At 37.4% G+C, this 288,358-nt stretch overlaps 1 long non-coding RNA gene across 3 annotated transcripts; it reads right to left on the bottom strand.

The window, feature by feature from the left end:
- Positions 1-49,513: 49,513 nt before the first annotated feature.
- On the bottom strand, positions 49,514-180,687 carry LOC141414762 (uncharacterized). 3 transcript variants are annotated; one of them, XR_012439603.1, is made up of 7 exons: positions 180,433-180,687; positions 148,447-148,539; positions 114,786-115,253; positions 100,139-100,287; positions 96,688-96,879; positions 80,659-80,796; positions 49,514-54,747 (listed from the first exon to the last, which is right to left on the bottom strand). It is a non-coding gene; the product is annotated as an uncharacterized lncRNA (long non-coding RNA). The 3 variants fall into 3 exon arrangements; XR_012439602.1 differs by lacking the exons at positions 49,514-54,747; positions 80,659-80,796 and adding an exon at positions 89,391-90,634; XR_012439604.1 differs by lacking the exons at positions 49,514-54,747; positions 80,659-80,796; positions 114,786-115,253 and adding an exon at positions 89,391-90,634.
- Positions 180,688-288,358: the final 107,671 nt, after the last annotated feature.

The following is a 288,358-nucleotide window of genomic DNA, read 5'->3' as shown; positions in this document are numbered from 1 at the left end:
CTGGCCATCCCACAGTAAGGAATCCATTTGTGCTTGCTTAAAAAGCCAAAACAACAAAAGTGCTATTAAAAGGAGTAGAGACAGTGTGCAATAATCAGTTGTCACAGAGGATAAAGCCTAACAACCATTGATTTTCATCACTTTATAAGCAAAAAGGTAAAAATATAAAACCTGCATTTAAAAATAAATATGTTAACTCTCCTATTTTGAAGATAGTGGGCCATAATTTACTAAAAAGCCAATTTCGTTACTTTAATTTCAGGAAATATTTTGCCTACTGAAAGGGAATGATTTTTTATTCTTTTCAGGGCAACTGAAAAGAAGTTCCTGACTTCTGGCCTACCATTTTCACTCTGAAGCTGCATATCTTGGCAGTCACCTACAACATTCACACATAGTGCTGAGGTTTCCACATCCATGTTTCCACTATTCACAAAAGGTATATAAGAGTCACTTGTGGCTATATCTCCTTTCTCTGTTTTCTTTCCCAAACATTACAAAAGAGTTCTCATTTTACCAAACCCATTTTCCTATGAGTACAATTTTCACTTCCCTACTCATTGGATGAAAAAAGTAAAATGCTTCTAGATGAAATGTGGATGAAAGAGTCATCAGTTCTCTTGAAAACTGCCAGACATAGTGTCATGCACACATCCTGCATTGGTTATTTCTAATTTTTCCCCTAGAGTTCTTAGAGTTCTCTTTATGCTGGGAAGAAAGCTGTGCATTTTTCAACCCAAGAAGAATTAAGACCTTGCCTATTTTCTCAAATAAATACATTTGCATTTCAATGTCTTTTAATGAAAGGAAAAAGTGTACTAGTAACCAAAAGAAGGCAAGGAGATGCCTGGTATGCTCTGCACACAGTTGCACTGTATATTTCTGCTTGAATACTAGGGCAAACACAGAACTTTCCACAGAATAGAAATTATATCACTCAGAGTTGGGACTCAAATTGCCATTTGGTGTGGAACTACTGGCTGTCTTTTGCATCTCAGAGACGCTACTCCACTGCTAAACACAGTAATAGACACAGGTACCCTGGTAAATAATCTCCCTGCCACTATCTGAGAGGGAAACTCTGTGCTCCACTCTAATGCATTTCACATGGCAAAACTCAGACATGTGCAGCAGGCATAGAGCATGCCAGAGATATGGTCATGCAATTATATATCTATATTTACATATATGTATGTATACATATTTACATAAATGTGTATACGTATATGCATTATATATGTACACATAATTTATATATATCTATATATTCAAATAAAGGGCAGTTATATTTTTAAATGTCGATGGTGCCAGACTTAGGATGATTTACTTGTGATTTTTCTACTTTACAATGGTACTATACAAATGGCCTTGAAGGTATCATCAGTATTGTTCATGCAAACAGAGTGTGAGAGACCCATTGATAATTTTCATCTAATATCTTAATATTATCTAATACACATACAAATGCTTCCTTAATTTATGATGCTACCTCTCCATAAACCCAACAAAAAGCAAAACTGTAGTTAAGTTGAAAATGTATTTAATATACCTAACTTATCAGACAGCATACATTTGCCTAAGCTACATTAAATATGCTCAGAATGCTTACATGATTCTAAAACTGCCCCAAATCATTAGTTCCTGTCTTATAAGAAATTGTTGAGTATTTCATGTAATTTACTAAATACCTGTATCCAAACAAATGCTAGTAGAACACTGTTGAGTGCAGTTGCTCACTCTCTTGGTCATGTGGCTGACTGGCATGGACATAATAAAAAATGGAACTCTCTGACCCTCTGTTTTGTGCGTAAGCTTGAATCTGTTAAAGTTAGTAACATCTTTGGAACTCTGATTTCCAAATGTGTAAGATATAGAAAATAGACTCTACCTGACAGTATAAATGAAAAAGTCAATATAAGTTGGTGGTTGCATTTTTACATTTATGATAGTGACATAAAACATATGACATTAATAAATTCTTATATCCGCAATATAAGTTAAACTACTTAATACTGACTTTTAGAGTGCTCTGCTTAGTATTAGGGAGCCAGAATTCCCAATCCTTCCTCATTCCTATTCCTTGGGTTTTCTCTATTCCTTTGTTTTGCTCAAATACTGCCACTATAGAAGAGTGAAATTGATGTACTCAACAAGGTAGTAGCAAAGACATCAAAATAAATGCCAATGCTACAAAGAGCTATAGCCTGTGACAAGACAGTAAAAACAATCACATATTGGCGGTCACTCCATGAGCAGAGTACCATAATTTTGTAGATACAAAGTGTTCATGATATGAGTAGACGCTGGATAGGAATGTGTCCAGTCTGTACATGAAATAGAGTGAAAGAAGCCATGCAGATATGGAAAACTTCAGAACCTATCACTTTGAGAAAATAGGACATTTGTTGAAGGCGAAAAGTACATGCCAGATATGAACTCAAGTTGGATGGCTGAGGATGTCTTATAACAGGAAATGGGATGAGTTGGAATCTAAGAAAGAGTGGAGTTCTGTAATCAGAGATTGGGACTGGCCACTCCATAAGGAAGAAAGGACAAGCAATGGAAGAGAATTGGGGAGGACAGTTGGACAAAAGTGAACTGTTTGTAACTGAAGACATAAAAGAGATGTGAAAGAAGCACATTGGCTTCTCTCAGTGTGATTGGCACTTAATAGGGACAAATATTTTATTTCAATTGCAGCATAGTTTTAAGTTGGATTTTAAATTACTTACAATTTCAAGACAAATTAATGAACAAAAAGGAAACTATCTTACAGGCCATGGGAAGTAATTAAATGGTTTAAGCAAAATAGGAGTAAGTCTTTCATTTGAGGAAGCAGCATATCCACGTGCATTTAAAAATTAATAATAGGTTTATTGAGATATGTAATTTATATAACAAAATTTGCCCTTTAAAAATACAATGGTTTACATTTATTAACGTAATTAATTCTCACCACCATAACAGGTAAGCATAAATAACACTTCCACTTCACAGATTATGAAACTGAGACCAAGAGATAAAAAACTTCCCCAATGATCTGAATGAGATCACAAAATATGAAAATAAAGTATTCAACAAAGTAAATTCTCAATAAATATGAACTGTTTTTTCTCTGTACTAAGTAACTAAATTTGGAGATTGTCCTATTAATCATTGCTTTATCCAATATTGATCTAGTCATTGTTCAATTCAAGGCATGTGTGAGATTCTAGGGTTACTGGTATACCTAACTATTGCCTCTGTGTTCAGAGATGCTTACAAATTCCAGAGAAACAGACTCATAATGGTCAATAGGTAAGAATAGATGTCAGGTATCACTTGATTCTTCTTCATCCATCATGGAGTTTGAGTTAAAAAAGGAAGTTGAAAACAACATTTTAGCTAAACTTATGCTTAACACATGCATTTTCTTAAGGTTTATATAAACACATGAAAAAAGCAAGATATTGAATGCTCCTGAAGCTTTTTGTCTCTTCAGAGAGACAGGGCATATGACTACAGTCTGTTAATGCAATAACATATGCTTGCTGTGGGAAATCGCCTCCAGCTGGGCTAGTTCAAGAGAACCAGAGTTAGTTCTTTAAAGATAAGAATTTAGGAGTTAAAGAAAGAACACACTCAAGATAAAACTGCATTTAATTTTATTCATGCCACACATATTTATTAAAGATAGAAATTATTACAATCTTCAGGAATTCTCAAACACAGAATTGAATGAGTTGTAATTTCTACACAAGAAGTGCTCACCATCAAAAGAAGAGAAGTAGTATCACAGACTGAGAACAGGCTGATGAGATCACTAAGAATGAATCCGTATCTACCAGGGGAAGAGGACCCTTGCTGATAATGTGGACCCCTGGGAAGGACTTGTTCAAAGTCATTCAGAATACTACAACAATATCCAAATTATGGTTCCCAGGGAGGCTCAGAAGCTGAAATCAGTGGGATCAATGCCAATACAAGTGAACTCAGAGAAGCAGAAGTAAAGGCAGGCATGGACTGAATCACTGGTCATAGGAAATGTGGTGAGGACAAAATAAGAAAGCCCTGGGGAACCTGGAAGGTTAAGGGCAGCTGTTGTGACCTGATGTGTTGTGAAGAATCGGAACCAAAATTTTGCTGGTGGCATCAACAGTGTTTTCTGAAGAGAGTGGTAAATTTTGTTGATTAAGGACAAAGAAAAGTCTCAGAAGAGTTGGTGATGAATATATCTGTCTTTGAAAATTGGGTTTCTTTCTGATGGACAATGGGAGTGGGAAAGTTCACTTTGTACAGAGCACACAGTGTGAACAAACACTCAGGAGTGTATGAGTACATGGCTGTGTGGGGAGCTCAGGGAATATGAGTGTTCTTGCATTTTTAGCACATCACATGTGTGGGAAGAAACAGTGGGATATGATTATTATGGAACATTTTAGAGAACTCTAATTAGATGTGAAGGAGGAAAAGAGTTTCATTGCAGAAATAAGGCAAGGCTTTTTTTCTTAATTTTTCAAGTTATACCTATTTTTTTCTTTAAATTCACATAAGATTATTCATTTTGGAAAAAATATGAAGTTCATGTTTCAAAAGAAATGATTCAATAGTGCTGGGATGATTAATTTTATGTGTTATGTCAGTATGATCAGGTTGCTATAAGAAAATATCTTAGGTGAGGTGGTTTATAAACAACAGAATTAATTTCTCATAAGCCTGGAGGCTTAAGAAGTCCAAATGAAAACCCTTAGGCCAATTTTATAAGGACTGTAATTTCATCCATGAGGATTCCACCATATAAACTAAAAAAGGTTTTCCCTCTAAATACCATAATATTGGATGTTAAGATTTTCCACAATGTATTTTCAGGGACAAAAGCATTTAGATTATAGCCTGTATCAATATGACTGGAGTCACAAAGTCCTCAGATATTTGGTCAAATATCATTCTCTGTGGCCCAGTGAATATGTTTTAGAATGAGAGTAACACTTAAATTGATACTCTAAGTAAAGAGTATTGCCTTACTTTCTGTCAGCAGGCCTCATCAAATAAGTTCAAGATCTAAACAGGATATAAGGATGGCTCCTCCTTGGAGTGAAAGGAGATTCATCAGAATTGATGGCCTTCACATTCAGGTATCAGATTATTCTTGCCCTCAGAGAAGGACTGAAACATTGGCTTTCCTTGAACTCATGCTTGCCATTTTGGAATGGAAATACGCCATCAATGTTTGCAGTTGTTAGGCCTTTGGGCTAGACAGAACCTACAGTTCCAGCCTTCATGGGTCTTCAGTTGTTTGCCAACTTACCCTGCAGGTTTCAGGACTTTTCAATCTCTATAAACACATGAAAAAATTCCTAATAATGTCTCTATTTATCCCAATCTCTTCCTCTCTCATTCCCTGCATTATTATATCCATATCTACATTCATAGCTATAGCTGTAGCTATTCTATGGATTTCCTTCCTCTGGCAAACTCTAATACAAATTCCAAGAGCCTCCATGCACTACCCAGTCATTCTACATCCAGCTTAACAGACTCAGACTTCTAGATGCCCCAAAATTTCACCAGGAAAAACACAAAACAAATCTCCAAACCAAGGAATAAGCAGGGAAATTTGAAGATTCCAACCAACATGCCTTCCAAACAGCAATCCTTTGGGGGATTATTTTTGTCTCTATGTTTCTACACACCACACACAGAGAATCTAGGGAAAATTGTTCATGGTTTTGAGGCTAGCAGATCTCAGTATATATTCTTGCTTCATTTCCTACCACTTGCATAATCAGGCAAATGAATCAAATTCAGAAGTGTGAGTTTCTTTTTCTGTGCAATAGGAACAACAAGGTTAAGATGAGATGAGCTCATAAAAGCTACTAAGACCATCAGTGCCTTTTCCTATTCCTAGTAAATACAAAGATATATTAACTCTCCTCTCCTGCAATTGCCTACATGTCCTCTGCTACAGAGAATTGTGTAACAATGGGAAAAAAATCACTGCTGTAAACCTTACTCTTCCTTTCATGTTCTGAACACACACAAGATCCAGTCATTCCTTGGATTATCGTAATTGGACAAGCTGATGATAAACTTTCATGTGTAATATACCGTGTACTTGTCACCCAACAAAACCAATAAGTGACAATCCCCCTAAAATATTTCATTTTAAATATGCATTAAGTCATTTAGATAATTAAATCTCAAGAAGATGAAATCTAAGGGATCAAGAAAATCTGTTTCTGCAGAGCTGAGACTGGGGACACACACACTTTCATAAACATTAACAACCTCCCACAAATGTGCTTTATAAGGTTTCACAAAAAAAACTTACTTCAGGCTTTTGCAAAGTCACCTGGCTAATCTCTAAATTAATCTTTGTGCACACAAAACTGGTATAAGCTGTTTGGCAGCTGACCTCAAAAATAAGATTGTGTATAAGCCTCTGGCAGTTTATTATGGGCCTGATGAATATTAAAGACTTTTCTTCTCTGTTTTTCTGGTCCTATCAGCACATTGAATGCTTTAAGCTGTGCTCACTGAATCCTGGTGTTTGTGTGTGTGTGTGTGTGTGTGTGCATGGTATTATTTTCTTTCTTTCCTTCAATTAAAACAAACTCTCCTGAATATGGTTGATGCACTTTCTGTACAAGAATGAATATAGGCTATTTACACTTGTTGAAAACACAATAAGACTAAGATAGAAAGGAGAAAATGGAGGGAATGAGCCAATTCGGGATATAACACATTTATACATGGAAATGTCACAATGGAGCTCCCTGTATACCTATCTTAAATGAACAAAAACATCTTTTTTTTCAAAAACGAATATCTACAAAGTAAATCAGGTCCTGTCTGGGGGTTGATACAAGTGGGAGAGGGAGAGGAAATAAGGGAAGGGTATAGAAGAGTGAAAATGATGGAAATATTATGTACTCATGTATGAAAATTGAAAAATGAGACCCACTGAAACAATTCTGTAAAGTGGGGAGAGGAGGGATAAAGGAGAATGTTGGAGGAGTGAATTCTACTATGATATATTGTAAGAACTTTTGTAATTGTCACAATATACCCCTAGTACAACAATAATGTGATAACAATAATAAAAAAAAACTCTCTCCAAACTACAATGATGCCTTTAGTGCTCTAAATTTCAAAGTCACGGTCTATTATAATTGGAAGGGAAGATACATATTACCTGGACAAGACATCTAAAATATTGATTTTATGGTATCCTTCTTACAGGTTGAATGTGTTTCCCCAAAAGTTATTTGGTAGTCCTAACACCCAATGCCTATGTATATGACTTTATTTAAAGACAGTCATTATAGATTTCACTAGTTAAGATGGGGTAGGGTTACCCCAGGAGCCAAGTGAGGACACACACACAGAGAGAGGGTCATTGAGAGGGGTAATGTAGTTCTCACTCAAAGTAAAGGATGTGGCTGTAAAAATGAGTTTCTATGAAGTAAGAAGGACCCTTTGGTTTGGGCCCTTTAATTTGTGCTTGCTTCTCTCCCTCTTCCCACCAAGAATTAAAGCAGCATGAGGTCCTCACCACTTCCTTATTCTTCGACTTTTCAATCTCTAGAATCATGAGCCAAAATAAACTCCTCTGGTAAATGACCAACTCTTTGGTACTTGTGTGTGTGTGTGTGTGTGTGTGTGTGTGTGTGTGGTGTTATTTTTGAGGTAGGCTCTCATTTTGCACACTGGCCAGCCTGGACTGTGATCTTCCTATTTGTGCTATACTTCCTTGTGTAGCTGGGATAACAGGTGCACATCACTAAGCACAACCATTGGTTGAGATGAGGTTTCGTGAACTTTTTGCCAGGCATTGGTTCAAACCACGGTCATTTTTATCTTTACTTCCTGAGTAACTAGGATTATAGACTTGAGGCATTGCACCATGCCTCTGGTACTTTTGTAGCATAAAAAATAGAGATAATTCCATTTCTATCCCATTCCCATCAAATAGGCAAATACATATATATATAGATATATATAACTTTTTTGAGGTGAATTTCTTTCTGCATTAGGATTTTTTTTCAAATATACAATCAAGTTCTTCACTCTTTTTTTTTAGTGGTACTGGAATTTGAACTCAGAGCCTACATCTTGAGCCATTCTCCCAGCCATTTTTTTTTTTTGTGGTGTGTTTTCCCAGATAGCATCTTGCAAACTATTTGCTTAGGCTGTCTTTGAACCATGATCCTCCTTATCTCTGTCTCCTGAGTACCTATATTACAGGTGTGAGTCACTGGCGACTGGCAAGTTCCTCACTCTCTGTAGAACCACATTCTCAGAACCCAGTACAAATCACCTTCACTACCATCAATAAATCTTTAAACTTTGCATGTGACTTCACAAATGGTAACCCATTTACTAATCTCCTAGGATCTTCTCGAGCCAATCAAGATTAACCATCGCAGCAGACACAAGTTAAAGGATATGTAAAAGTTTGAGTTGGTATCAGCCTTCCACTCTTTCTCATGATCTTGCTGAGACAATTCAAGTTTGAGTCATTTCACAGTCATCCTTTTGGGTAGTCATATCAGTCCTGTGTGGTTTAAGAATCTTAGAAATGCTACCTTGGCATAAAAGAGGGTCTCCATGTTAGTTTCTAGAGTTCATACTAATACAAATTAATACAAAACTTCCCCAAAACAGTGCACTGAATCTTCACACTTCAAATGCCTATTAGTTAATCCATCATTGCATCCACTCAAATTTCTATTCTGATAGACCATAGGCTGCCATAGTGTGTTTATTTTTATAATTCATTCACTAAAGAGGATAGACACACAGATTTTCAGATGCTTTTGAGTTTTAAGAATATGTTTCTATTTTGGAAATTAAGACACTCTAGATTCAATAAAATTCAAGAAAGGAATCTTACATTCAGCTCACAACTTCTTTTTCCCCAACTAAGGAATCCATGCTGCAAAAAGGGAATACATTTTCCCTTCACAATTTATTTTTCATTTATATCTCTTTCTAACATTTAAGTATTTTTCAAGTTTAGGCATGAAGAGGCATAGAGACAAACAGAGTGTTGGGCTGGTTTAATATGTCCCACCAAAACTCACATGTTAGAACCTTGATCCCCAATGTGGTAGTATTGGGAGGTGGGGGCAAAAGAAGGTGTTAGGGTTATGCAGGCATAGTTTGCATGCATAGATTAATGTCACCAATGCATCAGTGAGTTCCTCATACAAAGGTGAGTCTGGCCTCTCTTATTCTCTGCCCTTCCTGACGTTTCTGTCTTCTACCATGGCTGACTCAGTAAAAAGAACATTTCCATATGCTGGGCTATTGATCACAGACTTACTTGCCTCTAAAAACATGACAAATTTCTGTTCACTGTAAATTCCTCAGTCTGGAGTAATCTGTAATAGTGACACAAATGTACTAAGAAGAAGTAAATGGATTTTACTTAAGTAGCACTGGTTGTGTTGTTTTCTTGCTTAACACTGTCTAAATTTCATTCCCCCTTTGTGGCAGGATTTTAAATGCCAACTTTTTATTGGGTATAACTGCAACTTCCTTATAAACATTTCTGTTCATTGCCTTGTCACAGGCACATTTGTGCTGCTCCATTCTCTGGGGTGCGAGGAGCAGGTAATGCACTCTTCAGACAACATCCTCATCTCCTCATGCAGTGTCAAGAATAGAGTCCATTCATCAAGATTAAGACTGATATCAGAGACGGCATTATCAGTCCAGGTCTGTTCCCTATCTTTCCCATTCCTTATGCTACAATACCTAGCAACAGCTCATTTTGTGAAGAGTGTACTCCCAGACTTTTGACCTTGAGTTTGTCCAGTTAACCTGTTTTGGCCATTCTGGTAAATATGAAATGGCATTAAACTAATATTAAGCTTAAGAGGTTGCACTCTCATCATCATCAGAAAAAAATGTCCTCAAACTGATCTATGATCATCAGAAAGGATCTGACAAGATAGGCACCACCATCAGCTGTTCCAGACTAGATCATCCTCCCCAGCTTACTGCAGACATGCGAGAGGCCCACTGGGACCAGCATCACAGTCCAGCTGAGTCTGGCCTGTGCCACATGAATCTCACCCAATTTCTAATCTCATGAGCTAGATACAAATTGTCACTGTACACCACAGATATTCTGTGTTTAGTACTATTGTGGAAATTCTTAACTAATGCAATTAATAATGTTCTGTCAGCCAGGTTGCCTACCTGAAGCTCCTACACTTTCATCATGTTGAATGCAGAACATACAAGCTGTTCCCATTGGAGCTTTGCTTACCATCCTGGCTTTTATTCTGTCCTCTTTTATTGCAGAGGTTGGCAAACATTTTCTGTAAAGGACCTGTGAATAAATTTCTTGGGCTTACAGGTGGTATGCTTTCTGTCACAATTTCTCATCTCTGCCATTGTAATGTGAGAACAGCCATAGAAAATAAAATAATGACTTAAGTGTGGCTGTGTTCCAATAAAAATTTATTTATAAGGATAGGCATTAGGCCAGATCTGGCACATGGTCATATTTTGCCAATTCTGTTTTATGGCAATAAATCCTGTAATTTAACTGCACACATAGCTTCTCAGAAAAACACTATCATATTCCTGCCTGGTTTCCAGATATATAGCAGGTATCCAGTCAATGGAACATAATAAAAATAACAAATTAATATTCTGAAGACAAGCACCATTTTCCTTAATTCTTCTCCCATCGTTTTTTTTCCCGGTTGAACTTTTCTTCATCTCAAAAGAAAAGATGTCCACATGGAGTGATATGAGCTCAAAAGAAGTAGAATTTCTAACAAGTTCATGAATGTACCAACCTGTTCAGCTTGCATATTTCTGTCCATTTATATGTATGGAAAGTTTTTCCTTCTATAAATTCAGTAAATTCATATTTCTCTAAAGTCAAATTCTAAGTTTTGAACATAAATTAAAAACAAACAACACAACACTCCAAAATAGTTCATGAAAAAGGATTTATATTAGTATTCATGTTTGTATTAGTTCTATATTACTAAGCTAAAAAAAAAAAAGGTTTACCCCCAAGCATTGATTTTTCTTAGCAACTGAATTTGGTTTTGGAATAAGTGGATGTCTATGATTCAACCTCTGTCATGAAACAAAAAGCAAGACCTTATCTGGGATTCAGTGTCATAGGAAGGAAGAGGATCTACTTCCAGGGTCATTTACATGGTTGTCAGCAACACTGGTTCCTCCTCAGGTCTTTGAACTGTGGGCCTGTGTCCCCCATGGCTGTTAACAGGAATCTTCTCTTAATCTTTTCAGTTGACCTCTTCCTACAACATGGCAGCCTACAATAAGAATTAATGATGTAAAAAGTTGCAATAGAGTATGTGTGATAATATAAGTTGTCAAAAGAGAAGGCACCCATGGGTGCCTTTTGGTGTCCTCTGATCTTCCTTTTTTAGGGTAGTTGGTTGCCCGTAGGCTATAGGAATGTCAATAATCTGCCATCTTGCTCCCTTTCCTTCAACAAGATATTTTAATACAATAACCTGGTAAAGATATTTTTAAAATGCTGAATAGTAATTTAATGTATATAGAAAGAATAATTTTAAATCAAGAATAAAGTACAATTGAAAGGAAACAAGTACATTGTTAGTAGAACTGTAACCTGTAGCCAAGTTGACTTTATTCCAGTCATTGGTCAGTAAATTAATGAAAGGTTATATAATCATAACAGAACATGAGAAATTTAAGTGTAATATAAGCTAATGAAAACCATTATTACTTATTACACTAAACAATAAAGCACTAAAACCATTTAAATTAAAATCAGGAACAAGATAACTTCTATCGCCGTTACAATTTAAATTATGTCTGTTAGATTCTAAAATATAAAATATAATTAGAAAATAAAATTATTAGTATAAACTTTGAAAAATAAGTCTTTTCTCTGGTATGATGGTGTAAACAGATCAGATTTTCTGCCATAAAATTTCTAGTATTAAGAATCAATAGCTAATCTATTTTCTAGCAAAGCACTTAAGAAAGAGAATTAGAGAAAATATTCCATTCCATAGCAACCAAAATTACATGCTAGCTGGAAATATTTTTTGAAGCACAAAGGTTCCAAATGAAACACTTGTAAGAACATATTCATAGATACAAAACAAGTTCTGAACAAAAGAAAAGACATATCATGATCTTCTTGTTAAGACTTAACTAAATGAAATGTCAGTTTTAGGAAGAATAATGCATAAATTCAATTCAGTACTAATTAGTATTTCAACACTGTGTCAGATTCTCAATTTTTATTTGGAAGAATGACTACTTCAAAATAGAGAAGAGAATTTTAAAAAGCTATTAAAAAGGTAGATGTTGCTTTTTATCAAGAAGTAGAATGCTTTAAAAAATACTAAGATCAACTCGTTGTACTAGTTATATAAGAATATAGAACTCAAACCAAGAAAATAGAGAATTGAAAGTTAAACCAAAATACTTATGAGAATTTAATACAACAAAAGAAGCATTCTTGTGCAGAGTAGAAAGCATAAAAAATTGTTATAAATCTGTGGAGCCTAATATTTTCCCATCCAAAATTAAATTCCCTAAATAAAATTAGTAAGAATAACCTTATTGAGAAATAAGCTAAAGATTTGAATGGGCTAAATATCTTTAGACATTTTTCTAAAGAATATATTCAAGTGGCAAACATACATGAAAACTTGCCCAGGGTCATTAGTCATAAGGAAAGTGCCAATCAAAACTACAACGCGATACTGCCTAACCCCAGTGAGCATGCAAATGAGAACAGCCATTATGAAGAAGACTATAGAAGATCCTCAAATATCTAAGAATGGAGCTAACTGATCTAGCAACCTCAATACTGTTTATATACCCAAAGGAAATGACATCAACATGTCAGGAAGACACCTGAACTTCCAAGTTTATTGAAGCACTACTCACATAGAATTTGAGCAGAAAAGTAGTTACAGAGACTGGGAAGGATAAGGAACAGTGGGAAGGAGAGGGGTCAATTGATTGGAAAAAGGCCATTGCTTGATAGGAGGAATAAATTCGGATATTCTACAGGACAACCAAACGAATATAATTAACAATAATTCACTCTATGTCTCAAAACAATTACATGAAAGAAATTTGAAAGTATACAAATTGTGCCAAATGTGACTCAGAACACTACATTGTACCTCATAAATCTGCACAAATATGTATCAATAAAAAAAGTTAAAGGTTCTGTACAATTATATTTTTATAGGCACCATCTAGAAATGAAGCAGTGTCTTTTAACTTGTAAATATTTTAATGGCAACTAATAGTGATTAAAAGAGTTCATAGAAAGACAATGAATTTTTTAAAATGCAATTCAGAAGACTTATATATATATATATATAAATCTTAATTAATTCATATGAATCTTAATTTGTTCAAGATTTGAGACCCAAAGTTAAGAATAAACTTAGCAAGACCCCCAAATCTGTGAAGCAAGTTTAATCACGTGAAAGCTGAGACTTGCCCTGTCTCCTTTCCAGCCTGGAAAGGCAAAAGTTGATGCTATGAAAGCATGGTTAGCCTTCAAAGTGACAACATAATGTACTGGAAATCCTTAAGCCTACAGGCTGACTGTTGAATTATTAAGATGTTCTCTCTTGCATCTGGGAAGTAAGCATTTACCTTATTATTTTTAATCTGAATGGAAACTCCAAGAATTCATTTAGGCTGCAAATTATGATAGCCAATTAGCAAGTTTTTACCACAGAACTCTGTTCTATAAATGCTTTCATTTCTTAAATAGCAAAAAAATACACGTATTCTAAGTCATCCTTATCTAATGGTTACCTATCATTACTGGTACTGATAAAAGAATGCTTTCTTTTCTTTCCTTTTTTTTTAGTAGTATGGGGTCTGAACTCAAGGTCTCCTGTTTGCTAGACAAGTGCTCTAGCAAACTCCTTGTCCTTTTAGCTTTGTTTTTTATTCAGATGTTATCACACTTTTGCCCAGAAGAACCTCAGACTCTAATCCTTCTACCTCTACCTCCCAAGTATCTATAATTTCAGGCAAGTACCGTCATGGCCAGCTTGCTTTTGAAATAGGTTCTCACTAACATTCTTCCCAGACGGGCATGGAACCTCAATCCTGCTATGTCTGCCTCCCAAGTAGCTGGAAGCACAGTCTTGCACTGCCACAGTTGGCCTGAGAAGAATGCTTTCTTCATAGTGGTCACATGTCATTTTTAGTAGTGTAAGAAACCTTTCTCAGAGTGTAGCGTTACCACTAATGTGTGACATAGTGTTTTAGAGAAACACCTTTGTTTGTCTTCCATTTGTCTTTCAAAATTCTGAAAAATAAGACATAATGGTCCCAAACTCACAGAAATGATGCCATTTGGGTACGTCTAGCTATTATGCAACTTCAGTTCTCAGGACAGCTAAGAGCCCAGGGCTGCACCCTGATATACACATCCATGTCAGTCATGTGATACCATAGAACTGTGTAAGAGCTAGCATGGAAATCCATTCACAAGGACTTGCTGACAGATTTCCATTTCATGTTCACTGCTCATTCATGTTAGAATACGACAGAGAGCATTTTTGTGCTAAAAGAGGAAGGGCTTTTTAAATTAGCATCAAAAGAAACATGAAGAAAACATTTGAACATTTCTTCAAGCTCTTTCCACAAAAAAAAGGGAGGAGTATGCATTTACATTGAGATATTCACTCTTGTTCTATTTTCTGCAAAAGTAATACGATTTAGATATCCTGTTTTTGTGTGTGCAAGCAAAAACATTTCCAAAAGTCACAGTGTCAATTAGAGGTGAGTATAGCCCTACACTGTAAAAAGTAAATCACCCTTCTCCCATCCATCTTATTCGTGGCTCTATAAACTTTCCTACTCAAGTGACTTAAACTCATTGTCAGAATTTTTCTAGTTCTCTCACGTTACTGATCTTCCAGAGAGCAAATAACACTGCTGGGTGTACTCAAGGTGGGTAGCTGAGGGAGTTCAGAAATAAGAACTAGGTACATAAATGGCCCCTCACAACAGAAGGATGAAAGTGGGTAATGAGAAAAGGAGGAGTGGAAGCTGAAGGGATATCCATTCTATCTTAGACCCTCAGATAATAAGGGTACACTCAGCACTGTCATGGAAAAAGGCACTGTCCCAAATACAGAAAAGAACAAACAACTGTAGAAGTATTGTTCACAATCACCAAGAACGAGTTCTCATAGTGGTCTTGGACCAACCCAGATTTCCCAAAAGTCAGTTGTAGTTCTCAACAGTAAGTTTAGAGCATGTGGGAATGTAACATCCAGATATAAGTGCTGGAGGGAGACTGACGACAACAGCCCAGGCTCTGTTCAAGTCCCCTACAAAAACAGAATGTCCTTCAACAGTTTGGACTAGCAAGTCTTATTTCCCAGGGTTTAGACCCCAGTGTATGAAACCCAGGACAGGAAGCTTTCTAGAGTCCTTCAGCTGCAGTATAAGCACAGCATACGCAAATGAGACTCTGTCTTTCTTGGGCAGCTTTCCTGAACCCTGAGGAACCAGCTCACAATGACATCTCTTGTCCTTGCTTTGTATCTGTAATAAATCCACTTCTTGTAACTTGTATATGTACATGACTTGTCTCATGAAGTTCTGACAAGTTGATAGTCAGTGCCCACTGAAGTTGCTTTACAGAGTTCTCTGTAAATTTTCTAACTTCTCTGAAGTCCTGTTTTCACATAAAGCCCTGTTCTTAAGCAATTGCAACACATATCACATTGTAATTAAGGTTTTTGTTCATCATGATTATTTTCCCAACTAAACTATGAGCTCCTCAAAAAAAAACGGACTCATTAATTCTTTGTACTTCAGCACTTTTTTAAAGTAATGATTCATTTAGAGTAAGCACTCAGAAATGGCATGTTGGGTGAGGGAATGTACTAAAAATAAGTAATATGCAATTTGAATTTACTAAATTTTGATATGAAATGCATACTCTAACTGGAAACATTGTTTTTTGCCCCTCAGAGTCCTGGTTAATATTTCCATAAGCACCATTTCAACAGTGTATATCAGCATTGTGACCAAACGAATGCATAGAAATTATCCTACATCTAATTGTGTTTTTAACTTTTTCCTTAAAGGGGAATCACTCTAGGGTTTTGTTATGAACTAAATGTGTTACCCCAAAGTGCTTATGTTGAAGCTCCAAGCCTCAATGAAATGCCATGTAGACATGGGGCCTTTGGGAAGTATTTAGGTTTAGATGGGCCGTGAGATTAAAGTCCCTTGATAGTATTAGTGTCATTCTCTCTCTCCCCACACACACACACATTCACCAAACACAGGCCATGTGAGCAAACAGAAAGAAACCAATCATCATCTAAAAGCTTGGAAGAGACTTTTCACCATAAACTGACCTTGCTTCCAGCTTCTAGAACTATGAGAAATATATTCCCATTGTTTAAATCACCCAGTCTATGGTATTTTGTTATGGCAGCACAAGAACACCAAGAAAGACAGACCTTTTTTTTATTTTGACAAAGATAAGAATTCATGAATCTATTTCAATAAATAATTTTACTAGATTTTATAAATTAACAAAAATGTTTATTCACCCTAATTAAATGAAGCAATTATCGAAATCTAAAGGACTGAGGATTTACAAAGGAAATTTGGAATTTAGTGTGCTCCTGGTCATTTCTACCTAAAAATATGTTACTAGCAACTATTACACATATACACTTATTAAAGTTCTGCATAAATATCATATGCAATCAGGAATCCTATACACACTGATTATAAGCAAAGCATTTGCTCTGAACTCAGTGAATTTCAGTAACTCAGTGAATAGTCATCAAAACATGGAGATGGGAAAGACTATTCAATGTGAACATGGATATGACAAGTTATATTCAAAGAAAATGTAGCATGCAAATTTTTCTTTATGTGAAATAACCTGAATTAGTCTTTCTGACAATACTAAGATTGAAGGTACAATTTTCTGTACACTGCTCTTGGGGCAACATATCTCCTACCAATAGGGTGTATCTCAGCTGATGTAACCCGTGTTTATAGAATTAGGCCTGAGATCCCTTTGTATTTATTATATCATCTATCCCATAGCAGTTGAAAAGAGGAAAGTTTCATCCAAAAGAAATGCTACAAAATACATAAATCCACATTTTTCATTCCACAAATTTACCCTTGTCTTTATAAACAAGACCCCCAAACCCAACCCAGCCCCTTTGTGTAATAACTTGGTTTTTTGCCACTTTGCTCAGTTTTCCAAGTGAGGCTCTGAGTCAGGTGTGCAAACTAATGCAAAGTAAGGTATAAAAGAAATGAATGAAAGTAGGGCTTTGTATTTCTTATCTAGCTTTCCTAACTCAGACATCATATCCCTTCTGTGTAGTCAGACTCAGAGCACAGTAGCCTCAAGACATCTTCTTTCCCCAAGAGTTACTTTTCCTCTTTTCTCTCAAAGTGTTAAACATTATTAAATGTTTCTAAACATACACTACAATTGAGAATTTATCTGCTGTACCTACATATAATGGAAATGTTACTCCCAATAGTTTGCTGTTAATTTTTAAAGTTTTTCTTCTAAACTCTAAGGGGCATGGAAATCACCCAAGATTTTGTGAAATGCTGCTTCTGATTCAGAACAGCTCCAGTGGGGCCAGAGATTCCACATTTCCAAAAACTCTAAGATGAAGCTAGTTTGGGAATAAAATTGGGCTTTTAGTTGTTCTGAGTGAATATAGATATGAAGTAGTCACTTGAAAAATATTCTCTCTGCATTGTGGCTCATAGGATACTCTTCTCTGTATATCATATAGAGAAAGTTCTGCACAAACAATGTGACTTGCACAGGGAAGGAGACTGGGAATTCCTGACACAGTGTCACTGAATCCAGCAATACTGATGCCTTCTCCAGTTTCAAATCCATCCCCCAAGCTGCACTCCTACCTACTCTAGGCATGAAACCTCAGAGACCTAAGATGTTATCTAACACCTAATTTCAAACTAATTTACACAGAACCAGTGTACGTTGGCATTTCTGAAACAATTATCTGATAGGAATTTTATTCTGTATATAATGTTACTATTTTTTTTTTGCAGTACTGGGGCTTGAACTCAGGACTGTCACCTTGAGCCACTCTACCAACCCTATTTTTGTGAAGAGTATTTTTCGAGATAGGGTCTTGAGGAACTATTTACCCAGGCTGGCTTTGAACCACGATCCTCCTGATCTCTGCCTCCTGAGTGACTAGGATTACAGGCATGAGCCACCAGCACCTGGCATCATTTTACTATTTTAAAAATGTTTTAAATTGCATTCAAGTGTACTATATAATAATTTATTGCTTCAGAGACCACCAGAATATCAAATTGAAGCATCAATGACAAGATTTATTAGAAGGTTCATTACATTTTTGATATTAGTAAAATACTGATTTCTCCTGGTTTATGCATATAACCAAATATCAATTTTTTCAATATATTATGATATACTGGAAGAAAGTATATTTAGATATCACATTTAAACAAAAAATAATTTAATAAACAAGTGGCAGAGTATTTGGCATGCCCATAAGTGCATACATATTCAAGGAAAAGAAGGGTATACTTTTGTTTTAGGCATTTAGGTTCAAGATTATCAACAGTAGAACTGGAAGATAGATGCACGGGTCACATGACTTTGTAAAAAAATAAAATGATAAAAAATGTGGTGGGATACACAAATAATTAATGCTTGTTAAATAAAAGTATCTATTCTTTCTCTTTTCCAAACATCTCTACCACACTCTGAGCTAAATTTATTTATCAGAAATAGCTACATTTATATTAGTCTACTGAAAAACTCCTGACTCAGGAGTGAAGATGGGCAATCAGTATTTACTATGGCTACATCAGTAATGAATTACATATTTATTCTAATTTCCTTTCAAAAGCTCTTGTGCATACTCTGTTGGCAGAAAAGGCTATCCAAATATCCAATTGATGAACTCTGGTCAAATATCCAGCAAATCCCTGAGCAGTGTCATCTTTAGACCATGCAGTTCATTTTTTCCGGGATCGGGGAGAATCCCAAATGAAGCATAAAACTTGGTGCTAGAGCAAAAAAGAGCAGGAGAAATCTAATCATGCTGTAGAAAGTAAATCCCCAGTGCCACACGTTGTTCTGTATCAACACCTAACGACCTTTGCATTTGCAAGGCCAACAAGGAAAACAGAAAATGCTCCTTCCCAAGTTAGCTTCTTATGTGAGACACAAAGAATAGATTACGATTAATGAGACAGTCCCTTATGTAGTTCCAACTGTCATACTAGAGAAATTGTGTTGTTCATTCACATCCAACTTCATGTGCTAGAATCAAAATTGTATTCCACTTAGGTCAGTTAGAGACCTTGGCTTGTGCAAATTCTGTCTGCCTATATTTTTCTGCTAGAGAGTAAGCTTTGCATAAGGAGAAATTTCAGTATTTCAGACACGTAATAAAGTTCAAGAAATATATGTCAGATGAACAAATAAGAAAACACATAACTAAAGGTCAGATTTCTTATCCAGGTCACTTCTACCTCTCTCTTTTTCTGACTTGCTCCCACTCTCTTGTTCTTGGCATGGTACATGTATAATAAGGCAGGACAGCAGTTAAATCAAAAGCAATATAAAATTTCTTTAATCAGGAGCAATGTGTAAAAATACCACAATGACTATGTTGTTGTCCAGAGGTTCTGAGAGAGGGGAGAAAATAGATTTTTTTTCATTTCAGTACAATCTAGAAGTTACTTTTCCCTTCAAAAGGGCAAATTCAGCATGACATAATTCCCAGAGTGTGTCTCACAGGAGGCAGGCTTTCTGTAGAGCATATAGCAGAAAATAATAGTTTTAATCATGATTTCTTTACTAAAAGAAACTTTGAGCAGCAGTATAGAATGAGCGATTTTTTTCTACACATAACTAGAAAGCCCTTATTTAAGACAGAAATTCCAGTGTGGTCTGCTTACATGTGTCAGAAAAAGATCTCAGTACTTTATATACTATATTTTATTTAAGCTTCACAGAACCTTCTCAGGTACATGATTTGTGAAAGGTTTTATTCAGTATAATGTCTAGAGAATAAACTTTCTATGAACTTCATCTCTAAACCAAATGCTTATGGGAATTCTTTTTTTTTTTCTTTTTAATTTTTTTTATTTTTGTTGTATTGTAGATACATTGTGATAGTTACAAAAGTTCTTACAATATATCATAGCTTAATTTGCTCCTCCATAATTCTTTATCCCCTCTCACCCTATTCCTGGAATGGTTTCAACAGATCTCATTTATCCATTTATATACATGAGTACATAATATCTCTGCCATATTCACCTCCTACTATTACCAACCCCCCAGACAGAACCTGTTTTGCCTTCCTGTTCTCTGTGTTTGAAAATAAAAAGACATTTCACTTTGTTTAAAATAGCTGTACAGGGAATTTCAATGTGACATTCCCATGTATACAATATTATATTTTGTCATATTATATTAATTATATTATATTATATTATATATTATAACCCAAATTGGTTCATCCCCTCTATTTTTCTTTCTACCTTAGTCTCCTTCTTATGATGATTTCAATGGGTTTAAAAATTCTATGTCTGTTCTTGAATAGGAAGTACATCAACCATATTCACCTTCTTAACTTCCTTCTTTTACCTGCCCTCGCTAGTATGTGACCTCCCCTTAGTGTAGTCTGTTTTTCACAATATTCCTGGTATTTGTATTGGCTCCATATTCCACATATGAGAGAAAACATGTAGCCTTTGGCTTTCTGAACCTGGCTAATTTCACTTAAGATGATGTTCTCCAATTCCATCCATTTACTTGCAAAGGACAAAATTTCATTCTTTTTTATGGCTGAATAAAATTCCATTGTATATAAATACCACAATTTCTTGATCCATTCATCAGTAGTAGGGGCATCTTGGCTGTTTCCACAGCTTTGCTGTTATGAATAATGCTGCAATAAACATGAGTGTGCAGGTGCCTTTATTGTAACCTGACATGCATTCCTTCAGGTATATCCTTCAGAGTTCTATTTTTAATTTTATGGCAGTTCTGTTTTTAGTTTTTACAGAGGTTCCTTGCTGTTTTCCATAGTGGATGTACTAATTTACATTCCCACCAGCAGTGTATGAGGATTCCTTTTCCCCAGATCCTTGCCAATATTTGTTATTGTTTGTGTTTTTGATGATAGCCATTCTAGCAGGAGTGAGGTGGAATCTTAATGTGGTTTTGATACCACAAAAGTGTCAGAGTGTCTACGATGAAAGTGAGAGAGTGATACAACAGAAATTGGGCTACTGTTCTTTGGCAGTGAATATCAAGTAGAAAGGACAAAAGATAAGTGAGTTGTTATGAACTAAATATTTGTGCCTCCCCTGTAATTCAGATCAAAATGCCTCAAAAACCACAAATATGATGGAATTTGGAAGTAGAACCTTTGAGAGGTAATCAGTTCATGATTGTGAAACCCTTGTGAATGGGATTAGTGTCCTTATAAGAAGAGACTGGAAGGCTTTCTCTCAGACTCTTTCGGTCATGTGAGTATACAATGAGAGTGCCCCATATTTAACACAGAAGAAAGCTCTTACTAGAAACCCACCAGGCTAACCCCTGATTTGGGCACTCTTCGGAATAGTAGAAACAAATTTCTGTTGTTTATAAGCCAACCAATCTAGTTTGAAAAAACTAAGCCATATGCTCACTCTCACCAGCTCTCCAAAGCCATCCAAGCCCTTAATAAGCAAATCTCTGTGGGTCAGGAGCACTGAATTCCCTTTTAATAACCATGATCAGATTAATATAATTGTGTGGTTTTTTTTCCGGACTGCCACATTGACTTCTTCTACAAGTAGAAAATACTATTAGTAATTTGTTCTTAAAGATAAGAACTCAGAAATTAAAAAAACAGAAATTCAAGTAACTTTTCAATGTCACATAATTAGCAAGTGCTGGAGCTGAGATATGAAACAACTGGATTCCCTGAAGAGACCAAAGAGTAATGTAATTTTGTGCAACCTGAGCAGGACACAAGCTATTTATTTCTCTAGGATAATCTGATTTCTATTTCTCAACACTTCACATCCGAGGAAAAATTGTATATAATCCACAGAGTCCTAACAAACCTGTACTGTGTTGGTCAAAGAGCATGTTGAATTTATCTTTATTGTATTTAAAGAAAAAAACAAAACACAATACTCTACCACAAATGTAATGAGTTGAAAAGTGTCTACCAAAATTCTTGTGCTTCCCAGAACCTCAGAATTTGATATTATTTGGAAATAGGGTCATGACATATGTAATTAGTTAAGATGGGATCATGTTGCAGTAGGTCAGGCCTTTAATCCAATATGACTCATATACTTACACAGACAAGAGAAAGGAGCCAAAGGAGAGAACATCACATTGAGACAGAGGCAGATATTGGAGTGATGTGTCTGCAAGCCATGGGACACCAAAGATTAAGAGAAGGCATCCCAATGCCAGTGTAAAACAATCCCCCTCAGGGCTTCCAGTGGGAACCATATTTGATGACACCTTAATTCCAGACTCTTAGCCTCTGGAACTTGTAAGAGAATAAGTGTATTATTTTAAGCCACTATATTTGTGGTACTTTGTTATGGAAGCCCTCGTAACCAAAAACAACTGCCCAGGTGATTTGAAATTTTTTCTCCACACAAAAAACTACACACAATAAAAATAAATTAGCCATCAAGTCACAAAATACATGGATGAATGTTAAATTGTCAGGTGAAATGAGCCAATCTATGTGAAAGAATACCTCATATGTAACTCTAAGTGACATACTAGAAAGACAAAATGATGGATAAAAAGCATGCTTAGTATACTATAGGTGCAGATGGTTGCATTTAGACAGATTTAATATTTGTGGATATGCACATGATAGCAGGCATCTGTCTCTTTCTTAGGTTGTCAATAGAGGGATCTAAAAGCAATGATATCCCAGTAACAACAAACATACCTAGAGCTCATATTACAATTTCTAATATTGTTCTCAAATAAAAGAAACCGGATACTGTAGAGAAATGAGTGATACTACAACTAGACAAACTCATACAATGAGCCTAGAGTAATGTGTCCAAAAAAAAAATCAAAAATCATAATGAGATTAACATGTCAGAAGGACACAGGAGCCAACTGAAAAGCTCCCAAATGACGAAGTTGAAGAATTTGAACAAAAAACAAAGTAGCTTTGCATTACAACCCAGAGTATGAAATAAATGTTCATGGCTCTATACTGAAGGAGGGAAGGAAACAAAGGAGAGGAGAGGAGGGAAGAGGAAGGGAGTAAGGAGGGAAGACAAACCTCTTTCAGAAGATTTCCAAATTTAACAACTCCCAACATTTACAACATGTACACAATTATTTTTCATCGCCAGTTATGTAACCTGCCCTCATACGTGCTTGTTAACACTTAGTGAAAGAATAGATGACTTAGTAAATCAGTAAGTGAATGAAGCCCTAAATTACAAATAATACAAATAAATGTATTACATTTTTAAACCAGAAACAGTATTTTTGCTTTGAGGGGAAAAATTAAAAGTGAAGATGCCTTCAAAAGGGAGAAATAAAGGCAATAAGAAAAAAGAGATTTTGCAAATTATACATTTTCAAATACACAGACCTAAATGAAAGCAAGAACTAATGCTGAGATGGAACCCAACTCATTAGTAGCTGTTTAACCTTGGATGAATCCCTACATCACTGAACTTCCATTTCTGCTTCAATAAAGGAAAGAAATAATTTTTGCCTTGCCAACCTCAGAGGGCTGCTGTGAGGAATAAGTGTATGTGTTTTACAAAGTGAAGGCACTATGGCAAGTAATTATTATTTGAGTGTATTGAAGTAGGGAAAATGCTTGACTATGAACAGGAGGCAGTGCAGTGATTAAAGAAGCAAGAATGATAGTAAGTAAAGAATGGTGTTAAATAAATCTCACATAGAAGGACATACACACATGCTTATGAAGCCACCAGTGCCACAGTGGCTATAGCAAGATTTTCACTGGTGGCTCTGAGTTTGGCAGTGTTGTATACTTGAGATGCTGTGCATTTTACCTCCAACAAAGTACAATACTGTATGGGCACAAAGACAGAAGCAGAGCTCCAGAATGTCTCAGCAAAGCTAAGGGTAAGTGGCAACATTAAGTATAATCTCACTTGAATCTCATTGTCTATCTCAGTTAAAGTTTCCTTCAAGGAGAAGAAAGATATCATTTCCCACTTTAAATGCAGATCAAGAGAAAAACTAATCATCTTCAACATGGATGGATAATGAAAACTATTAGAGTTTGGGAGCCATAGGGTTTGGGAAGAGAATGGTGCTTGCTAATGGGTGGCTGAGCATGTCCTTGAGTGTTGCTATAAATCTTGGTCTTACAATGCAGGCATACCTTGCTTTATGGTGTCATTACTTTATGTTTACAAACATTCTGGGGCACAGAAACCTGTCATTCAGAATTTGTTCTGTCATCAGAAGTATCTTTGAGTTTAGTGGAAAAAATATTAAACACAAAATAAACATAATAATAAAAAGCTGATGCTGCTATTTACTATATGCTACCAAATTCCAGATACTCTTAAAGATGCCTCATTTAGATCAGGGTTAATCCTTGAGACGGGGCAGTGAATATCCTAATCACCATTTAAACATGAAGAAACAAAGAGTAAGAGAAGCCTTGTTATACACATCAGGGACACACGGAAAGTGATGGAGTCAAGCATTCTTTCCATTACATCACACTGCCATTTTGAGAGGGTTCATTAGTCACATTGTCACTGCAAATCAATCTAGTAGTTTAGAAGTATAACATAATGATGGCAGATAATAAATATTTGGAGAGCACTTACCATACCCTAAGTATATTGTGTACCTATTTGTCATTTCATCCACAGAACAGCATGTCGAGGTACATGTCACTTCATTGAATGACACATGAGTAAACTGTATATAGGGTGAAGTTCAGGAGCATGCTCTATTCTCAGTGCACACTGCTCAGTAGGAAACACTATTTTTAGGTTCTGCTTAAAGCTGATTTAAATCTTATGCTTACTACAACATAGAATCACTGAGTTGTATCATCACTGGCTAAACTACACTGACATATTTTCAACTCTGGGCAGTTCATTCGACAATCTACATCTATTATATTTCTTTTATGAACATGAATAATCCCATCCAAGAAAGTGAATGTTTCTCACAACCTTTCAATATCTTCATCTTATAAAAGTCTGTGTGTTTTGCTAGATTTTTGCATGATTAGATTGAAAAGCACCTCTTGTTTTTTTATACATCCTGCTCAATAGTGGGCAGCATACTCCTGTGTTTCTTGGCAAGAAACACTTCTTTGGCACTGTAAGATTTTAATTCTTAAGTCTCACTGAACATCTAAAAAGTATAAGATTTTAAAAATCACATGACTGAAAAAAAAATGTGAAGTAACTTCCATAACAGAGCACACACATGCACCCATGAACAGAGAAGAAGAAAGCATACATCGTTTTGTGAATTAACACACAACTCCTTAAAAGGCCATGATTGTTAGGTAACTTTCACAGTCCACCCAAGAGACCACCTTGCCCTGGTCTCTTCTAAGCACTTCAGACACATCTACTGGAGAGGTCCATGTATTCTACTGCTTACTTCTTCATACCAACTTGGAAAGAGTTTCAAGCACTGCAAATGTAGGTTCAGAAACCAAGTTCTTGCCCAAGTAACTACAAGGCAAGGAATCTCAATGTGTTGACACAAAACAATCCAGTCAACAAATAGGAGTTAAAACCATATTGGTGATGATTATAGAAATGATGGTTGAAGGATTGGAGTAACTGACATAATGATTTATTCCAGGTAAAAAAGAGAATGACTGTTCAGATGGATGAAGGACCTGTAAATCTCAGCAGCAACACCTCCCTTTCTGACAATGGGAAAGACAAAGGGGGCAATGACAGCAGCAATGGAAACCTTACATGAAGTAATCTCAGTCCTCACAGTGTCATATAATCTGACATGCATTTCAAGATAATTCTTCTCCTAGGCCACATGCCATCATAGAAAAAAAATTATTGGTTCCATTTTATGGTTCTGAAAAATGACCTGAAATGGCCAAGAAACTAAAGTACTGGCCAAGAGGATGAGTCAAGCAGAACCAGGTGGTAGTAGGACTTGAGAACTGTGAAAATTTGTGACCAGACACAGCAGAGCACACCCTGGTGGTTGTCTAAATCTATACCACCAGCATAGGAAAGGATGCAAAGAGGAAAGTTTATTGAAAAAGTTGTTGAAAAGTCTATGTGAAGTATTGAACATGAAGCTTTCACCATCTAGAGAATTCACCAGTTGCAGACACAGTTGATAACCTGTTACATATATTCCATGTTTCTCATGTAATTTAAACCTTACATGTTTAAAACTGGTCGCTTTACAAGAAAACACTAAGAGATAGGTTGATATTTCCCACCTTTGACAGGTAAGGGAACTGAATTCAAAGTGACCAGTCACTGAAGTCACTTGACAATGTCAAGTTCTTTGGCATGTTCTTTTCAATCATGATGCATCTAGCTCCCTCCTCCATTACCTGAGTGTGGACCCCAGGCAGGTGGTGGAAACACCTGTCAGTTTGTTACTGAAGTTCATGCTTCTAACCACAGTTCTGTCCCCACTCCAGTTCCTCAGAAAGTGTTTCAAACAAAGCCTAAGTGCCACAGGCGCACAGATGAAAGGGATTTGAACTTGGCTGTCATTTCTCCTTTGGTCCCTTGGAGCTGTAATTCAAGCACAATTGTTTCCTGCCCCTCAGCTCCCAATTCCATTATGCACAACATCTGTCAGTACTCTCAGTCACTCAGCAAAGCACCACAGACCAGGTGGCTGATGACCAACAGAAATGTATTCCTCACAGTTCTGGAGGTTAGGAAGTCTGACATCAGAGCACTAGCACAGTAGCTTGTTGCTGAGAACCACATTACCAAATGACATCTTCTTGTCCTATCCTTACGTGGTAGAAAAGAAAGGGAAGAGGGACTTCAAGATCCCCTCTATAAGGCACTAACCCCATCATGAGGGCCCCACCTTTAGGACCTAACTACCTCCCAAAGGTCAATCTCTTACTGCCATACCTTGGGGGTTAAATTACAGCATGTAAATTTGGAGGGAAGCAGACATTCAATCAGCAGTGCTCATGCCCAGGACTCTGGTTATTTTTGTCTTCACACATAATTATTGGGCTCACATTCATATTGCAAATGAGAACATTGGGATTTCATCTCAATTCGTTCTTTGGAAGGCTAATGCTGGCTTCACTACCCCACCTTGAACACTGTTGACCACAAATGTACTGAAAGCAAAATGATAATTACAATGGAAGTCTAATCGCTTCTGTTAACCCAATTCCCTGCAAGTCTACAAGTCAGAAAATTGAAATCTGTCTCTGTAGCAAGTGTTCTGAGATACTTGTGAGGTCAGGTTTTCTGAACTACCTGCAGTTCTGGCACTCACCAGTTTAGCTGTCTCTTCTAAAACGTGGTTCTACTTTGTTCTTCTTCCTTGGAAGCAATTGCCTTGTTTTTCCAATTGACATCAAAACTGCACATGAAATATTTTTTTTTCTTGAGAATTCTCCCATAATGCACATGAAATTTTTTTCTTGAAAATCTTCCCAGAATTAACTTTTTTTTCCTCTGAGCTTCTTTCACACCATGTTTATTCTATAATTGTTTATTTTCATGTCTGTTTCTGGTACTAACTGAACTTCTCAGAAAAGGAGAATGCACTATTGCCATATGTGTGTCTCTCTACAGCAAAGTATTCATCCCAAGATACAGAATAAATCAGGTCACTGTACTTGACGTCTGACATAGACACTATTTTGTATGTAACCATTTTCTCTATATTTACTACTTATGAGACTTTAGTTGCCTTAGGTATGCCATAAAATAACTTTGATGACCCCAAGGCATTTTCATGATTAAATAAAATAAGCCCTCTGGTGTTGTAGAGTTCCTGGCTCTAAAGAGGCTCCCTTTATCATGACATAGCAGGGGCTGGCACCTGTGCTGTATTTCTGCATCATCTTTTTGCACATGTGTATGGCAGGTGTCAGAGTAATAGAGCACTTCTATGTTTACTATCTTCTCTGACCCTCACTGCAATACTGAGGATCAGGAGAAGTGAGGATTCGGGAAAATGTTATGCAGAACCTTTTAATAACTCGGGCATCAGGATGAATTCCATGGAGGGTGGGGGAAGTGAGGAATGAACTTGTCATGATGTTCCAACGCTCATATGGGCAGAATTTGCAAGTTAAATTACTAGTAGCCATGCAGCATTGGCAATTAGAAACTCCTGTATAGAGCTTATCTGAATTCAATTATGCTATCCAGTCACTTGCAAAGGTTGTGATTAACATGTGTGAGATATAAATTACAGACACATATGTGTACACACATAAATGACTGACTGGGTACTGTCTTCAGAATTCAATCCAGCATTATTTACTTTGTGCTGTTTAGGAGATTAGGGATGTAAGTGGGAAAATACCAGGCAAAGTATTTCACTCTTACAATGTAACTGTCCCTTAAAGTAGACAATATTTTGAAAGCCCTTCCTGTCTATACCAAATTTCCTTGGACATTTTTAACTGACTCTCTTCATCATGGTAATGTTTATGGAATTTACTTTACTTATAAATAGATGGACATTTTATAAAGGACTTTAAAAACATAGTTTTACTGTTCTAACTCTCCTGTAGACTCCTTAATACAATAAAAATCATGTATTTTCTTTTTGATGCCTGCATAATTCTTGTATTTAAGCACAGGACATAGTAGAGGACCTTAGTAACAAACATGTGACTGATCAGTAGTTCTTTTGACATACCAGTTTGTCCATCATCTCAAATTTCCTCCTCAATCTACTGCTGATTTAAACCTACTCAATATAGATACAGAGTTTTTTCTCTCTAAATTTCTCTGTTACTAATTGTACATCTGGTTCTTTCACTCTGAATATTTCTTATAATTTATTTCCTTGTTTATTATTGATAAACTGTTCTTTTCTTCCTTCTACATTGACTGCAGCTAAAAAATTTTTAAGCTCAGATTGAAATAATAAAAAAATATTCCCAGGAAAGAGTTTTCTACAGTCCAGAGGAGCTATGATTGTTTTAATTCATAATTATAGTTGTAATACTGCTTATTGGGATAATTTTCCAATACCCTCAAAAAGCATTCTCTATAAGCACATTTGTTGTTGTTAATGTACCATAGATTCTTGGGAAGAAATAAGCTATTAATTTCATGCATTTTGGTTTGTTACCAGCTGAAAGAATTAATTTCTGATATATTTAGATTATATTTATTAGTTCATTGATGTTTAGCTGAATTATAAACTGGAATTATTTTAAAATTATGAGGCACTAGGCAGATGGGGGAAAATTGAAAGTCTGAATTCACAAATATTATTTCTGTCTTCCTTTAAATATTACTATCTCAAATCTGCATGTGTAAATTAAAAATGACAAAAATAAGTTTATAGAACAAGGAGATATTTGCTCCATCTTCAAAAATAAATAGAGAGGAGAACATAGAACATAGAAGACCTCACATACTTACAAACTAAAACTCTGGGCAAGTCAATCATTTGGTCCTCAATTTAAGTCCATGTGCAAAAACAAATGGAAAAAATCATCTGTATGCTTTCTTTCTTCCTTCTCATTCTCTTTTCCCTTCCTGTACTTCCTTCTGTAACAATGATGTTAACTATGATTCAATAAAACACAACTTCATTCATTTCCTACTGTTACTTTAAATTGAGTTACTTGGAAATAACAATCTCCCATTCCAGGATGGAAATGTAAATATATGTTTTTAACCTCATTCTTAAGTTAATTAAGTAATCATGTAGATTTCTCAGACCAAAAACCACTTAATTTTTCATATTTATAATAACATTTGAGCAAAAATGAATGCTTTATTCAAATACTCAATCCAGAAAAAGCCTTTATCTACAGCTAGTGGTTGTAGCCTACCTTTGCAGTATGTGATCTATTCTTCACTTCTCTCCTTGACATTTCTCTCTCTCAATGACTCTCTCACTTCTCTCTCTCTCTCTGTTCACCTCTTTCCTACACTCTATTAATTCTATAGGATTGCATGATTCTAACCTGGGAGAAACAAGGATGTGCTGAAATAAAATGTTTCTCATTCACCCAAGTCACTCTGGCTGAATGTGATTAAACTCCACACTCTTGGGTGGATTCTGTGAGTCTTTGAAGATCCCCTTTATTAGGTTTGCTCCAACATTTTTCCTCCAGCTAGAGTAGTGTAACTTTATTTCAGAGCATTTTTTCCTTAACTAGAAATTCACCCTCAACTTCTTGCTTTAGGCATTCTTTGCCTTTCTGGTGGTTCTTTGGATAGGACCTCAGAGGTCTCTGAGTTTTGCTGATTTGAGCACAATGTGGCTGATTCGTCCCCTGTTCTCACACTCTGCTTTAACTCTGGGTGTCAATCAGCCCAGTTCAGAATGCCATACAATCCCTGTCTGTTTTCATAGTGACTTTTCAGAGGCCCCTTACCAAGTTTGAGGTGATGGAGACAGCAGTCCTGAACATCACACAGTATGGTTGCAGCTCTCCATCCAAGAGCTCATACTCATATCATTCCTCGATGCAGGTTCTATTCATAGGATGTGAAGAACTCTACTTCTAGTTAAAATAGTCTTATGCTTTTTAAGTACAGGGATCTAGTTTTAAAATTTTTTTAATACAGAATAGCTTTGTGGCTTGTTTAAATCTTTCTAAAATCCAATTATATTTCAATAATATAGCTTGATATAATAAGGAAAAAAAGAGAAAGGAGAATATCTTGTGCTACATGAAAAAAATTATACAAAATTCAAATTTCATGTTCATAAATATAATTAATGGGAATATCCCATGCCAATTTATTTAGATAATGTCTATGACTGTGTTTAGGCAACAATGCTAGAGTTTAGTTAAGACAGAAACTTTATGGCTTGTAAGGCAAAAAATAAATATTCTGTGACCATTTATAGAACAAAAATGCCTACCCCTGTAAAGTATTGATCAATAAAAATAACTTCAACAAAGTTGAAGATAGGTTCCATTAATATTCATGTTGGAAAACATATAATGCTTACAAACTTGAGGCAGTTGCAAATAGGAAACATAATAAAGAAGTGAGCTAAAGAAAAATAAAGTACTATAACAGGGATTGATTCTGCAACCCAGGACGCTACAAATAGATCAATACTAAAATATGCAGATAAAAAGGAACATGTTCTTGTCTCCTCTGAGGTCTTCCATCTATAATGTTCTAAAATCTAAAAGAAATGTTAATAAGGCTACTTGTTATTTTTCTAAGTGTGAGGAATAGGATTTTTTTTTTGATTCCCCATAGTCTCTCAGTTGGTCCTTTTATTCCATATGATGACGTACATATTTTTTAAATGTGAGTTAACCTAAATATCAGTTCAGAATTTCATTTTGGAGTTCTTTTTTCAGTGCTTTCTTAATATATCAACAAGTCACAGTTTCTTTAATGTGGGCCATATAGACATATCTCAAAATGTTCTCCACATTAAGTACTTTCATGAACCTTTAAAAAAATGAATCTCTTGGTTTGAGGCAAAGCACAGAGATTAATTAAAGATAGAACTAAATTCATTTTCCTGAAAAATAAAAAACACACTGTTTCCTTTACTATTTTAGGCATATATGTTATGTACCAAAATATTAATTTAGTAAGTTTCTTATGTGTTCAGCATATTTTTTTGCTACAAAAATGAATAAGAAGTGGTAACTGTGTATTTTTTCTTTAAGGAAAAGCTTCATAGTCACCTACAGTAGTATTATTTATTTATTTATTTATTTTTATTCATTTATTCACATGTGCATACATTGTTTGGGGCATTTCTTCCCCTGCCTCCCACCTACTTCCTCCCCTGCCCCACTCGCTTCCAGGCAGAACCTGTTCTGCCCTTTTCTCCAATTTCATTGAAGAGAAGACATAAAAAATAATAAGAAAGACAAAGCATTTTGCTAGTTGAGTCAAGGGTAGCTATACAGAGAGATTCCTAGCATTGCTTTCATGTACAAATGTGTTACAACCCAAATTGATTCATCTCTAACTGATCTTTTTACTGGTTTCTGATCACCTTCCCATATTGACCTCTGTAGCTTTAAAGTTTCTCTTTTTTTTTTTTTTCATTTTTCTTTTATTATTCATATGTGCATACAAGGATTGGTTCATTCCTCCCCACTGCCCCCACCCCCTCCCTTACCACCCGCTCCGCCCCCTCCCTCTCCCCCCCCAATACCCAGCAGAAACTATTTTGCCCTTATTTCTAATCTTGTTGTAGAGAGAGTATAAGAAATGATAGGAAGGAACAAGAGTTTTTGCTGGTTGAGATAAGGATAGCTATACAGGGCTTTGACTCACATTGATTTCCTGTGCGTGGGTGTTACCTTCTAGGTTAATTCTTTTTGATCTAACCTTTTCTCTAGTTCCTGTTCCCCTTTTCCTATTGGCCTCAGTTGCTTTAAGGTATCTGCTTTAGTTTCTCTGCGTTAAGGGCAACAAATGCTAGCTAATTTTTTAGGTGTCTTACCTATCCTCACCCCTCCCTGTGTGCTCTCACTTTTATCATGTGCTCAAAGTCCAATCCCCTTGTTGTGTTTGCCCTTGATCTAATGTCCACATATGAGGGACAACATACAATTTTTGGTCTTTTGGGCCAGGCTAACCTCACTCAGAATGATGTTCTCCAATTCCATCCATTTACCAGCGAATGATAACATTTCGTTCTTCTTCATGGCTGCATAAAATTCCATTGTGTATAGATACCACATTTTCTTAATCCATTCGTCAGTGCTGGGGCATCTTGGCTGTTTCCATAACTTGGCTATTGTGAATAGTGCCACAATAAACATGGGTGTGCAGGTGCCTCTGGAGTAACCTGTGTCACATTCCTATGGGTATATCCCCAGGAGTGGGATTGCTGGATCTTCTGGCAGATGTACGTTTAGATTTTTAAGAAGACTCCAAATTTTTTTCCAGAGTGGTTGTTCTAGTTTTCATTCCCACCAGCAGTGTACAATGGTTCCTTTTGCCCCACATCTTCACCAACACCTGTTATTGGTGGTGTTGCTAATGATGGCTATTCTAACAGGGGTGAGGTGGAATCTTAGTTTGGTTTTGATTTGCATTTCCTTTATGGCCAGAGATGGTGAGCATTTTTCATGTGTTTTTGGCCATTTGAATTTCTTCTTTTGAGAAAGTTCTGTTTAGTTCAGTTGCCCAGGTCTTTAGTGGTTCATTGATTGTGGGACAGTTTAGTTTTTTAAGTTCCCTGTATATTCTGGTTATCAGTCCTTTGTCTGATGTACAGCTGGCAAATATTCCTCCCAATCTGTGGGTGTTCTCTTGAGTTTAGAGACCATTTCTTTTGTTGTGCAGAAGCTTTTTAATTTTATAAGGCCCATTTGTCCATCCTTTCTCTTAGTTCCTAAGCTGCTGGGGTTCTATTGAGGAAGCCCTTGCCTATACCTATTAGTTCCAAAGTAGTCCCTGCTCTTTCCTGTACTAACTTCAGAGTTTTTGGTCTGATATTAAGGTCCTTTATCCATTTTGAGTTGATACTAGTATAGGGTGATAAACATAGATTTAGTTTTAGTTCTTTTGCAGACAGATAACTGCTTTTTCCAGCAACATTTGTTGAAGAGGCTGTCTTTTCTCCATTATATATTTTTGGAGCTTTTGTCAAAAATTAGGTGGGCATAGCTGCGTGGATTCATATCTGGTTCCTCTATCCTTTACTACTGGTCTTCATGTCTGTTTTTGTGCCAGTACCATGCTGTTTTTATTGCTATTGCTTTGTAATATAGTTTGAAGTTGGGTATTGTGATACCTCCAGCATTGGTCTTTTTGCTGAGTATTGCCTTGGCTATTCGTGATCTCTTGTATTTCCAAATGAACTTTAAGGTAGTTTTTTCAATCTCTGTGATGAAAGTCATTGGGATTTTGATGGGAATTGCATTAAACATGTAGATTGCTTTTGGTAGTTTAGCCATTTTTACTATGTTGATTCTACTGATCCATGAGCACAGGAGCCCTTTCCACCTTCTGTAGTCTTTCTCAATCTCTTTCTTCAGGGGTTTGTAATTCTCCTTGTAGAGGTCATTCACTTCATTTATTAAACTTACTCTTAGGTTTTTGAATTTTTTTGAAGCTGTTGTAAATGGAATTGTTGCCATATATTTTTCTAGGTGGGTTTATTATTGGCATATAGAAAAGATAATGATTTTTGTAATTTGATTTTGTTTTCTGCCACCTTGCTGTAGCTGTTTATGGTGTCTAGGAGTTTTGGGGTAGAGGTTTTTTTTTCTTTTTTTTTTTTTGAGGTATAGGGTCATGTCATCTGCAAATAGGGATATTTTGACAGTTTCTTTACCTATTTGTATTCCTTTTAGTTCTTCTGCCTAATTGTTCTGAGTAGTAATTCCAGCACTATGTTGAATAGGAGTAGAGATAGTGGGCATCCTTGTCTCATTCATAATTTTAGGGGAAATGGTTTCAGTTTTTCTCCATTAAGTATGATGTTGGCTATAGGTTTGTCATATATAGCCTTCACAATGTTGAGGTATATTCTTTCTGTTTCTAGTTTTCTTAGAGCTTTTATCATGAAATGGTGTTGGATATTGTTGAAGGGTTTTTTTTGCATCTATTGAGATGATCAAGGGGTTTTTGTCTTTGCTTCTGTTAATTTACTATATTACATTTATAGATTTTCGTATGTTGAACCACCCCTGCATCCCTGGGATGTAGCTGACTTGGTTGTGGTGAATGATCTTTTTGATGTGTTGTTGGATTCAGTTTGCCATTATTTTATTGAGGATTTTTGCATCAATGTTCATTAAGGAAATTGGCCTGTAGTTCTCCTTTTTGGAGGCTCTTTTGTCTGGTTTTGGGATGAGTATAATACTAGTTTCATAAAATGAGTTAGACAGTGTTCCTTCCTTTTCTATTTCATAGAATAGTTTAGGAAGGGTTGGTATTCGTTCTTCTTTAAAGGTCTGATAGAATTCAGCAGAGAATCTATCAAGTCCTGGGCTTTTCATTTTTGGGAGACTTTATAGCTGTTTCAATTTCATTTTGTGTTATAGATCTATTAAGGTGATTAACATCCTCTTGGTTCAATTTTTAATTGTCATAAGTATCTAGAAATCTGTCCATTTCTTCAAGATTTTGAAATTTATTAGAATATACGTTCTCAAAGTAGTCTCTGATGATTTCCTGGATTTCCATGGTGTTTGTTGTTATCTCCACTTTTGCATCTCTGATTTTTACTGATTTGAGTTTTTTCTCTCCTCATTTTAGTCAGGTTTGCCTGGGGTCTATCAATCTTGTTTATTTTTTCAAAAACCTGATTTTTGTTTCATTAGTTTCATTTGTTTGTTTCTATTTCATTAATCTTGTCTCTTAGTTTTATTATTTCTCCCTTTCTGCTTGTTTTTGCATTTGCTTATTCTTGTTTTTCTAGGAGTTTGATATGTAACATTAAGTCATTGATTTCAGATCTCTCTGTCCTTTTAATATATGCACTCATGGCTGTAAACTTTCCTCTTAGGACTGCCTTTGTTGTATCCTACAGGTTCTGGTTGGTCATGTTTTCATTTTCATTAACTTCCAGGAACCTTTTAATTTCCTCCCTATTTCATCAATGACCCATTAATCATTAAGCAATGTGTTGTTCAGCTTCCAATTGTTTGCATGTTTTCTACTGTTGTTTTGTTGTTGAGTTCTAGTTTTAATGAATTGTGATCAGATAGACTGCATGGGATTACTTCTATTTTCTTATATTTGCTGAGGCTTGCTTTGTGCCCTAAGATATGATCAATTTTGGAGAAGGTTCTATGGGCTGCTGAGAAGAATGTATATTGTACAGAAGTTGGATAAACTATTCTGTAGACGTCAGCTAGGTCCATTTGATCTACGGTGTGATTTAGTTCTAGAATTTCTTTATTGATTTTTTGTTTGGATGACCTATCTATTGATGATAGGGGGGTATTAAAGTCTCCCAGTACCACTGTGTTGGAGTTTAAATATGTTTTTAGGTCCTTCAGAGTATGTTTGATGAAATTGGGTGCATTGATGTTCGGTGTATATAAGTTGATAATTGTTATTTCCTTTTGGTCTATTTCCCCTTTTATTAGTATGGAGTGTCCTTCTTTATCTTGTCTGATCAGTGTAAGTTTGAATCTACTTGGTCCAAGATAAGTATTGCTACTCCTGCCTGTTTTGGGGGGCCATTGGCTTGATAAATCTTCCAGCCTTTCAGGCTAAGCCAGTGCTTGTTTCTGTTGATGAGATGGGTCTCCTGTAAGCAACAGATTGTTGGATCTTCCTTTTTAATCCAGTTTGCCAATTGGTGTCTTTTGATGGGCAAATTAAGTCTGTTAACATTTAATGTTAGTACTGATAGGTATGTGGTGATTCCTGTCATTTAGTTGTCTTTGTTGTTTAAGTGTTTGATTGTGTGCAGCTGAAGAAGTGTTACTCTCTACTTCTTTTTTGTCTTCTCTTCTCCTGTGGTTTGGTTCTGCCTGTCCTTTCTGGTTTTGTTTGCTTTCATTTTCTGTGTACAGAATTCCTTGGAGAATCTTTTGTAGTGGTGGCTTTGTGTTCACATATTGTTTTAGTTTTTGCTTATCATGGAAGACTTTTATTGCTCCATATATTTTGAATGATACTTTTGCTGGGTAGAGTATCCTAGGGCTGAAATTATTTTCATTCAGTGCCCACAATTCCTCACTCCATGTTCTTCTTGCTTTTAAGGTTTCCATTGAGAAATCTGCTGTGATTTTGATGGGTTTATCTTTATATGTTATTTGTTTTTTTCTCTCTTACAGCCTTCAATATTCTTTCTCTAGTCTCTATGCTTGTTATTTTAATAATAATATGTCATGTGGTAGTTCTATTTTGGTCAAGTCCCTTTGGTGTTCTGGAGGCTCCCTGTAGCTGAATGGGCATAGTTTTCTCTAGATTTGGGAGATTTTCTGTTATTATTTTGTTAAATATATTACAAATTCCTTTTGCTTGTACCTCTTCTCCTTCTTCAATGCCTGTGATTCTCAGGTTTGGTCTTTTGATGGAGTCAGTGAGTTCTTGCATATTCCTTTCACAGGTCTTGTGTTGTTTGATTAATAGTCTTCAGTTTTTCCTTTTATTTCCATTTCATCTTCAAGTTCTGAGATTCTGTCTTCTGCTTGTTCTAGTCTGCTGGAGTGAACTTTCATTGTGTTTTGTGTTTCTGTTTCGTTCTTTTTTCTGAGGTTTTCTGTACCATGGGTCACTTCCTCTTTAATATTGTCAATTTTCAACCTTAATTCATTTATCTATTTATAGTGTTCTCTGTTTCACTTTGGTGTTTGTTTAGGGCTCCTATGAGTTCATTTATTTGTTTTTGTGTCTTCTCATATTCTTTACTTTTGTTGTCTTGGAATTTCTTGAGTGCCTCTTGTATGTTTTGGTTGACCATGTTTAGTAACATTTCCATGAAATTCTCATTGGTTACTTGCAGGATTTCTTCTTTCAGGTTATTCTTGTGGGCATTGTTGGGTTCATTGGTATAGTTTATCTTTGTTTTGTTGGAGTCTGGTACTGTGTATCCATTTTCTTCATTTCCCTCTGAGTTCTGTATTAACTTATTTTGGGAGGGGGAGGAGAATGATTTCCATCCCTTTTTCATTTTCCCATTGCTACACTTCATACCGTGTAACTATGTTCCTGATAGTAGGCTATTGGTGGTTTCAGTCACCTGTTTTCTTTCCCTTGGTTTAATTTTGTTTTGTGGTTGTGTTTGCTTTTAAGTTAGAGTATGTATGCTGTTTCTGTCCCTGGTCTGTGTGTAATTTAGTATTAGCTAACTCACAATAGTAAAACTAACAAAACAAAGGAAGAAAAAAAGAAAAGAAAACTAAAGAAATCAGCAGGGAGAGATGGACAAACAAACAGGGGACAAAACAAACAAACAAACACATAAAAAAAATTCCAGGTTTAGGTACAATAAAATTTCAGTCTTAGTATTTCTGGTGTTACTCCTTCAGCATTCAGTCCTGGTGTTGGTATTTAAGCAGAAGCTGTGTCTTTGTCTTGACAGGTGGTTGGGGAGACTGGACAGTTTTTTTTTCCTGTCTTTTTTTTCCCTGTCTTTCAGCAGCAGGTGCTTAGTTCAGCTCCTCCTTCAGTGAATTGTGGCTTGTCTTCAGGATCAGGAATCAGCTCTGTGACCCAGCAGCCATCCTGCTTTGGAATTGGGTTTTTGCTGTGGTTGGTTTATTGGCAGCTTGTTTCTTTGCCTCACCCCCTTTCTCTGTGGCAAGGTCAGAGATCCATCAGCCGACACCCTGCTGTCAGCATGTTGTGATGGTTTGCTGATTGTTTTTCAATTTTACCATGTCATTTGACTTTGGATGTTGTTTGCTGGCTCAGAATATGAGCTTTGTGGACCGCTGTGTGCCCCGTTTGAGGCATTTTCTTATCACCAGCCTGCTATCGACCCTTCGGACTTTCCAGTCTTTGTTCCCACAGAGATAAATGCCTTGCACTTCCCCCCTTCTCTGGTGTGCTTACAGCACCCTGCCTTTTTTGCTGTGTGTTCCTTTTCAGTTCCTTATTTATTATTCAGGGTTTTTTTTCGTGGGGTGGGGGGGTCAATCTGCCCAGGGGGCTATGCAGGTTTACCCAGGGGTGGCTGTGGGAATACTGCATGATGCTTATTTGCTCACCTATTGGTCTGCTGGATGTCTCCTAAGCAGATTTTGAGCCAGAGTCTGACAATGCAGGAGCCCTCTTGTTTTCTCCATGTAACATAGCGTGGAGAAACTTTGTTCAGGCTGGGGGTTCAGGGTGTTGAAGTTTTGACTCTTCTTGGTGCTTTTTTTCTGCCAAGTGTAGCCCCACTGTCTCAGCAAGACTTATGATTTATGGAGCTCATGCTGTCTGCTTCTGCACTCTAGTCACCATCTTGGATCCTTCTACAGTAGTATTTAAATTGAAGTACTTCAACCAAAGGAAAACAGCATTTATTACAAAATCTACCAACTCATTTATTAAAAATGGGTAGAATGTATTTAACCTTGATGTTAGTGATTTGAATTAATGACCCTGGGTTTGATGTTGTTAAGTAAGTTCAGATCATTTTAATTTAACACATGCTTATTGAATGCCTGCCATATGTGAGGACTATGAAAGTCAGAGAATATTCCTGGATCCTGCTTCCCAGGAGTTCATCCTCTGTTACTAGGGCACTTTATCTAATAAACTTCAATGTGCATAAGAACTAGAAATACCTTGTTGAGCAGATGCATATTAAAAGAAGATAATTTTTTAAGTAATATAGCAAAAATGCTCCTTTTTAAAAAAAACTTAACACCTAAAATTTTACATATTTATGAAGCATCATGCAATGTTTTGACACATGTATACATCATGTACTGACAAATCAGGGTTAAGGGCATGTACATCTCCTGAAACGTTTATCGCTTCTTTCTGGTGAAAGCATTAAAAATCTCTTCTTCTAGCTTTTCTAATTCTATTGTCAAAGGCAAAGTCTGCACTGAAGATGTTCAAGATGCCCCAGGAGTCTTCTTGCTCTAACTGACCAGGGAACATATATATGAACACTATCTCCATCACAGACAGGTAAGTGCAGCTCAGTGACAAAAAGGATTATACCTGGGGTGAAGCCCAGTTCCATGCATTGGTTTCCAGCTTTCAGTTGGAACCTTGAGACTAGGTTGCTTTGTGCTCAGTTCCAATAAGGCAAGTCTGATAGACCCAGACTAATGGGTCCTGGTAGTCTCAGGAAATCAGCCTAGTAGAGAGAAGCAGGCTGATGATCCACTGACTTCCTCCAAAGCATGGGATAAACGTGTTTTCACTCACACCCCTTCTCACCTTCCTTTATCACAGGATAGGGAAGTGGCTTCTGTTCTCTTTCAAAATCCAACCACATAGAACAGTTCTTAAAGAAAAGTCTGGATTGATGTCACATACCCCTCAATCCTTTTACCTATGCTTCTAAAGAGTTCTGAGCTTAAATTACTCTCTGAGTCTTCGGTCACTTTGCCCCATTGAGATAGAAACAGGGATTGAGCAAACGCTGGTGCCATGGACTCACATACACTTTATGCCTTTGGCTTTGACAACTTGCATTTGCTCCCTGGTATTTGATGTCTCTCTGTCCCATAGACTCAAATCATTCCGACTTTAAAACCTGATTCCACAACTTGCTCTCTACATTTACTTCCTCTATAAAAAGGATGATGGTCCTGCTTCAAAGATTGACTGCAGTAATCTTGCCAACCTGTCTGGCATGTAGCTAAACTGGGAAATCCAACTCAGGTGAGGAACTTCTAAGAGGTTATTCCTCATGACTACCAATGGAGACAGAGTCTAATAAAATAGATCTAACTTTACCTAACTTCAGCTGTCACTGAGTCGGAGCCTGGGCCAGGGCCTTCCTTGAAAGAATCCCATGTGTACATGTTTTTGCATGGACCAGAGAATTCTGGACCTTTCATATGTAAAAGGTCCTGAATCAGCTTTTAGCTGTGGATTATTAGTTCTCTAGAAACTCCCCAGTATTGAATTAGACACTTAATAATGCCCTAATATAATTAATGAAAATAAATTAAACAGATTATATCACTGTTGCAGACATTTTTAATGACAAAGGTTTGTCTTGGGAATGCCATGGAAGTGGCTTACCAAGATTTGAGTATCCTCTAGTTCCCACTCTTATTCTCCATGACAATCACAGTTCCCTATTCTGAAGCTTCTGTTCTGTAACTTGCAGAACTGGGTAATTGTTTACTTCCTACAGAAAGGAGAACAGATATCTCTAAGCACTCTCAAATGTATCTGATAATACCTTTTTGAGGATTAAAACTATTCTCTTGTATGCAAGAACCTATACTGATTTACATCTGCCTTTATTGAATAATGGTGGTTGATCAACTTATAACCATGGTTCTTGAAATAAATAAAATATGAAAAGAAATTACTTTCATTTCAATAAATGTAACTTAGAAAATGATGATAAAGCCATTTTTCTGATTACTTATATCACCTTTGTCAGGCTCACTACAGAAAGGTTTAATTTGGAAAGTCAAAAAGCATTGACTTAGTAGTGGATCTTTGGGTATTTGACAGAGAAGCCCACTAAGAAAACCTTGTATTTCATAGAAATTCATTTTCAAGTGGAGGTATTTATACGTTGGTATATCTTGGTCTTTAAAACTAATACTGCCTCTCTTTTTAAAAATATAGTTCAATTGAAGCTCCACAAAAATATTGGTTAAAACCATAAGATATAAATATAACTTATTGACAAATTCATTGAAATTTCAGTAAGTGCTAGTGTAATTACTGCCTAATCTAAAAAAGCTTTACTTCCTGTATATTTATTTGCCATTTGTTCTTCTTATGAGAATTGTCTGTGCAATTTATTTGCCCACTTATTGACAGGGTTATTCATTCTTTAGGTGTTTAATTTTTTTAGTTCTTTATGTGTTCTAGTTATTAATCCCTTGTCAGATAAATAAGTGGCAAAGGTTCTCTCTGATACCATGGTGTTTAATTTTTAAGTATGGAGATTCCTCTAAAAACTAAAAATAGAGATACAGTATAATCCTGCTATTCAATACCTGGATACATACCCAAGAGAATGTGAGTCAGCATACAATAGAGACACCTGCCAACCTGTGTTTATTGCAGAACTATTCATAATAGCCTAATCACAGAACTGGCTTGGGTGCCATGCCCTCAACACATGGATGGACCAAGCGAATATGACATATAGGTATGATATATAGGTATATATATATATATATATATATATATATATACACACATACATACATATATATATATCAGATATATAGGAGTATTATCACAAATACCAATTAATGGATAGAACTGGAGGTTATCATGTTAAATCTCAGAAAAAAAAATCATGTTTCTCTCATATGCAAAATCTAGATTGAGCTGAGTGCAAGTGGTTTACACCTATAATCCTAGCTACTCAGGAGGCAGAGATCAGGATGATCATGAATTGAAGGCAGCCCAGGCAAAGCATTTGCAAGACCTTATCTCAAAAAGCCCATCACAAAAAAGGGCTGGTAGTGTCACTCAAAGTGTAGGACTTGAGTTCAAACCCAGTTCAAAAAAAAAAAGAAATAGAATCTAGGTTGGAAGAAAAACGTGAAATCAAAAAAAGGACTATTTTGGGGAGGGAGAGCAGCAGGAGGAGGTAGGGGGATGGGGGAGTGAATATGATTAAAACATAGACCATGTAAGTATGAAAATGGTAAAAACGAACCATTATTTGTAACATTAATTTTAAAAACTTTATTTTTTTTTAATTTTCTATTTTATAGATTAAAATTGGTAGGAAAATAAAAATAACTTTTTTAGATTGACACATACTATATTTTAAAAAGGAAAAATTAGTATATTATTTAAATGGTTACAGTGAGAGGGAAAGAACATAAGTGTGTGTGTGTGTGTGTGTGTGTGTGTGTGCACTTGCATGGATGTGTGTGTGCACTCGTGTGTGTTCTTGTGCATGTGTGTGGGCATGTGTGCACATGTGTGAATGTGTGTCATTGATGGTGCGCAGTAGAAAATAGAGAGCTGCCTGGATAAGTGTGAATGTCTGTGGTCTAAATGATGTCACTCCGTGTGCAACTGCCCTGCCCTCATATGCCACAACTCCAAACTCATGTCTACTGCTGTTTCCCACAAACCACAGGAGCCAGACCATGGCATTGCCCTCAGAAAACAGGTAAACAGAAGGAGGAAAATAAAGCCAAATATCTGTTTAATTGGTGTGTATGGCACTAAATACTATATTTCCTATTGATGTTTGATAAATATTTGGTGGAATAAAATTATTGTGAGAAGTTACAGCCATAAATACTGACTACAGTTCTATCCAGGATATGCCTACTGTGAGAGAAGATTTTACTACCTTGAGACCAGATGGTGCAAAAACAGCCTAGTGCCAAGATCTCCAGAGACACTTGGCTTTCTCGTTTGCCAGCAGAGTTTCCTAGAGCAAGTTACTGTACACCCCCAGTCTCAATGTTCTCATCTTTACAAAAGGAGTGATAATATTTGCTTCACAAACTTTCTATGAAGATTATACAGCATATAAAGACCACCCTGCCCAAAGTCAGCATTCAAAATATTAGGTTCTTGTCAAGTGTATGAACCTGCTTTCACACACTTGGAGGCAACACTACTTTAAATCCCTTTTTAATGACTTGACATATAATATTTGCTTTTATTTATGGGATATGGTATTATAATCTAATACAGGTATGCACTTTATAAAATCAAATCAGAGCAATTAGCATTTCCACTTCCCCAAATATTATCCATTACCTGTGTTGTTGACTTTCAAACTCTTCTCCTGTACTTATTTTGAAGTGTGTCATAAATTATTGCAGATTGTAGTTACCCTGCCATGCTACAGAACATTAGAACTAATTCCCAATCTAAATGTATTTCAGTACCTGCTCCTTTCCTCACTGAATGACTGTATTGCAATTATCTATCCAACCAGAACATTCACAGACAATTGAGAAATGATGATGTTTAGTGACTATAGTATCACCAGAACTCTCTCTGCTTCTGTCCTTGATGCTTGATCTTCCTTTCTTCCTCCTATAAAGTAGGCTTGGGCTTGTCTATGCTGGGTTAAGGGGAAGTACCCTGTAAGTACCAAAGCTGATTTATCCTTGTTCAACTCTCATAAGCCTCTTTGTGCAAATAAGTATCCCTCAGGACATCTTATTACTCACCTAGATAATTGTTTCAAATTTCAAAAACTACATAATAAAATAAGAAAATCATTACTTTTGGCAAACTCACTCTGGCTGTACTGCAAAGTAGAGACTGAGCCAGGGAAATTGTGGAGGCTAAGAGACTGGTTAGAGGACTATTAGAACACTCCACATGAAACTTAATGAGGTTCCAAAATAAACAGTTAAGAGGCCAGAGAAATCTGAGGAAAATCTACTCAAATTTGCTGGAATAGAATTTAGGTAAGGATCCCTAATTTCAAATCTGTTCTGAACTAGCAAATGAACATAAAATTATTAAATGATGCTGCCAAGCCAGGAATAAGTTTTTCATGAATCCTAAATGGAATTGCACAGAGATTTCAAAAGAGATGGCCTTCCATTTGTTAGTAATCCCCTAATGACTCACAGCCTGGCAATGGGCAAATCTGGCTGTTTGGAAGGCAACTGCTCTGCCTTCTCAGTACAAACACAGAATTGTAACCCTATGAACAAATACACTGGAAATGTCGTTCTCACCTCCAGAAATGATAGTCATGATTTATTGAGCACCTACTCATGTGCAAAATGTTTCTGTATTCATAGGGCAAATTTACAAACTGCAATTAGTTCCATTCTATAGATAAGAAAATTGAGACACTAACTCTATAATGATGGAATGACTTCTTTATAAGTAGACATCTAGTGATTAGCTGAAGTGGAATGTGAAATCAAATTGGGTTCAATTGCAAAGCTACTATTCATTCAACTCTTCCTCTATAAAGAATTCTTTGTCTACATTCAATTTTGCCCAGTTACTAATGTTGTGGAATAGATATTATCACACGGATTTTCATCAATATAGTAATATTATTCCTTAAAACAGTGACTCCAAAACTGAATACTATACTTTTTAGAAATCAGAAAAAGAAAACAAATAAATACGCATATCAAGCATGCATAGAAAATTCCTGAAAGTATACACACCACAGTATTAAAATGTTACTATGTACTCAAATGGTGCATGGTTATCTTTTTTGTTCTGTAATTTATAATTGTTTTGAATGACCTTATACAGATTACATAATTTAAAATAAAAAATTTTATGTACATGTAACATTATTTCCTATTATTTTCAATTAATATGAACATGAATCTTCAAGTAAACATCTACTGTCATGCTTTTTGCCCAAGTTGGCCTGGACCACAGTCCTTCTATTTTACACTTCTCACCATTGCTGGGATGACAGGCACACACCACCAATGGCAGCTTTTTTTCTGTTTGGATAAGGTATCACAAATGCTTTCACCTTGTCTGACCTTAAGCTCTAATCCTCCTGATTTTTCTCAGCTGTCCATGTACTAGGGTTATAGGCATGCATCACAGGTGCCTAGCTTGTTGTTGAATTTTGAGACTGAGTCTCTCTATGTAGCCATCAAACTTGTAGTCCTCCTATCTCAACCTCCTTAATGGTGAAATTGAAGGTGTGTGTCACCATGTCTTGTCCAGATCTTGTGTCCTCTTTACACTGTTTGCCTAATGATTCCATCTGGTAATAACTGTAGCACAATATCACAGTGAAAATAATGACATTGAGACAACCCACAAATCTTATTTACATTTCCCCAGTCTTTATTTCTCCTTGTGTTTGTGAATGCTTTTAGTTCTATACAATTTTGACATCTGTGACACCAGAAAATACTGAAGAGTTCTAGCACAAGGACCCATGTGTTGCCCCTTTATAACCACATCCACCTCTCCTACTTGTCCTAGTCCTTTAATCTCTCACAATCACTAGTTTCTTCTCCATTTTATAATAAGATCATTTAAGGAATGTTTTATACATGGAATGAGGTAGCATATAGCCTTCTAATATTGGCTTTTTAATTCAGCATGTTTTCCCAGAGACTCATAGAAGTTACTATATGTAGCATAATTCAATTTGTTTGGAGACACCACAGTTAGCTTGTCCACAGTTGATACCAATTGTGTATCCTTTTCTGGTAAAGAATATCTGAGTCATCTCTATTGTTGACTATTGTGATAAAGTTTCTTTGAACAGTTGTGTACAAAGTTCTGTATGAGCCTATGTGGACATTTATCAGGGATAAATGTCCCAAAGAGCAATTACTATATTATATGGTAATTAAAAATTGGGTTTTTAAAAAGCTGTTAAACTGTTTTCCTATGAATATATTAGTCACATTTCCTTTTTTTTAATTTTTTTTATTCACATGTGCATACATTATTTGGGTCATTTCCCCCCCTTGCCCCCTCCCCCACCCTTTCCTACCTTCCCCCCTCAGTTCCAGGCAGATCGTGTTCTCCCTTATCACTAGTTTTGTTGAAGAAAAGAGACAAGTCTAATAAGGAAGACAAAGTGTTTTTGCTAGTTGAGTTGAGGATAGCTATACAGAAATATTCCTAGCATTGCTTTTGTGTACATGTGTTATGACCCATGTTGATTCATCTCTAATTGATTTTTACCTTGGTTACTGTTCCCCTTCTCATGATAATCTCTGTTGCTTTAAGGTTTCTGTATTAGTTCCTCTGGAGTGGGGACATCAAACGCTTTCATGTTTTGGGTTTTCTACATATTTCTATATTACCGAAATGTGCTCTCCCCTTATCATGTGATCCAAGTCCAACCACATTGCTGCATTTGCCCTACATCTAAAGTCCACATATGAAGGAGAACATACGATTTTTGGTCTTCTCAGCTTGGCTGACCTCACTCAGAATGATGTTCTCCAGTTCCATCCATTTACCTGCAAATGATAAGATTTCATTCTTCTTCATGGCTGAGTAAAATTCCATTGTGTATAAATACCACATTTTCTTGATCCATTCATCAGTAGTGAGGCATCTTGGTTGTTTCCATAACTTGGCTATTGTGAATAGTGCTGCAATAAACATGGGTGTGCAGGTGTCTCTGGAGTAACCTGTATTGCATTCCTTTGGGTATATACCCAGGAGTTGGATTGCTGGGTCATATGGCAGGTCTATGTTTAGATTTTTAAGGAATCTCCAAATTTTTTTCCACAGTGGTTGCACCAGCTTGCATTCCCACCAGCAGTGAATTAAGGTTCCTTTTTCCGCACATCCTCATCAACACATGTTGGTGGTGTTTTTGATGATGGCTATTCTAACAGGGATGAGGTAGAATCTTCGTGTGGTTTTGATTTGCATTTCCTTTATTGCTAGAGATGGTGAGCATTTTTTTCATGTCTTTTTTTGCCATTTGAATTTCTTCTTTTGAGAAAGTTCTATTAAGTTCAGTTGCCCATTTTTTAATTGGTTCATTAATCTTAGGAGAGTTTAGTTTCTTAAGTTCCCTGTATATTCTGGTTATCAGTCCCTTATCTGATGTATAGGTGGCAAATATTTTCTCCCACTCTGTGGGTGGTCTCTTCAGTTTAGAGACCATTTCTTTTGTTGTGCAGAAACTTTTTAATTTTATGAAGTCCCATTTGTTCACCCTTTCTCTTAGTTGCTGTGCTGCTGGGGTTCTACTGAGGAAGTCCTTGCCTATACCTATTAGTTCCAGAGTGTTTCCTGCTCCTTCCTTTAGTAACTTCAGAGTTTCAGGTCTGATATTTAGGTCCTTGATCCATTTTGAGTTGACACTAGTACAGGGTGATAGACATGGATCTAGTTTCAGTTTCTTGCAGATGGATAATCACTTTTCCCAGCAATATTTATTGAAGAGGCTGTCTTTTCTCCATCATATGTTTTTGGTACCTTTGTCAAAAATGAGGTGGGTATAGTTGTGTGGATTCATATCTGGATTTCTATTATGTTCCACTGGTCTTCAGGTCTGTTTTTATGCCAGTACCATGCTGTTTTTATTGTTATTGCTTTGTAATATAGTTTGAAGTCAGGTATTGTGATACCTCCGGAATTGCTTTTTTTGCTGAATATTGCCTTGGCTATTCGCAGTCTCTTGTGTTTCCAAATGAACTTTAGAGTAGATTTTTCAATCTCTGTAATGAAAGTCATTGGGATTTTGATGGGAATTGCATTAAACATGTAGATTGCTTTTGGTAGTTTAGCCATTTTTACTATGTTGATTCTACTGATCCATGAGCATAGGAGATCTTTCCACCTTCTGTAGTCTTCCTTGATCTCTTTCTTCAGGAGTTTGTAATTTTCCTTGTAGAGGTCATTCACATCTTTTGTTAAGTTTACTCCTAGGTATTTGATTTTTTTTTAGGCTATTGTGAATGGAATTGTTTTCTTATATTCCTTCTCAGTTTGTTCATTGTTGGTGTATAGAAAAGCTAATGATTTTTGTAGGTTGATTTTGTATCCTCCACCTTACTGTAGCTGTTTATGGTGTCTAAGAGTTTTGGGGTGGAGTTTTTTGGGTCTTTAAGGTATAGGATCATATCATCTGCAAATAAGGATATTTTGACACTTTCTTTACCTATTTGTATTCTGTTTATTTCTTCTTCTTGCCTAATTGTTCTGGCTAGGAATTCCAGTACTATGTTGAATAGGAGTGGGGATAGTGGGCACCCTTGTTTCATTCCTGATTTTAGGAGGAATGGTTTTAGTTTTTCACTGTTAAGTATGATGTTGGCTGTAGGTTTGTCATAAATAGCCTTTGCAATGTTGAGGTACTTTCCTTCTCTTCCTAGTTTTCTTAGAGCTTTTATCATGAAGTGATGTTGGATCTTGTCGAAGGCTTTTTCTGCATCTATTGAGATGATCAAGTGGCTTTTGTCTTTGCTTGTATTAATGTGGGCTGTATTACATTTATAGATTTTCATATGTTGAACCACCCCTGCATCCCTGGGATGAAGCTGACTTGGTCGTGGTGAATTATTTTTCTGATGTGTTGTTGGATTTGGTTTGCCATTATTTTATTAAGGATTTTAGCATAGATATTCATTAAGGAAATTAGCTTATAATTTTCCTTTTTGGAGGTGTCTTTGTCTGGTTTTGGGATGAGAATTATATTGGCTTCATAGAATGAGTTAGGCAGTGTTCCTTCCCTTTCTATTTCATGGAACAGTTTAAGGACAGTTGGTGTTAGTTCTTCTTTAAATGTCTGATAGAATTCAGCAGTGAATCCATCAGGTCCTAGACTTTTCTTTTTTGGGAGACTCTTGATTGCTGCTTCAATTTCTTTTTTTGTTATAGATCTATTCAGGTGATTGATATCTTCTTGGTTCAGTTTTGGGTGGTTGTAAGTTTTTAGAAATCTGTCCATTTCCTCAAGATCTTCAAACTTATTAGAATATAGGCTCTCAAAGTAGTCTCTGATGATTTCCTTCTGCATATTTTGGGATTTGCTTGTTCTTGCTTTTCTAGTAGTTTGAGTTGTAGAATTAGGTCATTGATTTGAGATCTTTCTGTCCTTTTAATATATGCACTCATGGCTATAAACTCTCCTCTTAGGACTGCTTTTGCTATGCCCTATAGGTTCTGGTAGGTCGTGTTTTCATTTTCATTAATTTCCAGGAACCTTTTAATATCCACTTTTATTTCATCAATGACCCAATTTTCATTGAGCAATGTGTTGTTCAGCTTCTAATTCTTTACATGTTTTTGACTGCTGTTTTTGTTGTTGATTTCTAGTTTTAATGCATTATGGTTGATAGAATGCATGGGATTATCTATTTTCTTATATTTACTGAGGCTTGCTTTGTGCCCTAAGATATGATCAATTTTTGAGAAGGTTCCATGGGCTGCTGAGAAGAATGTGTATTGTGCAGAAGTTGGATGAAATATTCTGTAGACATCAGCTAGGTCCATTTGATCTATGGTGTGGTTTAGTTCTAGAATTTCTTTGTTGATTTTTTGCTTGGATGACCTATCTATTGGTGATAGTGGAGTATTAAGGTCTCCCATTATCATTGTGTTGGAGTTTATATATGTTTTTAGATACTTCAGAGTATGACTGATGAAATTGGGTGCATTGACATTGGGCGCATATAGGTTGATAATTGTTATTTCCTTTTGGTGTATTTCCCCTTTTGTTAGTATGCAGTGTCCTCCTTTATCTCATTTGATCAATGTAGGTTTAAAGTCTACTTTGTCTGAAATAAGTATGGCTACTCCTGCCTGTTTTGGGGGACCATTGGCTTTGTAAATCTTCTTCCAGCCTTTCACTTTCAGTCAGTGCTTATTTCTGTCGATGAGGTGGGATCTTCCTTTTTAACCCAGTTTGCCAATCAGTGTCTTTTAATGAGGGAATTTAGTCCATTAACATTCAGTGTTAGTATTGATAAATACGTGGTTATCCCTGTTATGTAGTTGTCTTTGTTAATTAAGAGTTTGATTATGCATAGCTGAAATAATGTTACTCTTTACTTTCTTGCCTTTTCTTCTCCTGTGGTTTGGTATTGCCTGCCCTTTCATGGTTTTGTTTGCTTTCTTTATCTGTGTGCAGGATTCCTTGGAGAATCTTTTGTAGTGGTGGCTTGGTGGTCATATATTGTTTTAATTTCTGCTTATCATGGAAGACCTTTATTGCTCCATCTATTTTGAATGATAGTTTTGCTAGGTAAAGTATCCTATGATTGAAGTTATTTTCATTCAGTGCTTGGAAGATTTCACCCCATGCTCTTCTTGCTTTTAATGTTTCTGTTGAGAAGTCTGCTTTGATTTTGATGGGTTTACCTTTGTATGTTATTTGTTTTTTCTCTTTTACAGTCTTCAATATTCTTTTCTAGTCTCTGTATTTGTTGTTTTAATGATGATATGTTGTGGGGTAGCTCTATTTTGGTCAGGTCTGTTCGGTGTTCTGGAGGCTTCCTGTACCTGAATGGGCCAGTTTTCTCTAGATTTGGGAAATTATCTGTTATTATTTTGTTGCATATATTATGCATTCCTTTTGCTTGCACCTCTTCTCCTTCTTCAATGCCCATGATTCTCAGGTTTGGTCTTTGATGGAGTCAATGACTTCCTGCATTTTGTTTTCACAGGTCTTGAGTTGTTTAATTAATAGTTCTTCAGTTTTTCCTTTAATTGCCATTTCATCTTCAAGTTCTGAGATTCTGTCTTCTGTTTGTTCTATTCTGCTGGATTGGCCTTCCATTTTGTTTTGTATTTTTGTTTCTTTTTTTTTTTTTGAGGTTTTCCATATCATGGGTTACTTCTTCTTTAATATTGTCGATTTTTGCCCTTAATTCATTTATCTCTCTGCTTATGGTGATCTTTGTTTCAGTTTGGTGTTTGTTTAGAGCTTCTACAATTTCATTTATTTGTTTCTGTGTTTTCTGATATTCTTGAGTTTTGTCATCTTGGATTTTCTTGATTGCCTCCTGTATGCTTTGGTTGACCATGTCTAGTAGCATCTCTATGAAATTCTCATTAATTACTTGTACAATTTCTTCTTTCAGGGTGGTCTTGTGTTCTTCATTGGGTTCCTTGGTATAGTTTATCTTTGTTTTGTTGGAATCTGGGTCTGGATATCTGTTTTCTTCATTTTGCTCTAAATCCTGTACTACTTTATTTTTGAGGGAAGAATGGTTTCCATCCCTTTTTGTTCTTCCCATATTTCCACTAGGTACCATTTCTGTCCCTGGACTATGTGTAATTTGGTATTAGCTGGATTACAATGTTAATAATAACAAAATTGTTAGAGAAGGTTAAAAAAGAGAAAGAGAAGGGAAAAGAAAAGAGAGGGAAAAAAGGAAAGAAATAAAGGAAAAAGAAATGGTAGAGATGGTGGGTGGTCAAACAGTAAACCAGGCTGACAAGCTCTTAAAGAAGGGAGAAAAAAAAAATCACCAGTTCTGGAACAGTAGGATTGCAGGCTTAGTTGTTTTTAGTGCTTTAGTGTCCAGTCCAGTCTGTGAGTGTCTCTTAGGCAGCTTGGAGTCCTCTAGTGGCCGCCGAGCAGGAGCCTGGTGGAGCGGTTATCTGGGAAGCCTGCAGAGCTGTGGCCGGCTCTGCACAAGGAGCGGGGTTCCTGGCAGGTTGGTGGGTGCGGCTGTCTCACGCCAGGATGGTGCCTGTCCCAGCAGGGCGGGGCTCCAGTTGTTCCACATGGAGCTGGAGCCAGACAGGGTCTGATGGGTGGAGTGGGTTCTGGTCATCCCACATGTGGCTGGGGCTCAGTAGGGCCTGAAGGGCAGGGGGCTCAGGGGGAGGGGCAGGTATCCCAGAGAGCTGTGGGACCCGCTCCAGGCTGGGGTCCCGCGCAGACTGGTGGCGGGGATCCCGGTGGTCGTGGGTCCCACGACAGGGCCAAGGGGCGGGTGTTCCGCATGGTGTGTCCAGCACGGCTGAGGGACAGCTATCCCGCTGTGTGGGTCTAGCACGGGGCTGTGGCCTGGCGCAGCCCAAGGGGCCGAGAGCCCGGCAGAACGGAGCAGCAGCTCGGCAGACCTATGGGGCGGGGATTTGGCAGGCGGCTGTTCTTTTATTAGATCGTAGTGTGGTGAAGCCGTCCATGATCTGAGTCTTTAGAGTGCCGTGGTTTTGGCTGCCCCTGGAGCTTTACCTCAGTCAGGCGTGCCTCCAGCTTCTCCATAGGACCTCTGGGTCAGCTCTCGAGGTCTGCGGCTCTGTCTCTGTCACCATCTTGGATCTCTCTAGTCACATTTCTACCAGATGAGTGTGACGATTCAGTTTCTCCACATCCCTGCAAGCTTTGGAGTTGTTTCATTTTTATTTCAGCAATTCTAGTAAGTGTACGTGTTGTTGCAGTTTTCAAAACCATTTTAAGATAAATTACAATGCACAATGATAACAAAAGAGGGGGAAGATTTGCAGTTTTGTAAAGTGCTCTTAGTCGGATTAACTCCATGTGAATAGGTAATCCACTTTTTGGAATCTATCCTTCCATTAAGTAAGAAATTCTCCTCATCCTCATTCTGAGCTCCAGTCACCTTCTGATTAATTACTGTTCTAGGGAAAATAGCCAGGACCTAAGGACAGCTCTGATCATGGAAATGGTAGCTTCCCAGCCTCCTGGGCTATTCTTTTTAGTGCATATGAAGAAATTGTCATTCTGCTCCACAGGTCTGCATCCTCAGGTCAGTCTGTGAGAAGCTATTTTAGAGATAAACTTGAGGAGCCCAGTTTCTAAGAGCTCCTAAGCCTGAAGGCAAGATCTACTATCTTGGAAAGTTGTACAAAATACTAATGTTCAGTGCAAAGTCATGGCAAAGAACATCCTTCCTGGGAATGCTTACCGCCCATGCAGCCATTCCCTTTACAATTTCTGCATAGATTTTGCAAGTTTAGTGACAAATATTCTGTACAGAGAAACTTTTTATCCACTGATATAATCCCAGAGCCTGGATTTTTTTTTCCGATGGAAACTTCTTCCTGAAGACTGAGAGTGGCTCAGGTTTAGTTCTTGAAAATGCTTATATTATTAGTTATAACATCAATAAACTGAGCTCAGAGATTATCAACAAATTACTGCTCCTAGAGACAAAAGCAGGAAGCTTCCCTCATTTTCTTTTAGTGGGATTAAAAGAAAAATTAAAATAAGACCTTCAATATTCACTACCTCTCCCTCTGTCTCTCTCATGCACATACAAATGAAAGTGGGTTAAATATTCAATAAATACTGTTGGATTTAAAGTATAATCCCATTGAAAATGTTTTACCTTGATCATGAAATATACTCAATACAATTTGTACAAATATATTCAATACAAATTTGTCAGAATAAGATTTTAAAGGTATAAATGGGCTAGCAATGTAGCTCAGTATGTAGCAGTTGCCTAGTGTGCACGGACCATAAGTTCATTCCTTGTACTGGAAAAAAAGTGTAATTGTGTGTCTGTGAATAAAAGCATTAGTAGTGACAAATCTTGTCTCACTGCTGTTTCCCTCTGAATTTTTAGTAAAATCCGTTAATAATCCTGGAAGTTACACAATAACTTCTTTGAAAAGATTTAAAGTGGAATTCATAGGATGCTGAATTATTTATGTCCACTGTCTATGCCTTATTGTGTCTATACTTTGTTAATGAAAAAATCATAATGAATGCTAACACTTTATGTGAGTCAAACACTGTTTTTCCACAATAATCTTCACATGCATTAATCCTTTAAACCTATATAATCCTATGTCTTGGTTACTAAGATCAGTCTTTCTGAGAATAACTTCTCACATAACTTGCCTAAAGTCTTATATCTAGATGGTATTAGTAGCAGCTTCTACTAATAATCTCTGGAGTTTCAAGGCCTCCCCGTGCCTATAATTTTGCTGGATATTAAATTCTAAATACTTGTTAGATAAGCATGTGTTCAATTATTGTTGATAAATATAAGCGACTGTGATTTCTACAACTTCTAAAATATCTTTCCTGTGTGAGAGATGTGGGGTATTTCTGTGGTTTGGATAAGTGCTCCCCAAGGCCTTGTGTTAAGAGCTTGCTTGTTGGCCTATAGCACTTTTGGGAGAGGTAGAGCCTTTAAGAGGTGGGGCCTAGTGAAGGTTTCAGATCTCTGGGGACCTGCCCTTGAGGAATTGTGGGGCTCTGGTCTCTTCCTCTCTCTTTTTCAATGCCCTGCTGCAAGAGGCGAGCCACTTCCTCTGCTGCATGCTCTCTGCCTTGATGCACGCTCAGAAGTACCAGACCAGCCAACCATCGACTAGAATCTTCAAAACCAGGAGACAAAATAAGACTTTCTTCATTTTAGGTTGATTATCTCAAGTATTTTGATATAGCAATGGAGAGCTGACTAACAGTAATTATGGCAAAGGCGGACTGACAATCAAAATCAGTAAAAGTGAAGGTGAAAGAAGAATGTCTGTCCTAACAGTCCTCAAGCTGCCTCCGAGGGCTGTAGATTAGCGCTGCAGAAAGATGACCAACTGCAGGAAGGCAAGAGCTGAAATCCAGATCTGTGCATTCCATATTAGGAAGAAGGGATCCATCTAGAACAGAGGAGACACCTTTGTTTAGCTGGTCAGAAAAAGCTTATAAAATTCTTCCAAAGCATCAGCTACTCATGGGTTGGCAGAGGCTCCCATTCTCCCAGGTTTACCCCAAGCTCACTGAGTGAGCTCAGAAAAATATACTTTTATTTTTAACTCCCTCCTCTCTCCTTCCATTTTGACACCTCAGTGTATGATTCTAGGTGGTGTGCCTAAACATGAAGGTTGAGCTTTATTTTTTATGCAAAGTTTGAATTCTGTCTATTGCATTCTTTTAGAGCAGACTTACAAAGAAAATCCATATTCTGGAAGAGAAGGAAGGAAGGGAGATGGGGAAGGAGGAAGGAAGAGTGACGAATAGAAGGAAAGAAGGGAAGGAAGGAGGACAGAGAGAAAGGGGAGGGAGAAGGAGATTGAGAGACTGCAAACAAGTATGTAGGCAGGAAAAATGGAATGACAGAAGGAAATAGAAAGAGCATAAATCTTGTATTTAAAAGTTTGATTTGAGAGCTTAACAACAAATCTATCATAAAAGGATTTCATGTTGTCAGTGCTTAAAGTCCCTCATATTAAATATGTCAGTGCTAATGACAAGAGAAGTAAATTTAAAATTGATTTTGAATTGAAGAAAATTGGAAGGAAATTTAGTGGAACCATTATGTTGTCAAGAATTCTTCACATTTTCAATAATTCAAAAGCTAATTATTTTGTTCAGAGATTGCTCAGATTTTGAGTTTTGCATCTTTCTGTGGCTTTTCTTCCTTGACTGCCCAGTTTCTTCTCTGAAAGACAGAGGGGGTTGGAAACGACAGTCTCCTCTGGCTTTGGGCAAAGAAGATATGACTACCAACTTCCATGAGATGCGTAGTCCAGGGATTCCACTGTTTGTGATCAGCCCAAATTCAGCCCTCTGTGAGTTGACTATATGCTATAAATCATTAGATAGAAAACAACATTGCACGATAAATGCATAAGCAAATGTTTTTATGAACCCATATTTTATCTTCTCTTAGGAAATGCATATATTAGCCATAATTATTTAAAATATATATAAATTTTATTAACAAGCTCTAATTCTACTTTCTTCCTTCCTATCTCTTCTTTTCTTAGGCTACTAATTTTTAAAATAATATTGAACTCACTTTTATGGTATCTTCCAAACATTCATGTCCACTTAGAAAAAATGCACATTACGTTATTTGGAAATAAGGGGATTTGCCCATGTAATCGATTTAGATGAGGTACTACAGGGTACAGTTGGACCCCAAAGGCAATTATTGGTGTTTTATTGAGAGGGTATTTTGAAGACAAATGAGACACAGAAGAAAGGTCATGCAGGACTAAGGGCTGAGATTATAGCTATGTTGCTTAAGCTAAGAGGTATCAAGGACTGCCAGTCACCACAGAAAAAAGCTAGAAAAGACAATGATGGAGCTCTTTCTATAGTCTTTGGAGGGAATATGACCCTCTTGGCACCTTGATTTTGAACTTCAAGCCTCCATGACTTGAGAAAACTAATTATGTTGTGATATTTGTTACAGCAGGCCTGGGAAACTAATGCAAATTGTATCTAGAGATTTTCACCTTGCTGAGTGCCTTTGCCAACAAGAGGGTGTCATTCCAAACCCCCTGGGCAAGGAATGATAAAAAGATACAGTGATAAACATAAGGAGAAATGCTCTGCTTTTGAATTGGGTAGATGTGGCTCCATATGTCTGTCTGTATTTCTACTCTTACAAGCACATGTCTTTCTATGTTCTAATTGCTTGTTAACTGTCTATTATACTCAAACTCTAAGTGGCAGTGTCAAAGTTTCTTCTATCCTAACCACCACGTGGGAAGAAAGGAAAGAAGGAGGGAGGAAGGCCAACGCTCCATAAATGAAGTTAAATCTTTCTTCCAATATTAAACTTATTTCCAAAAACATAGATGATGTCAGGCAAACCTTCAAATTCATTATTATGTTCACAGACTGACTAAGGAGTAATTCAGCTTTTTATTCTAAAATATAATTTACCATTTGTGGTAATAGGTCTTTAAATTTTACAACGTCAATTATGTTTTGCATTAGATAAAGGAAATGATAATACACTCAGTGCTTGTGGGGACTCTAGAATAATCTTTTCTACTTTGTTGTTGTATAAATGACAAGGTGCAGGTCCAGAGAGATGAAGTGGTAGAACCCCTGTGTCCTAACTCCCAGCTTTGTGTGTTTGCTCTCCTTCTATTTCTTCATTCTCACCAATGTAAACACCCCTGGTGGTGTTCAGCTAAATGTAATGTCAAGCTGGTTCAATCCCCTTGTTTTCCTAATTTAGCACAAAAATAAATGTTAGTTCATTGTTCAGACAAACACTTTTATGACATATTAAAGAGAACGACTGACATCTCAGACAAAAAGCTGGCAGAATTTTAAGATTTACAAAAGAATTTGCTGCTTAGACTACTTGATTTCAACTCAGGGACTGTCAAAATTGACTCCTTGAAAGAAAAATGATAATGGAATTCATCCTGCAAACAATGACCAATCCAAACCTCCCTCTATGCGTTAAAAATATCCCCAAACTTTATCAGGGGCCAAGTCTATTTTGCCTGTTAGTATACTCCAATGGCTGGCCCATAAATTTTCTCTGTTTACTGACAAACAGCCATAATTTAAGTAACATCGGGATTCATTTTCCAGGCATTTTATTAGTTTCTCTGAATTGATTAATGCTTCATAAAGTCTGCTTGAGGGGAAAAAGATAGTGATTATGTTTTCTGTGTGTGTGTGTGTATGTGCTATTTTAGTTTTAATTTCATAACATTACTAATTTATGTCACAGTGCCATCTATTGGAGTAAGTATACATTTCTCAATAGGAGTCAAATTCAGTAATTCACTTCATGAGCCTCAAAAGAACCATCAAATTAGTTTATTAGTAGGAATGATAATTACTTACAGGAATATTCAATTTCAGCACAGCTTCATGCTCAGGAAAGAACACAAAGGGACAAGTGGTAGCAAAGAAGTAAGTACAGACCTGTCTGCCCTCTCCAAACATGATCCACTGGTGAAAAGTGACAAAAAAGGGCAATGGTTACAGATCAAATTTGGATACTACTTAGTGCCACCCAGAGCTACTTGAAATCATACTTCAAATGTTGGAGCTGTAGCACGAATATTTAAAATAGTCAATAGCCTGTCCCAAAAGACCAAAAATCGTATGTTCTCCCTCATATGTGGACACTAGATCAAGGGCAAACACAACAATGGGATTGGACTTTGAGCACATGATAAAAGCAAGAGCACACAAGGGAGGGGTGAGGATAGGTAAGACACCTAAAAAATTAGCTAGCATTTGTTGCCCTTAACGCAGAGAAACTAAAGCAGATACCTTAAAAGCAACTGAGGCCAATAGGAAAAGGGGACCAGGAACTAGAGAAAAGGTGAGATCAAAAAGAATTAACCTAGAAGGTAACACCCACACACAGGAAATCAATGTCAATGCCCTGTATAGCTGTCCTTATCTCAACCAGCAAAAACCCTTGTTCCTTCCTATTATTGCTTATACTCTCTCTACAACAAAATTAGAAATAAGGGCAAAATAGTTTCTGCTGGGTATTGGGGGGGGAGAGGGAGGGGGCGGAGTGGGTGGTAAGGGAGGGGGTGGGGGCAGGGGGGAGAAATGAACCAAGCCTTGTATGCACATATGAATAATATAAATAAATAAATAAATAAATAAACAAATTTCCTTATTCCAAAGACAATTTAAAGAGAGTCTCCAATATAGAAATACGATGCTATTGTTTTTTTTCTATTTATTGCCATTTAGTGCAAGCTTACTTCTATAGTAAAATAGCTAGGTTCATATGATTTTAATGGATATGTATGTTAAAAACCTCCCATTTAAGGCAATAAACTAAAAGTATTCATATGCAATTGTAAAAAAAATAAAATAAAATAGTCATCCACAATTTTAATCTCTACTGCAGATGTAGCCTTTTCTCTGTATCGTATGGATTGCTAATGTTCACATTGTGCTTAGTGTATGCTAAGGAAAGGATCTTAGTTTGCACATATAGATACAGAAGACAGCACTTTCTATTCTTTGACTTTGATAAGTAAAATCCCTTATAAGACTTTTGCCTGTAAATATCCTTAAGTCCACAAGTTGCCTTTCCTCTCTTTATTAAAGAAAAACATACCTTTTCAATTGCAAGTTACTATGGTTATTGGCACAGAATGCAAAAACTTCCAATGACCAAACAAACAAAATCTCTTCAAGATGATTAATAAGGACCCAAGAACCTCAGTTTTGGAGTGGGTAAAGTGAAGAAAGTAAAGCTTAGTAATAGAGAAATATCTTGGTATCGTCTGAATTCAGATGTGTAACATCCTGGGATGTAGAAATACAACAGTGCTCACTGAAGCTCTTCACTGGCTCTGCCTCCTGAGGCTCATCAAAAAAAGAAAAAAATTCCAAAAATCACTTAATTATAAAACAGTATTTTTCAATTTGTACCTAAGCAATTCTTACCAGCTACTGTTCAGATTCTTTTTTGGACTACCAGTATTTGAAAAAAATTGTTTCTTTCAACTGCAGACACAGGATTATTTTAGGTTGTATTCATGTGATTTCTTAAATGTTACTAGAATATCTTCTGGGATGACAACAGTATTATATCATATTTTATGTATATCATATTGTTTGATGTCCAATATGTGATATTATTTTCAGATTCACTGTGTATTATTCAATGAAGAAATCAAAACCATTTCTCAGACACTTCTACATAAAGTACTCCATTATAGTCAATATTCACACTTCTTAAATACAATTATCTCTTAACAGCTACAATAAGGATAATTTAGTAGCTCTCAAATAGCTAGTTATGTTTTGCTGTCTGCCTATTTCTGTTAAATGAAGTTTTTTATAAGACTTTATTTCATTAATATAGATACACTATTTGTTTCCATAATTATCAAATTTGGTAAAATATCTATGCATTTTGTTTCAGTGTGTAATAATGATAACATTAATAATTGAACCCAGGGGCAGGGGGGAGAAATGGCACAAAGAATGTATGCACATATGAATAAATGAATAAAGAAAAACAAAACAAAAAATAAAATAAAAAAATAACTAAACCCAAGTGACACACAATGTTTCAGGAAACTTTAAAAAATTAAGTCCTTACAAATACATGACTTGTAACTTTGATAAATAAAGATGGGTGATCAGTGTTATGTTTGCATCTGAAATGTCCCCCAGGGACTCATGTGTTGAGTGCTTGTTCCCCAGCTGGTGGCATTATTTTTGGGAGGTGGAAAGGCCTACCTGGAGGAATTAGGTCATTGATGGCATGCCTCAGATATTATAAAAGTGGGGGAGGGGTTAATGAAAAGAAAGAATAACTCAACTCCAGATCTGAAGTAAAATGGCTGGGATGCACATACATACCAAATGATTAGTATTATAATAAAAAACCAAAAGGAACCCTCTTACACTGTTGGTGGGAATGTAAACTAGTACAACCACTCTGGAAAAAAATTTGGAGGCTACTTAAAAAGCTAAACATTGATCTACCATTTGATCCAGCAATACCACTCAGGGATATACCCAAAAGACTGTGACACAGGTTACTCCAGAGGCACCTGCACACCCATGTTTATTGCGGCACTATTCACAATAGCCAAGTTATGGAAACAGCCAAGATGCCCCACCACTGATGAATGGATTAAGAAAATGTGGTATCTATACACAATGAAATTTACGCAGCCATGAAGAAGAACGAAATGTTATCATTTGCTGGTAAATGGATGGAATTGGAGAACATCATTCTGAGTGAGGTTAGCCTGGCCCAAAAGACCAAAAATCGTATGTTCTCCCTCATATGTGGACATTAGATCAAGGTCAAACACAACAATGGGATTGGACTTTGAGCACATGATAAAAGCAAGAGCACACAAGGGAGGGGTGAGGATAGGTAAGACACCTAAAAAATTAGCTAGCATTTGTTGCCCTTAACGCAGAGAAACTAAAGCAGATACCTTAAAAGTAACTGAGGCCAATAAGAAAAGGGGACCAGGAACTAGAGAAAAGGTTAGATCAAGAAGAATTAACCTAGAAGGTAACACACATGCACAGGAAATTAATGTGAGTCAACTCCCTGAATAGCTATCCTTATCTCAACTAGCAAAAACCCTTGGTCCTTCCTATTATTGCTTATACTCTCTTTTCAACAAAATTAGAGATAAGGGCAAAATAGTTTCTGCCTGGTAGCAAGGGGGATGAGGGGAGAGGGAGGGGGTGGGGGGGTAAGTGAGGGGGTGGAGGAATGGGGGAGAAATGACCCAAACATTGTATGCATGTATGAATAAAAGAAAAATAAATAAATAAATAAAATGTGAGTTACAGTAGCAAAAAGAAAAGTTGCTTGTGCTAAGGAAGAGCTGCTCCTCTACTTTTTTAGTGGATCATGATGCGTATGGGATCATTATAGGTTCTATGCGCTCTTAAACACAATTCCTATAGTGGTATGACAATTTGATGGTTAATATTTCTGATTTATCAGATAATGCATCCTTCCAATATAATGAAAAATTGTAACGCTAACCCCAAAGACATTTAAGTGGAATACATAGCTTCACTTTTTTGAGTAGATGTGAATATAAAGTGCTCTGGAGGAAAGAGCACTTTACATAGGACATGTAATAGACATTAAATATATTATAAAACCTCCTTGAAATCGTTACTGTGTATTTTAAACCTCAAGACAGTCCTCTATACTTACTAGAGACATCAAGCTTTGAAAAGTATGTCCATACACTCTTTCCAAGTACAAATTCAAGAAATGGGTCAAGATTCCCAAACTAGCATCTCCCGTTTCTTACTAGAGAAACAGACACTTCACCATAAGGAAAAAGAAAGTGTTTAGTGTAACATGAAAACAAACTGCTTCACAAATTGTTGCACCTTCTGAAAACCTCCTCAGTTCTCTGTGGTAGTACAGGGATCCATAGCATCACTAAAGCCTGATAGTAGCAGATATCAGATCTATTTTATTGCCAATTTATGGCTGTAACACTACTGATGTCTGATTAATGTTGTTTTCCTGATTACTAAATAGCATAGACACTCGTGACACCTCTACAGGTATGTTTGCTTATTTATTTGACCCTCTTTTAAAAATTTGTAGTATGTCATATGTTCAATTTATTGTTTAATCTCCACCAGCCCTTAATCTCTTTCATTTATGTGTAACACTAATCATTTGTTTACTGTATGCATTCCAGCTATTTTTTTTCAATTTTGAAGGAGAGTTTTCCTTTTATTAAAAACCACTTTCATTTCTTTAATTTTATTGATTTTTTTGACTTAGCAAACATTGAGTAAGAGAAGGGGATTTTGTTTTGCATGCAAGCATGCATGGAATTAAAAAGCACTTTTATACCTTAATATAGTACAATTTCCTAAAATTTTATGTATTATATGTAATAAATATCTAATATAATATACATATCATATAGAATAAGTATATAATATAAAAACATTAAATATATTATTATATATGTATTATACTTTTTAAATCATGTAACCTGAAGATAATTACTATTGTCTTCTCAGATTTAAAATCTGCATATAACATTTCAGTTTCCATCTGACTTGAACGCTTTGTGCATGTAAGGTATGAGGTAGAGACACAGCTTCATTTTTGTATATGACTTACCAATTTTCCCGAAGTGTTATTAAAGATTCCCTTCTGAACCTAGGAATTTGCCATGCTGCCTGCCTCATATACCACGTATTTATAAATGTGATTGTTTATTTCTGGATCTTTGTTATCTTATTATTTCTATACTTATTCTTCTTTCCCATTCTCATGTGTCCTAACTAACAGGTAATGTAAGTTTGATATCTGATTGCAGGAACCCCCTCATCTAAGGCTTCTTTGCAAGAAAACGTCACGACTATTCCTTGACCATTGTTTTATTTATTTTTAAATCATCATCTAGATCTACATTAAACTTTGTTGGCATTTTTATTGAAATTGCATTAAAATTTGGGAAAGTGACACTTTATTTCTCATTTGTTATTTCTTAGGTTTAATCCACTTGTTTTGTTTTTAAAACTATATCTTGGACAATATTCTTTGCAAAGAATTTGATTCATTTTTTAATTGCATATTAGATTTAATCTTTGTTACTTCATTACCTTTTATAATTTTTTTGGAACCTTGGGTCTGAACTCCACATCTCATGCTTGCTAGGCATGCACTCTACCAGTTTTGCCAGATCCCCAGTCCTCTTTCACTTCAATTATTTTTCAACAAGGGCCTCATGGTTTTGGTTAGGATCAGCCTTAGACTGTGATCCTTCTATCTAAGCCTCCCCTGTAGCTGGAATTATAGATGTGAGACATCATTTCCAGCTTATTTGTTGAGATGATGACTCACTAACTTTTTTTCTGGGGCTAGCCTCAAACAGGACCCTTCCAGTCTCCACTTCCTGAGTAGCTAGGATTACAGGTGTTCAATAGTAAGCCATATAAATGCTCTTTTTACTCTTGATTATTAATCCATAATGTATCAATCTTTTATTTAGCATCTCACTAGACTCTTCTATTTATTGTTACAATTATTTTAAGTGCTTTGGAGTTTTCTTTTTGACCATTTAGTGATTTACAAGTAATCATGGTTTTATTTCATTGTCTTCCAAACTTTGTAAGATTTTTAATGTTTCTTTTCTCGTTTATTGATTGGCATTTCCAAAACAATATTGAATTTCCTCAGGGAAAGGGAACATTCTTATTCTGTTCCTGATTTTTAGAAAAATGCTTCTAATTTTGGCCACTTATGATAACATTTTTGAAAACTGTAAAGGTAGATAGCTTTGTCAATTTAAGCAAGATCTCTTAAATTCCTAAATTTCCAACAATATTTTCCATTAATTTGTGTAATATTTTTATTTATTGAGATAATTATTATTTTTTCTTTGTGAATGTTGTAAATTTCATTTACTATTTTCTAATATGATGATTTACAATAGCTTACTTGCAATACAGCCAATTTAGTCCTGATAAATTTATTCTTTAAATGTTTAGCTTTTAATATCATTAGAGTTATTACACTCTATATTTTTTGTGCAATTGTTGAGAACAATGCTGTAGACCAGCTTGAAGAATGAGTTGAGTAAAATCACTTCTTTTTGCATTATGCGGACTAGAAATATTATGTTTTCCTTTGCACAAGTGAAAAAGAAAGGAAAATGCAACATCAAGTTGGGTAGAATGGTGAAAGGACTTAGAGGACGAGTAGCTAAAGTTATAACATTCATTGTGGTGAAAGGCATCAAGCTTTTTTATACTCTTTAAAATAAATGTAGAGAAGTGAATATGAGACCACTTTAAAATTCAATCTATTTAAACAGCATTTAAACATTTACACAGCAAAAACCTGTTAATGTATATCCACAAAATAAAATCATGGCCAATGTAATAAATGTGGAAGTCTCTGAAAGCTACAAACATCCATATAAATGTGATAACTCTTTTATATTAGAAGGAAAATAATTATACTTAAACCACACCACTGAAACTGTCCAACCTTGGGAAACAAGTATAGCTGTAAAATCTGTCTACAAGCTATTAAAATAGTCATTTACATATAATTATCTTCTTGGCCTGTTTTTTTAAAAATTTACGAGACATTGTGGAGAACTGCTATTCCTAGAAGTCACTTACTGAATTTCTCATTCTTATCACTGATAGCATGCAAAAGGGACTCATCTGTTCAATAGGTTTGTCCATCTTATGTCTTGTATAGTAAATAATTATGTGTCCTCTACAACTATATTCTATTAATTTTTCATGTGATATAGTAAAAGAAAACAAAACTCAATGCCTTTAAACAAAAGGACAGCTTTAGTTTCTGTTGACAAGCTAGAAAATGTTAATTCCCTCTAGTGCTTCAATTCTCATTTCATACACACAAATTTAATAAATGATTACAGATGTAGAAAAGACATCTGATGTAAAATATGTTGCTATTAACTCATTTTACTAATTTTGATTTAATACCATATAAAATTATTTGAAAAAATAAATAATTTATAGGTAAAATTAAATAAAACCATAACTTTACTTTCCCACTCACTGTTATCACTTTTCTACATTAGCCTTGTAATTACTTTCCCATCCATTTTCACATTTTCAGGCAAATGCACATAAGTCATTTTGGAATCTTTAACAAATGCTTGCTGAAAAGGCATGGATGTGAGCATCTGAGCATCACAGGTTCTCCAGGGCTAGGATCTTGTATTAGTTCATCTCTTTATGCAATGTGGGTATTGTTTAAGTACTTTGAGGATGAAAGCCCACTGGATCTTTTAAAACCAAAGGAGATAGATCTGTCATTTTTCTATTTACAAAAGTAAGCAAGTTTAAGTCCCTTCCAAGGTTAAATAGTTGGTCTCTGGCAGAATCACCTAAAACTTACATTTGCATCTATGCCTGCTATCCCTGAAACTTTGTCCACAGAATCAGCGAGAAGATGTCTATTCTCAAGTGGAAGAAGTGTCTGCTTTTCAAAAGAGTAAAGAGAAAAGTACATTCCTGATTATTGCTTTGTGAAGAGCATGGTCATTTTCTAACCCAAATGAAATGACTCAAATCCATAATAAATGCATTAAGTTAGGTCACAGTGGCCTCTTCTGGTGAAAATGAGAATATCATAAATATTTATCACAAATCATGTATATTTAATATGAGATTTAAATAAATTATACCAAATTCATTTTTTTACCCATCTAGAAATGATATTTCCTTCTGAATGCTAACTGACATTTAGTAACTTTAATGTTAAACTAATGTATCACTAATTCATATGAGAGGTAGGTGCTCTGGGATGGTTTTTTATGTGTCACCAAGATGGATAGTTACGTTGTGCTAGGCAAACATAAAGCAGAGTCTTCTCAGTGATGTGACCATAAGTAAAATTTTTTATCATTTCTAGGCCTCAGTTTTTCAAACTGAAAAATAAGCAAGATCAGGATAACAATACCAAGTGATACAACTATATCATATATTACACTTTATATTTTACATAGTATATAGTATATTTGATGGTAATGTGATCAACAAATAAATTTTAAAATAAATAACATGTCTATTATCATTAATGATCTTCATAACAACTCAGCAAAGAAGGAATAGAGCCCTTAAATAGAAATGAATGCAAAGGCTCAACTATTTTGTATTTTTCATAATTTGACAAGCCATTCTTTTTTTTATTCGTTTATTTACATGCTCACACATATTTTGAGCCATTTCTCCCCTGTGCCCCCACCCCCATCCTCTCCCTCTCACCCCCTTCGCTTCCAGGCACAACTTGTTCTGCCCTTATCTCCAATTTTGTTGAAGAGAAGAAATAAGCATAATAAGAAAGAAAGTATTTTTGCTATTTGAAATAAGGCTAGCTATACAGAGAGATTCCTAGCATTGCTTCCATGTACAAGTGTGTTACAACCCAGGTTGATTCATCTTTAACTGGTCTTACACTGGTTCCTGACCTCCTTCTCGTGTTGACCTCTGTTGCTTTAAGGTTTCTGTATTAGTTCCTCTGGAGTGGGGACATCAAACGCTTTCATGTTTTGGGTTTTCTACCTATCCCCATACTTCCTCTATGTGCTCTCCCCTTGTCATGTGACCCATGTCCAACAACATTGCTGTATTTGCCCTAGATCTAAAGTCCACATATGAACTTTGAGCACATGATAAAAGCGAGAGCACACAAGGGAGGGGTGAGGATAGGTAAGACACCTAAAAAATTAGCTAGCATTTGTTGCCCTTAACGCAGAGAAACTAAAGCAGATACCTTAAAAGCAACTGAGGCCAATAGGAAAAGGGAAACAGGAACTAGAGAAAAGGTGAGATCAAAAAGAATTAACCTAGAAGGTAACACACATGCACAGGAAATTAATGTGAGTCGACTCCCTGTATAGCTGTCCTTATCTCAACCAGCAAAAACGCTTGTTCCTTCCTATTATTGCTTATACTCTCTCTCTTCAGCAGAACTGGAGATAAGGGCAAAATAGTTTCTGCCGGGTATTGAGGGGGTGGGGAGGAGAAGGAGGGAGCAGAGTGGGTGGTAAGGGATGGGGTGGGGACAGAGGGGAGAAATGACCCAAGCCTTATATGCACATATGAATAATAAAACAATAAAAAAATAAATAAAGTACACATATGAGGGAGAACATATGATTTTTGGTCTTCTGAGCCTGATTGATCTTGCTCAGAATGATGTTCTCCAGTTCCATCCATTTACTTGCAAACAATGAGATTTCATTCTTCTTCATGGCTGAGTAAAATTCCATTGTGTATAAATACCACATTTTCTTAATCCATTCATCAGTAGTGGGGCATCTTGGCTGTTTCCATAACTTGGCTATTGTGAATAGTGCCACAATAAACATGGGTGTGCAGGTGCCTTTGGAGTAACCTGTGTCACATTCCTAGGGTATATCCCCAAGAGTGGGATTGCTGGATCACATGGTTGATCTATGCTTAGATTTTTAAAAAGCCTTCAAATTTTTTTCCAGAGTGGCTTCACTAGGTTGCATTCTCACCAGCAGTGTACAAGGGTTCCTTTTACCCACATCCTTGCCAACACCTGTTGATGGTGTTCTTGATGATGGCTATTCTAACAGGATTGAGATGGAATCTTAGTGTGCTTTTGATTTGTATTTCCTTTATGGCTAAAGATAGTGAACACTTTTTCATGTGTTTTTTGGCCATTTGAATTTCTTCTTTTGAGAAAGTTCTGCTTAGTTCAGTTGCCCATTTCTTAATTAGTTCATTGATTTTAGGAGAGTTTAGTTTTTTTAAGTTCCCTATATATTCTGGTTATCAGTCCTTTGTCTGATGTACAGCTGGCAAATATTTTCTCCCATTCTGTGGGTGGTCTCTTCAGTTTAGAGACCATTTCTTTTGTTGAGCAGAAGCTTTTTAATTTTATGAAGTCCCATTTGTCCATCCTTTCTCTTAGTTGCTGAGCTGCTGGGGTTCTATTGAGGAATTCCTTGTCTATATTTATTACTTCAAGAATATTCCCTCTCTTTCCTTTACTAATTTCAGAGCTTCAGATCTGATATTAAGGTCCTTGATCCATTTTCAGTTGACACTAGTACAAGGTGATAAACATGGATTTGGTTTCAGTTTTTTTTGCAGACAAACCACTTTTCCCAGCAACATTTCTTGAAGAGTCTGTCTTTTCTCCATCGTATGTTTTTGGAGCCTTTGTCAAAAATTACGTGGGCATAGCTGTGTGGATTCATATCTGGTTCCTCTGTCCTTTACTACTGGTCTTCATGTCTGTTTTTGTGCCAGTACCATGCTTGTTTTCATTGCTATTGCTTTGTAATATAGTTTGAAGTCAGGTATTGTGATACCTCCATCATTGGTCTTTTTGCTGAGTATTGCTTTGGCTATTCACGGTCTCTTGTGTTTCCAAATGAACTTTAAGGTAGATTTTTTAATCTCCGTGATAAAAGTCATTGGGATTTTGATGGGAATTGCATTAAACATGTAGATTGCTTTTGGTAGAATAGCCATTTTTACTATGTTGATTCTACCAATACATGAGCACAGGAGATCTTTCTATCTTCTGTAGTCTTCCTCGATCTCTTTCTTCAGGGCTTTGTAGTTCTCCTTGAAGAGGTCATTCACATCCTTTGTTAAGTTTACTCCTAGGTATTTGATTTTTTTGAGGCTTTTGTGAATGGAATTGTTTCCATATGTTCCTTCTCAGTTTGTTCTTTGGTGTATAGAAAAGCTAATGATTTTTGTAAGTTGATTTTGTATTCTATCACCTTGCTATAGCTGTTTATAGTGTCTAGGAACTTTTGGGTAGAGTTTTTTTGGATCTTTAAGGTATAGGATCATATCATCTGCAAATAGGGATATTTTGACAGTTTCTTTACAAATTTATATTCCATATATTTCTTCTTCTTGCTTAATTGCTCTGGCTAGGAATTCCAGTGCTATGTTGAATAGGAGTGGGGATAGTGGGCACCCTTTTTTTCATTCCTGATTTTAGGGGAAATGGTTTCAGTTTTTCACCATTAAGTATGATGTTGGCTATAGGTTTGCCATATATAACCTTTACATTGTTGAAGTATATTCCTTTTATTCCTAGTTTTCTTAGAGCTTTTATCATGAAGTGGTGTTGGATCTTGTCAAAGGCTTTTTCTGCATCTGTTCAGATGATCAAGTGGTTTTTGTCTTTGCTTCTATTGATTGCTGTATTACATTTATAGATTTGCATATGTTGAACCACCCTGCATCCCTGGGATGAAACCGACTTGGTCTTGGTGAATGATCTTTCTGATGTGTTGTTGGATTCAGTTTGTCATTTTTTTATTGAGGACTTTTGCATCAATATTCATTAAGGAAATTGGCATGTAGTTCTCCTTTTTGAAGATGTCTTTGTCTGGTTTTGAGATGAGAGTAATATTGGCTTCATAAAAATATGTTATGCAGTTTTCCTTCCCTTTCTATTTCATGGAACAGTTTAATGAGAGTTGGTGTTAGTTCTTCTTCAAACATCTGATAGAATTCATCAGTGAATCCATCAAGTCCTGGACTTTTCTTTTTTGGGAGGCTTTTGATGGCAGCTTCAATTTCTTTTTTTGTTATAGATCTATTCAGGTGATTAATATCCTCTTGATTCAGTTTTAGGTGCTTATAAGTTTCTAGAAATGTGTCCATTTCTTTGAGATTTTCAAATTTATTAGAGTATAGGCTATCAAAGTAGTCTCTGATGATTTTCTGGATTTCTGTGGTGTTTGTTATTATCTCTCTTTTTGTGTTTCTGATTTTACTGATTTGAGTTTTTTCTCTTCTCATTTTAGTCAGGTTTGCCAGGGGTCTGTCAATCTTATTTATTTTTTCAAAGAACCAACTTTTTGTTCATTGACTCTTTGTATGGTTTTTTTGTTTGTGTCTATTTCATGGATTTCAGCCCTTATCTTAAGTATCTCTTTCCTTCTGCTTGTTTTGGGATTTGCTTGTTCTCGTTTTTCTAGTAGTTTGAGCTGTAGTGTTAGATCATTGATTTGAGATCTTTCTGTTCTTTTAATATATGCACTTATGGCTGTAAACTTTCTCTTAGGACTGCCTTTGCTGTGTTCCATAGGTTCTGGTAGGTTGTGTTTTCATTTTCATTAATTTCCAGGAACCTTTTAATATCCACTTTTATTTCATCAATGACCCACTCATCATTGAGCAATGTGTCGTTCAGTTTCCAATTGTTTACATGTTTTTTACTGATGTTTTTGTTATTGATTTCTAATTTTAATGCATGTGGTCAGACAGAATGCATGGAATTATTTCTGTTTTCTTATATTTGCTGAGGCTTGCTTTGTTCCCTAAGATATGATCAATTTTGGGGAAGATTACATGGGCTGCTGAGAAGAATGTATATTGTGCAGAAGTTGGTGAACTATTCTGTAGACATCAGCTAGGTCCATTTGATCTATGGTGTGATTTAGTTCTAGGATTTCTTTATTGATTTTTTTGTTTGGATGATCTATTTATTGGTGATAGTGGGTATTAAAGTCTCCCACTACCACTGTGTTGGAATTTATATATGCTTTTAGGTCCTTCAGAGTATGATTAATGAAATTGGGTGCATGGACGTTGGGTGCATATAGGTTGATAATTGTTATTTCCTTTTGGTATATTTCCCCTTTTATTAGTATGGAATGTCCTTCTTTATCTTATTTGATCAATGTAAGTTTGAAGTCCACTTTGTCTGAGATAAGCATTACTACCCCTGCTTGTTTTCAGGAACCATTGGCTTGGTAAATCTTCTTCTAGCCTTTCACTTTCAGCCAGTGCTTATTTCTGTCAATGAGGTGGGATCTTCCTTTTTAATCCAGTTTGCCAATCAGTGTCTTTTGATGGGGGAATTTAGTCCATTAACATTCAGTGTTAGTATTGATAAATATGTGGTTATCACTGTCATGTTGTTGTCTTTTTTGATTAAGGGTTTGATTGTGTGTAGCTGAATCAGTGTTATTCTTTTCTTTCTTGCCTTTTCTTCTCCTGTGGTTTGGTATTGCCTGCCCTTTCATGGTTTTGTTTGCTTTCATTTTCTGTGTGCAGAATCCCTTGGAGAATCTTTTGTAGTGGTGGCTTGGTGGTCATATATTATTTTAGTTTCTGCTTATCATGGAAGACTTATTGTTCCATCTGTTTTGAATGATAGTTTTGCTGGGTAGAGTACCCTTTCATTGAAGTTATTTTCATTCAGTTTTTGGAAGACCTCACTCCATGTTCTTCTTGCTTTTAATGTTTCTGTTGAGAAGTCAGCTGTGAATTTGATGGGTTTACATTTGAATATTATTTGTTTTTTCTCTCTTACAGCCTTCAATATTCTTTCTCTAGTCTCTGTACTTGTTGTTTTAATGATAATATGTTGTGGGGTAGATCTGTTTTGGTCAGGTCTGTTCGGTGTTCTGGAGGCTTCCTGTACCTGAATGAGCATAGTTTGCTCTAGATTTGGGAAATTTTCTGTTATTTTGTTGAATATATTATGCCTTCCTTTTGCTTGCACCTCTTCTCCTTCTTCAATGCCCATGATTCTCAGGTTTGGTCTTTTGATGGAGTCAGTGAGTTCTTGCATTTTCTTTTCACAGATATTGAGGTTTTTTAACTAACAGTTCTTCAGTTTTTCCTTTACTTGCCATTTCATGTTCCAGATCTGAGATTCTGTCTTTTGTTTTTTCTATTCTGCTGGAGTGGCCTTCCGTTTTGTTTTGTAATTCTGTTTCATTCTTTTTTCTGAGGATTGCCATATCATGGGTTACTTCGTCTTAAATATTGTCAAATTTTGCCCTTAATTCATTTATCTCTCTGTTTATGGTGGTCTCAGTTTCACTTTGGCATTTATTTATGGCTTCTATGACTTCATTTTTTTGTTTTTGGGTTTTCTCTTATTCTTTGTTTTTATTGTCTTGGAACTTCTTGAGTGTCTCCTGTACGTTTTGGTTGACCATGTCTAGTAACATCTCTATGAAATTCTCATTGATTATTTGTAGGATCTCTTCTTTCAGGTTGTTCTTGTGGGCTTCATTGGGTTCCTTGGTGTAGTTTGTTTTGTTTCAGTCTGGATCTGGATATCCATTTTCTTCATTTCACTCTAAATCCTGTACTATTTTATTTTTGGGGGGAGAATGGTTTCCCTCCTTTTTTCTTCTTCTCATATTTCCACTAGGTACCGCTTCTATCCCTGGACTATGTGTAATTTAGTATTAGCTGGGTAAGGTGACAATATTAATACAGTTCTGGAACAGTAGAATTCAGTCCTAGTTGTTGTGATGCCACTCTTCTAACATTCAGACCTGTCTGTGTGTGTCTCTTTGGCAGGTTGGGAGTCCTCCTGTGGTGGGTGGCAGGTGGGTGGGGTCCCACAGGCCTACAGGTGGAGGCCTTTCAAGGCAAAGTAGTGGGCCTTTGGAGTGTGGGCCTGGTGTGCCTGAAGAGCACAGACCAGCAGAGTGGAGATCCTGCATGTCTGTGGATTGCCAGCTTGGCAGGCTTTGGGAGCATGGTTCTGGCAGAGATCATGCAGGCCTGTGCAGGTGTGAGGGGTGCAACCCAGTGGAGATCATGGAGGCCTGTGCAGGCCTGAGGGTGTAGCCCAGCAGAGATTGTGAATGTCTGTGGCTCATGGCTTGGCAGGCCTTGGGGGCATGGCCTGGTGGAGTGGAGATCGTGCAGGTCTGTGCAGCCCTGGGGGGCACAGCCCAGTGAAACAGAGATTGTGTGTGTGGGTCGCTGGTGTTGCAGGCCTTGAGGCATGGCCTGAGAGCATGGCCCAGCAGAGATCGTGAATGTCTGTGGATCCCCAGCTTGGCAGGCCTTAAGGGCTCATTCGGTGGAGATCATGCGGGTCTGATGGATAGGAGTTTGGGGTAGCATGGCCCTGGCAGGGCTAAGAAGTAGGGCCACAGGATCACAGATTCCATTGCATGTGGAGCAGCAGCTCTAGGGGCCTATGGTGTGGGGTTTGGCATTCATCACCTGTGGTTCTTTTAGTATATTGTGGTCTGGAGAAGTCTTCCAAGAGCTAAGGGTTCAGAGTGCTGATGTTTCAGCTCTGCTTTGTGCTTTACCTCAGTCAAGTGTGTCTCCAGACTCTCAGCAAAGTCCCTGGATCACAGAGGTCAGGAGGTCTGTGGCTGTGTCCCGGTCACCATCTTGGATTCTCCTCTCGATGATTTCCTTGATTTCCATGGTGTTTGTTGTTATCTCCCCTTTTGCATCTGATTTTACTAATTTGGGTCTTTTTCTCTCCTCATTTTAGTCAGGTTTGCCAGGGGTCTGTCAAACATAGCGTTTTTTGTTAGTCTGAGTAAATACAGATATACAGAGAGATTCCTGGCATTGCTTCTATGCATGTGTGTATTACAACTCATATTGGTTCATCTTTACCAGACCTCTTCACTACTTCCTGGTCCCCTTCCCATAGTGGCCTCTGCCAGTTTAAGATTACTATATTCACTCCTCTACAGTGAGCACATCAACCACATTCAAGTTAGGTTTCCTTCTCTTTCCCTATTTCTCCCGTGTGTATTCTCCCATTAGTGTGTGACCCATATCCAATAATATTTCTGCATTTGTTTTAGATCTATAATCTGCATATGAGGGATAATGTGATTTTTGACCTTCTGAGCCTGGCTAACTTCACTTAAGATGATGTTCTCCAGTTCCATCCATTTACTTGCAAATGACAAAGTTTCATTCTTCTTTGTAGCTGAGTAAAATTACTTTGTGTTTAAATACTACATTTTCTTAATCCATTTGTCAGTAGTGGGGCATCTTGGCTGTTTCCATAGCTTAGCTATTGTGAATAATGCTACAGTAAACATGGGTGTGCAGGTGCCTTTGGAATAACCTGACTCACATTCCTTTGGGTATATCCATGGGAGTGGTATTACTGGATCATATGGCAGACCTATGTTTAGATTTTTAAGAAGCTTTCATATTGTTTTCCAGAAAGGTTGTACTAGCTTGCATTCCTACCAGCAGTGTATTAAGGATTCCTTTTTCTCTCATCCTTGCTAACATTTGTTGGTGGTGGTGTTCTTCATGGTAGCAATTTAACAGGGCTAAGATAGAATCTTAGTGTGGTTTTGATTGCATTTCCTTTATGGCCAGGAATGGTGAGCATTTTTTCATGTTTTTTTGCCATTTGAACTTCTTCCTTTGAGAAAGTTCTGTTTAGTTCAGTTGCCCACTTCATTGGTTCATTGATTTTTAGGGAGTTTGGTTTTTTGAGCTCCCTGTATATTCTGGTTATCCATCCCTGTCTGAAGTATAGCTAACAAAGATTTTCTCCCATTCTGTGGGTGATCTCTTCAGTTTACAGATCATTTCTTTTGTTGTGCAGAAGCTTTTTATTTATTTTTTTTTTAGTCAATTTTCTTTCAAGTAATTTTTGGCTCATTTTCACTCATATCCTGAGTTTCTTTTTTTTTTTTTTTTCATTTTTCTTTTATTATTCATATGTGCATACAAGGCTTGGTTCATTTCTCCCCCCTGCCCCCACCCCCTCCCTTACCACCCACTCTGCCCCCTCCCTCTCCCCACCCCCTCAATACCCAGCAGAAACTATTTTGCCCTTATTTCTAATTTTGTTGTAGAGAGAGTATAAGCAATAATAGGAAGGAACAAGGGTTTTTGCTGGTTGAGATAAGGATAGCTATACAGGGCATTGACTCACATTGATTTCCTGTGTGTGGGTGTTACCTTCTAGGTTAATTCTTTTTGATCTAACCTTTTCTCTAGTACCTGTTCCCCTTTTCCTATTGGCCTCAGTTGCTTTAAGGTATCGTGCAGAAGCTTTTTAATTTCATGTAGTCTCATTTGTCCATTCTTTCTCTTAGTTGCTGAGCCACTTTAATTCTACTGAGGAATTCCTTGCCTATACCTATTGTTTCCAGTGTATTCCCTGCTCTTTCCTGTACAGACCTCAAGATTTCAGGTCTGATATTAAGCTCCTTAATTCACTTTGGGTTAATACTAGCACAGGGTGACAGGCATGGATCTAGTTTCAGTTTTTCTGCAGTTGGATAACCACTTTTCCCAGCAACATTTGTTGAAGAGGCTGTCTTTTCTCCATTGTATATTTTTGGCAACTTCATCAAAAATAAGGTGGGCATAGCTGCATGGATTCATATCCAGATCCTCTATTCTGTTCCACTGTGTTCATGTCTGTTTTTGTGCCAGTACCATGATGTTTTTATTGCTATGGCTCTGTAGTATAGTTTGAAGTTAGGTAATGTGATACCTCTAGCATTGCTCTTTTTGCTCAGTACTGCCTTGGTTATTCACAGTCTCTTGTGTTTCCAAATGAACTTTAAGGTAGATTTTTCAATCTCTGTGATAAATGTCATTGGGATTTTGGTGGGAATTGCATGAAACATGTAGATTGTTTTTGGTAGTATAGCCATTTTTATTATGTTGATTCTGAAAATCCATGACCAGGGGAGATCTTTCCAGCTTCTGTAGTCTTCTTTGATCTCTTTCTTCAATGGTTTGTAGTTCTCCATGGAAAGGTCATTTACATTCTTTGTTAAGTTTGTTCCTAGGTATTTGATTTCTTTTGAGGCTATCATAAATGGAATTGTTTTCCTATTTTCTTTCTGAAATTGTTCATTGTTGATGTATTGAAAAGCTACTAATTTTTGTAAGTTGATTTTGTATCCTGATACACTGCTGAAGCTATTTATGCTGTTTAGGAAGTTTGGGGTGGAGTTTTTGGGGTCTTTAAGGTACACAATCATGTCATCTGCAAATAGAAATAGTTTGATTATTTCTTTACCTATTTATATTCCTTTTATTTTTTTCTTCTTGCATTATTGCTCTAGTTAGGAATTCCAGGACTATGTTGAATAGGAGTGGGGAGAGTTGGCACCCTTGTCTCATTCTTGACTTTAGAGGAAATGGTTTCAGTTTTTCCCCATTGAGTATGATGTTGGCTAGTGGTTTGTCACATAAAGCCTTTACAATGTTGAGGTACATTCCTTCTATTCCTAGTTTTCTTAGAGCTTTTATGATGAAATAGTTTTAAATTTATTGAAGACTTTTTCTGCATCTATTGAACATTGATGCAAAACTCTTCAATAAAATAATGGCAAACCGAATCCAACCACATTTCAGAAAGATCATTCACCATGACCAAGTCTATTTCCTTACAGGGATGCAAGGAAGGTTCAACATACACAAATCAATAAATGTAATAAAGCACAGTAATAGAACCAAAGACAAAAAAAAAAAAACCCAGGGTATTGAAACTCAACAAGAAGTTCGTGAAGGTACAGTTGGAAGTTGATTAAGAGAAGGACAGCTGGATCTCCCTGAGATATGACACTGGCTGCCATGCAGAAAGAGCAAAAAGCAAAACCAGGAAGTATATCAGATCTAGAAAGACCCCTTCCCTCCTGCAATGTCTCTTCATCACTCTTTCCTGAGAAATCTAAATTCCATTCTAGATGGAAAGTGAAATGCTTAGAGTCCAGCTAATTTATCACAGACAATAAGAATATATTTAGACCTAAAAGGCAGTAAATCAATAAATAGCACAGGCTCCAAAATAAGCTATTGAGTTCTCATAAGGAGAACTTTCATTGTCACTCAATGAAAGAAGTTGTATGGTTAAAAAAGAAAAACAGATAATAAGAAAGAAAGAAAAAGATCATGAATTAAAAAGAAAATTTTAATTACTTAATGCAATTTTTGTGCTTTGCAGAATAGAAAATTGAGCTTCAGAGAAGTGAAATGCTATAATCTAGGATGTCTCACTTGTTAAAGGCAGATTCAGAACTAGAATCTTCCAAATGAACTCTCAACTCTAGTTAGATCTCTTTCAATTTCTATGCCCTGCTGGATAAAACAGTGACTTATAAAAAGATACTTTTATATTTGTATGTCTACCTATTTTATAGACTGTTTGGGTTTTTATTGATAGACTATAATATTAAATGTATACCAAACTAGAAGAACTTGACAACTGCAATGATCTGGCACTTCACTATAGAGCTGAAAACAATAATACTTGTGTTTTGGAATAGATCCACTGGAGTTGAAGGCTTACACTAGTTGATGAAAGAGATTTGGCTATTGGTATTAGTTACCTTGCACAAAGGACTGCCCTTTATTAGTCACGATGTTGTCTTGCACTAATGGTTATTCTTATGGTATTTTTTTGTGTCCAAGATACCATGGGTATCAAACCTTGTGCTGAAATCTTAAGACAGGAGGACTTTTTGGGAAAACCTGTAAATTACATTTATTTTATCCACCAATAAGAGACTAATGTTCTTACCCTGTTAAACATATTTTGCTCCTTCCTGAATCCTGCCTATTCTTTCAGGTGCTGTACAAATCATAACATACAAAGCCATTTGTATCTATTGATGATATCGGTGACTATATGACAGAAATGAAGAAGATAAAAATGATGATTATCACAACTGTTTAGAGTGTGTCTGTTTTGAGCTATGACAGCCAGTTGACAAAGGGATTAGTGCTTAAGAGGTATATACCCAGTAGGTTTAGGGATTGGATTCTGGTGAGTGAACCTGAGAAATTTCCAATGCCTATTAATCTATGTGCAATCACAAATTTATACTCAATACATGGTGAGAATGTACTTAAAAGATATTTGTAGGGGCAAATTAATAAGAAAATGAAATAAAAAGTATACAGACTAAAAAAAAGAAGTCATAAAACCAGATCCTTCTGCAGATGATAAAATGTCAGTGCAAAAGTCAGAAGTATTGTGTATAATAGTAATGAGAAAAGCAAAAATCTAATTAAGAGACAGGCATTTACAATAACACAAAAAGTTGGGAATGAATTTAATAAGTGCAAAATTCATACTATGAAAACTAAATATATTGTGAAAAGATACTAAAGCATTTCTTAGATTCAATGTCAAAGGCTCAAACAACAAAGTAAAACATACAGAATCTGGACATCTTCAAAATTAGTGAACAAAATTATGAAAAACAGCAACAAGAAAATGAACAGCTGTCCAGTGACAGTGACTAATATCTACAATCCTAGATACTTGGGAGGCTGAGAACTGGATGATCGTAGTTCAAAGCCAGCCAAGGCAAAAAGTTTGTGAGACACTATCTCCACCAATAGTTGAGTGTGATGGCACATACTTGTCATCCCATCTATGACAGAAAGTTTAATACAGGAGGATTGCAGTCTCCTGGAGCCTGAGCAAAAAACAAGACTCTATCTCCAAAATAGCAAAAAAGAAAAGGGCTGCAGACATGGCTCAAGCAGTAGAGCACTTGCCTAGCAAGCGCAAAGCCTTAAGTTCAAAACTTCATCAAAAGAAAAAAAGAAAGCAAAAGTAAAAAGAGAAACAACAGAGTGGGAGAACATTATTGAAAATCATATGTATTATAGAAGAGGCTTCCACCTCAAACATATAAATATAATGGTGAGAACCAATAGAATCCTGAGTGTAGAATTGAATGACTCAGTTGGAGCTGTGACCTTGTGGCCCCCCACTCCTGAATAGCTAGCAGCTGAACTTAGCTAAGACTACTGTAGGGGACCCTCTGGAATCAGGTGTTCTACTTGCTGAGTTCTAGCTCAAGGGCTTATCAGGTCTCTGCATTTTTTACAGGCAGCAGAAAAGTAGCAATAAAAATTTCCAATGTACAGACAATTATAATCCTAGGAATTTTGGGCAGTATTCAGAGCTTTCAGACCTAGGAAAATGCCAAAGTTTCAGTCAATTTTGCAAGACAGAGCTACTATAATTGAAAATGTGATATTGACACATGTTCACAAGGTCAAACACATGTTAACTTGTTTTCTATTTGTAATTGTCATGATAATTTTAATATATATTATGTACCTCTCAAAATTTAAGAAACAAAGACAGATAGAGATTAAGAAAGTATCTAGGATAGCCAGACTAATAAGTGAAGGTGTCTGCACTCACACTTAGAACTACAAAGGCAATCTGTTCTCTGTCTGGACTAATCTTTATAGGTATTGAGGTTCTTGAAAATTTCTATTTCTGTGCCTTGAGTGCATTTTTAAAGCTTTTACTGTCAGGCACCAGTGGTTCACACCTGTAATCCTAGCTACTCAGGAGGCAGAGATCAGGAGGATCACAGTTCGAAGCCAGCCAGGGCAAATACTTTGTGAGACACTGTCTCGAAAATACTCATCACAAAAATGGGCTGGTGGAGTAGCTTGAGATGTAGGCCTTGAGTTCAAGCTCCAGTACCACACAAAAAAAAAAAAAATACTCCAGTCATTCCTAAGAAATATGTGGTTCAAATGACTATTTCATTAGAATCATTTATTATTAAAGTTCTCTATAATTAAAGTCGAGTTACTTCAATGACTCCTATTCAGTTTCCCTCAGAATGTGAGAACACCTAAGTTACTTTATCTGTAGAATGATTGCAAGCGCTGCTTTGAAATAGCCAAGGTGAATATTGGTTGAGTCTTCTGTGACGAGAGTAAGGAGATTATTTCTCTTGCCCACACCAACTGCACCTGCATAGCGGGGTAGATGTCACATGCCCGCTAAACAGAAATTCATGGGGCATATTTAGATAACACTTCATAGAAATGCCATTTCTTAAGTGGGCTCTGTTTAACTCTCTGTGGATTTCAGTTTAATTCTTTGCCTTTTCTCTTTTTTGTTAAACATTTCCAGCTGTCATCACACTTACACTAAAGAGAAGGATCACTTGGCACTGCTCTGAAAGCCAGTGCTGTGGTTTCACGGAGTCTGTGGTCCCTGCACAATGACGAGTTCAGGACACGTTCTCGAGCTGCATTTTATCTAATCAAGTGGAAATAATGAATTTTTCAACAATCTTTTCAAGATCAGCACAACTTTGACTATTGTTCACATTGGGAAGAATTTTTAATGGTCTAATCCATCAAAGATTGTAAACTTGGGAAACCTGTGCACCCTGGTTTTTACTTCTCTAAATTACTGTGTCTTTCATGAAGAAAAGAGTTCATGTTTATCACTGTGGATGTTTATGTCTCCTTTTTCTCTTGCATTCCTTTTTGCCTGGCTTCAGGTAGCTCCACCATTTAGTATTGCACAATTTACTGAAAGTTACTTGGTCAGGAAATGTTTCCACTTCTGCAAAGTGAAGAATAATTCTTTCCATCATAACTTCATTTTCAGCCATCTGACTCATGTCCGTGTTGTCAGGTTTGACATATCTTTTATCCTCTCTAGCTTATGTGAAACTTCTTTGAGGAACTCTTATGTGACATCCAACTTGAACTCACTGCCCTTCAATGTTTTCATTGAAACTGACAATCCCTTTCACCAAAGTTCACGTTAAGATGAATTGCAGTTTCCTGTGAATATCTCAACTCCTCACTGAATTATACATCGCTGTGAAAAAGACTGTGTCCCAGCCACACTGCTTTCATCCAAACTATGTGCACAAAGCAGCCTTTAAAAACAATTATGAAATATGTAAACTCAAGGAGCAATGTGTGCATTGAAAGAGACTTGGCACTGCTTCTGACATGGACAGTATCCTCAGTAATAGCTAAGGAATGAAGGAGCCTCTTCACAGTCATAGTTCTGGCTTGAAGAAAGCCAGGTCCAATGGCCATGGAATGTGTATTATTTCCAGGTTAACTAAGGAAGATCAAAAGCAGGAAGCTCATTGAGACACCATGTCTGAGGGCTGAAGGGGTGCTTCAAGTGGTAGAGCCCCAGTACTGCCAGAGAGAGAAGGGAGAATGACACACACACACACACACACACACACACACACAGAGAAAGAGAGAGAGAGAGAAATTGAGAGAGAGAGAGAACTACAGGCATTCATATGTGTTAGTTCCAGTCTTACCTTCCAGTAACCCTCCATATGGACTCCACGGTGTCCTCACCTCCTGCTCTTCAGTCCTTCAACCATGTCCTCCTGTGATTCCTTGAATGCAGCAAACTGAGCATCCATAACCCAGAGAACTCAGCTCCTACTTATGAACTTAGACAGACAGGGATAAATAACCAAACCTTAAGCTCATTTGACCAACAAACCTTTAATGGTTGCCTTACTATTCAAAAGAATTTTCAGTTTAGTTTAGAGTATTTTATTGAATGATCTTTCCTTATACCTGTGTGGAGCTCTTTATTAGATTTCTTTCCAGGATGATAATCCTTCTTCTTTTAATACAAATTTATTTCTTACATAATCCACATGAAAAAGCTTGTAATTTCACTTTATAGATAATTCCCTAGGCCTTTACAGTAGCTTAATTCTTATTTCTATTCAGTAATAATTTTCTTCTATTTGTTTAAATGAAATATTCAAATAATCTTTTTGTCATTTTATGTTGACATCTGGGTATCAAATCCCTGGATTTGCCTCCTACGGAATCAATCCCATATCTTTCATCCCACAGAAATACTCAGGGTGAAGCATCAGACACTCTCCTAAGTGTCTGGACACACTCCCAGTCATGCTTTAGGTGTCATCACTGAATTTTCAGGTAATCAGGGAATCCTCCCCTGCCTCAGATCTGTAGTCTCACCTGCTCTCCCTGCATTTCTAGACTTTTCTACCTCTTATTTCCCTCCTATAAAAGCCAACATAGATGGCCTACCTGAGGGATTCAAATTTCTCCTATTTTGACAAGAGCCACTTTGGGAATTTGAGAACAGTCCCTTTCTCACTTGGTTTATCCCCTCAGGCTCTTCCCATAGCATTAAATAATAAAAGCATGCTCAAGATTTTCCAACACAAAACAGATAAAACCCCATCACCTTCAATCACTCCTTAGTTTTCTTCCTATTTCTTTTCTTCCTTTTTATAGCCACAAGCCCCAGAGAGGTGAACACATGCATTCACCATCTTCTTTTGTATTCCAAAAACAGCAATCATCATACTGAATTCAGTATTTTTCTCAAATTGTTCTCCTTAAAAAAAAATTGAACTCTTCTCATTAAATCCAAGGATCTTTTCTATCTTTGTCTTATTTGTATTTTAGGCAGCATTTTAAGTTAGTTGACAAATCTCTCTTTTGAAAGACACTATTTTCTCCCATCCTTTCCTGTTTATTGGGGTAAAAAGTTACCATTAATAAAGATCAAAAGCTGTAGGCAAATAGCCCAATAAAGTGTGTACACATCCTTGAAGATACCCTATAAATAAAAACCTAATACATGTCTAATATCCATCGTACACATATTCCTTTCTAGGAAATGTATCTGTCAAGTTACACATTAGTCTAGCCACTATAAGGTTAGATTAGTTTTCCTTTGTTTTGAACTTCACGTAGAGTCATTTGCTATTTATTATTCTTGTGGGCTTCTTCACTCTGTAATATGTCTAAAATGCATCCATATTGCTTCATACAGGAGGAATATAGAATACTTCATCCTTGTGTATCTGCTTTATGAGAAAATAAAATTTACTTATCCTTTCTTTGGGTAGCAACCATTTAGGTTATTTTTACTGCACTGAGCATGTTTTTGCCATTGTATTTTTGTAGCTATAATAACATTTTTCTAGGAGTAGAATAGCTGAGTTGTTTTATTTTGCTTAGCTTGAAAATTTTCAAAAATGAACACAGTCACTTTCCCTCCCTTCAAAGTATATTGTAATTCTGTATACTACATATGTAGTATACACAAAACTTGGGATTGCTGGTCCTTTAAATGATATTCTGGTGGACATCTCATTGTAGTTTTAATTTTTTATTTCCCTAGTGACAAGTGATATGCTTTCATATGCTTATTGGCTGTTCAAAAATTATCTTTAGTGAGAAGTTTTGCAAACCTTTTGTCCATTGATATTTTATTTGGATTTTCTACCTTTTCTTGTTCATATGTAAGGTTATATATATATAATATATACTAATGCAGTGCAATATTCATAGTCATTTGAATTGTTCTTCAAGGTATTTGCTTATTTAAAGAATGTGATTGTGTCCTTGTCATTTATTTGCATTCTTCTCATGTATGGATATTTACATATATATTACATAATATGTAAATACATATATGTAAAGGTCTTATTCTTTAACGATTTATGTGTATATCGATGATCTATTTAAAATTAACTTTTGTGTTTGACAAAATAGGAAAAAGGCTCATTATTTTCCCACTATGGATGTCCAACTGGTCCACTACCACAACTGAGTTTACACAAGACCTTGTCATTTTTTCAGCTAATATTTCCATTTCCTTGCAATATTCGTCCATCATGACATCAATACTGCATTACCTTAAGTGTTTTGTAGCTTCATGATGGCTTTATATTTAGTAATGCAATTACTACAAACTCATTCTTTTTCAGTATCACTGTTCTTATTTTAGTTCCTTGAATTTCATTATTCATTACCAAAATTGAATAGAATCAGTTTTTCAACTTTTACAAAGACCAAGCTGAGCCATTTTGAACAGAACTGCAACAAATCTATGCATTATCTGGGCAGAAAACCTCTAAAATATATTGAGTCTCTCATTTTACAAAGGTAGTATGTATCTACTATATCTTAGATTCCCTAATAATATTTTCAGCTCTCATTATATCTTTCATTTGATTAATTCCTAGATTGATGCTTTGGTGTGCTATTGCAGCAAATATTTTTATACTTTATTTTCAGTTTTTATTTTTAAAAATTAAATAAGTCTCATATTAACCTTACATGCAATGATGTTGTTAATTTACCTATTAATTTTATTTTATTATTTCAAGATACACAATTATTTCTGCTGTGAATGACGAAATTTTTTTTCATAAGTTCCATGTTTTATACTGTTATTCTACACTAACTATAACCTCTAGTACACTGTCACTTAAAACTGACGTTACTGAACAAATATCTTTTTCTCAAACGGGAGAAAAAGCACACACTGTTTGACTGAATGTGATGTTAGTGCAAAAAATTTTGTTTTTCTTTGGTTTTCTGGTGGGGGAGGTCTGTCTATTATAGTAAGGAAATTCTCCTCTAGTGCTAATCTACTGAAAATTTAACATAAGTCATAAATGTTAGATGGCACCAATTGACTGCGTGTTCTGGTGATGGTCATACAAGCTTTTAATCTTTTTCTCCTAATGTAGTGAAATATATTGATTAATTTTTCAAAAGCTAATTCAACCACATATTCCAGGAGGAATTCCACTAGACTTTGTGGTGTATTATTTTTCACCTATCATAAGATTTGGTTTTCTAATATCAGTTTTGGATTTGGGCCTTTCAATAATGAAAAATACTGATGTATAATTATTCTTCATGGATGTGTTCTTGCCTTGGTTTGTAATCCATTTGTGTTGACTTTGTAAAATAAGTTGGAAAAAAATCCTTTTTTGAATGTCCTCTGGTAAAGTTTATGTAATGATATAATTTTTTATTAAATTTCAATTCAATATTAAATTAATATATATTTCTCAGAGTTATGGGAACCAGGTCCCATTTATGAGCATCCCAACATTGTAGTAGATTTGCTCTGGCTGTCTTCTGTTTTTAGATTACCTATTACCCCTTCCAGTACCCAACTTTTTAACGCAGTCTCAGAATTCAGTAAATCTTATAAGGTAGACCAGCTGTATCTGGGGACCTTCAGTTTTCCCACCTTCATGTTTGGTCTCAGCTAACAAAGGCTCACTGGTTTTACATTCCCTGTAACCAGTAACCATATGGATAGAACCAACTCACAGTTCACATCCTGTAGCAGCAAATGCTCTGTGAAAAGAAATAGCTGCCTACAAGTCAAAAAATTATAATTTCTTAGAGATTTGTCTTAAGCTATCATCCTTTTATTTTATTCTATCACTCTCTCTCTCTCTTTCTCAACTCTCTCTCTCTAACTCTAGCAATTTACATGGATTCTACTACCATCTGCATCATAAATTTGTTTTACTTCTGTCATTTGTTCTCCAGAAAATTTGCTTAAGTAACTTTATACTGGTATCTCATGGGAATCCAAAATTTTAGTTATCTGAGTTTAGTCTTTTTTCCTCAAACCCTTTGCTGTGTCACCACACAGTAAACAAAGTCAATATCCACAGGCTTGCCAAAGCCAGAATCATAAACAATATTCTTAACTTTTCTTCCAATTGCCTAAAGAATCTACCTCCTAATTCTTTCATTCTCTGACCCTTCGTACCACTGCAGTTAATCACCCAGCATCTCCTCTGAAACTGTAGGAAGGTTTTGTTGTTTTTGTTTATTCCTAAGATCCACATTAGCCTATCTGCGCAAATCTGGCCAAGAATATTTAGATAAAATTATAATCATGTTACATCCATGTTTAATACATTCGGATTTTCCTTCTTCTTGGGTCAAATTTCAATGCTTTAAAGTGTTCTTCACTTATGACATATATGAATATCAGTATTATTTGCCACTCTTCACTGAGCTGAAGCATTTCTGTCATTCTCTGCTTTGGTTTTGTTTGATTCCTCCCACAGTGCTGCTTCTCATCTTTTTACTTTGTGTTTGCATTTCTTGAAACACTTTTCTCTCATCTGCCTGACTTGTTCCCCTGGGAATAACTAAATCCACAACTATCCTTTAAATTTCATTTGAACATCTCTACATAAAACTATCTGTAAAGTTGTTTACTTCAAAGGACAGAAAAGAAGAGGTGGTTAGCCATGTAGATAAAAATGATGAGAATTAAAACTTTCATGATTAAACCCAACTAGTCCAGGATTTTACCACTGGCATTCTACATTCTATTTAGAATCCTATTCTATTTAGCATGCCAACCAAAAGCTGAGAACAGCCATGGACATCCATGCCACATTGGAATTCCATGAGAAGTACCACAATCTGGTTGTATCCACACCAACCTGCTCAGTCCTGTTTTGACACCTAGGGGATATGACTGTCCACACATCCCCTCCTTTCAGTTAGAAAGGAAAATTAGTTGAAGAATGCACCATACCTCTTGAAAGGAATTCATGAATCCCTTCTTTGGGATAAATCTATCTGCCTGGTACATACAAGGAAATTTAATTAGAAATTCACAATTCAGATATTTGTAAATAAGTGCTTTGGTAGTATTTCTGGTTTGTTTGCTTAGAATCAAATGGTATATGCTTCAATTTCTATAAGAGAGTTTAAAGGCAAATTTTAAAACATATTGAGAATACTCTTATCCTTAACCACAGCTAAAATACTTCAAATCTGGCAGACACAAATTTTCCTTAAATAAGCATCTTGTTAACAATGAAAAGACATGTAAAGATAATCCACAATCCTACTTCTTTTATGTGGTAGGTTAAAACTAAATCATGAAATCAGAAGATTGAATAAATATTCCAAACCACCCTCTATTGTTGGCACTTCAATGTTGGGAACATTACTTCACCCAAACCCCTATTTACTCCTCTCTAAAAGTGTGTAACATACATAATCTTGAATGGAGAGTGTCCTTGCAATTATGCTTTGGTCATAATGAGTTTTGCTATTCTAAAGCCAAAAATTTCCATTTTGGTGTTTAAATTTCTTCAGTATTTTCTGTATACATAATTATAATACATAATTAAATAATTATTCCAAAAATACATTGAATTTACTTTAAACAGTAAATATCATAGAACAACATTGAAATCTAGGACTCACTCCTCATTCTCTTCAGTGATACTTCTTTAAATGCAAGCCAATACTGACCATAGTGACTACATTTTAAGTAGTATTTTTCATTTATATTGTAAATCTAATTTTAAAATACATTGCATACTGTTAATGTCCATTCTAAACAGGAATGTACATGCTATGGTTTGAATATTTTCTCCCCCAAAAACAAATTCATGTATTGCCAATGTGGTGATAATAAAAGGTGGAATGGTTAAGACATAATTAGGTTGTGAGAGCACCTCCCTTGAACATGAGACTAAGGTCATTATGAAAGAGTTTTCATGTAGGATTTGGTTACCTTGTTCTTCTGCCTTCAGCCCTGTGAAGACCCAGAGTTCCCCTTCTCTGAAGGCTGCAACACAAGGTACCTTCTTGGATATAGAAAGTAGTCAACCAATCTTGTTCTTTGTCTTGAACTTTCCAGACTCCAAAACTGTGAGAAATACATTCATGTTCTTTCTAAATTACCTAGTCTCAGGTATTTTGTTTTAGTAGCAAAAACCGACCAATAAAGCATATACTTGATATTGATGTTCTACACTGGCCTAGAATTACCTCTTCAATTTAGCACTCATGCTCTCTGTGGAAGTTCCAGTTTATTCATCTGTCTTTTTTCTTCAATATGTAAGATAGTCCAGATGGGTGTCTGCAGCATACTCATTAAGTTAGTTGTCTTGACAGCCATGGCATCTGCCTTTTTACACTTCTGTTTGTGTTCATTAAAGGTGCCATCATCAGTGTCACTGTTGTCATAACAAACACTATCAGTACTTGTGCTTCTGATGCCCAGTGAGGGCTCTTTTGTCTGGCTGATAATTGTTACCTAATTTTACAGAAACTTCTATGATTCACTCTTAATTTTCTAAATCCTTTAACTTTTACTTCCTCTTTTATCACAACCCAACCTGGAATTTAAGTGTGGGCCCAAAAGGACTGACACAGGGAAAATTTTAAGAAACAGACAAAATAGCACACTCCAAATCATATATGGTCTCTAAAACTCAATGGAATATACTTGAAACAAACTTTCATACTTGAATGTTCTCTTTCTGAGTTCCAGGAAGCATTATAAACTTCCTGTAGACAGAATCTATACTACCTAACAAATTAGAACCACAATTATGCCCCCCATGGAGAATATAGTGGCAAATAAGGTTATTTTTAACTTTGGAGCTATGATTTTTAAAACACCATTTCTTCATTTGTATTTCCCAAATGAGTAACTGTTCCTGGACGTCACCGCCTTGGTTTGTGTCTTTTATTTTTTTTAACATCTGAGATATAGCAGGAGTTTTGTGTCCTTTATTTTTTAATATCTGAGATATAGCAGAAGGCCACAGTTGATTGCAAAGTGTTGCTAATCCAAACTTGGTTGTGCAGGCAAATCATTAAGAGCTGCATCTTTTCAATGAAGCCTAATATAGGTCATGCCATCTGCATTAATTATGGGACTAGAGCTTGTAAAGGAACAGAACATGAAGGGATATGTTATCAATGGCCCCTGAAGGACACCCAGAGACTTTCATTTTCAAGATTAGCTAAGATATGAGCTAACAAAAATTCCTAATCTCGGTGAGACATTAAATATTTTTTAACCCTATGAAGCAACAAAAGAAAGGAATAATCTGGTCAAGAGCACAGACAAGACTTAGAATATGAAAAAGAGAGAGATGTGGAGCCATTTTCAAAACTTCAATTAGAATCTACATCTGTACAGTGACTTAAGTACCACCTTCAAAGAACAAGTTATGTCACTTATAAAATGATAATTTTCAGGATTACTCTAAATAATTCAGATGATAAAACTAAAGTAAGGAGACCAGAGCCCATATCAAGGGCAGTCTCAACAACTATTAGGTATTGTGGTTAAAATTTTATTGGCTTTTTTATTCTCTGCTGCCCAGTATCCATTAAAATATTCCTAAGAAAATTTCTATACCATTAGACTTATAAAATATTGAAAGATACTTTAAAGAGTATTATCAATTTCTTAGTCCAGTGATTTATGAAGAGTCTCATTCTACCATCTATGGAGTATGCCAGAAAGTAAATTTTACATGAATGTAGTTTGTAATTATAATTGGGTGGACAAAATTATATCGAAAGGCTATCCCTAAATAATATTTATAATTATATAGTTAAGTTCATAAGAAATGAAAAGTTTAAATATAATTAAGTTATTTGGGACATGAGTTTTAAACAAATCAAGCAGTCAAATTAAGCTCTATCAGCTGTTTACAAGTTTTTCAATATTCATTTGCTCAAACTCATGCCTGTTGTTGCCTGAAAACCCGTTTTCCTCCTCCAGAAATACTAAATATACACAAAAATAACAACTAGAGAACAAAAAAAAGTAAACAGTGAATTATTCAGGATAGCTTCTCTGAAGAACGATGCATATAGATCTTAACCAATGGGACTTGCTAAGGATTACAAGACAAATGAGAAGCTGAGCACATTTCTTTGGATAACTTTTATTTATAAATGTGAGATGTAACTGACTGACTTCCTCACTTTTGGACAAATACTGTCTATCTTTGTATGCCACAGCTATTTTGTCTTCATATAAAGTTGGAGGTGGAAGGTCATGGCACTAGAGAAGAGGGGATACGTTTTAGAAATTCTAAGAAAGAATTATTGAATAAACTTGGATATGAAATAGAGATGTAGAGAAAGGAGAGGGGTTTTAGAAGTGGAGAACCTCTTGAATGAAGGGTGACTCGAACTGAAGAAATCCAAGTCCCCTTTTTAGGAATGAAGTCAAATGCATTGAACTCGGTACAGTGAGCACAAAACTTGGCACATTAAAACACTAGAAATAAATCAGGGGATTACAGATAATGCCTCCTGTGTATTTTTATCTAGACTTTTAAAAAATAACAGAGATCATCTTTCTTAAGTCATGTTGTTATCACTTCTAAAAGGATTTATGTTTTCATGGGAGACTTTTGAAGAAGAGTTTAAAGCAAAAGGAATAAAAGTCATTGTGGAATATAGACATTCATGAATGCACATGTATGCAAAGAGGAACAGCAGTTAGGAACATTGAGGTGATCAAGAGTGAATGCAAGGGAGCATTAAAGATGAAGAGTCATATGCTAGGCAAGTCCAGCCTAGGTTGTGATACCTTCAACATCATTCTCAGTGGTCTGGGATTGGTAGGGAGTAGGGCATGACTTGGTGCTTTCAAAAGAAGAGATAATGACACAGACTGACTGAAAGACCACACTGCCTATTAGAGGACTGACTTGGAACAGTAAGACACAGAACAGAGAGTGCTATTAAAAGACTGGTAAGAATTGGATGGAAATATCAGATTTAAATAAGTCTTAGAGACTTCGGTAGGTAGCATGTGCAATTAATATAAAGACAGATCATACATCTAAATGGATCTTACTGTACATCAGACACTAAGTTCCCAAACAAATTACCTCGTGACAACAGCAGTGATAGGATCAAATATCACATTATTTTTCTTCTACAAATGAAGGAGCTGAGTCAGATACAGAATAGGAAGCCCTCTGTGTTAGTCAGAAATTTTGTCATTGTGACAAAGGAGGAAGGATTTATATTTGTTTGTGGTTTCAGAGGTTTCAGTCCATGATCATCAGACTGTTGTTTTGAGGCCATGGTGAGGCAGAACATTATAGTGGGCAGGGCAGGGAGAAGCAAAGTTGCTCACTTTGTGGCAGCCAGGAAGCAGAGAGAGACAGACAGACAGACAGAGAGACAGAGAAGAGCCAGGACAAGGCATGGTCACCAAACACTCCCCTACACACAGTGACCTCTTACAAAGGCCATGGGTATCTTAGGAGACAGAGGAACTATATACTTCTAACAAGAGAAGTGAAGTCATTATTACTGTGCACCCTTTGCTCTCAATGACTATTTCTATTGCTCACTTTTTTGAGGAAGAGAAAAGTAATTTTGTCACCTTATAATTGGTGAAAGATTCACACAGACAGCACCACAAAGAACACCCTCTCCCCTTGGGATAAGAGAAAAATAATGTAAGAAGTCCTTTAGAATTAATTTATGACCTTTTTATACATTTGTTCAATAAGTATCTTTATACCAGATAGATGGGAACACTTAGGAAGAAAATGATTCAGTAGACAAAACTTACTGTTCACCTATTTTGTGTTGAAAATAATTGTTTGACATCCAGTGGACACCTTGACATTGAAGTCCTCTCTAGTGCTCTCTGTTTTTATTTGTAACTGTCATTCTCAACTGCAGGGACAGAAAATAAGTATGATATTATAGCTGCCAGTTCAAACGGTGCTCTACAAGGAGAAAAGCTTGATCACACAATTGTTTGACTCTTTCCATCTTAATGTAAACATGCTGTATTTTGTCAAGAAAATTATAGTAAATATTCTAATATTAGCCATGATGTGGGAGACCAATACCAGAATACTCACCGCACTGTGCTTTTGTATTTTGTAAAATGCACTTTATGTTTAACTTTTGTTTCTAATTATTTTTGAAAAAATATTTGGCCCGGTCAGGAGTAACATAAAGGGTATGGGTTTAACATTTTGTACTCCTTTGACTGCTTTTACACTTTATACACAAATTGTATGGTGTAATTTTGGCAACTCAGAAACTTTAACAGTCATTTTCTAAAAATAGAAAATATATTTTTCAGGATCTTAAAATCTCAGTTACATGTAAGACTGTATTTCTGGTCACCATAGTATGACCTATGGTTAGTATCTATTGTCTGTTTTTATAAATAAAGTTTTATTGAGATATAGCCTTATCCATTCATCTACATGTTGTCTTTGATACTTTTGTACTACAACAGAGACTGTGTGGCCTGCAGAGTCTGTGTCTATACAGAAAAGTTTTCTAACCTATTTTTATTTATGCACTAACTATCTTCCCATGTCCAGTTCCCAGAATTCTGTGATTGTGAATTTATTCTATAGACTTGGGCGCTATGGAGGGTGTCTGGCCAGAGGGGTGGCAGTTCTACTGTTAAAAATTCTAAGTAAGAATTAATTTTTATTTAGAAACACAAAAACATTTTTCTAGGAATAGGACATGTGACACATTGGCAGTAAAGTTATCTTATTGAATAGTTTTGTCGCAAATCGAGAGCATGCCTGCCATTGCTGCTGTGTTTCCCCCATGAACAAGCAGTGGTAGCAAGGAGTGGCTGTCAAACCCCAGGGGAAATACATATGAATATGAAAAGGTAAAGAAAAATAAATCTTTAAGAGATGCAGCCTATAGGAAAAGCTGTTTAAATTTGGTTTTAAGACCTTGATCTTTTCTTCCTTTGCACTTTCCTTATAATTTCAGCATCAGTAAAGATTACTAGTAATAGCTTATCAGTTAGTGACAAGAACATCTGGGTCCTGTCTCCCTTGACGCATTTTAATCAGGTCAATGGAAGGAAACTCAGCAGCTGAAAGCTATCTGTTTTCTTGCAATGATTGCATAATATAATTAAAAGTATTTTATCAGCATCCCCTGGCAGAAAAGAGAAGCTCAATGCCTGTGGCCTCATTGATGTGAATTGCCAGCATTTTTTAACACTTGAGGAACTTGTCATATAAATCATTATCTCATACTCTAAAACTCCATTAGCTTTTTGGAGCTCATGTATGCTGCTAGTCAGGGAAAAGACTTTCAGAAAGCCTCTAGCTTTCAAAATCATAAATCCCAGGAAGTGTCAGTTGCAGTTGCATTGAAAACATTCATGCAATTCAAACTTCTGTAGACAGAACTCAAGTCTTCACTCAACTCTGAGTCACACAAAGATACAGATATAGCCAGAAAATATCACATGGTGCTCTTCCCACAAGGGGGTGCCTGTTGAGATTTGGAGTCAAAACGTATGCCACTCTTCCATGGCAGCAAAAACTGTGTGATTTTTTTGGCTCAGTTTTTTCTTATGGAAAACAGGGCTATAAATTAACCACTTACCTCACCTTATTATATCCATTGCAATAAGATTCTTTTGAAAAAGTGCACATGTTCTGATAAATGGGTCCCTGTTAGCAAACTTAATGTATCAATTATCCAAATGTGTAGAAATTTGGCAGTATTTAAACTATTTTATTTATTTGTTTGTTTGTTTGTTTTTGCAATACAAGGTTTGAACTCAGGGTCTACACCTTGAGCCATTCCACCAGCCCTTTTCTTTTTGTTTTTTTTTAATTATTATTTTATTATTCATATGTGCATACGAGGCTTGGGTCATTTCTCCTGCCTGCCCCCACCCACTCTGCCCCCTCCCTCTCTCCCTCACCCCCTCAATACCCAGCAGAAACTATTTTGCCCTTATTTCTAATTTTGTTGAAGAGAGAGTATAAGCAATAATAGGAAGGAACAAGGGTTTTTGCTGGTTGAGATAAGGATAGCTATACAGGGTGTTGACTCACATTAATTTCCTGTGCGTGGGTGTTACCTCCTAGGTTAATTCTTCTTGATCTAACCTTTTCTGTAGTTCCTGGTCCCCTTTTCCTATTGGCCTCAGTTGCTTTTAAGGTATCTGCTTTAGTTTCTCTGCGTTGAGGGCAACAAATGCTAGCTAATTTTTTAGGTGTCTTACCTATCCTCACCCCTCCCTTGTATGCTCTCGCTTTTATCATGTGCTCAAAGTCCAATCCCATTGTTGTGTTTGCCCTTGATCTAATGTCCACATATGAGGGAGAACATACGATTTTTGGTCTTTTGGGCCAGGCTAACCTCACTCAGAATGATGTTCTCCAATTCCATCCATTTACCAGCGAATGATAACAATTCGCTCTTCTTCATGGCTGCATAAAATTCCATTGTGTATAGATACCACATTTTCTTAATCCATTCGTCAGTGGTGGGGCATCTTGGCTGTTTCCATAACTTGGCTATTGTGAATAGTGCCACAATAAACATGGGTGTGCAGGTGCCTCTGGAGTAACCTGTGTCACAGTCTTTTGGGTATATCCCCAAGAGTGGTATTGCTGGATCAAATGGTAGATCAATGTCTAGCTTTTTAAGTAGCCTCCAAATTTTTTTCCAAAATGGTTGTACTAGTTTACATTCCCACCAACAGTGTAAGAGGGTTCCTTTTTCCCTGCATCCTCGCCAACACCTGTTGTTGGTGGTGTTGCTGATGATGGCTATTCTAACAGGGGTGAGGTGGAATCTTAGCGTGGTTTTAATTTGCATTTCCTTTATTGCTAGAGATGGTGAGCATTTTTTCATGTGTTTTTTGGCCATTTGAATTTCTTCTTTTGAGAAAGTTCTGTTTAGTTCACTTGCCCATTTCTTTATTGGTTCATTAGTTTTGGGAGAATTTAGTTTTTTAAGTTCCCTGTATATTCTGGTTATCAGTCCTTTGTCTGATGTACAGTTGGCAAATATTTTCTGCCACTCTGTGGGTGTTCTCTTCAGTTTAGAGACCATTTCTTTTGATGAACAGAAGCTTTTTAGTTTTATGAGGTCCCATTTATCTATGCTATCTCTTAGTTGCTGTGCTGCTGGGGTTTCGTTGAGAAAGTTCTTACCTATACCTACTAACTCCAGAGTATTTCCTACTCTTTCCTGGATCTATTTTGGAGAAGTTTCCATGGGCCCACCAGCCCTTTTCTGTGATGGGTTTTTTTGAGATCAGGTCTCGCAAACTATTTGCCTGGGCTGGCTTCAAATGGTGATCTTCCTGATCTCTGCCTCCTTGAATAGCTAGGATTACAGGTGTAAGTCACCAGCACCCAGCTATTTTACCTATTTTAAATTAAAATATATTTTATATATACAAAACTATATAAAGTATTCAGAGGAATGAATTTTGAAATTTTATGTAACCCTCAAAGGAAACAGGGTTCAAAACTTTCCTAGCATGCATCAAATTCCCTTGAACGATTTTCTAGACGATTCTAGCAGTCAGCCTCTGAGAAGGGCAACACTTTCAGAGTTCTGCACTTCCTTTTCTTGGTCTTCAGATGAAGGGGATTTCACAGCATACATTTGGTGTGCCTGGCTTCTTACTGTCCTGACACTGTTTTTAAGAGTCATCCTGTCATTGTGTGTACCTTTACTCCCTCTGTTACTATCAAAACTCTATGAATTCTATTCTATAGAACATTAGTGGTTTTTTTTCCTGTTTGGAGCTATGATGACCAAGGTTGCTGTGAATTTTCTTGAATACATCTTTTTGCATATCTATTTTCATTTCTCTTTGGAAAATATCTGTGAGGAGAAACGCTGGAAGGTAGCTGCATGTATGACCTGATAAGAAACTTCCGAAATACTCTGCATAGTGTTCAGACTATCTCACACACTTAACAGCACTGCGGGAATACTCAGTCATTCTACATGTTTAACAATATTTTGCATTGTTTGTACTGAAATCAAATTGGAGATGTGAGATGGAACCCTCTCCATACAAAATTTGGTTCAAATGTCAAGACTGGTGACGTCAAACCCATACCAAGAAGATGTGTTAAAGATTTATCACTGACTTAACCAGCTTTCTGGGGAGAGCTTAGCAGGCTCCCAACTAGATCCAGAATTGGCTGAAAATGCAGTCAGCTGTGACTGGCTGGAGTTTATTACTTTTAGAAGAGGAACTGGGGTGAGGATTTCCACATTGGCCAGAGCAGAGCTTACATGGTTTGAACATCCAAGCAATGTCAGCAAAGGGAGTCTTAGGCTTTCATACCAGCTTGCACAGATGTAGACCAGAAATGGAAGAAGTGGTAAGACTTGAACGCTATCATCAGTCAAACATCCAACATGGAGTCAGACAAACTCCTACACACTGTGTTTGGATACATTGTCTTTGTAATTTCTCTTACATTTTCTCATGGATGTGAAATAATGTCTCACTTTAGTTTTAATTTAACTTTACTCAATAACTATTGCTGTTGAACAAAGGTAAACAACCTATGGATCACTAGGACATTCTTTTGGCTCATTATTCAATTCAAAGTTTTTGCACAGTCAAGTGTGACATTTACTTTCTATTCATGATTTGTTGGAAGATATATGGATTTTGGACATGAGTCCTTCATAAAGCCTTGTGTGTGCATGTGTGTGTACACTTATACACACATGAACACATACATGAAACATTTTTCATGTAACTCAACATTCTTGGGAATGGACTCTATTTGAATTTTTCCTGTCTTAAAATTTTGTAACTTTATGTTTTTAGGGAAGATATTTTTGCCAGATAAATCTTAGGCTGAAAGATTTTTTTTCTTCTGAACTTTAACCTTGCCATTTGACTGTTTTCTAGTCACCATTTTTCCAAGGACAATGTAACCACTGCTGTTATTATTTGCCGTGTTTTGTAAACTGTCTTTTTTTTCCCTCTGGCAACTTTTAAGACTTTTTCTGTGTCATGAATTGATTTCTCAATTTGACTTTTTTTCTGAGCATCATGATTCTTGTATTTATATTTCTTGGGTTAAATGTGCCCTGGGACTTTGGAGTTAGTATCTTTCACTTTGGAAACTTCTAAAAACTACCTTTTCCATATATGTAAGCTATCTTCTTTTTACTCTCCATGTGAACCCCATTATATGTATAATAAACCATTTCATTTTGTTTCACAAATTGTTGCACTTATTGTGGGGGTTTGTACATTAGTTAGTTTTAATTGATGTGTCTTCAAGGTTACTATCTCTCTCCTTTGTGACTTGTCTGACACCCACAAAATGAGCTTTTTATTTCTAAGATTGTGTTTTCCATTTCTAATGTTTTTATTTTATTAATTTTCTTTGTTCTGCAAAACTAACCTGCTTATTTAATCTTACTGTTTTCCTTGTCTCCATATCTGTTAGCATAATTGTCATAGCTGTTTTAAAGTCATCGGTATAGTCTCTAAATTTGGACCATCTCTAGTCTTGCTTTTGTTGACTATTTTTTATCTTAATTATGGTTGCATTACTTCAAGGTCTTTTACTTATAGTTCATATGCATACTAGAGTTTATATATAAAAGGATGGTGAAGACTAAAGAAGATAATATTTATCTTCCAAAGAACCCTGGCCTCTTCCTTTGCTGCATAGTCACCATGGTGGCTATGTGAATCTGATCTACTTTGAAGCTAAGTCTGGCTGTTTTGCAGCTTTGGTTAGGTCTCAGCTTGCTTAAAATATTTTGAAGGCAGAATTATGACTTTCCACTCAGCAGAGCTTTGGGATTTTCCCACTGATAAGATGCTACATTGATTCCATCTTAGCTGTCAGCTTTTAAAACATAGAGAACACTTGTTCTCCTCCTATGTCCTGTGTGCCTCCTGTTGTCTTCCTGGCTCTAGGTCTCCTTTGCTCACTTTCACTCACCTTCTTTGTCCTGCTGCTCTGTCTCCAGTCTTTAGAGAAACACCCCAGTAGTGATCTTCTCTGTCTCAGTGTTTCAGCTTAGTTCTCCTGATCGCATGTCAGTTTTCAGAAGGTCGTGCACAGCCTTGCCCTTCAGGAAAGTGTTGGACACTATAGGATCTCCATCTAACTGCCATCCTTCACCTCACTGTCCTGGAACATAGGGTAAAAGCCAAACCTGTGGCATTAGACAGCACCCCAAAAAAGCGCTTAAACTTTTCCCTACTTGAAAATTTTGGGCTCCTTAATGAATGTTACCATTCTTTTAGATTTATTACAGAAGAAAATCATGCTCATTATGTGAAGATTAAGTTAATTAAAGAAAAGTGCTTCAAAAAGCATAGAGTATTACTTACAAATAAGGTTTTATTACCATTATAAATAACATATTCAGATGCCAATAGTTGATTTTCAAGGATCCCCTTCTAACATTAGGGAACACCTTTCATGAATGTTTCTTTTTTTTTTTTCAAAAACCAGAACACTGTGAGAGACACCAGCACTGCCAAAGACCAAATCAAACCAATTTTTCATTGTTGGATTTATTTCTCAGCCTGTTGTCTATATGTTCAGTGAAATATATAGCCTTGATTTTTGAAAAAAAAATTTTGAGATTCTGTCCCAAGCTGTTTATTTATGGTACCTATTTCAGAGTTGAAATTAAAAGATAACAATTTTATAGTAACAAATGACATCGAGATTCAAATATCATTAACTGAAAATCTTTTTTTTTTTTTGTCTTTCTTTATTTTTTATTTTTTTTTCTTTTATTATTCATATGTGCATACAAGGCTTGGTTCATTTCTCCCCCCTGCCCCCACCCCCTCCCTTACCACCCACTCCACCCCCTCCCGCTCCCCCCCCCTCAATACCCAGCAGAAACTATTTTCCCCTTATTTCTAATTTTGTTGTAGAGAGAGTATAAGCATTAATAGGAAGGAACAAGGGGTTTTCCTGGTTGAGATAAGGATAGCTATACAGGGCATTGACTCACATTGATTTCCTGTGCGTGGGTGTTACCTTCTAGGTTAATTCTTTTTGATCTAACCTTTTCTCTAGTACCTGGTCCCCTTTTCCTATTGGCCTCAGTTGCTTTTAAGGTATCTGCTTTAGTTTCTCTGCATTAAGGGCAACAAATGCTAGCTAGTTTTTTAGGTGTCTTACCTATCCTCACCCCTCCCTTGTGTGCTCTCGCGTTTATCATGTGCTCATAGTCCAATCCACTTGTTGTGTTTGCCCTTGATCTAATGTCCACATATGAGGGAGAACATACGATTTTTGGTCTTTTGGGCCAGGCTAACTCACTCAGAATGATGTTCTCCAGTTCCATCCATTTACCAGCGAATGATAACATTTCGTTCTTCTTCATGGCTGCATAGAATTCCATTGTGTATAGATACCACATTTTCTTAATCCATTCGTCTGTGCTGGGGCATCTTGGCTGTTTCCATAACTTGGCTATTGTGAATAGTGCCGCAATAAACATGGATGTGCATGTGCCTCTGGAGTAACAGTCTTTTGGGTATATCCCCAAGAGTGGTATTACTGGATCAAATGGTAGATCGATGTCCAGCTTTTTAAGTAGCCTCCAAATTTTTTTCCAGAATGGTTGTACTAGTTTACATTCCCACCAACAGTGTAAGAGGGTTCCTTTTTCCCCCGCATCCTCGCCAACACCTGTTGTTGGCGGTGTTGCTGATGAAAATCTTAATTACTTTAAATCCTACATCCTATCACATTACACTGATATTTATCTAATACAACAAGATTGTTGCAACATACTTTCTCTGATCTTTCAGAATCCCTTATGATTTTAAATTCCTCTTGAAACATGGAAGTTATTGCAGATGTCCATTTTAAAATTAATTTTACAATATTGCCTCTCTTTGGTAACCATACCGCTGTGAATAGAAAGTCAGTTTTTCCCAGGCTCAAAACTTCTCTTTTCTTTACTCAGGTATATCTAAATTCTTTTATTTTACATTGTCAACATTATCATGAATGTTTTTAAAAGAATCTGTTTGGCCAGGATTTTTCAATACAGTGTTTACCCTATAATTATTAGGGAACTTCCTCTGCCATCCCCAGGATGCCATCTGGAATTGCTCTTTGTTCTTTGTCCTGAGGCAAGACATCTGTCAGTGACTGGTTTTCTCCTTTCTGAGGCTCTTATTTCTTTAAAAAAAAAAACACTCTGACTTGGGAAGAAGAGTATCCCTTCCATGCATACACACAAGTGACTTTTATGAGAAATACAGAAGTTATATTTGAATAAATTGTGGCTTTTTAAACAGTTCACTCTCACTTTAATTCTGGTCCACTGTTTTTATTTCTTAAATCAGCAACTCCTTCTAAATACTGATGTAAAAAAATACACAATTTTTAACATTCCAGGGACAACAGAAATTCAAATGGAAATAGACCTAATTCATTCCTGGCCTGTTCAGTTGCTTGACTGATGTTGGAGCATTTTCCTAAGACCTTCAGGAATTTAAATACTTACAGATACTCCAAGCTAATGTGTTTTATTTCTTTTTCTTAAGTGTTGGCTTCCACACTAATGTGCATGGTCCTAATGATGGTGACTGAACTCAATTAGTCTGTAAAAATAGTTTGAATACATTGACCCTTGTTCTTTCTTTTGTTTTATTGGTTTTCTATTCAACGATCAAGAATCTAGTCAGCCTTCACTCAAAAAATACTTTCAGATGTATAATCTAGTCATCACTAAGAGTGTGCATAAAATCATCAATGGAGCTTTCAAAACTGTAAATATCCTTCTTCAAGAACTAGAGTTTATGAGACCCTATGAGCAGTGGAAGTCCAGGATAAGTCACTGTGCTATCGTGAGTATGGACAGATGAGGACAATCATCCTTGAAGTCATAGAGATGACTCTGGGCTTACACAATGTAGCAGTAAATATGATTGAGTCTTAACTCTCAAGATACTGGGAATTTGCAGGAAATAAGCACATAAAAGGTTAACTGATTTACAGTAGTGGATATGCCCTACTGATGTGGAGAATAAGAAAGGTGATGTCCTCTTACCATCCTAAAGAGAAATGGAATTCACCCGGGAGAAGAGAAGAGGAAGGACAATCCAGACAGAGTGAGCAGCATAAGCAAAGGCCCAGAAAGGAAAGGAAGGCTCCAATAGTTGTGTATTTTTAAATTAAACTTATGCTAGGAGTAGATGAAGACTTACAGATAAGATCATGCAGGGTCTTGTAAGCCATGGTAAGTATTCAGATTTGATTCTTATCACACAAAGTACAGTTGTAAAATGTATAAAATGTGAACCTCATAATTAAACAAACCTTATATTGCTTACAAGCTATGAAGCTGCTGCAAGTCACATAAACTTCTAACCATCAGCTTTCTAATCTCTTAAATTGGACAAATAAAACCAACCTCTTGTGTAGATTGAAGACAAAATGCTATTACAAACAAAATGTTTATTCTTCCAGTTCTTTTCTACTAACAGAAGGTGGTTTGCTTCATCTTCTTTCTCCAGCCGTCAAATCCTGACATTTGTCACATGAACTTCATGAGCAGAAGAGCTAGAGAAAGAGAGACAGAGGGGAAAAAGAGAGAGAGAGAGAAGATGAGATGAGAGTAGGGAAGGGGAGGGGAGGGGGTGAGAGGGGAGAAGAAGGAGGAAAGTTAATGTAAATAAATACCCACTTGTGCATATGTGTATACACAAACATATAAATACTATTAACATGATACACACATATGCATGTGTGTGTCCCTTATCCCCACAACAATTTATTCTCTGACAAAGGAAAATCTAACCCAGAAGGTGTCCTTTATATCTCATTTTCAGCAAGCTTAGTTCATCCTTAGATAAGAGAACTGGAATGACATGTTTATTCTAAGCATGAATACTAGGAGTGGGTGAAGCACCTCCCTGCTACTCATCTGATATCAGAACAAAACTAGGCTTCCTTTAACATGGAAGAAAATGAAAGATGGCTGCTAGTCAGCAAATAATTCATGTAGTGGATGAGAGCACTGAAAAGGCAGAGAGAAGGGCAATGTGGAGAGGGTGCCAGGAGCAGGCAGCTGGGGCTTGACAATCAGAAATGAAGTCTAAGCAGGTGACAAGAGTAATTCCAATCCAGGCAAATGGGAGAATGCAAACGTGTTTGGAAATCCAGGGGAAAAGGAGCAGGAAAATGATGCCAAGTTATGCTAATACAGAAAGTATCTTTAACAAATTAGAAGTAAAATGGAAAAGAGCTCTAGAACCAACACTCAGATACCCCAAATCCCAGTGGGGATTGTAAATCAGTAACTACCTTTCTTCTTGAATCCTGCTTGGCAGGTCATAAAGGACTGTGGTATGTACTATCCCCTCTGAAACCCAGAGCTGGCATATTGAAAATTGAATTACTCTCTGCACACATGCAAACACACTACAAGTGTCTTTACTAGTAAAAATTTAATCCAGAAGGGAAAAGTGAAAAACAGCACAAAACCCCACTACACACCTCTTCATTGAGAAGTAATAAATAATAAGTTTTAAGATCTCCACTGATAAAAGATAGCAGGAAGGCAAGTAATTTAAAAATGCCCTCTGGTACCTTAAAGCAACTGAGGCCAATAGGAAAAGGGGACCAGGAACTAGAGAAAAGGTTAGATTAAAAAGAATTAACCTAGAAGGTAACACCCATGCACAGGAAATCAATGTGAGTCAATGCCCTGTATAGCTATCCTTATCTCAACCAGCAAAACCCCTTGTTCCTTCCTATTATTGCTTATACTCTCTCTACAACAAAATTAGAGATAAGGGCAAAATAGTTTCTGCTGGGTATTGAGGGGGGGAGCGGGAGGGGGTGGAGTGGGTGGTAAGGGAGGGGGTGGGGGCAGGGGGGAGAAATAAACCAAGCCTTGTATGCACATATGAATAATAAAAGAAAAATGAAAAAAATAAAAAAAAAATGCCCTCTGGTATAGTAATAATTCACATACCTATTTTTCAGATGAGTCACTGTCTTAGATTTCTTTTGTTATAAGAAAATAGGTGTGCAATCCTTGAGTAAACACTGTTGTTCTGACCCAGAGGACAAAGTTACAGCAGCAGCAAAACAACCAGAATAGGAAAAATGTCTAGCCTGGTGTGTGTGTGTGTGTGTGTGTGTGTGTGTGTGTGTGTGTGTGTGTGTATGGAGAAAGAGAGAGAGAGAGAGAAGAGAACCTAACACTGAGTTTATGCTAAATGTATTGAATACATTTTCTCCAGTCCTCCAAAAGGTCAAGAATTCTCCATCAAGTCTATTCACTTGTTAGCCAGTAGTACAACTGAGCTGAGACCCATCTATCTCTCTGGTGCTAAAGCCTGAACTCTTTTTGCCAAATCTGCCCGTGATGGTCAACAGCATAGAGTTGAGAGTGTGGAATATGTGGGCATCTGTTAGAGTAATTCAGTGCAAGCCACTGTCCCATCAAGCAGAGGAGCCAGCTGGAAAGGAGGGACCTGTTAGGGCATCCTGTTTACGGAATATAGCAGGGTGACACTGTGTCAGACACATGAAAAGGGATTTCTCAAAGAACTTTGATGTTGGATTCCCTTCTCTTTATATCCTAATTACTGTAATTTAGGATGATTATAGAGAGTCAAAATCAGATGGCGATCAATATAACATAATCAATTTCCTAAGTGGTCTAATAAATGATTCTCCATGAGAGTCATTGGGAGAAGTTAAGATTTACTGACATACAGAGCCAAAATATTTTGACCTATAATACTAGTGAGGTAAATATATTGGTATAAAGTATATAGTAATTGTATATGTGTATATAATTTTATAAATCAATAACATATACAAATATATGTGTATATGTACATATAAACACACATATACACACATATATATAAATTGGAATACTATTCCTCGCCAGAAAGTTAGGTTAATTTACATATTTTTGTTATTAAAATACATTAAGAAATTTTAAAAATATATCTTCTTGATCTACCAATGTGACTACTTAAATACTGAATATATTTTCTCTGTAAAAATGTTTTTCAAATATTTCTTTATTTAAAAATTAATTCATTAACTTCCCTTGCCTAGTTCCCTGCAACCTGATAGGTATTCAGCTCCTGAATCTCTGAAGGCATCTTCAGGCCTTGCTACCTTAGAACAGCAGCAAAAGAGGAAAATTGCTTTCAGTCTATTCCAAACGGATTAATTACTGCAGAAGCGATTACCACTCTGATACTTCAGAATGTACAGGACTACATCAGTCAACCCAGGGAATGTAAGATGGAGATTTACCAGTCTGTTGTCCACTTACAGAAAACCCATTCTATGTTGCTCTTTGTGTTTACATACATTCTTCTAACATAGTTCTCTTCTGGTCTTTGTAAGATATGTTCATGCCTTGTAGGTCTCCAGAGTGATGAAATCCAAACAGAATTACCTAAATGTATGGTTAGAAAAGGTGTGCTCTTGTCAAATAACAACCAAACACTTAGTTTTACTGGGTGATTCATAAAAAATTAGGTTGTATTAGCCTGCCATGATTGAGGCATAGGCCTGCCTTGTGAGTGAATGTTCTAGATTTGAGTAGTTATGGTACTGGTGCTTTCTTCTGAAGATCAGCTGTACGGCTTATTGGTAGAGTTTGTGCCCTGAGGGCCACCCTGTAGTCTGGTTAGTTAACCAGACTAGCCCTTGATCATGTCCCTTGATCTTCCAGCATTGCATGGTCAACTCTAAAATGTTCATTTTCTCTTTCAACTAGTCTGAAATAGATGGTGACTTTTGAACTGTGGAAAAAACTCTTTCAAAAGTGTGCTTCTAGTCTTCCAGTGATCAAGTCATCATTATTTGCTGGGAAGTGAATTTGAAGTTTGGGGCTTTGAAGTCAACTGAATAAACATAGTTTACAATCCCAGTCTTGGCCTGGCACTTTGGGCTACTCAGCCACTTCTAAACAGTTCCATCTGGGCAGATAACTGTCAACTAATTGTAGAGAATTTTGAGAAGGGAATTCCCATGGATTCCCTAAATTTCCAACTCATATAATCTACCAGGAAAGTCTGCCTTGAATCAAGAGATTTAGAATGCTCCCTAGGAAAACTGCTATTTTGTAAAGCAAATTTGGGAACATGAAGATAACTCATAAGTATGAAACAAATGAATTTAAAAATCTATACTCTAACTTTCTCACCGAGTATTTAAGAATTACTATTTTTTCAAGATTAATAAAATCTAAAATGATAAAGATTTTTCTATTTAATCATTAGTGTTGTCTTTTTTAAGACCCTACATATACAGCCATGTTGTTAATTGTCATGTGTCCATTATAATATCTGACAGATATTATATGCTTCTATCCACCAGAAATATCGAAGTCATCCATGCTTTACAGAATGAGCACATTCCTTACAGTTCCACTTATTATTGGCAAAAATTTTTACTTACCTAAATCATTTCATTGATTCTTCTCAAATAAATCTCACAGGAATTATCAAATTTGAAATTGTTTAATATATCTGACTTCCTCCAGACAAAGCATATATTATCTCTATTTCTTTGGTATCAAAATATCTCCCAAGTAGGACTGATAGAAAAAGAAACATTCAAATAAAACACATCAACACCAATGTCATAAACGTGCTTACCAGATGGAAACTCCAAGCTAAATCTAAGAGTCTCATGTTTTCTGTAAAACTTGTTTGTTTTCTCTTTTAATGAATCTGCATGGATTCCACTCCATGAATTTCCAGTGTCCTATCACCTTCACCCTACTGAGTAGTGAGTCTAATCCCTGATTGAGAGTTAAGATAATCACATGACCTACTGATATTTCTAGCCCTGGAACACTCAACCAAACTTACGGAGGAAATCCAAGCTTACCATGCAACTGCACCCCTTCCTTGCACCTTCAATGACCTTTCTTCACTTTTGACAAAATTTCCACAGTTCCTCAGTCACTCCAAGGCAATTCTATCCTTTCTACTGTTTTTAATGCCCCTTAGCCCACAATAAATCATTTTTCAATGCATTTTTTTTCCTTTTTTTAAGGTACTGGGGATCAATCTCAGGGCCTCATGCTGGAGCTGTTTTGGACCAAGATCCATCTACCTACAGCCTCTCACACAGCTGGGACCAAAGGGCATGCCACCATCCCGGATTTATCTGTTGGAGATGGTGGCTCACTAAATTGTTGCCTAAGCTAGCTTCAAACTGTGATCCTGCTGATCTCCATCTCTGGAGTACCTCTGGAATTACAGTCTTGAGCTACAGTACCCAGCCTGTGTGCACTCGTCTGTAACGTTGCTTCTGTCTTCTTACACAAGAAATACACCCTCTACTTTTGCACCCTCTTCTCCTACTTGCTGGATGAAGAGCCCATTTGAATTTGAGTTCCTGGTGGACTGAACACAACACTTTCCCTGTCCCTCACAGGCAGCAACTAACACTGGATCCCCTTGAAGAGCAGCACAGCACATCAGCTATTGTTGGTATGAATTAAAATCATTAATAAGAATATTGTAATGATTAAATTGTTCCAATCAATGGGAAAACATCTTGGAAATTTGGTTTTCCTTTGGCTGCTATGTAAATGCCATCTTCAATGTAAATACCTAAGTTCTTCCTTCCTGTCTATTTCCCATGACACAATAGTCTGTTTATTCTCTTCCTCTTCCCTCAACTATAACTTTAATGCCACTAAGGAATCTTTCAAATTTCATGGAATCATCAGATCATTGCTGGTGTACTTGAAGTTAAAGGAAAATTCTGCAAAGAATCACCAGGGGGCCCCAGAGCCACGTTACAACACAGCCTCCCCACTTTTTCTGAGGAAGAGGGTGTGTTTGTCTGCAAGCACCAGATGGGTTTGTGCTTTCTTTCTAGTTCTTCCACCCAGGCTAGTTCTGAAAATGATCTTGACTTTTTTCTATTCCTCATTACACCATACCTGCTCAACTTCAGCAGGCAGAAAGAGAATTGCCTTTCACCAGCTGCAGACACTGATCTATGCCAGGATGAAACAAAAATTTTAGTTTTTCAAGCCAAGAAACATTTATTGAAAGCCAGCTATGATCTTAGTTTTGTTTTCATTTGATTTAAAACCTAGCATTTTGTTTCTGGGAAGGAATTTAGAGTTCTTCTAAATTCTATCACTATTCTTCTAACCTATCACTGTTTGCGATAGTCCTATTTGATGGGGGAGATAGTGAGCACAGGGAATGAGGTTTTTTTAGCTCTAGAATGTTGCTCCAAAGCAGCTTGAACACACAGATCCTGTCCGTTTCTTTACGCCCCAGGTAACAAAAAGGCCTTTGTAGGGCCTCGGAGAGAGGCGCTGATAGATTAATGAGTAAATTTATCTATTTTCTTATTCTGATCTGCAAGGGTAGATATTGAATCCAGAAATGCCAAGATTTTCTCTTCATTGGAGAGATTCTGAATTTTTTTATTATTGCAATTTTTTATAATATTTATAATATTAGGATATACTTGTTATACAGGGTTGTTCATAGTGACGTTTCTGTTTAGGTTTATATTGTACATTGGTTAGATCACCAATTCGTTCTGAATTTTAAATTCAAAACAAAGTTTTAGATAAAAATGAAATTTCCAAGAGTAGAATAACCACTTCAGAAATCATCTTTAGCAAGTTGTTATAAGTTGAATATCAGAAGTGTCAGGTAGACTAATTCCTACAGCACTGGTATGTTGTTTAATGGCCTGCAAAAACATAAGTGCTGTGAGGAGTCACTTAGCCATGCACAGGCTCAGTGTAAAGTGCTTTCTATGTGGCTGGCAGTGCCCTGGCTCTGGAGATGCATCTAGAAACGAAATGACAGGAACCACCCCCTCCCCGTGCCTTGCTTTCACAAACTTAAATGCCGATGGCAGGAGGAAGATAAACAAAAACAAAGCCAAATAGCATAGGATGGGGACAGTGAGCAGTGCTATGGAGTTGGAGCAAAGGAGAAAGGAGTTCAGATCAGACCTGAACGGAAAGGCCTTATAGATGGGATGGGCATGTTCTATGGTTTGGATATGGTTGAAGTGTCCCCAGGGCTTTATGTGTTGAAATTATCTCCACTGTGAGGGATTAAGAGGGTGGAAACTTAAGCTGACTATGATGTTTAGTCCTGTGGGAGATGATTAATATTGGATAAGATCATCAGGATGGAGACCCCCATAAATGAATCCTAATGGCTTCCTAAGAAGAGGGAGAGAGAACAGAGGGCACAGTCTCACAGGCCTGCTCTGCTCTTGCCTCTTGTCAGGTGATGCATGGGGTCACCTCAGGGCCCTGCCAGAGAAAGGGCATGACTAGATGCAGGTGCTCTATCGTGTACCTCCAGATTTGTAAGCTCAAATAAACCTCTTTTCTTCATAAGTGACTCTGACTCAAGTATTTCATTAGAGTCACAGAAAATGGACTGATACAAAATGAAAATCATCTGTGAGATTCTCCATACTGGAGAATGGCAGGGGAGCCAGTGTTTCTGAATGAGCAAAGGAAGAAGGTCAGCGATGATCACAGGACCTTTATGCTTTGGAAAGCCAAGGAAAGAAGATTCCACACCAGATTGAATTCCTACAAAATAATGCATGGTTTTCTTTTGGCTGCTGTAGAAAACACATAAACTGTCAAGCTTCAGGATCTGGTAACAGGGTAAAAACTGTCATTTCAGAACTGCTAGGATTGATTAATATTGGAATAATTTCTATCTCAGACTGGAAATTCCACCTATCTATTAGAGCTGACAACTGAGATGGATCGCCTGAGCCAAGTTAATCATAACAAATGAAAATGTTGAAGCACCTATAATTAATTACTACCTAAATGAGATTCCTATCTTTGCTAAAAATAGCCCCTGAATATATCAGGTCATCCATCTTTCAGTTTCCTCCCCTGGACTCATAATTTCATTTTCTTATTGGTTCCCCTTCAGAACCTGCCACGCATCTTCCACAGGCAATGCTTATTTTTCTTCAGTTTTTAAAGTTATTATCCACAGGAAATATGCAAAGAAACTAAATCACAAGTTATAACTCAATGAGGGTAATTCTTCTCCAGATAGGAACTTGTGTTTGTAAGTGATTTTGAAGTTCATGATTCTTTCCTCTAAACTGTGTGAATTGGATGTATTTATCATCATTATGATTATTCATATTTGCACATGGGAAACCACAGCTGAAATATTTTAAAAGCTTTTCAGTCCCCTCTATCTCCATCATACTGCCTATTGCTGCAATTTGTTTAATGCTTAAGTGTCTACCTTAGTCTTATTAACTATTTTATGCCTAACAATGAGCTCTGTGTCAGCCACTAGATGACAAAATTCATGTTTATGGGATTGAATTGAGTTGTTTGTCTCACCATGTGCCCCCTCTTCCCTCAGAACTCAATGAGATGCCATTTATTTCAGGAGATGTGTGTCTTGGAATATAGTTAGCTGTCCATCCTGTTTTTACCTCTGCCTCTACGCATCCATTATAATTTCTTATAACTCGACCTTCTAATTCTTCACCTTGATGCCTATTTACTGAGCAAAGGTATTAATAAGAGTGATCTATCACTTTGTGAACCCTATAAGATACCAAAATGTAGGAAAGAAAATAATCAACAGTGTGTGAAAGGCCCTTCAAGAGTTCCAAAAGTGTTGGTAAAGCAAAAGGCAGAAGAAATAACAAATGGAAAGGTAGGAAAAAAACCACCTCTGCTTTCAAGAAACTTACAGTCCAACCAATTAGTAACATATGAACTAATGAAGGTAGACAGGTAGAAGAAATGAGTGGTAGGTGCATAGAGTTTGCGGTCATGGTTGGTGACCTCAAGGAGCTATTGAGGGAGGAAGGCGTATTTTGATACATTCTGAAGAAAAAGAATGTCATCAACACAGATGTTATCTATGGACTTGGGGGACCAGATGTAGGCATAGGAATTCAAGATCTGGCAAGCACAAAGACCAAAGGACTGGTAGGGTGACAAGACACTTAACTGTGGATCTAAAAGGCAAGCAGTTTGTCTGTAACAATGAGGAAGAGAAAATGTCACAGAAGTCAAATAGCAAAAGAGGAGTACAACATTGCATGACCATGTTCCTCCTGACCAAGAAGTCCACCCATATTAGTGTTAAGAAGGAGGAGAACCAGGATAAGCAATGGATATTGTGGAAAGATAGAATAGCCACCCTCTGGGGTCTGGTTGAATCACACCTGTGGGAGAGAGCACACCTCGAGGGGCTATGTATGCTGGTGAGATCTGCAGTAGAATCTGGTTCTGCTCAATCCATGACTCCCAGCAACTTCTCTGAGTTGGTTTTCACATTGGTTTGAGAGACCTTGCTGTGTGGAACCATTTCTTTTCTTAAGTCTGGTCATAATAACAGTCCAACAGAATCAGAATCATACAAGTTGTCTAGGAAACTCAGTAAGGAGGTTCCACAGCCTAAACTCCTCCATATGTCTTTGTGTTATTCAGACAAACAGAATCCAAGAGAAATTCCCAGAGGCCCTTGAACAAAATATTGCACATCACATAGAGAGAATCCAATCTTGACTGCTCTTTGCCTGAGCCCAAATTCCTTTCAGGATATTTTCTTGATCCTACCAAAGACCTGGGTTATATATACACTGAGTTGATGATTTACATTGACATGAAACAGATATGAAGCATAAAATAAATGTTAATACAAGAATGTTTATATTTATAATTGCATAATTATAATGTTCTATGCTTGTGCAGCTTATAAAAACATTCACATATTATAGAAGACAAGTCCATCAAAACTCTGAAGTTGGCCAGAACTTTCCATATTCGGAAACTCAATTGAGTTATTTCTCTACCTCCCCTGTGGGAATCCTGTGAGCTTTCGATGACTATAAAGTTTGCAGAGTTTACAGTACATTTTCTATAACTGAGTAAGTGCATCAAATGTTATTACAGTTATAATTTTCATCATCATCGATGTTATTTTGTTTCCCTAACAGCTTGGTGGACTCTTCGAGCAGATGTGATTGTTTCTATTTTTTTTACACAGAGGGGAAAGTAAGGCTCAGGAGGGGGAATGGTTTAGTGTAATAGACTTTCAATAAGAAGCCAGCTCTCTTACCTCCTGGTACATTGCCATTGGCAACTGGCAAGTCCGTGTTAATAAATTCTCCTAATTGAGAAAAAGATCAGTAGAAAGGAAAGCTGATCTGTCCATTTAGATGAACAAACTGGAAAAATGTTTCTTTAGCATCTTATGGTTTGATCAGGAATCAAATAAGTTGAGGGGGGGTTTTTTTGTTTGTTTTTATGGTGGTATTGGGATTTGAACTCAAGTCCTCACACTTAGTAGGTGCTCTGCCACTTTTATCGTGATTCCCCTCCCTTTTTGTCTTAGTTAGTTTTCAAACAAGGCCTCATACTTTTGTCCAGGCCAGCCTGGACCACAATCTTCCTATTTACACCTTTCGTGTGGCTGGAATTACAGGCGCATACCACCACACACATCTTATTGGTTGACATGGGTTGTCACTAACTTTCTGCTGAGGTTGGTTGTAACTGTGATCCTCTGGATCTTTGCGTCCTAGTAGCTGGGATTATAGGCATGAGGTCACCATACCCTGCCGGTAGGTGGAGGTTTTGAAGAGAAACCATTGCATAAATGTGGTAGTTTTGAGTAATAAAGGTGAAAGCCATACTAATTCTGTTTAAATATAAAAATAAAATCAGAAAACTCAGACATGACACTGAACTTACTAAGTGTAGCTCGCTATCAGTTTTCTCTCAACAAAAATAATGACTCTAAAAAGTTATAAGCATCAAGAAGCATACTTTTTTCAAGAAATGTTTTCTAGTTAAGTCACCTCCTCAAAATCTTGGTAATTAACTTTCAAACTTGGGAGGATCATAAATATCCAATTCAAATCACAGACGCTTAAAGAAAGAAAATATTACAGCATACACAATTCTGTCTCCTCAGAGGTCATTCTTTCTTTAGCCCTTGTCTAGAACCTACCCCAATCTCCATAAGAGAAATGAGGTACCCAAGCAATTCTCTAGCTTAATGAATTAAAATTCCTGGTGATCTGTGCTAGAAAGATAAACCAGTATCTGCTACTGATAAATATTTAACAGATGTGGTCCAAATCCCTCTGCCAGCTGAAGGAGAAAAAAAAGTTGTATTTCACAGCTCTAATATAATTATTGGCCACATTTCTCCAAGCAAAGACAGTGACATTGGCTCATTCCCCGGGAGAATTTTCTTCTTATCTTGGCACTGGGATTTGCTTTTCTTTAACAGATTGCTTCAATATACCCTTCACTTGACCTAGTCCATTCATTCAAAAGATACCTGGAGCCAAAACCATGTATGAGAGCTAGAAAGGGAAAATGCAGGCACAAGCTGTGTTTATGTACCCACCAAAGGATCACAGCTGAACACAGATTCCAGGCACCACCCAGTACACCTCTCTCTATACCAACAGGAGACCAGATTGGCCTGGCAAATGATCACTTGATCCAGATGGTTCACTAAAGAGTTAGAGGAGCTTTTCCCCCTGACTCTTATAATGACCTTTTAGGACATCTTCACAGACAGAAGTCATTGTTCTATTATGCCCCTTTCAATCTTAGACTGTATACAAATTTTCCTAAACATCATCACTGAGATTCTTTCTAATAATGATGGAGAGTCATCACCTGGATGGACAACTATCTATTGAATAATATGAGCAGGGTGTTTTGACCATGGAAGTTGACCTGACCATGTTCACCACAAGGATGTTTTGGCCCAACTATGAATTCCAGTACATAACTCTCCATAACTATATTCATTTCCTACTTCTATACCTTCCCCATGTAATCATTTTCCTAACACTGTTTCTGAAATAATTTTGCCTCGAACATTTATCTGATCATGTCATCCCTCTGCACTAAAGCCATCAGTCACTACCTCTTAACCAACACAAAGCCAACACTGCAATCTGATTCCACTTGTTGTGCTTTTTGTCTTGCCCAGCTCTCCTCTTGATATAATTGCTCCCTGGTGACACAGCACATCCTGTATGGGCCATACATTCATTTACACCTTTTCACTTACCCAAGATCTTCCCAGAATGAAATTCAAGTATCATCCCTCCCATGAAGCATCTCTCAAGACCCATGTCAAAGCAATCTGCATCTAGGAAGCACTGCAAGACTTCAAGCCTCCAATCCTCTGTTTTTAAACATAGGGGGCATATATCCTGGAAAATCTTTCTGGTTAATGCTTATTTTTGTTCATTATACATAGTATCTCACCAATAATTGGAATCAGAGCCTGTACCTTATCTTAATTATGTAGGTTTTTAGGAAACTTATGATTGGGCACCTGATATGCTACTGATTAGGGGGGAAGGTACAACTTGGGAGAGGTCTCCATCATTATCTGTCCATCTCAGAGCTGTGTGCCCCACCAGAGAACTGAGACCTTCCCATTGGGGAAGGACTTGTCTTCAGTCAAGAATGCACAAAAGTTCACTCTTTACTAGAACTTCCAAATCCTGGAAAAGCTGATTCCACCTCAAAGTCCCTTATCTTGCCAGACACTGGTGGCTCACACCTTTAATCCTAGCTACTCAGGAGGCAGAGATCAGGATGACTGTGGTTCAAAACCAGCCTGGGGGAATAATTTGTGAGACCCTATCTCAAAAATACCCAACATAAAAATAGGGCTGGTGGAGTGGCTCAAGGTGAAGGCCTTGAGTTCAAACACCAGTACCGCAAAAAAAAAAAAAAAAAGTGCCTTATCCTGTAATCTGCTACAGAGCTAGCATTTATTGGCCTGGTTTAAGTAATTCTACTGGAAGAGAAGACCTAGATAGGAATGAGTCATTGAGTAAATAAATGTTCTTCCCATGAAATCTAGCTTTTTAAGGAACCAATTCAATATGGTATTGACATAGAATGTGTGTATGATTATTGTATTGTATTACATTTTACAACTTGATCCATACCCCTAGCCCTAATATTTTGGATATAGTTTCTTAGTTTTGTCCACAGCCAACCTCAGACCAGGATCATCCTACCTACACTTCCTGCATTGCTGGGATGATGGGTGCATACACCTACACCCAGTTTCTTGGTTGAGATGGAGTTTTGCTAACTTTTTGACTGTGCTGGCCTGGATCAACAATCTTCCTGATTTTGCCTCCTAGGTAGTTGGAAATGAGCAGCATGAACCAGCATGCCTGGGCCTTTATATATGATGATTTTATTAAAAAGTATTTATGAATAATTTTACTGTCATTTGAATATCAATGAATAGGAGATGTGAATGGCCATTGCTTGTTTGTTATATCAACATTTACTGAGCACAAAAGACATGCAGGGACAGTGATTCTACCCCTGCTCTTGGGGAATCCCCTGTGCACATTTTAGAGATGGAACAGCTGAAGCTCAAGGAGGTTGAGCAACTGACTATTGGCCAAAAGCGGGTTGCCATGGACTCGACTTAAGTCCTTGGATGTCTACCATAGCCACTTCTCACTGCTTTTGCTGCTTCTTGGCCAACATTAGGAAGACTACTCTGCCTGTGGTTCTGAGATCTTGTCTGAATGGTTGGTGAGCATAGGATAACGACTCAGCATGGAGGAATATGTTCTTATTGCCATACATCTTGGAGGAGACCAGGAGAGTAACCTTTCTGAGTTGGGTGGATACACTCTGGCCAATGCAAGTTCACAAGACTAGTGCAGGTGCTGGTCCCTGGGAGCATCTAGATTCCCCCTGTTCTCTAAGTAAGGCCATATTTCAATAGTGCCAGCTCCTTTCTGCTAGCACCGTTTCTCATAGGACCTCACAATTCCCTAGGATGTGAGCCAATTCCATTACATCTTTTTTCCATGCTTGGAAGCTGCTGTGCAATAATCACTTTAACCTCTGCAAGGTTGAGAAGAATGTGACAGCAAAAGCCTTGAGAATGTTTTAGAACTTTGAATTTGCCACATGTTTACAAAGGGAGCACAAAACTCTATCACTGACAATTGTTATTATTCTTGCCAGGCCAGAGCTCTTGACACCTCCTTTCCCACCCCCAGTAGAAAAGAGAACTCACAGGAAAACAACCCTTGAAGTTCAGTCATAACACAGACACTTCCCAGTGTTGCTTTCACCTCCCTTCCTAACCTTTTTCTTAATTTTCCTGTAATATTGTTTAGAATCTCTCAGACTTTTCACATTTGTCTCCAGATCCCTTCCTTGCCCTTTTATTAGCACCTTGATAGGCTAATCAACATGACTTCCATTTCTTTTTGGTCCTTCAAATCAGTGTGAAAACATCTCAAGGCCTTTCCTGGAGTTTGCCATACCACCATGCTCAGGACAGTCTCCAAAGTGTCCCAGCTGCACTATGCCTAGCAGGTTACTTTCTAAGAGGAGGACTTAAATGGGCACAGAGGAGAAGAATGAGCTGTGTCAGATACACAGTCTCATTTAGTGGAAAGTTTGATATTTTTCTTTGTTATTAACCTTGTTAATTGGTTAGGGTTTTTTTTTTTTTGACAAATCTTGTGGAAGTTGCCTCAGTATTCTAGAAACACATTTCCCTGAAGTCACTCCTAGACAATATTTGTCAGCCTTTCTTGCAGTTCTGCATGACCACAAGTAACTTATTTGGCAAATGAATATATAGATGAAAGTGACTGAGACAGATGTTTGGTGATTAAAGCCAGTCTTCTCAGTTGAACTAAATAGTGCCAGTCTGTTAGAAGCAGCCTTACAGAAGAGTATGGGCTTCTTAACTATCTTGTCAAGTAGCATCAAAGTGGCTACCATGAAGTTAAGAAGAATAATGGAAGAGGATGGATAAGCAAAGAAAAGACTTTAACCATGATTATATATATATAAAGATTCCAAGAAGAAAACCAAAAAGATGTCTACAAAGTTTTGAGGAGAAATTAATTTTCAGAGGATTCACAGCTGGAGACTGGAAATATCTTTGGCTGTCCAAGCTTTAAATAAATCCTGAGCTCCAACTTGTACAAGTAGGGAAAAAAGTCATGTGATCTGATCAACTTGTAAGGAGAGGCTACTACCAAATACTCACTTTCATCTATGATCAAAGAGGATACCAGACAAAGAAGAATCTTCCAGAAGAGCCACCAGCCATGATAAACTTGATTTTTCAAAGAAGAGCTTCCTCTACTGAGAAGATAAAGTTTGAGATTTGGTTCCACAAGAAGCACAATAGCTAGAGGATTCCAAGATGGCGGCTAGAGGGAGGAAGCAGAAAGCGAGCCTCCTATAGTGAAATCTTGGAGAGACGCTGGAGACACACTTTGCAGGCAAAAATCACTGAGAAGAAGCAAAACTTTGACCCCTCCACATCTCCAGCCGGCACACAGAATCTCCACTTCATGTTAAATGGAGAAACAAGGAGGGCCCCGAGGCCACCAGTCACCCGCGCCCAGACAGTTTGGGAAGATGCGGACCAGGTGAGCTTCGCGGTACCGTGGTACTCCCACAGACAAGCCTGGGCCAGAACAGCATAGCCCCTGGACAGACTGACCTCCACCTGCGGAAAAAAAGAGAAACTGAGTAATAAGCAATAAGAACAATAAAGACATGCAGGAAAGAGGGTGGGGCACCCTGAGCACTGAAGATTGGGGAAAGGGAATCCTTCCCAGAGCTGTAAATAAACAAGCTGGGCAGGTCGGAGAGGCTCTGGCAGGAGCGGGGGCATGCGCCAGCAACCAGGAGTGGGAAAGCTTATGAGAGTGGCGGAGGGAGGAAAATTCCACAGGAGAGGAGGGAAGACCCACTTCCCACGTGAGCTGTAAACAAACATGGCAGCTGGCAGGAGCAGCAGCACCGCCCAGTAATCAGGAGCAGGAAAGCTTGTGAAAGTGGCAGTGGGAGGAAAACTCCACAGGAGGGGGGGAAGAACCACCTCCCACATGAACTGTAAATAAACACGCAGGCCTGAGAACGCAGGTGCAGTGTCATCTTTCCCAGTGCTTGGAAAGGGGAAAGCTTGTAGCAGAGGCTCCCACACAGGAGAACTCTGAACAAACAAAGCCTGCAGGGCCAGGGGAGTGCTAAGCTCACCCCAGAGATCTGCATAAAGAATGCCGCCAGCAACAGCAGGTTGACAGCAGCGGGCAGGCAAGCCACAGCCACAGATACCATTCTCAGAACTGTCTCCAGACTCTTTTGTTTGTTTTTTTTTCTTTTTTTCTCTTTTTCTCCCTACCTTTGATGAGAGAACAACAGAACTACACCTGCATGCTGAAAAACTTACGGAAACTGTATTGCATTTGAACTTGGGACACTTGGTGGGGTTTTGTGTGTGTGTGTGTGTGTGTGTGTGTGTGTGTGTGTGTGTGTGTAGTTTTGTTCTACTTTATGCATCCCCTTTGATGAGACAACTACAGAACAACATCTGAGGCACCATCTCCAGGATTGGAGACTGAGACAGACACCCAAATTATTAAGACTGAAACTTCATTGCATTTGAACTTGGAGGTTTTTTGGTTTTTTGGGGTTTTTTTTAATTTTTCTATTTTTCATTTTATTTTATTTTTATATAGAGATATTTCTTTCATTAACCTATTTTTTATTTTTATTCTTATCTTTTTTTTATTTTTTATTTTCAATCTACTCTCTTTCTCCCCAATGCCTGTTCAGCTTACTGTCAATTAGTTCACTAACGCTCCCTGTTTATACCTTTAAAACTTTCTTGTCTGATTCCTTGTTCTGTTTACTCCCTCTTGTCTGTGTATTTGCTTTTCCCTTTCCTTTAACTTCTTGCTTTCCATCTCAGCTCACCCTTCCATTCTAAATATTACCATTGTTATTATTACAAGCTAGAAAATACTTAATTGCACACAGTACAGGGACAGTAACAACACCAGAGACAATGACGGGAAGACAGAAAAAATAGGGAAACCATTTTCCCCACAGCAAAAAATTAGTACAGGAACCAGAGGGGAATGAAGAAAACAGATACTCAGATCCAGACTCCAACAAAATGAAGATAAATTATGCCAAAGGACCCAATGAAGCCCACAAGAATAATTTAAAAGAAGACATACTACAGGTACTCAATGAGAATTTTATAGAGATGATACTGGATAGGGACAACCAAAATGTACAGGAGACACTCAAGAAATTCCAAGACAACAAAAATAGAGAATTTGAAAAAGCAAAAGAAGAAATAAAGGAAACCATAGAAGCACTGTATGAACACCAAAGTGAAAGAGAAAATATGATGAATAAACAGATAAATGAACTCAGGACAAACATAGACAACATTAAAGAGGAAACCACTCAGGATATGGAAAACCTCAGAAAAAAAAATGAAACAGAACTGCAAAACAAAACGGAAGGCCAATCCAGCAGAATAGAACAAACAGAAGACAGAATCTCAGAACTTGAAGATGAAATAGTAATTAAAGGTAAAACTGAAGTATTAATTAAACAACTCAAGACCCGTGAAAAGAAAATGCAAGAACTCACCAACTCCATCAAAAGACGAAACTTGAGAATCATGGGCATCAAAGAAGGAGAAGAGGTGCAAGCAAAGGGAATGCGTAATATATTCAACAAAATAATAACAGAAAATTTCCCAAATCTAGAGAAAGATTTTCCCATACAGATGCAAGAGGCCTCCAGGACACCAAACAGACCAGATCAAAATAGAACTACCCCATGACATATCATTATTAAAACAACAAGTTCAGAAACTAGAAAAAGAATACTGAAGGCTGTAAGAGAGAAAAAACAAGTAACATACAAAGGTAAACCCATCAAAATCACAGCAGACTTCTCAACAGAAACATTAAAAGCAAGAAGAGCGTGGGGTGAGATCTTCCGGGAACTGAATGAAAATAACTTCAACCCCAGGATACTCTACCCAGCAAAGCTATCATTCAAAATAGATGGAGCAATAAAAGTCCTCCATGATAAGCAGAAAGTAAAACAATATGTGACCACAAAGCCACAACTACAAAAGATTCTTCAAGGGATTCTGCACACAGAAAGTGAAACCCAACTTAACCACGAAAGGACAGGCAGCACCAAACCACAGGAAAAGAAAAAGCAAGACAGTAGAGAGTAACCTCAACTTAGGTACACACAATCAAACCTTCAAACAACTAAGACAACTAAATGACAGGACTCACCACATACCTATCAGTACTAACACTTAATGTTAACGGACTTAATTCACCCATCAAAAGGCACCGCTTGATGAAATGGATTAAAAAGGAAGATCCAACAATTTGTTGCTTACAGGAGACACATCTCACCTACAGAAATAAGTATAGGCTTAGGATGAAAGGCTGGAAGAAGATTTACCAAGCCAATGGCCCCAAAAAACAGGCAGGAGTAGCAATACTTATCTCTGACAAAGTAGACTTCAACCCTACATTGATCAAATGAGATAAAGAAGGACATTCCATACTAATAAAAGGGGAAAAAGACCAAAAGGAAATAATAATAATCAACCTGTATGCACCCAATGTCAATGCACCCAATTTCATCAAACATAACCTGAAAGACCTAAAAGCATATATTAACGCCAACACAGTGGTCGTGGGAGACTTTAACACCCCATTGTCATCAATAGATAGGTCATCCAAACAAAAAATCAATAAAGAAATCCAAAATCTAAAATACACAATACATCAAATGGACCTAGTTGATGTCTACAGAACATTTCATCCAACCTCTACACAATATATATTCTTCTCAGCAGCCCATGGAACCTTCTCCAAAATAGATCATATCCTAGGGCACAAAGCAAGTCTCAGCAAATATAAGAAAATAGAAATTATACCATGCATATTATCTGATCACAATGCAGTAAAAGTAGAACTCAACAACAAAAGTAAAGACAAAAAACATGCAAACAGCTGGAAACTAAATAACTCATTACTTAATGAAGAATGGATCATCGATGAAATAAAAGAGGAAATTAAAAAGTTCCTGGAAGTCAATGAAAATGAAAACACAACCTACTGGAACCTATGGGACACAGTAAAGGCAGTCCTGCGAGGAAAGTTTATAGCCATGAGTGCATATATTAAAAAGACTGAGAGATCCCAAATCAATGACCTAATGATACATCTCAAACTCCTAGAAAAACAAGAACAAGCAAATCCCAAAACAAATAGAAGGAGAGAAATAATAAAAATAAGAGCTGAAATCAACAAAATAGAAACCAAAAAAAACATACAAAGAATTAATGAAACAAAAAGTTGGCTCTTTGAAAAAAGAAACAAGATCGATAGACCCCTGGCAAACCTGACTAAAATGAGGAGAGAAAAAACCCAAATTAGTAGAATCAGGAATGCAAAAGGGGAGATAACAACAAACCATGGAAGTCCAGGAAATCATCAGAGACTACTTCGAGAACCTATATTCAAATAAATGTGAAAATCTTAAAGAAATGGACAGATTTCTAGATACATATGATCATCCAAAACTGAACCAAGAGGAAATTAATCACCTGAATAGACCTATAACATAAAATGAAATTGAAGCAGCAATCAAGAGTCTCCCCAAAAAGAAAAGTCCAGGACCTGATGGATTCTCTGCTGAATTCTATCAGACCTTTAAAGAAGAACTGATACCAACCCTCCTTAAACTGTTCCACAAAATAGAAAGGGAAGGAAAACTGCCTAACACATTTTATGAAGCCAGTATTACACTTATCCCAAAACCAGGCAAAGACACCTCCAAAAAGGAGAACTATAGGCCAATCTCCTTGATGAACATTGACGCAAAAATCCTCAACAAAATAATGGCAAACCGAATTCAACACATCAAAAAGATTATTCACCACAACCAAGTTGGCTTCATCCCAGGGATGCAGGGGTGGTTCAACATACAAAAATCAATAAACGTAATAAACCACATTAACAGAAGCAAAGACAAAAACCACTTCATCATCTCAATAGATGCAGAAAAAGCCTTTGATAAGATCCAACACCATTTCATGATAAAAGCTCTAGGAAAACTAGGAATAAAAGGAAAGTACTTCATCATTATAAAAGCTATATATGACAAACCTACAGCCAGCTTTATACTTAACGGAGAAAAACTGGAACCATTCCCCCTAAAATCAGGAACCAGACAAGGATGCCCACTATCTCCACTCTTATTCAACATAGTACTGGAATTCCTAGCCAGAGCAATTAGGCAAGAAGAAGGAATAAAAGGAATACAAATAGGTAAAGAAACTGTCAAAATATCCCTATTTGCAGACAACATGATCCTATACCTTAAAGACCCAAAAAACTCTACTCAGAAGCTTCTAGACATCATCAATAGCTATAGCAAGGTAGCAGGATATAAAATTAACATAGAAAAATCATTAGCATTTCTATACACTAATAATGAGCAAACTGAAAAAGAATACATGAAAATAATTCCATTTACAATAGCCTCAAAAACAATCAAATACCTAGATGTAAACCTAACAAAAGATGCAAAAGACCTCTACAAGGAAAACTATACACTTCTGAAGAAAGAGATTGAGGAAGACTATAGAAAGTGGAGAGATCTCCCATGCTCATGGATTGGTAGAATCAACATAGTAAAAATGTCTATACTCCCAGAAGTAATCTACATGTTTAATGCAATTCCCATCAACATCCCAATGACATTCATTAAAGAGACTGAAAAATCTACCATTAAATTTATATGGAAACACAAGAGGCCACGAATAGGCAAGGCAATACTCAGTCAAAAGAACAATGCTGGAGGTATCACGATACCTGACTTCAAACTATATTACAAAGCAATAACAATAAAAACAGCATGGTACTGGCACAAAAACAGACATGAAGACCAGTGGAACAGAATAGAGGACCCAGATATGAAGCCACACAACTATAACCAACTAGTCTTTGACAAAGGAGCTAAAAATATACGATGGAGAAAAAGCAGCCTCTTCAACAAAAACTGCTGGGAAAACTGGTTAGCAGTCTGCAAAAAACTGAAACTAGATCCATGTATATCACCCTCTACCAACATTAACTCAAAATGGATCAAGGATCTTAATATCAGACCACAAACTCTAAAGTTGATATAGGAAAGAGTAGGAAATACTCTGGAGTTAGTAGGTATAGGTAAGAACTTTCTCAACGAAACCCCAGCAGCACAGCAACTAAGAGATAGCATAGATAAATGGGACCTCATAAAGCTAAAAAGCTTCTGTTCATCAAAAGAAATGGTCTCTAAACTGAAGAGAATGCCCACAGAGTGGCAGAAAATATTTGCCAGCTACACATCAGACAAAGGACTGATAACCAGAATATATAGGGAACTTAAAAAACTAAATTCTCCCAAAACTCATGAACCAATAAAGAAATGGGCAAGTGAACTAAACAGAACTTTCTCAAAAGAAGAAATCCAAATGGCCAAAAAACACATGAAAAAATGCTCAGCATCTCTAGCAATAAAGGAAATGCAAATTAAAACCACACTAAGATTCCACCTCACCCCTGTTAGAATAGCCATCATTAGCAACACCACCAATAACAGGTGTTGGCGAGGATGTGGGGAAAAAGGACCCTCTGACACTGCCGGTGGGAATGTAGACTAGTACAACCACTCTGGAAAAAAATTTGGAGGCTACTTAAAAAGCTAAACATTGGTCTACTATTTGATCCAGCAATACCACTCTTGGGGATACACCCAAAAGACTGTGACACAGGTTACTCCAGAGGCACCTGCACACCCATGTTTATTGCGGCACTATTCACAATAGCCAAGTTATGGAAACAGCCAAGATGCTCCACTACTGATGAATGGATTAAGAAAATGTGGTATCTATACACAATGGAATTTTATGCAGCCATGAAGAAGAACGAAATGTTATCATTGGCTGGTAAATGGATGGAATTGGAGAACATCATTCTGAGTGAGGTTAGCCTGGCCCAAAAGACCAAAAATCATATGTTCTCCCTCATATGTGGACATTAGATCAAGGGCAAACACAAGGGGATTGGACTTTGAGCACATGATAAAAGCGAGAGCACACAAGGGAGGTATGAGGATAAGTAAGACACCTAAAAAATTAGCTAGCATTTGTTGCCTTCAATGCAGAGAAATTAAAGCAGATACCTTAAAAGCAACTGAGGCCAATAGGAGAAGGGGACCAGAAACTAGAGAAAAGGTGAGATCAAAAAGAATTAACCTAGAAGGTAACACACATGCACAGGAAATTAATGTCAGTCAACTCCCTGTATAGCTGTCCTTATCTCAACCAGCAAAAACCCTTGTTCCTTCCTATTATTGCTTGTACTCTCTCATCAACAAAATTAGAGATAAGGGCAAAATAGTTTCTTCCGGGTATCAAGGGGATTGGGGGGAGAGGGATGGGGCAGAGTGGGAAAAAAAAACATAATTGTTAAAAAACAATTTTGATAATTTTCATGAAATAATAATTTTTCCGCAAATAATCTGTAAAAAGAAACTTTGAATTTTGTCTAAAGGAGTAAGGTCAACCATGAAAGAAATTTTGTTAGACAGTAATGTAAGTAAAACATGCAGCTATCTGAGTCTAGCACCTAATACTTTTTTTCTTATATAAATACAAAATTTAACTTGCAAAATTTTAATATGCTTTGTATTTTCTGGAATTGAAGTAATTAATCATTAACACTTTGCTTTTTTGCTATGTGTCAAGAAAAATGTATGTAGTTTTTCTTGCATGAACAGTTATTCATTATTTGGGAATATTTCTAATGGCAATACTCATGTTACCAATGCAGTACACCTACATCTATTTAAATTTTTAGTAGTTGTAGCACAGATATGACACACTCCTTCTGATAGAATTAGAAACACTGAAAATTGTTTCATATTATTACATGTGCACACATGTGTAGAATAATGTAAAGGAATATAAATTGACAAATTACTGCAATGATTTTTTGCATTAGACTTTTAAATTGTATTCCATTTGAGTGTGATGTTCTCTGTGAGGCTTTTATCCAAGACCTCTCCACATTCTCCTGACTTACTGATTATTTTTTCCAAGCCATTCCTTATCAGCCTCTGTCTATTAAAGGATATGATTTCCAAGCCATTCTGAGTACTGGGAACTGAACTTTGAGATAAGCTGTATGCTGTCTATGATGGTGTATAACTTTATCCCACATCATATAATAGGGAATTATTTCATCTGGAAATATAAAATTGCCTCATCTTATCTTATTACACAGTCTGTTATTCATATTGATATTCTATTTTTACTGAAATTAAAGATAATTCCTTTCTTTTATATCACAAACAAATTAGCCTCATGTGTATTTATTTAATGTTGTTTTTAAGCTAGTGTCTAGCCATAACTCTAATTTTTTATTTCCTATAATCCATTTTTAAAGTCAAATTTATTTTAACTGATACATAAAACAGAAATTGTACACAGTGATGGATACACGTATACATTGTTTAATATTTAAATCAGATTAAACATCTTGATCATAATGTCTTCTTGTCAACTTTATTCTTTTAAATTCAAGTATCTTCACTATTGACATAGTGACACCTCAATCCACTTATATATGTATCAGTACTTCTTTTATTCAAAACTTAACTGTTCAAACTGTACTGTACTTACCCTGTCATTTTATAGATAGCATTAAGGAGTTTAAACAAGCATTAAGTAATATAATTTGCCCTTAGTGATGTAAATATTTTGCCAAATTTTATTCTCTTGCTGGCTTTTTAGAGTCTGCACACACACACACACACAGAGAGAGAGAGACACATTGAAGCTTCATTTTTTACTGAGTCTTGTGATTATATGGAAAATGATTAATTACAATCTTGAAATAGACTGCAAATAAAAATACTATCATAGTGGTACTGAGCTTTATTGGTCACTATTTAAAGAGATAATTGTATTTTGGTGGATAAAATCTCATATTCCAAATGTCACTTCCTTTAACAGCAAATTTCTCTGCTCTGTTTAGGGCATTGTGGCACTGGGTGTTTCCACTTTCAGTATGATTTTAGGGATTTTCTCCAACAGGAAACATATTCTTTTTAAATTAGCATATATTAATTATACACAGGAGTTTCATTTCATATGTATATGTATATATGTGCTTATAAGATTCACCCCTTTATTACTCTTCCTTATCTTATTCCCCCCTTTTACAACTTTAATGGGTTTCATTATTCTTTTTTTATACATGCATATAACATATGTGGATTACAGTCACCACTCCATCACACTTTCTTTTTGCCCTTCTTCTTCTTACTGGTTACTCCCCCAAACAGTTTTCCTTTTATATTCCATGTCATATTTCTACATCTAGATTTCCAATATGAGAGAAAATGTGATATTTGTCATTCTGAGTTTGGAGGAAGCCTAATTGTTGAGAGAAATAAAAGGCAACCATGGTACCATGGAGAGCATCAGCCACAGGTAAGGTAACACAGGTGATGGGTTATCATCTAAAATTACAATATCTCACTATGGGATTTTCAGTTTCCATCTCTTGCCCTCCCAATAACATAAACTAAACAGGGGCAGAAACCGTGTCTTCCTCCCTATTATATTCTTAGCACCTGAAGCTGTCTCTGGGTCATAACACGAACCTAATAAATATGTGAATGATAAAAGTATTTTCCTAATTAGTAATACAATTAGAAGATATTTTGTGTCTCTCACATCCTTTTTAAGTTGAGAATATTTAAAACAAACAATAACGGCAAAAATCTTAAGGGAATGTCAGGAGCAGTAGATCAGAAATTTGAAGATGTGTTTCTGTAGGTCTCTTATCAGCTAGCTATATAGTGTGATACAGGTCATTTCTCCTTAAAAAATATTTCCTCCATTCATAAAACAAGAAGATTAGATAAAAATCAGTATCTTTTAAATGTTATAGAAACATAATTTCTTGAGTATTTAGTGAAATGCATGGGCTCTGTCTTCAAAGAATAATGTATCATGTATACAAAAATGTTCAGTGATTTTTCAGGGGACTTATGACCTCAGGTCATGAAAACAGTATTTCCTCAGCTTCTGACACTATATAAATCTATAATTCAAAAATTATTAGCAAGTTCTCCCCCTCATTGATCCTTAGAGCTGTGAGAGACAGAACAGTCAAATGAACCAATCTAAAAAGTTGTCAAAATTCAAACAGATCTTTAACAGCAGTGCTTAATTTTGCACCAATCCCATTTGATTTACTCTACAAAATCAATTCCTTACTCTGTGCTGCTGTTATATGTGCTTCATTTCTGAGTGAGAACCAAATCTGTCATGGCAAGGACAGCTATCTTATGTATTCTTTTTACTGTTTTTTTATTGCATGCAAAATCATCAAACATTATATTAATTATCTGGTGCCAAACAATTCACTTGAAAACTTTGTGGCTTACATATGTATTATCTTACAAGTTTCTGCTAATCAGGGACCTGGGAATCACTTAGCTGGGCCATCTGCCAGCCATCATGGGCTTTCCAGGCAGCAGTCAAGGTGTCTTTAGGGCCACAGTCCTCTTGAGGCTCCATCAGGACAAGACCTGTTTCCAAACTTATCCAATGATTATTGGCAGATTCAGTTTCTTAGGGCTATGACACTGCAGATTTCAGCTACATTTGGCTATTGGCCAGAGGCTGCCCATAGTTCCAGGTCATCCTCTCTGACAGAATTAGCATGTGAGAAGAGCCAGGGACAGAAAGATAGAAAACCATAATCTTTCATAAGCTAACCATAGAAAAGCTACCCTATTACTTTGCCACACTTCATTAATGCAAGTCACCATTGCTTACCAACCCACATGAGAGTGTGAACAGCAAAGGTCAGGATGATTGGGAACCGTAACAGAAATGTGCACCACAAAAATACAAACAACACTGACTGTTCAAATTCTAATCATGACAATTGTCTCAAGAGCACCTTGACTGAGGAAATCATGTGGTATTTTAGAGGATGTAACAATTTATTAATTCAAAAATATATAGTATTTTTCCATCCCTGTGCTACATGGTCAGAACACAGAGATTGGTATTGTACTCCTTGCTCTACAGGAGCTCAGTTTCCCTGTCAGAAGGCAAATGTGTAAACAAGTTTGTGAATCTGACTGTGAAGAGAAGAACTATGGAGGCAGGATTAACCATTACCCGTAGATCCCCTTAGTAACTTGGCAAAGTAAATGGTCTGCTGATAGTCAAGCAGCAATATCTTTTCTATGTTTAAAGTTTGTTTGGTTCAGTATACAAACAACAGTCAGTCTTTATTGTAGTAAAATGGAAAAATTGATGGGGTGCAAATGAGTATAATAACTGAAGTACAATGGTACAAGTCTGGATAGTCATCTCAAGGGAAAAATTGGTCATATGCATGATGGAAAGCAGTAAGAAAGAATTTTCACTGAGGCAGTGGTGTTAGATTTGGTGTCTTGAAAGTCAGCAACCCAAAGGGATGGGTTTCTGTGGGTAATGGGATGATTTTACTAGGCAAGGAATACAATATAGAATGAAGGTGTAGAGGCACTGTTCCAAATAACTCACTTGGGCCTTATATTTCACAATGGAAGATGCAAGAATATTAGAAACTCAAAGTTGACAATTAGAACATCTATTTCAACTTTATTGTGATATTTGAACTTGATTGTCAGTTTCCTGGCTAAATTAATGAATAATTACAAGAACTAAGTTTCTGCAAAAACCTCCCATCCCACCATCTCTCATGGCTGTGTGAAGCTTCTGTGTTGGATTTAGCCAGAATCATTCTTCTCATAACTTTTACTCATTTGTTTTTTGTTTTTTGGGTTTTTTTTTTTTATTTTGTTTTGGTTTTTTTTTTTCTTTTTTTTTGGTACAGTGGGATCTCTTGAAATATGTTTGTGTCCATTTTCTACAAAAGTCCACCAAAATGTGAAGGCAGTTGGTTAAATTGTGAGCTGCCTATATTCATTGCAACCGTGGTTATTTTGAATGCTTGCTTTAAAAAAAGTTGTGAAGAGACAGACATCTTTGAGGAGTCTGTTTTATGGTGCTTTGTGGATTCCTGATGCTCTGGGAAGACATGTGAAGCTTGATTACCAACACTCCGTCTTCTCCATCCCCACCTCTCTGTACCCATCCATGAACTCTGACTGACTCCCTCCAAGATGGTTGGCCAGGCCCCACATTTACTCACCTTGCTGGATCAATTATAACCCAAATTGGTCTGTTCCTTTCCTCCCATGACCTTCTGAAACAAATTGCCATTTTTTTCATCTCAATTTTCTTATCTAAAATGTTTTCTTTCTTGGACAACATCAGTGGGCCTACAGAAAATCTGAGGCCCCTAAATGAGCGACCTCAGGGCCAGATAAACCCAGAGAAACAAATCTCACTATTTTATATTCAAGAGATAATTTTGGCTTTTAGACTATGTCTCGCAGGCTTCAGGCAGGCCTAAGTTCTTGATGCTAATAGTGGGCACAGCAAGAAAAGGCAGTTGAAAGTCAAGAAAGCAGACTTGTATTAGATAACATTTCATTTAAAGGAATTCTATTCCCAAGGCAATTCTGTAACAGTAGATCTACCCATCCTATTGGGATTATACTATACCATTCGCTCACTAGCTTTATTTAATACTTATCAGGAAAGTGGTTATTACAGCCATTAATTTCACTTTATTGAAGTCAAGAAAACCAAATCTCAGAGAAATTAGTAGCATGTCCCTATATTAACTAATTAATTAATTCCAGGAGTGCTGTTATGACATAGTTGACTGAGAGACAAGATGAAGTGCCAGGTTAAGATCTTTTTGATTTCTACTATTCTCAGTGGATTAATATGACCATGTTTAGGATCCAACATGGATTCTTAGGATGCTCGGAATTTATATTTAGCTGTGCTTTACAGGTTAGAAAATAGCTTTCCCCTGTCACTTCATCCATAAATCTCTACCCAAAATGTATGTAGTGCCAGGTGATTCATTTATAAAGACGACAAAGATGTTGTTTAGGAAAAATTGACAGAATTTTTTGTGTCTCTAGAGATTACCTACTTGTTTATAGACTTAAAAAATAATATTGCTTTAACAGTTTTGGAATGCAGCCATTTTGATGCACATCCTGTCAGTTATTTTCATTTTGAAGATAAAAGAGTTGAAATCTAGTTTGATGGAATGATGAAGTACCTTTTCCAGGCCAAAGATAAAAATTAGTAAATGAAAATGGTCCAAAACCCAATAGAATCTTACATCCAAACTCATCTCCCATACCTTGTCAACTAGACTCCTTTCTTCCTTTCTGAGAGATGGTGTCATTCAAGGAAGAGTGTCATCAGACACAGGTGTGCCACAGACAATCAATCAACAGATCAAATAGCCAGAACTTGGTTTGCATCAAGCATTAAGTTGTATTGGCTCTTTCTCAGAGATTAGAATTCCTGAGAAGGGGTTGTGGTTCGTACTCATTTTTCTGTATCATATTCTTCTATCATCTTATTTCTGTTTACCAAATGGGACACTTGGAACTTTTTGCAAATGCATATTGTATCCACGTGTGCAAAGCAAACCCAACTCTACATATGCATATACATTGGCAACCTCTCCTGTTCCTTTCAGGAAGTTGGAAACAGATGTTTCAGCTAAACTAGTAAGTGTGCTTCTGTATTTGTGTTTGGAATTCAAAGAACTTCTATCCAATGGATTGGAGTAAATCCAAGCACATAAAGTTTGTCTGATGAAGTAGAATAGCACATTTGAAAAATAAAGAAATTTTTGTCATGAAAGGTAATCTTTAATTACTTAAAAATATATATGAAGTATGAACCAAGTACTGAAATTCTACTTTGCCTCATTGCTGTAACAAATATATCCAGTTCAGTATCAGTAGAATTGTTATGGACTGAAGGTTTGTGACTCCCCCACTCATTTCCTATATTGAAACCCTAATTCCAAGGTGATAACATTAGGAAGTACAGTCCTTGAGAGAAAACTAGGTCATGAAGAGGTAGGTCCATGAATGAGATTAGTGACCCTATAAAATGAGCCAAGAAGTGTTTAGACTCTCTCTCTCTCTCTCTCTCTCTCTCTGTATGTGTATGTGTGTGTGTGTGTGTGTGTGTGTGTGTGTGTGTGTGATGAGGATATACAAGGTAACTGACTACAAATTGAGAACAAAGTACTCACCAAGATCCCAACAATGCTGGTACCTTAACCTTGTCTTCCAGTCAGAACTTGTGAGAAATAAATTTCTGTTGTTTAAGTCACCCATTTTATGCCACTTCTTTAGAGGAATCCAAGCTGAATAAGATGAGGATCTAGTGACATTTTATTCTCATACCATTTGTGTCTTGCATTTAGCCTGTGTCTGCAAAGGAAGATGCCAGAATTCTTAAGTGCCTATAGACAATGGTTTGCTCTCTGAAATCACCAGAGCTATCGCAGAAAATAATTTTTATAATATGTGTGCATGGAATTTCTTTTCATTTTTTCCATAAGCATTATCTATCATAGTTTGTGATCTCAGAAAGTAAATTAATTAAAAATCCTGTCTTGCCTTCAAAGAGCTCCTATTTTCATGGAGGGTACAGGCATGGTCTTAAGATAGTCTGTGTGCACAGAGCTTACCATAGTTTCCCACTAGCCCAGTAAGGGAGCATGAATGGTCAGTTTGACAGATGAAGAAATGCAGAACAACATGTGCAACTTACCCAGCATCCCACAAGTCAATAAGCTGCAGTGCTCATTGGAAGCCAGGCCTTCTGACTTCTTGTCTGTTGTGTGCCAGTTCTCTTCATTGGCCTTTAAAGAGGGATTTTAGATGCTAAGAGAGATGGCTGGAGGGGCTGAAGGTTTAGTGGAGGATGTGAGTGGAGGGTGTAACTGGTAAGATCTGCTCTATCTTTATATTCTACAGTCTTCACTGTCACCTTCCTGTCAGTGTGAGAGAGATCTGTGAAAAATATGTGCTATTATCCAACTTCCTTACCCTAATGAGGAAAACAACCCACAGCCTTCCTCCCTGGAGCCCCAGCTCAGCCTTTCTGTTTATTAGGTTTGTCTTTAATTTATTTCTAAACAAGTTTGCCTGTAGCATGTTTTCATCTCATAAAGACAGTCGAACACTGTGAAAATTGGTATTCATTTTTCACCTAAAGATTTTATTGGCTACTCTGTTTTAATTCAGTCCTGACACTTTGCTCATGTTCTCTTCTCTTGACTCAGCCTCTTATTTGATCTCAAATAAACAGATTAAATCAGCTTGGCACTTACTGTTCTGTAGTAAATTGTGCCAATGCTGTGCTTATGATGCTGGGATTCATGATTTGTTTCAATTGTTAAAACTTAAGTCTAGTCCTCTCCATGACATGAAAGTGAGGTCATTCATTCATTCACTCACTCTACAACTTTCTACTGAATATTTCTATTTATATCAGACTTTATAGTAGATGTTGTAAATATAAATATTAATAGAACTTATCTCCTGCTCAAGAAGAGTAAGAATGGATATATCACAGAGTGATGTCAAATAAAAGTGTGAAGACTATTATTAGGACCTGTAGAAGGCAGCAAGAAAATGCTAGAAAACTAGGTTTCATGGAGGAGATGAACTCTGAGCTGAGGGTTTGTATTATAATAGATACATCAAAAGGATGGTTTAGATAACAGGTCAAGGGGAAAACGATGTGAAATGTACAGAACCATAGAGGTGCTGGGTATATGAAAAACCTGGCATGGTGACAGGTGCTATTGACATGAAGCAGGTGCACAGCAAGCAGAGTGAAAAGGTACAAAGATGCTAAAGGGTAGATCCAAGAGTAGCTTTGCCAGAAGGCCAGTAGATCTTATCTTAGCACTGATCCCTAAAATGTTCTATGTTTTGCGTACATGTAAACATATGCAATTACTTCATGGGGGGAAGATGGTAGTACAGAACCATTATGAGCTTTTCAAAGACATTCTTTGCCCCATGTATTTTGAAGTCATTTCTGTAGGCAGCAATGTACCATTGTACATTGTGAGATGTATAGGAAATGATCAAGTAAGGCTTTTAGAAATTCTTAACATGCAATTAAACCATTTGCTTCCTACATCATTAATAGGAATAAATGCAATTTTTGTTTTAATGGTGCACAGAAAAATACTCTATTTTATGAACTAGAAGAATTTAAAGATTTTTAACCAAATATGTGGGCTCATTAAGTTTTGGCAACTGTACCATTTATTTCAACATTGGTAATTTGGGAAGTCTTGAAAAATGTATTATTTGAAAACAAAATACTCTGTTTGAGAATGCTTGCTTACTCACTGATGGCAGCATGACATTTTAAGAAAGGGTGTGTCGCAAGTGGTTTGGGTCTGTGGGCTGTGACCCTGAATAAAACATTGAATGGCTGACGCATCCACTGGCCTTAGTTTCAGCATTTCCATATTCATAGTTTCTACATGAGTTTTAAACAAATGCTCATATTTTCTTTAAGAGCAAAACTGCAAAGTTTGGAAACCCCATTGGAACTTTTGCAAGGGCTTTAGACAGGATTTAACTTATTCTATGTCCATGCTAGATTAGTGAGTCAAATCCTCACCAATGAGGAAAATGTGCTGCACAGTGGTAAATATTACCATTTTAATCATGCAATAAATGCTATATTTTTTCTAGTGTATGAGTTAAGCAAAATATTCAACATAGTCACTGTTATAAAAGAGTGGGTTCAGAGAGAGTCATGGCTATTTTTCAAAGGACACAGCAATTAGAGCAAAGAGGGAGAAGATATGACCTGATGATCTAAGGATGTCTAGCTTATGTCTGATGCTTCTAAGACAGTGGAGTCCCCTGTTTCCAGTCAGGGAAGGCGACGAAAGCCCACTCATCTTTCAATATACCAATGCTGAAAGCTGTCATGTGATCTTATCTTAGAGGAACACACTTTCTAGAAATAATCATACACTATAGAGTTTGGTTCAAAATTTTTATTGTGTAATTGTCTCTGTTAAGAGATTCAGTTTATACTGTTAGTGGTACTTAACCCAATCAGATGCAAGTGTCCCTAATTTATAACAAATAGGTGAATGTTTTCTACCACCAGGAAATAAAGTTCTTAAATTAAGAAGCCTACCTACATAGAAGTTTTCAAAAATAAATAGAAATTTTTATGTAACATGGAGGAAAAGCAAATGAAGAAGTTATAGTAAAATGGTAAATGTTTCAAGACATAAATATTAAGACACAACTGCTCTAAAATGCATAGTGTCTCAGAGCTTGGAGCATTTGTATGGCATCCCTGTGCACGTGATGGCCAGAAACACAAACTGACCCTTATGTTTTGTATTAGAAATTCTAATTTCATTAGCATGGATGCCTTTGATTACATGATTTTTCCAATATTGTCAATAAGTCTTAATAAAGTTTTGAACAGAAGAATTTACAAGCTTCCCTCGATACATACCAGAAATATATTTATATATTGCATATTAAAGCCAGGAAAACATTACTTTGCTTTTATATATAAAATCATGTCAGGCTTTATACCTCATTGATTGTAAGTAGTAGTTGTTCTGAGTTTGTAATTACACAAACATCTGGGTGGGAGGGTGGGTGGGGCAGGGAGGTTGTTTTTGTTATAAGAACCGTCGTTATTCAGGACTGACTTTCACACTGAAGGACATTTGATAATTCAACCTGGTCTTTGGCACACTAAAATAATGTCCTCACAAGAATTGTGACAACAGAGGTATCCTCCCACATTTATAAAAATGTCACCCAAAAACTGATACCACCCCACCAAAAAATAGTCTAGTAAGTTATATTGCTTCTTTATGTTTAAACTTGAATTTTGTATTTTTTATTTTATATAATAATTTTAGATTTATAGAAAATGATGAAAATAGAACAGAAAGTTCCCTTAAACCCAAAGCCAATTTCCCCATGATTGATATCATATAATCACATAATATATTAGTCACAGTTTTGCATAAAAACAGACATATTGTATTCATTTATTTAAATACAGTTTCATTAGTTTTTACTTAATCATATATATATATTTTTTCTTTTCCAAGATTCCATTCATGGTAACAGACAAAAATTAGCTGCCATTCTCCTTAGGCTCTTCTAAGCTATGGCAGTTCCTCAGACTTTCCTTGTTTTTAATAATCTAGGCCATTTTCAGGAGTTTTATCAGGTATCTTATAGAATATCCCTCAATTAGGATTTTTCTGATATTTCTCTCATTATTAGACTGGGGTTGTAGGATTTGGAGAGGAAGAACACAGAGGTGAAGTGTTATTCTCATCTCAACATATCAAAGATACCATCTGTCCTCATGACTTATCCCTGTTGGTGTTGACTTTGGTCACCTAGCCCAAACAGTGTTAGTGAAAGCTACCCTTTTCCATCTTGCACTGTGGAAGAGAAAGAGTCACTAAGTACAGTATGTTCTACCCGCTGAGGGCACAGTTTTAATGAAAATTGTTTGGAATTACTCTGCATGAAGATTTATCTCCTTTCCATGATTTTAAATGTCTTTAGTCATGTCTTTATATTTACTTTTATATTATAATATACATTACTATTGCTGTATAGTAGGTGGATATCTTTCCAGGCATAAAGTGAGACCCTATCTGAAAAATAACAAACACAAAAGGGGCTGAAGGAATGGCTTCAGTAGTACAGTGCCTGCCTAACAAGTGCAAGGTACTGAGCTTAAACTCCACTACTGCCCTTTCCCCGCCCAAATACGTGAATTTCATATAAAGAGAACCATATACAATCTGGCCTTTTCAGATTAGCTTCTTCACTTAACAATATGCATTTAAGATTCATCTGTGTCTTTATGGGCCTTAATAATTTATTCCTTTTTATAACTTAATAGTATTCTGTTGTACAGATGAATCACTGTTTATCCATTATTTTGCTGAAGGACATTTTGTGGCTTCCAGTTTTTGAAGATATCAATAAAACTGATATCAACATTCATGTTTAGTTTTTTGTTAGGTGAATAAATATTTAAGGGTGCAATTGCTTTATTATATGCCAAAAGAATGTTTTTAACTTTAGTAAGACTAGGATGAACTGCCTTCAAAAGTGGATGTGCCATTTTATTCCCCACTAGCAATAAATATGTACTATAATCATAAAAATATTCCACGTTTAATATTGCTCTTTTGGGGCATTAAAGTACTTAGGTGAATAAATTCTTTGATTCTCAAGACTACCTTGAGCATTGCAAGTGGTTCACATCAGTGAATTCCTGTTGCCAAAAGCCAGTAGAATTTTCAGTCATTGTTACAGTCACAGGCACACTCATACACCTGCAATATCCTCAAAGGAGAGGTATACCAGTCCATGCTAAAACGTGCTGACCTCCATGAAGAGTTGATCTTTAAAAGTCTATGTCATTATAAAAAAAAGAGTACAAAATTGTCTTATCAATATAAAAAAACAGAAGTATAGAATATTTTAGAAGTTAGAATTCAATATTTCATCATATCAAGAGTAATCAGCTCTAAATGTTGGAACTATGAATAATCTCCCCCCTTTATCTATTCTCTTAATTTTTGTAATTAGGTATACCATACTCTTTTTTAGGGAAAAACAAAAGTAATATTCAAAAAATGTCCTAGTAATAAAATGATCATGAATAAAATTTGTTATATTGGGTCGATTGTGAAAAGCCTTTTCTGGCAGAAGGATTTCATATTTCTAAGTCATACTTCCATTCATTTTCTGAATGAGGGCCAATGTTCTTCTCACACAGTTCCTTTGATTGAAAATGGTGACAAGATAAAAATGAGAGACAGGGAAAATGACAGAAAACACCAGAAGGGTTTTTTTTCCCCAAGTTCCATGTGTGTGTGTCCTCAAGGCTAACACACCATCTCAATAGATTGTGCATTTCTTCCCCAGTTGTTTTAGGGCCTCTAATTGCAATTTACATCATCAAGGTTTGCTATTTAAGATATACATTTTTCTTCCCATTGTATTTCAGAAACACATTATGTTTTAGAAAGAGCAAGGCTAACAAAATAATGCATGTTGAGAGAAGTCTCTTTAAATCTGTTTTTTAACTTCTTATAAGAAAGGCAATTTTAGCCTAAGACATTTTGCTTGCCAACCATTACCAGTGGATTCTGAATGTTAAGGGAGATTTCATAGAATATCATCTCCTGGCTATTTTCCACTCGCTGATGAAAACTAGTTGGATACATTTGCAAGAGCAAAATAATGACTGTAGGGACTGCTCGGAACATTTTCAGCTGAATTAGGAAAATGATAGACTTTTGTTCCAGACAGATCTGGGTTACAAACCTTACTCTGTTTCTTTCCAGTTCTATGACCTCAGACAAGTGACTTGGTGTTTTGGGGCCTCAATTTTTAGCTTAAAATGCGGACCCTGCCTGGGTTATTAAAGAATTAAATTCATAAAATTCCTAACACCTTTGCAGAGTAACTTAATCTTATTAGTTTTATTCAGAAACTGAAATTAGGAAAGGGAATTAATTTCAGTCAGTATCAAGCCAATTTTTGCTGCTTTTTTGGAAATTTTAATAACTGAAATTTTTCTGATTTTAAGGGAGGAAAATAAGTGACATTTTATGCACACACTTTACATATATATCAGTTATCTATTGCTTTATAACTAATCACTTGAAAATTTAGTGATTTACAACAATAACCACTTGGCTATTTCTTATGATTTGGTGTGTTGGCTGGGCAGTTCTGGTCTTTCATGACTTGATAACATGCCTACAATGAGACATAAATTCAAATGGGGCAGAGGTATCCAAAGTAGCTTCATTTTCAGGGTTGGCAATTGGAATTGGGTATTGGCTGGGCCCAACTGGTTCTTTCCACGTGATCCTTCACACCCTAATAAACTAAACTGAGTTCACTCAAGTGACAGTAAAGGCATTTCATGGCTACAAGTGCAGAAGATACAAGGAATTTCCATAGGATCATGGCTACCTTGTTCTACTGCTACTGTGAGTCACAAGGAAGCCAAGTTTCAAGAGGTAAGGAAATCCATGTCATATCTTTATGGAAGGAGCTGCAAATATTGTGACTTTGGTTTTTTTCCATCCTATCACATTATTCAGGATTTTCAATAATTAAAGTTCATAAGCACTTTGTGAGATGTACATTATTAAATATAAGCTAACAAACCTAGAATAAAATAACATGTAGCAGTTAGTGACAATTCTGAAATCAACTGTGTCCATGGTGAGAATTCAGGCTCCATGCATTCTCACCTTGAAGTTAATTTTGGGATCTTGGGTGAGTCATCGATTTATGAGTTTCCTAGTGCTGTTCCAATGTGATAACAAAAACTTGGTAGGTCATAAAACAACTGACAATTTACTTTCTTACCACTGTAAACTCCTGTGGTCCAAAGTCAAAGTTAGTGAGATAAACTCAAGGTGTCCAAAGGGCCACATTCCTTCAGGAAGCTGTAGAGAACACCCCTTCTCCTGGCCTTTTCTAACCTCTGGAGGAGCCGCCTTCCTTGGCTCCTGGCCCTATATCATCCTGACCTCTACTTTCACCATTACATACTGTCTCTGACTCTCATTCTCCTGTCTTCCTCTTTTAAAGACCCTCGTGATATCCACCTAGATAACCTAAAATAATCTCTCCAACTCAAAATCCTTTATCTCATCACATCTGCAAAGGCTCTTTTGCCACGCAAGGTACATAGTCACAGACTTCAGGGATTAGAGCATGGATTTCTTTGGACAAAGGAAGCATCATTCAGCCTGCGACCCCTGAGCAAGTCACAGCCCAACCCTCAATTTTCTCATCTGGTGCCATAGGTAATAACAGCTACATTTCACCTTTTTAGTGAGGATTCTATAGGTTCATTGAAATTGATATGTACAACAGTAGCTGGTGGTGAGTAAGCATTCTGTGAGTAGTAGCTTCTTCCTCTCTCATTATAACCTCAGTTTCAAGAAGCTTGGTGAATGGCGAGAAAGCATTCAAACTCAGCTTCCTGACTGCACATGAATTCTGAATGAACTCTTTCATCCTTTAAATTGATATTTACACATAGTAAACACATAAACTATCCAGAAACAGTGTCGGCTAAAAAAAAATTTGGTTGAGATAGTTCAAATGTAGAGCAAGGGCTCAAAATGAGCTCTTTAAAAACATATGCTATGAAAAGAAAAAAATTTAAAGTTAAAACATGACCTCAGAGTCTAATAGCTGCAAGTGCTTTCCCATATGTGGAAGTCTTACTGATTACCCTAGTGAACTTCATTATGGTGACTTCCTCGTCAAGGCACACATCTTTAATTTCATCTTACAAATGAGAAAAACACAACTCAGAATGCCTAAGGATACTGAAGTGCTGAGAAGTTTAAGTCCATCCAACTCTGAAAATCCTGATCTTAACTACTTGGCTGCAACCAGTGGACTTTCATTGAATGACTTCCAATGCTTATCACAGTTTTCATTTTTACTTGTCTTATTTTTAGTGAAGAAAACTTGTTGAACTCTCTTCCCTTAACTCTTTCAAGTGAATAAAACACAGAAGGAGAAATCTAGTACAGTTAGGATGGCAATCTTACAAGCACAAACCCTTCACAGTCGAACCTGCAGGCAGCCAGAAAAGGCATCCCGTAAAAGTTCTGAAAATACTTCAGCAAGTTTTAAAGTTAAGCAAGGCACTTAGTCTAAGCCACTTAATTGCATCTCAGAAAAGTAACTATAAAGAAATAGTTTATTGGTGGAGGGAGTGGAAACAGATTTTTTTCCCCAAGTGGACAGCTTTCCAGCTGGGTGGTCCCCACAAAAATGTACATTGAATCCACTAGACCAGGGTTCAGGGACCATTGCTATTGCTTACAGGATCTTTTTGGAGTTTGAAGGTGAAATAAGTAACTCACAGAATAAGTCCAGGGGATGTTGAGAAACTGCCTGGGAAACCAAAGAGATTTTAATTTGGGAAAAAGCAGTAGATGGCTACATTAGATGGTATTTTTATGATTTAGTTCATACAATGAGGCTGAGAGTTAACTGTTGTCCCTCTGATGTTGATGAGGAAGTGGAGTCTTTGACAGAGTATTAATTATGCCAAGGTGACAAAGGTAGAACATAGCATAACAATATATTAAATCCAGCCTAATTCTGAAAACATCAAAAGTATTTGTTTCTAAAATGTTCACCTGTCCTTCTTACGATAGTGCGTACGTACAGGCACTGTTCAAAGGGTGAGTGAAGGGCATTTAATGAATGAATCAGATTTGAGGGAAGCAATAGGCATAACTACAGTCTCCATCCTTGCTCCAAACAGTAACAGCCTCTAGACCTGGTGATAAAAAAGGAGGAAGTGAAGCTGAAGACTGGAATGCTGGAATATTGGAAACGTAACTACTTTCAAAAGATTGACCAGAAGGGGGCAAGAGAGGTGTGGGTACAGCCTCAGACCTCTGTTCTCCAGCCTTCAACAGTCTTCTAGATTTCTAACTGAAGCCACCATGACAGAAGTCAGAGGAGTTGATGATGCAAAATATAAGTCAGCCTTCCGGAACATAGTAGAAAGAAGAGAATCTTAGCTGGAGAAGTCAAGAGAGAATTTTGAGCATGTAATTTTCAGTGACACAACCTAAGAAAAAGCATCAAGTTCCATTTTTTTTCCAGTTCTTGAAAGTCCATATTTGACCTGTGAGCTCACCACTGAATCTGCAACTGCTTCATCTCGCATCAATCGGCCCTTATCCAGGGAACATGAAGAACACTCTGATTTCTATTCCATTCGATGAAAATGAAAAACTTATGCTGAATCGAGGCAGACTAAGTATTCTGGAGAAAGTTTGAGAAATGCCTGAAAAGTGTGATGATAATTATTTTGAAGAATGGGGAATGTTTGTCACTGCTTTTGCTTTCTGTGAAAGGTAACAGAATTAAAAGAGAGAGCAAAACATGTCTCAAATATGACCAGAAGACTTTTCATGGGGATTTCACTGATAACGGACAAACTTCAGGTTGTTCTTCTAAACATTATTAGACAACATAGTCATGCATTAGGGCCTGTGCAGAAAAGGCTGGAAAGAAAATATCTTAGTGGTAGAAACGGGATCAAGAAAAAAGACAGGTTTAAAGAATAACATGAGTGAACTTAGTGCAGTGGGATGGTTCATATACTAGTTCTATGAATTCAGGGTACAATGAAGGTGTGTTGTTTTTATTGGATATTTCAGAAAAATAATTGATTCCCCAAGAATATCCTTCAGTGCTCAGATTGTGATTGGCTTCCCAAATGTGGCCTTCTTTGATTGGAGAAGCTGCTTGGGCCACCATAGAACATTGAATGTGTTTCATTCACAATTTATTTCATTCCCCAGATTGTCATCATACATCATCACTCACTTACTTGATTCTCTCCATTCCATCATGAGTACATTTTCTCTTTGTGCATGTGGTCATGTCCCAGAGCAGCCAGGAAGAGCAAAGTCATATCTAGAAATCAGGTATTTTGACTGTGAGTCCAGTGTTCTGGAGTCTCATTTCGATTTTAAATTTTGTAGTGTGTACTTTCAAGATTTATTTAAGAATTAACTTAGTGGTGCCCCTAAATCTAACTACTAAATCATAAAATCCTTTCCAGATGAAACACATAAGAGTTCCACTTCATTTTATGTTTCTTCGTATAAAGATGAAGAGCTGGAATTCTGGAGATGCTCAATGTTTTTTTTAATTCTCTCTTTTGTTTTAGTTATATTCAATTGTTTCTCAGCTATTGATAAATTTGGTTCCTTTCAACTTCAATTTCAAAGGAAACAGAAAAGGCTCTGAGAAGATGCATTTTGTAACGTGTTGTTTTCATACACACACACAAACACACACACACACACACAAAAGAGTAAGTGAAAATTTCATATTTGAATTATGTGTAAATTGATGCAATACTTTGATTTAGACAACACCTTTCAAAAATGTATTAAGAAAATTTAAAAACAGAATTGTTCATTGTTATAAGCATGGTCTTGATACTGGTTGTACAGCAATGCCAAGCTAGTTGTAAAATTCAGAAAAATACATTTGGCCAGATAGTTGCCTATTCTATAATGTAACCTGCCAAGTCAATGAGCAGCCACTTAACAGAAATATTTAACCAGATATTTGAATTGGTTTGGAATTCAAGCCAAATTGTTAATCAAGCAGTAAAACTAAATGTCTAAAGTGAAGCAACCTATACTCTATGGAATCTGCACATGAAGTAGAGCAGGCTATAGGACATAATTGTGTGAAAAGGGCTAGACATGTTTCATCTGATGCTCAAATTCAGGGCTAGGGACAAGAAGTAAAAGTGACAGGCCATTAGATTTTTAGGTCCCTGAAAGCAGGAGTGGCCTAAGGGGATTGTTAAAAGAATATCTAATTGCCTCTGGAGTTGGTGAGTTCCCTATAATAGGAGGAATTAATGTGAAATATATGTGTATCTTTTTCCATCATTTATAAAATTTTAGTTTTGTAGAGATGGATTGAGATGCTTGAAAAAATAACACATTAACACTGCTCATTTCCTTCCTCTCTGTATCCCAATTATGTGATTAAACTCTGTGTTTTAGCAAGCAAAAGACTTTTCAGAAAAAAGAAATCTCTGAACACAGAGGAAACCAATTCAACTGTTCACAGAGTGGGAAGGAAACAGACATGATGATCTCATTGTGTTTCTAGGAAAGATGAGTCATGCAGTCTGCTCAAATTCAGGGTAGCTGGAGGGAAGCTGGACATCAATGATGCTTTCTTTCTCTTTAATAGGGACCAGAGTCTCAAGTTTCTTTTAAAATAAAAGGGAAAAAAGCACTTAGAAACTGGCCCAAATCAAGACAACTTCACTAGAATGTTCTGAGAAATATAAATAAATCTGTTTCAACTTGAAATTAATTAAATTCAATAGGGGGTGGGATGGAAAAGAAGGGTCAGATAAACCATCCAAATTCTCAGACTCTCCCATTTTTAACTCCAGCCAGCCATCATCCCTGAGTTCAATTTCAAGTTTGCTTTGATTTACTTGCAAGGACAAAGAAACAGTTCAGAAAATGGAAGGTTAGGAGGGACAGAGAACAGGCAGAGGTATCTGCATCTGCATCAGCCACACAAGGACACTGGGGCAGAAGTATGTGCTTCCCTCAAGGAGAAGCTATTTTTGTCTGTTGGATAGAGAACGGCACCCATGGATCTGGAAGGTTTTTTCAGCCCTAAACTAAATTGCCCTAAACTATATGCCATGGTTTTACAATCCTATGAGACTGCATTTGCTCAAAGTCTACCACGGACCAGGTACTGTGAAACAGATTACAGATGTGACATTGCTGGACTTCCTGAGTAGCATCTACTTTCCAAGTACTGAGAGTGTTTTTGTGCTGATAACCTTGGCCTCAACTTTTCTAGAATTGAGGTCACTTTATCTATCACTAAGAGGAAAAGGAGAAGTTTACTTTGTGAATTGTTGAAAGATATAGAAGTTACGTTGTTCTCCATACCTCATTTCACCAAATTTATTAAAACAATAAAGTAATTCAGGAATTTATTTTAGATTTTGTTTACTTTAATATGCTTATGATAAAGGGTTAAAAGTTAGGGTGAAGTTTGAACACTATTCAAAGACAGCATCCATCAATATTAAGTGGATTAATACCTTAGGGGTTTTAAAAGGGTTTCCAATCTGCGTCAGTTCCTCCCACATCTTTGTTTTTTTCTATTGTGGTGCTGGGGAGCAAACTCAGGGCCTTGCAAATCCAGTTCCTTGAGCATGTTAAACAAGTACTTTACCACTGAGCTTCTTCTCTAACCCAATTTTTTCCCTTTGTTCAGTTAGCACTCAAGCCCAGAAAGGAATGACTTTTTCAAGGTTGCAGAGCTAGAGTGGAAGTACTGACAGAGAACTGTGTGCCAGGTACCTTAATTGCATTATCCCGTTTAATGTGATTAAATTAATTTTATTTTTAGGGAAATTATACTTGGTGTGTTAGAAAAATATTCCTTTTTAGTTCCCAGGGATGCATACCAGCATTAACCTTCTTAATTGAATAATTTGGCTTTTCATTTTGTTTCACCAAAATAATGTTAATCTTTCTACTTTTTAATTTCAGTTCTGATACATTGGTTTACAGCTATGCTAGACTAGCCCCTTAAAACATGACAAGTATCATTGTTGTAAAATTAGATTTGTGGAAGTGACTTTACTCTTTTCTCACGCTTCATTGATCATTTTCTTAAATTTCAGGTTCTAGGGTGAAAATCAGCTGTTAAAGATGTCAGATACATTCTTCTCCTCATTTAAACTTCCAATATTACCAGTAAAAAAAGATGGAATTCTCATTCATGTGCCAATATTTGAATCCCATTTTTTTTCCAGAATGGAAACTTATATTTTTTTGCTATCAATTTGGAAAGTTCAGAGGATACATACAGAAAAAGGAAGACTTTGAGTTTCACCTGTTTCTCTGGGCGCATGGCAGGCCTTGTCAACATGAAAATTCTTACCTTTTGTTTCTGAGACTATTTCTTGATTGTTCTGTGAACAACTTCCCTACCTGTTTTTCTACTTTCTCTTTATTCACATGCTGACATTTTTTGTGCTTGTCCCATACTTTTTTAATCTTTATCTATTGTATACTATGACTTTTTGTTCTTATGATTGAATCCATCTTTTGAGTTTTCCATTTCTGCTCTTTAACTTCCAAAGTTTTATAGAGCTCTCTAAGAGTTACTTTCTGGAGCAACCTGTCCGTGTTTCTCTTCTTTCTCTGATGATCGTTTGTTTCGTGATTTCTCATGCTATAAGAAGTTGCAAATTTTTCTGGGAGGTTTTTGATTCTTACCAGTTTGTTTCCTCTCCACTTCTCATTATGAAAAAAGCATTATGTGCTTTTTTCAGTCTGATAACCTGTGGTTGTCTATTGCTGTTTAAAAATGACAGCTCTGCCTTTCTCAAGTGAATTCTGTACATCAGATATCTATTTATATAATGAAATAACTTTGCTTCCATAAACCTAGACTACACTAGACTGGTAACAGACTAAGAATATTATTAATAGTATACTAATGTGCCACTGGGGAATTAGAAAGTGTCAGTAAACTCTTTTTCTGAGGCCTGTGGGTTAAATGAGGCAATGACTAAAACAATAATCTGACTACATCCTTTTTGGGGATCCCTATAGTTGGCATCCTTAGTTCTTTTCTCTTGATGCCTGAGAAGAGCCTCTGGAAATCACTCTGACATTCTGGAGCCAAGAGAAGAAAAGCTGAAGGCCAAATATTGTAAATCCTCACTTATCTCTGAATATTTTTATATTATTCTAATCCATCCAACTTTAGTTGGGCTCAAAATGCTCTGCTACACTTCTATAGAGAATAAACCTCCATATTTTTAGTGTGGGAGAACAGGGGAAATCACTGGGATCCAGGAAATGTGGAAAAGTATTGTATATCAAAATGTTTTTTAAACATAAGAATTCTGACTCTTATCTTTTAGCCTGGTCATCCCTCCTTTTCACTAAACATAGAGCCACTAGTGCCTGGATCTCTTGGAATTAGGCAATGGAGATTTTGTTGCCTTGAGCTGTCTTAATTGCTAGCATGATATTTGACTTTGTTTCATCTACTTTAAACTTCCCAAATTTCTTTGCTACTTCTTGATCTCTTTGCTTTAGTGATCTTTTTTGTTTGTTGCTTGGTTTGGTTTTTCGTTTTTTGTTTTGTTGAGACAGTGTCTCCCTATGTCATTTAGACTAGCCTGGAACTTGAATCCTTCTGCCTCAGCCTTCCAAGTGCTTTTATGGTCCTTTTAACACACTGTTCCTGGAAGATTAACACTGTTCCTAGCACTAAATGTGTGCTCAGTTCATGTCTTTGGAACAACTCTGCTGAATGGATGTTTAAGTCTCCTAAATCCTCCATAGCAAACAACCACAGGCTGAGTGGTATAAATAAAAAGGATTTTCTCACTTTATGGAGACCCAGCTCAAAAATTCTAAGTGTCAGAATTTTTTGTTGTTGCTACGTTTTGTTTTGTTTTGTTTTGCTGAGGGCCTCTCTCTTTTGCTTGCAAATGGCCATCTTCTCCCTGTGTTCCCCATGGTGTTTCCTCTCTGTCTGTGTACTAATCCACTTTTCACATCAAGATAGTCAGTTTGGTGCATCCTCACCCATCTGACCTCATTTTACTTTAAGTACTGCTTTAAAGTACCTATCTGCAAGTACACTCACATTCTGAGGTAATGGGGGTTACTATTTCAACTTTACTGAATGAAATTTTTGAGGAAGGAGTACAGCTATCCAATCCACAATTACAGGTATTCCACCACTGGACAATTTGTTTCCCCTCTATACAGAGTTGACTTAACAGGTTCTTGACTGCAAACTTCCTTCCCATTTTGTTTTTTTCCATCCTAGGTTGCTGCCAGTTGGAAATCTGTCATGTTTTGCTTCACTGACTTTAATGGAAATCCCTGAAATATCTCTATAAAAGATCATTCTGACTGACATCTCTGAAAATGGCAGCACAGGGAACTCAACTGAAGAAATATTTAAGAGAGATAAATAGTCAAAATGAATGTTTTTCAAACTATACGATCTAATAAAAATATATAACAATCTGGAAAGTACATAATGAAGAAAGAAGTTGTTGTATTTCAGAGGCTGATCTAAGAATTGTGGCCCACATTCCTGGTGTATCTTCCTGATTCTGAAAAGGGCAATATGCATGTTGATCTCAATTAAAGAACTGTGATTTTATGTTTTTATGCTCCGGGAATCTGTTGGGAGAATGCTTCAGAGGCTTAGCTTTGTTTCATCCCCCTCAGAATTTTCTCAGGGTCAGAGAGGTCTCCTGAGACACGTCTGTCAAAAGTACTTAAAGATGTATACTAGCTACAGTTATAAGGGAAAGAGACAACTGTTGGAACAAACAGAGGAAAGACCAAAGTCCTTTAAAAAGAGGCTAAGGAAGGAAATACATGAGTATAAAAGCCTTGAAATGTTCCCACATATACTGATATACTGAGGATTTGTCTTAGTCAGTTCAGGCTGCTAGAACAATATACCAATAATGGTGTGAACTAAACAGTAGAATGTATTTCTTACAATAATGAGGGTTGGGAAGTCCAAGATCAAGGTACAACCAGTGTCTGATGAGAGTCCATTTCTTAGTTTTCAGATGGTCATCTTCTCCTTGCATGGAGAAGAGAAATCTCTTGTGTCTTTTCTATAAAGACACTAATCACTTTCCTAAAGGCTCCACTCTCATTACCTAATTGCCTCCTGAAGACTTTCCTGAGATCATCACAGTGGAGGTTAGGATTTCAATATGTGAAACTGGAGGGGAGGGGCACAGATATTCAGCCCATAACAGGAACATGGAAGACCAGGTACATGCTTAAGACTAGATGCACACTAAGAGAAGACCTGAGAAAATGCTAGATTTCATCTCTAACTGGCTTTTGGACTCTGTCTAAGTAGGAAAATAGGCTAAGACAGAATTGTAAACAGACTGGATAAGAATAGAAAGAGCGCCCTAACAAAGTCATTCTACAATAACCAGAATTCCCTTCCCTTCCCTTCCCTTCCCTTCATTCCCTTCTCTCCTCTCCTCTTCTCTCCTCTCCTCTCCCTTGCTCTCTTCTCCTTCCCTCACTTGCCTTCCTATTCTCTCCTTCTCCTTTCTTTTCTTTTCTTTCTTTCTTTTTTTCTTCTTTTCTTTCTTCCTTCCTTGTTTTGAGTACATACATCCAAGAAAGTCTCTGTCAAGTTACTTTTTGACCCACTAAGCTAACAGAGCAAAGACTTCAGTTACTATACACAGCAAAGAGTAGTATTTACATGACAATACCTTAGAAAAAATGCACTAGGCAAACAATTACAACCTGTGATGGAACAAAAACAAGACTTGGAGAGGATGAAGAGAATTGGATTGTCATAGTTACTACATTATAATATTCAACATACTCGGTTTTCAATAACAATAGCGATAATAACAGCAAAAGAACACTCCAAGAAAGAGAACTATAAGGCCCACTCAGAGTGAAAATACCAAAACTGTTGTTGAGGAAGTCCAGTTGTTAATATACTATACAAATATTCTATGTTAGCATAAGCTTTCTTAAAAATGTCCAAAGAACTAAAGGAAACAATGAACAAAGACCTAGACAAAGTCAGAAATGATATCTCACCAAGCAAAGAATATTAATAAGGATGAAGAAATTGTTTACAAAGGAACCAAACAGAAACTCTAGGGCAGAAAACTATAGCCAGTGAAATTATATCTATAGAGAGCTTTAACACAAGATATGAGCAAGAATAAGGAAAAGTCATTGAACTTGAACATAGTTTAATTGAAATATCTGTTAGAAGTCTAGAAAGAAAACACTGAAGAAAAATAAATAGAAAATAATTGATCTCTGGAACATTATCCAGTACAGCAATATATTGCATAACAGAGACTCAGAAAAAGAGGATGGAAAGAAAAAGGGGATAGAAATAATATTTGATGAATAAAAGGCCAACGTCTTCAGAAATTTGCTAGAAAACATAAATCTTCATATTCAAAATACTTAATTGAACCTCTAAAGAGGGTAAACTGAAGCAATCCAAACCAACACATATTATGTTAAAAAGCAAAGACAAAAAAAGAGTTTTGAAAGCAGCAGGAGAGAAGTTACTCACCATATATAAAGGTTCCCCAGAAAGATCAGTCGCTAATTTATTATTAAAAACTCATGGAAGCCAGACAGCAGTAGGATGACGGTGAAAGTAAAACATGTGAATTATGTATTTGGCAACAATATTGTTCAAAAATTAATAAAAAATTACAACATTCTCAGGAAATAGGTCATTACTAGTAGAACTGCCCTACAAGAAATATAAAGGAGAGTCCTTCAGATTGAAAGGAAAAGACAAGAAAGTGGACTAGAAAGTAACTCAAAGCCATCTAAGGAAATAATGAGCAATGGTAAAGGTAGAGGAAGAGTAAATACAAAAGCCGGTGTCATTGAGCTTTTGGTTTTAAAATCACTTCTATTCTTACATGATTTAAACTACAAATACATAAACAATACTTACACATCTATATTAGTGGGTTTTATTCGTATATGGTTTGGCCATTATTTACAAACTGCCCTGACTGTTGGATGTGGCAATACTTCACAGGAGGATGTATCATTTAGCCTCTGTTAACAAGTGATGAATGTCTTCAGTGCCAATCACTCCCATCTGAGGATCACTTCCAAAAATATTTTATTATGAGAAAAAAACAGAAAATTATTGAAATTTCTTTTTAGATAATGTTATACCTGGTAACAATACTTCTTCCCTGACATTCATTCTTAACCAGTAGTTATTCAGATAGCTAACTCAAGAAGTTCTGGGGATAGGAGTCCATCCTAAATTTATACTATATTTGTGAATGCACAAACCATAAGAAGAAAATTCTTGAGGTGACATCTTTTATTCCTGGGAAATTGGAAGTTCTTGAAGAAGTAACAATTACCTCTTGGCTAAATTTAAAAGTCAAAGATTTCATGAAAATAAAAGGTTGCTGATTGGGTCAGGATGACATTTAATCTTCCCATTTGAATACCTGCTTTAAAAAGTAATTAGCAGATCAAGTATCCTACTTTTGAAATGAGGCAGACCTGATTTTAGAGGCCAGCTCACTATTTCCTAGCTGGATGACCTTGGAAATGCATCTAATCATTGAGCTTCAGCTTCTAAATTATAAAATAAGAATAGCAACTAGTTCGTAGCTTTATTATGAAGGCTACAGAGTGTTAGAAATTATTCTAAAGGCATATGAGAAACTAAGGAAACAATACCAGGTGAGTTAGAAGCCAAAATTACAGTTCATTAACATATTCATTTTCTGAACTCAATTGTTCATCAACCAGTAACAGTGCAAGGTACTAGTAATTCAATAATGAGTAAATATCCACAGAATTCACCATCTACTGGGGAAGATAAATATGTAAATATTAATGTCATTGGGCATCTCATATCTCATGATAAAAATCAGAATAATGTGAATATAAAGGAAAATTATTTGATTATACCAATCAGAGAGTACTTCACAAATGAATGGACATTTGCCTTAGTCATAAAGAATACAAGGTACAATCAAAGTCAGGAGAGACCATTTCATAAATAAAAATGGTGAGTATGAATTTAGAAAAGCTAGAAATATGCAATGTCTACAGAAAACTTGATGTGGAGAGAGGTTAATGCACTGTGGTTTACAGATAATGTGGGAGATGAGTTGTTGCTATGCTTTTTTATTGTTTTGTTTCATTTTTGGCAGTAGTGGTTATTTAATTCAGGGCCTTAAGTTTGTTGGGCCAGTTAAGTCATAATCCCCAGTCCTTTGCTTTTAGTTTGTTGCCTCAGATTATTGTATCAGATAGGATCTCAGTGGTTTTTTTAACCTGGGCCAGCCTTAGATGATGATCCTCCTACCTCTCCCTTCCAAGTAGATGGGATTACAAGCTTGTTCCACCATACCTGACTTGTTTTTGAAAAAGCATCCTGTTAACTTTTGCCTCGGCCAAACTTGAACCTGATCCTCTTACCTCTGTCCCTCAAATAGCTGGGATTATAAGCATGGACTACTATATCTGGTCCAAGAGATGAGTTTTGAAAAGAGAAGCAACAGTCAGATCACAGTGGGTATAATGAGCCTAGAAAAGTCTATGACATAATTTATTTTCACAAAAATGTAGAGGGTTTCGATTAAATATTTATATTCTTTTAAGGTATCATTGAGACTTCTGGTTTACTTTTAGGATATAAAGACTCACCCAGCTTAATGTAGAAAATAACCTTGACAAACATCAAGTTTAAGACTTTTCTTGAAACCACCTGACGTCCAAATCTCAAGGCAGAAAAGCACCCTGCAAGGAAAGGCAAAACATAAACACTTCTTTAGTTGAGGAAGATGAAACAGACCACCAGTAAGAGCTACTCACAAATTATTGGAGGTCATTCATAGGCCGGTGACAGAGTGTAGAGTCCCTGGAGTCTACAGACAAAGGAGGAGTTTTCACCTTCTCATGAGCTGTTCTCCAGCTCCTTTATCAGGCACTCACTGAAGAAATTGGAAAGAATCCTTAAACACATCTTTCCCATGGTGTGGACATTGGGATGAAATTGCAGACACTGTAAGAAAGGTGTGAGAGCTCACCTGGATTCTTCATTCTCATTTTCCCTACAGCACTTAAGTCTAACCTTGGGAAGAGAGGCAATGAGTGTGCCATCCTGAAGCACAGGTGACAATCTGTTATACTCGGACGAGAACAGATGAAACAATCCTACCCTGGGAAAGGGCAGAAATACACACTGGCACCAGGGTTATTAATGGGGTCTCATATGGATTTTATGCTGTGGCATTAGGAAATAACATTCCTGAGACAAAGAATACCATTCCTGCCTAAGATCAATCGGAGAAAAGGAGACCACTACTCCTACAAGTAATAGTGAACTAGGGTTAGAAGGACAGGAGAGGCACACCAGCTTGAAAGGAAGCATGGTGTTAGAAGAATATCCAAAGCTAAGGGTGAGGCAGAGGTTCAGAATAAACACCCAGACATCTAGCCCCCGTGCTAAACACAAGGTATTCTGACAAATTTGAAACCTACTATGCACTGAGGATTAACACAGAAACAATAAAATTAAGCTCAAGTTTTACTCCTTTCTAGATTTATTTATGCTGTTTCAGTGGAGGCATGGCAGAAAGAAAATAATGTCATTTCTAGACAAAATATTATTTACTTCATTCTTTACAGTTCAATATTTCTGGCTGCCAACAACAAATTGCAAGGCATATGACACTAGACAAGGGAAAACACACTGGTAAGGTCCAAAGTATTTAACAGAAACAGACTTAGATATGACACTGGATTTTATAACTTGCAGACAGGAAATTAAATAGAAAATTGTAATTATGTTTCATGCTGCAGTAGAAAAGGTAGATACTGTGTAAAATTAGATGGGTAATTTCAGCAGAAAGAGGGAAAGTCTCAGAAAATAATAATATCAAAATACTAGAAATAAAAAGCACAGTAATAGAGACAAAAATTTTGATTATATTTCCAGTAAACTTAATTTGACTGAGGAATTAATGTACTTGATAGGACAATAAAAATTACCCAAACAAAAGCCCAAAAGAAACTGTTTTTAAAGAAAGAAGAAAGGAAAGGAGGGAGGGGAAAGAAGAAAGAGAAGAAGGAGGAAGACAGGGAGAAGGAGACAGCAAAAGAGTATCCAAAACCTAAGGGACTATTTCAGTTTTCTAACATACATGTAATTGCAAATCCAAAAGGAGACAAACGAGATGTGTCAGGAAAAATGTCCAAAGAAATACCAGAAATACCAGTAGGAATTTTCAAAACTTAATGACAGGTATCAAACCACATGTCCAAGAAGATCAGAGAACAGCAAGCAAATTTAAATGCAAGCTCTAGAAAGTCAGCCTGGAGGGTAATCACTTCCTAAGAGTGGAGAGCCTATCAGAGATTTTGAGCATGTCTCGTTTTCTCTCTCCCTCTCTCCCTCTCTCTCTCTCTTTCTCTCTCTCCCTCTCTCCCTCCTCTCACCCTGTCTTTTCACTGTCATGACAGGATAGTACAAGGAGATACTCATCTGCAAAGCGGAAGAAGTCCCTCACTAGATACTACATTTGCTGGCACCTTGATTTTAGACTTCCAACCTCCAGAACTGAGAGAAATAAATGTGTGTTGTTGAAGCCACCCTATAGTGATATGGGTTTTTTAAAATTGTATTTTTGTGCTGGATAGAGGTACATTGTGACATTTATACAGGTTCTTACAATATATCATACTTGAATTCACCCCCTGCACCATTGTCCTTTATCTCCCCTCCCCCAAATCGAGAAATGGTTTCAACAGGTAACTTTTTTCCATTTACATTCATGTGTACGTGGTTTTGCACCATATTCACCCTCTTACACCTTTTCCCCACCTCCTTCCTACTCCCACTGGTGTCCACACCCCCAGGCAGGGCCTGTTCTGCCCTCCCATTCTCCGATTTTGCAAAAGAAAGGAAAAAGAAATGGCATTTTTGCTTGTTTAGGATAGCTACACAGGGAGTTTCCTTGTGGCACTTCCATGTATATATGTATAGTAATTTGTTATATCAGCCCAAATTCAGGGAGGCCTATACTACAAGAAATGTTAAAGAAATGCTTCAGGCAGAAGGGATGTGATACAACACAGAAAATTGGATCTACATAAAAAAATGAAGAAAGGGCAAATTTAAATCATACCATCCACAAAACTTTACTCAAACTGTGGCAAAGAAAGACCTTGATAGAAAACAATACTATTAAACTTCTAAAGTAATACATAGTAGTAATATTATTGGTAGAAATTCAAAATTGAACTACCACTTTGGAAAATAATTTGCAAGTTTCTTAAAATTTAAGTATATGTTTACCTTATGACCTAGTCATGCATTGCTAGGAATTTCTCTAAGAGAAAGGAAAGCATGTGTTCATAAAAAGATTTATATGAGAAATGTTTAGTGGAGTTTCATTTTTAATAATTCAAAAGTGGAATCAATCAACATTTCAACTTACAGGTGAATGGATGATCATACAATAATAGAATGAATAAACTATGCGCATCATGTCTGAATATCAAAATAATTATGCTGTGTAAAAGAAGATGTACAAAAATAAAAGAGATCAGAGAAGAGTGGCACATAGATCACTGGAACAGAATGGTAAATCCAACACAGGACTATATAAATATAAGCCATTAGCATTTGATGAAGATGCAAAAACTATCCCATATACAAAGGGCACTTTTTTAACAACTGCTGATGGAAACGTTAAATAACCATATGCAAAAGAATGAATCTCAGCTGATAATCAGCACTGAGAACATAAATGGGTAATGCATCGTAAATGTTTACAGCAACTTTATTCACACAAAATGAAATATTACAGGGCAACAAAATTAATTCACTGTTGACACCCACATCAGCACAGATGATGCTCAAGTGAATTTACTAAGAGAAGGAAGCCAGGTCTAAAATGGTACATATTGCATGATTCACTTATATGATCTCCAACAAAAGCAAAACCATAGGAAGAGAGGTCAGTGGTTTTCAAGGTTTGGGTGCTTAGGGACGGGGGACAGTGGTCAACTACAAAGGTCAACATGAGGAAACGTATTTTGGCTATGACAGTGTTTTTTAATATGATTTTGTGGTAGGCACGTGCGTCTGCATATTTGTTCAAACTTACTGAACTAACCAACAAAGTTTTATGCTTTTAAATATATGTTTCCTTATAGAAATAGGGTCTCATAATAAAACCCATGGAACACTGTTTGGAAAAAAGCAGGGAGAGGAAGAATGGAGCCATTATAGAGGTAATGGACTTATTCAACATATCCCAAATGCACGTGTGGGATTATCACAGTCCCCTTGAATTATTAATGCATAATAATTCAAAAATAAGTTAAAAATAAATAAGAAAATAGGGTCTCTCACTAACTTTGCTCAGACTGGCTTAAAACTCATCATCTTCCTTTTCTACCTCACAGGTAGCTGGGATTAGAGGCATGAGCTATGTGGCCAGGCTAGAAAGTGTTTTATAATATAATCTTCCAATATTGTTAAGAGTGTGATCACATTTATTTTTTAGGTGGGAAATTTAAAATTTACCTAAGTCTCACTAGGCAGGAAGAACAAACGCTACAATTGTTCTGTTGACTAATCTCTCTCTTTCTCTCCAGTTTATTCTTTTTGTTCCTCATAGACGTGGGTTTTGAACTCAGGACTTGCCCTTGCTCCATGCCCCTGGCAGCCTAGATCATGATTGTCCTACTTATACCTCCCCTGTGTCTGGGATGACAGACACACACCACTATGCCCAGCTTTTCTTGGTTGAGATGGGGTCTCGTGACATTTTGCTGGGGCTGATGATCATAATCTCCCTTTCAAGCAGATAGCATTACAGCTGTCAGCCACAGTGCCAAGCAGAGGGCACTTGGATTTTTTTTTTTTTTTTGGTAGTCCTGGATTTTAAACTCAGACCTAGTACCTCCCAAGCAGGTGCTCTGCCACTTGAGCCATGCCGTCAGCACTTCTGCTTCTTCTATTCTTCAACTCTATATTGTCATGTAGAAATAAGGAAGATGCCTTCACTGTGATGTCTTATTGTTCTTTCTTTTCTCCCTAAGTCATACATTCAAGGCTTGAGTGCGCTGAATGAACAGAACAAGAGCAAGGCTCTATACTAAGTGTCTGAACTAATGTTCAGACATAGAGAGTAAAAACCAACGAGGGTAATAAACGGCCTCAAAAATGTAGTGTCCCTAGACTAAACTGACAAGTTTTGAGTTTTTGAAAATTTAATGGGTAAAAGCTAAGTAGTAAAAAAAAAAAATCAATGAAATTTAATTACTGGAAGAATTTCTACCCTGAAAGTTGGAAAGGGTCTAAAATTATTTTGGGAAGCTCATTCTTTTGTCAGAAGAAACAAAGGAAAAGCAACCACCACCACCACCAATTGGTATCTTACAACGTTTTAAGATTCTCCTCAGAATTATGAATGCTTGAGGTTCCAAGGAGCCAAAGTTCTCTGGAGACAAAAACCTAAAACATTTTCTATGTTGGAGGCTGAGTTAGTTGTCCTCAAAAGAAATTTGGGGTAATACATTTTGGAAAAAAATAGTGTTTCTTATCTTAGGAGGAAATGAAGGAGAGTACAGTCATCAAATTACCTATTTCTACCTGGCCCCTGAGAATAGACAAGTACTCTTACATCTTCGGGGTGAACCAGAACCTGACAGATTTCATGAAGCATAACACGGAAAAAGCTGCTGCAAGGACTCGGGAGACTATGACAAAATGTTGGATAGGTTCACCCTTTTGCTTTTATAGAGAAGCCAATGCAAACTGTCTTAGATTAGTACAAATAGGGACTGCTGTCTCTTTCCACTATTACTTTTTAAACTGTTGTTTACCAAAAGCAAATTCATGATTTTAACATGTTAAATTTTTTATATGTAGACATTTTATTAAATTATTCTTTATGTTCTTATATCACCATTTAATTGTTGTTTCCCTGTTATACAACCTTATCATCTGAAAATAATGATCATTTTATCAAACACTCTCTAACATTCTTTTATTTCTACATCTTCACTAGCCATAATATAGGTTGGAAATAACAATGAGTTTTTGAGTAGTTTTGTGAAGGATGGATTTGTCAACAGAGTGAAACAAAAGTAGCAAAAATCTGTTTCAATTCTTCTTGGTGTGCAATAAAAATTTTCAGAAACAGAAAGATGGCTAAGTGTTTATAAAGGAAAATATACATGAGTGAAATATCCTTGTTGCAGTCAATACTCTTAAATAACTAAAAGGATCTGAAATACAGTGTAGTCAGAAATGATCAAACTATTTTCTGTTTTTCAAATAATATAGAAAATATTTCTATGGATGAGAGTAAGAAAGGCTTTCATAAACAAGAATGAGAAAAAACTGTAGAGAAAGTGAGATAGGATAAATGGTTTTAGATAAAGAATTCTGATACCTAGAGCTTATATTAAGAAAGTGAGAAGTCAAGCTACCAATTAGAAGTAGTTCTTGAACAATTTTTCTAACTTCTAGATGCATTGTGTACTTTCATAGTGCTAATAGTAATGTTTGAAAGTTTGTTTTCTGAACTCTGTTGATTTTGATATTAATTGCCTTTAGATATTAATTTTTATATCTAGCAACCTTACTAAACTCTTATTAATTCTACAGTTTACCTCTAGAATCCTTTTTTGAATTTTTTCTGTATGTAATTATAATCATCTGAGGTTGAAGACAGATTTGTCTAATCCTTTATAATCCTTACACATTTGTTGTTGGTGTTTCATTTTCTTTGTCTTGTTTTACTGTAAGGACTATTGATTGATCTAGCCTACAAAATAGAACAGAAAGCAAAAGTTCTCTAGTTCCTGAGCTGAAATCACAAGCTTTCAATTACTTAGGATTAATTATATTAATACAATGAGTTTTATTGCTAAATTTTTTCAAGTTAAGGTTATTGTCTCTTATCCCTAGATTTGCTAGTTTATTTTTCAAAAAATAATTACTGAACTTTATCAAATTACTTTTTTAACCTCCATTGAAATTATCATAATATTTTTCTTTGAGTATGAAATCCTGCTGACTTAATTGATATTTGAATGTTCTATGAAACTTGCATTTCTAAGATAACTCCAACATGAGCCTGATGCAGAATTCTTTGCTTTTTCATCTATAGCAAATTATTTACTCATTCCTTAATGTTTCTACAAAGTTTTACAGTTTTTAGTAGTTTTTGAGGAGAAATAAAATGAAGCTTACTGCTCCATCTTTGAGTGTTTAGAAAACCTCTAGTTACCCACTTCAATAGATTCCACTTTTATTTTCAATTAAGAGCCCCAGTGTTTAGTTGAATGCAGAGGAAAGTCTGTTTCCCAGGCTCTTTGCAGTCAGATTTGGTCATGTGGTTTTTTTCTAGCCAATGAGGCATAAATAGATGAATGTTGTGAAAACAAGCAATACTCACAATAAGCTGTTAGTAGTGCTGTCTATCCAACATCTGTCAACAATGAGGATTCAACATTGTGCATATTTGGGGGACAAAGTTCATCTCTACAGTAGTCAGAGACGTTTCAGACTTAAATCAGCTCAAATCACCATAGGTAGTAAGTACAAAATGAGGCTTAAAGGAGAAAAATTAACCACTCAAGGTTTGGTGCCAATCTTGGATATTATGGGACTAATCTGAGCTCTCTGTATTTCTCTTTTATTTGTGTTTCTTTGTACTCTCTTCCACTGCATTACATGTGCCAGGAAATATGTCTGCAAACATTTTCTGATTAGTCTGTGAATCTTGGGTCAACACCATTTCAACACCATTTCACCTCTACTAGCAAGTTGAACAATATTAAATATAAAGTCCATTTGGCCTAACTTAGTGATAAGTCCAATTCTGGTTCAGTGTCTTTGTCGTAGAAAAATATGGTTAATTACTCAAAATCACATGACTTTGTAAGAGAAGAGCAGTTCCCCCAGAAAAATGAGGGTTGTGAGTTCTGAACAAATAAAAACAAACAATGTCGAATGCAGATGTTCTGGGAGTAAGTAACGGTGTGAATTGATCAAAGGTTTTTGTTTCTTTTGTTTTGGCTCCAGTCAAGAGAACTGGGATTTAGGGCCAGACTCTCATCCTAGTGTGAATTGGTTCCAAACAGACCTCCAATAAGTTAGACTTGGGAAAAAATTCTGTCTCAGGGTATCTGGTGCTTATCATGCTAGTAAGACACAGACCAGTACAGATGCTGTCCCAGACTCCATTAGATGAAGGCATGGGGCTCAGCAGTGAGTAGAGGGAAGGCAGTGGGTGACAAGTTTCCAGATAGAAGTGGGGGAATGACTTCTTTTTCTTTCATATTCATAGGCTTGCTCACAGGAAAGTCTCTAAGAGCCTGTATTTCTTTCCACATTGAATTAACCACTATTTTCTCACCTAAACTTTCTTAGATAGCTGCGCTTTTGGAGGAGGCCCCTTTTTTTTATCATCTTCTAGCTTCCAATTCAGCTTTAGTTTTAAACACAGACCTGTGGTGACTGTAGATAGAATGGGGCAATAGCTTTATCTCTCTTCAGGTACTTCAGGAGAAGGATTTTTTTTTTCATTACATCATTATTACAGCTCCTTCTGCTCAGAAGTACTGCCACAGTAATAACTCAGTACTTGTGACCTGAGTGAACACATTTAGTGAAAAACAATGTGGACTAGGGATATAGCTCAGTGGTAGGGTACTTACTTAGCATAAGTAAGGCCTTGGGTATCAACTTCAATGCCAAAAAAAGACAACAAAAAAATATGTTCTATAAGCCACCCATAATGGACACCATAGATAGAGTTCCCAAATGCCATTCCATAGCTCTTGCCTTTGCCTAGTTTCTCTTTCAACCACACATCAAACTCACCAGGCTGAGCAATGTGATGGGCCAGGCATCAGAGAAGCCCAGGTTCTACCCATGTGGCCATCCGTTTGCTTCTAGCCACTATGCTTCTGTCTCATCTGAAAATTTATGGCTTTAATATTTGAATCTCTAGAGAAGAAACTATATATATATATAACTATAAGGTATAAAATATATATTTCCTTATACTATAGTTTGGACATATGCTTTTAATTGCAAAAAAGTTGTTTAGTGAAGAGTTTCCAAGTGCCTTGCTACCATTGCAGATGGTGTGGGAAGGCAAATTTACTTCCCCAGCAAGGAGTATGACCAATGGCCTAAGCATCCAGTCCCTCAGTCTCTCAGGTACCTCTCATATGTTAATAGAATGCTCAATGACTTGAAAATGCATCTTAAAAATCCATAAATATACAACAGTTTCATAATGGTGAAGCAAGTCACTTTCTTTTGTCTATACAGAAAGGAATTTAAAGTTCTTGAAGATTCCAATCTTTCAGAGAGCCTGAGGCAAAGTTAACATTGCAGTAAAATGAGAAGAAATATGCAAAGAGATCTATGTATCTGGACTGAAAAATGCTCTTGTTCAATACTTTAAAGGAAAGCATAAAAACAAAATGCAAAAAAAGCATCCAGAATGCAGGTTCAGCACTTGTTGTTATGGAACCAAGCAGAGTTTTATGTAACTAGATCAAAAGCCTATATGTCATTGAAGTGACAGATTACACTTATATGCCTGTGAATTTTGAGTTCCTAAGCAGTTAAGTCCTTGGTATTCAGGGATCTCAGAGAAATGAGTATGAATGCAGCCTCCACTAGGGGATAACTGACATGCCTTGATTTCCTCTTTACTCTGCTGTAGAGAAGCCAAGCTCTACACCAGCATTTTACTCACGCACAGTGAAAGGGGGAAAAGAGTCAATATATTGTACTACTGAGGTCCTCAGCATTGTGAGAGCTGCCTTACCTGTGTTACTTCAGTGGGTTCTTATAAAGGAAGAAGAGGAACAAGCAAACTGACAAATTTTGATCACATACCATGTGCAAAGTCTACTGTTTACCTGCACTATGTTATTTAAATTAATACAACAATTTTTGCTGTAGCTTTAATCACCTTCACTGGACTTTTAAAGAAACTGATTCTTGTGGAGGGTATGAAGTGTCGTCTAGAGTTCCAACAATTGGTACCTGACAACACTGGATTTAATTCAATGTCTGTCTCTAAAGCCAGTACTCTTTCTCTTTGTCATTCATCCATTTAGTACAAAAACAAAAACAAAAATCCTAACCATGTATTGTGCCATCTGAAGATTTAGAAATGACACAGGCAAATCACCTGTGCTTGGCTATTCATTCACATTATTCTAAGAAAACAGATTTTGTAATCAATGTGATAAATGCTGTCACTAACAGGTTGTCAACTCAGAGTTGCCATTGTGTACTGGTCCAAAATTTCATTATTTGGAAAAATATATAGGAGTCAACTAAAACCAATCCTAGTTGTTTTTGGAAAAATTGGGAGTTTAAAGTTGAAAAGAAGCTACTGCCTCTCTGTTATAGTATTTATCACATTACTCAAAATTTCTTTTTTTATCTGTGTTTCCACTAGTGTGCTCACATCCCAGGAAATCGATATCTATTTGTTTACTGAATCAGCAAGTGAAAGTGTGATTCAATGGCGACCTTTGAACTCTTCAAGAGGGCTGACTTGGTGGTAGGCAGTCTGCAAAGAATGGGGGCCAGTGTTGCCTGAAAGCTGGAAGACATGTTCTTAGAACTGTGTAAAGATTAAATGATCAAGAAGAAAGGAAGAATGACCTACAAATCATTTTTTAAAAGCTAGCAAAAGGACAAGCATTTCAAGGCAAATTGATAGAGGAAAATAGAAGTAAGAAATATTTACCACCATTACTTGCATTGGTTCTTACTATTTTATCTCCATTTGATAACCATTACAACATTTAAGTAAGAGTGTATTACCATTTTAGAGTAGAGGAAACTTAGGCTAAAAAATATTCAAACAATCTCATCTCTCCATAAGAAATTGAGGAGCACAGATTTGAACAAAGTTCTAATTGTTTCCAAATTGATGTTTTCCTACGAATTCATATCACCTTACTAATAGAAATGAAGGGAGGAGGAGGAAAAACTGAATTCTAGAATTGGAAAAAATTACAGCATACATCACTTTGGACGTGTGCTTGCTGACTCAGAGTGAAATAGCAATCCAGCTAACAATCTAATTAAATGCAGTTCTAGACAACCTAACCATACTCGGCAGTAACGAACATGATATATTTATTTTCCATTTCCTGTCTGTGGCTGGAGATTCAGAGGATAAAGTCATGAGAAATCTTTTGGATGTTTGCCTTTACTGGTGCAATGAGATTGTGCTGGGTCTAGAAGGAGAATGCTCCAATTAGTAGGACTTATTTACACTTGATGAAAATGATACACAAATCAATCCAGCCCTTTGTCAATATGCAAGGATCTTATAGTAGTTCAACAATGTAAGTTTGCACCACGAATTAACCAAAGCCCTTTCTTCCTTAAACAGAATAAGCTGTAAGTGCATTGGCTTTTTGCTATAAAACAAAGCTACATGTTCACTGTTTGGCCGATCATATTTCCAGCTGAAGGTGAAGATCTTTTACACAGAGGGAAAAAGAAAGCTAGACTTCAGTGATGGACAAAAGAAAGTGCTCAACCTGTGGGTAATTTCAAGGTTTTGCTCAGTGGCTTCTGTAATGGTACAGAAAGGGCAAGTGAAATGGCCATTTCTTTTCCTGACTTGGGCAGTTGGTTATGAGTTTAAGGAAGAAGTGCTTTCGTGACTCGGCTATTTTCCAAGCTTACTGGAACCCATCTGTCCCCTTGGCACCCTTGGCTTTTATCTGTATGGTCAAGGGCCACCTTCACACCCAAGGCTGCAGTGACACTGCTCACATTCACATTAATATAGAGGCAAAGGTCTAGTTCTTTCTCTGTTGCAGCCCCTATACTGAAGCAGGACAAATGTCAATCATCTGAAATTTTACAGCTCGCGCAGATACCTAATTTGCATCAGTACCATATAAGACCTAGATAATGCAGTGACATCTGGCCTAAAGGTGGCCGAAGTTCCCAGGATGCAGTCACTGATGGGGTATTCCAATTGCTGCTAATGTAGTCCGGATGACACCAGGCATGAATTGATAAACAAGAACCCCAAACTACTGGAGTTGCTACCGCTGCTCAGTTAAACTTAGTAGTGCTGCAGAGAAAGTATCCTAGACTCCATATGTTCAGAATCTAAGCAAACATTCTAAAGTCATGCTTCCCTCCAAAAGGAACATTTTAGATGCCCCTCCTATTACTCCAGGAGAAGGCAGACTTTGCTTAGCCACAGAGAGATGTTGCTTCCACAACAGGAAGTGATGTGCAGAGCAAGGCTTCCATAAACATTGATCACTGCACTCAGGACTTACGGACATTACTGAGAGCAAATGGTAAAGAGAAATGAAGACCTACTTATGTCCTTGAGTCTTATGCCTTGTCACAGTGTAGACCACACATGACAAAAGCAGGGGAAGCATCTCAACTGGACAAAAGGATGACTGGTGTATCTTACTTTGTATCAATGCATGCACTTCACTACATCTAATCAACTGCACACAGTTTGAGCACCTTCACAAAAATTCTAGTCCAAAAATGCAGACAGCAGGAAGTGAAATAAAACTTTCAATAGAGAGCCTTCCATGGACTGTTTTTATAGATGCTTGGGTTGAATGTGATACCTATCTCTGCATTGGCCAGTCAGTCAGCAGAATCCTCTTGCAGAATGTTGAGAAATGCAACCTGCAACCATTATTCTGCAAGTGTCCCAGACAGAACCCTCTCTCTCCTTAGCTATTGGAGTTTATAGTGTACACCTGGGGAATACATACAGCCTGAGCAAAGCAAGAGTTGACCACCATAAAGCTACCAGGTCTCTAGTTAGGCAAATCAGACAGAAATGCACAGCTCCCTAGGAGCTGATAAAGAGTTTTGGAAAGTGTGATCTGCCTGATACTGGAAAGACTGATATTTTGGATTCAAGCTTCAGTTTTATTTTGACACTTTAAGAGAGATTCTACATTCTCCTAGGTGAAGTATTCCCTTCATTGGGACTGCCTATCATGGCACCCTGGGTTCTTCTTAAAAGTACTTAGCACTCTTTATCTTCGTCTTTCTTCATTCATTTTCATATTTGTTTATCATTTATTTCCTCCACTAGAATATAAAAATCTGTAAGACACCACTTAGCCAAAGCTAAGTACTCAGGAGGCATGAAAAAAACCCTATTTTATTAGTGAAAGGGTAATTATCTCAGAGAATTTTGAAGGCATCTTTATTTATTAGGTCTTCTTCCTTTTAGGCTATGAAAATCATCTTCTGAGTCCAGAATTCACTAGGCATTATCCTTTTCTATAATATCACAAAGACTTGACAGGGTCGGAGTAACTGGCAAAAAACAGTGTATCTTCAAGTGTCCACTACAAATTCTATCACTGAACCTCTCTGCACTCAGGAGTTCTATGAGTCTGGCATCCAGGGGTGGATGTGAATGCAAATGCACATATCCTGTTTGTGCTTGACTTTGCTCATAGATTTCCGAGATAAAAAAGGTGGGAGGGCAGAGAAGATGCTCTGACTACTAAGGCCCCGAAGTTCCCACAAATAACTCATTTTTCACGTAAAAGAAGAGACTACCCCCAACCACCACTAGCAAACCCTGTGAATCATCCACACTTCCCAGGAATACTTTAGCATTAAACTTGCTAACATGATCTCCAACCCTTCAAGACAATTCTTCCTAAGCTCTCAACCCAAGTCAGGGCTTGGATCCCAAATTACCCTTCCCATCTCCTGTCAGCATTTCTGAAAGCAAGGAAAGGAGATACAACTCTTGATTTGGGAAAATCTTGGTATTACTCTGAGAAGATCAAACAACTGCATCATAAGAGGGACAGAGAGCATCTGAAAAACAAAATAAAACTTAGAATTTAGATACTAAACTGAAATAGAAACAGCTTAATAAGAAAGAAGAGGAGAAGAAGAGAGAAGAAACAGAAGAGAACAAGAGAAGAAAAAAGAAACAGAGTAGGGAATAGAGAGAAGGGGAGAAAAGATGAAGAGAGAGAGAGAGAGAGAGAGAGAGGAAAGGAGCCAGATGTGCATTGTTTCTCACCTTTATCTCTGTGCCCAGGTGAACCTGGTATAGGTAAAGGGACAGAATCAGGGCACATGGAAGTACCCTGATACACAAACAATAAGGATTGGTCATTCCCCACTTCTCCAACTTCTGTGTGGTGACCTGCATGCATCCTATCACCAGAACCTGCAAGAACAGAGTTATACTCACTCTGAGCCTGGTTTCAAGCTATGCTTGTAGGTATTTAAATGTACTTCAAAGGCCCTGGAGCCAGGCTTAGATGGTCCTCCCCTCCTGTGCCATGTGGCCCTCAGATATAATGAACTGCTCATTTCTTACTACAAAGTTTCCTGTACACCATCAACAAATGGAAAGAAAAACCTGACACCCACCAAACTCTCCAGACAAAAAAGATATCATCAAAATAGTTTCTGCCAGGTAGCGAGGGGATGGGGAGGAGAGGGAGGGGGCAGGGTGTTAAGGGAGGGGCAGGGGGAAGGGGGGAGAAATGACCCAAACATTGTATGCACATATGAATAAAATAAAATTTAAAAAAAAAGAATGCACTGGAAAAAAAAAAAGCTAACACAGTTTTTTCTACTTGAGAAAAGATTCTCAAGGAGTGCACTGTATCTGGGTTCAAAATGATGACATTCCTCAACATGAAGTCAGTGTAAGGTGATCTTTACTAAGTCTAAGAAAGATTTCAGGTTAACTTGTCTCTGAGAACAAAGTCCTCAGATAAGAAGACATCTTTGTCATGATCATGGCTGTTCTCCCTGAGATGAAACCCATGAAAATTAGATTAAGCTCTGTGAAAAGTTTGGAAATGTAGCTCTGTCTTTGAATCTATATAAGTAGTTATAATACATTTCTCTGCAGGCTTTTTGTGTTATTCTTATGTGATAGTGTATAGATCCCTTGTTGTGTAAACTGTCAAACTATTGTGTTTCACCTCTCAACTTGTTTCTCTGATGCTCCTAGTATCAAAAAATGTTATAATTTTTTTTTCTGAGGCAATGCCTGTTTTCTAGAAAAATTCCCGAACTATTTTCAGGGTTCCTTAAACCATTATTTTCATGAGTACCCAGGAGATCTATCTATGATCATGACTAGGTCATCATCGACATGCTTGATTCTCTGGACTTGAGCACAGGCTCTCAGGTACCACCCAAAGTAAGATCATATGGTGACTATGATTTTGCTGATAGCCAGCGAGAGAATCCTGAGGCTGCAATCTTTACAAATGGAGTATAAAGCCCAATGGAAATGACAACAACAATGATGTAAAAATGCATAAAAATAAAACATCTATCATCAGATTTTAGTTCTGGAGTTTCTCTTCCTGCCACTTTTGTCACTGGGATTGCTAAGCCACCTCTTTCTACTAACAGATGGAGTACATAAATCCTGAATAATCTAAATCACTATGGCTCCTCAAGATGAGACAAAGTATTCCCCTTTCTCATAATACAGATGGCCACACCACCCTTGACTAAAGTGGCAAAAGCTGCACAGTTCTTTATGTTTGTATCAGCAAGATAGCCTGATCAGAATGCATTTCCCTAATCATCTAAGGACACTAAAGTTTTCCTTTCCAAGGATTTATGAATTATATAGAAACAATCCCTTGCAATGTACTAATATTTTGCTTTTGAACATCAGAAATGAAGATCGTGCTTTTTTTTTCTCTCTCTCTCTCTTGGAGACATGGTACCCTCTGACTAAATATATAGATGAAAATAATTATCTAAAGGAGGAAAAGCCCATCACATTTAATTTAACCCTCGAACAGAGCCCAAGATCCATGGCTTATTGCAATCAAAACAGACTTTTGGGGTAGCATTTCTTTTGATATTTAAAATAATCTCTCAAGAATTTTTTAATCTCCATTTTAAAAATGAAAGAATTCTCCATAATTGTTTAAGTAGAAAATGTCAAAACCTGCATCCATGGCCTTCAGTAGCTGGTGGAAAGTCTATATCTTTGCTGCTATCATCAATTTACAGGTTAAGGTGAAATTGCCTGTGAATTATTACAGGTCTGAAGTTCCCAGTACAGACCTGTATTCTTCTTTTCTCAGCACAGAGACTCAGCAAATGATTGACCATGTAATTGGTGCTCAAAAAGTAATTTTAGCTTGAATTGAATTGAGTCTTATTGGATTGGATAGAATTAAATTCATGCTCTTCATTGATGAGTCTATTAATAACCTTGACCCTTGTGCAAACCACACTTTGCTGTAATTGATATGACCCCTCACACTGAAACCACATGATCACTGAGCTTGAAAAGTTATCATTGATGACCACGATGAGTGTAACATCTGAGGCAATCTATCATTGCCTCTCATAACTTTCTGAGATCATAAAAAGTGGTGGAACAAAGCATGGCTTTGGAGTTTGAGAGACTTGGTTTAAAATCCTCACCCTATTGCATAGAACTGTCCAGACATGAGCAAATTGTGTAACATCTTTGGGCCTTTGCTTTTGAGTCCATAAAAATGATAATAATATCATTTACCTACAGAGCCATTGTGCAATGTGAACTGGAAGCTCTATGCTGACCTATATTACAGCACTTTATTTCTCATCTTGCTTTACCTCTATTCTACCTCTAGTATCGAATGGTCTCAAGTAAAGCACACCCACAGTGGGCACACATTGAGAAACTCCTTTGAACATTAACTTAAATATCAATAACGAAAGACAGGACTGTAAAGTAGGTACAGTGTGTGTGAGGGGTACTAGCGGGGGGCGGTGAGTGAAGGGGATTAAGGTAAGGCTATATGGTCGATGGACTTCATATACTTATATGAAATAGGACAAAGAAACCTCTCATAATTGCTTTAAGTCGGGTGTGGAGGGCGTTGAGGGGAAGAGATGATGGAGTCAACATAATTACTGTACAATATAAGTCTAATCAGAATTGTCACTATGAATCCTCCCTGTAAGATAAATATATACTAATAAAAATTATAAAATGCTCTCAATTTCCTAATTAAAGCATCAAAATGAAGTTTAAGCACTTGTATTAAATCTAAGACTTGTTTCTGTAGGAGAGAATATTATGTGAAAGGCCAAAGCATCTGCCTTGGGATCAAGATTTGCTGCTGCTGCTACTGCATTGCTGCAGCAATGTATAACAATCCAGCACGTGTCAGTAATACTGTTGGATTCTGTTAGGAACGTGAGTTACTCTATGACTATCTTGAGAAATTCACCGAGAAGTGTGAGGTACTGCATTGATTATGACCTAGAATAGTAGGCCACTTGGGAACTAAGACCAGAAGGAATCAGATTATCCTTTATTTAGCAAGTGTAACTGCTAGAATTGTAATCTTCACTCAACAATATCATAATCGTCATCTATTACCATTTTTAGCCTAACTACATTTATAAAATGATAAACTAGATAACAGAAATTTAAAGTTAAATGCACATTTAGAAATATAAATTTTGTGTCCTTTTTATTTCAAAAACAACTAATTCTCCTAAACTGTATATTTTTTAAATGAGACAAGCAACACCTGAATCAGTGTTTCCAAAGCTCGAGGGTAATCTTCATCAAATTAGAATTGAGAAAGATTACTCTATAGTCTGTTGGATCCCAGGAAGATGTTTTTCCTTTATTTAATACTTAAAGCTTACATGTTGACAGGATGCTTCGAAAGCTCACAAACCATATTACTAAAAAGATAAGCATCCAAACCATACACACGGTAAGTGGAACCAGGTCAAATATTGTCTTCAAAAAGTAAACATTACAGGGTCTGAACGAGGGATCTGAGGTCAAACAGAAGCTTTCAGGAAGGAAACATGGAGGCAAAGTCCACCGACCACCTACCCCAACCCTGCACTGCCAGTGGGGAGCACAGCCTAACTCGCCAATGGCCAGGAAATCATTCATATCCATTGTACAGCAAAGGACAGGTGTTGTATCTACCTCTTCCTTTGCCTAGAGCATGTACTCTTACTATACTACTTATGAAATTTGTTATCCAATGAAATACTAACTCACTAAGAAGATAATATAAATGAATATTCATTGAGTTGAAAAGTTGTTCACAAATGGTTAGTAAAAAATTAGATTTAAAACCAACCCACATGCAAATACATAGTCATTGCATTTGGGGAAAGTTTTAATATCAGTTATCTCTGGTGAAGAGATGAATGATGGTTTTATACTTTCTTGTATTTTTTTAACTCATATTTAACTAAATTTTTCATTTCTAAATTGTGCTTTATATTGTTCACAAAAGAAAAAACTTATGTTAACATTGTATAAAGCTAACTGAAATATAATTCCAAGTTGCAATCTTTATTACAAACAGAAAGTAGCAGAAATGAGACAGAAGCTCTAATTCAGATTTTGTGGAAAGGCATATTATAAACCAAAGGAACTCTACACTTAATAGATAGAAATCACTAAGGTCATTTTGATTTAAATAACGAAATAGGTTTGGATGGTTTCTCTATTTCTAGCCAATACAGTAAACAAAGAACCCATTATCAGGTAAGGCAAGTCACCAGTGTTAGAGAGGGCATAACAAGCTACCTTCCTAAGGCAGAAATATTATCTTTATACTACCAAAACTAACAATAACAGAAACTACAACAGAGTAGAAAAATATAAATTAAAAATACCTATAAACAACTTCCAATCTTGAAAAAACATAATGAGGCTTAAAATTTCTCTCATAGACCTCATATGCTTATCGAAATTCAATTTGATATGTATTCAGTTTTGTACTCTGCATTTTATTATTTGTTATTCTGATAAAATTGGGTTTACATGTGACTAAATACTTCTTCAAACATGAGCAAATCAAATGTTCCATTGATGTGTTTACAATATTATTATACTGTTATGACATATTGATACACTAAAAATTACTCTTCTTCCATTAACTATAATTTAGACTTGTGTCATCATCCTATAGACTTGATTTATGAGTGTCAGACCATGAGTCTACTAAGCTATAATTAAAACTTACATGAAGTAGAATTTTGATTTCATCATGCCTGTTTGTAACTTTGTAGTTTTGTTAAAGGACAGTTGATCCTCCACTTCATGCCTTTAAGACTGGGAATGTAGCTCAGTGGCAGAACAACTACTTTGAATGTTGAATATAGAATACTCTGGGTTCAATCCCTTGCACAAAAAAAAGAAGAATCCATTTTATGCCTCCATATCTAATAAAGCAATTGCTAAAGGTCACTGGTGGTCTTGTGGTTAGAATTGGGCAATCTCATAAAGAGATTGCTAAAAATGGGATAGAACATGCCCTTATCAAAATCAAATCATAAATTCCAGTCAGATCTACACAGCAAGGATAAAATGTAAATGACATAAAGATTGCAAATGAAGAAATAACATAGACAATATTTTTAGAACACATGAATTTATACATAGAATTTAAATAATCACCAGACAAATTATGAGAGATAATAACTGAATTTAACAATTTTGCTGAATATAGAGTCAATAACCAAGAATAACTTCTAGTGCTAGGGGTGTAGTGCATTGTAGATTGCTTGGCTAGCCTACACAAGGTCCAGGGTTCAATCTTAGCATCACACAAAAAATAGGAGAAATTCTATATATCAGCTTCAGAACTTATACAGTAAAAATTTTAAACTTATGTCACTTAAAATCAAATACCTATCATTTGTCTATGGAGTCAACATAATTCTAAATAAAGAAGCTATTCCAGGAATGGAAGGAGGAGGGTAAGGGAGAATGATAGAGGGAGTGAATTCAAGTATGATATATTTGATATACTGTAAGAACTGTTGTTAACGCCACACTGTGCTCCTACCCAGCACAATAAAAAATGAATTAATTTAAAAAGTAAATATCAGCAGACACTTTGGATTCTTTAATCTTATAGAGAAATGCAAAGGGCAAAGAAGACAAAAAGATTCTTGAACAAAGAGATGAAACTGGGTAAATTCCCAGATATTTGCAGTCTTACAAAGCTGTCATGATTAAGTCATGCGGTAGTTGGCATAAGAACTGGCAAAGGGAGCAAAAGACAGTCTGCAAACAGGCTAACATATTTATATATTTGCAGTAACTAGTTTACAGCAAAGGAGCTCTGAACTGCTACAGTGGAAAAGTTGTCTTTTCCATAATAGGAACTGGGTTGATTAAATGTCCTCATGAATTAAAATCAATCTTATAATTTAATTTTCACATAAAAATAAATGTCAGATGGATTGGGAATCTAGATGTGCAAGGAAAAGCAGTAAAGTCCCTAAATGATAATAGAAAAGGATAACTTTATTAATTTGAGGGTAAATGGGGTACTTTTTATAAGACAGCATAACACATGCTAGTCATAAAGGGAAAAGATGATATATTGAACTTTACCAAAATCAAATTCTGTGTATCAAAAGTTACAATGTATAAAGTGAGAGAGAAAATCAAAGATTGAAAATATGTTTATAAAACATGTAATGAACAAAGAACTCATACCTGAATACATAAATGTTACCTGCAAGTAAGTTAAAAAATATATCATTTTAAAAATGGACAACTCAATGGAATTAAAATGGACAATTTATAAAAGAGATATACAAAGCTAATAAGCATACTAAGTTGTGTGGTCAGCATCATGGTCTTTATCAACATGGAAATAAAATCCAAACGCAAGGTGATTGCATGTACACTAAATTGGCTAAACTTTGAAGGAAGAGGACAATGCCTTTGCCACTGGGAATTTGTAAATTACATTCACACTCCTGAGAGTAAAAATTAGTACAACCATTTTAGAAAACTATTTGGCAGCTCTTACTAATGATGAACATTCACATGTCCAGTGACCTGTTAGTTTATTCCAAGTATACAGTCAACAAAAATCTATACTTAACTTTCACCTGGGAGCAAATGACACAAACCTCAATCAGAACATAATGAATAAATAGAGATGTGCTGATACAACTGTATATAAAAAAGTAAGTTCCAGCTATACAGTGACACTAATTGTTATTATAAATAGTATAGCAAGCAATAGTGGTTTATTTCTATTTATAGTAAGTGTAAGGGCAGACAAAGAAATCTATAGTGCTAAATAGCCAAAGAGTCGTTTTCTTTTACAGGAAGTAATTCCTGGAAGGAGGAAAGGAGGTGGCTTCCATAATCTATATGATGTTTTAAATTGTGAGTGATGATTCTGGGTAGGTTTTCTGTATGCTTCAAAACAAAGTCAACAAAGTAAAAATGCATAAAGCTTTGTGAACTTTACAACATGTTACAGTTATAACAAAAAAGTTTATAAGGAAGCATGGTGCAGCTGGCATGGCATATGTCACTTTAAAAAAAACAAATATACCAAATATACGTTGGATCTCTAACACCCAGGATAGATGTGAAATCACCAAACGATGAGGGCTTCTCAGTCTTGTCAGAACTGACATCCTGGACTGGGCAATTATTTGGGGATTTTTTTGGAGGGAGGGGCTATCCTCCACAAAGCAGGATGTGCAACGGCTTCTCTGACCTTCATCTACTAGCTCCCAGCAGCACTCCCCTCACTCATAGTAACAATTTTCAAAAGATCTCTAGAAACATTCCTGAGGTGGAGGAGCAAAATCATAATCAACTGAGAACCACTAGCATGAATGGAAAGGAATTAGAAGCTATTAAAAGATCTCACTGTATCAGAGTTATATGTGTGGCATGTACTCATACACAAGCAAAACAACTAGGAACTTTCACATATGTTGGTCCATAAAGTAAATTCACCTCTGTGCTTCTTAAAGATCAGAGTTAAAGAAGTTCTCCAAATTGGTTACCAATAGACTTTTACTTGAGTTGAACCATCTTGACTATTAAGTTTAACATTTAGGTGGCTCTAGAAAACAACTGCATAAGAGGCTTCCCTTATTCAGCAGATAAATATGGAATAGTTACAATGTGAAATTATATTAACTGCTGAGAAAACAGAAAAGTATGATCCCTTTCCTCATGGACTTCAGTGAACAAGTCCATGTTCAAAGGCAGGAAACTGGCTTTTGAGGTAAGTTGCAGAACTCTTGGAAGGCTACCTCCAAGATGGCTCTTGGGGGCATACGAAAACAGTTTCATTGGTATTGGGGAATTATTCTGAAGTCAAGACATTGGTATAAGCCCCAGGCTGTTGAAGAAGTGACTATTTTACAAATTCCTCACATGACCACAGCTTTCTTTCTTAGTCACACATACAGAAAGAGAGAGGAGAAGATGCAAATCCTTGTTATAGAGTTAGTGATATGAGAGTTGCCATCAACAGGCAACTGAAGTGACTCTCAAAGCAGAACACATTCAGAGACGAGAGAGGCAATGGAGAAAATGAACTACAAACAATTCCGACAATAATTCCTGAAGCTGCAAACTCTAGAATTTTCCCTATAACTTTTACATTTCTGCCCACCCACTTACTCATGAGTGGAAAAATATTTTTATGCTATCAATAAATATGAAAGGCCTCTGTACATAGCTATAAAAGCTACTTCCTAATTTTAGATAATATACTAAAAACCCTCTTTTTATTTGAATTTTCTGCTTGTGGTTTTTCATTAATAACACTGACAATCACTAACAATTATTCTGTATTGTTCCAAAAAATTTTGCAATTCTATTGTTTCTTTGACATTGATTTGTTCACCTGGAAAAGATCCCCTTAACACTATACAGAATTGGACTGGTAGCAATTTGTAGAAATATCTGACTTTAACAACATCAAGAAAGGTGACGGCATCAGGTGATGACAATAACAATGACAGCCTACATGAAAAAGGATTTGGGGGAGAAGGGAAGCCAAAAAAGTATTTTGATCTAATGTTTGGCACACTACACTTTTTAATAAAAGTATGTACTACATATGCACATGAATTTTGCACTTAGTGAATTCACAATGAGAAGAATCATGTTTGCTAGACAAGATGATATGCCTACATCACAAACAGGAAATACAAGTTAAAGTAGAAATGGCAGAGTACGTCTTAGAATTCAAAATTCCCTAGAAGGAAATGTTTAACAAATATTTTATTATTTGACATATTGCAATTGACATATCCACAATACAATGAGCCTCTTACAGATGAAAAATTCTACTGGTCTCAATGACAAGAAGGTTTGAGTGTAAGGCATGGCTCATAGATTTGTTCCCTTCTGAATTGTTTCTTAGTCTGCTGTATTGTTCTTGAAAGAAACTTCTGTGTAATTTCATCAACAAAAAGAACTTCATAAAAGAATATGAGTCAAAATTCAATCTTAGATAAAGAACACCATATAAACTAGTAGACTGAGACAAGCCTCTGGCTTCTTAGCATCAATGAGTTTCCATTTTGGAGGGCCTTCAATTTGAATCTTCTGAATTTCTCCTGCATTCATTCATGCATGTGTTCATTTTATATTTCAATTGATAAATATTTAACTTCTCTAGGTCTTCATTTTCTAAACCATAAAATAGTAATGACAATAACATCCTTATCACTAGATCATTACAGATGTCCTCACTGCTATATGAACAATGCTTAGGAAAATCCCCATACATAACAATTATACTAGTGGCCATGTGCTGATTTCAGCAGGAATCTTTGTTCCTGTGAGGTCATGAACAGCATTTGATGTAAGGTGAGCACTCAATAAGTACTCATGAAATGAAAAATGAAAAGCCTGACATGAAGTACCTAGAAAGAGGGGTCAAAATAAATGTTAATACTACTCCACATGCTAAGTTATATTATCAAGAAAGTAAGGAAATTCTGCTAAGGCCAGTAATAAAGCAGTTATGTCCAGGAATGCAACTGTCTCAGAAAGACCAGAGATACATTCTGGGACCTCACAGGATAGGAAATTATACTTGAGGACAGTGCATAATTCTGAAACCTGTGAGAACACCCTCAGAGCAAAGGGAGCCAAGAAATGTTGCTGCTCCAGAGGCAGACAGGGTTCCCAGGGCCATTGGCTCTGGGCAGAGAAGGGAATAAAAAGGATTCCCTGAAGATTCAGGTTCTCAAGCCAGGCCCAGGCTTGGAACCCATGCAATTTGCATACAAAACTCCAAACCCCACAAAACTCAGAACTTTTATTGAGTTGGTATATATTTGCCTGACAATGCTTCAAAGAATTGCTAAAAATAGAGTCTGAAAACATGAACTGAAAATAATACTAAACTCAAAGAAACCACAATCAAAAATCAGCAGCAACAACAAATACAAGAATTGTTCAGATACACAAGAAGACTATTTAATGTGTTTCAAAAATTAAATGTGGAGACTATGAGAAAGGGGAAAGACATTCAAAACTGAATGCAATATTTAAGTAATAAAAATCTATCTTTAATTAAAATAATAGGTTGTGAGATTGGTTAGAAAGATTTGTCATCCTATAAATTTAATAAAATTTATATCACATTATCACAATGCAAGTCTGAAAGCATAGGAAAGGAAAATATATGTCACATAACAACAAATGCTGATAAAAGGAAACTATTTAGCTACAGGTCATGAAATAATGATAAAAGGTTAAGTGAAAAAGTATGACAGTAACAATATATTTCAAAAACTTAAAACTAGTTTTTGGAGATACTTGAAATTGAACCTAGAGCTTAGGATAAGCTAGACAAGTCCTCTACTCTTGAGTCATATTCTTAGCCGTTTTGGTTTTGGTATTTTGTTTCTGAGATAAGGTCTCACAAACTTGACCTGGACTGGCCTCAAACTCACAGTCATCCTGTCTCTGCTTCCCAAATATCTGGATCACCACATTCAGCCTATGAACATTCACTGTAAGTTTGAACTAATAAACACAGGCTCCTAATCTAACAGTTGCAAAAAACACATCATTTTCAAGCAAATATACATCAAGTTGTCATTTTATGGATTGTAAAATAACTCAAGAACTTTTAAAATAGTATCAAAGTTAACATGAAGTCTCATGAAAATGCAATTTTGAAATCAATGACAACATAAATGAATTTAAGAAAAATATTTGGGATCTACCACTAAATGACTCAAGTATCAAAAGTGAAATCGTGCTGGAAGTACACAATGTCACATGTTTGATCTTGTGAATACTGACATTGAGAAAAAACAGAATATTGGGTGAGATATGAAGGGCCCAGGAAGTTCATTGGTGCAGGGTCCAGTAATTCAGTGAGGACCATGAACTATTCGATAGAATGGCCGGAAATTTGTTAATCTATGTTGAAGAGAAAGAAGAAAAGCTAGAGCTCTACTTAACACTATCCAAAGATCAATTTTATGTGAATTGAATCTTAAATATGAGTGGTACAAGATAGATAAGAGCATTGTGATACAAAATAGGGAGTTCTTAAAAGGAAGGCAAAAGATTAAAAACAATAAAGAACAATAGTCTGAGGCTATAGGTCAGTGGCAGAGCACTTGCCTTTCTTAGTGTGTGCATGGTCCTGAGTTTAATCTCAAGCACCACCAAAGAAAATAAAAAAAGAACAAATTGATGGATTTTACTAAGTTAAAAATAAGAACAGCAGACACAGTCTCTCCCTCCCCTACCCCACATGCAAAGATCAAAATGAAAGTAAGAAGATAAGTCAAAAACTCAGAGATGTTTATATCCTTGTATCAAATACAGAGGCTTAAACAGAATAAATCTTCAAAAATCACTTGTTGAATTACTAAGAGGCAGGAAAGGAAGAAAAAGAAGAATGGAGAAAAGAAAGAAGGAAGGAAAGAAGGTAGAAAGAAGAGAAATTAAATGTTAACTCTCTTTCCATGACTCGTCCTATATTGGACACTGAGTTTTCTCAGTGGGGAAGCCAGGCCTGCATGGAGTCATTGACACTTTAGAGAAATTATTCCATCTGTCTGTATGGATGCTAGGCAAGCATTGCATTGTCAGCCATAGGACACTGCGACAGTGCTGTGTGCCCTGCAGTCATTAGTATGCCGAAATGGGAAGGAAGGGAAAACAGGGTTTGAGGCACAGCAGGCTCAGGCAAAAGTTCACCCCACCCTCTTGCTGTGTGATCTTGGTCTTTGATTCTCAGTCTCTGCCTTTATTGTAACCCTTGGATAACATGTGGCATGCAGGTTTGATGTGAGAACTGACTGCATCTCAGATAATGTGTTTGAAACACACAGGACAGGACCTGGTACTCAATCGGTGTGCGGAACTATTTCCTCCCGAAAGGTTTTGAAGTCCAGAGTTCACCCACATCCACACACTGCCAGGCTTCTCCAGCTCTCTCCTCCCTCAGGGGAAGAGAGGATTCCCTCTCGACTGAGAACATTCAGGAACCCTGAGCCATTTCCATCTCAATATCCTTGTGAATAAAGAAAGTGAGCATGAGCTAGCAATTGGTCTTTTCTTTTTTCTCCAAACTGGAGCCTGAAGTGACTGCAGCAGGGAGCTGGAATTTCTAATGTCGGAAACATTTCCCACTGTGCTGCCTGGGTGGGTAATTCCCTGACCAAGCTGAAACAGGGACCTTTACAAGAGCCTCCAAGGTCTGAATGAAATGTTTTCCCTGGCGCTGGACTCCAACCCTGGATTAACAGCAGAGACATTAGCAAAACACTGACCACAGCTTTTTTATTTTCTTTTCTGTGGAATGTGGCTTAGTCCACAGGACTGGTGGTGGTTATTTCTCCTTACATAACTGGTTTTTTTCCTTGGGAGACTATTTAGATATTAATTGGAAAGGTTCTGTTTGTGGTTCCACAGCCTGGGCCAGCTATCTAAGGAAGCCCCAACAAAATAGTAAAGACAGGCTAGAGAGTCCTACCTCTGAGAGTAGAGAGTCACATTAACTCAGAGGAAAGGGACAATGAGGCTTTTGACATCTAAGCCTCAGACACATACATGCATGCAGGCACACACATATGTATGCAAACACGTGCAGGCATGCACACACATATGTGTACACACACCCGTACATATATATATACACATGTCTGCACAAAGAAAGGAGAGAGACTGAAAAGAAGGTTGCAGCATCAGTGACTTCTTCCAAATCTTTATCTTATTTTTTGCTGATCTGACATGTTGGTTTCCATAGCAACCTAGGCTAGCCCGGATAACGCATGAAGTTAATTTCAGAGAGGTCTGCAGAGCCAGGCAGAGCATTTTCAATGAAAATTCCTCTTTTCTCCTAGGAACTGCAGTCAGTGGGCTCCAGGAAGTGTTAAAGTATGTGAACTTGGTAGGAAAGACGCTCTTTAGCCAGGAGAAAAAAAAAAGAGAGAGATAAATGTCCTCCTTTTTTTAGTTTTGAGATTCTAAAATTAGCAGTCAGAGAAAAAGGCTTGTTCTCCCACATTATCTGTGACTAATTGGGAAGACAAAATATTCTAACACAAAAGACCATTCTATCCTTTAAAGCAGAGATCACATGGATTTCATGGGCTGTGGTCAAAGCGGAGGGCAAGAAATTAGAAGAGGTGGTACTGGAGGAAGGGGTGGCAGAGATGAAGGAGGAATGTGATGGAAATGACCACCTAAAAAGATAACATTGACCTTCCGTGGAGAAGTGAGGATGACTGCATGTGAATACAGACAATAGACAAACATCACTAGTTGTCCCCTAATTGTGTGGGAAAGGGAGTATGAAGAATACATCTTGAAAGAGATGTCAGAGCTTAACCTTCCAGGAGAAGCAGGTGTTAGTTTCCTGGCATGAAAAGAGAGTGCAAGTGCATGGAGAGGTGCCTGAAGTGGCCTGAAGCAAGTAGAAGAAGATGAAATGAATTGTGAGATGGAGTCAGTCTGAAGGAAGCAGAAGCCTGAAGGTGAAGTTGGGAAGATGGCTAAGGAACAAAAAATATGAAGGGTATATAGACTGAGAAGTTTGTACTTTACATTGTTGGTGAGAAGGAACAGTGGGAAGTTTTGTGCATGGAAGAACAGGATAAGATTAGTATTTTAGACAATCATGGTGGTGATGCCTGTGGAGAATGAACTGGATAAGCCTGAAGACAGCTGGCTGGTCAGCAGGTTGCTAAATAGCCTGGGAAGAAGATGGCACTCAGTAAAAAGCCATCACTGGTTTAAAAGAAGACAGCAAAGATTTTTAAGAGATAGTAGAAGTGTACAATCAGCTGGTGGAAGTAACTGATTTGAAGTGATAGATTGGGATATGAGAGAGAGAGAACACAGATGGCAGTAAATCATTAAACTCGGCCGCCTTTACACCATTATGGGGCATTCCTGTAATCCTAGCTGTGTGGGAGGCAGAGGCAGAAGGATCACTAGTTGAACTTCAGGGCGGGAACATTGATAGGCACAGGATTTTCAGGAAAGAGCTTAATATCGCCTATTGAAACAAGTAAGTGCCAAAATATATTTTGGCACATAAATTCCACGTACATCCTACATCTGATAATAGTGCTAAACAAGTCAATTATCATGTTATCCATAGGTGTAAAAATTGAAAAGATTCTAAATTGCCCAATAATTGAAATTGCTTATTTAAATTATGGTACATGTATTCAACAGGAATTTATTTCCACAAAAATGTAAAAGGCATAGTCACACCCTACGACACAGTACAGAAGTTACTAATCATACCAGAATGTCAGCTCCCAGAATGGTCTTTTTCCATTGTGTTTACTGTCCTGGTTTTAGGACCTAGAGTCCAGCACCAGTTGACCTTAAGTACACACATGTTGAAAAAATTATTGTGAAAAAAGGAGGCAGAATTCCAAAATAGCCCACGACTTTTGTCCCCGGTGGCACTGCCATAAGTTATATTATGTGGCAAAAGGAATTTTGCAGATGCATTTAAGGTCCCCTAGTCTGTTGAACTTCAGCTAGGGGAGATTTTCCAGGTGGACCTAATTTATTGATAAGAATTCTTAAAAACTGAGAAATGTCTCCAGGTAACAGAAGAAGAGGATTTGGGGGAGATTAAAAGCCTGTGAAGGAGGCTCTCCATCACTGAGATAAAAGGGTCCCTGGTGAAGGCCTGAGAGAAACCTCCAGGAGCTGGAAGTTATCTCTGGCCAGCACATAAAAAGAATACAGGTCCTCAGTCCTACCAAGAACTGAATCCTCGCACCAACCTAAATGAGTCTACAGGTAAATTCTTCTCAGAGCTTTGAGTGATACTCTGGCCAGTGAGCACATTTTGAATCTGGCCATGTGAGATCAAAGCAGAAAACCCTGTCCAATGGCTGTCCTCTCACGCACAAAACTATACGCTAAGTGGGTATTGTTTTCATACAGTAAACTGGCCAATTAGGCAAAATAAGCAGGTTACTTTTTTAGTAAACAGTACTTTTTTGGTTTGTATATTCATGTACTCATGAATTTACAGAAACCTAGCTGAAGTATTCACAATAGTGTTAATAGTGAGGTTTTGGTTGCTGAATTAAGTTAAATTGAACAAAATTTAACTATGAGGTATATTGTAGTTTGATAACCTATCATTTTTTCTGGCCTAAATCATATGGAATAAGCTCAGTAATTCTCTAAGTCCCTTTCAAATGCCACCTGACTATTGGAAGTGATTTCTCCTTGCTGTTTGTTTACTGAGAAGTATAGTTCTGGCTTTAAAATCTGAAACAATAAGGGTTCAAAACATAACTTCACTAGTTGTGAGCTTTTAAAATTCGAACAAGTTAAAGAACTTTCTATAGCTTTAGTTTCCCCAAATCTGAACTCTGTATGAGAATCTTCATCTTCTGGGGTCATTGTGAAGATCTGGGGGAATGGCGGGTGCAGAACAGACAGCACGGTTACTAGTGAGTGCTCCGCATCCCCACAGCAGGGGCACACTGGATCATGTCTTACTTTTATCAGAGTTGAGAAGCGACAGTGGTTTCCTACATGACTTCTTCTTAAGGTCCTTCTGAGCATGTCTTAGTATTCTCCAGTGCCTGGCACTTACCAGGTTCTCAGTGACTTCTAGTTCAACTGATGCAAGATACATACAAGATTTAAGGGTTGGCTCCTGAGACAATGCAGGCTGCAGTTACACAGCACTACCACAAGATGACAGTATAAATGGGAGCGCGAAGCATTTCAGGAATACTCTGGACCATCTGCGCTACCCTCTTCTAGGGCTCCAGGGAAAACACACAATTACAATACTGAGAAGGCAGAAAGCAAACTGCTGGAAATTTGCTCACCTCCCTGTGTGGAAAAATGCCTTAAAAACAAAATTCCTGATTTACAGAGAAAAGTATCCCTGCTGACTTTGTAACCCTAAATAAAGACCCACGGGACTTCATTTGAGGACAGTTGTGCAAGTGCAACCTTTTTCAATCCCTGCCATAAATCTGCATCTCTGTGGTTGGGTTGGGAGGCTGCATCATAAAGAAGAAAATGCTGATTGAAAATCAGATTCTTCCACTTATTATTTTTACATCTGTGCAAGTATATTAAACTTTCTGGGCTTCATTTTGTCACCTGAGGAAAGAAGAAAACCAATATGTAGAGATTGTAGATGTCACATTGCAGCTACAGAGATTTCAGCAAAAACGCATTCTCTAAAAGACTAGCTGACAGATTGTCCTGGAATTAAAAGGAAAGATTTTCATTGTAATTCTAGAAAGATTTGTGCAGTGAGCCTGCAGTAACTTGGCCTGGAGCATTTTCTGTCTCACTGATCCACAAACTCTCTGAAAATGGCTTACTTCTCCATGGTCCCCAACGGTAACTTCCCCTTTCCAAAACACACTCTGTTCAGCACAAAGATTGATCCTCACCAGACTCTAAAATAAGGCTATGAGTGTGATTGTCTCTCTGGTTTCCTGTGGTCTCCATAAAACCTCCAAGCAGAGTATTGGGCTCATAAAAATGTCCACAGCCCGTTTCTCATTTGCTTTAATGACATTTCCTAACGGTTAACGTTGACATTGGCATCTTTTCTCAGGGGAAAGTGTTGTGAGTCTGGCTTTCCCCTTCCCCAAAATAGCTGGTGTGAACAGTGCAGGAGCGGAATGCAGAGCTATGATTTCTCCCTTCCCACGAAGAGATGTATCATCTGAGATATGGGAATTCTACCTCCTTTCCTGTAGCCACAGATAGAGCGGCCCCAGAGCTACCAGGAAACACCCCCACCGAGAAGCCCCCACTCTCTGTCCCCAGAACGGTGCTGTTCCCTTATCCTTGTTAAGGAATAAAAGTATAGGTAATAAAGAAAATGCTATCAGTCAGCATGAATTATGTGTGAAAGACATTCTAGGAGCTACATTTTATAGATGAGGAAATCTTTTGGGACTCACTTCTAAGGAAGCTGAGAGAAAAATAGTTATGAAAGCAGAAATAGCTCTGAGAAGAGACGTCCTCCTGACATATGAGACTGTGATGATCATGTGGTAGGGACACAGGCATGTCAAATGGAGTTCCCTGAGAACTTGGGACAAAGACTGGGTGCTTCTTGGAGGCTGGCTAGCTGAGAGAGGACCACTTGTATCACCATTTACTGAACACTTGCTCTGTGTAGGACATCCATGGGACACAAGTCTACCTCTATCATGCACCCATGTATGTAGTACCTCCTGGAGCCCGACAAGGCAGGGTTAGGATTTTGCTGGGTTTGGGGAATATAGGACAAGAAGTGTCTGATTTCTGTCCTTCTGGGTTCACAATATAATGATAGTTGAAATGCACAAACATTCAGTTATATTAAAATACAGAAAAATGATTTAAAAAATGAAAGTGCTCCATAAGAACTGAAGACAAGTTGCTGTGGGAGCGTGGCAAAGTTGGGCACCCAAGTATTAAGTGTCCCATTTGTTGAGCATCCTTTGGATAACAGAAATTTCTCTTCTAAGCCACAATTTGCTAAAGAACTCTGCTGTGCTGCTCCTTTTTGGTCTTAGGTTTCATTTTATGTAACAGAAATGTTTTTTCTGATGACTTTGATTAGTGTTTGTACTCAGTAGTTGGTCAGTACTCTCTAGGGTGTCATAGACCACAGCTTAAATCCTGGCTCCTCCTCCTTAAGAATCTCAGTTTCCTGACCTCTAAAATAAGGAAAACAGTACATCAGTCACCTATTTAAATTTGCCATCATTGTTAGGAGAGGGGATTATGAAGATGATTTTTGTGGCTCTCATTATCACCGCAGCATTTAATCTGTAGCAAAAACTCCATCGATAATGATTCTTGCTTCCTTGCTCTTCTCAAGTGTGTGGCTGTATCTGAAAAGGCATCCATGAACATGTTTTGCCATCTAAATAGTGCTGCTAATAATAAAACCAAACCCTACTATTCACCCTCTTCTGGGTAACAGTTTGGTCTTTCTTCTTCCTTTGCAATCATAGCTGTTGATTTACCACCACTGCCTTCTCTGCTCTCAGTGATGACTAGTTATCTTTTCTGTCCTCTAGTCCTCCATCCCTCCAGAAATGATGTTTAGCCACCACAATATGAAAAGGTGCATGTGAAAAAGTTGAACCTGCAGGTGGAAAAATGAGGAACTCATTGTTCTTCAGTACCTTTTGTGTTTCTAGATTTTTTTCAGATTCTCTTCCTCTTCCATCCCTACCCCCAAATTACATTGCATCTGGGTGTCTAAATCCTGCTCACAGCTGTGCCAATGCCTTCTCCACTCCCTTCCATCTGCCTGTTTGTTTTTCTTGGTTTTAGTTTGCAGTCTGCTATTTTGTATAAGCAAAATTATCCTTTTATGTCTTACCCGTTCCGACGGTTTCTTCTGGATATCGTAAATGGCAGCATCTGTGGGGCTTCTCTTCTAATTATGTTTTCAGCCTCCTAATAGGAAGGGTGAGCAGGCATATGGAACAGCAGTATGCAGCCTTCTGCTGCCCTGACCTCCTGTGGGACTCCTCACAGGATCTCCAAGGCTCGCTTGGGTGTTTTGTTGAGGCCAGTTTGCTATGCTAATGCATAAACTTCTTCTCTGTGGAGATGATTATAACACAGAATTAGACAAAGCTTCTGGGCACGTTTTCACATATATGAGTCATCATGACTCTAAAAGTATGACTCCATAAGTAGATGCCTATCTCCAGTCTCCTCATTTTACTGATGTTCAAATTGTTGCTTATTTTTAGACTAATTTGGACAGCTGAATTGGAGTAAGAACAAACGTGATGGGAGTGAGAGTCAGGAAACCTGGGTTTGGGGCTCCGTGTGGAATTGCGGAAGTCACTCAACCTGCTTTGCCCTTAATTCCCAAATCAGTAAAGAAGCAACTGGACGAGATGGTTTATGAAGTGAGTAGAACCGATGCACTCAATCCACTAATCAATGTTCTAAGAATGTACTAAAAATTAAGGAAACTAATGTGAATTGAATACAGCCCTGTCCTGAAGACAGAAATGAGGATGCAAATGATCTCAGTACCATAGGCACCAGCATAAAAGCAGGAATAGTCTCTGTGTTGCTTATAGAATGATCTATTCTAGCAGTCAGTAAATACTTTCTTAAAAAGCAAAATATTTGGTATTTCAAGCTCTGTGACCCATATCATCTCTGTTGCAATCACCCCCTCTGCCATGATGATAGGAAAGCAGCTACAGACAATAAGAAACCCGAGGAGTATGGCAGTGCTCCAGTGAAGCTATGTTTACCATAATAGGTAGAAACTGGATTTGGCCCTTAAGCTACTGTTTGCTCACCCCTGATCCATTCACAAATAAGTCTGATGGAAGCTAATATTGAGAGGTTTGTCCAATTCTCTTATAAGACAAAGTCTCTAGCACAATGCCAAGGCCCTATAAGATGCAAACCGCATGAGCCCCTCCAGGACTCTCTTTAGTTGCTCTCCTCCTCATTTTCCACACTAAAATGCCATAGGGACTTCCTGGAGTTCCCTTCAGGATGGTATACTCCTTTGCACCTTGCACCACGTTCCTTATACTTTGTTCTTTGCTCTAAACTTGTGCCCTAGGCCTGGTGACTGTCTGTCATACTTCAGAGAGCAGCTGATGCATCACTCCTCAAGGGAGCCTTCCTGGATTCCCCAAAATAGGTCTTCTCTGGCGAGTCTGTAGAGTCTGGCTCCCTATATGTGTCTTCCACAGCCTGTTACAATTATAATTCCTAATTTAGTTTCATAGTTGGATCTTTATTTATTCCCCTGCCTGTTCCATGTGAAAAGTACTCATGTATGTCTTGCTTTTTTAGCATCTGCACAGAATCTGAAACAGAACAAATCCCCAAGAAGAACTGCTGGATGGACAAACAAGAGCATTCATTCAGGCAGTTATCATTAACTACTGTAGCCAGGGAGTGAGAATGGCAGATGGCTGGAAGCATCCCATAGAGGAAGTGACAATCAGCAATTTGGAAGTCAAATCATGGAGCATGAGGATTGTATGAAATAAACCAATACAGAAAAAAATTTCATACATGTACACTATGCTTCTTCATCAAATCCCAAAATGCTTGATATTATTATTCTTAATCATTACATTGATTACTTTTAGCACCTATAGTGTATTTAAGCATCTGTTTCTCCACCAGTGCTGTCCAATGTCTAATGATTGTTACCATATTGTAAATTAAGGGACCAGTGTGAATTGCAACTTAATGCCAGCTACACACTGCCACTATCAATAGTGACAACTCATGTTTATGGTCATATAACCACAACCAAAACTTCTGCTGTTTGTCAGAAATTCACTTTACAAATTGTTTAAAGATCATACTCCATCTATTTGTTTTTAAAATTTAAAGCTACATATACACAGATCATTGCAAAGGTTTGATGGATCCAATGACAAGATTTCTGGAATTCTTGAAGGTACATATTCCTACAGTAAGACTCAGTGACTTCTCTTTCTTTAGTTTGTCACACTTACTGCCACATAACAACATACTCCATTTCATATTTATACTAGGACCATGTAATACTAGGTCTTATTCCTTACCTTCCCGTACCTCAAAACTCACATGTACAGGGTTCATATATGCCTTAATTTTTTCTACATCATTTCCTCTTCTCAAAGTATGATATTTTTATCATCCACCAAAATTTCAGTCTTATGTTTATCCATTGAATCACCCTCCTGTTGTTTTCTGTGCTGGAGATGAAATCCAGGACTTCCTGAATACTAGGCAAGTGCTTTAGCACTGAGCTGCACCCCCAGCCTCCACCATCTTTTTCCTAAACCTCCCCCCACAACCCAACAGCTCTCCTGATATGTGCTTGCAACCCTTCTTTATTCCTGTCCATCTATGGGTTACAGGCTCCTTGCAATCATTCCAGCATTTCCCTTTATGATCTTTGGGGTGAGGTTCTGTTTTCTTTCCTGGCTGCCTCCTGCAATTTACTGGAAGAAAACCTTAGGTAAAATGCTAAAAAGAAGTGAATGAGAACTAAAGGGCTGACTTCTCCCTCACTTGATAAGATGTTTTTATTTCTCTTGCTTGGTAGATAATTTGACTCATGTATCATGTATGGTGCATTTCTGCTGCAAGTGACAAACCATACCCACAGTGGCTTAGGCAAGGAAGATGCTTAATTATCTCAAATAACAGGAAATCATGAGGTAGGTATCCCTCAGCTTGGCCAATGGCTAAACAATGTTGTCAAGGACCCAGGCTCTTTCTGATATTTTACTTGGCCATACCCAGTATGTTAGCTTATCACTATCGGGTTACAAGGTGGATGACCCAAGCATAATAACCTCAAATAACCGAGCTTGAGGCAGGAAAAAGAGCTACAAGATAAGAGACCACGTTCATAGCGCTACCTTTATATCAAGAAAACAAAAATCTTCCTCAGAAGCCCCTGAAGACTTTTTGGTTAAAATTGCATTATAATCCCATGCTTAAATAACAAATAAGCAGAGAAGAAATTTTTGTCATGATTGATTTAAACCACTATTGCTTCCTTACCCAAGAGTATGAGAAGGGCTTCCCCAGCTTAGCATACTCCTACTCAGCAAATGCCTACACAAAACTGAAACGTGTTTACAAACTGGTGGAGAAAAAAATGGCTGATGGGTAGGAAACCAAAACTTTCCACCAAGACTAACTATAGTGCTCTATGTTGAAAAATTCCTCCCTCTGAATTATGAGTGTGTTATCCCACTGTGCTCCAGAATTCTGTTTTACTAATGTGAAAGCCAGTGCTTTCATTTTCATCCTTCTATGTGCTCAGAATTTTCTATTCTATTCTAGTGTTTAACATTTCATGAAGGCATGTCTGACTGTGATTTCTCTCTCTCTTTTTATTTCCTTTTACTTTCTCTCTCTTTCTCGCTCTCTTTTTTCTTCCTTCCACCCTTTAACTTTGAAAAATCATGTCAACAATGTGATTTATTCAATGTCATAGAGCTTGTCAAAGGCTCAACACAGTATTTCTAACAAGCATTGAATCTTTGCCTGTCTTAGGTCCTTGTTTCACTCTCTATAATTTATCATCTTTGCTATATTTCATTCAAGTTGAGCTAAAATTGACTTTATAGTTGTATGAAAGGTATTAATTTAAATTTTTGTTGCATCATTTTCTTGGACTTTCAGGTATACTATGGCATTATTCATCTTATCCATCAATAATAATTAATGATACCCTGAAAGGTTAGAAAATGTACACAAATAAGGAAGATGTTTATATTTAATATTAGATGTTACTAAATTTAATTCTAGTGTTATAATAAGGCTTAATATGGTGTTTTATCTTTTTGATTTGACGTGTTCTATTTTCATACTTAGAAAGATTTTTCTCCTCCTTCACTAATTTTTTCATTTTTCAAAGTTTTCTTCATATTATTCCTATTAGCTTTTTTACAACATAAGCAAAAGAGCTAATTGCATTTTTTTTCTATGTTCTTATGGCACCTCATTCTTTAGAGAATACTTAGCTGTGTGGTCTTCCTTACCCACAGTGGATTTCTTCTTCTTCTTTTTTTTTTTTTTTTTTTTGATGGTGGTACTGGGTTTTGTACTTGGGGCTTTGCTACTTTCCTGGTTATTTTGGAGATAGGGTCTCACTTTTTGCCCAGGTTTGCCTGAACAACAATCTTCCTACTTTACATTTTCTGACATAGCTGGAATGACAGACACATACCACCACACTCAGTTTTTTTCCACTGCGATAGGATCTGGCAAAACTTTTTTTTGCCCAGGCTGGACTTGACCCACAATCCTCCTGATTTCAACCTCCCATTCAGCTAGGATGACAGGCATGCACCACCACACCCAGCTATTGGTTGAGATGGGATCTCACAAACTATTTACCCAGGCTGACCTCAAACTGTGATCCTTTCTATCTAAGGCTCTAAAGTAGCTAGGATTATTCATGTGAGTCACCAGCACCCAGCTACAAGTGGGGCTCTTCAAAGATAAATCGATGACTCGCTAAGGCCACTCTCTCAGCATCTAACAAAATTTCTGGTGCACAGGGGATACCTCACAGATATTCACTGAATTTAATGCATACACACAATTGAAATCCAAAACTGAGAGGAAAGTGAGTGTGAGCTCAGCGTCCACTACCCCTCACAGGAAGCATCCAGTGTGAGCCACAGGAAGAAAAGCAAAGTGATTGAGTCTCCCACATTTCCCACACCCTTCAAGTTACACTGCACCAAGTCCAGATCTCATGAGCTTTTGGCAATACCCATGTGTCTGTCTTTTACAACCAGAAATTATGGGGCCTGGACAGGATGCAAATTGTTTTCAGGCAGCCTGAGAAACAGCAAAAAGAACACCAGGCAAATGGAAATGATCTGTTTTGTCTTTGCTCCCTTGGCCTTTGGGAAGCAATGTCATCATTGATAAATCTCACAAGTATAAAGGGCTCAGATATGCAGGGAGTCAATTCTCTTTTCACTCACCCATTTCCATTCCTGAAGACAGCCCATCAAAACTGCTTCATCTTGAAGGTCTTGACCCTTCAAGAACTCCCATGTCCCAACATATCCTGAAGACTCATGAAGAGAGACTTAGCACCAAACTCTGGTAAGACATCACCCAACAGAAAGCAAAGACTGTTGTGAAGGATCTACCACTCTCCACACTAGTCAGAAGCTAGGTTGAGAAGTCCACATGTGTAATTTGTAGCAAGAATCTTACAGGTGGTGAGAAAAAAAATTTAATCAGACACATTTTTTAAATTTCTAAAATGTAAACTCTAGATAGGGAATGAATTGTATATCTGGGCAATTTTAATTCAGTTGGCAAATGTTGGGGGTAGATGCACAAAGAAGTAGAATTTAGGGGTATATGGTGGGTGGAAATTCTTACATTCAGTTCCTTTGGAGGACTTAATACATAAATCTTGAATGATATCAGTCCCTTCGGTTTAAAGGGGACCAAACATCCCAAGATGCAAAGGTGCAAGGTCTGGCAAAGTAAGATATATCTGGACAATTGCAAGGAGGCTCAGTCAGGGTGGTGAGCACAAGGAGATTTAAAGGAAATGGGATGAAGGAAGCAGAAACCCTACCCTGATGGAACATATATATTAAAGTCAGGGGGTTAATGTAGATTTTTGAGACAGTGATATATTAAACATCACCTAGGAATCTTTAAGATGAAAAAATCTGATTATTTGGACCTCAAGTGAAGCCCAAAGTATCTGTGTTCCAGAAACTCCAAGTTTATATCCTCCTCGTCCCAGTGCAGTAGAGACTATCACTGTGACACTCAGTACAGAAGCAGGTCAGGGCCCTCATCAGACCCACTGAACCAGAACCTGCCCACCTATGACATCCTAGGACATTCCTCCCACACCCATTCCTCAGAAATACTGCTCATGAACAGTGGTTTCTACCCAGCTTCATATTGGAATCCCCTGGAGAACTGTTAAAAATATAGGTGGATCACACCCATTAACTGGTCTCAGTGGGACCCTAAATGCCACGCTCACTTTCAAAATCTCCATTGGTGGTTCTGATTCATGGCCATGTTGGGGAACCACTGATGTTGGTACCAAAAGAGAAAGCCCAGTATGGTAAAGTGGGGGATCAAAATCACACAGCACCAAGACAATAGAATGGGGTTGTGGACAACTGGTCAGCACCCTTCTGTCCTCTCACTGTGTTATCATGTGTTATATCTGAAACTCATCCCCAAGCATTGGACATGGCTCCAGAAACCAAAGCTGTCCTTCATTGGTACCCGGACTGGATTTACTTTTCTATTAGTTCAAACCAGCCAAAAGACTGTCAGAGCAAAGAGTAGGGAAAGTAAAAATTATCCCATTCTTGGTATCATGTTCAAGAATTCATTAATAAATCAGACATTTTACTATGTGTTTGATACTGCATCATACTTTGGATCACAAAGTCAGAGCCTACAAAGAATCTGGACGGGCTTTGCCACTCAGGGAGCAGTCCTGCATGTACATGACAGCCAAGTTCCTCTCAAGGAAGCTAGAGGCACCCACCATGTTAAGACAAGGAAGTAGAAGAATCTGTTGTCCAGCTTCTCTAGAAAACCTCACATATGTGCATTCATCCATGAAATGATCTCTCTCCCAACCTTTCAAAAATTAAAAGGTATTTTAATAGTCTGAGAAAAGGGAGAAACATTTATTTTTAAACAAGACAGTTTAAGAAAGGATTTTAAGCACTCATAAATTGTTAAGGGAAAAATCTTTTTATTAATTTTTTTCAAATAAATATCAAAGAAACCCTATAAGTTTTATGAAGACTGCTTTATGATCCCTTTTATTAATAAATAGTTAATGCTGAAATTGTTGCTGTGCGTAACAAAATGATTATATAAAATGAATATATTTGAGATAACTATATACTCATTTCTTTCCTTTCTTCCTATGAAATACGTACATTTTCTTTAGAAACCAAATTTGTGCTTTGGAAATGGCATCCGAATAGCCAAAGTTGTAATTTTATGAAACCACAAAAGGCTCTTATAAAGGAATCTGACTTGAATACACCCTGCAAGGAAATTAATAGTCTTAGTTCAAGCATCCTCTTTAATCCATCTCCTTTTGCTTCTTCTGAGGAGGGAAGAATGCAGTTGTCAAGCTGGCTGAGGAGAAAGATGAGTGTTGAGCAACACACTGCTGGCAAGGGACCATGGATGTTCGTGTTGGGGTATTTCAGCAGGCTTCGGGGAGCTGCCAGGCCAAGGACGTGTTGTGTGTCATTATCAATTTGCACTTGGATTTCCTAACAGTTCAAGAGGCCCTTTGACAAAAGCCTCCATTTAGACCTAATAATAACTCTGGATTTTTGCTGAACATCTCACAACCTGGGAAGAGACCCAATTGTTAAACATACTTAAACTGCATAAGTTTCTTTTACTGAGACCAAAGGGGACAACCAAGCAGATAGGAAAATGGCCTCCTTTTTAAAAGTGCTTTTCAATAGAATCTTTTCTGATCATTTACAAGTCCATCTGAATCAATATTCTAACTGTGAGTCACATCATTGCTGTTCAGGTCTAAGTAGGGACTGTAGCAGCTAAAATTCAATAGTACCCTATTGCTTTTGCATCATATAATTAGAATATCTAATGGACTGGAAGGACCTACTACCCTTACTTGGTCACAGAACATCTAGTCCACTTCCAATAAGTTACAATAGCCACTTAGACCTTACTATCTCCTGAGGGGAACATTCCAGATCTGCCAAGTCTTCCATTAGAATGCCCTTTAGTAATTTCTATTAATTTTTACCCATGGGAATACATGGAAATGCCTCTCTCTCAATCTCTCTCTCTCTCTTTTTCTCTTTCTCTCTCTCTCTCTCTCAATATTCTTGAATTTGTTCAAAGAGAACAGTATTTTCTAGCCATCTCTTTCTTCCAATGATATTTTTGTCAAGAAGAATATCTAACCTTCCTTTGAGGATTTCTCATCTTGTTACACAGAAGCCACAATTTATGTGTTGTCAGCAGATGCAGGTCAAGTTTTGACGGAGAAGAATAAGGAGGAGAGTCGATAGAAAGAGATTAGTGTGTTCACCTGAGAACAGAAAGGATGGCAGTTCAACTCCAGCATCAGTAAGCATGCCATGGCCTTATTAGAACAATCTTAGACATCCATTTTTGTCTATATTATACTTCCTTAGGCTGCCAAATTATTTTTGCATTTGTGTCCTAATCCTTAATTAAGTTTGGATCTTAAATGTCCCCCAATATCCATGTATGACATACTAGGTCTCCAGGTCATGACACTATTAGAGGTGTTGCAAACTTTAAGAGGTGAGGCCTGGTGGAGGATGTTAGACCCCTGAGGTGTGCTCTTGAAGAGGATATCATCGGGACCCAGCACCTCCCTCTCTCTTTGTTACTGCAGTACCATGAGGTGAATAGGCTTCCTCTGCCATGTGCTCCTGCCATGATGTACAGTGTCACCAGAGGCACAGAACAACCTGTCCAAGCAACCATGGACTAGATGATAAAATGTTTATCTCAGGTATTTTGTCACAGCAATTCAAGCTGATCAAGTATATAATTTATGTAAATTGGTTTCATCTACTACTTCTGTGTCTTTTCCCTTCATTCACTAGCATAACAACATGAGGTAATGAAGAGGCCCAAAAAGGAAACAGATAAGCTCAAACTATTAAAAAATACTACCAAATTATTGTTCTCCTGCTTTTAGTAATTCTTGATAATGGTATTAATTGAGGAAAAGGTTTAAATAATTGGCGAAAATTCAGTTTACATTCTCTTTGGAAATGCAATTATTTCCAGTTATTTAATTGATGGACATACTGGATGCAAGATTGGTAGTGTGTTACCATAATGAAGGTGATTTTACATGGTATCTAGTTGGAATATCCAGTTAGAACTAGAATGTCTTTAAAAATCTTCCCAAGAATTGATCATCTGGCCTCTCTCTGGACATTTTTCAGAGACATAATAACCTGACCCATGTCTATTAGACAGCTAATTGTGCTCATGTTGAGTTCACAGCCATTGGAATACTCATCTTACAGCCATCTAACTGACATTCTAAGAATGTTCTCCTCTCTTTGAAACCACTTCTCCCCGCAATGGTAAGAAAAGAAGAAAAAAATCCACATCCTCTTGTACTTGAGTACCACTTGAGAAGTGGTTCCAAAAGTATTTTTTAGACTAAAGCTTTTGAAATGTCATATAAACTTCCCAGAACAGAGCACCATCAGGGGAAAAGGCGTTTAGCAATCCGTCTCATCTGGTTCCATGATTAAACATGATACAAAAGGTCCTTCTTGAGATTGGAGATATGCTATAATATATCTAGGTTGTTTCTATAGACAGTTTGGGAATATATAAAAAGTGTTTTAAAATACTCATAATTTAGACTTAGTGATCCTCTTTGTGGGATTTAATTCTAAGGAAATCATCAAAAATACAGAAAAAAAAGCATCGTATTCCAAGGTAATCAACTCAGAGATGTCTGTAATGGAGGTTGAAAACACTGCAAATGACTAACTTTCAGGGTATAATTAGCCAGCAGGTTATGACAGTAATTGAAAACTATGAAGCTATTTAAAATATTCTTATTAAATTAAACATATTGGCATATGAAATGTTATAGCAGGGAAGAGAATATTTAAAACAGAAGCGGTGCATTAGAAAAGAAATAGCAGAATAAGTGCTGAATGCTACCATTCAGCTGGGTTTGAGTATTAAGACACTAGATAACTTATCTCTTGCCCAAACTTTTTAAAAATAGCTCTTTAATATTCTTAAGAGACATGTGTTCCTTTAAAAGGGCCCAAAGAGCTAAATCTTGAAAGAATGAAATAATTAAGAAAGTTATTATTTTTAATACTTCCTCTAGAAAGTTACTATTTTTAATACTTCCTCTAATGTCTGCAGTTAATTTGGTAAACTACATGTGCACTTAGGCCCTACCTTATTACTCAAAATATCAAAAAGTGAGTTAATGATGGAATCTAAGAAATTTAGTATTTGTTTATCATTTCAAAATGCATGGGTCCCTTTGCATCAAACACTACCATTTAGTAGACTAAATCTGCATTGACTTAGTCTTAATCTTAACCTAATGATCTGTTTATCTAACAATTCTCAGTAGAAAACCATGACTGCACAATTAAAGGTTCCTCAAAATACTGAAGGGTTATAATTGAGTACAGTTTTCACAATCAAGACTCTATGCAGTTTCACACTGTGAAGATTAGATCCTGTGTCTCCTGTGGCCAAGATAGAAATGCCACAGGAAGTTAACAGGTTTATAGTTTTACTAGTGCAAATGAAATATTACATACCTATTTGTATTTTGATAAATTATGTTAGAACAAAAATTGTTTTTGTCTAAGTCAAATTTTTTAATGAATTAAAGTCAACTGAATTCTTTTTATTTGGAGGTAGCATCATTTGTTGGCTAGAATATAGGTCATAAATCATTTTTCTGTTACCAGTAACTTAAAGCAGAATTTTAAAATCTGAGTATTTTGCGGGGAACTATGTTTATAGTGTCAAATTACAGTCATGAAATGAGGTTTGGGAAATATTGTTGAGACTATGGCTTTTGGGCCTGGGCATGTCACTCAATGGTAGCATGTCTAGTTTGTGGAAGACCTTGGTTCCATCCCCAGAAACACAATACTGCTACTGCTAATAACAACCTATACTTTATTGACAATTGTCTTGAATAGCTAAAAGTGACCTATTCTTAATCCTTTGGGCAAAAAAATCTTACTTGCATTGGTTACTTGTATTTTAATAGGAGATACACAATTGAAGTAGAAAAGTATATTTTTAATAAAACCCTGGAGGATTGTGAGAGAATACATTCTCTCCTCTGTGATCTGGAAAGAAGCCATAATGAACACTTTTAGGTAAGTTACCCACTTATTTATTCTCTTACTAAATTATGAATTTAGTCATTAATTAGATAACTGACTAATGTAATACTCAACCATTTCATTTCCTTAATCACTAGTCAACAATTTACTGACACTAATTTGATCACTCACTCATGCACTAGTTTTTCATTGAATAATATGTTCTCTGCATATGGATTCATTTTTATAATCAACACTTACCAAGGCACTTGCTAGATACTAGCAATAGTGAAATAAGAAAGGCAAAGTCTTTCTCTTCAGGGAGTCCATGGTAAAGGGGACAGAGATTGCTTTTATAAACTCTTCGAGAGGTGAGAAAGGTGCAGTCTGCATGTAAAGAGAAAGAAGTAACTGCATTAGGAGTCTGAGAAAGTTGTGGAGTATCATTTGAACTAGGTCTACAACATGAAGAATACCCCATCAGTTAGAGAATTGACCAGAGAGAGTCAGAAGGGTTCACACTGGAAATAAAAGGAAGGTCTTACCAGTCAAGGGAAGCAATTTGAACAAGGCACTGGGCCATGAGTAATGATATCATAATTACAGAATAGCGAATAGTTTAAAAATCCTGGAGAAATAAATATCGAGTAGATTCTAAATAGGACAAATAGGGTGGAATCCAGTTGTAAATGGCCTTTTGAATTACTACTTAAGATTGTTAAGGAGTAAAGGTGTATTGATTAAGAAAAAATAGGGTACTGCTTTTTAAAAAGGAATGTGTGTGTGTGTGTGTGTGTGTGTGCAAAGAATTTGTGAAAATAAGAACACATAAGAAATGCCTGTCCAAATCACAGGTGCTCAGATACCCTGTCTGCGTGTCTTATGTCAGGATATTAACAAGTCAGAATATATAGACACATACCGATATTCCACCATTCAATTACGCAGTTAAAGTTATACTCAAATTGTGTTTTTATTTTAACATATTCATATGAAAATATCACAGACTATTAAGGAAAATTCTTAAGTAAATAAATCTTTAAATCTCTTCCTCTTACTGTGACACATTATCTTTTTCCCACACTCTTTCTTCGTTCAGGAATTTGCAATCACAATGAAGAGACACTTTTTATCTACTTTCACCACTTAATATTCCATGTTTGTAAAATAATTTTCATGATTTCATATAGTCATATAGCTTAAAAGAATAATAATAATTTGTTAGCCCTTCCCTGACTATTAATGATTCAAATTTGATGCCATTTGATAAATATTCTGGAGAAAAAAATGAAATGGAGGGGTCAGGTAAAAGAAACAGGACTCAAGCCAAGTCTTAAAAAATTTAATCTACTATGTTTCCCCTCCCACTACCAGAAATACCTTTATCTGCCTGGCACTGGTGGCTCACGCCTGTAATCCTAGCTACTCAGGAGGCAGAGATCAGGAGGATCTCAGTTCTAACCCAGCCAGGGCAAACAGTTCATGAGAACCTATCTCAAAAAACCTTGTCCAAAAAATTGAGCTGGTAGAGTGGCTCAAGGTGAAGGCCCTGAGTTCAAGCCCCAGTACTGCAAAAAACAAACAAACAAACAAACAAACTTTTATCTGTCCAATATTTTTCTTTGGGTATTTCTTAAATTCTCAAATGAAATTTTATAATTAAATAGTACATATATTATAATGGACATTTTTAATGGACTCAATACCCTGCACTCTTGCTTTGTAACATGGTTGAACAAATTTACAATGACATTTGCAATCTTTTGCTACGATCACCCCAGAATTTGGGTTGTTGTATTTTATTATTGTTTGCTTAGGTGAAAAATATTCTCTTAATGCTGCTTTTATTTGCACTGTGATTACCAAGGACTGCAAGTAATAAAATTGGTTTACATTGAATTCTAGATTTTCATAAATCATCATGATTCTTACCCCACTTCAGCCTATTCCATGAGTGTTGTAACTTGTAAAAATATATGGAAGTTAATACATTTATTAGCACAGGAAATTTTAGGAAGTTGATGCTTATTTTTTATAGTAGACTTCATTTTGTCCTCCATGTGGTTTACATTTCTAACATTCCCATTAATGATATTCTACTATTTTGAATGTAAAATATGCACGGTAAGATGGTATCTGTCTAGCCTAAACCCTTCCTGAACATCTAATAAAAATATTTCTGGGAAGTGTGAAAATGCATTATGTGCTAAAAATTATTCCATGACTTAAGAAGTTACAGATTAAGCAAAATAAAGCATTTTTCCTTAAGGCGTATATATTCTCACTTTACACACTGTATATTTCTAAGAGATGCACATAGTTTAGAGAGAAGCACAGAAAATGTTGAGCATCCATTCATGATGCACAGATGTCAAGCCCAGAGGATTCTGAGTTTATCTAAATGTTCCTGTGTTATTGATTCTTTAACAAATGGATTGTTTTTCTAATCTCTGGATTCTTTTCCTATAAATAATATGCACCTGATTATTTTCGATATACAAATGATAGTTAATTATAGGGCACCTTCAGAAATTCTGCACTCTAATGGAACTGGGAAAGCTAAAAAATAGATTGTTGCTATGAACCTCAGTGTTCTTTGGAGATTTCAACGGAATTACGTGAGATCAGAAAACCCCTCAATCCTAACCACATCCACTAATTAAGGGATATAGAGTGAGTAAACTTTATTATATGGAAGTTTAGAAACAGTTCATAGAATAATTACAAATTTCACAAACTAAGTACATCAAAGAAACAAAGCAGGAGGGTTTGTCAATGTACTTCTTCCTCATTCTCTTCAAAAAATGAATATGGTTTGTAGCCTCAGACATTAGACAAGGAAGTATAACGAGGTTATTTGGCTCTGTTTCAAAACAGGATCTTAATATAATCCCATTATTAGTAAAGAGATCTTTTCCCAAAAGACATTCCTAAACATCCCTGTTTATGTCAAATTTCAATATTCAATATTCAGTTCTTATAGGCAGTACCATTAAGCACACAGTATACAATCCCCATGACAACTCTGCAAAATAAGTTTGATTATAATGCCCTATATTTATGTGGAGGCCAAAAATGAGAGAATTTAAATAACTTGCCTAAATCACACAGCTAGTCATCAGTGGAAAATGTCTGTGACTCCTAGAACTACTCTTTCTTACCTTGTTTCTCCCTTCCTCCAGTAAGGACCGTCAGGTGCCCCTGTACTCTATGTGTCTATGTCTGTGTACCTAAACCTTCCCAATCTCTTATTCCAGAACTAAAAAACAGGTTGACATTTAAAATTGAAAAACTAAAAAAACCCTAGAGGGAAAACGGACTTTTTGCAATTTTTTTTCCTCCCAAGGGAAACTCATTCAGCACAGGAAAGAAAAATTAAAATACTGAAAGAGGTTAAGTGCCCAGATGATAGCTAGATAGACAGATGGATAGAAAAAAATTTAGATAGATAGATGACAGATAGAAAGATAGATAGATAGATAAATAGATAGATTCACAAATCATAGACAGATAATAGGTCCATAGAAAGAATGTTAGAAGAAGAAGAGAAGGAAGAGGAAGATAAGGAGAAGAAAAAGAAGGAGGAAGAGGGAGAAGAAGAGACTTCCCTAAAAGCTGACAGAAAACAACAGAAACAATATATCTTTAAATTAATAAGACCTTGAAAACAAAGTTGGAAATGTCTGAATGCATGATTCAGCTGACCTGAGTGAATTTACTAAATCCAGAAAGACTATTGAGTGTTCACAGACACACAAGACTTAAAGATAAGGTCTTGGTCCCAAATAAGCAAAGAGATATGAAGAAAAACATTGCTAGTACCCCCAAAATGTCACCCTGAGTGAGAAGTAAATCAGAAAATAAATATCTCTCTGACCTGTGAATTAGAAGGGAAACTTTTCTGTCTCTACTGCAGCTTACATGGCTTAGGACACTACGTCTACACTGCCTAAGTCACAAAACAATAATAAATGCAAAAAACTTTGAAAGGACTTCAGCCACACAGGTTACATAGGATTCCCACTGGCTTAGACGATTGGGCAGAGAGAGGCCTTATTAATTTGAGCTCACAAGTAAAAATTACAAAATGAGTGAGGAAATAGTCTGTCTTAAGCATAAGGCAGCAAATACAAACATGAGGATTGCAATAAACCTAAGGACATTAGTCAGTATAATAAGTAACTGAGGCAAATGATTTGCAATCAAACTGGGAAATTAAGGGAAAAAAGACACACACACAAAGGTAATTTGGCAGAGAAAAATAGAACTTCCACAAATAAATGTATTTTCCTTAAAATTAAAAATTCATTGGTCAGATGAGGAACATATTAAATTATCTGAATAAGATATCAGTGAAATGAAAAACATGTTTGATTAATGCTCCCAGAATAAAGTCAGCAATGATAAGAGTATGGTCAATATAAAGGAGTCATCAAAGGAGGATGAAATGATAAATTTCAAAATGCACTACTAGAAGAAGAAAGCAATGAAAGGAAGGGAAAGGAAGCAATATTTAAAGAGATTCTGATTGAATATTTTTCAAAAGTGATAAAACATCATGCATTCCCAGATATAAGCAGCACTCACAGAAGTACAAACACCTAGACACAACGTACAGACACTCAAAACACTGGAAGAAAGATGGCAGGATTAGATGCAATAGTAAGACCAAAGGATCTAGAGCTATCACGTGCTAAGAAATAAATGTGAGAGTTAACTTCTTATCATCCTTACCTTACCGCTTTATATGTTAGTGAAATTTTATAACAAGTAGAATAAGCTTTAAAAAGTAGCTATACCATGGTAAAAATATGTGGCATGAAATTGTGTAAATTTTAATCATGGAACCCAGTAGTATTTTATGGGAATGATTAAGCAAAAAAATATGAGGATTGTGGTTACTTGTAGAGGGGAAGAGGTGAGGAAGAAAGTGGTTAGGCTCAGGCCATACTCCTTAGGTTTGGGCATAAAAACCAAATTCTGACACAAACATGGTAAATGTTCACTTCTGTTCTATTTTGGCCCTGATCACCTCTACCTGTGGCTGCTGAACCACACTTGACACACAGGCCCAGCCCAGGCAGGACTGCCAAGCCATGGTCCCCTCTGTAGACTTGCTTCTGCATGAAAAAGCAAGCCTTTTTCTACTTCACACAGAGATAGGGGCTCATGATGGTCCTGTGGGTAAATGGGTACCTTTTATATTATTTTCTATACTTTTCTATGTTTGAAATATTTCACCACTTTGAAAAGGAGACATGACTTCCTGCATGGAGTTTAAAGTAAACGAAATCCTCATTGCTCAAAATTCTCACAATTCCTGTGTAATTCTGTTCCATCAGCCAGCTGCCCAATTTTCCATTTTTAACCAATATAACACAGGCTACTCTCTTTCTAACCCCCCTACAAGAGGGATAGTCTTACCCCAGGAATCAATGGTGGAAAACATAGCTTTCAACTCCTCCCAGAAACATTCTTTCCAATTGTCTTAAGCAAGTGTTAGAAGGACTAGAAACCACCTGTATGGCCTATTGTTACTACACCAAGAAGGCCCACATTGTTACAGCTAGGTCTGGTTTTTTTTGGGGGGGGGCAGGTAAGGGGACTTAAATAGAGCAGAAAGTTACTGCACTACAATATCAAGAAGATCATAAGTCCCATTGATGGAGGTATAACTTATAATTCTTTCTTGTGGCTATTATGTCTCAAAAAACTCAAAGGTCCACAAAGGTCACCAATTGTCCAATCATCCTTGTCTAGTTACAATGTAAAGAAAAGAAAACTTCATGCACTTCACTCACTGAAAATGAAAAAAGCAATGATATTTAGATTCTGCTCCAAATTCATCAACTTACTTGTGAAAATTCCAATACTGGGCATCCACGTGTGCTATCTAGTAACATAAAGCACTGTGCTAACTCTGGATCGGAAAAGAAATAGCATTTTCCTGATAAGAAGAGACAGACAGACAGACAGACAGTAAGACAGAGAGGGAGGGAGGGAGAGACAGAGAGACTGAATTTGATTTGCTTCTCTTTTCTCTCTTCAAAAAGTAGATGTTGTGAATTACATGCCTGACAAAGGACTTGAGTCTAGAATACATAAACAACTCTCAAAATGCAAAAGTAAAAAACAAAATTCAATTAAAAAATATGCAAACTCCACAGACATTTATCAAAGGGTATAGATGGATGACAAATAAGCATGTAACATTCAACATCACTACTCAACAGAAAATTCATTGCAAAATGCAAATTAAAAACAAAATACTTCATGTTTCTATTCCTTACAAACAGCTAAAACACCAAATGCTGGTGAGGATACAAATAAACTGCACACAGTTCCGATGGGACTGGAAAAGGGTTATAGCTACGTCGGCAAATAGTTTGACAATTCCTTAAAGAACTACATATAAATTTAACATCAAATCTGAATATTCTTCCAGGTATTTATCCTAAAATAATGAAAGTTGTGTCCACATAAAAACTTGAACATAGTTAAAAATTGCATTAACTACTTCTCTGGCAACAATACACTGCAGTAGAAATAACAAATTTGGAGGGATGATGGGAAAATATTGTCTCCTAAAACTAGTACAATTTCTCATGCAATTCTTAAAGAAAGAAGAAATCAAATCTGAGATTGTAGGATATTTTGGAAAAGGCAGCAACGATTTGATTAATTGAATCTGATTCCTATTATTACATAGAGATAGCAAAGAGTTGAAAGGTCATCAGCGGTTAGGGGTGGAGACAAGGGCAAGTGATTACTTAAAAATAAAAGTCCATAAAGGAAGGAAGAGGATGACAGAGGAGGAAAGGGAGGAGGAAGAGGAATGCTCCTGGCTTTGGGGGTGGCCTTTCATTCTGGTTCAGATTTCTTTACGTAGGGCATGGTTAGACTTCCTCCTGGGAAGAAGTCCTCAGTGGTGAAAGGGCTGGGTGGTGCGAAGTAGAAAGGGTGTGTGCTGTTGTGTGTTTTTAATACATGCCCTCTGATCTTTCGGCAATCATTTTTCTACAGTCCACCCTTTCTCCAAGCTGAGAACCATGACGTTCATGGAGGGTCTTTCTTTTAACCTTACGGTGGTTTTTCAGAAAGAATCCAATGTTTTCTCACAATCAAAGATTGATTCATACAAGCATTAGCTCCACTTTCAGGTTCACCCACCAAATAATTCCACAGCCCACACTGTTGTCAGGCAAAGGGCTTCATGTTTTGAGTTCATTTCTTGGGATGACTAATGTTTCAGCAGAGGAATAAAGACTGCTGTTTGGGTCTTATTATTCCTAACAGAATAACATTAGTAACATAGGGGCCGATTATCCCACCCACCACTACTCAGAAAAATGCCTAGCAGTCTGCAAGTCTTAAGATAATCGGGTCAGGTAATTATTTTCAAAGGGATTTCATGCTCTCTAATCTCAAATGTCTGCTGATAAGTGGTGAGATAAATGGAAAAAGTGTAAGAGGCAAGCCCAAGATAAAAGGTCTGTATTGAGTTCCACAGCATTTTTTTTCCTTTCTGCATAGCTGGCCCAAACTGCATGAAGTAAGTTCTCTACGGATTCCCAGGGCTCTAGAGAAGTACATATGCTTACATGGCTAACCCAAAAACAGGGAGCCACTGACTTCAGAGAACTCTGGTCTGCTCTTGGTTTTTCAATCTAGCCAACAACTGCAATTAGAAATCTACAATCCCATAGGTTAGAGATACATTGTTTATTCCCAGATAACCTGTGATCCTGTATGAACTCATTTATCCCTTAACTTTGGTCCCTTCATTTATAGGATAAAACTGATGCTAGGAGTATCAAAATATGCTAATGCATGCAGACTGTTGAGCACAGTTTCTCAGGCTCATCAGAACAACTTGAGCTCAGCAAATGATGACTAGTGTATCATTATTCGTGTTTCATCCAAAAAAGAAAAAGAACTAAACATGAGTCTTGGACTCAATTCCAACCTGACATTGTTAGAATTTATGGTCTCAAAGTATATAGCTAAGAAACACTTGCGTAAATGTTTTCAATTACAAAATGAAGGTGGATTTATCTATGACTCAGAGATAGAAGTGCCAAAGGAGGTAATGTGTATGGAAATATGAAGGTTTTAGACAATTGTGAGAATCTCACTGCTTTGTTAAAACAATGTTTCTTTGAAATAGAAAGAAATGCCATGGGCCTAGCTTTGACTGTATATCAAGTATAAGATAACATCCTCCTAGCATGGGCTCAATGGTCTTGATCTTGCATAGCTGTTAGAAGTCTTTGACCTTCTTTGACCTTCTTCCCACTGGGTACTAACCAGCCAATCAATTAAATATATAAGAGAATTTAATCATATCTCTTCTTTGAAAAATATACAATAGATTTTCATGGTCTGTAAGAAAAAATTAATAACACAAGATCTGTACATATCTGGCAAACATTCAGTCTTCACTTTGCTCATCCAATTTTTTTTTCCACCTGCATCTTCCACTACTGGTCTTCATAGACTTTGCACTTTGCACTTGAAGATGGCTCCTTGCCCCAACGCAAGCCCTGCATTTTCTCTTTGCTTCTGTGTAGCCTATCTGCTTCTCATTGCATGTCTGTCCTACTCACAGGCAGGTGTCCATGTGCAGCCCTCCCAATTTACACACTAGGATTCAAATGCTATCTTGCCTTCTTCATCCCAGCCCCTCTGTATTACCTTCCTGTGGCTACTGTAGAAAATTACCAGAAGCTTAAAATTTCAGTTTTTTTTTTCTTGTGGTTCAAAAAGCCATAAATCTGAAATTAAGGTGTTGGCATGGCTGCCTTCCCTCCAGTGGGTCCCATCAAGAAATGGGTACAGGTCGATAGCCTTAAACCAGTACTCAAGAGCTGCAGCACCTAGTCATTAAAGATTCAGAAAGAACACGAGACAGTGGAGAAGAGGGAGCAGGTTATGGCAGAAAGCCTGGGATTAGACAGGTCTAACTCATGTCCCATTTCTCCTGTTACTGGTGCCATAGTCTGGATAGCTTACCTTTTCACCTAGAGAGTTCCTTATCTGCAAAATAGAAACAATGCCACCAACATCATTAAGTGACTACACATATTATATATTGATTACCTAACAACTGTCTCAAGGAGATTCTAAAAAGTATGGCAGTTTTACAATGATTATAATATTATTGTGAAGCTATAATAATAATAACATCAAAAGTATTAGAAAAGCAGGTAGAAACATAATAATAAAAGCAAAATTTTATAGAGCACTTAGCAAGCACCAGGCTTTGCACTAATCCATTTATCCATTTTATGCCTAAAACAACTTTATGAAATGTACTAATATTACTCCTGTTTTCCACAAGCAGAATCTAAGATGCAGAGTGACTCATCCAAGATCATTGGCAGTTAGCGTGAAGCTAAGATGAAACCTAGGCAGTGGGCTTCGAAAGGCTCACTGTTAACCACCTTGTTCTCCCCCTCCTTGTACAATCTCTCCACTCAGTAAGGGCCTATGAATGCTACCCTTTGTTAAATGAATATCTGGAACTAACAAATTAACCAGTGGAAAGTGGGAAAGCTGAAACTCAGGCCACTCTAGGACTTGGGGCACAGAATAATGTGATAGTTCCCTATGGGCTGCCTCTGGAATATTCTCAGACGTAACCCTGCATGTATCTTTAAAACCTTATAAGCTCAGCACAGACACTCAGTTAAGTCAAAATGCAAACAACCACATTTCTGGCTCTTTCAACTCTCCTCAGCTAGTTTCTGTTTTCAAAGGTTCGTAGGTAGTTGAAATACAAACATCATGCTTAATAATTTTAGCTGTACAGAAAGCATCTCTGGGGCCCATATCCAGTATTCATTTGTCCAGTTAAGTAGTAAACATTCAGGGAGGACTAAAGTGTCAAGAGCACAGTATGGGCAAGCCCCTTCTGTAGGAAGTTAAGAGTCAGCAGAGGACACAGACATGTGAACAAAAACCAAATCAAATCTTAAATGTTGTGACAAAGTCTCTGTAGGGAAAGGAAGACACACAAAGAAGCAGATCCCATAGGAGCACTAAGAAAGACTTAACCAGTTTCCCACCTGATTTGTTTTTCAGATGACATCTGCAACCCACTACTTTTCCAACATACCTACCTGAGGTAGCATCAAGAAGAGTTTGCTCTTGGCTTCCTGGAATGTTTGAGTTTTTCTCTCTTTTCTCTGTTTTGAGAACCATGAATGAACATTTGGATTGGTTAAGGTCTGGCTGTCTGCCCTATTTGGCTTAAGTAAAATTTTGAAGCAAATTCTGGGGGATGGGTGATTTTCCCTAGTTCCTTAATTAAACAACTAGAAAGCTCCATGGGATTCATTCATCTTTGTATCTTTTCAAATGACTTTCACTGAAAGGGCCACTATGTTGAAATCACCACTTTTCTTTAAATAATCTTTCTACTGTGTACTCTAGCTGTTTATTTTTATAGTTCTGTGTATTTGACCTAAAGCTTTTAACCTTCTGTGTGTGCCCTGAAGTGACTTTATTGCAAAAGGTTTGGCTTATAAATCTAAATAATAAATAATATTCAGTCATACCAGAAGGAAAAGAAAGATCAGAACTGCCTGTTCCCTGGAAATGTAATGGCAATAAGCAAGACATCTGAGAGAGCTCACGTAAATAAGAAACCACAGAGGGTACACAAGGCACTAAAATCCTGGAATAGAATTGAGGAAAATAATGTCTCTTGAGTATGTAAAAGACACCCAAATTATGGCTGGTGCTTTAGGATATAAATTTTAGCACAGAGAGTACTACAGACGGGGCAGGGGGGGAAAGAGGGTTCCAAGGACCCTAATATTACCCCAAAAAAGTCCCTAATATTACCTTATTGGTTAGTAAAGACGGACAAGAGTTTGACTATTATTGTAAAATATTTTTCTGGCTCCATTATGCCCTGTTGTCTCGTTATTATAAGCCATTTCTCTAAAGCAACTGCTCAAAAGATCTATCTCATTCAGACAGTTTTGTTGCTGTGACAAATACCTGACAGAACAACCTGAAAGAGAAAAGATTTATTTTGCATCACAGTTTCAGGGGAAAATAATGATGCAGAAATTACAGAGTACATGGTAGAATTTACTCACTTCATGGTGGACAGGAAGCAGACAGAGGGGAATGGACTGGTGACCAAGTATAAACCTTCCCTGTGTGCTCTCTGTTACCTACTTCCTCCAGGTAGAACCCATCTCCACTACCTCCCAAAATAGTTCTACCAGCTGGAGACCAAGCCTTCATCACAAGACACCATAATCGTCCCTTTGGCTTTTGGATTAAGGTATACAAAGAATTATAAACCATTACCATAAGGGCCACTGGGTTCATGTAGTTAATTAATGTACAAACCGTTCATTCCTATGATCCCCTTTTTTTATTTCTTTGTTCTTTTATGAAAAAATAACAATATCATTTCCTGACTTCCATCTCTAGAAATATGAAGAGGCAAACTCACATTCCAACTGTGCAAAATTGCTCACACACCACCAGTGTACTACCAAAGCAACCAGAATCACAGGAGACCATATCAGGAGTGACAGGAATCTTCCTGGAGTGCCACAGTAACTTGGCTATCACTAGTGTCCTGACTTCCACACATTCCTGCTTATCTACCAAGCTTTGCTGTCCTTGGGGAAGTTTAATGCTCCCAAACTCATGATTTTATGCCATTCCCTGACCTGTTCTACTTCCGCCTCCTTCCCATTACACCAAAGAGCCCGAAGCCATGTCAGCATCTTCTGCTCTCCATCCTCATGTGGAGACAAGCCCCCCTCAGAGCTTCTTATTGATGCTGCACCCCTTCCCTATCACTTTATGACAATGCTTCAGGGGCACAGTCGGGGGCTGGGGTCCCTGATCCTGTGTCAGCTGGTTTAGGCTGCCATAACAAAATCCCACACATGATGTGGCTTAAGCAGCAGACATTCATTTCTTAGTGCTGGAGGTGGAAGCTTCAGGTCCAGGTGCTGGCAGCAGTGAATTCTGAAGAGACCTCTCTTCCTAACTAACAGATGGCCACCTCCTTGCTGTGTCCCCTGGAATTTTTCCTCTGTATTTGCACATCCCTACCTTCACTTCCTCATTCACAAGGATACCTGTCTATCAATTTAAGGTCCCACTCACAGAAACTCACTTAATCTTAGTTACCTCCGTGAGTCCCCACCTCCAAACCCCGTCACTTTGGGAGTTAAGGTTTTAGCATATGGTTTCAGGGTGTGGTGAGATACAATTCAGTCCATATTAGATCTGAAGCTATAATCCATTTTCTTACCTTTCTTACCTCTTCCTTAATAATACATGTTTAAGCCAGTCCCAGCATTTCTATTTTATCTAGTGACCTAATAAATAAATGAATGACTTCAGAGTCACCTTTACCCAAGTAAGACAAGGAAGAAAAATGATAATAGGAAAATAAAAGAAAATCAAATTGTTACTTATTTTTATTCATTCCATCACATTTTAATAATTTAGTAAAGTGGATACTCAGCATAGGATAGCTTTTTATTACACTCAGCTGAAAATGGTGATGGTGGTATTATTTATAGACAGCCTACCAGGTCTTAGGTACTGTGCTATGTGCTTTGTTTCTGTTACTTTAATTAAGAGAAAGGTAACTGTTTTCACATTTTACAAAGACTCTCTAGCTTAGTATGGATGATGTGTCTAAATTCACTCATATCACAAATGTCATGGTTAGAATCCCGATCTGTTTGATTCCAAAATGAATGTGCTTTTCTTATAAGGGAATTCCTTGACAGCTAAGTTTGCAATGACTGTTGGGACTTACAGAACATCTTAAATAATCTGCAGGCCACCATCAATATTACAAATGCCTACAAAGCCTGAAATTCTATCATAGGAAATTCTAGTCCTAATTAACCGCCTTTACAGATAAGAAATAGGCCCAGAGAGCAGGGCTGCATTTTAACTTTCTTAACCAAAAAGCACTTTTGACTTTGTGTGTTTCTTCCTCTATAAGAAAACATTAAAATGATATTCTAGACTGCATGGGTATAAAGATTAAAATGCTAATGTTATTTATTAATTTTTCTTCAAAGGATACAAAGTTTTAATAGTACAGATACGTAAGTTCAAAAGATCCATTGTGCATCATTCTGACTACAATTGATAACAACATATTGTTGAAAATTAGAGAATATATTTTAAGTGTTCTCACCACAAACACAGTAAGTGGTGTTTAGATATTAATTAGTTTGGTATAGCCATTCCACAATGTACACAAATTCCAAAACATCATGCACACAGTTAATATGTATAATTTTATCAACTAAAAATGTAGATATTTTTCCTTTGACTCCCAAAGCAACTGATTTTCCCCTCACTTTTTAAAGGAAATTAAAATATCTTCATGAACCCCTGAAAGTCTGACACTATGAATGCTGAGCCTCGTGGGTAATGTAGCCTGCCACAGAGGTTAGATGACATGTTCACTGTCATTCAGTTCTCTTCCAACAGGCTGGGAAAGGAAGTGAAACTTTCTGCCTCCCATCCTCTATCTCCCTGCACTGTACCACATTGTGTTCTGGTCCAAATCAGAAATAGGTAAGACATTGGCTTGAAATGAATCAAAGAACAGTCATTCCGTTCATGTTTAAACCTGTATTGAATTAAGGGTAAAAAATTTATTTGCAAAATGAAAGATGCCTGAGCACATGAATCAAAGCCAGCCCAATGATGCTGGGACTCAAAATCCTGGGTCTTACTGTGTGAGCTGCAGAAAATGTAAGTATTCACACATGAGAGCCCCAGAAAATGGAAAATTAAGAAAAGTAATTCTTAATTACTGTTCTTTCTACCATAGGTTGGACTTCCCAGAGACACAAAGCTCTCCTCACAACTGAGATGTCTGCGGGACTGAGATGGGTCTTTTACCAATGAAGTTTCAAGGAAATTCACCAGGGCCTCACATTCTGCCTGCGGCATTTTGCTAGCGAGCAGGCTATATTCTGAGAACACAACTGTGTATGTTCACTTCCACCCCTGACTATGCGAGCAGGAAATGCTGCTGATGCTGACATTATTTACAAACCTGAGCTGTGTGTTTCCTCCGCATCCAACAGCCTATCACTGGAGATGCAGGAACTCAAGGTTTACTACTGAGCAGGCTGCTCATAAGGATCTGATCCAGGAAAATGAGGAGAAGACATTCCAATTGGTAGATGGGAACTTGTGACAGTGTTTTTAGGTGGCCCTAAAATAAAACTCTTAAGTCCAATAATAAAAGGTATAATTTTTGATGGCTGATCCCATGAATCAATTTAGCCAGACTATACTGGCTAAATATTTGCTTAAATATTATTCTGGATGTTTCTGAAGCAATGCCTTTGGAAGAGATAAGCATTTAAATAGATAAACAGATTGTCCTCCACAATATGGGTGGGTCTTAATCAGTTGAAGGCCTGCATAGAACAAAGACTGATGTCCTCTGTGTAAGAAGGAATGATGTTAGCAGACAGCCTTCAGACTGAACTGCAATATCAACTGTTCCTTGGACTTTCAGGCTGCCAGCCCACCTTGCAGATTTTGGACTTGCCAGGATATGTAAATTTATTTATATTGCTCTCTCTATATAAATGTATGTGTGTGTGCACACACCTATATGCATGCACATATATATGTATATATGTAATTTATACCCTGTAGATGCTATTGGCTCTGTTTCTCTGGTGAACCCTGATTAGTACAATATCAGAAACAAAGACAAGCTTCATAACCTGCAGACTGCAAATAGGATGAGGACACATCCGATGCAGTTCAGGGCAATGGAGGGATGGCTGTGGGAGGACCTGAAAGTCTGTGTAGATGTGCTTCTCCTTGTGACAGCTGATGTATGAGCTGAATGAGGACAAGAAGTGAGGCCTGGTCAAAGGCATCACTTCCCTGTGACTTTCATATGACCTCTCTATGCCCACAGTCTGAGTGTCTGTACTAGGCCCCTGTGGCTGCCACAAGTCACCACTTCTTTTGTATGTTTGTGTGTATGTGGTACTAGGGTTTGAACTCAGGACCTTGAACTTGTAAGGCAAGTGCTCTACCACTTGAACCATGTTTATTTTTCAGAAAGAGTATTGTACTTTTTGCCAGGGCTGGCCTCAGCCTTCTACTGGGGTTTTCTACATAGACAGGATTGTAAGCATGGACTCCTTGCCGGGCTACCACTTCTTGACTGAAAAGAATAATAATTTATTCTCTCATAGTTCTGGAGGCCAAAAGTTCAAAAGCAGTAGCACCAGGCTGAAATCAAGATATCAATAAAGCCAATCTTCCTCCAGAGGCTCCAGAAATCGCCCCAACATTCCTTGCCTCTTCCAGCTTCTGTGGGCTCCCAGGCAGCATTCCTTAACTTATAGTTGCATCACTCAAATTTATGCTGCATCTTCTCATGATTTTCTCCTCTGTGTCTTTTCTACTTCTCCCTCTCTGAATAAAAGTCACCAGGATAATCTCTTCATCACAAATATCACATCTGCAAAACTTTACCATACAAAGAAATATTATATGCCAGGTGTAAGAATTGCTATGTTTGGGGCCACCATTTGGATGATCCCATTCTTTTATTTACAGCCATTTCTCTCGTACTTTTGGTGTATGTTAGCATTAGAACAATCAGCACCTTTAGCTCCTCACCCTATCCTGTGCTTGGGAAATCTGGAGAGCAATTCAGAGGGACTTCTGTTTCACCTGGATCAGTCCTAACTGCCCTGGAAACACACTAATCATGCACATGTATGTTACCTGTAAATTGTCCACACAGCCCAACCTTCAGCCAGCACCAGTCAAGTCTACCTTCAGCAAGATCTTGGGACAAAGACTCCAAACCCTGCCATCAACCACCCTCCTCTCTCTCTACACAGTATGACACTTACAAACAGGGCCTGTGACCCAGAATCCTGGATTTAAATCTGGAATCTGCCATTTGCTAGATTCATATCCTTGGGCAATTTTTATCTTCTGTGGATTTCAAGTTCACCATAAAATTGAGGCAATAATAGGATCTAAGACTGTTGTCAAAGATCAGATGTTACTGCGTAGGAAGCAATTAAATCAGTGCTTGTTCTTGGACTGTCCACTCAGATGCTCATGCTGGCCTTTGTCCAGGCTCCCTAGGGACTGTCAAGAGAATTACCAACTGCTCAATCATTGCAGAGCCTCAGAGTACTTTAAAAACCACCACACTTCTTCCTAGGGTTCCTGAGTGTTGTTTTTCAAACAGGCTTTGGCTGAAATTCTTACGACCCAGTTTTTGGCATATGGTAAAGTAATGGCCATGAGTGCAACTGCTGGTACCAACTAGTGCCTCTGTCTGGCTTCTTTACCTGTGAAGCAAGTTTATAACCCCTATCACCTGGACTCTTGCTGCATTTGTGGAGGAAGTCATACAGGAGTGGGGAGCTCCTAAGTGATCAATAAATGGAAGCTATTGTTCCTCATATCTATTGCAGACACCAGAAAATGTTAGTGAATCAAACAGGACATAGATCCAGGTTCATTTAACATAGTAGGGTTCATATACTTTTACACAAAGATATTGGAATGCCAAATATTAAAGAATGAGCATTCACTCCAAAAATCTTTTTTAAAAGAAAGAACAAAAGGGAAGAAAGTATGCCAGAAAGAAGGAAAAGAAGGCTATATCCAGGCAGGGGACCAGGAAGGCCACAGTAGCAGCTTAGGTCTGAGTTCACTCAGTGTAAATCGCCTTCACACTGCTCTTAAATCCTTTCTCTTTAAGGCACAGTTAATTAAAACCATCTGCCAGTCACCCTTGGTTAGCAAAAGCTAATCCCTGTTTACTGTAAACGTCTGAATGTACAAGGAAACCTGACTGGGGGGGGGGCGGGGAACGGGTACTGGCATTTGTAGAAAAAACACAAAATGCTTTTCAAAGTGTTAAGGAACCTTTATAATCACAAGTGCCCTCTGCAAGTGAAAAATCATCTTACTTAATCCCGCTAATACCAGGGGTGTCAATTCCTACAAATGGCTGCCACATGGGCTACAAGGTTCAAGTTGTATTTCTGCTGTAAACATGTTACCAGTAAGCACAGACCATCCTACTCACAACTGCACCAGTCATTGGTGGGGTGGCGGGGAGAGAAGTGAGCATTCTGAACCTGTAGAAGGAAGCCACTCTTGACCCTGGCGGTAAAGGCAAACACAACTGGGGCTGCCAAGTGGCAACTACAGCAGAGATCGGACACCCTCTCTCAACTCCTTTTAAATCCCAGACACGAAAATCTCCTTGCTGGCTGGGGTTTTTAGTCCTCTGATTCTTTGCTGCACATGTGTGGGGTCTTTTTTCACTAGGAATGACCTAAAAACAAATGTCCCTGCAAAATCCAACAGCAGACAAAGGGATTCCAAATCTCAAATGGTCTCAACTGCTCTTGCAGCTGTCTCTGGAAAATTCTTCCCAACTGACACCGAATAGTTTTCTTCTCTCCCAATCTTGTCAGTAATAAATATTCCTTAAAACTCAGGTCACACTGCAGCTCTTTGCTACAACACACACACACACACACACACTTTTTTTAAATTAATTCTTCTTCCTTATGTGGAAAAGCTCAGGAAGAGTTCAGTGTTTCAAAAGTTCTGTTGTTTCTCTTTGAACCTCATGCCCACCTCCCTTTTCAATCAAAAGCGCATTGTGAAAGAAACAAAAAACAGCAGAACATCTGACTCAGTAAAAAGAAGAAAGGGCTTTGGAGAGACCAAGATGGGTTCAGATGTTTCTGCCACTAGCAGTCTGTGTTACTGTGGGCACATGACTCATTAATATGTAAAGGACACCCAGAAGTTGCCTATTACGCAACCTGTATAGCCATGCATTCTATCCCAGAGTAACGGTAACACATTATAGATACAAAATGGAGCCATCCTTCCTCACTCATAAATTATGGTGAACTTATACTTAGTGTGAAGATGATCTAAAAGTGGTGACACACAGTACGTCATTAATATTGCCATTTTAATCAGAAATGTTAATGAAAACCATAATGAAATCAGTAGCTCTTCTTTGGTAGCTTTTTTCTTTTTTAAAAAATATATGAGCATAGCATATGGTACAAAAAGGCAAAGACATCATCCAGACCAAAACTTTATTGATGATTTATTCTGAATTAGATTGCTTAATAAAGGTATTTGATGACTTTCTGAATCTGAATTTGTGTCAATGTTTATAACAATATCATAAAAATCTGTGTGGATTAGTTGAATCTCTAGGTTTCAACCTAAGACACAGTTCAGATGCTAAAACCAGACTTCCTTGGAATGGAGGCCTGATCTTAACTTCCACTGGGCTGCAGAGAGGGTAGGAGGGGCTCCCAGAAGGAGCACTGTCCCTTTGCACACACCCTACAGAAACTGTACCAGCCTAACTTTAAGCCAGCAATTGACATGCTAGAAGCTAGGCTGGGATGACAATGGGTTAGAAGCAGCAATGTGTGACAGGTAATTGAAACATTGGTGGTCAGGTCCTGAGACACAGAGATGGCCTTCAAGATGTGACACATTTTGGCTTCTGTTCTCTCAGTTACAGCTATGAATTTGAATTCAGTGCCCTGACATAGTCTCCCTAACTTTCAGGATGGTTGCTATTGCTCTTCTATCACCATTCCTGGGAGGCCTCTAAGTTCACCTTGTAAACACAGAGTCTGGCTTTCCTAGGGGGATTCACCTTCCATTTGCCCTGAGCTGCCTTACTTCCCTAAACTAGGCAGGCATGAGATCTGGACCTGTGCTCCACACCTGCTACAACAACCTAGGACCTGGGAACAACCTAGCTCATCTCCTGCATTGTACAAAAAAAGTTTTAACAATTGCTATTAAATATTATCCAGTGGCCTAAGAAAACAAAGTCATTACTGCAATTCCTGGAATGACTGGGCTTCAAAAGTCACACCCTGTCACCCCTAATACATATATCAGGTCACACAGCCAGATCTGATTTGCTGTTTGAGGTGGTCATATAAAGTGGAGGATACCAGGAGGTGATGATAATTCTGGGGTACTTGCAGGATGGCTAACACACACACAAATTTTAATTTGACCTTTGAAGTACTCTTCCTAAGTTCAAATAGTTATAAATAGTACACTTTCTTACATATTATATATTACTCAAATACATAGTTATGGTTTTATATTTTGAAAATATAAATAAATTTAAATAGAACCTTTGGATCTATAGATTTTGTTTATACAATAAATGTAATATGTGTACCATAAAGCCAATTAGTAGTAGCATTCATTGCTATGAAAATATACTTCTGAATTTTCATTCTAATAGAAGAGAAAAGGGGGGTGGGGGAACTATCCAATCTTGTCATTAGTTTGTTACCTAAATTCCGTAAGTCTGTCATGTTTCTTAAGGATATTTCCTTTACTTTGCACTAAAAGGATGTGCCCTTCAAAACAATACATTTTTAATCCTTCTTTAAGTCTAGAATATTTTTATCATTTGGGACAATGCACCACAAAAAGATTCAGAAAGGACATATTTTAATTGCAGGAGAAGGGTGATATAGAATGGTTTGGGGAAAGGAGAAAAAAGTAGCAACCAGTGTCTCTCTTAGGCAAATGGGTTTTGGGGAAGGTCCCCTCTGGATATTATAGCTCTGAGAACTGATGGACAGAAAGCCATCCTTGGCTCTCATCTTGGAAGATGTTTAAGCACCCATCCCCAGTAGTACACTTTCCCCATTTGACTACCATAGCTTAAATGACATAGCACAACTCAAAGCACAACACAGAGATCATACGGCATCACGCACTGTGCCCATCAGTGAATTTTTATTTCCAAGAGCCAAGTTCCCATACAACTTCCTTGTTATAGTGCACAAAAGGGTTAGCTTGGGCCTCTACAGTCTTTCTAGTAAAACAAAAGAATAGGGAAGTATAGTTTGGTCAAGAGGAGGTGGAGACTGACCAGATAAAATGTCATAAAAGTCACACCTAAGACATGCCCCCTTCAAGAGACGTCTGGTTGGGAATGTCTTTGGAACCCCCTTTTTGTGGTTAACTGAATAGCCACCACATCAGGATAAAAGAAGGTGTTTGTGCAGAAGAGAAAGTCCTGGAGCTAACATCTGCACTGAGGGCTAGAGAACTTATCCTCAAATGACCTTTTGAGACACCTCCTTCCTTAAAACCTCGTATGGACTGCATCTCATTCATGTAATTATAATTGAATGTATTATGGGTAGGGGCATACACAGTTAAAAGTAAGTTATATAATATCTTCCTGTCATTCAGAGCTGCCAATCGTAAGAGGGGTACCCCTTTCAGCCCTCCTCCCACCCCAGCCCCAGCTTCAGCCTTAAATTGCAACCATGACAGAGAATCAGAAGTTGAGTTTCTTCACTCAGGTCTGCTCCCATCTGTGGGAGTGTAGTCTACTTTCAATAAATCTATACTTTGCTTGCTACATCTGTGCATTTTGTTGCAATCTTTGTTCAGCTCTCCAAGAACCTGGAACACTCACAACCAACAGGTGTTCAGAGCCATAGATGGCATCAATAGGAATAGTCATGTTCCCCTCCCCACCCACTAGTGCTGACCTCAGTGTGATCAGAGGCCAGGCCAATCATGGGATTGAATGACTTTATATTACCATTTCTTCTCCCATTCTCCCACACATCACTGATTGATTATGATACATTTCCAACTGAGATGATGTGACCTCAGGATCTTCTCAATGCAAAGTCCTGGGTGTCCCAAATAATCTCTAAAATTTAACACACACCTCAGTTAGTTCTGATTTTCCAGATGGACAGGTGATCCATTAGTGTAATGAAAATAAACGTAACCGTGTTACAATCTTTACCTTCATATAACTGAAAGGCTCATAAGTCACAGTGTCCATTTGCTGCATTCTTTTGGCCAAAGTAAAATCCTAAGTGCAGACCATTTTGAAGGGTAGAAAATAGTACCACTACTTTGAAGGAGATACTGGAAAGGTATCATCCTACAAAGGTCAAAGAGAAAAGGAAGGGAGAGACTTGAGCATCCTCTACAATCCAGCACAAGTCAGCATCCTTTCTGGTCTCCTCTGCCAAACTGACTTCTCAGTTGTCACTGTGTGAGGGATCTTTGTGTGTCAGGTCACAATATAATACACATGCTTAAGGTTTGAGGATGAATCATCTAAACTTCTTCTCAAGGTGTTCATAAGGAAAATAAGTAATTAGATGATTCAGTTCAAAAACATGTTGAACAATAGCTCTAGTAGCAATGGGTAGGCAAAGAATGAAGGTGGATCTATTTCTTACTTGGAAAAGTTCAGAGAAGAGAAGAAAGAAGGCACTTAGCTCTTCTGTAACAGAGTATGTGGTAGGAGCCCTTGGTATTTCCTAGTGCGCTGAGTATTCCTCATGCTCCCAGTGCTCTCTTTAAGAAATAAGGAAAGTACGAGGTTTGTAGAGAAAAGAGGGAAGGCAGAGCACTAGAGGACACAGGAGTTTCCTTTTATCTCACAGCTGGCTCAGCAGCTGATGAAACGGGCTTCTTGTCCTTAGTTCTGCTACAGATGAGAAGTATCCTGCCATGTTGAGGGTCTTGAGGAAATTCAACAAAACTCTGCCTACGTCCAGCATTGATTGGCAGGTGATTTTGAAGGTCTATCAAAACCACTGTTTAATATGATCATTGTTAAATTACAAGCATCACTTTCCTCTGCTGTATATGCTATATACGTTTACGATCCATAGAAGATAATTCTTGCAAATTAGTAATTACTCACTCTGGGAGCTGCAAACAAAACTGTTCCTCCAATCATTCTGTGCCATACATCAGGGCCCAGAGACACACGGTCCTGATCAACAGACCATGCTCTAGAGACACAAGGGGACAGTCCCTGAGTTTCAGTTTCCCACCTGCATCGCCAGAGAGGTGAGAATCAGATTGGAGCGCCTGGACTTTCTTGTCCTGCCCTCAACTTCTGCACCTCTTATGTTCTACACTATTATGAACATATCGAATGCCACATTTTGGAGGAGTGTTACCTAACTTTTTTAAAAGCTGTTATGTCAAGTATCATGACAATATCACAATTTGTCAGGAACACTCACCTCGCATACATTTGAGTGGTAGTGCATGTGACGTAAACAGTTGTCAGATGAATGAAGAAGTGGCTGAAGGTGACCAGAACAGGGAAGGAATTCCAGTAGGACTCCTACCCTAGACTGACAGTGAGTTGTACAAATGGTGCTTCTTGCAGAAACTTCCCAGAGCCAGCAGCAGACAGAGCCAAGCAGTGACATCACTCCTGTGACCCATACTTCTGGAAATATCCAGCAGGCAGCCACTTCCTCCAGTCATGCACTGGACTGGCCCTGGGACTGGGCTTCTCGCATACTCTAAGGAATGCAAGTGCTTGTCTTCCCAGGGACCCTCAAATACACACCACATTGCTAATGTCCTCTGGGAAACAGCTGTGGGAACAACCTCAGGGCTTGCAGGGAGGAAGAAGGTCCAGGGAAGGTCATGACCCCCAGTTATTTTAAGCCCAACTTCTCTCAGTTCAAGCAGAGGCCACACTTCTTTCTTGAAGGCAGGGGAGCCTTGAACCTGATATGCACTCAATAGAAAGAATACTGACTTGGGCTTTAGAGAGGTGTGATGTAGAGAAGGTGAGATTTGGGGAAGATAGGATTGGGGAAGGTGAAATTTGGACAAGTGGGATTTGGGGCTGGTGGGACTTGGAGAAGGTGGACTGACCCCCTCCAACAGTACTGATGTCCTAGAGCTAATGATTTGCCTTCACTAAGCATTGGCCTTTCAATCTGAAAAATTCATCTTTTCAAAAAGTATTTATTGAGAACCTACTACATGGCGGAGAGTGTTCTAGGTGCTGAAAGAAAGGCTATAAAAAAAGGAAAAGATCCCTGTTTTCATGATAACTTTATTCTCACAGCAGGAGACAAACAATAAGCCAATATATTCTCACAGGTTATGGCATGAAGTGAAAATAAGTGGCATAAAGATGAAGTTAGTAGGAGAAGATGTGTGAGAACTTTGCTGATTTACAAGGGCATAAAAGGTCACTAGGGTAACAACATGAAAGCTGTGATAGAGGAAGCTAGGAGATGTCCAGAGGGAGCGAGCAAGGAAGAGATCAAAAAGCATTCATTCCCGGAAGTGCAAAGACTCTCAGGGTAGGAGCACAGCTGTGTGTTTAAGGGACAAAAATTAAGTCACCAGGCCATAGAGGAAGAAATCAGGAGGGGAGCCCCTGTGTGTCATGATTTTGAGTGAGATGGAAAGAAAGCCAGGGGTAAACTGGAATAAGAGTAGACTCAGGCCTGAAGCAGAGAGACCAATTAAATGAAATTGTCTGATACAGTATATTTGACATATGTGCTCATGGATTTAATATGGACTTTGAGAGAAATAACAAAATTAAAAATATCTTCTGGATTTGGGGCCTGAGCAACTGAAAAAAAATATGAGATGTACTAGGCCCCTGGAGATGGTAAGGAAAGCCATTTAACTGACCTGAGGAAGTTCAGCTTGGGACATATTATTTTTGAGATGCCTATTACAATTCAATCTCCCTGTTGGATATCTAAGTCTGGAAAACATAAAAGAATCCCTTCAGAAATAAGGTATCTCACCTGTGTAGGGAACACAGAAGGAATTTCACTGATTATTTTCTCACTATTCCCAAGATTATACATGATCATAGTAACAATAGCTTGGGAGAAAAGTTCATTCATTCCGTGCCATGTGTGCTTTACAGCAGTGATTCTCAAAGTGTGGGCCCAGTACCCAGCCAAATGATATCACTGGAACTTGATAGAAATACAGATTTTTGGAGTCCACTCAAGACATACTAGGAGCAAGGGACACAGCCTCCAATTGGCTTGAATCACTTGGGTTAATGCCTTATACTTTGGGGCTTTGCGTGGTTTTATTGGACCCTAGATGAGTAAGCCATGAAACTGTAAAATGATGGGATTGGGCTGAGTGATATGCTATAAAAGGAGAGCCTCTTCTACGACATTTCATTACAGAATAAGAGATTAAATATGCCACCAACTTTCATGGATATTTCTAACTGGCCTTGGGTTTCCAAGTGTGAATTCTACTGTCACCTTGACTGGCTGAGTTGTCAGTGATCCAGAGATAAATTACAATTAACTGAGGGTAGCCCTAGAGAAGATGCCTTGACAGAGAGTCATAAGGATAAGACTGAAAGAACTCATATCCAGTATTCTTTTCAGAACTATCGTTCTCTATTATGAATCTATCCATTGAAGAATGCATCCTTCAAGAAGCATGAAATATAGCTTTCATCCATGAGCTTAAGCTAATCTACAAATCCTTTCTATTCCTAAAGGAGTTATATGAACTGAGTTAAAGTGCAGGGTTCATTCTTTCAATTTCTATGTACATATATATGCTGTATATGGGAAGGAAGGAAAGAAAGGAGAGTGGGAGGAAGGGTGGAAAGGGAGGGTGTGAGGGAAGGTGGAAAGGAGGAAGGAAGAGAGGATGGAAGGGATTGTGGAAATGGAGGGTGGAAGGAAGGGAGGAAAGGAAGAAGGAAGGAGGGAGAGAAGGAATGAAAAAAGTAGGAAGGGAGGGAGGAAGGAAAAAAGGAAGGTAATTCCCTGGGTTTCAATTGCCTTGGTATGATTAGATCTAGCAACTAGACATTCTCAAAACTCCATTCTGTTGGTCCCCACTGGAGTTCCTACAGGTCTGAGCTCTTTTAACCTTCAGCAAGGTGATGACCTGGCTTCAATAGGTTTCAGTTTGCTTTATCTGTTAAATGGAAGAAAACAATACTATACAACAAAAAGGGAGCCAATCCTTACCCAGGAAATATAGTAGACACCACTAAAATGTTTCCTTTTATAGGGCCATTGTTGACACATATCATAATTTTAATTATACATATGTATTTATGTGTTTTTAAAGAAAATGATAGTGTCATTCACTGAGGAAAAAGATAACTCTAAAGTTTACAATGTTTATAATCCTTGCCTGAAACAATATCTAAAATAATATGCATTCTAGTAAGTGTCAGGTCAATGAACTAAAAAGGAAATGGGACTCCTGACCCTCAGGGGTCTCACAGCAAAGGACTAAAGTGACAGAGGAGACAGTGAGGCTGTGGCTCCAGTGGAAGGGTGTGGAAAGTGCAGTTTGAATGTAAATTTACTCAGTAAGTTATTTGGGTATTTGAACTTCGCCTCCTGAGTGTCAGTTTCCTCTTATTTGTAGGTATTGGAATCCAGGAAGGTCATGTGGGGCTATAGTTTATAGTCATGCTTCTCAAAACCCTCTAGGCATGTTCATCTGAAATCAGGATGGAACTTAAGAGCACATAAATAGCATCAATTAAGACTTCATTAGTAACAGAAAACTCAATTAAGAGTGACTTTAATCTACAACCTCTCCTGTTCACTTAACTAGGAGCAGCAGTCTAAGGTCCTTTCCAGCATCATGACGAAGTCACAGAGAACACAGCTGAACCTTCCCTCTGCCCTCCTGCTTCAGCAATCAACCAGCAGCCTCCTTGTGGTTACAAAATGACCACCATGCCTCCCAGAATTAGGTGCTTCTCTAGCCTGATTTTGTATTCATATTTCATCAAATGTAATTTATACTGAAAAAAAACTCCCACAGGAAACCTAAACGTGGAGCATAACAAGGAACAATAAAACAAGGACAAATGTAGTCCCTGCTCAGGTGAGGAAATAATTACCACTGCAATCTTCCCTGTGATGTCTTTCTTCCTAATAACACTCCTCTTCTCTTCCGTGCATGATCATGTTCCTCATTCACTGTAACCTTGACTTGTGTTTCCATATAGCTTTATCACTTATGTAGGCATGACCAACTGGTTGGCTTGGCACGTTCCTCTGTTTTTCAACTTCACATAAATGCCAGCATGTTACGTATATGCGTTCTTAAACTGTTTGGTTCATTCAACATTTATTTGGTCATTTTCACAAATTTTATTTTGTTTGGATGTGGACTGATCCTTTCCATTGCTGTCTAGTATTTTATTTTAAGGGCATCCTATAACTTGTGTGGGCTGTGTCTTATTCGGGACTGTTATAAAAACACCACCATGACCATTCCTGTAACATGTCCTGCTCATTTACATATTGTCCATGTTGTAATTGCACTGTTTTCACTCTGGAAGGGCAGAGTTTGTAGTTGTAACAAAATGCAGAGATCTTACAGTTTAAAATAATTACTGCCCTACAATGTTATATAAAAATTTGCTGATATCAGCATTGCAACATTAAGTTTAATTGTCAAGCTGAACTCGAAAAGGACTACTAGGTTGTGTTGGCTTTCAACCTCCTTATTTTCCGAATTCATATTTGTCATTTCTTTCTTTCTACTCCCTTTGGATTTATTTTGTTCTTCCTTAAATTCTTTCCTCAAGATTTATTGAATTGTAATTTAATGCCAGACAATCCACTCATTTAAAATGTTCAATTCAATGGTTCTTAATATATTCACAGAGTTGGAAATCCATCAGCACAGTCAAATTTGAAACATTTGAATTGTCCCAAAAAGAAACACTGCAGCACAACTGCCATCCCTCGCTCTTGCCCCACTCCCAGCCCTAGACAACTGCTAATTTACTTTCTGTCTCTACAGATTTACTAATCTGTATGTTTCATACAAATGAAGTCATATAATGTGTGGTCCAAGGTGATTGGCTTCTTCTACCTAGTAAAATGTTTTCAAGGTTCATCTTACATGTCAGTACTGCATTTCTCTTCATTTTTGAAAAATATTCCATTATATCAATGTGCACATTTTATCCATCTATCCACCCATTAGAGAAAATTTAGATTCTTGTTTCAATTTGGGGCTATTACAAATAAAACTGAAATGAACAATTATGGGCAAGTCTTGATACCTACATATGTTTTCATTTTTCCTAAGAAAGTGCTTAGGAACAGAATTGCTGGATCATATAATAACTTTATTTTTAATTATTAAGGAACTGCCAGGCTGTTTTCCAAAGTGATCATACCATTTTACATTCCCACCAGCAGTGGAGAAGAACTTCAGTTTCTCCACATCCTCATCAACATGAGCTACTGTTTAACTTCTGGATATTTATGTTTAAATTACAAATTTTTAGCATTCCTTCTTTTCTCATATATATATTTAAGGTGACAACTTTCCCTTTAAGTACTGGTTTAATTCTAGTACTTCTTTACATTTTTTTTATTTAATGTTGCATTCTTCTTTGCTTAGTTAAAATATTCTTGAACTGTCCTTATGATTTTCCTTTGACTCAGTGTTATTGAGATCTTAACTTACAAATTTAGTATAGAAAGGTAAATAACTACATGTGATTTAATACTTAAATATGTTGAAGTCTATTTCTTTGCTCAGAATTAAAATGTGTGCTTTAGAAGAATGTCTGATAAATAACTATTACACTTGATATATGATGTTTGTGCATTAAAAAATTAGAACAATTATTTAAATCATGTTAATCCTATGTTATAGGAATATGTCATATCATCACTTTTCCCTATTTTTTCTATAAGCTACTGAGATATATTGTTGTGATTTTTAAATTTCTCTTAGACTTCATTTTATGTGACATTAAGTAAACTGACAACCAAAAAGCAACAAATAGTGTCCCTTCTCAATTCTCTTATTTTTCCTGGAAATCTGACAAAATATATATTAAACCCACTTACTCTATTTTTTTTCTCTCCTCCACATTTGCCATCTTTCTATCCTTATATTCTTTATTCTGGAAAACTTCTACTCCATCTTTACACTCACTTTTTATTCTTGTATCAAATCTACAGTTGGTGTTAAAAGCGTGCACCTTGAAGTGTTCATTTCAAGGGATGCAAGTTGAGTCTTTTACAAAGCTGAAATGATACTTTTTGCAGTTTCTCCTTTTCTGCAGATTTTTCAAAGCTCATCTTTTATTTTTTTAAATAACCATCATTGCTACTGTCTCCTAAATCTGGTAAATCCAATGTTAGATATCTTTGTAGGTATTATTCTATTATGTGCAAGATAAAACACAACCACACACTTTTTCCTTCCAAGCAAGCAACTCTAATAGATCCTGATTACCAGCAACAGGTAGAAAAAGTTGGCATCAGTCAGGTCTTCTGCCTATATGTAGCTCAAGAATTTAACCATCAAAATTTATATTTTGAAATTAACCAAAAATTATACAGACTAAGTGTCAAGAAAGGTAGATTTGAATGAACGAATGCAAACGTACATAAGAATGGGAGAGACAAAAGCCGTCCTCCATTGAATCAACTGAGCATTAGCAGAAAGCACTTTTAATAGTACAGAAGTATGTTTTTAAAAGTAGGTTAATGTTCACTAGCATCCAGTATGGGTTAATGCTTTGGATGCTAAATTAAATTATTAATCACCTACCCTACAGTGAACAATCAGCTTATGAATAACAAAGCTGAGGTTCAAATGATTTAGATGGCTTGTCCTGGGTTACACAATAAATGGCAGATCTGAGTTTAGAACCCAGTTTACTTATGTGCCAAACGACTTCCCAACACTGAACAAGATACCCCATATAAACAACTTATAAGATGAAGGATTTATTTTTGCTCACAGTTTCTAAGTTCTGTTGGGTAGTTTTGTTGTTTGGGGCCTGTCTAGGCATCACACTATGGAAAGATCATAATAGCAGACCAATCTGCTCACCTCATGGTATCTGGGAACCAAACAGCAAGGCAAGAAAGAACCAGGTTCCAAATATCCCCTTCCAGAGCACTCCCCCAGTGACCTAACTTCCTTCCTCTAGGATCTACTTCCTAATGGTCCTACCACTTCCTAATAGTGCCATAGGCTGTAGACCTTTAAGACATGATGCTTGGGGGACATTTCAGATTCAAATTAAAGCATTTTACTATGTAAACCTAAAGCTATCAGCCCCAAGGAAAGCTAGGATTATATGAAGCTAAAATCATGGGTAACTTAAACCATAGTAGAAGAGAATTGGACGAGAAAGAATATGTTGCATAATTTAGCCAATTGCCTTGTTTGGGAAACTCATAACTTTGTTTCCAAGGAAAATGAAGTTCCTCTGCCTCTGGCTGATGTAGCAAGCCCCAGCAGGCTCCTCTAGTCTCTCACTTGCCTCTCTTATTGGAATCAGAAGAAAGCTGTAATAGGAAGAAGCCTTAAGAATGAGAACACGTCAAGCATTTGACATATTGCTCATTTGCTCCCTTGTAAGGATTCATATTTCAAAATGAGCCATATAGCTTTCTCACCCTTTCAGCCACTTCATACTAAATTTTGCAAATATGCAATTTCAGAATTATAAAGTACAAAACATGAAGCTTCCGATTTTATTGAATAAGAAGCAGACTCGGAGGCTTACTCAATTATCTAATACTTAGGACTGTATTAAGACCCTCCCCTTATCAGTCTGTCTAAACATGTGCTCTGAGAGAAGTTCATGCATTTTCAGGGTTAAAAGCAGAACATTCCTTACTTCTATATTTTTCAATCTTTCAGAAGTTAGACCCATCTTCAGTTGAACTTCAAGCAAGGGGAATTTCTTACCTAGGGCCAGGTAATTTCCAGTGTCTGTTTGCTCAGGATCTCAGGACTTAGAACTAAAAAGCAAAAAGCACTCTTCTCTGGCTCCATTTCTTTCACTAACTAGCTATAAAACTCTGGCTTCTAGTTCCTTCTTTGTAAAATAGATGCCACATGAACTATTTGATTTCCACGATTTCTTACTGTCTGGGACAACATGAGTTTGAGTTTATTGCAAATAGTAGATGTCTGGCTGTGAATTCTGCACCAGGATTTTTGGTACATAAAAGTATACAAAAATCAATTATGTCCATTTGCTTGCCCTTGAGAAATGTGAATTCAAGAGAGGAAGGCAGATCTGAAAACTCAGTTTTCCTATAGCAAATTCAATGTCCTTAGTTAATAAAAACAGATCAGTTTGCCTGTATTTGCCCCTTTGAATATTCTTATCTGTGATTAACACTACAGACTATGCCTTTAGGCTTCATCAGGTGTCCTGTTTCAACATATACCAGCCATAAAATGAGAAGTCTATCTTTAAGCCCACTTGTTTCCATGGGCTAGGGCTTGCCAGCTGGATGCAGGGCGTGGACCTCAGATTGTAACAGGCTGGTGCAAGCACTTTCTACACAATGTATTTAATACCCCAGTGGAGTGATGGCTCCCACTGGGAAACATCTGTCAACCCCACAGCTGCTCATAGCCAATCGTTCCACCAGTACTTCACAGTCAAGGCAGACTAAATGTTTTCAGAAACTTCTTGTCTGGAAATGGTTGCTTATGTCCCCATAACTAAAATGACTTCCAGGCAGTTCCCAACCCCCACAAATAAGAGCACTGCTTTGAAAGAAGTTGTGCAATATCTACCACACTTTGACTGGACCTAGGAGTGGGATCCACGTTAATCTAGCATGTTTGTAACTTAGCTCCAAGTGAGATCCAATATACAGTGGCATGGAAGAAAAGCATTCCATAACAAGAATAAGACCATGATATCATTTAACCCATCTTATTTATTACAAAGGGGAAATCGAGACCCTGAGGAGTTGTGACTTCTACAGTCACACAGAAAGGCAAGACAGATCCCCTGTGGTCTTGTTCACATTTGAGTGCTGTTTCCATACTCCACACTAATTCCCTTCGAGAATGACCTCCCAATCTGTGGATTTCCCCAGAATTATTTACAAGAGGAAACTTTTCCCTGTTGTTCTCAGCCCTTCCTTATCCTACTACTCACTCTGAGCCTCAAACTCTAATAGAGCTCAGCACAACACTGCTATCAACCCTATCTACTCTTCAGTATAGAGTTTTTTGAACAGATTTTGATTTTCTAAACATTGCATTAAAATACTGCTTATCTTGATGACTGAGATTTTGGCATCCCTCTAATCTGCACCTGAGAAGAGAACCTCACCTGACTCATTCTAATCACCACCCTGTTTCAAGGGCATCCTCTTGTGATACAGAAACAGATGGCAATCTTCTGAGATGAACACCTTATGGGAAGGGCTGACAGAGAAGATCTGAGGGAAGTGGGAAATGCTCATAGGACCACACATATGAGTACGAGGAGGAGGAGCAGTTCCAGCCCCAGGGACAGGTGTTAGGGAATCTCTAACAGCCACTGTTAAACCAACTTCTGCAGAGCCAAAGGTGGGGCCCAGTCTCCAGGAACTACAACCAAATTTAGAAGTCAGGGCTCACATCTGTAAGAATGTGAGATGATCCTTACTAGCTATTCCTTTTGCACATTGTCCCTAATGCATGACAGGTAGCTCTGTAATTATCAGCCTGGACAGTGGAGTTAAACATGGCCTTTGGAGGCCAGTGCAGCAGAACCAGCAAGGCAGATGAAGGCATGAGCATGCAGAGAGGCAGGAGCTCAGTCACTGCCTTCTAGATCTTGGTTTGCCTGAGCTGAAGGTGCAGTTATTATAACTAGTTCTTGCATCTACCAGCTCCCAGGCTGAAGTGGGTCTTCCAGTGATCTGATTGCTTGTCTTGTCTTTTTCTGAAATGGATATGAACTATTTGAGGGCAGGGACTATATCTTATTTAACTCACTTTACAGTGAGCACACGCCCAGTAGGTAAGCTGAATGCATAATAAAGAGTTTGAACAAATTTTTCTGTGAAGAACCAGTAAGTATTTTGTGCCTGGAAGGCCATGGGTCTCGTACAACCATTGAGTCTGTCCTTGGTGGCTGGAATCAGTCATAGACAGTAGTAAAAGTAGGGGCATGAATGGGTTACAACGAGATTTATTTATGGTCACTGAAACTTAAACTTAATACAATGTGTCATAAAGTATTATTATTCTGTGGAACTTTTCAACAATTAAAACGTGTATCTTTTTAAAAGGTTTTAGCTCATTCACCCATTTACCAATCCTTGTATTGAACCAACAAACCTCATGCTCACCTCTTCCATCAAAAGCTATTCTTATATTACAGTCTTACTTCAAGACAAAAAGCCACATTCTCCAGAAAAATTGTGAGTGTTATAAAACAAGAATCCTGAGCTAAGATAAAAATGAAGTAAAGGAATTACAAGAATCAGGGTGTAAAAACTAAGGACAGAAAGAGAGAGACAATCATTGAGGCAGAAGTTTTTTAGGTAACCAGGCTACTTGTCATTGCACTTTCTGGGTTCTTGGAGTAGATAAAATTTTTGTTTGTCTTTCAGTTTTTGTTACTGCTGTGTTTGTGTAGGGTTATTATTTTGTTTTACAAGAAAAATTTTAAGAGCTAGGGAATTTCATTAATTCAATGTGTTAGAGAGGCTAAAGGACTTGATGAGACTCACACAGCTAGCAAATAGTCCAATTGGTATTCACTCCCAAGAACTGAGGCACAATTTGCTATCACAATGCCTCTGTGGTGATAGGCCATGGAAGATGCAGAGGGAAGCAGGTTATGAACAGAGGAAAGAAACAACTGACCAATTGCAGAGCAATGTAAAAGGTACAATTTTGACATCAACTCTGCCATCGTGAACATCTATGATTCTTGGTCTCCATGGTGAATGAAGGGAACTAAACCCATTAGAAGGGATGGTGCTGGTCCTTAGTACACAAGTGTGTATAGTACTGATGTACTAAACACCACAGGAACAAATTACACAGTTCAACAAAGTTCCTAGAAGGCTCCAAGTCCCTCCTATTCCAAAAAGTTAAATAAGTCAAAGAAGGAATAGATCATAAGTATCCATAATGAGCAGTATCTCACAGGACACTGGCACAATCAAGGTGAAGCAGTCTTCAAGAGCATTCTGGTTGGGGGCGGCCTGTCCTTTGGGGGCATATACGGGGAAGCAGAATATATTCAGTGTAGAGCTGCAGTAATAATAGCTATAAATATTTGGCTTAAATGTTCTTTCCCTGAGCTCTCTAAATCCTGTCATGAGAAAACTAAAGGCAGGGCTGTCTTAACTCACGTTAGCTTAGAGGAGCAGTTTTCTCCTCCTCCTTACCATTGGACACTGTAACTCCTAATTGGCATAAACTAACATTATGTCACTAAATCTCTATTGTGCCAACTCATCGGTGTCCCTGAAGAGTAAGCAAGGGAGCCCAATGTTAGAATTCTTGTCATTCCATCCCAGAAGCTATAATATTTCTCTGGCTATGAAGCTCTATTCTTTCAGAACTTCCATCTGAATTTAATTTGAGATATAAATTTTGAATCAGAAGTTGCACTGATTGAAAGATTCATTGAATTCAGCAAAGACATCAGCTGCCTGAACTTGGCTAAGCATTCCACCATGCAATGTGAATATCACATGTTAAGTAAACAGCCATCATAATTTTGACTAATAATAGATGTTTGATAATAATATGCTACAAGTTTTTGTGGCTCTACTATGTGTTGGGCACAATGCCTGGTGCTTTGTATCTCTTAGCTTTAACCGTCGTAATGAGTTTGCAACTTAGCCAACACTGTAGAGTGGTTAAGTGCAGAAACTCTGAATCTAAAGACTCAGTTCAAATCCTAGCTGTATGATAGTGGACAAAGAAGACTAGTAATAAAATGGCTTTCTCATTGCAGCAGATTGAGTAATGGCTCAAAAATATATGTCTATATCAAATCTCTAGAACCTATGAGTATTTCCTTCTTAGGATACAATTAAGTTAAAGGACTGGAGATCACCCGGGTGGGTCCTAAATCCAGTGATCACAGTGTTTATAGGAGAAAGGCTGAAGATCTGAGTCAGGTAAGAGGAGAGCACACAGAGAAGGAGCCCAGGCAGAGGCAGAGATTAGAGGAATATAACACAGGGTCACAAGCCAAGGAACGTTGATGGCCACCAGAAGCTGATGGGTAAAGGAACAAGCCTGCAGGAGAAAAGCCTTTGGACATCTTGTGTTTAAACTTTTGGCATTCAGAAGTGTGAGGGAATAAATGCTTCTTGTTTCAGCCACCCAGTGTGCGCTCATTAGTTGGGGTTGCCGCAGGAAACTAACACGTTCATGAACCCACAGTGATTAAGTAAGTGACCCTATGAAAAGTACTTTGAACAGAAACTGACAGGTATCAAATGCTGAATTAATTTAGCTGTTATTGATATCATCCCTATTTTAATGATCACAAAATAGATATGCATACTGAGTTTTTACAAATGGAAAGTGTTTAATGACATATTAAAATTAACTAATATGATTATAAACCAAGATCAGAAGGATTCTCAAATGCATGTTTCTAACTCAGTTTCCTTTTTTTTTTTTATTTATGAAATGTCAGAGTACTGCTTTATTTCAGTTAAACAAAATATTATTTGAGAACACCCAGCTCCATCTAACTCAGTTTCCTGATGAAAGCAACCATCCTAATGAAAACAGTTGAAAGAATTTTGAGGTCCAAACACACAGAAAGGAGGCACCTTCTGAACACCAAGGATATTTGGTAGAGATCCTAAAAGATTTGTAATATATTATTGGGATTTAACCAGCCCTGTAGTAAAAGGCCTCTAGGCTTATCTGAGGCAAACTCGTGAGGCAAACTTCAACACTCTTGAAAGTAAGATAAAAAATCTTGACACTGCTGAATATCTAACAATGAAGTTATTGAATGCAAAACAAAGCAGAAAAATTAGAGCAAAGATAATGAAATTGCAAAAGATAATCAAAAAACATGGAGGTATCGCTAACGCAGAGTTCATTGGAAGCTTCATCAAAGGCTGCCTATCATATAGTCCACTGCCCACAGAGAGGTCAGAGAAAAGTCTTGAAAAATGTCAATTATGTCTTTCTCAAGTTGAAAACTGGTCATGATTTTTTATGTCCCTCCAATGTAACCCAAACTTCTTTCTCTCTGTGGCTTTACCATATGTCATGATGGGACTTCTGCTTACCTCTTTTTCTTGATGACAATATTCTAGCACTTAACTATTTTATGTGGACTCCTCATTAAATCCTTTCACATCATAGGGAGTTGGCCTTTGCTTCTTCTGCATGTAGAGATCATGCCACCAGAGGCTGCCTCCTTTCTATTACTCAAGTCTTGTTATCACCTTCTGATAGTGCCCTTCTCCAAAAACCCCCAAGGTTGTCACTTCCCCCAAGCCACTTCTTACCATATTATCTATTTTATTTTCTTCATAGTATCTACCAGTTTACTTGTTTTTTGCTAGGGCCTCATGATTGCCTTCAGCTCAGTAACCTAAAACCTGGAATACTGCCAGACCCATGCTATTTTCTCATTCATTATGCTGCATGGGTGCTGTAGGTCAACTCATAAGTGCCCAGATGCTAGGCTTGGGTAAAAGATGTTATCTCATAAGGGCATTTCTGTATAGGACAGCTATGTGTTCAAAAAAAAGATCCAAAGAACCAGGAAACTGGTGGGGTGGAAGAGTGAATAATGGGGTCAGTCTGGAGAAACAAGATAGAAGATAGAAGACCACATGTGACTGAAGCAGTAGGAAAGATGAGGCCTGTAAATTTTCACAAAAAATGTTTTATAGTAATATTCCTATGTGTTTGTATCTGAGTATACCTGGCAGCAACCCAAATAAATCTCCACTTTCCATTTTGAACATCTCAGGATTCATTCAATTCTATTTCTGGACAAATTTGACTCTTTCTAAAGAGATTGTCTATGCAGATATTGCTGTAAATATAGAAGGATGTTTGTCACAAAGAATCACCTTTATCCCTTTGCTTTAAAACACTGTTATGTCCCCATAATTTCCATGCATTTGATACACATTCTGCTTGCACATTTTGAATTGCCAGCAAAATTTATTATGTCTCTTCACTATGTAGTGAGTCATAAGTAGTGTACTTCAATAGACACATGGGCAAGACAGAGGAAAAGGACTATGAATCACAGTTACTATGCCTGGACCCTGCCACTCATTTCTCTTTGTTTTCCATTGCTCCTTAGTACTGGGAGATACAGAGAGAGAGAGAGAGAGAGAGAGAAATTGGTTTTCATTGTTTTGGTTCTGATTCTCTGTCTGCAGTGGCCATTGGCAACATAGACCAACACTTTATCCTGCCATGTGGCATGGCATTGAAAACAGGAAGTTTAAGCTACATAGCTGTGGTTTTTCAGCTAAGAATTGGCCAACCTTTCCTTCCTTTTGGTGGCTCAAATCATTTATTGTCTGAGCTAGAAAGAAACCAACTTAAGCCTCAGTTTCCTGATCAGAAAAAGGAAGTGGTTGAACTAGATAAGCCTTAAGAAATAAAAATCTTAAAAGCCTGTGATTCCAGACACCATATACACACACACACACACACACAGAGTAGAGTTCTGCCTCGAAAGTTTGTGCATTGTATGCACACAATAAACACTTGTTGATTTGATGTCATTTGATCTTATTTATTCTAGCATCATCTGCTTTCCATTTTCAAAAGGATGTGGATAGTTCAGCTCCTTATCCATGCTAATTAATTCAATTCCTCCTTTTCATGTACAAAGTGCTGTGTGTGCACAGAGCAGGAGGGGTATGCATTTTGTAGGGGCTGCTAAAAGGGAAGGTTCATAGAGAAGGTGATATATGGGCTTTGAGGTGTAAGTAGAAGTTTCACAAACAAACAAACAAAAAAGGAAAACTATCTTGAACAAAGGAACAATGTGTTTTGGAGAATCCTAGGTTATAAGATAACTAAAGAGATGGACAGGAAATTGGACCACAGAGAAAGTGGACATCACTCCAGTTATTCTTTCCTCCATTCCTCTCAGTCCATGGATTGCATAATGCTGACCCTGTCCCTTTTGCTCTGGAGGGAGATGTCCTTCACAAATACATCCAATGAGAGCCCTGCATGTTCCTCCCTCCAGGGTTTGCAAGTGCCTGATTTTAGGCTAATCCTAGATAATGGAATCAGGGTTTCTGCTAGAGGTAATGGGAATGAAACACTTGTTCTGCTGCTAAACTGCTAACTGAGATTGCAGGTGACCATTTTACCAATGGCTTTAGGGATCCTACCTAAGAATAGAGCCATCACAAAAGCAAAGCAATGCAAAACAGACAGAGATTCTTGGTGAAATGCTTTTATCAGCTGGTCAGGGTTTCTAAAAATGAGAGCTGCAGGCATTCTTAGTAAGATCATTCCCCTACTGGGTGGAATGCCATGCCCATTGCCAGACACTCACATTTATGGCCCCAGACTACTTCTATATCCTCTAGTTTTGACACACAAAGCTCTTGAATATCTTTCTAAATATCTCCTAAGGAAATGATATTACCTTAGGGAAGAATCTTGACTACATTGGTAGTCTTTTTGTTTGTTTATTTGGTTTGGGTTTGGTTTGTCAGCTTGAATTGATGAATTTAGTTTCTGTCACATTTTATGTTCTAAATACTTCAAAGAAGTAGGAGTCAAAGGGTTTTCTCTACTTGCATCTTTCATTGTCTGATTCATTGTGTGTGTGTGTGTGTGTGTGTGTGTGTGTGTGTGTGTGTGTGTATGGGCACTTTGTGTATTTTGAGGAGGTATGTCCATGAGAGTTAGGCCCATTAATGGTGAAATTAGACAAGCCTAATCTAAGGACTAGTGCCTGTCACTTCTAGTCAAAACCCCTGGGGCTAAAGGAGATGAGGATATAAAAAAATGTCAGAAAAACCAAATGTCACTCAACTTGAGAAACTGCATCTTGACACAAAACAGATTTGAAAAAATAGACTCCAAGCAGAATGATACTTAAAATATTTAACAGTTGATACAGCAAGAACAAGGAAATTTACCATAATAATTATGCCAGAGGAAGGAAACGCCTGACCATTAGCCTTGTGCCTAGGCACTCTTCTGTTTCTTAATATCACTCAGTTTTCTAATAACAATCTCTATTAGGATTTTTTTTCTTAAGAAACCAAATAGCTTACATTAATCTAGCACCAGAGGTCCAGGCCAGAGTAATGACAGATGCACCTTTGTCATTTCTCACTGATCTTCTATGTGGATTTTTTCTCTCCCAGGATAATCTAGGCAGATCACTAGAGAAAGACACTGAGGCTAAGAGAATACATTGGACGATGATTAAAATATATGAATAGACAGCTTCTTTCTCTTGTTTTAGCTTTTCTCATCTCTTTCTTATTCCTTCTTCCTTCTAAAGAAATACACAAAAGCTTTTCTTTGCCTTGGAAGCACTGCGCCCTATAATCTCTTGTTTCCTCTCATTTAAAAATGTGTCTTACTACTTTCTCAAAAGAGAAAAAATAGCTATCTTTCCGGTTTCCTTCAGTTAGTTTCTTTTCCTTAAAATAATCCATTCACACAAAAGCACTCATGAGCAATATATAATTTACTGAGATTGCACAGAGCAGACAGAGGGTTTACATTGGCCCAGCCAGCAACAAATTGAAATCTTCCTTAGACATCTCTGTGGTTCTGCAAATTCTCCAAGGTGGGGGATGAATAGTGACCTCCACCCTGCTTCCTCGCTCTCCCTGCTTCTGCTGCTCTTTCTGCTCAATCTTTAGTCTCCTTATAGTTGTACAAGTCCTCTCCTGTATGAAATTAGACAGTTCTGCCTTGCTCCATCTTTATCTTAAAACTTGCTTGTCCTAGTTACCACCTTACCTAGAAGAACACAGCTCCCTCCACTGTCAGGGGCTGATCTTATTTTGATAAAGGGGTTATAAGTAATGGAATATATTCTCTTTTCTTATGTCAGACATTAAAAAAATGTCTGCATATTATTTCAGATAGCCAACAGTGATATCTCACTAAGCAGAGACTTTAAACTGGTATTATAACATACTTTTACACATAACCCTTTGTTGAAAGATAAGTAAAACCATTGCCCATGACCTTACTGGTGAGTGGAACATCTGCAACATTTCTGGCCTTATTTTCATTTCTGAAGAAAGGTGCTTCAGGCATGGTACCACAGTTTTTAAGCCAATATTTCTACTCTGCTCTGCTTACTGCCTCCCACCAAACTCAACTTCTTCTCATTACACATGAGGAAAGGAGAGATTCTATTTTAAAAGTCCAAATGCAATGGGATTTCCTGTTTGTTTCCAAGGGTAGTGGCTTACAAGAACAGGATATATATGTCTATTTTCTAGTAGTAAATTTTAGGTAATTTAATAAACAAAAATACTTGGGATAAAAGAGAATAACTAGTTCTCTGCTTTCCTTAAGTATACCCATCTGTCCCACTTACTTTACAAAAAGCTTCTTATAGTGTCCTTTTATTCACTATTTTCATTAAAAATATGTTCTCTGTAACTTCTTGACTAGACAGTCAGGGATACCATAGTTAAAACCCTGACTCTTCTATAAGGAATACTCAGTTAGTCATATGGGGAAAAAGGATAAAAAGAGATTGCTTATGAAAATTAGAAATAATAATGAATATATGAGGTTGGCAACAAGGATGATGATGGTTAATGTTCATTCAATGCTTGCAATGTACAGGTAGCATTCCAAATGGACCTGCATTATCTAATTTAACCTTCCAAACAATCTCATGAGATACACACTATTAATAGTCCCATTATTTCAACAAGGTAACTGGAGCTAAAAGGTGTTAAGTAGCTTGCTCCCAAGTCATAAAGTTAATATGCAGCAAAGCCAGGATTGACTCCAGGTATATTTGAGATCACAGTGCCTACAGCTAATGCTGCAGTATTAAGCACAGATTTGCACAGTCTGAAAGGACAAGTGCAGAATGAGAATGGACAGTGCTAGCTGTCCTTGACTAGGGGTGATCATGGAAGACTCCACAGAGGAGGTGGCATCTTGCTGAGTCTGAGGGAAAGCACTTTGTGGCAGAGTCTACACATGTATGCATAGAGTCTACACAGCATGACTTAAGCCATACTGAAGAAATACGCAGAAAGGAGTAAATGGATGTGGCAAGAGCCTGGGATGCTGGGGTGTTGGACAGGCATTGTTAGGGAAATTGGCTAAAAGATAGAGTGTGTTCTGGTCACAGAGGCTCCGGATCAGTATATTCAACTGCACTTAACTTCATCTATTAAAAAAAAGTGTGTTTAAAGAGAATCATCATGGAAGGTACAATAACACAAGTGGCTGACACCTGTCAGAAATTCACATAACCTATGAAGGGTCCATAAATGCCTTACTAAGGATGCAAAAAAGAATGTCTTTAACAATAATATCCACCTTTGTGGGCTACAATTCAGGCAAAGTCATGAGTGCTCTTAGAACATTCTGTCACTCCCCACGCAAGTGCTCCACCAAGTCTTGGCATTTCTAGCTCCAGAACATACCTCAAATGTACCACTTCCTCAACTCCATCGTGCGGCCCTAGTCAAATCAACTCCTGTTTCTTGTGCAGACACCATAGCACCTGTTAAGCAGAGCCTTGCTCCCAATGTGCCCTGTTCCAGCACAGCCTTCACCTATACCATCATCAGGGCAAACCCCTGCCTGGTCAAGGGGCCCTAATCCAAAGCACCCTTGTCCTTATCTCTATTCAATTCATTCCCACCAGCTTCATTGCATTGGGTGTTCCAAACCCCTTTCTGTCCCAATACTGTTCCTGTTGCAATTGTGATTCTCCCAGACTCTTCAGTCATGGCCCCTTCAGCCTGCTTATCTTTATCACCCCCTTCCTTGCAGTTGCCCTCTATCCTCCCCCAATGCATTTGGATTTCCTTCCCAGTCTGCTTTCCCTTCATGTCACTAATTACAGTCTGAATTTACATAATCACTTATGCAATAATCCATAATCTCTCCTTTGCAATCAGGGAAGAACTTTGTCTGGCTTGAGTTCCTCCTGTGGTTTCTATGCTTCAGTGGCACCTGATAGAGCACTAGCTACAAAGAAATGTGCAAAAACTATTTTTTAATGCATCATGGTTGACTAAAGGAATAAATAAGTGACTCTTATTAGAAAAAAATAGATATAGAACCCTTGAAATTGCCTCTTTCCTCCTTAATAAGAAAATTAAGTGACTCTAGTCTTCTGAAGTGGATTTGGATTTTGTAAAAAAAATAATAGATGGATAGATAGATAGATAGATAGATAGATAGATAGATTCAGATTCATCAGGAAGAAGAAAAAAGTGGAGAAATAACCTAGCCAGACCAGAAAGGTGCCCTGGAGATGACAGTCAGGGAATTGGTATCCCATGGTTTTCCCAGCAGGGCTCTGATACTTTCTATATGCTGAAGTGGAAGGATGCAGCTACTTTAGCAGTTGCTTCCCTAGAAAATCATTTCAAAAGCAAACATCCCGTATGCATGTGGGATGATTTGGCACATTTAAGAAACATCAGGCTCATGACTTTTAATATTAAGTTACCCTTTCACATTAACTGCAAACCTGTACGTTCCCATCCCATATCCAATCAACTGCTATCAGGTACTCTTCTCCACTCAAAGAAAAGTGTTACACAAGGTGTTCAGTTATAGGAAATGCCTAAAAGCCTGCCTTCATTGAAGCACAATAAAGAACAATTTGCAGTAATGCTTCTGGGTTGCCTGTGCAGGACTTGCTCCTGGGAGATGAATCAGTAATTTCCTCCCATGTTATTCCTGATGTTTTTGCCATAGGCAGCTGTCAGGGCTGCCAACTGGCAGCTCACAGAAGCCTTGCTCTCACTCAGAGACAGAGCAATCCCTGTCACACGCAGCCAGCTATAGGCACACAATCTCTGTCTGTTGCCTGATCACAGCAGCTGAAACAAAGGTCTCCTCTGTCAGAGGGCATGTCTGTGATGGCGAAAGCGACTCCTGGCTTTGATTGTCTCTATCTGCTGTGAAGAGGCATCTCAAGACCGGAGCAATGTAAGCAAGGAAATGCTGCACCCAGCTTAGATGGAAATAAACTAGTTATGTGCCTCTGATTTCATAACGTGAGACTGATTAAGAACCTCAAAGTGTACTTACTCTGGCATTACAAGGCCAGTTCTCAAATGGGCTCTGTATTAATGGCCCCTCAGTTTGGGGGTAGCTCCTTGGCCTAGATCTCATCACAAATAAAATTAGGGGTAGAGGATAGAATTATGATTCCTGTCTTTTACCATATTCAACACAATCCAGAGAAAGATGACTCAGATTTTGTCTAAATTCTATAGACAAAATAAGTTGCGCATTTGTTTAACCCTTAATTTTCAAAATTATGGACTCAGGATGACAAAAGGAGAAAAGAAATATAAATGGCAGCCACACTGGAAAGATAAGAACAAATGTCAACAAGTGTCCTTCATCACAACCCTTTGGTTTGTAGAACTTCTCCACACAGCCCTGTGTGGCTCCCACCCCTCACTATTTCTGACCTTTTGCCACTTCTCTCTCCTCGGCCAGTCTTAGATGCTAACTCTATAGCCCATGGTCTTCCATTGTTTGTCCCTCTGACTGGGAGTCTGTGCTCTTTTTAAATAGTCCTCCAACATGAGTTCTTTGAGATCTATTTCATTGTTCATACTGCTGATGGTTCTTAAAATGTTCCCCTCCTCACTCTCTATCTCTCAAATCGTATTTGAAGCGAGCTCAGTTCAGAAGTTTTCTTTGTTCTATTCTCAACCCCCTCCTCCATCTAGGTGAGATTTCTGTCAAGTACTAAATCTTAGAGAGCTGTGTTGGAAGCAGTGAGACTCTGGATGCAGGAGTCAGAAGACCTTCCCTCCACCACAAGTCTGGTGGCGCCTGTCTATGTATTTTTAGAGAAGGTCCTTTCCTTCTTGAAACTCCATTTGGTTCTTCTGCAAAATGGAGAACAGTATTCACTGCTCTGAAGTTTAAGTGGGACAACCTATATGAAGACCCCAATATAGAGAAGCTGTCGATATATGGTGGCTCCTTTCCCCCTTTCCCTTTGTGGCACCTTCGTTATTTTCGATTTTATGCCTTGTCTCGTTTTCTGAACAACTAGACTTCACCGAGAACAGGAGTTATGCTTTATCCAACTTTGAGACCTCACAGTAGTTTATGATGAGTTTATTAGTAATGTTGCATAAATTGAATGGAACCAATATGTCACCATTGCCAGATACAGAAACTGGATTGACAAAGGAGAGAAAGCTGAAGTTCTCCGAAGAGCCAGCCTCCCCCAGTGGCAATGGCAGAGTGGTAAGTCCAGGAAAAAGACCCAGGCTTCTCTCACAAAACACAAACATCCCACCTATTTTAATCAAGGCCTTAGCTCATGCATTATACACATTTCTTTCATTCTTAGCCTCCTTCTAAAATAGTCACAACAGTGCACAATAAAGCACCATTCACACATCCTACATACTCACTCCTTCTTCTTCTCATACCAAACAAATATATGAGACTAAAAATGCTAGCCCCTGCAGAATTCACAGTGACCTTTGCCATTTCATTGCAAGCTTTTTGCACACCCTCCCCAAGTCTTTGACTCAGATGCTGAGCCCTCTTTCACAGGATTATGGGATGTTCTAATACATCCGAGCTTCTCTGGCTCCAGCATAGCACAGAGCTAGTCATTTTGTGGGTCTAATGGACTTTTTTAGATACTTGTCCTTGGGTTTGTGGCTGGGCCAGGGTAAAGGAGAGAAAAGTATCTTCTAACATTAATCAACTATATCTGGGCTTATTTAGTATCACTTCTTTGAATGAGGTTTTTAAAAACTTACTGCCTATGTGATGGGGAGGAAAACTACTGAGGTTAAACTCATGTTGCAGGGAAAGAGGAGGAGTGAAGCAAATGATGGACTCCACGTGGTTCTTCTGTGACTTTGATTTTGCTAGTGTTTGTTTATATCATTTAAAATGAGCTTTTCTTATCATGACTTTGAGGAAATGTAAAGATAAAATCAAAGGTTAGATTAGGAAAGAGTCACAAGAGAGATGAGGACAATACAGAACCGAGTATCAGATGAAATGCACACATATGACCTTGGAGAGGTGATTTAATTTCTCTGAGTAAGTTTCCTAATTCATGAAGATCTAAGTTGTTATAGGAATTTAAGATAATGAAAGAAAATAGCTGACAGGGAACGAGACATCAGGCCTCTCCGGCAGTGGGGGCAACTTCAATGTTGTTTTTTCAATTGGCTGTTTTGGACTCTGACCAGCAGAAACAAAAGGGGAGATGCCTTTGCAGTCCTCCCTTCAATCACTCAGTCCTGTTGTCATGTCTGTCCAGTTTCCCCTCTGAAGAAGGCTCAAGGTTGCAGATTACAGTCCTGGTCTGGTCTGGGCTCCAAGTAGCTCTCCCTTAGCTTCTGCTGATGGGGACACTGCTGGAGGCCTGGAAGGCTGGGGGTGGTAGCACAGGTTTGGGATTCCTCCTGTCAGATACCTGCTCCCCCCACCTCCCCTCCCGATGATGGAGACATCCACCATGGCCAGGCACAGAAGTCTCTGGTCCAGCTCCCTGGTGCCTGCCCCACACCCCATCTGGTGTGGTCCAGATGACAGTTTGGCGTCCCTGGCACTATGAGCATCTGCAAAGTATCCTGGCAGGGAAGTCCCCATGGTGGCTGGAGCAGGAGCTGCAGCCACTGCAGCAACAGTGATCGTGGGTTCTGGTTACATTATTCTAAACATCTCCCCAGTTTTCTTACAACCCCAGGGTGGTTAGCCAGAGCTCAGAGTCAGGAATTTTATCAAAATAGTCTTTATCTTTAGAGAAGTTTGAGGTTCACAACAAAATTGAGCAAGTACAGAATTTCCAGATGCCCCATGTTCCCCATTCCCACACAGGCACAGCTCCCTACACAGACACACTGTCACCCATGTCCATAGTTGTTCTTGGTGTTATACACTGTATCAGTTTTCACAAATGTATTGTGACATATATTAAATATTAAACCATCACCCGGGACAGCTTCATTGCCCAAAAAATCCCTCCTTCCACCTGCACCTACCTCCTTCCCCACAAAACCCTGGCAACTATGGATTTTTTTTTTAACCATTTCTGTGGTTTTTTATTTTTCCAGAATACCATCACAGCCTTTCACATTGACTTCTTTCTCTTAGTATCATGTATCTAAATAACCACCATGTCTTCTCATGGTTGGCTAGCTCAGTTCTTTTTAAGACTGAGTAATATTCCACAGTATGGATGTACCACGCTTCACTTATCCATCCACCTAGTGAAGAAAATCTTAGTTTCTTCCAAATTTCTACAATTATAAATGAAGCTGCTGTGAGTTTTTGTGTGACATCTCTTTTGAGTAGATACAAGCGGTGTGTAATGGCTGGATCAAATGGTAAGAACATTTGGTTTTGTGAGAAACTGCCAATGCTCTCTGAAGGTGGTTGTGCTGTTTTGCATTCCCACCAGCAAGGAATGAAAGTTCCGGTGGCCTCACATCCCTGCCCGCATTTGGTGTCAATAGCAGTAGAGATTTTTGTCATTTTAACTGACATGCAGTGACATCTCGCCGATCATTTTAATTTGCAATTTTCTTACATGAAGCATGTTTTCATATGCGATTTGTTACCTAAACATCATCTTTGGTGAAGTATCTACTAACAACTTTTGCCTACATTTTAATTAAGCTTTTTGTTTAGTTAAGTTTACGTCTGAGTTTTGTTTGTTTGTCTGATGATCCTGGGGTTTGAACTCAGGACCTCACACCCACTAGGCAGGTGCTCTATGATTTCTGAGTTTTGAGAGTACTTTGTATAACCTTCCCCTTTTTTACTCTCAGCTTCTCCATTACTTTTATAACTAGTTCTCTACATTAAAGTCCCTTTCTTGTAATAGCTAAAATAGCATTTGTTTTTTGATGCAACAATGACTGAGACCCTTACCATATTTCCCAGTTTTCGTGGCTTTTCAAGTAATTATCCCTAGGAACCTTGAGCCATAGAGAACAAGTTTTTCTCAATCGGTGAATGTAATTCCTTTAATAAATGGATGAATAAAAAAAAATCTTAGTACTCTTTAGGGGGAATACAAGATTACTGTGAGAAATTTTCATGATTCTTCCAATGATCCTTCATGGCTAGGAATTCACTCACTGGCCCACTCACTCACTCACCCACTCGCTCACTCACTCGCTTACTCACCCGCTCACTCACTCTCTCACTCACTCACCCACTCAGTCGCTCACTCACTCTCTCACTCACTCACTCGCTCACTCTCTCATCCACTCACTCGCTCACTTATTCACTCACTCACTCTCTCACTCACTCACTCTCTCACTCACTCACCCACTCACTCACTCACCCACTCACCCACTCACTCGCTCACTCACTCTCTCACTCACTCACCCACTCACTCGCTCACTCACTCTCTCACTCACTCACTCGCTCACTCTCTCATCCACTCACTCGCTCACTTATTCACTCACTCACTCTCTCACTCACTCACTCTCTCACTCACTCACCCACTCACTCACTCACCCACTCACCCACTCACTCGCTCACTCACTCTCTCACCCACTCACTCGCTCACTCACTCTCTCACTCACTCACTCGCTCACTCAATCTGACATGAGAATAATGTCACTTCCCATCTCCCAAGGTGGGAACAATAGTTTTATTGATATAAACATTTATTTTTTTTTAGCTTAAGAGACATTGAGAGATTCACCTAGTGCACTAGGAATGTACAAATAAAAGTTTTCTGTGTAAGCGATCCACAGCTCTCTGGGCTATATCATGGTGACTAACAGATCATTTGCCATGAGACCAAAAAGGGCAAATCTTGGTGCACTCTTCTCTGCCTCCATGCAAGTACATAGACTGACTTTTGTGCACAGAGGCCTGTTCTGACCTGACATACTGTGCCATCAATTTTTCCTGCTTTGTTTTCTATCCTTCTCTTGTAATCTTCAGCTATCCATCCTCTTTTGGTCCACATTTTGGCCAAGAGAAACCCCTAATGCAATCACATTCAGATACAATGAGTTTCTGTTCAAATGGACATTCCCTCTGACCTCAATAGCAAGTTCCTAACAGTGGTGGTATAAGAAAACCCTTTTAGTGGAAATCTCCCAGCTGGTTTCCAACCAGAGCATTGCTGTTTCTCCTTCCTGAATGTTTTTAGCTAATGTCTTCGTTTTCCTTGGCACAGAGAAGCTCAGGTGAAACAGGGGTGTCATTTTTCATTTGTTTTTGTAAGAGAGAGATAGAATTAATCCATTTCAATCATCAATTGTATTTCCATTAAGCTAAGCTGAATTCATCAAAGAGCCACCGTATTGCCTGGCATCTTTATTTTGTGTCACTAAACAGCGTGCCTAATTATGCTCTTCCCATTGAAAATTTAATAGTCTGCTGGTGACTCTCATCTGTATGCCTGATTTCTCATTCCTATCTCTTTTAAAAGCAAACACTCCTTTTTAGCCTTGTAACCACCACTCTGAGGCTTGCTTCCACTCACTCCCCCTAGAAAATGGCAGTAACTACCTGGTGACTCTCAAGCCTCCTCTAGCTTCCCTCAGTCTTTCCTGCGCACTCAGGTAGTTCACATCTGAATGCTGACACACAAGTGTTAACTCTGTCGATCCCATACAATTTTCATTAGCAAGAAGACCCAGGCCTTTCATAATTTTTTTTGGCTCTCCTCTTCTGCTTCCAATTCTTTATATCCACCAAATTAAATGGAGGTTATCTTTATTACCCATTTTTTTTAGCTACTACCTCTTCATCCTTCAAAATATGGATCTGGGGATGTAGCTCTGTGGTACAGTGACTGACTACCATATGCAGGGCTGTGGGTTTGATTCTCAACACTGTAAAACTTTGCAGTACTGAACCTTGCTTCTGTTGCAAGTCTTTTGATGGCAATTCTTTCCACAATAGATACCAGTTCTTCTTAGAATGTGCATCTAACACTCTGCACATTTACCCATGATAATATTTGTCACTTTTGTTTGAGTACCTATATCCTCATGTACCTTTGAAAGCCTCAAGAGCAGAAATCATTTATTGGTCTTATCAATATACCGCTAGATACCAGCAAAATCTTGAGCAAAGAATAGAACTGGATGGCTGCATCTGCTAAACCATTTTTTTTTTATCTAAATTGCTTTGCATTTACTGAAAGGCAAAATTCTAGACCCTTGAAGGAATATAAATAATTAGGAGATACACTTTCTGCTACCAACAAATATATTGTATAAAAAGAAGAGTATAAGATAAATACACAATACCTTCAGAAGAAGACCACATAAGAGAAGGAGCAAAGGTATGGGAGAAGGCAGCTCTCAGTGGCCAGAATGATGTAGTCATTGAGGTCGAGATCATCATTGCAACCTCAGTGATGGAGAGTTGTTTTTCCAGAAAGGTGGCGTATCTTGGTTCTTGCTTGCCCCCGAAGGTGATGCAGAGATGACTTTTCATTGAAAAATGATTATAGCCGTCACATAACTGCTTGTATCAGCTGCAAATTCTCAAGCTGCAAACTGCTTTGAGCAGAAAGGTGCTAGAAAATGAAATTTCTTGGGAAATTCACTGCAGATTCTCCCTGAAAATTAACATGCCCAGTATTTTTAGGTCTCATACATTAGACACCTTATTATCCATCCTCAGTAATTGCAGCCTTTGGGCTTTTTGAGCTAAAATTACATAAAGGTAAAATACTGGAAATACTGGAATTGTATTTCAAGGAGGGAATCAGAGAAGACTCCATGAATGTTCCATTGACTGTATTTAAGTGTAAAAAAAGTAGCAGATGTACATAAATATATCTTCTACTCAACCCAAATCTCAAATTCAGTGTCAGTCTCCTTTTGCTGCCATAACAAATTTCCACAAATTTAGTGACCTGGAACAACAACCACTTATTCTCACAGTTCTGGGCACCTCATGATTTGGTTGGATCTTCTACTTAATGTCTCACAAGGCTGAAATTAAGGTGTCTGCAGGACTGTGCTCCTGAAAGCTGCAGAAGAAACTGGTTCCAAGCTCATTCAGTCTTCTGGCTGCATTGATTCTGTGCAATTGGAGCTCTGGGTTCTCATTCCTGTCTAATTGACAGGTGGGAGTCCCCCTCTGCTCCCAGAAGTTGCTGCCTAACTTCTCATGCTTTCCATGGGGTCCACTCCAACAGGGTGAGTCAGGTACCTCTCACTTTAAACCTCTTTGACCCTAATGTGAGAATGCTCTATATTTCTAAGGTCTCACATAATCAGGATGGGGTCTCTGGTTCTCACTATCTTAACATCAATAATCTAAGTTTTACCCCCAAAACCTGTTTTGTCATGGAATGCAACATGTTCACAGGTCCATGAGATTAGATTGTGGACATTTTGGGAGAGTCATTGTTCTCCCTAATACACTGCATATATGTACAGATTCCCATTGTACTATGTGTGGAGATTAATCAATTTGGTTTCTTTTTAATGAATAGAGATTCATCAGACAGAGCTAACATTTCTGGCTATATAAATTATGACCTATGTAAAATATAAGGCAAATTACTTAGTCTATCTGAAGCTTGACTTTCTTAATTGGTACAACAGAATACATTTTACTTAGAAAGAAATCTTAATATAAGAGATAATGAAGTAGCAGGTTAAGAAGCATAGCATATGTTCACAAAATATTTTTTCCAAAGATGTTGATGCATTCATACACCTTTACAGCTAGTCAGCATACCTAGTTGAATTCATGTGCAGACAGAAATACCTAGTGAATGGCTCTATACTCACTATTTTTGATGTTTCCCAAAGACATTTTCATGAAGATTCAGGTCAAATGATAAAAATTTCTGACTTCTCATGCTAAGACAGATGGCAAAACTAAGTTTCATCACAAACAGCAGTACTATTGTCACTGACAATAGACCTCAACACTTCCCGCATTGCTAGATGACTCAGCTCACTTCCAATATCTATAAATACAGATGATGTGTGGGGACACTGCAGCTATTGACTTCCTGCTTGTCATTTTGTGATGTTGCAAATAGAAGCTAACAAATCCATGTACTTCAACAGTAAAGAACATAATGATAAAATCAGTTTAATGATGGTAGGTGAAAAGCACCTCACAAGACAATACCTTTCATAATAAAATAAAATTTGATTAAGCAAAACCCGAAGGATATAGCAAACATCCAAACTGAGTTAAATATCCTCATTTTTTTCCATTGACACATCATAAAGTTATCTATACCACAAGACTATCAGCAACTCTGTAAAGATGGATAGATGGATGAATGGATGGATGGATAGATAAATAGACAGACAGATAGATAGATAGATATTGATGATAGATAGATATTGATGATAGATAATAGATAGATAGATAGATATTCTTTTTTAAAATATTTTGCAAACATTCACCATCAGGTGATTTGTCTTCATCCTTACTGATATTTATTTTTAAATGATATGATTTCTGAAATAATTGCAGAGATCCTTGACAGCAAGGTTATAAAACAAATCAAATTGATTTTAACCAAACATTGCCACTTTTACTACTGGAGTTCACTGACAGAAATTAAGCCTTCCACAAAATGGCCAGTGAGTTTTTAGTGGGTAAACGTCTCTGTGCCTAGTACCACATAATAATAGGCAAATGAGATTGACTCCATGAAATGCTAATGATAACTGACTTTACTGCATTTTCCCTGGATTATTGCAAATGCAAGATTTAAGTTCCATGTTTTGCTAAAATCCCTCCCAAATTTGCATGTAATTCTTTCTCTCCCGGAACCAAGAACACAGTTGCCACCCACATGTATGGTAAGGACTGGCTCACACTTATTTAGAGACTGGGTGGGAGGAAGCAAGGAAGGAAAAAGGAAAGCAGGCCACCCCTGCTCTGCATTTGTACACAGCACATAAAATCAAATTAGTTTCAAAGGCAACTATTTAAAATAAGTGGAAATAAAAGATTGGAGACCCCCTAGTTCAGAAGCATAATGTTATGCATACACGGATTTCTTTTGTTTTACAAAAACAGCACAAAGTAATAAACACAAATATCACCTTTCAATTCTCCCAAATTAACTGACTCAGGAATTTGCTGAATCACACCACAGGAAGAACAAGCCTACTCCATTCATACAAACAAATTGTTTTTGTTTGGTCTTTATCATTTGTACGAACAATTGGGTCAGATGAGCTAGTTGACTGTTCAATTTTCTTAAATTCCCTCTGAATTTTTAAAACTGATTCCTTAATAAATGATTATTATTGGATTTTTATGAAACAGGGTTAAAAGGATGTATCTAAGCTATTAGAGGTATTGATTCACTGTAAGAGCTTACAAATGAAGAAAAGTTCAATCTGTGTATCATTAAGAGTTAAGAGATTCATTCCTTAATATTTATAGGAAGCGCTACATCTTGTTATTCTAGGTATATTGAGAGTGATTCATGGTCAACTCCTTATAATTGATAAGATACTTTTACATGTATGTATCATCACAATACATCATGGGATTTATATTTTATGATAATAATTTTAAAGGTAAGTAAACTGAGACCCAGGGCTTTTAGATGGCTCAGTCTCTGCCTGTCAAGGTCCTAAAGAAACACTGTGTGATACAAATCTGGAGCTCTCAGCCACTGTGTGGTGCACACTTCAAAAGGAGTTTTTTCTTCTTTTCTCTGTGCCTTCTTGATTTCTCCCTTCCCTCCCACATCCTTGAGAGAAGGAAAGATCCCCTTTTCCTGCAGAGTCAGTGACTTCCAACCTTTCCTAAATCCCAGTCCTCTCCCGTGTTCACTCCTGTTCTTGCCTCTGTTGTTCGTCATTCTTCCTTGCTTGGGACTGGAGTCATGCAAAGACTTCTAGTACAAACTAAACTACCTTTGAACAAAAAGTAGTCATGCCTTAAAATAACCTCCCCTCAGTTATTCCTAGTACAATAATGTTTTAGTTTTTATCACTGTGTAGAAAATAATCGCAAAATATATGCCCTAAAAAACAGTATTTCATTATGCTGCTGGATTGCGAGTTTAAGGAGTTCAGACAGGGCAGAGTGAGGAGGACTTTGCTCAACAATGTCTGGAATTTACCTGGAAGGATTTGATGGTTGAGGTAGGAGTGGGATTGTGTAAGAGGCACTCAAATTGCTTTTGCTGAAAAACTCTGACTCCTTATGTGGGCACATAAATTAACTAAAAACAGGAGAAACTTGGCAACTCTACCTCCATTTTGTAACTGTCTTTCCTTTAAGCCATTCTCTTTTCAGTCACTTTGCAATCACCTTGGATTCCAGAAAGGAATACAAAACTGATAACATCTTTATGACAATGGACTGAAACTTCCTATAAGGAACAGTGGAGACTTGTAACAGACCATCCCTCCAAATGAGGACAATTCCTTATACTGATGAAGCTGCAGCATGTAGCAGGAGCAGTCACCTCATGGGAAACATATCATGCTCCCCTCAAATGACAACAGTGATAATGTCTTCTCTGGAACCCCTCTGGGAACACTTGAACTGAGAAAATAATCAGTCAGAACACACCTGTGACTGGGACTGTTCAACTATGCATACCTTTGTACACTACCCCCAGTTCCTTTGTCTGCTTAAACCTATAGCTCATGTCTGTACCCCAAAAATAGCTGAAGATGAGCTGAATGTTTACTGCACCTCTTCCCACGGCATGTCCCAACCCTGTAATAAACCTCCTTTTTCTGCCTTCACCATGACTCTATTTGGCATGTAGGGGTGGGTAGTCAGACCCGGCATATGGAATCTCAAGAGTTTGGGCCTTTGGAGCAGTAGCAGTATTGTAACAGAATGCAGTGAATTCTCATTTTTGTGAGTGTAAAACCAAAACAAGAATGACCAAGAAAGAAAGGAGAGGAGAAATTTTTCTTACTTGCCACAGGTAAGGAGAGCACAGGAGTTATTCCCAATGCAATGCCATCCTCTACCCAAGGAGGCATGGGGATTTTATTTGGGGAGGCCTATACATACTTATGTAGGAGCACTTTGGGGTCAGGCACATTCCTGAGCATGCTCAGTTTGAGTCATAGTTAAAAAAGGAAAGATTGTGTGCTCAATTCTAGGCATGCTCAAAGTTATGGAGCACATACTTGAAAGGTTAAAATGGCAGAGAGGAACACTTTCGGGCATGCTCAGCTTGCATCATAAAGATGGTGGACAGAAACACCTCTGGGCATTCTCAGTTTTTTCCAAAAAATTTCAACTGTCAGAAAAAGAAAAAACATTTTGAAGGTGCATTAATGTAAGAATGTGCCCCTAAAGAAGTCCACCTTCCTTTCCATTTATCTGTTGCCTATTGGTTGAGATCTCAAGGTGGCCAACAGCTGAAACATCACAAGTAATTTCTCCATATCATCTCTCTATATAGGCAAGTTTTGGCTCCCTTTCTGAATAATAGCTGAATTGCAAGACAAAAACAGCCCATATGTGAAACTGTAAAGCATTTTGTGATCTAGGCTTAGAAAATACTTGGTGTCATTCCACCAGAATCAGAAATGTGTCTCCATTCTAGAGTAAAAAGCATAATATTCACCTTCTTAAATAAGAATAGTGTCACAGTAATATTTAAGAAAAACTGGTGTGATGGTAAATTTGGTTATGATCATTATTCAAAAATGCTATCTTCCTTATTTTTACTTGAAAAGGTAACCATTATGTCTGTTTTATTTTTTGCCCCATATAATTTGACTTTCATCTGTACTATCTGGTCCCAAATCCCTTTTTGCTCCACACCCATCCTTTGATATAATCCTATGAGATATTTGCATTTTTTTTCTGAACACTATACTATTCTACACTTCCTTGCTTTGGGGCAGTCAGTAGACTATGCTCATAAAATCAAAGCATAAACAACTCAACCATCACCACACTTTATAACTGGGTTGTCCAATTCAGTAGTCACTAGCTGCATGTGACAAAACCTAAATTCATTAAAATTAAATATCACTTAAGAATTTCTTTCTAATTTACATGAGCTATATTTCAAGTGCTCAAAAACTACTTGGGACTAGTGGCTACCATATTAGACAGCCTAGAGCACTTCCATCCTAAACTTGTACTGGCAAGGCTTTCAAGAATTCATTTAGGACACTGATTTTAACATCTTTTACTGTAGGAAATTTTATGTAGAAAATTATTTTATAAAATATCTGTAATTAGATATTTCTGGTTGAGTTGAAAATGGGGGAACTAGGAGACCTCACCACAAAGGGGTATCTGAGATACGCTTTTGAAAACTTAGAGCTCTGCAGATAACAAGAGAGAAAAGCAATTAAGGACCCACCCAGCCCATGTGACCAAAAACTTGACCAACCCACAGGATGAAGGTCAGACCCATACTAAATGAAGCTCCTCTTCACATCTTATCCAAAATACCTCAGACATACCTGCTTTTGTTTGTTCCAAATACAAGAAGATAGAAACATTCTAAATTAAAGTAATACCAATGGAACAAAAAAAATCACTTTTTAATTCAATCTCATTCACAATTAATTTGCAACTTTTTTTTGCAAAACATTAATCTTAGACAACATATATGCTCTCTTTTCTTAAGTTTATTTGATTTCTTGTTTTTCTTTTCACTTTTGTTACTTTTTTAATCCTCCCTAAATACATTGAAATTTGTTTTTAAAGATTTCTATTCCTTTCAGGTGATTAAAGGGGATAACACACAACATTGCCATGTACATTTTTGACAGAAGAGGTTGAGTTACTGAAGATCACGAGAAGGAAATGTTTGGAAGAAAGAAGTCACTAAATAGTAGGACTGTTAGTTATGACTTCCTTGAAGAAGAAGTATAACATTTCATTAAAGTTACAAGCACTGTGGAGCATAATTTTGACTGAAATATTCTCACCCTCTCATCCCTTCTGGTCTCTCTCTCTTGCTTGTTCATTCCCCTTGCATTCAGCTTGTCTTCTGCTACTAACATCTCAAATCCTTAATCACAGACCACCTGCCTCCCCTACCTTGTAGAAGTGCAGCTCATAGCAGGTCTCCTCTACAGGGCTCTATTCATCCAGGATTGACCCTTCAGAACCTTAACTCTGGATCAGTGTATTTCCCCAGAGGGATCTTGGGCCCGTCCTGCTTCCAACACCATGAATTCCAAAAAGTCTAAAGATCAGATATCATAAAAGAAAATTGTCTTTGGGTAGCACAGCTCCATAGACAATTATTGTCATCTTAAATTCTTTAGAGACTATTCCTGTTTCTCAACATACCATATCGAACCATATTTTGTCAAGACTTTTACATATTAACTTTATATTTTTTAACTTTAAATTATGTGAGATAGATATCATTAATTCTGTGATAGAGATTAGAAAACTAAGTCATAGGAAAGTCCATTGAACTGTATCAAGGTTGCAAGCTAGTGAGGGGAAAAGCCAGGAAGACAGCACATATTTTGACTATAAATCCCATGTTTTCCCATCCTGTCATGGTCACTTTCATAAAACAAGACACATCTCCCAACTTGGATTAACTGATTGATCTTCATGGAATCTTGCATTTGAATGGCCATCTTAGCAAACTTCTTACTGAAAGAAGAAAGTAACTTCTAAAACAGGCTACCCAAGAATGCTTGTGTTGCTTCATCAGTCCCTTTTGAAATTGCCTTCAGATCATTACAAAAAGATCTACAAGTTTTGGTTACTGGGAAACTGGCTGAAGGTACCCATATAGCACCTATGGAAAGTAGGTGTGATCGGTATTAATCAGGCCAGAAAAAGGAAAACATACACTTTTCCTTCTTCTTTGCTCAGAAACCAAAAAAATCTGTTAGTCTTAGGCATGTTCGCTTAAGCAATTGGATACATTAGTCAGGATGTGCTGAAAAGTCATCTAATTCAGCCTCTCCCTCCATAGAGGGGAAAGGGAAACTCACTGTTTTGCAAGGTCAACACTATACTAGCAGCAGTCAGTTCTAGGAGCTTGCTCTGTAGCTCTTAGAATTGAGGGTGTTTTCTGTCCACCTAGGCTAACCTCCACATAAAGCATGAAAAAGTGTCCCAAAAAATTAAAGTGTTTTCTGGACAAAGCTTCTCTGACAGCGATACTGTGTCATGTGATACTTTTACACATGATGTATAAGAATCATGTGTTTTGGAGTTAGATGTGACTAGAATTAAATCTGGTTAGAATCCTCAAGATACCAATCCCCCATGTATGAGTTGAGAGCCTTTTCTTCATCCACGAAAAAGGGATAAGAATACTCTCCCTATACATTTGTTATAAGGTTGGAAAAAAGTGATTTAGGCAAAGCTTTTTCATACAATAAGTGTTCAGTAGGTATTTTGTTCTCCCCATTAACCCTGCTCCCCATTCATTTGGATGTGATTTTACCATACACAGAGCAAGTAAAATACTTGTTAATCATCACAGATTTATTCTGAATCTATATTGGGAGCAAAAACACATGTAGATTTATTTATCAAAGATGTTTTCATGGTGATGGTACCATGTGCCATGATTATTCAAGCCACTGGGAATACAGAGGTAAACAGAATTCCAACTTCCATGGAACTTCAATATTATTCAGGGGGAAATTGATAATTAAATAATAAAGTTAACCAAGACTTCATTAGAAGAGAAGGGCTATAGGGAAAATGAAACATGGTAAGGGAGCAGTATGCGTGAATGAAGGGTGCAATTTTAAATAAGGCAAGTTGAGCTCACCTTGAAGGTTTGGGGAAGGAGCCATGAGGATATCCAGATAAAGAGCATTTAGGTAGAGGGTGCAGCCACTGCAAATCTTCACAGGTGGAAGCCTATTGTGTTCAAAGAAAAGCAAAGCGTTCAAACGTGACTGGAGCTACACTGGATCTCACAAAGATCATACTTTAATTCTGAGTAATTCAGTCTCAACAGGCAGTAAGACCTCATAGTTTTACTGGAATATTAACATAGGAAACATCCTCAGGAAGCTTTGAATCTGATTTTTATAGAATCTGAGGCTCCTAGAAACAAGAGAGAGTTTGTCACTGGCAGGACCAGTATAGAATTGAGCCTCTCTAAGTCTCTATTCAGTGTTAGTCTTGTCTAGACACAGAAAGGTTAGCATTGAAATATACACTCAGAGCCAATAGATCTATAGTATTGAAACATGTCCATTTTTTCTTCTGTTGTTCTGTCTATTCCTGTGTTGTTCTGTGTGTTTTCACTCACAGTTTTTAGCAATGTGCGTAGCACATGCAAGTTTCTACACTAGGGCATGGAGAGGCAGTGAAGATACAACCCATGCTATTTGGAGTCCATAAGTCACTAAAGAAAATGGATGGAAACACTTACCCAGCATATATTTACTGAATGTCTGATGTGTGTGAGGTGCTGTGATCAGCCCTAAATACTGCCAGGGAACCCTTGAACCCATGGGATTAACACTTATCAATAAAATGGAAGTTATAATAGGTACTTTATGAAGTTACTGAAAGAAGTGTGAGATAAAATATTATATTTGTGGTCAGTAAATAACATTCCATCCTATCGCTTCACTGTCTTTGTTAACAGCCTGTGAATCAACATGGCTGGCCAGGTACAGACAAATAAATAAAGCAATTTCAGATTAGATAGCATATTTATGTAATACTTTCTGAAAATCAAAATTAAACCATAGACTATATCACTAGAGTTGCTAATATCTTAACACTGCAGGGATAGAAATTAAAATATTAAGCTCTAATTTTTTGAGTATCTATTTAGCACCTATTACACTAGGCTGTTTAAATGCAATAATCCTCCCTTCATAATAGTATATGAAAAGCTGGATGCAGTGGCACACACCTAAAATCCCAGCTTTCCAGAGGCAGAGACTGGGAGGATACTAGGTCAAGGCTAGGCCAGGAAAAAATTTAGTGAGACGTCATCTCAACAAACAACCTGGGTATGGTGATTCGTACCTGTATTTTCTACCTGGGAGGTGTAGGTAAGAGGATTACAATCTGAGGCTACCCCAGGAAAAAAGCTAAAGACCCTGTCTGAAAAATAACTAAAGCAAAAAAGGACTGAGGTGTATGGACCAAGTGGTAGAGTACTTGCCAGGCATGTGTAAGAAGTATGTGTTATCTCTCTGCTAAGTAAGGAGAAATTGGAGATCTGTAGTTTAAATAAAGGGTTCAAAGACATAATTTCATCTGTTCCATTTGTGGGTTATACACTCATCAACATCACTTCTCTCTGAGTCCATGGATTTGTTTGGAGTTTTTATATCAAAATACCTAAAGCTGAATACGTAATAAATAAAAGAGGTTTATTTTGGCTTGCAGTTGTGGATTGAGATCAGACCACCCAGAACACTATCAAATACATACAACGGTCAAGCTGAATTTTAATGTACAATAAGAAAATGAAAGGGAGAAAAGTAATTAACACCTCCCCCCAGAAACCTGAGAAAGAGAAGAAAGATAAGGATTTTTTTTTCCTTTTTATAGGAAACCCAAAAGGTGCAGACGCACTTAGCTTCCTCCCTCCATCCTAACTAAGTCTGAGAAGATTGGTTCTAGAAGTACAAATTTGGCTTAAAAGCCTATAGGCTGACAAAAAAAGTATCTAGACTACAGTAGAAAGCTCTGATCCTATTGTGTTGCTGAGGAAATAAAATTAAGGGCAGACACGATTTATATATATTGATTCTTCAACAACTTTGAATAAGAAGTAAGGGGTATTTGAAAGCTGTTTGTGTTGCCTGCTCTGAAAAGCTAAAGTTACAATCCTTTCAGACACTGGGGCAAATCCACACATGACTCTTGGACACAGGGCTTTTGTAAGAGTGCAAAACATGGTGGTACTGGTTTACAATGTTGAAACCCGAGTTGAACCTGACTGCTACCAAGTTGGTACTAGATCGATCTGTTGTACAACTCACTCCTTGCTAAATGCAGGCTCATGGTGTGCCTGGAGAGATGACTGTTACGAGTGGAAAGCTATATGGATAGGGCTCCTCTTGAGAACATAATATGCACTTATTATTTTCTTTTTGAATTCTCTGTACCACTACATGTCCTTTTCCTATCATTTCCCAGATTCCCTCCATCTCCTTCACCTCCACAAAGAAGTGTCAGGAAATCAAATCCTCTACTATGAACCCAATTGTATTTTTTTCCATTTCTTTAGGATATAATCATTGCATAGAGGGTATTCATTATGACAATTCCAAAGAGCCTTTCATCCTACATTGGTTAGATTGCCCCCACCAGCCTCCCCCACAAACCCCTCCCCACTTAAAGCAATTGCGAGAGGTTTTGTCATTCTATTTCATATATTTATACATATATATAGATATATAGATATATATCTATATATATGAAGTCCATCAACCACATTCCCTCACCTTCATCCCCTCCACTCAGGCTCCCTCTCTCACAAGTACCCCCTCCACTACACTTATTTTATAGTCCTGTCTTTCACTATTAATTCCAAAGTAATGTTAAAGGGGTTTCTCAAAATATCCCTGCTTTAGTCACTTTGGCTCCCTATTTGTAGTTTTTAAAGTTTGGTTAAGTTTTTGATTGTTACATAATTGTACATATTTATGGGTACAATGTGTATTTGAATGTACTTTTTATACTGTAGAGTGATCAATTAGCCAAATTAGCATAATCATCACCATAACCATTTATTATTTTGTTTGTGATGGGACAATCAAAATTTCTTAGAACTATTCTGAAATATATAATTCATTATTGTTAACTATGGTCACCCCACTGTGCAATAGAGTACTGAAACTTAAAACTGTACCATTGTACCCATTCATCAACCTCTCCTAGTCCTCTACCACCTCCTCACTGTCCCCAGTCTCTAGTAACCACTATTATGCTCTCAACTTCTATGAAGTCAACTTTGAAGATTCCACATATGAGTGAGATTATGAACTACTTGTTTTTCTGGGCTTATCTTATTTCACTTATAATATTCTTCAGAGTCATCCATGTTATGGAAAATAACAGGGTTTTATTCTTTTTATGGTTGATAGTATTCCATCACATACACACACACACACACACACACACACACATATATTTATACACATAATACATATACATAATATATATAAATATATATTCATTTATTTGTTGAATGACACAAAGTTTGACTCCATGTCTTGGCTATTGGCAATAGGGCTATAATAAACACAGAAATGCAGATGTCTTTTAATACACTGATTTCATTTCCCTTGGATATTTACCCAGTAGAAAGATTTCTGGATCATATGGTACTAATATCCCTTCATGATAAAATCCCTCAATAAAATAGGTGAAGAAGAATGTACCTCAACCCAAAAAGGCCACATAGTAAATTTATAGGTAAAAACATACTGAATGGGGAGCAAGTTGAAAGCTTTCCCTTCCAGATCCGAAACAAGACACTTTCACAACTTCTATTCAACACAGTACTAGAAATTCTAACTAGAAAAATTTGTCAGGACATAGAAATAAGGGCATCCAAATGGGAAACAAAGAAGTTAAGTTGTCTCTGTGTACAGACCACACGATCTTATACAGGTAACATTAAAGATTTCCCCAAAAAACTGATAGAGCTAAGAAATTAAAAAGCTGCCACATGCAAAATCAACAAACAAAAACTAGTAACATTTCCATATTTTAATAGTAAACTATCTGAAATAGAAATCAAGAAGATAATTCCATTCACAATAGCTACAATAAATACTTAGAATTAAATTTAACCGAGGAGGCAAAACATTGCTTAAATAAACACCATAAAACATTGATGAATGAAAATTAAGATGATGCAAATACATGGAAAGAAAATCTGTGCTCATAGATTGGAAGAACTGAGGTTGCTAAATGCCTATAGTACCTAAAGTGATCCACAGATTTGATACAATCCTTATTTAAATACCAATGACCTTTTTCTAAGAAATAGAAAAATTGATCTAAACTTCCTATAGGACCACAAAGACCATGAATAGCCAAAATTGTCTTGAACACAAAGAGCAGGGCCAGAGGCTGCACACTACCAGATTTCTGAATATGCTATAAAGCTATAATCAGCCAAACACTATGGTACTGGCATAAAAGCAGTTCCATATACCAAAGGAACAAAATGGAAACCCCATTGCATTTTACCCTCTCTAACTATAGGACAGATATTTTAGTGCATGCTCTCTCTCCTAACAGATAATGAGCAACCTTGAGAGGGCCAGCCTGCAATACAAAAGTCAGCTCCAAATAGATGCTTAGTAGGCAAATATTGAATACATCAAAGAGTTCACTAATAAATCTTGTTCCTGATGATTATTTGTTAGCTCTAGATAGTACTTCATCTGTGCTGACCTCTCTAATTGCAGTAGTGTGTCAGGTATATATTATTTGTGCAAATCTCTCTGACTACACACAGGATTGAGTATAGCAGTATGTCTGCTTATACATAGAGCAGGGCTTGGAACATTGTGAAGGTTCCCACATCACAGTGGAAGGAGTGTCACAATGATTTTGTTATGCTTGCCTGGTGGTGGATGAAAGTTTTAGTGGCTGAAATTTCTAGATTTGTGAGGAAGTGCAACGACCTAGAATATGTAGTTACTTCCTGGGAAGATAATAACAGTTATAAAGCCAAAGCTGAAAACACTGGTGTTAGAAGACTAGCCAAGAGGAGAGATAGGACCTGCAAGGATTTCAAACCCACACTAGATGGTGAGGTACCTTAAACTTTGAGACACATTTATTCCACATGTGTTCAGCCATGTTGTCAAAATGACAGGATTTTCTTCTTTATAAAGACTGAATAATATTCCAAGGTATGTATACACTTGAGACAAATAAACTGATCCAACTCTCCTCAAAGGTATTTGTTTGAGTAGTGCACTGTTAAGTACTGTTAACATTGATGATAGGCCTCTATGTAAACAAACTTTTTAATGTTTAATTTTCCTTTAAGTGACTTAAGATGGGGAACAGACAGATTTGAGTCCTTAATTGATAACCCCTTCCCTGGTGCCTTGCTGCCATAAGCAAAAGACTATCATCAGAGGAGTCCCTTTTTGGTGGCCAGTCTCACTGTCCTCATGGAAGTTTAGCTGCTTTGCACACTCCATGAAACCCCTGAGGAAGCTACCTGGCAACCACGGCTGCTTGCTGCTAAAGCACAACTCTAGCTCCCAAAGACACTGTCCCAACCACAACTTGTTCAAACAGCTTATGTCAGACATTTTCCCATCATCAGCCTTGGTGAACTCTAGTAGCCATTTTCACCCAGGCCAGAGGGAAAACACTTCCCCTGGCTGCCCAAAAGAAGGCCTGTGATGTGCAAATACAGTTCTTCAACTGCATGAAGGTCTGCCATGATTGGTGTAGACACCCTTGCCCCACCCCCATTCTGGCTACATAAGCAGGCTACTTGGCTTACCTTTCAGTCAGCCAGGAGTCACCCTCCTGCACTGCTTCTGGTGTTACAACAATAGACCAAATCAAAGTCTTCTCTCAAGTGTCTTTTCTTGCCTACTCTTGATCTTTATCATTAGTAGATGGGTTAAGCTAGTAACATGAAGGAAGAAGAAAATACAGAAGTGGCAGCAGTAGTATCAGTGACAAAGGCAACTGCTACTTTAGTGAATGTAACAGGAGCGGTAGCAGCAGCAGCAGTAGCAACAAGAGGGTGGCTGAAGAGTTCCATAGAGCAGCCAAGGACCAAAACACTGGGAAGCGGAGACAATAGAAGTAGTGGGGAACAGCAGAAATATAGAAAAGGTGACAGAGGGCAAAGAGTCAAGACTATGAAGTGCCAGAGTCAAGAAACTAGAGACCCTAGTCATTGGAAGAGCTTCAGGAAGCTGTCAAGTCTTGAAAGCCAAGGGTCCCAACACCTGAAGTCCAAAACCTATAGCATGAACCACTGTTAAGGGGCAAGAATCCTGACAGCCAAGGCCCAAGAGTTGTAACACTAGCCTCTGTAGGATCTGAGGGTCTCAATACCCAAGGCCCGTACAGGAGCTGTAACATTACAAAGTGCTTAATGTTGCCGCCACCCAAAGATTATAATAGCTGCTCAGTGCTAGGGCCACAGATGGGTAAAGTCTAGAGCAATAAGACTGCAACCTGAGTACCTAGAACCATAAGTGTCTGGTATTTAAATCCTGAAGCAAGTTTTTGCAGGGCTTGTTGCTTTAAATATCTAGGCTCACCAGTTTAGACCCTAGGCCTCAGATGCTGAAGCGCCTGGGAGGAGCTTATCCTTATCTACTCATGATTTTCATCCAGGTAGAGAGAAAGGATCCCAGCCAGCTGATTGTTACACACACACACACACACACACACACATACGTGTGTGCGTGCACCACTTTTTCTAATTCATCCACCGATGAGTGCTTCGGTTGATTCCACATTGTCGCTATCCTGAATCTGTAATGAGCATGGGAGTGCAGGTATCTCTTTGACATTCTGACTTCATTTCTTTTGGTCATATACCCAGAAATGGGGTTGTTAAATCATATAATCGTTCTATTTTTTTCAGGAACCTCAATACTGTTTCCCATAATGACTGGAAAACATTCACACCAACACTGTGCAAGGATTCCCTATTGTGTACATCCATGTGTATCCATTTATGTTTTGTCTTTTTTTTCTTTTCTTTTTGCAATACTGGGGTTTGAACTTAGGGCCTACACCTTGAGCCACTCCACCAGCCCTTTTTTTGTGACGTGTTTGAAGATAGGGTCTCATGAACTATTTGCCCTGGCTGGCTTCGAACTGCATTCCTCCTAATCCCCAACTCCTAAGTAGCTAGGATTATGGGCGTGAGCCACTGGTGTGTGACTTGTCTTTTCATTTATGGCCATTCCAGCTGTTGTGAGGTGCTGTCTCATTGTGGTTCTAATTAGCATCACTCTGAGCGTGTTTTCATATGCATATTGGTGGTTTACGTGCCTTCTTTTAACGAGTGAGGACTTTTTATGCATTCACACTCTGCACTGGGATCCCAGGAATAGAGAACAAAGCTTTTCTGGGTTTTTTGGATTTTTTTTTTTTTTTTTTTTTTTTTTTTGCCTCATTTGGTATGTTCTCACCACCTTTTTAACTCCACAAACTTGAGGCTTGTTTTGTTGTTTTCTTAGGTGGTGTTCTTGGGTGGACTAGAATAAAAATCTAGACTCAAGTAAAATAAATAACAGCATCAGAAAATATCTTACAAGTTATTTTTTTCAATTTTTAAGTAAGCATACCAGGAATTATTCTAAGTGAGCAACTTAGAATTCCCAAAGGCCACACAACCAGTCTGCAGCAACGCCTAAGGAATACACTGTTCAATGCTGGTGCCCTGTGCCTTGTATCCTTCCTACTCAAGGTGTGGTCCACAGCACAATCAACCAACGGGTTTCTTAGAAAATTAGAATTTTGGTCCTTACCCCAGACCTACTGACCAGATTCTGTGTTTTTACACAATTTCTGGGTGATTTATGTAGACACTGTGGTATTAGAAAACTTTTCCAGGCAGAAAGAGGAAATCAGAGGACATTGGCTTATCCACACATGAAGATGTAGATAACAGATGGAGGAACTTCAGTCTGGTATTGTCCTGAAAATGGAGGAAGACAATAACTGTCTCAGCTCTTCTCTTCTCCTTTAAGCTAAATTTCTAAACAATATCAAAAGGCGTAAGCATCCAGTGTGACTCTCTAGGTTGAGATTTTAACTTTGGCCTTGAGATGAAGCACACTGGTGTTGCTCTTAACCAATTACAGACTCATTGTAAAAAAAGAAAGAAAAAAGGTTCAATTTCTACTTCTCAGCAACAAAATTCTGCTTTTCTCTTTTGCTCATGGAGTATTAGCACGAACAAGATGTTGTAAGAAAACATGGAGTGGGTGGCTCGAGATTGGTATTTCAGAATAAATGTAGCACATTTCCTGAAGGAGATAATTTTCTAGTTTCTTTGGAAGGGAGAGAGGCAATCCATAGTGGTAAAGCAAAAGTAAACATATTTTTCTCCTCTTTCAAATAACCTGCCACATTAAACCTTCCAGAGGAGACTATCCATCCCAGAAACAAAAACCTAGGTTCTCTCTATGTGAAAAACCTACATTTTTTTCATGATCTGGGTCCTGTCCTAAAGTCCTACTACAAAGAGCATTTCTATTAACTCACACTTTTTTATGTAGCTGAAACTAATCACATCTAGTCTTAGAATGTTATTTTTAGTAGGGTCATTCTAAATTCTAATTCTTACATTATTGAAGCATTCTTTCTGTGTTCCTATATGAAAAAAATGTTAGTAGGGAAAAAGACCAAAAAACAAAAACCAGACAAAAGCACCAAAATATATTTAAAATATTTTATTTGAATTTGCCCTTTCACCTATTTTGTGCCTTATTACATTAGATTTAATTGAAACAACAATGTCCCAAGCAAGAGCTTCTTGTTTTATTTAGGAGAGGAAGACTTAACACTAGCAGAAGTCAATTAACTGTCACACTGTGAATGAATCCAGAGTAAGATGAAAAAGTGTGCATGTACAAGGCTCATGTCCCATGTCCCTTCTGTCCCAGCCACACCCTGGGCCCCTGACTTCCAACAGCAACTATGGAGCACAATCAAGGAAATGAAATCCCCTTGGGAGGACACAGATGATAAGGCATGGAAACATGGGCGTTTTCTTGGATGGGCCCCTTGGGGTTCTGGGAAACCATGACCACAAGTCAGAGGGCCTGCCCAGCATTGTGTAACTTAGTTCAGAAAAAGAAAGTCTCCTTTCCCTAGGATGGGCTCCAGCAGGCCTGTCAGGAAATCCACTCTGGACCTCAGTTCTTGAGCTCAGGTTGCACGGAAGAAATGAATTTGTAGATTCTGGCCAGCTGAAGGAGGGATGGTCAGGAGTGCTAGAACAAAGCAATCCTGCTTCCTCTCATAGTGTCAGTTTCAACTGGACAAAACAGCATTTTGACTCCTGGGCTGGGCTGGTGTTTGGACGAGCCTCCTGGACAGCAGCTGTAAATCACCAAGCAGCCTTTCTCTGAGAGTCCATGGCAGCCAAGGTGCAGAGACCGATTTCTTAGGCAGTTTCCAGCACAGTTTAATTTGGAGAGGCAGGCAAAAGATGCCAAAGGCTTCACGAGCTGAGCCAGGATCCCCCAGAAGAAAGCACGAGACACTTCTTTGAGTAGGGGCCCAACCAGCTGCTGGCACATCTGGGGCAGCATGTTAGTCCTCCAGGGAGCGGTGCTGGCACTAGGCAACCTTTCCCCCTCCCTCCTGGTTCTTCATTCAAAAATGAGAATCCTGGGGAGGTCCAATCAGGAGGAAGGAATGCACCCTCCCTTTTCCCTCCCTGGCCCCCACATGCTTCCTGAGACAGGAAACTTTAAATTGCTGGGATGGGCCACCCTAATTGCTACTCTTTTAATAACTTGGTTCACTCCTTGAAACCTCTGTAAACATTTTGGAAGTAGAGGAGTTACGACAAGGAGGAGAAGCTCTGCCTCACTGGATGGCCTCTCTCCTACAATGAGCCAGCTGCCCAGGAATCAGAGAAGAATGAGTCAATTGGCAACACCCCTACCCTCCTCTCCATAAGCCTGAAAAACTTCCTGTAACTGATGTTCATGTCCACAGTTGTCCACTAGTGCCCCTCCCCATTGCCTCCCCCTGGGAGGGTATTTTATGCCATCTGGTGTCTTCTACTCACCACGATCATTCTGATGCTATTCACACACTTCTGTACCTGCACCAGCCATGAGCTGCAAACACAGACCAGAGTTTCACCTTTCTTTTACATCTTGATCCTGGAAAAGACCTAGAAAATTATTTCACTTCGTAAATAAGAATACTGATAGTACCCAGAAAGGTAAACACATCTGTCTGGGAAAACTCTGCAATGTACTGTGAGAGCAAAGACCCCAGGACTGACCTTGTCTTTGACCAGCTGGGCCTCCCCCTGCTGTTTTGGACTTTCCCATAGCCACCATCAGGCTTAGGATCTGGGACTTTCAGAGTCAGCTTGTTGTCTGCAGCCTCAAGGAAAGGTTTACATCTTTCTTAGCATCTCCATATGGAGGAAACAAGTGGAAAGAATTACTTGAAAACTAATGAAGTCAGATGGGATTGGGAAATATACACAAGTTCATCTGGACTATCTATTTCTTTAAACTCTTGTCTTCTTTGAACAATCACTTCGTTTTACAGTGATTGAGGAATTCTTAACTTCGTTTTAAGATTGTTTACAATACCTGTGGTTTGTCAGAAGCTTAGATTCTCAATACAGGGACAGGTGGGAGGGTTTGACAGGTATTTGCTGCATGGTGGCAGAAATAAGATATTTTCCATTTCTTTTGTCATTGAAAGATATTGTATAAATTCCCCTTTCCCCAGGAGTCTGGGTTCTAATTAGGTAGGCCATCTCCATAGAAAGATGCATTATCAGTGCGTGACATCTTCCCAGCACTATGGGAGGCCCAGGCAACAAGGAAGACAGGCGTCACCCATGCCAAGAAGGCCAAGTACAGGAACCAAGTCCAAAGGCACCAGAAGAGATTACAGAGAAGGAGCATAGAGTCCAGTGGAGCTGGGTTTAAAATGGAGCATATTAGGAACCAGAAAGGGGTCCATCTGTATGTCCTTGGCATCACTAGGTGATCACAGGTATTTCCAAGGACTGTCAGGCAAGTTGGTGTTTGGTGAGTATTTCTGAAATAGCCAATGTCAGCAGAGATCAACTCAAGAAGGTAACTTCTCCATGAAGCCATGTTGTGAGATAAGAGATTTATTATAAATAAAGCATGGTTAATGTTTTAATAGAAAATGTTTCCTGATAATGTCTTAACTCGAGACCTTTGGGTATGTAACATTCTGGAACTTTAACTATGAAAGGTGGAACTGGGTGCTAGGAAAGGAATGAAAGGTTACAAATCCTGTACAGTATAGGGTGAGGGTAAGGAAGCTGAGCTGATGTGACTGTCACCTCCAGTGGGGGTGCAGGAGAAGTCCTGCATCCAACTAACAGAAGATGAGGTTTAAACAGATGTCAGTACTAGGTTTGGGTGATGGCAAAGATGCCCAACTGGAGAGTAGTACACCCTAAAATACCTGATGGGTCCTGAAGGTTTACAAACACTTTGGTGTTGAGTTAGTGATTAAAGCTTTGCACTTTGCAGATAGCCAGGCCTGAGGTTGAATTGTGCTTGTGTTTCTGATCTTGGACAAATTGTCTGGGTTGAAATTTTTCTATCCCAAAGGAGTCAGTTTAAAGGTTGGGCATAGTGATGTTAGTGTGAAGTGATGGAAAAAAGAGGAGGAAGAAAAAGAAGGAGAGGAGCAAGGAGGGAAAAGAAGGAAGAGGAGCTGGAAGGAAGGGCAATAAGGACAATGAGGCTATGGGGGTAGCAGTGCATGCATAGGAAGCTGTGTGGTACCAAGACTTAGCCAGGGATGGACATAACACAGGAAATGTTAGCAGGACTCATTCAAGCTCCATCCTCAAGCCTCATCTCAGGGTAGGGACGCTAAGATTCCTCAATTGTAGCTCAGGACTGATTTGGGAACTCTGCAGTAAAGGGCAATTCCATTTGGAAGAGCCTACAGGGACATAAGGTTGAGAGTATTTGAAATATAGATTCTTTACTGATAAAATTAAGCATGAAGAGAGGTGATATTCAGAAAGTTTATGCAATGTTAAAAGAACATGTTGAAAAAACATAAGCTTTACTGCTTGAATCCAGAGAAAATGTTGACACCCTTCTGTTATACAAGGCTCATCTTTTTCTACATCTGAGCCTTATTTGACACTTGTCAGAAGGGGTAATGAAAGAATAGATGTTATTTGGAAGGAAAAATCAAGACTTTGAATAGTAGTTAATTGTTTTCCTTAGGAAACCTAGAGTGTTGGTGAATTATGCTATGACAATGAAAAACCCAGCCTGCACTTGTTATATGGCTTCAAAGTTTTATACAGAGTGGGAAAAGTTATTTTACCAAGGTAAAATAAGTTCTTGCTTTCCTCTGTATCTGGGAGAGCTCACAACATGTGATAGAGAGAGAATATGGTAGAAAGGAAGAGACTTGGAGGTCAGCAGACAGACATTTCATCCTGACCTACCCACTTACTGTCTGTATTGCTTGGATGTTTGCTTAACCCCCTCTGAACTCATCTATTGTCATATTTAAAATAATGCAGCAGGACTTCACAAGAATTTGTAAGATATAAGTAACATTGTTTCCAATATCTACCATCAACCCTGATAAACAATATGTAGCCAATAAGTGGTTAATCACTTATATGAGTTTGAATGAACTAGGTATATTTTTCAGAAAATTAATGTTGACCCCTTCAAATCCCAAGATGGAGTTTCATGAGAACCTTAATTCAATTTTAACCAGTTTCTGTCTTCTTAAATAACCCCATTTGCTTTATGTTATAAGGCCTTCCTAGAAAATAATAAATACTTATTGAGGCATTCTCTATAAATTTGAATCTCCTCAGGTTTTATTCACTTATATGCTTTGTGACTCCGTAATATTTTAGCTAGAACATTACATTTTTATATTGTGTGAAAATACATTATTTAACAGAAAAAGAGGTAGCACAACGTATTATTGGAAAACAGGAGCTGGGTTTGGAAGAATTGATTTCCAGTGCCAGTGGTTATAATGGGCTTCTGCATAACCATACTGGTGACTTTGCACCTGAATTTCACTATCCTCATTAGAAAAAAAAAAAACAAGTAAACAGAAATGTCTGTGAAAGTCCTTCCATTCTTCCTCCATTCTGTTTTGCTTAAGGAAGCCATTTTTTCTCTGTGAAGCGTTTAACCAGCCACTCTGAGGAGCTGTATCAATGCTTCCAAGACTCTCGAGTACAGTCAAGCTTTCCTCAGAGCCAGAGTCACAGCAAATGCAGTTGTAGGGGTGAGCGTGGGCCTTCGTGGGGAAAAAGAAGATGCATGGGAAGTTTACTCGTTTGGTTATCTAAAAGGATCTACTAGATAGTCGCATATTAAATAATGCGGTATTTCTATTCAATCTTAGTCTACAAGATTTCTCCCACACAAAACCACCACAAATACTTTTCAAATTTTTATCAGCACCTTCTTTTGTAGACAATGAATCAAGGCCCTTCCTTCAAACATTAAATTGGTATGAAGATTTGAAAGAAAAGCAAGGAAGCAAGGAAATTTTTTTTAAAGAACGATAAAAAAGACAAACATTCAGAAAGAACAAGTGACAAAAAAAGACAGAGAAGCAGAAAATAGAGCCAAAAGGAAAAAAAAAGGAAAGAGATTCAGAGTCCAAACTGAAAGAGACCTTGACTATTTTCAAATTAAGCCTGTCTTTTTTCCATAATAACAGTTACTTCATATCCTCCCAAAGTTGGCATGTTTCTCTTGGGAAGATAAATCCTTTCTGGCAGGCTTGTGCATTCACGCTGAAGCAGGAAGCCCCAGTCATCACAGTATTATGCAATCCTGCGTCCGGCCAATAATTGCCTATCTGACATGCTAGCCTCCCACATTCCTGAGACTCATCTAAAACAGCCAGGAGATTAGATTAGTGTATATTTCCAGCTCGCTGCCATCACTCTTAGCTGGTGTGTCTCCAACTATCAGCTGATTCAAGGACGGAGCCTTCTGCAGGCCGGGGCACTCCCGTTCTGCCCTGAACTGTTGGAAATGCCTATGTTTGGGCAGTCAGGTCCTCCTGTGACAAGAAGGGGGAACAAAACGTCAGAGACTACAGGTTTTATTTTAAGCCCCAATTACCAAAAATGCTGTGTGACAGAATTCTAATGTTGTGTAACAAAGCAACCAAGAACAACAAGAAAAATCCAGGTGAGCAAATCATTATTCCTATTTATGAATTACATAGATGAGATCACTCAGTACCAGAACACAAATGAAAAGTTAAGAGATAGGGATGGAGCCCTATGTCTGCCATCTACTAGAGAGACTAGAGACATTTCTTTACTTTCCTAAGCCTCAGTCCTTTCATGTGTCAATTAGTCAGAATCATAACCACTTCATCAGATTATTGAAATGATTAAATGAGATAATGTGTATAAAAACCCTTGGACCATGTTTTCCTGTCAATAAGTGCTATTTATGTTTCCTGAATATTTGTCAAGCATTTCATCGATGTTTGCATTTCCACTCCTATTATCAGAACCACTAGCATAGCACTCAATGCAATGTGCTATCACTGTGTGTGCAAACTCCTTTAAGACAGGAATAGTGGTTGTCTGTTCATCTTAAGGCCACCAGAGGTCTTGATACCAAGGCAGTCAGGGCATTCTTGTAGAATATGGAAGAAAGGAAAGAAAAGGGGGGGGCAAGTGAAATAGGAAGGAAGCAAGACAGGAGGGAAGAAAGGAAGGAGGGAGGGAGACTGGAAGAAAGGGAGAGGAGGGAGAAGAACTCATGTCCTCATAGTCAACCAGGCTAAAGGGAGAGTAAATGTCTTAAGCTTCCCTGTCTGATTTCCCCTACTGGTTTTGATGCACCACTCTATCCAGCTGATAACTGGATAAAACTGTAACTATCATTCTGTTTCTGACTTCATGCCTTAATTCAAATGGTCCCCATAACTGGATTAGTCTTCATCTCATCTTTAGCTCTTCAAATCTCCTCTTCTGTCAGTAATTAGTGCTGCTGCTTCTTGGGAGCATTTGTTGACTGCCAGGCCACACCATGACTGATGTCAATGGTTCTACTTTTCTGCCTGTTTCTTGTCTGAGTCTCCTCTGTCTAGGACATTATTTTACTTCCGAGTCCCACAGCTAGAGTTCTTAGACAGATGCTTCCGGCATGTCCTGTAATCTAGTCTTGTGATTCAGAGTTCTTGTTTACAAGTACCACATAAACTTTGGACCTCTGATGATGGTCAAGTAGCCCATATATTCTCCCAAAGGAGACAGACATTTCTGTCGATACAATCAAGTTAAAACCAGCACCAAGACAGTGTTCCAAGAGTATATCTTTGAAAAATATGCAGAACTTTAAATGCTACCTGAACTTCAGATTTGGTTGCCTAGCACCCTTCTTGCCTCAACCCCAGCCTCAGGAAGTAGCATTTCTGCGACAGTCCTATGTATCAGTATGCTGGGCTGCCATAACAAAGTACTGGAAACTGCATAGCTAAAAACATCAGAAATGTGTTTTTACAGGCCTGGAGGGTATAAGTATGAAACCATGGTGTTCCTGGGGCCATGTTCCCTCTGAGGGTCCTTCTTTGCTTCTTCTGGTGGTTTGCTGGAACTCTTTGGTGGGCATTGCTTGTGGATGCATCACCTGAATCCTTTGTGATCAAACAGTGTTCTTCCTATACACCTCTGTATCTCCACAGAGAATCACATTGAATGAGTAACCCATCCTACTCCAAAGTGACCTCATGTGAACTAAGTACACCTACAACAACCCAATTTCCAAATTAGGTCACATTCTTACGTGTTGGGAGTTAGGACTTCAGCATGGGGGAATTGAAATTCAATGCACAACACACAGAATTACACAGCAGATGCAAGAAGGGCAGGAGGCAGAGAAATGAACATTATAATGAAGAGAAAGGAATAAGAGGCTGAGTAAATGCAGAGAAACCAAGGAATTATAAGGAATTATTTTTAGGGCTAATTTGATTGTCTGCCCCCCCATAGTTGAGTGATGAGACCTGACTCTACAGCACTAACGAGAGCACAAGTGACGTGGTATGTGATAAGCAAGTACTCGTTGAGGGTCCTCTGTCCACCACAGGGATCTGGCAGTAGGAGGTATGTATGACCAAGGCTTGGAGCCCCACAGAAAAAGGAGAATGAGAGATGACTATTAATTCTCCTTAGCCTTGAGGGAGGAGGGAATTAAGGGATTGTCTCCTACGTGTAATAAATTTAGAGAATTGAATAAACTCAACCTCTCTGTTAAAAAAAAATAATTTATTAATTGCCCTGCCTTTAAAGTCACACCTTACTGAGTCCTGCAATTTGCAAATTAACTTTTGGCCCAACTCCTCAGTCTATTGAAGGGATAATGGGTATTAGGAGAATCAGTCTCTGATGTTGGCTTATGTATCATGATGACTGTGAATGACTCACAGCATTTAGCCTTCAAAGGGCTTTCCCCTGACATGCCAGGGGAAGACTCAATCTCTAGCTTTCTCAAGTGCAGCATAGTGGTGAAGGTGAGGGCCACCAAAGGAAAGGGTCTGGAGGAACACGGTGGAAGGGGCTGATTCAGCTGACTACATGACTTGATGAAGGGCACCAGTGCAACCTTCTCTAGCACCAAGAGACCTTTGAAATGTGTGCCTTTAACTGCTTTGCTTGAGGTCAAGAGGCTGTGCCAGGGCTCGGAGAACTTTGGTGACACTCAGGGATATCAAGTGTGTTCTAAAAGGGAGATATCCTACAGACTAAGCACATCAATAGCAATAAGCTATGGAGGGCCTTGAGAACGTCCCTGAGAGAAAAAAACACTACACAGAGTTCCTTTATCCTCCCTCTAATAAGGACCACTGGGACAAGGGGTGGAGGGAGCATCCCTGGAAATAAGAGAGAGTGCCCTAAAAACTTATAACTAGCAAGTGCAACTAAAACTGACATGAGTGGATACAGCACAAAAAAACCTGGCTTTCTGGTATCATAGGCACATTTTGGTGACAAGCAGCAGTATATTTACAGAGCTCCCAGATGTGCCTGTTTCATACCAGTTATTTTATAGACACCACTGTGAAAAGCAGAGTTAATACTTTCATGTTCACTTGCTTTAAACATGGGCATAGAACAGTATCAGATACACTTGTGACATATTTTCCCAAAGTCACACATTGTACAATTACCAGAGTTGGGAATGTGACCCATCCCTATGTCACTCCTAAGCTTTATGGTCTGAGACAAGAGAGGGATTGGGAGCTCTGCTAGGTATAGGTATAAGTATAGAATCAGGCTCACATAAAGCAAGTTCTCAGCATGGATTCATGGAGAGTTGAATGACCCAGCTGGTGCCCAGGAGGCAGTGCAGAGCCATGTTCAGCAAGCTGACTGCTTCCTGGGGCACTGTGTGCCCAGAGCTCCCAGGCAGAGCTGCTCCTGACACCTTTCAAGGAGCTTTCTAGATCCAGGACACTGTCCTGCTGTCAGTCAGCAACTGACAGGCCCTAGCAATCAGGATTGCTGTATTTGGAGCTCAGCTGTATATGATGATCACCCTTTGCTTTGCTCTCTTGCAACTTCAAAGTGCTTTATGTACATTAACTAATTAATCTGGGATACAAACTGTGCCAAGGCCCAGAGGCCTTAAACTGCTTATATCTAGAGCAGTCTCTGTTGATGGTAAATTCAAGCAATGCATGAAGCACCCTTTTCCCTTGGTGTACATGGGTGGAGCATGCCAACAAAGTGCCATCATCCCCACTGTAGACAATGCCCAGTGTCTCATCCAGCAAGCTAGGTCTGCACTTCACACTGTAAAAAAGCCAGAAGTTTTTGTACTAGTAAGTGATGCACTGTTAGCAACACACACAGTCCTTGGTAATACAAAAGGCAAAGTTTCACATGAATTTATTAACTCAAATAAATTCACGCAAGCTTTCATTGCACAAATGAAACAGGCTCAAGAAGGGGTAAAGTGACTTGTTCAAGCGCCTTCATGGTATAAGGAATAGCTTGATTTCTTAATCCTCCAAGAGACATTTTTTTCGAAGTAGAAAAGCTGAAATTATTTATGTAACCCAAAGGAATAAGAAGTAGAAATAACTGATGCTAGAGAAATTCAAAAGCAAGAGGTCTATTTTACTTTTGGTAGTTGAAGTCTTGCTTGGAGATCAAATTTATATTGGACTATTTATTTATTTAAATTGTTTTATTTGGTGCATAATTTACATGAAAGAGTTGCATGTGACTGAAGTATGCAATGTCATAAGCACTGGAATTGCTTAACATACGACAATTCAAATAATCACATCCATTACTTCTAAAAGTCTCTCTCTTCCCCTTTGGAAATTCTTGCTGTCTCACCCCCTACCCATTACTAGGCAATCAACGATCTATTTTCTAGCACTATGGACTACTTTGCATTTTTCTAGAACATAACATAAATGGAATTATATAGTATGTTCATCTAGCTTCTTTGACTTTGTGCAATTATTTTAAAGTTTATTTGCATCATAGAGCTTATTCCCTGTTACTGCTGAACAGCACTACATTGTATCTGGGATACAAGTTGTATGTGCTATTTGATAGTATATGCAGATATAGATATACTGCATGTTTATTCTCCTCTTCATGGTCATTTGGGTTGTTTCCAGTTTTTTTTCCTATTGCAAATAGAATTATCATGAATATTCATGTATAAGGCTTTGCATGTTCATTTTTTTCATATTTTCTTGGGAAAATACTTAGCAATGAAACATCTAGGTGTTATGGTAAGTGCAAGCTTAACTATATTAGAAATAGTCAAAGAGATTTACAAAATGGCTGAACCATTTTGCAGTCTCACTACCAATTATTCCATACCTACACCCGTAGTTCATATGGTTAGTCATTTTAATATGGCTTAATGTTGCTATGGCTTAATGTTGGTATGGTTTAGACATTCTTGTAAGTGTAAAGTAGTATTTCATCAAGATTTCAATTTGCATTTTCCTAATTCATAAGAATATCCAGCATTCTTGATGGTCTTTTTTGTCATCCACATATGTTGACCATCCATAGAATGACAAATTCATTGATCAGTTTTTAAATTGTGCTATTATTATAATTAGCATATGTATTATAAATTCAGATACGTCATTTCTAAATTTTTTCTTCTAGCTTTCAGCTTACCTTTTCATTATTTTAATAATGTCTTTCTAAGAACAAATTATTAATTTTGATGAAACCCAAAGATTTTGTCTCATGCTTTTGAAAATATCTTTCCCTTACTTCAAATCACAAAGGTTTTCTCCCATATTTACTTCCAAAAGTGTCGTTCTCAGTTTTACTTTAAGTCTATGATGTGTTTTGAGTTGATTTTTATGTGATAGGAGATATGGATCCAAGCATATTTTTCCTATATATCAATTGTTTCACTACATTGGTTGAAAATTCTCTCCTTCACCACTGAACTGTGTTTGCATTTTTGTCAAAAAAGTAGTTAACTATATATCTATTCTGTTTCTGAGCTTTATTGTATTAATTTGATATGTTTATTTATCTTATCACCAATATTCTATCTTGATTAAAATAAATCTTAGAATCAGTTTGGGTACATCTTCCAACTTTTCTCTTTTTCAAATTCCTTTGATCTATGTACTTTAAAATTTCTACATGAATTTTCAAATTTCCTTATCTATTTCTACACAAAAAACCTCTGTGACATTTTTGCTGGAATTTAGTTGGCTCTAAGGACCAACATGTGGAAAATTTGCATCTTAATAATATTCAGTGGCCTGTTCAAGAATGTAGTATATATCTTCATTTATTTATTTCATATCTTTCTGCAATGTTGTTCGTTGTCTTTATTCTACAGCTCATGCATATCTCTTCACAGATTTTCTGTAAGTACTTTATGTCCCTTGATGCTATAGTAAATTGATTTTTAAATTTTATTCAGTAATTATTCATAACTAATAGATTTTATGCAGAATTCATTGAATTTTCTGCATGGGTGACTGTACCATCTTATACATAAAGACAGTTTTACTTCCTCCTTTCCCATTTGGATGCTTGATGGTGTTTTTGTTTTTTATTTGCCTTATTGCACTTGCCAAAACTTCCAAAACAAAGCTGCTGCCCTTTCTCAGGTTAAAAATGTGCCCTTTTGTTCCTAGTTGATGAATGTTTTTTATCAAGAAAGGATGCTGAATTTTGTAAAATGCTTCTTCTCTATCTACTAAGATGGTACTTTAAAAAAATCTGCTAATAAGGTCAGATACACTAATTTTAAAATGTTAAAGTAACCTTGCATTCCTGGTATATCTCAAATGTGCTTTGTGTAGTTGACTACAATTTTGTTCAGAACACTTGCATCTGGGCTGGCAGAGTGGCTCATTGGTAGAGCTCCTGCCTGGGAAAGATGAGGTCCTGAGTTCAAGCCCCAGTACCACCAAAGAAAAAAAAAAATAAAAGACCAGAACAGAACACTATCTGTGTGTAAGAGATATGTGTGTAGTCTATGGTGGTTTTCTCTTATGTCCATGCCTCATTTTGGTATCAAAATAATGTTAGACTCCTAGAATGAGTTGGAAAGTATTCCTTTTTCTCAATTTTATGATATTTCTCATAGAATTACTGTGAATATTTCCTTTAAAGTTTGGTAGAATTCATTAATGAAATTATACAGAACTAGAAGAAATTTTGTGGTAAAGTTTTATACTATGAATTCGTTTTGGGAGAAATGTAGAGCTATTTAAGGTCTCCATTTCTTCCTGAATGACTTTGTATAATTTATGGTCCTCTAAGGAATTTGTCCATTTCATATAATTTGTAGAATTTATTGGAATAAAGTTTACAGTATATCCTCTTTTCTCTTTTAATATGTGTGGAAGGGGTTAAGACAAAGTTCTTGGTGGGGACAAAAACTCTGAACAATATATTGAAGAGTAGTCATTTTTTGCAAGTATCTATCTTTTAACAACCTCACAACTCTCTTAGAAACAAGTTTTTAAAAATCAAATGTAGCTCAGCGGGGATAGATGATGGGGGCAATATAAATAATGTATAATATAAGTCTAATCAGAATTGTCACTATGAAACACCTTCCCTGTATAACTAATATAGCCTAACAAAAATTTTATAATAAAAAATCAAATGTATCATATCCATGTTGAATTAAATTCGATAAAATTTCTACTGTTTCTTATCTGCTTTAAAACCTTAGCATGTTTTTGTTCATTTGTTTAATTACTAAGGCTACATTTCCCTGAAATTTTAAAACCAAATATTTTTATTAAAATGCAATTTATTTCTTTACACAAGAGCATACAAATCTTTAGTAACTATTGAAAAATGCACCAATGGAATTTTTTAAATGAGATTACCCATATCCCAAATTCATTGATTCTAATGAAGTTTCTTCTACAAATCTAATAAACTGGTATTGTCCAAATGTAGCAGTTTAAAAATTATTAGTCTGAATAAGAAAAATGTGTATTTAGTGTTTTTGAATAAATTATTCAATATTCATAATGAATGCTTATTTCTTAGAGCCATCTCCAAAGCCCTGCATTCTGGATTTTGCATAGTAGCTATTCTATTTTCTCACATAGTCATTTTTGAGTAACCATGTGTCTCTAGCAATCTTGGTTTGTCTCAATGTCTGTGACAGAATTCTTGTTTAGAATTAAACAAATAAAAAAACTGAAGTTAGCAAACAGGGTCAAATTTCGAATCCATCCTTTGGAATACACTAAATTATCAATTATTTTTCCCTTTCAACCACAAATTCAAATCCCTGTTTGCTGGACATAGCTTATACCATCTTGCAAGAGAGAATTTTTAAATGGGTAGGAGTTTTGCAAGCTGGTTGTTAAACCAGTCGTTGTTAAATGATAAATCATAAGAACTTATAGTTCAATTATATTTTAAAAACAAAGATAATGAATATTCAATGCTTACTGCTTTCTAATTATTTTGCTACATTTTACCCTTACTGATTCACTTGAGCTTATTTATGCTATAATAACAGTGTAATAGATATCCTATGTAGTAAGGTGGTACTGACAACCATTCAGTGTCATTTTTGGGGGATGGTGGCAGATGGAAATCATTCCTGGAGTATATATTTACACCATAGGAATTGGCAAATGCTATCCAATGCAGAGCTTGAGTTATTGTTTGTGTAATTTTCCAAGCTTATGAAAATTATGTCTGTTAATGCAGATTAAGCCTGAGCGTGTATCAGGCCTATAGCTGAAGCACTGTGCTTAAGCACTGTGAGTGTGGGGTGAACATTCTTCCAGCATTTGAGAACAATTATCAGTTCAGCAAGGAAGTCACTCACATCATGAACCAGTGAGTGAGGCTCAGACATACAATTTTGTTGTTTTAGTCTCCATTCACTTGTCAAGATAAATGAAGATGCCAACTAACACTCATGTTGGAACTACACTTGTCTGTCAATTGAACCACATCTAAAATGTCTATGGATACAAGAGTTTGGCAAATTCAATAAAAGCATACTGTGAGAAATAATTGCTCATGTGGGATTTATAGTAAAGATTATGACTTATTTTATTATTCATACATTGTTCACTACATATACTTTAAATCAGCAATATTGGATGTATTTTTTCAAAGCTCAAACTTACACATTTACCAGTTTACCAATGTCCAAAATTTCACTTTTTATGGCCACTCTAGATAGAGGATCATGCCTTTTTCCATATTCTCTGGTGATTTGGAGAATCTGTGACCTTTTAGAAAGCAGAAAGTTCAAAGACAAAATAAGTTGAGGTTATTTTGGTTTGCTGGCTAAATATTTTCTGAACTAATGCAGTTACCGTTAATTATTATCTAAGAAGAGCCACTGAGACTGACCAGGCTGGGCTAACTCCATCTCCAAGTGGAAGACAACAGATCCTGAAGTGTGGGATTTATTCATTCACCAAGCAATTGCTGGCCTTCTCATTTTCACTAGTCAGAATATTAATTTTGCATTATGCCCACAATTGGAGCTTGGTTATTGCTTCAAAAATAGTGACCAACACGCATAAAACACTGGAGCCTTGGCAGGTTTTGTAATAAAAGGAACCTAGTCAGTCTCGATTTTTATCCATTTTAGTCCATTTTGTTTGCTGCTAAGACAGTAAAGCCTTTTTTTTTTTTTGACCATCTGAAAAAATGTGCATTTCTATGGATTTCAGCTGTCAATTAAAAATGTAGTCCCTGTGCCCATACATGCAGGTTAATGGGGTGAAAGCTCAATAAGTTAGCAGAGAGCAAAAAGGCTCTGCCCCTCCTGGAGGCAGAGAATTCTTCAGACATCAAAGGAGTAGGAGAAAAGAGAATTTGAAGAATTACCTAAAACCAGTGCCTTACACATGGGAAAGCATCCTTGATGATCACTCTTACAAAGGCTTGCAACCAGGTCTGTAAGGATCACTTAATATCACCCATTATGAACCGTGAAGGAAGCTTTTTTGGAAGTTAAACCCACATGCTGGACTCACGCATGGGCTCGGCTATGCAGTTTGGATGTCTTTTGATTTGATGGATGGTCATTTTTAATTTTTTCTTTTCTATTATATTTTGGGGGACTCTGAGGTATTTTTTACTACATATGAAAAAGGAATTATTAGCTCTGAGTAGTATTATCAATATTGAAACAGAAATGAAAAAGATGTCCCTGACACTTTTGTAAAAGTACCTGTCCCAGGGCTCATTACAAAGTAGGTTCCTAAAAGAACTTTATTCTTTCCTTTTTGCTTCTTAGCCTTCTTGTTCACCCAATTCCTAGGTTTCTCTTTCCTCCCTCCCACCCTCACTTCCTTCCTTTATTCCTTCTAGTTGCTTCCTATATAAATTATTATGGCTATAGTAATCTCCAAAAACATCTTCAGGTCAATTCCATTGTGTTCCCATAAGCAATACGTGACTGAATTGCTAACTGACCTCAGAAGTCAGTGACCTTGTGGGACCCTGGCCAGAGGGGAAGTATCTGGGCAGAATGTGAAAGGGTGAGTGCTGCATTCTGGAACTCCGCCCTCCACTAAGATGAGGTACAGAGAGGACAGGAAGCCAAATGCAGCTACAAAGCCATGGAGGAAGTGGCCACAGCCAGGATAAATACAGTTTCCCACAGAATTAGGCAAACAGAATTGAGAACATGTAACCTGCCTTACCCTGCTTCATGTCTGCTAGAAGCATGAATAGAGTTGCCCTGTATCTCAAAGGGCTCACTACTTAAAGACACCGACACATAAGCGATGCTAACACACAAGGTGCAGAGAGTTCCATCACAGGTAAGTATTTCAGTTGGGCCTTCTCAGCTGGGCCTAAGCAACACACTTCCTGTTGAGCATTGTGGCAAGAGAAATATAAAGATCTAAGACAACTACTTGGCCTTCAGGTGCTAAAACAGAGAAGACACAAGAACTTAAATCCAGGAGCATGCCACATTCAAAACTTCAGCTGTGATGTCAGCAAAAGATCATCCATAGACCAGTTAATTACACAATGAATAAAAGGGTATTTAAGCAAGTAAAATAGTGGCAGTGATAGAAACAATACTACTCACAAATAGCATTTAAATAGTCCCTATCCTCCACCATGCACTAATCTAGGTAATTTAGGCGCAGCATCTCAAATTTGCATACCAAATTTTTGAATTACTCCTTACTTCTACTTTGCATAGGTGGAGAGAGAGAGACTCATAGTGGAAAAGTGAAATGTGGCTTATGCAACTCATTAAGTGGTGAGACTAGAAACTTCCTTCAACTTATCCTGGCTCCAAAGTTACTATTCTATCTCCTAGCAAGCTCTTAAGTAGCTCTTTTCCTCTATCTCTAGGGACAAAGGGAAAAGACTGAAGAACAGAAATTACCTGATATTGAAATTTGTTTATTTTCAGGTCAAATGTAGAGCTCCAGTGTTCAAAACTGAAGCATAGGTTTAGCAAATCATGTTCAGCCAGCCTGGCACCGTGTTTTCTGGGCATTAAATTTGGATTCATTAAGTCTGACTCATACTGCCTTACCATCCCACCATGCCCTCCCCAAGATTAACATTGCCTAGATGATTGCTGGGTTGTTGGCAAAGATTTGTAGGACAATAAGTGATGCAAAGATTTCCAAAATTGCATACACTCTTCCCCGGAAAAGCTATAGAAGGCTGTCTGTCTTCAAGTTGATTTTGAGTATCCAGAGACTTCTCAAAGACATCCTGGCTTGGCTGGAGCCTCTGAGGGAAAACTATGCACTTATTTTTAGCATTCTTTAACATCTTTAAGTGAGCAAGCTCTGAAATAGAAAGGCTGACCCATTTCAGCAACATTTTCCCAAGGATGTCACAACATCATATTTGCCTTCCCTTCACTCCAGACAGAGCCCCTGTGTTCTTGAACTAAAGGAAACTTCCCTTCAGATAGATAAATGGAAAGTGATTTATTAAAATGTCACCTGTTTGGTCTTCATTTGCACCTAATGAACCTCACTCAACTCAAAAGTATCAAAACCCTTGAAGAGCAAGTCTTAGTGTACACTCCAAATACAAGGACACATGTCTCGCTCAGGAGGAGACATAGAGGTCAGGATAACTCACGGGGACCCAAAGAAGTCAGAAGGATGTTAAACAAGAGAACTCAGAGGTAACAAGTCATCTCCTGAGCACACAAAGCATTTAAATGACAGAGCCCCACCTTCTCGGGGTGTTGAATGGAGAGGTACTAAGCAACATCCAAATGCCCAGTCTTCTTTAAAATAAAAACCACACAGTTCTATTTTACATTTCTTCATATTTTGTTTTTTACTAAAATAAAAATGTAGAGTGTAAATATGTGAATGTTCCCCTGTATCTCCAGGAAAGTGATGCTTAAGATTTGCATGCCCTGAAAGGAAAAACATTAAAAAAAATAGCAACAGCAGCTAGTTCTCAACCTGCTAATAATTCTGATTCTGCCTCTGCTCAAGATTCCACAAGTTTGGTCACCATGGGTACCACCATTCTGACAGAGGGCCAGTTGGATGCATGGATCGATTTTCTGTTGATGTATTTCCTAGAGAAGGTATCCTGGGCTTCTTTGTCTTTGCAGGGCCAATTCAAATAGACAATAATCCTGCATGTTCTCTGACTGATACTTCTGAAAGTACCCTTGTCTTGCCTTGCTCCAACACATACATACACACACACACACACACACACACACACACACACACACACACAATATTTTGCCTTTCCACTCCTTCAGTGGGACTAGCTACATGGTTGTTATCCACTGACAAAAGAAACATTGCTTTTTCCCACAAGCTTTTGGCAAATTTGGTTTGTACACCATCCAGTCACTTATTCTAAGGCACTCTTCAGAGATCATCTAGACCTAAAGCAAGAAGCAACCTTTCAGCATCTAATCCAACCCTCTATCACATAGACATAGAGGAGAGTAAGTTCAGTGAGCTGCAATGAATGACTCACTCAACCTTACACAACCTGCACTGGAAAGAACACCCTTGACCATACTAAGAATTTCTCCAGGGTGGATTATGCTTTCTGCTTTCTCTGGCTCAATAGTTTTGTACTGTTTTCCTACTTATCTGAGCTATATTGAATATCAGATTTGTATGTGGGATATTGAACATTACTAAGTCTCATATACTGTAAATATGATCAACTCCGTCTGCTGTGTCAGCTGCCCATGGTTCTAATCCCCAAAACAATCCTGAGTGAGTACAGCCAAAAATGCTGTCTTAGCTAGGTTAAGTAATTTTCCCAAGGTGGGATCACTAAGCAGGGGTGGAGCTCAGATTGCGACACGGGCTTGGCCTTTACTTTTTCCAGTACACCCAGATATTGTTCCACACAGGAACACAATTGGCCTCTTCTCTGTAGACTGACTTCATTTCCGTTACTGCAATGGAGTGGAAGCTGAGCTAGCAGATTGGAAATGTTAGCCAGGAACAGCATGGATCCTAGTTTTTCTGAAACTAGGATCTAAGGTGGACAATAGCTGTAGCTGTAGTAAGTGTTCAAAGGAAATCATTTTCTGGCTCAAAACATAAAATAAAATAGACCTGTTAAAATTAGTGAGGTCAGGAATTTATTGGTGCTCACGGAACATGCTTTTGTTCACTCTTTCTGCATTTTCATGGCATGCTAGCCTTTTCTGTAACATTGTGATAGTGGTCACTGGGTAGTTAAAAATCCCACAGGCCACTGTAGGAACCAGGAAGAATTTGTGAATATTGAATGTGCTCTATAGGTGACTTGGAAGAAAGATGTCAATACCCTCCTCCAAATGCAGAAGGTGTCTAACACTGTCATTAGAGAGTTCTGCTGACCTGATATCCATTTAAGTTTGGAGTGCATTGGCCTCTCCCCACACTGGAAAACCCTGCCAGAACATTGTCTGTGTTGTTCAGAGTATTCTAGCAGAGTCTCGGGGATAACAAAGCACATGAGACAGCACATCCCTTGGTCCACGTCTTTACATCATCAATTCACACTGTGTCTTTGGGATGGCCAATGACTTCTCTGTTCCTCAGTTGCCTTCAGTAGAGCCTTTGCCAACTACAGTGAGACTTAGGACCCTCTGATTTCCCTTCTTTAGAGGAGAAGAAGCAGAGGTTCAGCAAGATGAGTTCACCACAGCCCTTACCACTGGCTGGCTAGTGTCATCACTAGCCACTGAAACAGAGGCCTGACTGTTGTCCCCTACCCAAATCTGTTACTACTGTCCAAATCTGTCTGTGGACAGTATTGTGTCCACAGATTCAGCAATGTCTCAACCTATTTTTCTGGGTAAACAGTACACAATTCACCCAATTCTTTAAAATTGCAACCTGGGCCACAGTGATTTGAAATCTATTTTTGTTGCTTTCTTGAAATGTAAAAAGGCTCAGACATGCCTCATTTTTTTCTTTTTTTGTATTTAAGATTAAAACTGTGTTCCAGTGGGATTTTTTACCACTGGTTGTAGGTATCAGAAAATGATGCTAGTGGTGCCAAAAACAAAATTAAGGGAAATAAGGAATGATTATGGAGGAGATCAGATGTCAGAAAAAAATTAAAATTCACTTATCAGAAAGACATAAAGCAGTTTGGCCTCAGGAGGGAACTGAGCAGTAGCACCTTTTGGATCTCACCCTCCAATCCCCATCCCCAAGAAACAGAATATAAAACATTTTATTAGGGTCAGCATATACTTGGCATGTACCAGAAGGACAAGGATGTAGCTGAGGTGAGGTTCCTTGAGGCTTTGAGGGGAGCTGAAGACTGCCCCAGGCTGCTTCAACACCACATACTATCAGTGTTGGGGAAGTCCCTTAAAGGGTCACTCACTCTATCTACACCCTTTACAGGGAAGATGCCTGCATCCCAAGACTCTGGGAATCAAGGGAAACTGCAAAGCAAGTAATGTCTTCCCATGCTTCCACAAATTCATCCTCCAGCAAGAATATGGCTGAATTTGTCTGCCACCCTGGAAAGTGGAGTGGAAGGAAAGAAATGAGTGGAATGAGACAGATAGATATCAAGTCCTGACTTCAGATAGATTCACAAAGGACATGAAAGTTCCACCTAATCTAGTAACCACTTCAGGTTTGTCATTGGAATTTCTAAGCTTCATTTCCCATACCTCCAGCAATGGTGAGCTCACAACCTCTAAAGTACACCATTGGTGTTGGAAAGTGTCTCTTTTATTTTCTGTTTTTCCTTTCTTTGAGACAGGGTCTCACTGTGAAGCCCAGGATGGCCTCAAGTTCATGGTGCTCCTGCTTGAGGCCCCTCCCCCCTCTGAGAGCTGGGATTACAGTCACGTACCAAAAGGTCTAGCAAAAACGACTCCTTTAGTGTAGATTAAGCGTGACTTCACTGAACACTCATCTTTTGATCTCAGTGCTCTCTTGAGTCATGGAGGACACCTCGTCTCTTTCCCAGAAGACTCTGATCCCCTACTAATGCTTATAAAAGACAGAATATCTGAGGCTAGTGTCATCAGTGTGCAAACAGTCTATAAGCATCCTGAGCTCTTATTTGTCACTTAAAAGGATAAACATTCTTCAAAAGAATAATTCCTGTTTTTTCAATGAGAATTGACTTCTAAGCACAAGCAGATATCTCTTTTCATTCTGTCAACTTTGAAACTATAAAAATACAATAAATGAAACAATTTCAGGGACATTTGCAAAATGAAATGTGAGCTAGAAGGAAAAGGGATCAAGCCCTAACAAGTTCCAACCACACAGAATTTTACTCTGTAGTCCGTCTTAGGGGGTGTGCTGGGAATCACCCATCTACTACGGCTAACTTGTAAACGGCCATTGTTCACCCCACTCCCTTTGCATGTTCAGAGGGCAGATACACAATGCGATCTTTCCTTTTCAATGTAATGCAAGGAAAGTATGAAAGCAGATTTCTTCCTGAGCAAAAATTGAAACTAAAAGCACATGCTTCCATTTCTCTTACAAAAAAATACAAAATATTTTTAAACATGGAATTTAGATGAATATAATGGTGCTTAAATAGATTACATACAGTTCAAATTTGGCACTAACAAAAATTTTAATAACACAATATGTGTTTAAATTAAAGTAGCTCAAAATTGAAAGACTACTATGTCACTACTTTTTTCACATACCTTTAATTTGACCTGAGTAAATTAACCATTCAGAAATAATTTTCTGGTTCTCCTTATTTCTGAGTTCTCTGGGAACATCCAGCTACCTCTGGCTCTCGCTGTCACTGTGTTTCAGGAGGGACCATTCTAGCCTCAACACTAGGCTGACAACCCAGAAATCCTGATGGTTGATCTCTTTCAAGGCATTTTCTCAAACACCTTGCGATCCTGGAGATGGATGATAAGAACAACTTCCTTCCTTCAGAATGTCTAACAGAGCCTACTGCAGAACACACACCTAATCAATGCTCTCCTTGTGGGTCATGCAACAGGCAGCGAGAGGTTTATGACATTTCCCAAAGAATGGAGCATCGGCAGGTAGCACTGCTGCCTCTTTCTAGCAGATGCGTTCTAGCCAGCATTTCTGTCTTTTGAGAATTTACCCAAGAAAGACAAATCTATTAAAACCTTGTTGAAAACCATTCTTACAGAGAGCAAGAAAAGGTCTGGTTAAAAATTGCATCAGTTAGAGAAGTTTGAAGAATCACATCACACAACAATTTCTTTCTAGATTAATTTGGGTTCTTTTGGTTACAAGTTAAATTTGATACAGAACTGATTTTATCCATTATTTTTCTAAAAATTGAATATATCTTGGAACTTCTCAATTTCAAAAATCATTTTTAAAGAACAAGGAAGATTAAATTGCTCCCTGCTGATAGGCTCCTTGATGAGATGTTTTATAGTTCAAGCTGATGACCCTTTCTGTATTTCTGCAGTAAAACAGTCACTGATTGGAAGAGGTAAGACTGATTTCTTTGATTTGTAAATTGGTAATTGTCTCTCTAGGAAAGTTCACCCTGACAGATTTATACATATGGAGAGTATTCGTTATCCCAAAGATGACAGGACAAGAAATCTTCTGGTGATCTGTGGGTAATAGATTTCTAAAATAGTAACACAAAGAATACATCATGATGAAATAATTCACCCTGTGCATGAATGAAAACAGATGTTATATATACCATTTTTTCAAATACACATTCAAAGTTTGTTACTCTGATTTCATAGGCATTCCACTGATGTTAGAAAGGGTTAATGTAAATAACAAGAGATTCATATTTTGATGGAATAAGTGCAAATAAAATAAATACATGATTTCCTTGTGTTGACTTTCTTATTACCCAGGTCACATTCTTTCTTAGTTTTAGGTTACCTTTTATATCTCCCCAGCCTAGAGATTATTTCTTTTTTATTTTATTTATTTATTTTCGCAGTACTGGAATTGTACCCAGAGCTTGGGCACGCTAGGAAAGCACCTTAACATTAAAGCCAGACTTAGCTTCATGTTAGATGATTTCAAATTATGCTTATAACATGCTAAAGGAAAAAAGCAAAAATAAGAACAAAATCAACAACACTAAACACTAAACGTATATATGTATATACATATGTATGTGTATATAACACAACTTCAACATTTAATGTCATCTGATAGAGTTCAGAAAGTGTGAGATATTCTAAAATGTCAAAGTCCCCAATGTCCAAATTCCATTTTCCTAAAATAGTTTGGAAATTGTCTGTTTCCTCTGGTTGTCATGAGGAGATGAGAACTTTAAGGTGGTCAAGGGCATCTCAGTGGGTGTCTCTTAGGTTCTTTCAGGCAGACCTCAAAAAGCAAGTGGCTGAAAACATCTACATTATGGGACAAAGGCAATCCCCAGAGGAAAAATGTCATTTACCCTGATGGTCCAAGCACCAGGTAGAAGATGAGAACATTCTAAATGGATCTTGATGCTATTTTAGGACAACTCATCTGTCATCACTATCTGTCGTCCGCCTGTCTCTCACCTCTGGCTTCCACATCTCATTCTACAGTGTACATTGTGGCTATACTAAGTTACATGTAGATCCAAAATTCTCTTTTGTATTCGCTGTTCACTCAGCCGAGAATGTTCCTTTCATTCTCCACATCTTTGAGTTAATTCCTACTTACTCTTTGGAGCTTAGTGTAGGCATTGACTCTTATAGCAAGCTTTTTAAGATCTTTTAAATGGAGTTCCACTTGTTCTACAGCACAGATTGGAATAAATAGATGAAACAACCCAGGGGAACTCCTAGGTCTGCTTTTCATGTAAGGCCAACCTAGAGGCACAGTGTGAGTATCTGTTTGGTTTAAAGGAACAGGGAAGGACTGGAGTACATCCTTGCCCTAACACTTACATGTACTTTTGTGAAAGATAAGTTTTAGACTTATTCTTACTTTATACCATACGGATGGTAAAAGCTAAGCCATAGCCATGTAAGTACCAGGAGCAAAGTCCACCTCAATATTATGAGTGCAGGTGTAATCTGAGAACTCCTCTTTAACCAGAGCTAGACAGTTACAGCTGAGACTGGCCGTCATTAGGGAACTACAGATGGTACCTGGTCTATCTGCCTTGTCTACCCAACTGTTCTGTGCCCTGTGTATGTATTTTCAGCCACATATCTGAGGTATGTGATCATCTCAAGGATGGAGTGGTGCCCCGTGACAAATAAGTTAAGCTGAACAACTGTTTGCTTACTGCAAATGATACACAGGTGACCAAGTCCTGCCTGTTGTGTCACCTTGCTATTCAAAGTGCATTCCTTAGATCAGAATCTCAGCCCTAACTCTAGAGCTACAGAATCAAAATCGATATTTTATCAGGATCCCCAGGTGATTCTAATGCACATTAAAGGGGAAAACAGTTTTCAAATTCAGGGACAGGTGACTAAGGTATAGAGAATATGAAGGGCCAGGACAACTCACTGTGTACCCATATCTTGACTTACCAATACTGATCATAAATGTTTGTGCTACTGTCTTTATACCTCACTCTTGAGTTATATTGCTTATTAATACTAGATACCTCCATGGCCACCTTGACTTCTCCTCTGACACTTGACCACTTTGTAGCTGATAAATAAGTCAGGCATTTTAGAAAATGAACATCTCCATACAAATTGGTCTACAGAAAGGTAGTAAGGTGAACATGATATGTTGTCCCTGTTATTAAGCATGATGGTAGTTTGGTAAATAAATAGATATGGCTATAACATAGATTCATTGGTAGTTGGTAGTAATATTTTAGCTGGCTACTAAAAAACCCAAAGTAGATGTTCTTCTTTTCTAATGGCTGACAAAACTGAATTTCTGCTCCTCCTTCTCCTCTTCTTCTCACTTCTTCCTTTTCCTCCTCCTTCTTCTTCCTCTCTCTCTCTCTCTCTCCCCACCCCTGCATTCTTCTTCACTCATCATCTACAGCCTGATCATTAGTTTAAAATGAACTACACATTAGTTTCTCTCATGCTAGCATTTCTGCTTCACAAAAATGCTCCATTTCTCTTGCTGGATGAGTTGACAAAGTCTGGCATTTTTCTAGTGAATCCTCCTTCCTTAATTCTATGTCCTCAATATCAGTCTTTTCCATTTAAAATATTTTTCACATGTCTGTTTTCTTCTAAAGTCTTTTCAATTTGGTGAAAGATCCTTGTTCATCTCCCTGTGACCCTTTCACTTAGAGAGGAACAAACATCCTGATTTTGTTTTATTGAGTGCTTGCAATTGGAAGGAGGCCCCAAGGAATAGTAACTGGTTTCTTGTAATTAGTACAGCGTTAGTTGGAGGCATAATGGATTGAATAGAAAAATGAAAATGATGCAAAGACCGAACGAATTCTTAAGGGGGTGACAGCCCCCTAAGATAGCAACAGCAGATAACAGAAAGTCCAGAGAGCATACCACAGAGCATCATTCCTGTGGGCTGGTGGTAGAGAAGGGATTAGAAATAATGAGACTTTAATGACCTATTATGAATGTCTATATAAACCTGCTTGTGCCATGATAAAATAATAGCTAGAAAGAACATGTTTTATGGAAAATGCAATTTAAACAGACTATACCTTGCCTGAAGATTGAATTTATCCCAGTTAAGATGGTTCTTTCTATGTTGGAGACTAGGGAGTTTTTCTTCTTTGATCATAAAATAGCACGAGCAGGAAGAAACCTATTGAAGAAAGTACTGATGCAAACATAGTTAATATAACCTAAAAGTTACTTGCCAGAGTTTTCTTCTCTAATGCCATCCATGGACCCTTCTCACTCAACTTGCCTACCTGTGTAGCTCATTTACTTCCTCTGTTGCTTTCTTTTCTTTCTTTTTTTTTTTTTTTTTTCCCCTCTGTTGCTTTCTAAGAGTGGAATCTGGTCTCTTCTACTCCTGCTTTTCTCTCTCATGCATGACTTCCTCCCTGCAGGAAATACATGCCAAAACGCCTTCCTTATTTCCACGGCATTGTTTCTTAGCATTCTATTGCAGTTTTTATTTTACCCTGGGGACTGCAACACCCACTTCCTGAACTTCTTTGTGTTTTTCACTATGTAAGTTAGCACATGCTCTTTAACAGGCAGAAGTTCCTTTTTCTTTCAAATCAACGAACTGGCACTGACTGCCCCAAATAGCCTCACAACCTGTAGATGAGTCTCACCTGAGATCTGATCAAGCACTGGGTTGCTAGGCTTTGCCCACTGCTAAATGACACATTTATGAAGAAACAGGAGATGTTTGATGTACTGGTTCAGGACTTAGATTTCGGTTTGAGACGGATCCTGGTTCAAATACCAGATCCTTCAATTTCTAACTATATGAATTTGATAAATTATTTAAAATCATTAAGTCCCAGGACCACAATTTGAATATGGAAATAAAAGTTGAACCTATTGAAATGTTGTCTTAAATTAAATGAAATAAATTGCCTACAAAATGGTTGGCACTGATTGGAATTTAGAAAACATTTAACAAACTGAATGAAAAAATTAAATTTTTCAACATACAGAAAAGATGCAACAAGAGCTACATCATTTTTAAGCTCAACTGAGAGAAGCATCTATAGCTTTTACACATACCAGGTATCTATATCATGATTTTATTATATTCAAAATAAAACGATGAAGTTAATAACTATGGGTTGTGGGCAATTTGAAAGTTTGGAATGGAAGAACACTAAAAGCAGTAGAGATGCCCATAAAGAAATGGCTGCCATGATCTCTTATACAATGGCAAGATGAAGACCATCATTTACCTTAAATATCCTAATAGTCAAAGAAAAAAAGAGAAATATAATAAGTTATAAAATATTGCCAAGTATTCATAAGGTAAAAATGGACCAAGTTTATAAAATAAGCAGTTTTTGTACACTTTTTTCTTTTTAGAGTGAGAGGGGACTTAGTTTGCTTGCTCTATTTTACTTTCCTTTTGAGTCCCTTTGCTGGATCAGCACAATGTTACATGATCCTATTGGAATTCGGTTGGTCCCTTAAGGTGAAGGATATCTCAGAGTCTCCCCAGCAGAACTAAATTATCCTCAGAAGGGAGAAGGGTTTCATTTTCCAGCTGGCGGGCAGCTGGTGTGCATGCTCGACTTTTTGATGAATGGAGTCGTTACATTATCTGTCTCCTGTATTCTAGACCACCCAGCACCTTCTTGGCGTTGTCTGTGGATGAGAATAATGGTGCTTTTGTTAGGCTTGCCAAAGCAGTGCTTCTGCAATGTGACCCACTGAAGAACTGTTTCTAGGCTGAGCAATTTCCTCTCTGAGAGACTGTGGTCTTTTTTGAGCCTGGAAGTACTGTCTGAAGTCATGAAAAGTACTTTGCTCACTTAAGACACTGTGAGAGTATAGACCTCTATACCACTGCAGCCATCACCTTTACCATGCTCACCATCTCTTCCACGGATTAGGACTTTCCTTATACTGGATAAATTACATAATTATCTCAGTCAATGTGACCAACAAGTCTCAAAGGTCCACTTCTTATTTTACAGTTGAGAAAGCTGAAGTCTATCAGCAAAATAACTCAACCAATATAACACAGAAAGAAAATGTTGTAGAGAAAACTGGATATCTGCCTGCAGAAAACTGAAATTAGATCCATGTCTTTCACCCTGTACATGTATCAATTCAAACTGGATTAGGGTTCTTAATATAAGATCTGAAACTTTGAAACTACTACAGGAAAGAGTAGGAAATACCCTGGAAGCAATAGGCATAGGCAATGACTTTCTCAGGAGAATTCAAATGGTTCAGCAACTAAGAGAAACGATTGACAAATGGGACTACAAGAAATTAAAAAGCTTTTGCACAACAAAAGAAATGATTTCTAAATTGAACAGACTGCTCACAGAATAGGAGAAAATTTTGCCAGCTATACATCTGACAAGGGACTGATTATCAGAATATTCAGGAAGCTCAAAAAACTAAACTCCCCCCCAAAAATCAATGACCCAATGAAGAAATGGGTAAATGAACTAAACAGAGCTTTTTCAAAGGAAAAAGTCCAAATGGCTAAAAAGCACATGAAAAAATGCTCACCTTCCCTGGCCATAAAGGAAATGCAAATCAAATCACATTAAGATTCCACAGATTCCACTTCACTCTTATTAGAATAGCTACCATCAAGAACACAAATAACAGTAAGTGTTGGGAAGGATATGGGGAAAAAGGAACCTGGTGGGAATGTAAATCAGTACAACCACTGTGAAAACAATATGGAGGCTCCTCAAAAAACTAAAAATAATAGATCTGTCATATGATCCAGCAACACCACTCCTAGGGATATATCCAAAAGAATGTGAATCAGTTACAACAAAGGCACCTGCACACCCATGTTTATTGTACCACTATTCACAATAACCAAGCTATGGGAACAGCCAAGATGCTCCACTCCTGAAGAATGGATTAAGAAAATGTGGTATTTATACACAATGGAACTTTACTCAGCCACAAAGAATGAAATTTTGTCATTTTCAGGTACATGGATGGAACTGGAGAACATCATCTTAAGTGAAGTTCACGAGGCTCAGAAGACCAAAACCCACCTATTTTCTCTCAGATGTGGAATATAGACCTAATAGAAATGCAGCAATATTATGAAATGCGGGTTACACTAAGGAGTAGGTCACATACAAGAGAGGTGGGGTGAAAGAAGGAAACTAGAAGGGGACAGTTGATATACTCTCCATACAAGAATGAATATAGAATTGTTAAACTGGCTGAAGCCACCATAAGAAAGGAACTAAGGTAGACTGAAGGAAAATAGAGGAGATGAAGCAATTGAGGCTACAATACACATACACGTAGAAATGTCGCAAGGAAACTCCCTGTGTAGCTACCTTCATCTTAAACAAGCAAAATTCTCATTTTTTTTCCTTTTTCTTCTACAAAATTGGAGAACAGGAGGGCAAAACAGATCCTGCTGGGGGGCAAGGAGGGGTTGGTAGCAGTGGGAGGAGGAGGGAGAAAAAGGTGTAGGAGGGTGAAAATGGCAAAATACTGTGTACATATACATGTAAATGCAAAAATGATACCTGCTGAAGCTATTCCAGAAATGGGGGAGGAAAGATGAAGGAGAAGGATGGAAGGGATGAATTCAATATATGATATATTTGATATATTGTAAAAACTTTTGTAAATGCCACAATGTACCCTCACCCAGCACAACAATGAAAAAATAAAAAGAAAATTCAGAGTAGGAAATTCCTATTCTATTCCAAACTCTATGCTTTCCTGAGTATACCACAAAAATCTCATAGAATAATATTGCTGCAAGGACCTCTGAAAGCAGATATTTTTTATCTTTTTCTCATTTATTCCAAACTATTTATTATGTGTTAATAATGGACAAAATACTAATCTAAGCTCTAGAATGAAAGGGACACATACAATCCTGTCTTTTGGGATTTATATTCCAGAGGTAGAGAACAACTACTCATTTGGTTTTAGGATAGTTGACAAACTATGTCCTTTAGCTTGTCTCATAGTTCAGAGTTTTCTACACACAGTCAACCTCAGACTACAATTTTTTGAAGCTCAGTAATATATGTACTAGGAAGTTTATCCCACAAAAATACCAGATTATAAAGAATATCAATGAAGTTGATACTTTATATCATTCTTTAAGAAATATACTCATGTATGCTATGTTTTTCTAAAACACAATGAAAATCCTGTTTCTAATAATCATAGGCCCACAGAGACTGGCAGAAGCATGAGTCTGACATCTTCATCTATGTGGTTCACTACAAGGGTGCTGTTCAGGGAGATTTAATGTATAAATCCATGGAAGGAAATTAAAAGCTTTCCTGAAGTAAGTCAGAATCCCTTCCTGCAGACTTCTGTAGCATTGATAGATGGTCATGATCTATGATTCATGTTTTAAAAGTGGTGGGATTCCTTGATTTGCCAAAAACAAGAAATGATAATTTGTGAGACACAACCAACAATTGCAAGCAATGTGACATATGTCTCTGGAATGTTGGCTACCTGATGCTCCACTTTGGATATTATTCTAGATGATATTAGTTCATAATTTAGACCTATTTCATCTAATTCTGGGGTTTTTTTCCAATGAAGAATTGCTTTATTGAAAAGTGACTCTAACTCAAGTGGTTGGATGGGTTAAAAAGACCAAAATATTCTTCCTAGTATGGAATATACATACAATGAAGTTTTCTTCATTAAATTCTTCACAACATGTACTATTAAACATACAGTGAACCAATTTTGGATTTAGTTTAAAGGCATTTTGTAATTTTTGTCCAATTACTAATTGATAATCCCTATTTTCCTTTTTGTCTAAAAGATACCATGATGTATTCTCCACATTTTCAAGTTCAATTTCTTTGCAAAGTGTAGGAATTTCAAAGTACTTGAAAACAATCTACATGTAGACTACTTTAGGATTTATATGCTGGCTTCTGATAGATGTTTTTATGATCCCTACCTCAACCTTTGTTTTAATTCATTCATACTTTCAAAGATTCTCCAAAGCACTCAACTTCCTAGCAACATGGTCTCTGCTCTTGCATTCTCTGGTTTGCAAGGTATTTCACGAAATATTATAATAATGAGTAATGTGGCATAAATGTGTTGGGGAACAAGCAAGACTAAATTGGTATGCGTCATGTTGGCTGGGGACGAGAATAGTACTATCCTGCTGCAGAATGGTCTAAAGATCTGTGTGCCGAGAGCAATAGTCAATCTGCCAAGTCAGCAAAGTAGAGGTTTTAGGAGAGTCTCTATTGTACTATCAACAATTCAAGTACTGGTGACTGATAGACATTTTTGAAACTATAACTTTTGATCAATTTAGTATCTGTTGAGTATGTTTAGCAGACATCTGTACTATCTTCTTTAACCAATTGGCTACTTGAGCTAGATGTAATATGCACACCTGTATTCCAGGTACTCTGGACACTGAGGCAAGAGGATCACAAGTTCAAGTCCATCCTAAAAAACTTAATGATACCGACTGTCTAAAAAATAATTACTTAAACTAATTAATTAAAAACTGGCTACTCAAATCCTGCATCCATATTAATTTCAAGTTGATTTCTTTCTTCTTGTTATGTATAAAAGCTTTTTACACATGACATTATATATGCTGTAATTTTTTCAAATCTTTTTTACTTGAACTTTCAACTGTAGTGCTTTTTTGTGACTTGGAATTTGGAAATTTCAATATACTCAGATCTATCAAACTTCTTTTTATGCTTTCTATTTTATATAGAATTTAGAAATATCTTCCAAACACCAGTTATAAAATAATTTACCAATGTTTTCTTCTGCTGCATTCATAGTATGATTATTTTAAATAAATAAATTTTGAATTTATGTGTATTATAAGTGAGCCAAGGGTTAACGCCCCAAAGATAATTGTCCCCAAAATATCCACTGACTGGCCATAATTTCTTAATTTTTTATACCACCAATTTTATGGCTCACTCAATCCCTTCATACATAGATGTCCAAATGTTCTGCTTCATTGAAATATTGATAAAATTCCTTGTCTAAACCAAGGTCATTTCATTAAAATGGCACTTTTTTTTTTTTAGTTTTAAATGTTTTGGGACAAGTCTTTCTTCATTATTCTGACTTTTCTAAAAATGTTCTAAGCATTTTAGTTATCTTGTTCTTACAGGAGAATTGAACATTTTTTATATTTTATTCAAATTATTCCACTAAATTTGAGTATATTGATTTATTTAAATATTAATAGCAATTTATGATGTTGAATTTTTTATTCAAGTGCAATGCATTCAAATCTTGCTTTACTTCTATCTGAAGAGTTTTATAATGTCACTAATATAGACTTTAACTATTTGTATTCAAGCAAATAGCAAGCTATGCCTTATCTTAAAGGTGGTTCAATTAATGATATTTTCAATGAAATTATTATTGCTATAAATGAAAGTGATTAATTTGTAAATATTTTTTAATCATCAAACTTAAAATTACCATAGCTTTGTAAATGCCATAGCTTTATAAAATATTTTCAGTTGATCTTGAGTTTTTAACTTTATAATCTTCCATTTGAAAATACCTTAAACTTGCCTACTGTATTTCAACATTTACAGCTCTTGTCTATTTAGTCATGTCGTCTCTATTGGCCTGGTGAGTCAGAAAGATGTCCAGTGGGTGCTACTTTTTGATGTTAGGACGTATCACGCAGTTCCAACTCAATTCTGTTCTCCGGTACAAATCCCAGCTGTTGATCTTCTTCTCCAGTGTCGGTACAGCCATGTATTTCCCATCAAAATGCTTGAGGCCAGAGCTGTTTTAGATTTTGCATTAAAGATAGCGGAGAAAAAAAAGGAAAGGATACATAAATAAAATAATAATCAGAGATTAAAAGACAAATATGAATAAGAGCTAACAGATTTATTTAACATCTTTTTAGCTGTGATCTGCAAAAATTCACAGGACAAATGAGAAAAAATATTTCTAAATATAGAAAAAAATCTAAAATGATAGAAGACCTGAATCACTGCTACCTCATTCTCCCTGATAATATTTATAGACTTATAATACGTACCTATCCCATGACTTTGAAGTTGACTATAGGACACTCTGACCAATGGGATATAGG

This window comes from Castor canadensis, chromosome 12 (assembly GCF_047511655.1).
Source record: "Castor canadensis chromosome 12, mCasCan1.hap1v2, whole genome shotgun sequence".
Lineage (NCBI taxonomy): Eukaryota > Metazoa > Chordata > Mammalia > Rodentia > Castoridae > Castor > Castor canadensis.
The sequence above is the reverse complement of the archived record's forward strand: the minus strand, read 5'-3'. Positions and strand labels throughout refer to the sequence as shown.